The 212,837-nt window shown below is 41.4% G+C and overlaps 2 protein-coding genes and 1 pseudogene across 5 annotated transcripts; 2 read left to right on the top strand and 1 right to left on the bottom strand.

Annotated features, from left to right (window-relative positions):
* The first annotated feature begins 34,714 nt into the window (after positions 1 to 34,714).
* LOC149322212 (TATA box-binding protein-like 1 pseudogene) lies at positions 34,715 to 35,462 on the top strand (annotated as a pseudogene).
* Positions 35,463 to 35,510: 48 nt separating this feature from the next.
* NAT9 (N-acetyltransferase 9) lies at positions 35,511 to 45,533 on the bottom strand. Of its 3 annotated transcripts, XM_089536815.1 has the most exons (8): positions 45,459 to 45,521; positions 42,912 to 43,046; positions 42,558 to 42,644; positions 40,685 to 40,794; positions 39,636 to 39,776; positions 38,654 to 38,713; positions 37,986 to 38,080; positions 35,511 to 37,891 (listed from the first exon to the last, which is right to left on the bottom strand). In XM_089536815.1, exons 2-8 carry the CDS (start codon positions 42,947 to 42,949, stop codon positions 37,745 to 37,747), a joined length of 678 nt encoding a protein of 225 aa, XP_089392941.1. In that variant the 5' UTR covers positions 42,950 to 43,046; positions 45,459 to 45,521; the 3' UTR covers positions 35,511 to 37,744. The 3 variants fall into 3 exon arrangements, with proteins under 3 accessions (XP_089392941.1, XP_089392947.1, XP_089392954.1); XM_089536821.1 differs by lacking the exon at positions 42,912 to 43,046 and having other exon boundaries at positions 45,459 to 45,533; XM_089536828.1 differs by lacking the exons at positions 42,912 to 43,046; positions 45,459 to 45,521 and adding an exon at positions 42,781 to 42,857.
* Positions 45,534 to 45,735: 202 nt separating this feature from the next.
* SLC38A12 (solute carrier family 38 member 12) lies at positions 45,736 to 147,945 on the top strand. 2 transcript variants are annotated; one of them, XM_089536804.1, is made up of 10 exons: positions 45,736 to 45,807; positions 52,141 to 52,249; positions 60,436 to 60,557; positions 63,303 to 63,384; positions 63,852 to 63,954; positions 64,503 to 64,583; positions 71,560 to 71,659; positions 72,472 to 72,577; positions 107,818 to 107,911; positions 146,295 to 147,945. In XM_089536804.1, exons 2-10 carry the CDS (start codon positions 52,205 to 52,207, stop codon positions 147,053 to 147,055), a joined length of 1,494 nt encoding a protein of 497 aa, XP_089392930.1. In that variant the 5' UTR covers positions 45,736 to 45,807; positions 52,141 to 52,204; the 3' UTR covers positions 147,056 to 147,945. The 2 variants fall into 2 exon arrangements, with proteins under 2 accessions (XP_089392930.1, XP_089392922.1); XM_089536796.1 differs by having other exon boundaries at positions 72,469 to 72,577.
* Positions 147,946 to 212,837: the final 64,892 nt, after the last annotated feature.

Below are 212,837 nucleotides of genomic sequence, written 5' to 3'. Positions count from 1 at the left end.
CGGGATATAAATAAAATTTATTTATTAATTTATTTTTTTATTATGAGAATATAACATCTTGTTTGCCAAATGCCATACCATATACTGTAGTATACTGAAATGTAATTAATGTATGATACATTACCTGTAATGTAATGTGATGAAAGCAAGTGACATGTCTGTGTTTCTCCATGTTTCCTAATTTTTGTCTGTGAAATGCTGGAAGCAAAAGATGCACTATTGACTTGAAGAGTGGGAGAGAAGATGTTCAGCATTATCTGTGAGTTGCCTTTTTTTCTGTGAGCCACTTAGGGTCCTTTCTGGGAGAAAGGTGGCATACAAATTAAATAAATAAATAAATAAAATCTAGAGGAAATTAGAAAAATTTCCTCTATAATCTTGTGAAGTGTATATGGACACAACTATGTCTGAAGAACGTTTGCAGAGGAGACATGCTAAATGTACCAAGCATCAGTAGTGGTGGGTGACACTGGCTAGAAAGTTTGTCAAAGATAATGGCAGCCCACCCAGAGAACATCCTTCAAGAATTTAAAAGCAATTTGAAAAACAGATTTGCATTACAAAATCTAATACTGTATACCAGAAACCAGATGAACTAAAGCCAGGGGCATTGTCAGGGAAGAATGCAGAAAGACATTATCCATAACCAAAAAGAAAGGTAAGCCTCAAGGAATGGTAAAAGAAACTCCTTAAGTAGCTATGGACAGAAGAGAAGCAGAACCCTGAATGCAACTGTACAATGACTAGTGTGCAAAGATAAGGGGAACTGCTGTAATATTTTTGCTGCCCTCGCTTAGAGCTGTAACATCACTCTCTCACGCAGATCTCTGATAAGGTAGACGATGGCAACGAAGGATGGCTGCCATCATAGTGGTTGCTGTTCCTCCTGCTGAAAATAGGGGTAGCAGGTAGATAAGGCAATCCTTTTCAAGCATTGGAGTTCCATGTTAAAATGGTATGGGTACAGTATGTATATGGGTAGTTCAATGGAAGGGTAACTGATTTGAACACAAGAGGCCCCAGGTATAATCCCAGGGATCTTCAAGCAGGGGTCTAGGAAAGAATCCTGCTCAGAATCCTGGGGAGTTGCTACCAGTCCATGTCAACAATACTAGGTGAGATGGATCAAGGGTTTGAATCAATACAAGGCAGCTTTCTACCTTCCTAAGAGGCCATTGTAACTCCGAACCCAAGTTAGCTAATTTAAGCTCCCTTTTCTTTAAAAGATCAGGAAAGTTAGAAGGGGAAACCTGAGAAGGACAGACTTTCCTCACTCTGCCAGAAAGCATTTAAAGCATAAGGTATTGGGAAATATGAGAGATTGTCGTACATTTCTCTAACAGAGCACCTGACATACTAGACAAAAGTTTGAACAGCTCACCATCCTACTCCACTTTACACACAATATCTAGCACACAAAGAAATCAGAACTTAAGGAGATCACAGACTTACTGAATTCTGTATTGTCAACTTACAAAGCTTAATTTATTTGGGAGCAATAAACCAGGACCTCCCAGGTTTAGACCTCACAATAAGCTAGTGCTTCACGCTGCCAACTTCTTTCTTTCAGTTAGTTTCAAAGGTGCTACAAGATCTCTCTACATATTAGCACTTCCAAGTTATTTCTACCTGTTTACGTCCTAGTTATTTCTACCTATTTACACATTGGCATTTAGTCATCTTCATGAGGTATATATAAAATTACTTTTACTCATAAATCCATGTGCATAATAAACACAGGTTAATCTTCTTGAGGAAGGTGATAAAAGAAAGAATCCTACATGGTATCAGGACAGTTGGATTTTCTCATATTGAGAAAGCTGTTATCACATATGCTTCAGGGAGGACCGGCAGGGAGAGTGACAGTAGATGAGACCCCCAGAGAACAAAGGAAAGCCTATGTGATGCAGGAAGGGAACGGGTGTGAACAAGCACACAAACAAACAGGAAGTATCCATAACCATGCTGTGCCAAAATTCCTGCAGAGCAACATGCAGCCTAACTACCAGTGAGTATAGCCATGGAAAGCTTGCTAACTCCAACATAAAGATACAGTGATCATTCCTTTTTTAAAAATTGTGAACATGTTTCAGATTACTGTGGAATAGAAGACAAAAACTCACCTAGAATGCACACACTCCCACATCCTCATAAAGAAGCACTGAGAGATAGTGGAAGGTACCCTAAAATGATGCTTCAGGCATGTTAAGTGACTGTTTTATAAATGTCTTGGCAATCATGTTCTACAGAATGTAAACTTTTAATTCCACACTCTGGATTTTAAACTTAAAAGTCCTTAGAACATTCTGATCTTGAGCATGTCACTGTCTCTCAGCTTAAATACCTGGCAGGGTTGTTGTAGAACTTAAGATGAGATACCACCCATGTATGCCACTTTGACTGCCTTAGAGGAACCATGAAACATAAATGTGAGGAGGAGGAGGAGGAGGTGTAGGGTAATTTAAGTTTCACAAGGCTTCAGCTTTTGTCAAGGAAACAAAAATATTTAAATGTCAAAAATATCAAAGGCAAGCTTGTTAGGGTCTAGCTTTAAATCAGCAGAGTAGCAAAAATGTGCCTTTGTCTAACTAGGCTTCTCTAAGTACTGAGAATAACTCAGAAATAACACAAGTAGCTTGTAGTTCAAACAAAAGTTTACTAATGGCTTTAATCTATATTTACATACAAGGCTATATCCTAGTCTAGCTAGTAAATACTTTAAGTAAAAAAAGAAATCTTTATCTCACCATCTTGAGAGGAGAAAAATAGAAAACATGCATTTCAGTTGAAAATCTTGAGAGAGAATCTGTTAATCCCAAAGGGGGAGTGACCTAAATCACACGTTAGTTTGAATGACAAAAAGAGAGGAGAGTTTGCATGCAGGAAATCCCTATCTTCCCAAGGAAGGGAAAAGAGAATGAAAAAAATCTTCCAACAGGAGGAGAAATAACAAAATAATTATAATATTTTCATTCTGAATTAATTTGTTGTTAACTGCCCTCGAGTCAATCTCGACCCATTGCAACCCTATGGATGAGACATCTCCAAGACCCCTTATCCTCCACTGCTCTGCTTAATTCCTGCAAGCCCATATCCATGGCCTCTTGAATAGAGTCCATCCATCTAGCATGCAGCCTTCCTCCCTTTCTGCTGCCTTCTACCTTTGCTAGCATTATTGCCTTTTCTAGCGAGTCATGCCTTCTCATGATGGGGCCAAAGTATGACAGTCTCAGTTTTGTTACCTCTGCCCCATCTCGGATTCACCCCTTTTCACTCGCTGCCCCTCACTCCTGGAACCTTCTTCCCCCGCGAGCAAGAGCCATCACTTCTTTAACCAGCTTCAAAATGGAGTTGAAGACCATCCTGTTCAGAGAAGCGTTCCCAGGCCTTGCTTAATTGTCGCTTGCCTCCCTGGATGAAGATTAACCATCCATTATGAAGCCAAGCCCTCCCTCCAGTCCATCTGCCTTGGTCCAGGCCTTGGAGGTAGAGAGGAACTGCTGGACCTCATCCCCTTTCCCTCATCCCTTCTCCTTTTGTGTCATGTCTTTTTAGATTGTAAGCCCGAGGGCAGGGAACCGTCTAATTAAAAAGACTGTATGTACAGCGCTGTGTAAATTTACAGCGCTTTATAAATAAAGGTTAATAATAATAATAATAATAATAATAATAATAGGCTTCCAGGGAGATTTCCTGCTTGATCTGTTCTAGGACCCACTTGTTTGTCCTTTTAGCTGTCCATGGGATCCTCGGCACTCTTCCCCAGCACCACAACTCAAATGCATTGATTTTCCTCCTATCTTCTTTCTTAACTGTCCAGCTCTTATATCCATACATGGTAATAAGGAATACGATGGCTTGTATGATTCTAACTTTTGTGCTGAGTCATATGTCTTTGTATTTTAGAAACTTTTCTAGTTCTTTCATAGCTGCCCTTTCCATTCTTAATCTTCTTCTGATTTCCTGGCTGCAGTCCCTGTTCCTATCAATGTTTGATCCAATTATGATAATTCTTTTACTACTTTTTCCTCATTGTTTAGGTTAAATATGTATAGATTCTCTATGGTCATTATTTTTGTTTTCTTTATGTTCAATAGTAGGCCTGCCTTTGAACTTTCTTCTTTGCTCTTCCTTAGTTGTTGTTCTAGGTCTGTGAGGTTTTCTGCTAGTATTATGGTGTCACCTGAGTATCTTCAATTGTTGATTTTCCTTTCTCCCATTTTCACTCTTCCTTCTTCTGTGTCCAGGCCTGCTTTTCTTAGAATATGTTCTGCATATAGGTTGAAAAAGGTAGGTTAATAACATGTAGCCTTGTTAGATCCCTTTGCCAATTGGGAATCATTCTGTTTCTCTGTATTCTGTTCTGACAGTAGCCTCTTGTCCCAAGTACAGATTCCTCATCAGGACTGTCAGATGGCACTCCCATGTCTTGAAGGACATTCCATATCCTTTCATGATCTATCCAATCAAAGGCTTTGCTATAGTCTATAAAGCACATGCTGATTTTATTTTTGAACTCCCTAGTGCACTCCATTATCCATTGTATGTTTGCAATGTGGTCCCTAGTGCCTCTTCCTTTTCTGAATCCTGCTTGGTCCTTTGGGATTTCTCTCTCCATGTATAGCTGGAATCTATGTTGCAGAATTTTGAGCATAATTTTTCTTGTGTGGGAGATCAGTGGTATGGTCATATAGTTGCTGCAGTCTTTTGTATCTCCTGTTTTGTGGATAGGGATGTATTTGACCACTGAATTAATTAGCCCTGAATAAAAGACGAGAATCCTGTGAGCAGTACCCAGGAAGCATAAGGGAGAATGAACATCCCAACTTGACATGACTGTACTTCTGCCTTCAATGTGCCTCCCACTAAGAAACTTCTTTGACCTGATGGAGACATAACATTGCTGTTCTCTTGGCCATGGACAGGGCAGCACTACCACTACATAGAGTGAGGCAGCCACACCAGATAACAGATTCACAGTATCCTGAAAAGGCAGCTAGTTGTTAGTTATTAATTTATTGCTGTTTGTATTTCCACTGCCAGAGAGACGAAGGGCTTTGTTGGACAGTCTGCCTCAGGTACCACAAACACCTTCTGTCTTGGGAACAAGGTTCTATGATCTTCGACAGAGTATCATGTGCTTTTCTACCCCAGTCAGCAAAATGTCTTGGCTTGGTCCTAGTTATGATTGAGAAATCAGGAGCAGTCCTATCTCAGTGTTTGTTGCTCCCTACTCCAATATGAATTCCCATTCCTTTCCTGTGCAGCCTTAACTGTATTTCACTGTTATATCTGCACTGATGCTGATGTTTACCATAATAAAGAACACTGCTCAAGTTATCTCTTCAGCAAGACATATAAACTAGCTTCAAACCTTGATTTCAAATCTTGGTTAAAAACTAACACATTTGTATAACTTCAGTATATATACCTGTATAACAGATATCAGCATAAGACAATCAAATACAAGGCTTTTTAAAAAAATGTCTTTTGGTGCTAATTCCTAGTTTAATTGTTACACATTTCACTAAAATCATCATCATCATCTCCTCCTTCTCTTTCTCCTCCAGCCTTCCAGCTCCCCTCATCCTTAACAAGCATAGCCAGTGGTGAGGAACTTTTGTGGATCACTTTGACACCCCTGGCATAGACCCTATTATTTGCAGGGAGACAAAATGAAAGTCCATTAGAGAAAGTAGTGGAGAGTAGATTTTGTATTGAGTAGTGGTTTTGTAAGCAAAATTTCATATTTGGAAATGTATCACAAAGGCTGAGTCCACACTGGAGAAATAATCCAGTTTGACATTTAGCCTTCTCTGTCAAAAAGCTCTGGTGCCACAAAATTCCATAGAATTCAGCCATGGCAGTTAAAGCAGTGTCAAACTGGATTGTTTCTGCAGTTCAGATGCAGCTAAAAATGAATAGACCTTCTGGTTGCATCTTTTCTTATTAACCTGTGAACTTTAGAGGAACTATCTTAGCTGTTGAACCTATACTAGATCCAAATTACGATCTCTTCCCTTACTTTTGGACATAATAGTCACATAAGATTCGAACAGCTTTGCTTATTCTTAAAGTATTGAAGCAGATCTTTTGAAAAAAGCAAGAACACACTGAGCCTATTAGCAACCCGCTGCTTGACAACAGCCAAGCCTGAATATCGCCACCCTATCCATAATAATTCATGCAGTTGTGGGTTTTTAAAAAGAAAGAAGTCAGAGTTACACTCCTGACTTCTTAAGGTCTGTTGCTGTAAAATAGTTGATTCTTCTATATATCAGTGCATAGCAACAGCCAGGCGACTATTCTGCAGGAGCTAGAAAAATGTATTGTCATGCCAACCCCAAACAAACTTTGATCTGCTAATCAGCCCCATAAATCCTTCCAACTCTTACACAAATCACTTCATGCCCACCACCATTCAGCTTAATTTGCAGCTTCTAGATCCTGGCATTCAGGTATCACTGAAAGCCTTTTGCTTTGGGGTTTTTTTGGACTTCCCAAACACTTTCCAGTAAGCTTTGTGATGGTTTCTATTATGTCTGGTTTTCAGTTTCTGTCATCCTTTTCCAAACAAGAAGGAGAATACAGAAAAGAAAATGTTTAAAAGCAGATACTCCATACTACAGACTAATATGACATCTTCTCCCTGGATGTTCAGTCCTCATTTTTCAGATTTCTGTGAAAGTGGCCTTAAGCAGAGGCAGCTGGTGGCTCCCACATCAGTGGGTCAGTGAATTTGCTCTGAGCTGGAAGTATAATAGGAAAAAGGGTGCACTTTAGAGAGGCATTACTTATGTCATATTTCAAAAATGAAAATTTACCCAATAAAGACCTTATATTAATTTTGGTCTGTATAGCAAAGATGCCAATAGTTAAAGTATGGGAGAAAATTGGAGAACCATTCAATACAGAATTGTTTGAACAGAATATGGGCCATAGCTTTATCTGAAAACTTAACATACAAAGTAAGATGAGAGAGAGAGAGTAGAAATAAAAGAAAATTTATTTGAGGTCATATGGAAACTGTTTATCAGTTACATGTGTCAGAGTACAGTAATAGTAGATTCAAACCACCATTGGATCCGGTGAAATTTTGGACAAATGACTAGTGGAAGATATAATTAACTTCAATGAAAATAGATAATTTGATAGAGGATATTTTTAAGTAAGAGGATTGACAGTGAAGTCTTTTATATACGCTCATGATTGGGGGAAGGGAAGGAGGGTGGGTATGATTTAACAGACACTCTTATATTATGACATATTGTATTATTTTATTGTATGTATTGTAATAAATAAATGAAAGAAAAAACAATGCAGGCTTGTTTTCCTTCATGTGTTGGTGATGATCTTACTCCACACATTCTCAGATAATGACTTTCAAATGGAACTTGCATTAATGCTACCATCCAATGGGCATTTACTTGGGTGAGCCCACTGGACTGAGTGCTTCTCTCACAGGCCTTTGTGCTCTTCAGCACTTATAGAAATCATTTAGAGGAGAGACATAAGCAGTTGATTTAAATGTGTACAAAGACATTCCACACAATTTTAAAATAATTAAATTATATTAGTTTTCAAGCCCTTCAGAGTCAAGACCCACCCAGATATATGGAGTGGGGTGGAGTGAAAGACCCTTTTTTCCCCACCTTTACTATTTATTTATATGGTGGTAGTACTGCTGTAACTCACCATAAATCAGACTATGATCCTAGTATGCTCCATCATCTCATGAGTGGAACCAACTGAATTAGAAAATTGTATTAGTGTTAAGCTTTTGTCTGCCCACTAGGTGTCAGAACAGATTTAGATTTCTAACACTGTTGGCACAGGGTGTTAGATCATTAGTTTTTTGTGGGGTTTTCGGGCTATGTGGCCATGTTAGATCATTGTTGCAAAGAGTGGAAGCTAGTGTGATAGTCCACATCATGGACATCTGCGATTCTATCATCTCTGTTCAGGCAGGTTTTCTGGTATTTATAGCTCAATTATGGTGTTAGACGATAGGAACATATTGAATTTCTCTCCTTTTTTAAATTTTTATTAAATAAATTTTATTATTTGAGAATATAGACAATACAACACGAACATGAACTGAACTGATTTCTCTTTTTAATTAAGTAATAAATGTAAATTGGTGATTTTCACCCCTCTGTATACAGTTTTTACATCTCTTTTCATGTTATCCTGTACTGCCATATCTGATTGGTACATCATTTTTGCTGGATACGTTTCTTCCTTCCCTGGCCCCATCTCTTCTTGTCAGAACTTCATATACTGTTCCCTCTGGTGGTTTGTTGTTGTTAACTGCCCTCGATTCAATCAGAACTCATGGCGACCCTGTGGATGAGGCATCTCCAAGACTCCCTGTCTTCCATTGCTCTCCTTAAATCCTGAAAATTTAGTTTGTCCCTACCTGACTGAGGGGCTGTACATATAGGTGGTAAGATGCTACCCCTTTTTGCCCCACATGCCGTGGCCTCCAGAGGGAGCAAAAAGAAGCTGCAAAAAGCAGCTTCTTCTTGCTCCCTGGAAGGGGCATCATAGGTGCGGCTGTGTGCCATGATGACGCCCTTTCCACGCTGTACCATTTGGGCACTGCATCAAAGATGCGTCATCATGGTGCATGCCACAATGATGGTAGGGCTTCAAGCATGCGGATGCTCAGCCCTCACCCTGCCCACAGGCCAGTGCTTTTCTCCGGTCTGTACAGGACTTATCTATCTGGCATGCAGTCTTTCTCTCTTTCTGCTGCCTTCTACTTTTGCTAGCATTATTGCCTTTTCTAGCGAGTCATGCCTTCTCATGATGTTGCCAAAGTATGACAGCCACAGTTTTGTCATCTTGGCTTCTAGGGAGAGTTCAGGCCTGACCTTTTATTTGTCTTTTTGGCTGTCCACAGTATCTTCAGCACTATTCTCCAGAATCACATTTCTTTTCTTTCTTTCTTTTTGGAAAATTTTAATTACAATTTAAAAACACTACACAGTCATAAAAACCATGACAGATATTACCAAAGGAAATTTTACCACAAACACTATCACATTTTAAATGAGTTGATTTTCTTTCTGTTGGCTTTCTTCACTGTCTGCTCTCACATCTGTACATGATGATGGGAAATGCAATGGCTTGGACGATTCTAACTTTAATGCTCAGTTGTATATCTTTACACTTTAGGGTCTTGTCTAGTTCTTTCATGGTTGTCCTTCCCATTCCTAGTCATCTTCTTATTGCTTGACTGCAATTTCCATTCTTATCAGTGTTTGATCCAAGGTATGGGAACTGGTTAACTATTTCAATTTCCTCATTATCTAGGTTGAAGTTATGCAGATCCTCCATGGTCATTATTTTGGTTTTCTTTATGTTCAGCATTAAGCCTTCCTTTGCACTTTATTTATTTATTTAGGTATTTATATCTAAATTCTCACTTAATTCTCTAACTTTCCTTAATAATTGTTCCAAGTCTATGATGTTTCACCTAGTGGTATGGTGTCATCTGCATATCTTAGACTACCTTCACTCCTCCTCCTTCTGAGCCTATCCCTCATCTTTGTATGGCAGTTTCTGCATACAAGTTGAACAGCTTTGGTGACAGAATACAACATTGCCTGATCCCTTTTCTAATTGGTAACCATTCTGTTTCTCCATATTCTGTTTTAACAGTAGCTGCTCATACTAAGTACAGATTTATCATTGGGACTATCAAATATAGTGGCATTCCCATTTCTTTAAGACTGTTCCATAGCTTTTTATGATCTATGCAGTCAAAGGCTTTTTTATAATCTGTGAGAGCCAGCATGTGTAGTGGTTTGAGCATTGGACCATGACTCTGGAGAGCAGGGTTTGTATGCCTACTCAGCCATGAAAATCCAGTGGGTGACCTTAGGCAAGGCATGGTCTCTCAGCCTCAGAGGAAGGCAGAGTACCTCTGAAGAAACTTCACAGGAAAACCCTGTGATAGGTTCACCTAAGTGGGAACCAACTTGAAGGCAAATAACATACACATATAACACATGCTGATTTTCTTCTGGAATTCTCTTTGGTGGTGACGACTGTCAATTACCAAAGATGTTTCCATGACAACAGTCCATTTTCAGTGTATTTATCTCAAACAGGCCGTCTCTTTGACAAATGGCAAAGGGTCGAACTTCACTCCGATGGCCAGGTGAGCCCTCCTTCGATAGATGAGGCAGTCAGCCATCCCTAGAGTCACTTAAGAATTATAACACAGGAAGGCATCATACTGTCAGATATTTTGATTTGCCCAAGGACAAGCAAGGTGTCCTCAACAAAAGTCATAAACAAAGTTGCTGTAAAGGATTGCTCATCTTGCTGGACTTTGGTGTCATTTATTATTGTGAAATGCTAGAGGGAGAGTACATTCACAGACATTGCACATTTGTGACATAGCTGTAATGTGTACTATTTTTCTGTAGCACTTGAGGACAATTAAAAATAAACTGGACTTTATTTTTTTAAAAGTACTATAAAATCCTTCCCTTCCCTTATACACACAGAGAGAGTTTAAACACCCTGGAAGCTAACAACAACTACTTCCTGACATTGCCAAGACCTCAATCTTCTGTGTGAAATTATTAAATGAAAAACAGAAGAATCTCTAAAACAGGTAACTTTCACCAGATTGAAGGAAGGGCAAAATAATTAGCTTAATAATGCTTACATTAGGTTTGCTACAGAGGAATGACCATGGTTCATGGGTAAAGCACCCACCTTACAGGTAGAAAGTCCCAGGTTCAATTCTTTCCATCTTCAGGCAAGACTGGGAAAGAATTCTGCCTGAGACAGTGGAAAGCCGCCCTCAATCCTTGTTGACAATATTGGGTCATATGATGTAGTAGTGGAATTTTCATATGTGGGTGGCAGTATTAACATGCCACAAGTTTGCTTTGGAGCTATTCTGAAACAGTGGAATGGATAGACAGTTGTGCTATTGAACTACCTTTGCATCAACCCAAAACTGTCCCTAATAGGATCACCTCAACTCCAGCAACAAGAGCCCACTGCAACATGGATGCATTTGTGGTGGCAATGCCCCAAAATGAAACAATTCTGGAGGAACATCCACTTTAATATCTGTAAGATGTTGAAAATAAGTTTTTAGATGTCCCCAGAAGTATATCTCCTGAATATGACAGATAAAATAAATAACATCCAAGCAAATAAAAAATGGAAACAAATACTTTATATGGCCTCAACAGCAAGAATAAATTTTGCCAGAAAATGGAAAGACAAAGAAGTCCCAAAAGATGAATGGAAGGTGGATCTTTTGGAAATGATTAAAATGGATAAACTAACACAATTAATGAACAAAAGATTCCAAGAAAAAGTAGAACAAGAATAGGAAATGCTAATAAACTACTGTAACGAAACCATACATTGCACAGATAATAACCACCAAATTAATTAGTTCAAAAAGCCCAAATTAATTTAAGAAAATGAGAAACACGGAAGAAATAGAGAAAACATCTTCAATATAAAGAAGCAATAAATAATAAAAGAAGCTCTGTCTTTCTTTACAGTTGAACTTAAGGAAGTCACAAAAGTAGAAGAAAGAAAAAGGGACATTTATTTAAATAATTAAGATATTCATTGTATATAACTGGTTGAAAGCTATCATGTATATAAAATCAAATGTTTCTGTTCAATTTTACGTACTATCGAAAATAAAAATATAGTTAAAATCAAAAAGAATCCACTGCAAGCTTGGAGATACTCATCCAGGTGTGAAGTCTGCTGGAATCACTTTTCTTTCTTGGCTGGTAAAATTAGAACATCCAGTCAAACACAAAGACAGAAAAATAAATGTTACTATTTTGTGGCTATTCACACCTTTTTTTTTTAAATGAAGAGAGTTGTATCTCCGTGCTGATTCAGAACCGACTCACAACTGTTTTGGTGTTCCCACTACGTTTACCACAATCAAATCTCTCCATGCCATTTTAACCCTGTTGCTGTTCACATTTGCCACCATATTGATGGAGGTGCCTCCATTTCTGGGCATGATGTAGCATGATCTGAATTGATTTGGTAGTGTGGTCCCACTACTGAAGATGCAGATCATTGTGGCTCTTAAAAGGATCCAGTTTCAGATGCACCAGTTTAAGTGGGCTTTTTGCTCCCCCCCCCCCCCCCCAAACTGCATGGAGTGCAGTCAGGGCAAGTTTCCACACTGGTTTATTTCCATAGTGTGAAGAGGGCCTGAGTCAGTGTCGGGGGGAGGGGGGGCAAAAAGCCCACTTAAAGTGGCTGTTTAGTCAGACTGGTTATATCAGGGCTTCATGGTACTTATTATTATTATTATTATTATTAAACTTTATTTCTAAAGTGCTGTAATTATACACAGCGCTGTACAAAGTCAGTAAAATTAAGGAATATATAAAAGCCTGCCCGAGGCATACACTCTAAAAGTAATAACAATTAGATAGAGGAATAGATAAAATTACAATGTAGGAAAGAAAAGACAAATTAAAAAACATCAGATATAAAAGCAAATCACATCAAACATTATCAGAAAGCCAGATGACAATCACAAATTCCCTGAGAACGCTTCCCTAAACAATATGGTTTTCAGCTCAGCCTTAAAACTGGTTAGGGAAGTGATGAGCCGTGCATGCAGAGGAAGAAGGTTCCAGGAATGAGAGGCAGCAAGAGAGAAGGGACGGATCCGGGATGGGGCAGAGAAAATCCTGGGTTCAGAGAGGAGACTTTGGCTACTAGAGCAGAGAGTGCGAGTAGGGATGTAGGGAGAAAGAAGATCAGTTAAATAAAGAGAGGCCAGCCCATGCAGGGCTTTAAAGGTGAGTAACAAAAGTTTGTACCTGATGCGGAAAGGAAAAGGGAGCCAGTGAAGGGAGGACAACAGAGGGGAGACATGATCATAACGGTGAGCAAGTGAAATAATGCATGCTGCTGAATGCTTACCTGGAAGGAACACTGACAAGAAATAACTAGGTACTGCTGGTAGGGTTGCCATATCCCGCCCCCCGGCGGGACAATGCCACTTTTTTACCAGGCGGGGGCGCCCTCTCCCAGTTTCTTCCTGAACCCGGGATTGTCCCGGGCCTGCTGCCGCCACTGGCGCCAGCGGCAGCTGTGCTGGCCATTGCCTGCAGTGTATATGCAGCGCGCACAGCGCCCCGCCGCTACCAAGGCTGCCGCTGCCGCTGCCACCATCGCCGCCGCTGCCACCAAGGCCTTTGTGCCAGCTGGCAGCTTCCTGTAGCCCTGCGCGCACAGGGCCACGCGCAGGGCTAAATAGGAGGAGTTTCTCCTCCTGGGGCTGGCTGGCCAATGGTTGCTGTCAGGGGGTGGGCTGTTGGAGCTCCAGTCTGCCCCCATTGGTCAGCCAGCCTCCAGAGGAGGAGCTCCTCCTCTAGTCCCCACGTGGGCCAGCCCAGGCCCGGTGAGGGTGCAGGGGCCAGCGGAGGAGGAAGAGGAGGGAGGAAGGAAGGAAGGAAGCAAAGAGGAGGAAGAGGTAACAGGAGGAGGAAGGAGGAGGAGGGAGGAAGGAAGGAGGAGGAGGGAGGAGAAGGAGGAGGAAGAGGAAGAGGGAGGAAGAGTAGAAGGAGAAGGAAGAGGAAGAGAGAGGAAGAGTAGCAGGAGGAGGAAGAAGAAGAGGGAGGAAGAGTAGCAGGAGGAGGAAGAGGAGGAGGAAGAAGAAGAGTAGCAGCAGCAGGAGGAGGAGTTCCATTCCATTTGTACATGTCTGCTTTGTTTTAACAATGATAGTGGTGATGATGATGATGATGATGATATCAGTCAGTTTCTGAGGCATGCACTCACTCTTTCTGAAGGTGAGACAGTGTGACTTTCCAAAGTGCATTTCTATGTATTTTCAGTGCTTTTAATGCTTTTTGTGTGTCCTCCATTTTAAAAAGATGTGTCCTACATTTAAAAATGTTGTCCTACATTTGTCGTACATTTGTCCCGGTTTGGAGGTCCTGACTTATGGCAACCCTAACTGCTGGCTATGTTCAAAGAAAAGCAACGACATACCTTTTCTGAATAAAACATGCTCACAAACCCCTAGGATGCGGTCATAATACATCAGAATCAACTTCAAGGCACATTACAACAATGAACAATGGTTTGGGGAATGTTTACAAGAAACTTGAAAAAAGAAAATGTACTGATGACAGGGAAAAGGGGGAAAGTAATCTTGATCTGCATTATAGTACGTTAGTAGTTTTGAATGAGTAGGAGATGCAGTCCCCGCGATATTACAAACCATGTGCCAAGAGTCTGAAATGAAGAGAGAAAACAGGAGTTGGATTATCAAGTTAAGCAATATATGTGCACTCATAAAATCACGTGTGCACACTGAAAGATATATAACCTACCTACAACTTGGAAACATGGGTCTCATGCTAGGAAAAGGATGAAGTAATAAATTGAATAAATAAAATAAACACTGTGGGAGAAAAGATTTATATTTCTTCTCAGGCATTTATCTTCTTTTTTTTCTTTCCTGTGTCCCCAAATGGGGTTTTCTTGGCAGGCTTTGGGCTTGGGGCCATGCTGGGCTTTCCCACATGAATGCTGGTGGCACATGGGAGCTTGGGCAAGGGCTCAGAAAATCCTGCATTATCTACAAGCAAGCAAATGGATTTACAAAAGACATACTGCTTAAGACTTTTATTTTTATTTGAAACTGTGCCTTTATGTGAAGACAAGAATCAGAGCATATGTGATTTTTGTTCTTGTTGTAAGAGAGAAGGAATGGTTTCTCCTCAGAGAGCTTCCAATTTGTCCAAATTATATGGGCAAAGGAATATACAGCAGTAGTGTTTTTTGTACTTTGTTATTCTGGCTGTTTAATCTCCAAACTTTTAAGGGCACCTATCCTTAAACTCTGTATTAAGGAAATATGCACCTTTGAATATAAAGCAGTTACTATACTTATGATACTTCACATCTGCTTCCTGTGGCATTCAGTGAATATTGAATGGCATGGTGTGAAAAACAGGAATGGTTCAAAGAGGGGGGGGGAATAACCATCTTTTCCTATAGGCCACCCACATGCTCAGCGAGAGAAGCTATCTGTTTAGACTGTGTAGCATAACTGGTTGTGTGCCAACAAATATCAGTATTGTGGACTGGCTTTCTTTGGTAACTGAAAGCTGTGGAGCCTCATCCATTGCTGCAAATAAATCCCCAGGGATATTGTCAAGTGTAATGCTTAGAAAAATTATTTTGTGACTACAATTGTCTGCTTCCCCAACCACTGAGTCAAAGGTCTAAAAAGTAATAATAATAATAAATAATAAAAATTTTATTTATATACCGCCCTTCCTCAGATCAGGGCGGTTTACAACATTTTAAAACATTACACACGATTAATTTTTCCAAACTCTGTTCAAATGACACATCTAGCATTATGCATTTTAAACTGGAAACCTATGAAATTATAATTGTATTAAAACACTGAAGCAGTAAGTGTTGAGACAGTTATCCTCACAGAACTCAAGTACATCTCTGACATCCTTGGCACTTATTCAGGTGTGAAACAGCATCAAATGAACACAAAGACTCCAACTGTCCCAGTTTCGTAAAGACAACCCTTATTAAACCTGTGTCACTCCACTTTTTTCAGCTGCTTTTAAAATGTCCTAACTTCTTTCTCCTTCTTCCACTTTCTCCCTTTGTCCCCAGCTTACTTCATTTGGAGCAAACTGATTTCAAAGTGCAAAAATAGTTTACATTCAACTCAACAGGGGAGAAAGGAGAGGAGTAGAATCTTGTCTTTTCCTATAGACTCGGGCAAAAGCAAACTTCTGCAGCCTCTTCCAGTTTGCCTGTGGTTCCTCATAAATAATATTTGCTATTTTGAACATATTCTTATGCTGCTTAGCCATACATGTCCAGCTTTTCATCTGTGAAATGTTGGGATGCAGGTGGAGTAGTTGTGAATCTAACCAGTTTTACCACCAAATACTGTAACATTTTATCTCTGTCTTAGGGGTGCGCAACAATGCCAGGAACAGGAGCCATTTTTTGCCCATACACCTAGGCTGCACTGGCCCATAGGAGCCTGTTTTTCCATGGGCCAAAATGATGTGATGTGATGTAATTTCTAGTTCAGGTTTCAGCCACACTTTTCAAGCCTCCTCCGCTCCCCACCCAATGAAAGAATATTTTTGTATAGCTTCTTTGTCAATCTGACATACCCAGGTTTTTATCTCTTTCCCTTCAACTGTTGTGATAGGAGCAAAGTTGTGTTTGCAGAGTTCACTTAGTACAATGCTGATGTAAATCTTTATGTCATAGTGATGTTCTTGTTTGAGTTTCCATCAGATGGCAATTGCTTCAGTATCCTTTCTCAGATTTTACATGTTCCAATCTGGTGTTCTGGACTTTTCACTTGCAATGGTTGTATATATTTCAAACAGATAAGCATGTCATGGGGGCTACTTAACAGCACTAGAGAATTTGTGAGGCATGGGCTCACAGGCTGTGTGTCTGGGAGCATATGTGTGGAAATATATACGTACATTCTACATTATATGTTAAAGACAGCTATTTACAAAGGCCAGGAGAAATACAATAGCCAACAAATCCAGAGCCCTGCAGAAATTATGTTAGACATGGTAGGTGAGTAGGTGGCTCCTTTCTTTTACCTTTCTGTTAGCATGGCCCATCTTCACCTGTTTTCCATCTCACTACTTACAATGCGAGGGACAATTACAACATTAAGTCTGAGACTAGTATTCTCCTCCAAGAAGATGCAACCCTCGGCACGTGCACCTGCCTGGTAGTATGCTCCATTGAGTACAGTGGCCTTACTTCTGAGTCTCCATGCAGGGGGTTGCACTGTTACTGTTTAATTCTTCATGTTGTATCAAGATGAAGAGATGGAAACCAATCACTTGGCTTTCTCTCCCTTTGCAAATATGCTTGCTTTGCTTTAGTGGAGTTTCCAAGTGACCAAAACTGCCACTCATGTCTCAGGAGAAAGTGTCCCATGAACAGCAGAGCCACAAATGCTCCTGACTACTCCTGCCTTCCCATTCTGTTGCAAATGTGCAGCTTACGCATTCATTACTAGACACATCTTCAGGCTTTCATCAATTTCTACACAGTAGCAGTGTGGGTTTGTGCAGAAAACATCCTTTATACAGTGGGTCCTTGGTATTCGCTGGGGTTTGGCTCGAGAACCCCGCATGGATACCAAATCCATGGATACTCAAGTCCCATTAAATACAATGGCATAGTCAAATGGTGACACTTATATAAAATGACACATAAATGCTTGCTGTTTGGAATTTATATATTTTCTGGAATATTTTCAAGATGTGGATGCTTGATTCTATGGATAAAAAATCCATGGATATGGAGGTCTGCCTGTACCCTACTGTAACCATGCTGAAGGAAAGAAAAGGCAGCAGGAGAGCAACTCACTCAAGGCCATCTGATAGCCTTGTGGTTACTGTGCCTAAAGTGATCTCTGAATTTTAGACCCCTTTGTTTAAACCTGTTCCCTTTATCTGCACATAGCAGACTAGCGACTTATCTGCAAGGCTTATCTTGCCATTCTGTCTGAACTTTTCTCTGCCCCAAGTGAAAGGATTATCATGTGGAACACTGATTTATTTGTTTCAGTAAAAACATATATATCTTGTCTTTTGTTCCTCAGTAACATCCATGTGACTTACACAAAAAATGTAGGAATTAAAACTAAAAAATTAAACCCAATAATAAATATGAAACAAATATCTAGCAAGCCAAAATCTGGCTAGAACAGGAAGGTCTTCAGTTCTGAAGAAAATGTTTTTTGGGAGGAAGGCAATAACGGTCCTAGGCCAGGATATCTGTAGCTTAGGTGAATAATAGAGTACTATCACATGCTCCCAACAACCAAATAACAACACTGAAGTTGGTTAATATTTCCCAGTAAGTTTATTAATTCCACAAAACTTTGAAACATAGTTCAGTCAATATGCTGCAGTTTATATGCTCTTGAACTCCAATGAAATCTTAAAATTACTCCATTTCGTAGGTTCAATAATATACAATATTGCTATCACATTTTTGCAGTGTTCCTGGAAGTGATGAAAAATGCCTGCCTATCATAGTATGTTTTTCTTCACCTATATATCTTATATTTAGTGTGCTTTGTTTTGTGCTTCGTCACAAGTGTGCTTGGGCTTAATTTATAAACCTGATTGCTGAGGCACACATCTCTGAGGAAATACCATTGTGAGAAGGAAAATGGGTTAATTCTAGATAATACACATTTCCTCAACATTTAATATGACTTTTAGTAGACAGTTTCCTGATCACACAGATATATGATACTGGATAGTCCTAAATTTAGGCTGGGATGTAGAGATTTAAATAAATGTCATGTCTTTATTCAGTTTATTGATTGAGCTCTGTTTGGATGTTTCAGTCAGATCATGCATTGGGAAGTGTAACCAACTTCAACATCATAAGTGAACATAGGGACTTTATCACATTGGGGGGAAATTGGGGGGTGAAACAGTGATTATCCCATGAAAAATAGCATGACTGTGATTAAGATTTTCACACACATCATGATTAAAGAGTTATTATCCCAGGAATAACCAGGGAATAACCAGGCAATAAATAGCAACAAAGAATCCACAGGATTTCCCCATGAATGATTTGTTGCTGTTTACTGCCTGGTTATTCCCAGGATAATGGCTCTTTAATCATGACATTGTGTGAAAATCTTAAATGTGATTGCACAATTTTCATGGGATAATCTTTGTTTAAACCTCTGATTTTCCCTGTGTGATAAAGTCCATAGGAGGCATCACAGGACATCCCCAAATAATGTAAGAACATGGACTAATACATGTAAAAGGTGGCCCTAGCTATTTAGGGCTTTAGAGAGATAATTGTCAGTATGTTTAACAGAGCCTGGAAACAAAAGGGATGTCAGGGAATTTGGTATAAAGCGGAATTGTGCAATTGGTGACTATCCTCTCTGCCCATGGAATTCAGAGCTTATGTACTTGTGTATCTTCCATGACATGCTGAAAGCAACACATCATATTCAGAAACACATCACATTCAGCTACAAGCAATATTTTTTTGGTTCTACACTTGTCAAAATACTTTTCTGATGAGTTTTTAAATTGGATTCACATTTATGTGCATGTAAATGTGCACATGTAAAAAATTAGCTGTGGGAATGGGGTTTCCCATTCCTTCCTCTCCACATTAGCACCCTCAGCTCCCTAAAAATAAAAATAATGCAGAAAATCAGTGGCCCTGCTGAATGGGGTGAGTAGTGGGGTACGGGAGAGGGAAATTCCTGAAGATCATTCAGAAGAATCTGGTATGAATGCAACCTTTCAGACTATGGAGAGCAGATCCTGGATCTTTTGTCTCATAATTAACACACATTATTTTCAGTCACTTACTTGCACCAGTTATCCTTGCTGGTCATTTTTGTCCTATTAGAAAATGCTAAGATAGGGCATCCTGAATGGTACCCTGCTAGTAGGATGCCAAATTCTTGCTATGCATATTTATCAAAAAAGTATTTTTGAGGCAGCTATTGAGAACTGAGCCTGCTGCTGTATGCATAACCAGTTTAAGTTATCTTGCAAAAGCTTTCTATTTTAACAAACCTTGCTGTGGCATGCTAACATGGAGGTCAATCCTATCTAATTAATTCCCAGGTTTATACTTTCTTATATTGCTATATCGTTGGCACTTCAGAGACCAGATTAGACCTTACTACAGTAAAATTGTATCCCAACAGCACTAGCTCCTCACTATAAACATATTTTTCACTAGGTGATAAGTCTGATGTTTATACATGTAGGTGAGATGGATGTGCCAGTTTTGTTTCTTTCTCTTATTCCATTCACTATCTGAATATAGTAGTTATAGCAGTTAGTAATAATAATAATCATGATTTTAGGCACATGGAGAGAAGGGAAGTTGATGTGTTGTTCTATGCTTTGTACAGAGACATATTTGCACTGAACTCCAAACCTACTATTATTGCAAATCAGCTAGTGTCAAGGGAGAAAATTTTTGCTTTCATCCAATAGTGTTACCAAATAGCATTTGACTTTCCCCCACAGCAATAAATGTTATTAATTCATGCGCTTATCAGAGAAGAAATGAGTGGACTCAATTATATATTTGGGATGCATAGAAGTAACCTATTCTTGATTAGAAAATGAATCTGCTCTGTTATCTATCTCATTTGAGGTTATGTATCTCAGCAGCACCAGAGTTTGACAGAATGTGGAGAATTGGCTTTTATACAAGATAGTTTGTTGGGAGAAAATTTAGCATCCAATACTACGGTCGGGTGGGCAGCATTGACTCCCGTCAGGAAATGAGAACTTTGTTCTTGTATGGGTTTAACTCAGTTTCTGAGTTATTATTTTCTGGACTGGATCCTTCAAGTCTCAACATGTATGCAAAGGTGACTCACTACTTTGTCTCCTTTGTAATACTGTACTCTCTCCCCGCCAATCTTGAATACTGTCTGACCAGTTTTGACCACAATACATTAACCATCCCTTATTTAAAAATGAATATTTTAAAATATATATATTGCTTGGTGGGTGTTTTTTTTTTTTTTTTTGAGGTTACTCTATGAGCATAGCAAGAAGTTGATTTTGGAAAGCCTCATGTCTGACCTAGTAACAATCAGAATGATACATAAATTGCCATTAGCTTGTGTATTAAATGATGCTGTAATGACCTTATAATTGTCATTGAAGCTGCTACTGAGGGATAATTTTGGTGTCATTCTTTCCCATGTGCTGCCTAATGAATCTGCATAGGGAGACCCATCTGTTCCACTGAAGGTTGGATGTATTACAGCCTTGTTATAGCCTCTCATTTCCTTAATGAACAATCAAGGAGCAAACAAGCTGAGGAGACAAATAAAGGCTGTTGAATATTTTGACTGTGTAGTCAGCTGGGGAAGGAGGATGGCTAACTATGCTCTGGATAGGAGTTTCTGATATGCACTACAGTTGGCCTTTGGTATCTGCTGGGATTTGGTTTGAAGAACCCAACCCCCCCCCCCACCAACCCCTATGGTGAATGTTCAAGTCCTATTATATTTGTTGTTGTGTTTCTTCAAGTCACTTTTGACTTATAGTGACCCTAAGGCAAACATATCATGGGATTTTCTTGGGAATTTTTTTCAAAGGGGGTTTGCCTTTGCCATCCTCTGAGGCTGAGAGCGTGTGGCTTATCTGGGACGACCCATTGGATTTCATGGCTGAGTTGGGATCTAAACCCTTGTCTCCAGAGTTGTAGTCCAGTGCTCAAACTATGTCACGGTCGCTTCCAATTAAATGGTGCAGTAAAATGGTGCCCCTTATATAATTTCTTAGGTTCTTCTCATAAGCTCTGAGACCTGTACCCAAATTTCAGAGGTTTTTACTTTGATTACAGACAGGATGGCCAACATTATATTTCAGAACAACAACCAGGCCATGTGAGATAAAACTGCTTCCTGGGGCTCTCCGTTGTTACGCTGGGTAGCTGTTTGTAACATGCTAGCTGTGCTGCCCTGATGCTGCTGCTGTGGTGAGTTGCTCAATATGAAGCCAGAATGAGGTGCCCAGTGTTGATCACATGTTTGGCTGCCTCATTCTGACATCAGAGCGAGCAACTTGCAGCAGTGGCACCGGCAGTACTAGGTGGCACAGCAGAACATGTTGTAAACACCTGCTGGGCATTACAATGGAGAGCTCTGGATCTTCCAGAAAGATTGGACCAAAAGGTAACTTTTAAAAAACATTTTAAGTGAGATATGTAGCAGGTTTGGTGCAGTTTGCTTCAGAACCAGGGATTGGGCCCTTTGTTGTCTGGACTCCCCATCGAGAGGATAATAGGGAGACAACCCCTCAAACTAAGTTTTCTTAATGGTTCCTAGCTTCCATAATTACAAGCCTTTGAAATATCTGCACTTTCTAGATGGTACTGCAGGTGCATTCGGTTTTCAGATGGTCAGTGTGTGAAAAAACAAGCTTCCACTACTCTCTGAGGGAGCTAGTGGCTACTAGATTAATTTTCCTCCTTGTTCTTCTAATCTGGGTACAATGTGGCTATTTAGTAAAAGTAAAACAAACAAAAACAGCTAAAACAGGCAGTCTCTTGACTGTAACTGATTGTAGGGGGTGGTGCTCATCCCTGTTACTACGCTGAAGAGCCAGTGTTGTCCAAGGACTGCTCTGGTGATCATGTGACCAGCATAACTGCACCAAATGCTGTTATCCTCCCACCGAAGTGGTACCTATTTATCTACTTGCATTTGCATGCTTTTGAACTGCTAGGATGGCAGAAGCTGGGACTAGTGACAAGAGTTCACTCCATCCTTCCAATCACCAGAATTGGCTTTTAGCCACTAAGTCACTGCATCACCACAATGTAGCCAAAATGTTTCCTTGTACCTCAAGGAAAAGTGGGTTTAGAAGGGAGCATTTCCAACAACTCAAATTAATTGCAAAATAGAATTTGTGATTATCATACCTTCCTTCTTAAACTAGATTTTCTTTTTAGTTCACCTCACGAAGCTTCATAAGAGGAATTACAAGATTTTAGAGTAAGGAAGTGATTTGGAGGTAATCTAGACCAACCCTTCTTAGGCCCTGATCTGGGGAAACCAGCAGTTGTTTTTTCAATATGCCAGGAATTTGCATTTTGTTTGTACACATTGGCAGCAATTTTTTGCTGGAGGCCATCACTTTGAGTAGCACTGATCTAAACCAATCCACTGCTCACTTTTGGAATGCTTCCATAAAGAGGACAGAGCTTTGGGCTGTTGTACAAGTTCAATCAGTGTTTCTTGTCACTTAAAAATGTTTCCATTGGCCTGTGGAAGGATCTAGGTAGATATGGATTCATTAAATATATATGTTAAGGCTGCAAGTTTTAATCTATAGATTGAGCAGCTCTTTTTTTAATTGATTCATCAGTGAACTCCAGTTTTAACCAGTGCTGGAATTTTTCAATCTGAAAATCAGAAATGCATTTGAGACTCTTTGATTCTGATGTATTACTGTAAATAGAAAGTAATAAAAAAGATTAATGTTGGTTTTTCCTCCTAATAAGGAACAGAAGCTTTTGTTTATTAAATTCCATTAGGCCACACCCTTTCTTTCAAACAGTTGTCTGCAGGTAATGAGATACCCAGTGCAATCTTAACTATGTCTCCTCAGAAGTAAACTCCATTCAATTCAGTGGAACTTGCTCCTAGGCAGAATGTATAAGATTGCAGCCTCACTCTTTTCAGAGGATTTATGGATAGGATTACACTGCTGCTATTTAAAAGCGGCACCTATTTTATGATTTTAGCAATAAACAAGTTTGTTTTAACAGTTACCAGTAAAGATAGATGATATGAGGAAAAAAATCCTATAATTTATTTGACAACTTTGGTATGCAGTCTCTGTGTGTGTTTTTAAAGTTCTGTTGTTATTGTTGTTGCTGTTGTTTGCATTTTAATTGTACGGCCAGTTTTCCAACATGGAACAGTTTCTGAAAGGCACAAGGAGACGGCAGTATGTAGTCTGTTGTGCACAACTGAGTATAACTTGTTGCTGGTAGAGAAGCAGGAGTCAACAGTGTGATGCTGCAGCTAAAAAGCCAATGCAAACTGTGTCCACTTCTGGGCACCACAATTCAAAAAGGATGTTGACAAGCTGGAGTATGTTGAGAGGAGAATGACCAAAATGGTGAAGGGTCTGGAAATCATGCCTTATGAGAAGAGCCCTGAGGAGCTGGATATGTTTAGCCTAGAGATGAGACAGGTAAGAGGTGATATGATAGCCCTGTTTAAGTATTTGGTGTTATATTGAGGATGGAGCAAGCTTGTTTTCTGCTGCTCCAGAGACTAGGACACGGTGCAGTGGATGCAAACAAGAGGAAAAGAGATTGCACCTCAACATTAGGAAGAACTTCCTGACAGTAAGAGCTGTTCAACAGTGGAACACACTCTCTCAGAACGTGGTGGTGGAATCTACTTCTTTGGGGTTTTTTAAACATAGGCTGGATGGCCATCTGTCAGGGGTGCTCTGATTGTGTATTGGACTGGATGGCCCTTGTGGTCTCTTCCAACTCTGGGATTCTGTGATTCTGTGAATTTAGTAGGTTATACAAAACTGTTTAGTAGGTTATACAAAAGACGGCTGGCTATCAAAGTCGGCAGGAAGAGGTACATTCATGATAAAGAAATATGATTATGATATTAAGAAGTACAGGTAGCCAGGGGCATCACTGGGGGGGGGGGCACACCAGGTGTCACCCTAACTAGGGCAACACCATGACCACCACCTTAGAGACGCAGCTACACAACGAAAATATACACCCACACAAAGAAGCGAGAGAAGCAGAGTTGCAAACTTCTGTGGTGCCAATACTTCCACCTCAGAGCAAAGGTCACCAGTTCCAGGTGACTCTCTCCATACCTGCTGGCAGAGGCAGTATCCTCCAAGCGGGTCACAACTGGGGTGAAGGTGGGAAGCACTGCTCCTGCAGCCATCTCTCCCTGCATCCCCATCAGCCCACTGCTGGCTCAATGGCTCTCCTCCTTTTGACCAGATTGGGTGCAGGAACACTTAGCTCTTCTTGCCATCGCAAGAAAAATAGCTGCTGAGCCTGGGTGGAAAATGTTGTAGCAGGGAAGAAGGGAATCGCTGGTGTCTTGGCTCTGCCTGAGAGGGTAGACTCAGGGTACCAATGATTCATTATTTCCCTGCTGCCTCGTTGGCTGTCCTCATTTTCTACCCACACCAAGGCTCAACAGCTCCTGCCATGGCAGAGTGACATGAAAAGGATGACTGAGAACAAAACCAGAAGAGAAAAGCCAGGGGCAGCAAGAGGGGCAGGGAGTGGGAAAGGAGGTGCAGAGAAGGTGGCCAGCCTGATGCAGTGCTTCTTTTTCCTACATCTCCTCCAGCCTTGTTGTTTCTTCTCCTTATTTTTTGCCCATGCTCAGGATTGGCTGCTCTTACCATGGAAGGGGGACACAAGGGGGACGTCCAACAACGCTAGAAGAAGTTGTGCCAGGAGACACTCTTGTTATTGGAGTGTTAAGGTGCCAGGAGACACTCTTGTTATTGGAGGGGGGCTGATCTTGTTCAACACAATAATAAGGAAAAGGAGACTGCATTTTATTATTTTTTAAAAGAGTGGAAACAAGAAGCAGCAGCTCAAATACAATCTAGCTGATAGAAACCGCAGTATGTCATTTAAACTCACGGGGTGAACTTGGGCAAATTGTACTCTCCTAGCCTGAAGATGGCAATGGCAGACCTCCTCTGACAAAACTTGCAAAGAGACCCATTATAGATTCACCTTGGGGTCACCATAAGCTGGAAATGACTTGAAGAAACACAACAACCTTTTAAGTCACCTGTCAATTTATGAAGACCCTCTAAATTTCATAAAGCCATACTGAGGTCCATGGGGGTGATACTATGAGTTACCACACTAACCCTAGTGATGCTACTGCAGGTAGAAAACAATCCAAGACTTCAGGGACAGAGCATGGGAGCCTGAGAGTCCCACCCGAGGGAACAGTCACTGCTAAGCCTTGTAGGAGGCGTGTGGTCGTAGTGGGGGACTCCTTGCTGAGGGGTACAGAAGCAGTGATTTGTAGGCCTGACAAGATGTCTCGAGAGGTGTGTTGTCTTCCAGGTGCAAAGATCCGTGATGTGACAGAGAGGCTGACAAGACTGGTCAAGCCTACTGACCAATACCCCTTCCTTTTGGTCCACGTGGAAACCAACGATACTGCAAGACACAGCCTGCAGAACATCAAAAGGGATTACAAGGTGCTTGGTAGGAAGCTGAAAGGAATGGATGTACAGGCTGTCATCTCGTCTCTTCTGCCAGTCGAAGGGCACGGTCCAGGAAGGGAGAGGAAAATAGCGGATGTGAACAACTGGCTCTACAGATGGTGCCGCTGAGAAGGATTTGGATTCTTCGATCATGGGCTGCGGTTCCATGAGGAGGGACTTCTTGCAACAGATGGGTTGCATCTCACGCCAGTTGGAAGAAATGTTTTTGCCAACAGTCTCAAGAACTTGATCAGGAGGGCTTTAAACTGAGTTCCATGGGGAAGGGAGACAATATTAAGGAAGGTGAAAGGGCTGGAGAAAATAGTCAAACTGACATAGAGGAAACAAGAAAAAAGTGCAAGGACCCAACAGTTGGAGGCAAAAAAAACCTGCACAAGCAGCAAGTAAATGGGACCCATGGTCTGCGATGTCTCTACACTAATGCACAGAGCATGGGAAATAAGCAAGATGAACTCGAACTCCTAGTACAACAAAGCAAATATGATATAATAGGCATCACCGAAACCTGGTGGGATGAGTCTTATAATTGGAATGTGGAAATAGAGGGGTATAACCTTTTTAAAAGAAATAGGCCAAACAGGAAAGGAGGAGGAATAGCACTATATGTCAGAGATATTTACACCAGTGAAGAGATCCAGGATATCAATCATGGAAGCCAGGTGGAGAGCATCTGGATAAGAATCAAAGGGGAGGGAAACAACAAGGGTGTTACGGTGGGAGTCTACTACAGACCCCCAAGTCAGACGGAAGAATTGGATGATGCCTTTCTAGAACAGATGACGACACAGTCAGAAAGGAGAGATGTAGTAGTGATGGGCGACTTCAACTATCCTGATATTTGCTGGAAGTCAAACTCAGCAAAATCCTCAAGGTCTAGCAAATTCCTCACTTGCCTGGAAGACAGTTTCATTGTCCAAAAGGTGGAAGAGGCAACAAGGGGGTCAGCTATTTTAGATCTGATCCTAACCAACAAGGATGACTTGGTTAATGGGGTGCAAGTGGTGGGATCATTAGGTGGAAGTGACCATGTTCTCCTGGAATTTGTTATACAGTGGAAAGGAGAAGCCAGGCATAGTCAAACACACATTCTAGACTTTAGGAGAGCAAATTTCAGTAAACTTAGAGAAGTATTGAGGGCGATTCCATGGTCAGAAGTACTAAAAGATAAAGGAGTTCAGGACGGATGGGAATTTCTCAAAAGGGAGATACTGAAGGCACAATTTCAAACAGTTCCAGTGAGAAAGAAAAATGGGAGGTGTCTCAAGAAACCAGGATGGATGACCAAGGAACTTTCAACTGAGCTGAGTTTGAAATGGAACATGTACAAGAAATGGAAAATGGGGGAAATCACGAAAAAGGAATTCAAAGAAATAGCAGGCATTTGTAGGAGTAAAGTCAGAAAAGCCAAAGCACAGAATGAACTCAGGCTTGCTAGAAAGGTTAAAGACAACAAAAAGGGCTTTTTTGGATATGTCCGCAGCAAAAGTAAGAAGAAACTACGTGTGAAAGGGATCTAGGAGTCCAAGTAGACCACAAGTTGAACATGAGTCAACAGTGTGATGTGGCAGCTAAAAAGGCCAATGCAATTTTAGGCTGCATCAATAAAAGTATAGTGTCTAGATCAAGAGAAGTAATAGTGCCACTGTATTCTGCTTTGGTCAGGCCCCACCTAGAATATTGTGTCCAGTTCTGGGCGTCACAATTCAGAAAGGACATTGAGAAACTGGAGCGTGTCCAAAGGAGGGCGACAAAAATGGTGAAGGGTCTGGAAACCATGTCCTATGAGGAACGACTTAGGGAGCTGGGGATATTTAGCCTGGAGAAAAGAAGGTTAAGAGGTGATATGATAGCGCTGTTTAAATATTTGAAGGGATGTCATATTGAGGAGGGAACAAGCTTGTTTTCTTCTGCTCCAGAGAACAGAACCCGGAACAATGGATGCAAGCTGCAGGAAAAGAGATTCCAGCTCAACATTAGGAGGAACTTCCTGACAGTAAGGGCTGTTCGACAGTGGAATGCACTCCCTTGGAGGGTGATAGAGTCTCCTCCTTGGAGGTCTTTAAACAGAGGCTGGTTTGATTTGGATTTCCTGCATGGCAGGGGGTTGGAGTGGATGGCCCTAGTGGTCTCTTCCAACTCTACGATTCTATGATTCTATGATTCAAGTATAATAAAAATTTCACTGATATTATTAGAACTAATTAAAAAGCCATAAACTTAATTGAAATGATTCATCAAGTAGGATGTTGACTAAAAGTGGTAGGGAAAATGAGAAAAAATCTGCTTGTCTCTCAGAGATGGATGAAAGCAGATTATTTTCCAATGGAGTAAAGATAAACCTGCAAATTTAGCCAATGGTCCTGTCAAGGATGGTCTTTGCCTGGAAAAGGGGGACTGCCTAGGCCTTACACATCATTGCTCCCAAGAGTTTGATATTCTGAAGACTGCAGATGACAAAAACCTTGCTAAACATAAATGAATACAGGTTAACAATCCATCTCTGATCTTACTGTAGTGGTGAAGAGATCCTACTTCTCTACCAGTTTTTCCTGTGTAATACCGGCCAGCTGAGCTATTTGGGATGGTAAGAGTTCTCCACATAAATTTAGTCAATTAGGTAGCCACTTACTGTCCCCAATTTGCAATGCATTTTGTGGGTAAAATGCCTTATATTCTTCCACAATTAGAATGTGACTGATTGCAGTTAGGTCACAGATGTAGCTAATGTCCTTGTACCTTGTGAAATCACTATACTTCTTCAGCTTACTCAACCAAGTGATGTTAACAATTTGCTTTGACATTTGAGACCTACTATCTTTCCTTTAGACCCCTGGCTGTTGTAGTTACTAAAAAAAGCATTTGGAGCAACATTGAAAGCTTGGGCTTCCAGCACCATTAATGACTCCCTGAGGGGGGATGTGATCTCTGTGACAAGAACATTAAATTAGGAGGGGTGGCTAATACCATAGAGGACAGGATCAGAATTCAAAATGACCTTAACAGATTAGAAAGCTGAGTTAAAACTAAGAAGATGAATTTCAACAAGGAGAAATGTAGGATACTACATATGGGAAGTAAAAATGAAATGCACAGATATAGGATGAGTGACACCTGGCTTGACAACAATACATGTGAAAGGGATCTAGACGTCTTAGTGGACCACAGGCTGAACATGAATTAACAATGTGATGCAGCAGCTAAGAAAGCTAATGCATCAGTAAGAGTATGCTGTCTAGATTGAGGGAAGTAATACTGTCACTCTGTTCTGATTTGGTCAGGCCTCAACTAGAAAACAATGTGAAGTTCTGATCACCACAAACCAAGAAGGATGTGAAGATGTAGCGGGACCAAAGGAAGGCGACTCACATGGTAAAGGTCTGGAAACGGATCAGCTTAGGGATCTGGGTACAAGGAGTAACATGATAGCCATGTTTAAATATTTGATGGGATGTCATAATGAGAATGGAGCAAGTTTGTTTTCTGCTGCTCCAGAGACCAGGACATGAAGGAATGGATTCAAGGTACAGGAAAAAAAGATTCCACCTAAACATTATGAAGAACCTCTGACAATAAGAACTGTTTGACAGTGAAATATGCTCAGAGTGTGGTGGAGTCTCCTTTAAGCATTTTTAAATAGAATCTGGATGGCCATTTGCCTTGGAGGGGAAGCCGCCGCTCAATAAGCACAAACACCCAATTGGAGAGAAAAAGCCACAACTTTATTAACAAAACCATAACACAAACCAAATAGGGTTGGCCAATCAGCATAAGATCTGGATCTGTCATCCACTAACCCCTGGTTGATGGATGAACCCCACATGCCTGGTCTCAGCCAAGCTTCGGGATGACAGAGGGATAGAGATCTTAATGCCCAGCTGGTAACTGCCCATGCGGTTGATCGCATTTTCGCACATGCGATCATTCGCTCATCCGTCTCTTGTCAATGGGGAACACTGTTGCGATGTAACCCCCGCAATAGCTGCACCACCTCAGTCTCAGCACCCCCGTGTCCTGTTTGGACTCCTGATCCAGGGCTACGCAGCCCTGGAAACCATGCCCACAAATCCTAGACCTATGCGACCACCAACAAAGGCTGTCCCTAAACCGGGACACCTTCCGCCAACCCTAAACATAATGAATTAAAACCAGCCCAAAACATTAATGAATTAAACCACAAGCATCCTGCCGTGGGCGGATGTACCCTGCATAAGCCTTACACTTCCATCTGCCTAGCTTTTTTATAGAGTCCACGGGCAGCCCACACCCTGCTGCCTCTGTAGCTGCGCCAATCCTGAACGAATGTCCACCAAATTCCTCTGGCAGCAACCCAAGTCTCTTTAACATCACCCACAGCACAGAGACCAGCTGATATCAGGTGAGTGGAGATCCATCAGCATGGATGAAGTGAGGACCGTCCCTCCAAGGGCGGGCTGCAACATAGTTCTTTAGGGTATGCTCAGGGCACAGGTGGGAGCCATGGAGCCTCTGCAGCATGACTGAAGAGCCTTTGCCAAGTTGGTCGCACTTGGACCTGCAAAGAGCTAGGCAAACAGCATTATTTGCAAAAGAGATGTCCCCCAGCTGGAGAGACCACCCAGAAATGTCACCTCTGGAGGCAGGTACCAGCTCCCCCACCCTGAAGGCCCCCAAAAAAGGCTGTAATGAAGGCAGCAGATAACAAGCCCACCTCTCCCTTGGAGTTGCAAACCTGGGGAAGCTGGGCAATGAGCTTACCCAGGAGTTCAAAACAAATACGTCTTCTCCCGTCTATATTAACCACATGAGTCCTCCTCCACCCTTCCAGAGTTCTTTTGACCAAAAAAGAGGCACACGGGTTGGGGTGGCCCCCAACCCTGGAAAAGAAGGAGATCCCTGCCAAATGAACAGACATGGTGCGGGGAGCAATAGACTGTTCTTTGAGCCACACCATGAACTTCAGTACTATTTCGGACTGGATGGGCCAGTGAGCTTGGATCTTAGCAGCCCTGAAGAAGGTGTGCAGTTTGGCCACAGCTCTGTTGTATGCTCTGAGGGTGGCTGGGGCCATCGATGACAGGACTCCCTGCATCACAGCAGCTTGCCAACCTCCCATAGCTCCACCAGGAAAGGCGTGGGTGAGGAATCTGCTCCTGGTGCCAATTGGTGGAACCTGGCCTTCTGAAAACATGAGCAACATTATTTTCCAAACCAGGGACAAAACGGGCCTTGAACGTGATGTTCTGTTGAAGGCAACGCAGCACAAAATGTCTGACTAGCTGCATGACCCTGTCTGACTTGGAGCTCTGGCAATTAATAATCGTGACAACTGCCTGGTTGTCACACCAGAAACAAACAGACTTACTAGCAAAGGCCTCATCCCACAAGTAAATGGCCACCACAATGAGAAAAAGCTCCAAAAGGTGAGGTCACGGATAATTTCGCTGTGGGCCCACTGGTCAGGCCACCACTGGGAGCACCAGTGGCCTTGGAAGTAAAGACCGAAACCCAGGCTCCCTGCTGCATCGGAGTGGACCTGGAGGCCTTGGTCTAGGTCCCATGGTCGCTGCCAGAGGGAAACCCCATTATATTGGCTGAGAAAACCCTGCCAAATGGCCAGATCTTGCTTAATGCCTCGGGAGAGGCAGATACGATGGTGGGCGGCCCGAACTCCCATTATGATCCTGGCCAGCCTGGAGCAGAAGGCCCTGCCTGGGGAAATAACTCTGCAGGCGAAGTTGAGATGCCCTAGTAAGGACTGGATGTCCTTTAATGAAGCCTTGGTGGCAGAAAGCATGGCCCTGATCATGGCATGGAGTGCTTCCAGCTTGTCCCAGGGGAGGCGTGACACCCCAGCCAAGGAGTCAAGCTCAATGCCCAGGTAAGTGAGAGTTGTGGTGAGGCCTTGGGTCTTACCTGGTGCCAGAGGCACGCCCAGCTCCCTGGCCAGATCTTGGAAAGTGGCCAAAAGCCTGGCGCAGTTATCAGAGCACGCCTTGCCCACAAAAAGAAAATCATCTAAGTAATGCGTAACCAGGGGGAGGTGGCCCTGCGCTTAACCTCCCACTCCAGGAAGGTACTGAAGGTCTCGAAGGCCGAACAGCTGACCAAGCACCCCATGGGTATGGCCTTGTCGAAATACCATTGGCCTTGGACCTTGAAACCTAAGAGGCAAAAATATTTGGGGTGAACTGGTAACAGACGGAAGGCTGATTGAATGTCGCATTTGGCCATGAGGGCTCCACGTCCGCAGGTGCGGACCAACCTAACGGCATGATCGAAGGTGGCATAACGGACAGAACAAAGTTCGGGAGGGATGGCATCGTTGACCAACTCGCCTAGTGGATAAGAAAGGTGGTGAATGAGTCGGAACTCACCTGGGGTCTTTTTTGGGACCATGCCCAACGGGGACACCCTGAGGTTAGGCATGGGGGGAGAGGGGAAAGGGCCAGCCACTCTGCCCGCAGAAAGCTCTTTATTTACTTTGTCCAGGAGGACCTGTGGCATGTCACAGGTGGATTTTAGGTTGCAGGCATCGGATGGCAGCCTTGGCCCCACCGCTGGGATCCTAACGCCCTGAGTGAAACAAGGGCAAGTAAAGATGCAGCGCCCTTGTTAGGGTATCTATTCAGCAATGGGATCAAGGCCTCAGGGCGAATGGGTGAGGGGGCAAGGTCAAAGCAGGATGAGGCAGCCTGGGCCGGCTCACTGGGGACTCCCCACCTTTCCAGCATCGGAGCCAGGGGCTCCCTTCTTTCTGGATGCATCCCGAATGAAAGGGCTGCTGGGAAGCAAAGGTGCGGGCACAGGTAAGCCTGGCATGAGGACCAAAGCAAAGTTCGCAGCAATGCTCGAACTTGCATAGAGGGCGGACACACTTCCCAGTGTTAAACTCCCAGCAAACCAACCTTTTAGGATCCCTCTTTCCCAGCCACCTGGCAGAGGTTCTGGGCTTGGCATGGGGCCCCACCTCCAACAGCCAGATGTCACTTTCTATGAGGTCCCACCAATCAGAACCACTCTGAGAAGCCCTCTGGAGGAATGCAGTGTCGTAGGCAATGGCCGCAGCATCACCCTCAATGGACCATGCCCGGAGGACATTGAGCATGTGGCTGGTGAGATGCCACCCCTTCTCAGGGTATGCCATGGAGACGACCACCATGAAAACCCTGTAGCCTTCAACCCAGTTCATGAAGGTTCAACTGGTGGGACCTTGGGGCCCTTCTTGTCTTTTTTAGTGCATGTCACTGCCTCCACCTCCTCCCCTTTGGGCCTAAGTAAAGTGAACACATCGACAAAACACCCGTTAAGGATCTTTCTCCTAACTTTCTTGTGGAGATGAATGCCCAGAGGGTTTTCACCTCTAGAAAATCTAGGGAGACCGGTGTTAAGGGTTAAAGCCAGCAAACTGAGAAATGCTTTGATGTGTGTGTGTCTGACCATGAGCATCCAGCACCAGAAGGACAAGGCTAATTAGCCACAGCTGATGCTCATAGGCACAAGGTCACTCTGTTTGCCTATGTGCAGCAAAGCCTGGATGATGAAACATGTGTCTGCATGGACAGGAGGACACTTTACAGTGTGGGACAAGAAGTGGCTGAGTTTGTGAGACCGCATGGTCTGGAGTGTATATAAACTCAAGGGCTTCCAGTAATTGCTTGTGGGTTTGAGTAGGAGTTGGTATTCGTTTGATCTGTATAGTAGCATTGGTGATTTATGGTTAGCACTCTGTAAATAAAGATAGCACTTTCGGGAGCCTGGCTTCTCTAGTCGTTTATTCAGCTGGAGCCGCAGCAGCAGCGATTGCTGGAGAGTTCCTGAGATTCCTGCAGTTCCTTCACTTCTGGAAGACATCCAGTGCCTGTCATCTTCACTGAAGACTGTGAACCACGTTTCTGCAAATTTGTCAGCTACTCTGCTATATTCCAGAATTGGTTTATAAGCCCAGCAGTTTTTATGCCAATAGTTATTGGGCTCAGCAGTTTATTGACAACCGAAAACCTGCTGGTCCACCCAAACCCCTTGGGAGTCCCGGGAGGTGGGCACGGCGCTTGATGGCCCAGGATGGCATGCCTGGGACCAGCGCCCCTTCTAGCCAGTAATGGTCCTTGCTCAAGGAGGCCCGTGAGCACTCACCAACCACGACAGAAGAATCACTGGGGGCTGGGACCGGGACCTGTGCAGGCCTCTCAACATTTCAATTGTCCTTGTGTCCCTTGTGCTTGCTAGCTGCAGGAGGGGAAGCAGGAGGGACCGGGATTACCAAACTGGAGGAGGACGAAGTCGAGGATGAACTGGATGACGAACCCGTGGAGTTGGTACTGCTTGATGAGGACTCTCACCAAGTCTGCTTTTTCTTCTTGGTATGGGTCTGGACCTGGATTCTCCCTTCTCGAACCTCTTTAATCAACTCCACAATGGATTGCTGCAAGCCCACAAGGGCCTCGTCCCGTGCAGGTGGTTTAGGTGTCGCTGATGTCTGTGTGCGCTTCCTCTTAGGCTGGGAGGCCTCCTGAGATGCCACATTGGAAGGTCTCTTTTGTCTCTGCTTGGGGGGCAAATCTGACCATGCCTTGCGAGGCTGTCCAGTCTGACCCTTGGCTGTTGTTGTGGGGGCCTCACCATGGTCTTTTTTGGCCCTAGGTGGCATGATGTGCTATAGCCCGCTAATATAATGCAGGCCTTATTGTGTCGTGGTGGCGGCTTGAGGGAGACCCGGAACAGTAAAGCGGAGGCGGGTTGCTGGGAAACCGGGTTGGAAGGGAATAAAGAAGCCAGGAAGCCGCGCCAGGAGGCGCTGTTAATGGAGGGAGGGCCAGTGAGCAGCGTAAACCGTCGCCTTGCGAGGTGCTTAACGGTTTCCCAGCGAAGCCACGACAACGGAGCCCCGGAGGAGAGATTGTGGATGTGATCTTTTATGGTATCATGGAAGGAATCTGTGTTCTAAGTCAACCCAATGGATGCAGACAGCGATGTTGCATTAGATATTATAATCACAAACTTAGTCTGTTTCTTCCGAACAAGATGTCATTTAAACCTGAGGAAGATTGCATTAGAGGGAGCAAATGTGATATACAAGCGTGATGTTGGAAAAGTATTAATGAAACTTAGAAAACCCAGGATTACGGCAACAATTTGGTCCTCAGGGAAAGTAATTTGCACAGGAGCTACAAGTGAAGAAGCTAAATTTGGAGCTAGATAATTAGCCCGTAGTCTACTGAAACTAGGTTTTCAGGTGATTTTTACAGATTTTAAAGTTGTTGACATCTTAGCAGTGTGCAACATACCTTTTGAAATCAGATTGCCCGAATTCACAAAAAACAACAGACCACATGCCAGTTATGAACCAGAGCTTCACCCTGCAGTGTGCTACAGAATAAAATCTCTCAGAGTAACTCTACAGATTTTTTCAACGGGAAGTATCACAGTTACAGGGCCAAATGTAAAGGCTGTTGCTACGGCAGTGGAATAGATCTATCCATTTGTGTTTGAAAGCAGGAAAGAAATTTTATAAATGGCCACTTCATGGTGAGTTGAACTAACACAAGCACCTTTTCTAAGACTGCTGTACATTGGACTAAAAGCAGAACCGAGGGTGGAAGGAGGAGGACAACTGGACCAACACAGCTGAGGGAGGTGCATGTCTTGACCGCAGTGAGAAACTACCATCCCTTTGGAATTTTATTTTGAACAGTGCTGTATTATAAAAACAAAAGTTTACAAGATAATGAAATTGCTGCTTTTTACAGGACATTTCTATTTATTTCTGCAGTAATTTCTGTGTGTAAGCAGAATTGTCATGATATGCACTAACTCTGGAAACACTTCTTTTAGGTTGGGCTTGTGTTTTTATTTGTGAATAGTCTTTTACATTTTTGTATGCTGACCACTGGGCACCAAAGAAGCTGTAGACATTAACCCTTTTCACCTGAAAAACATGCACAAATAAAAAAAATCTGCAAAACCTTTTTTTCATACCTGTTTTGTTGCATTCCTTCTCCTTTTTCTATTATCAATTGTATATTAGCTAAGTTACTAGAGCAACGTTAGTGTAATCCTTTGCCCATCTTTTCTTCCCATTTTAGACTGTGTGCATAAAGTGATCAGTAGCAGGCTAAGCTGAGATGAATGACAGAAAGGTTTGAGTTTCAAGATGCAGAACTTGGTTTACTGCAATATATCTGTAACTAACTGCAGCATTTAGATTACCCTTCCTTCCTTTTGTGCTAAACAAGAATGTATGCTGGATCAAACAGACTTTAGTGAACACTGTACTTGGTGAAGAGAACAAGCATTCAAACAGAAGCACTTGTTCTTTCTAAAATCACTCAGCTATACCCTGTTTGCAGTCAAAGGGGCAGCATCTGTTTGTTTTTTAAAGCTGTGCTGTGAAATTACTTCTAGAGACTCCTCTTAATATTCAAGAAAAGAAGTATTTTTCATTGACAATCTTACTACTTTTAAAGAAATGTCTATGTTTTTGCCAAATATTGCTATAACAGTATTTTTAAAAATGTTAAAAAGCAAAAAGGAGACGTAAAACTTCCACACCTTTGGCTTTGGCATGTAATCTTGGAATATGAGAAGCCAAAAGTGTGAGTTCCTGTACGTCTGCACATGGGACAGATGAGCAAATCATAAGTGAAACAAATGCTACTGTTGTCAATAAATATATAAGAAATGAGATGATGTGTCTTTCCCTTATCTAAGCCTCCAGAGGTGGACAGAATGTGGATATGAATATTGCAGATAATATGCATTCAGCTGCCAGTTTTGCACTTCAATATGAAATAAACTCAGTGGAGTACTGTAAATAAATATAATGCAGGCCAAAAAATTACCCTGCTCTGGAGGGGAGGCCCCCCAATAGGCACCCTATGCAGAGGCAGGGTGTGAGGGCAGGAGGAACCTGTGGCCCAAGCAATGAGGGAGGCTCGCCTGTTTGGCCCTGCCCAAGCAAGGGGGACACAAACCGGGCCGCTCGGGTGCAGCAAGCCTCAGCGGCTGGAACCACAGGAGGGGGAGGGCGCACTGCCGCGCTTGGGTTGGGGCAGTGGTGGCGGCAGTCCTAGAGGTGCTCCTCCGCCGTCCCACTGCACTCTTCCTCCAGGCGTCCTCCTCCCTGGCGAGCCTCGTGGCAGTGGCGCTGGCCTGGGCGCCGCGTGGCCTTAAATAGGCCAGGTGTCCAATGGGAGGCCGGGAAGGAGGGGCAGTCCCAACTCCTGGCCTCCCATCCAATCCCAGGCGGCGCCGTGTTATGACACCACCCAATCAGGGGCACTTCCGGGTCCCGAGGCACGCTGGGACCTGTAGTCCGCAGTGCTGGGCCGGAAGTGCCTCCCCTTCCACCTGCCCGGGCCAATCCTGGCCCTGGCATCCCTGCGCCAGGGATGCTGGGGGCCGCCTGGGCATGGGAAATTCCACGGCTCTTCCCTGTGGCAACTGGGCCGGCCTGGGTTGTCAGGCGGCCCCATTTTTCAGGAGAACTTTATTGTGCATTCCTGTTACTCAGGGGGTTAGACTGGGATGGCCCTTGTGGTCAATTCTGACTCTATGATACTGTGATTCTATAAGCCTGAGGAATGTGTGCCTCACACCCAGGCCTTGCTGGCATCTTTGGTGCTGCTCACTGTATTTGTATTTTTTTCAGTTTTTCTGAGGTTCTACACCCCTAACCACCAGAAATGTGGAGCATTAATTATATTGTTTTCAACTGGGATTATGGATGTCAGTGTAGTTGTTCCTGATTTCTCATTTTTACAGGATGTAACCAGAATATGTTGAGTAATAACAAGACAGTTTGAATTATGATCCAATATAGCCTTGTCTCCTGTCGGTCTGTCTATCACAAACGCTGTGGAGTGAGCCCATGAATTTGAGTTTGAATGAAGACAGTCCCATCCTTCAACAGTCCAAATAAAGGAAGATCAGCCTTGTCAGCTGTCACAAATCTGAGTCTGTAGTTTCATGAGACTGTAATTTTTTTCATCTACATGGCTAGTTTGTTGAAGCAGCCACTGCCTCTCTTCTTCATTCACAATCATTCTCAGTGCCACTTCTTTAAAGATATTATTTACTCCCACCTGGACAGTGCAAAAGGTAACCAAAATTAAAATCATTTTCTAGAATAACAGCAATATATTCAAATAGTTATTTATCATATGAAAAATACCATACCTCTTTAAAATGAATCTTTTTGAACATGCCAATACTGGTTTCATTTTCCAATCCAATTTTAGCCTCAAAGGTGGTAAGTCCAAGATGTGTCATTCCTATAGGACAAAATATTAGAATTAAACTGTCCCTCATGTATATAAATGTCACTTTAATTTGGGGAATGGGCTATACCTCAGTAGAAAAATGTATTTCTGTTCATCCCCTGGCATTTCCAGGTAGGGCTGGAAAGACACCTCCCCAACATTTCAGCAAGCAACTACCAAGCAGTGCTGGCAGTGTTGAGCTATAAAGATCACTAGTTTGACTCAGTATGAGACAATGTCTTATACCTATACTGCTTATGGCAATGGATATTCCACTGTTACCAGTAGAAGCAAAATGGCTGACCTGTGAATAAGGTACCTGTCAAAGAAGGATTGGAGACGGCCAAAGAACAGGTCTAAACAACCCCCAAGATCCTCTTACAGATAGCTATCTTTCTTTCACTTTATGTTTATTACACTCTCTGCAATCTCCATTAAAAATAGTTGCAGTTTCGAGACCACATTCTATTTTTAATCTCCCATCTATCATTTTTGAGCATGCATATTCCTTTGCTTATTCTTTCCTCCACAGATATGCAGCATCTTCAACATGACACTAATTCACTCAACACTAGCGGTTCTTACCATAAGACATCATGATTAGTGTGGCTTCCTTGCCAAAGCCTCTGCCACGGTAGCTGGGCTCTGAAAGAGAGAACAAATACTACCAAGTGCATTTCACTTCTTTGTCCATCTAGATTATGACTCTTTCATATTCAATACAACCTTCTTACTTCTAGATCCTTTTGTAGCTGAGTAGGGAGTACAAGGTTTTCATCTTAACCACATGTGAATATTTCTTTACAGGATAGTCAAACATAGTAGATTTTAATTTAGGGCAGGATAGTCAAAAAGGAATCAGGCAGGACTCCACAAGTGTTGGACTGCAACTCCCAGTATCCATCACCAGTGGTTATGCTGAATAGGGAGGGCAGAACTTGCATTTGAAGGGCTGTATGAGTACCACCCTTGGAACAGATAGAAATAAATAAGAAACAAAAAATAAGGCTTCCTTTCATGCTTACCCAAACCAGTTTGTTAAGAGCTATGTTTCATTTCTGAAAGTTCAGGAGTGGCAAAATATAGCCACAGCTATTGTTAATCTTTCACTAATGTATCAAGAAGAGACATGTAGGCCAAGCTGTTGCTGATTAAGGGCTGATACAGACGGGCTGGAAAATGCCACCCGTTTTTGCTGCATAGTATTGCTGCAGCAACCAAACGATAAAGCACTGCTGCGCAGCAAAAAAGGAGCCGCCTAGAGCGGCTCCTTTTTGTGACTTCGTAAGAGCTGCGTCACAGCTCTTACAAAGCCGCTTCTTGGAAGAGACATGTGGACACTCAGATGCCCTCACATCATCAACATGCCCCCTGTGTGTGCTGCCTGTATGTAGTAGGGCTCGGGACCGTGTGGTTGGTGCACGGTCCCGAGCCCTACTATCGCCGCCAGGACACCACTTCCTGGTCGTGTGTACTGGGCCTAACAGAACTAACTTTCAATAAATTACTACAAATGACTCAATAGTGAAAGACAGATAGATCTGTAATCATAAAACTATTAGGTTACCTGCAATCATAATTTCAATTTCTCCCACTGTTGGATCTTCAGAATCTGTGAGGAACAAATTTACATCTCCAACCATGCACTCCTCCTCTGTGGCTCTCTGCCTAGACCACTTATCTGTATCAAGTACTATGAATGTGCATTCTGGGGAATTGAAAAGAATATTTAAAATGATTTGCAATTCACTGGAAGAGGAAGCAAGGTTCAACAAGAATGGTTACCAACTATCCCTAATGCGTTCTCATTTGGAGGAAGAAAGCAGTGTATAAATCCAATAATAAAAACTTTTCTAAATGTAGTAAAATTTCCCTTGAAATGCAGATGTAGACTTAAATGTCAACTGGATTTCTCTGCTTTAACTGTATGTAAGGAGGGACAAATTGTAGAACAACTGTATGTATTTTGGGGACAGCCAGGCATGGTACAGTGGTTTGGGTATTGGACTAGGACTCTGGAGACCAGGGTTCAATCCCCGCTTGGCCACGGAAACCCACTGGGTGACCTTGGGCAAGTTCCACTCTCTCAGCTTCAGAGGAAGTTGAAGGCAAATCCCTTCTGAACCAATCTTGTTAAGAAAATCCCATGAGAGGTTTGCCTTAGAGTTGTCATAAGTTAGACAGGACTTGAAGGCATACAACAACAACAAAGGAGGATTTTTTAGTGCTGTTCCTTTCATTTATTTACAGCCACTGGGTCAAGCCTCAACAAAGAGGATAGGTTCCAGGACATTAAGAAGGGAGCACGCTGAAACATGTCTGACTGTAAATGTTTATGGCCATACAGGAATTGGGATACTTGAATATTCTGTAGGTAAAGCTCAAAAGAAAATTTCCATTTAGCTTCATATTTATAAAGTTCACATAGCCCAGCTACTGAGCAGTACCATGTGGATGTAAGCAGGAGTTTGAACTGTAACATGGAAGTAATCTGTTTCATATTGTGGTTTCATAAGTGCACATGGCTGTTTTATGTCAGTTGATCTTCAAACAGACTATAAATATATGGGCTCACTACCTCATCCTCAAGCCCTTTCAAATATTTAAAAGCCTCACTGTCTGTGTCTTCCTGCCAACTGCACTGCATCTCATATTCCTGTGCAAGGCTTAGTGGTTCAGATGCAGTCAGACGTTGTAGCTCCTCAGATTTCATCCATTCATGGTATCTGATGAGAGAATTCAGAAACAGAATATAATCCTTGTCAAAACATCACACACACATTGGTACAAAGGTAAAGAAGGTCTCTATCCTGAACCCATTTTAGATGTTTAGGATAACTGGTACAGTAACACTTATGCTTTGGAACCTATACTTATATTTGGCTCCTCCCTCCCTAATTGTCATCTTTCGGCCTCTGAGGGAGAGAGAAGGATGGCCCAGTACCATCAGGGGCTAGCCTGAAGAAAGAGGCTCCTCCCTCCCTAACTGTCATCTTTCGGCCTCTGAGGGAGAGAGAAGGCTGGCCCAGTACCATCAGGGGCTAGCCTGAAGAAGAAGAGCCCTCCCTCCGGTCCATCTGCCTTGGTCCAGGCCTCAGAGGGAGAGAAGAATGCTGGACCTGACCCCCTCCCCCCCTCACCATTCCCTTCTCCTTTTGTGTCGTGTCTTTTAGATTGTAAGCCTGTGGGCAGGGAACTGTTATCCCCTCTATTGTAAACCGCTCGGATTCCCAGTGATTGGGCGGTATATAAATAAAACCTATTATTATTATTATTATTATTATTATTATACTGATAAACAACTAAGCCAGACTCTTCTAGCATGCCTGTCATGTGATCACGACCATAACCTAGAAAGGCACTATGAAGATGGTATGAAATGGCTTAGGCTGGGCTCAGCCATGTTCAGTCCTCATTAATAATAATAATATTATTCCACTGGAACACCATTATTTGCCATCCACTTCTATGAGAAAAAAGTAAAAGCCCACACCTAGGGACAAGGTGGCATGGAGGTTGAAATATGACCTAACCCTGTGCTAAAGAAGGCTGATCTTTACAGAGAAAAGCCTGGTGCCTTTATCTCTAAGGTATGGGCAAAGTGAGGCCCAGAGGCTGAATATAAACCCAGGGCTGTTTTAGAGGTCCCTAAGGTTAATTTAAAAAAAAGAAATCAAAAAAATTTCACCCCCACCCCCCGAAAAAAAAAACCCTTGAATTTTTTTGCCCTCAATCAGGGTTGGGGGCATTTTTGGTATGTTTTTATTCTCTGGATCATTTTAGGGACAGGAGAGGACTTTAAAAATCAAAAACCTGTGGCTAAAAACACCCTTCCTGGATCTAAAATGGCCTTTGGGGGACAATTTTTAAAAGTGTTCTTTTTTTGAAGTGGGATGTTATGATGGGAGTCGACCCTCCAAGGCTTCATAGGGGACTAATGTGCCTCCCCCAGCCTTACCAATCTACTGGTGGCCACTCAACAGGTGTATGGGATGCAGTGCATTGGGGCTACTAACATCTGAATAAATATGCAAATGATTGAGCTGTGTCTTTTATTTCCTATGAGTGTTTTCTCAAGTAAGAAAGCAGGCACTTGACAGTACTTTTACTGGATGATTCTTTAGTATGTGTGGTCTAGACAAAAAGTTAATCATTAACTTTTTCCTCACATGAACGATGATTGTGTGCACAAAATTTAGAATGAACTCAAAAGAATATCTCAATGAATATATGTGAAAATTGTGCATCCTTAAAGCTAACCTCCTACTTTTCTACACATGACCCTTTAAATACTTGTAGATCAAAGAATCGGCAACTAACTTCAGCCTGGACAGCAGAAATGATCTGTTCCATTGATTTTCATTTCAACGGGAATGGACAAACATCTGGTCTTGCTAAAATTTATTTCCCATGATTATTAAAAGAAAGAGCTCTCAAACCAATGTTTTTTCTTTCATAATAGAGACAAGGAAGGTTATCTGGCACATACCTTGGCACATGAGCAGAGGTGTATGGTACTAGGGTCACCCTCTTCCCTTGCAATACAGTATTCTGGTTAATCCTCATAGTCCAAATCCTGAAACAACAGGATATGTTAGTCAAAGATAAAATCTGACCAATATAATTCCCAACAGTATCTGACAATAAAACCACTATAGGCTGTTTGCTAAAAAAATGCTTTTACTTTCCTTTCTGACAGAGTACAGGCATACCTACAATCTTTACTATCTTTTTACAACTGCTTAGTCCCCCTTTTCTTCCTTGTCTTTTATCTAGATGGAAGCTTTTGAGCAGCAGCAGCATTAGGACATTGTTGTAGGAGGGCAGGAAAAACACAGCCCACCTTCTTTGGAGGTCTTTAAACAGAGGCTGGATGACCATCGTTGGGGTGTGTGTGTCTTGATTGTGATTTCCTGCATGGCAGGGGGGTTGGACTGGATGTCCCTTTGGGTCTCTTCCAACTCTATGATTCTATGATCTGCAGTAAACAATGCAAGAAAGCTTGATATGGTGAAGAATGGTATTGGAATGGTAAGGAGTCTCAAAACCTTCTGTTTTGGGACTCCTTACCATCCTCTCTGAAGATGCCAGCCACAGATGCTGGTGAAACGTCAGAAAGAAACTCTGCTGGAACATGGCCACATAGTCTGAAAAACCCATTAAAAACTTGTTTCTTCTGTCTCTTTGGAAACTACACTGATTCACTAGAAGCTACAAAAAAGTAAAAGAGGGTTTTGTTGTTATTTTCAAGTCCACCTTGTTCTTCTCTCGTGAAATAAGCAAATAACCTCATTATGCTACTTCCCTCCATGTTTTTAAATCTCAGTTTAATTTTTTGTTTTGTTTTTCAAACCTTTGGGAATTTTAGTTTGATATTGTTTTATAATTTTTTACATTTTGATGACATGTATTAGTCCATTTGTTTTATATTATATTGTATGTTCTGCATTTTATCTGGATGTGTTTGCAAATATTCTTCCTTCCTTCTCTCTTTGTGAGTGTTTGTGTATAAACATACATCTTAGAATGTATGCCTTTGGCAGGACCCAATTGTTTTTGGTCGTTTTACTGCAAAGTGCCATGCCAATCAACAGTACGGTATAAAGAAACAATAATTACACGCAGTGTGTACCTGCCCCCCTTTAAAGCCAACAGATAAGATGAGCAGATGACCACATTATCGCTCCTTCCCTCCTTCTTTTTAAATCTCAATTTAATTTTTTGTTTTGTTTTTCAAAGCTTTGGGAATTTTAGTCTGATATTGTTTTATAATCAGCTCTTTTTCAGGCTGTTTTCCTGAATAGGTGGTTGGAGGTGTTGAAAGTTTAAGACATAAACAATGAGGTTCAGCCCAGTCCTAGGGATATTGACTCAGGGTGTATCTACATTGTAGCAATAATGCAGTTTGACACAACAATGGATTCAAACTATAGGAAAAGAGGTTTCACCTAAACATTAGGAGGAACTTCCTGACAGTAAGGGCTGTTCAACAGTGGAACACACTTCCTCAGAGTGTAGTGGGGTTTTTAAACAAAGACTGGATGGCCATCTGTCAGGGTGCTAGGAGCTCCTGCACAGCAGAGGGTTGGACTGGATGCCCTTGCAGTCTCTTCCAACTCTATGATTCTATGACAGTACAGTATGAATTATAGTGTCTAGAATCAATCAAGGGAAATAATAGTGCCACTCTATTCTGCTTTGGTCAGGCCTCACCTGGAATACTGTGTCCAGTTTTGGGCAGCACAGTTCAAAAAGGATGTTGACAAGCTGGAGCGTATCCAAAGGAGGACGATCAAAATGGTGGCGGGTATGGAAACCATGCCCTATGAGGAACAACTTAGGGAGCTGGGTATGTTTAGCCTGGAGAAGACACAGTTAAGAAGTGATATGATATCCCTTTTTAAGTATTTGAAGGGGTGTCACATGATGGAGCAAGCTTGTTTTGTGCTGCTCCAGAGAATAGAACAGGGAGGAATGGATGCAAACTACAGGAAAAGAGATTCCACCTCAACATTAGGAGGAATTTCCTGCCAGTAAGAGCTGTCTGACAGTGGAAGACACTCTTTCCTTGGAGAGTGGTGGAGTCTTCTTTCTGGAGGTCTTTAGACAGAGGCTGGATGGCCATCTGTTGGGGATGCTTTGATAGTGTATTCCTGCATGGCAGAATGTGGTTGGACTTGGTGGCCCTTGGGGTCTCTTCCAACTCTATGATTCTATAACTTGAATGAATGAATGCCTTCATTCATTCATTCGATCCTAAAACTTGCTGTAGAACCATCCTGAGAGCCAGGGCGGTGTAGTATTTTGTTGAACTAGGGCTCTGTAGACCAGGGTTCGAATCTCAACTCAGCCATGGAACCCCAGTGTTTGACCTTGGGTGAGTCACACTCTCTCAGCCTCAGGGGATGGCAATGATAACCCCCCTCTGAAGAAACCTGGCAAGAAAACCTCATTGTCAGTATTATCAATATCAAACCTTGTTGCTTCTGGCCAATGGCCATTACAAAAACCAAAGTAATAAAACAATACACATAAAGTTTCCATAAACCCAATATGCAATGCTATTTTGGAGAACTAATAGGAATATCGGTTAGCTCAGTATTAGTGTTTTCTTGATGGTACTTCTATTACAGTATTATTTTATTGACGTAATCCCGCCTTGATCTGTGGGAGAGGCGGGAAATATAAATAAACATTAATAATAATAATAATAATAATATCAAACAACATAAGTGTGAATGCACCCTGAGAGAGAGAAAGGAAACCCCCCCATTACTATCTTGAGGGTGGCCACTGTTCAGGCCCGACCCATTCCTAGGGGAAGGTGGGCAGAGACCACTGAGATCCCCCTCAGAGAGAGAGAGAGAGAGACAACGTCTGAGCAGCCCACCTCCTTCCGCCGCTCTGAGTCCCCAGAGTCTGTGTCAAGAGACGCCACGCCACCAAAGTTCTACTTCTAACAAGGCCCCGCACATGCGCAGTGGCAGCCCAGGCGTGATTCCCAGCCTCTCTCTGTCTCTCTCTCTCTCTCTCTCTAGCCCCGCCCTTCTCAGGATGCCGTCACGTGGCCCAACGGTAGCAGCAGCAGCAGCAGCAGGAGGAAGAAGAAGAAGAAGGGCCCCAGCGCGAGCCGTCTCCGGTCGTGCGCATGCGCCGCGGGTGGCCTCTCCTTCTTCCCCGCTGTACGAGGGAAGCCGGGCTGGGAAGCGTCGCGCGGATGGTGGCTGCTGGTGTTGCTGGTAAAAGGCGTCATTGGAGGAGGAGGGGGGATGTGGGTGAGGGAGGGAGCGAGGAGAAGGAGGGAGGTCGAGGCGACGTGGCCGCTTTCAGTGGCCTTTCTGTCCTCCTCCTCCTCCTCCTCTCCAGGGATGCTCCTAGGCAAGTAATGGATCAAGGCTTAGGATTCTGGGTTCGAATCCCCCCTCGGCCATGAAACCCACTGGTTGACCTTGGGCAGTAAGTCACACTCTCTCAGCCTCCTCGGGGGAAGGCAGTGGCAACCTCCCCCCTGAACTAATCTTGACAAGGCGGTATATAAATACATTTAGTACTATTATTATTATTATTATTAGGGGCGCCAGAAGCTGTCGTTGTGTGGTTTGAGCGTTGGAGGAGGTCACTGGGAGGCAATAGCAATGCAGCAATAGCAAGTACATTTCTATACCACTCATCAGTGGTGCACTTAAGCACTCCCAAAGTGGTTTACAAAGTGTACGCTAATTGCCCCAACAAGCTGGGTACTCATTTTAGAAACCTATGGAAGGATGCCAGGCCGAGTGGACCCAGAGCCCCTGGCTGGTATTGAACCCACAACCTTGTGGTTTGTGAGTGTGTGGCTGCAGCCCAGGCATTTAACCACTGCGCCACCAGGCCAGGGTTCGAATCCGAGCTCAGCCATGTAAACCAACTGGGTGATCTTGGGCGAGCCACACTCTCTCATCCTCAGAGGACAGCAGTGGCCTACCCTCTGATGTAACTCCTGTGATAGGGCCTTAGGGTTGCCATAAATCATGAAGGACTTGAAGGCACACAACAACAACTCCTCCTCAGGGGAAGGCAAAGGCAAACCTCCTCTGAACAAATCTTTCCAAGAAAACCCCATGATAGGTTCACCTGAGAGTCACCATAAGTCAGAAACAACTTCAAGGCACACAATAACAACAGCAACAACAAGTCAGGTGTGGACTGTGGTCTGTTTTGACTCCTCAGGGATGTATGTGAGAGGAATAGGTCCAAAGCCATGTTGGTACACATGAAGGAAAACAAGACTGAAGTACCATAGATATTGAGAAATGATTGAGACTTGAGCTTTCCATCTCATCTTGTGGAAAGTTGAGTGACTGCAGATCTAGCTTGAACTGCACCTTTTTGGTCTGCAAAGGGATCTTCCAGCATCTTTAAGACCAACTGAAAGAGAGAAGTTGGTAGCATAAACTTTTGTAGACTAGAGCCTGATTCGTCAGATGCATTTGGCTCAAGTCTACAAAAAGCTCATCCTACCAACTTCTCTTTCAGACAGACAGATGGAAACAAATTCTTAGAGGATTACACCCATGTAAGCCTACCTAGCCTAGCCAGAAGACTGTATTTGATATCCCTTACTTCTGCCTTTGCACTCATTGCCAACCCCTGAGAGCCACACATCGCCTGTAAGATTGCTTTCAAGGGGCCTGAAAATAAAAATACAGCACAGATAGTATATTACAACATTTAAAAACTTTAAAAAGCTGAAACTCCTCTTACTCTCCTACTCAGAATATCACAAAACCTTCTGAAAGTTCCTCTTGCTGGGATGTTTTGCATGATTGAAAAGTAGGGGAGATGTAGATGTGAAATGCTTAAGAATTTGGAGTTTGCTCAAATAAGCATCACATGTTTTTAATATCTTGCGCTGAAATCTTTAATTCTAAGATATGCTGATAAACTATCCTGTGTTCCGCACATTGTGTGCTCAGTGCACCTGTTGTAAATGGTCTCTGTTGTAAAGTAGAAAACATAATAATAATATTATAATAATAATGTCTCAGGATCAAGTTAGGGAACAACAACAGATTAAAATGCAACACCCAACATAGGTAAAACCTCATAAACCAGCAACATAGCATTCATTTAAAAGAACAGAAGATCAATATAGATGTTAAAAAACCAGTCCATACTTTAAAATTCATAATGTAAAAATAAACTGGATAGGCCTGCTGGAAGAGACTAGTCTTTAATGCTGTTTTAAACTGAGATAGCATATTCAGCTATCAAATCTATTCCGGCAGGTCATTCCACATGTAGGGGTGGCTGAAGAAAAAGTTCTCTGGATGACAGTTGCCATCTTTACTCCTGTCTAAGTGGAGTAAATGTTCCCCATAGGAGTTGTGTGTATGGAGGGAGTTACGGGGAGAAGGACATCCCATAGGTAACCTGGACCCAAGCCATGTATGGCTTTAAAGGTCCATTTTGTACTTTGCATTCAGACTTATTGGCAGCTTGTGGAGTGATTTTAATATCAGTGTAATATGATCACTCCTAGATGTACCCATCACTATTCTGGCTGCCTAACTGAAGTTTCTGAACTTGGTACAGAGGAAGCCCAATTTACACCACAAGTAGCAATTTAAAACATACTCAAAGCTGAAACTCCTCTTACTTTCATTCTCAGAATATCACAAAACTTTCTGAAAGTTTCCCTTGCTAGGAAATTTTGCATGATTGAACGTAGGGAAGATGCAGCATTATGAAATGCTCAAGAATCTGGAATGTGCTGGAATAAGCATCACATATTGTAAAGAGGCCTGCCTGTATCCTGTGCAGGCTGGACATATTTAACAGACTGCATTTTAAAAAGTAAAATTTATGCTGCTTATAAATGGCCTCTTGAATTTGAAATTTGAAGCAGTTTGGCTAAAGGTTTTCTACATTTTGTTGTGATGTTGAGGAAAATTTAAGGACAGATAGATAGATAGATAGATAGATAGGGATGGTTTCTGGGGAGGCATGCAGACATGAGTAGGAATTAAGGGAAGGAGTGTTTTCTACAGTAAATAGCTGCATTTATTTTACCTCAAGGAGAAAGGTGGACTTGTGAATAGTTGCCAATAAAAAGTAATGGCCTGGCAATCAGTGATTTGTGTATTTAAGCACATGGAGTACTTTTCCTGTTAACTGTACTTTTCCTCTAGCATTGAGATTTATGTTTTTTTCTTTAGATCAACAGACTTGGTTATGCCTTAAACAGGAATTCTAGTCCTGGTCTCTCCCTCCCTCCCCCCCCCACACCTACCCATCTTTATTGGCCACATAAGCATTTTAGTTCATGTCTCGGCTTAGTGGTTACTGCCAATTCTGACGATTGGAAGGTTGGCAGTTGAGGTCCAGCTTCAGCCAACCTAGCAGCTCGAATGCATAAATAGGTACCACTTTGGTGGGAAGGTAACAGCATTCAGTGCAGTCATGCTGGCACTGAATCATGACCACTTAGAAAGTACTTTGAGTTAACAGCTTTTCTTTTCTATGCAAAAGGGGACAATAAGGTACAAAAGTTACGTGGTTTCTGAAGTTGTATGTTGTGAATAACATGTCTGCTCAGAAATAAGACTTAATTTACTTCAGTGGGAGTTACTCCCAGATAATTGTGATAGGATTGCAGACTAAGGGATTATGCAGATGGGGGAAACCACCCTGATGGTTGCAGGGCTGCAGTGACCAGATGTCGTGGTCCCGAAGCCGGCCACTGCTGTAGTTCCAAATGGACTGCTAGCAGGAGTGGCTTTTTGCTGGTTCTTTTGTGACCAGGTTTGGACCACCTTAAGTGCAACTTCTGGGCGGTTGAGGTGTCTGCGTTTTTTGAATGCCATACCCCCAAAGTGCTTGGAAGGCTCTTCATTTTGCCCATCTGTTTAGGGCCTAAGTGATGCTGTGTTTGGGCATAGATCCCACCTAAGTGACACACTAATTTTTTAGACATGACCTTGTATTCTTATTTTATGCCACCTAAATCACCTGAGCTCTACAGTGTACTCAGTTCTCAATTTCTAAATGCAAGTGCCACAAAATGCACCCTCTGAGGAGTGTTCCTATGCATGTTTTCAGAGAACCTGGAACAGGAGTCTTCTGCTCTTCAGAGCTTTTGAAACTCATTCCCTCCCCAAGAGTGAAAGAGATAAAGGGTACTTCTTCTCTTGCCCCATGTTTTCTTTTGCTATGCTGTATAGGCCTGGAGAGATGCCATCCTCAAATCTAAGTATTTTAGTGTCAAGGTGGCACATAGTTATGGAAATACATCTCTCCATTCTTAACCCTCCCCCAGTCATAGAATACTTACTATCAGTTGTCTGAATGCAGAAGTGATTTTGCCACATTTTGACACAAATGTTCTGTGTCTCCAGCTGCTATTGGCTGCAGGCCGGATTGATAGCCTCACAAACTGCCTGACCTCTAGGTTCTTCAGAACCTTGTTTCCATCCCTGCCTCAGTCACTCTCATTAAGTTCAAATGTGGTCACTGTTCTGTTTTCCAAGTCAGGAACTTCTATTTTAATTTTAAATGTATTTATTACTCAACTACTGAGGGTCCCAGGGGCTAGATTAGCCTCCACAGCAAGGAGGTCATATACCATCATCGCCCCGACCCTCTGGAATACGCTGCCCACAGAGCTCCGCTCGGCCACCTCCCTGGCCCAGTTCAGAAAGGAACTAAAAACCTTCCTGTTCCGATTAGCATTCCCTGACAGTTCCAGCTAGTCTTCCCCCCCCTGACAGCAATGGTAGCTGGTTGATGGGGTTTAGTATTGGTTTTAACAGTTTTATTGTATTGAATGTTGATGGATGTATTTGTATTGTTTTAACTTGTTGTGCACCGCCCTGATCATAGGAAGGGCGGTATATAAATAAAAAATTTATTTATTTATTTATTTATTATTTTATTCATTTATTTGTTTCATTTCTTTGCAAAGTAGTGATCATATATGCAGAATCCATTATTGGTTTTTGTTTGACCTTGCTTTTCTTCCATATTTGAAGGCACCAACCTACTTGAGTTTGCTGTTAAAGGGTACAATTTATGATTCTTCCAAGCACAAACCTTGGACATTTTTTACTGTTCATACTTCTATTAACTTTTGGAAATTTTATCTTTGTCATCATTCATTTATTCATTTAATGAATTTCCCCCCTGTTCTTCAAGTAAAAAAAAAGTACCAGATTGGCTTACAAGAATCAGTAATGGAACAATTCCTGCCTTTAGCATTTGCTGAGACAAGACAGAAGGGATTGGGAAGGGAAAGTGTGATGCTGGTACCTTTTTCGGTTGCTCTGATGGATGGCACTATATCTATTCTGGACCCAAGTGTACTCAAGTTTGCACTGCATCTTTCCTCTGTGTTGACATTTTCTTTGTTGGCTTTTATTTCTCTTCTTTTTACCCTTCCACTATTTCTTTTCTTATTTTTGGTTTCTGTTCATGCATTCATTCATTTCATGTGGCACATTTATACCTTGCTCTTCTGTCACAAAGGCTCTCCTTACAAATGGTTAATTAAACTGGTTTAATCTGCTTCTTTCTTCCCTTTGGGGCAAGATAGTTACACAGAAGTTATAGACTGTTGTTATAGACTGAGTCTTGACTAGGTAGTTTGCTTTTCTTTAGCACTCTGTTCTGAGGCACATCCAAATAACAATGCATATTATTACAGTCAGCCTTCCAGCTGGAGTTCTGGGTTAGTTTTCTTGTGCACAAAGAGCCGAATGAAAATTTGCCTCATCTCGTCAATGAGATATAAATATAAAGAACACATGGGTTACAGGTTTTGGACTCTGCATGCCCTATTTATTTATCAGAATACATCTTTACTTTCTTTCGAAATAAATACATTTAATTACAGCAGCATCCAAAAGTCACAAACCAGTGATACCTTTATTGGGACAACCAAAATACACATTATACATATTGCAAGCTTTTGAAGCTCACCTGGCTTCTTCATCAGGCAAAGGTGGTGATAATGATACAGGAGAGAGAGAAAAGGAAGATGTTGGTCTTAACCCTCCATTCGGCCAAGGTTGTAGTTTTAGCCGTCAGTTTAGATGGTATGGAAGGGTATTGATGCAGAATGAGCCCCTCCTCCTGACCATGTGGTTGCTGGGAAATTCAGTTCAGGAAATAAACTTTAAATTCCATATTTTAATTGTTATAGTAATCAGTTAGCATGTGTGTTTCTTCAAGGAATTATACATTGCAAAGTTGATAACATCTCCAAATTGCCCATTTTTTCAAAATTCTACTTGAGCAACCACTGTGTACTTACTTACACAGTAACAGGGAGAAGTTTAGTTTTGGTTGGTGGGTGGATTGATATGTGTGAAAGATCGCTAGGTCAGTAATGAGAACTGTGTTAGCCTGCCACAGGAGTGAAGAACTTTGGGTTGTAATGCAAATACTTTCTGAGGGGAGTGAGTATCTGTTTACCTTCCAGGGAAGGCTAACAGCAACACTATACAGCTAGACTTATCCCAGTGTATGATGATGATCAACATTAATGTCTTGTATTAAAACTGCTGATCAGTAAACAGTTTGTATTTTTCTTACAGGTTAGTGGTGGCTGGATCCAAAGGGACTGACTTCTTTAACCCTAGCTATTCCATCTCCTCAAACATGGCTGGAGGCATCACTGATACAGGGGAGCTGTACTCTCCTTATGTGAGTATTTAGCATTTCTATCTGTTCTTGTTGCAGTTTTGTTTTTGACTAGAGGTTGGAAAATTGCTCTCTTATGCAAGGCAGTTTTACTGCTGCTTCCTGATTTCCAAAATGAACATGTTTTATTCCTAAATTACTGTCCTGATCTCTTTACACTTGTGTTAAAATGTGTCTGGGGAAAAGCACTGCACATTTGTTTGCACTGTTCACTGACATATGCTTTAAAGCCTCCTAGAGTTAATGTCTCTTGTCACCGAAAAAAAACAAACTGTGTTAATGTTTATATACTTTGCCATTCTGTGGAATAGTTAGTGTATGCCTGAAGTACATCATTTCACTAAAGCTACATTACTGAACAATGTTGTTTCCAAGGGCAATAACATGATACATGATGATATCTTAGAATAGCAATTGGGAAGAAAAGTCCAAAGATCAGAATGACTTAAGCAGTGGATAGAGGCATTAAATAGAATCATAGAGTTGAATGAGACTACGAGGGGCATCCAGTCCAACCCCCTGCAATACAGGAAAACACACTCAAAGCATCCCCAACAGATGGCCATCCAGCCTCTGTTTAAAGACCTCCAAGGAAGGAGACTCCTCCACACTCCAATGGAGTGTGTTCCATTGTCTAACAGCTCTTACTGTCAAGACGTTCCTCCTAATGTTGAGGTGGAATATTTTTTCCTGGAGCTTGCATCCATTGTTCTGTGTTCTTGTCTCTGGAGCAGCAGAAAACAAGCTTGCTCAATGCAACACCCCTTCAAATGTCATATCACCCCTTAACCATCTCTTCTCCAGGCTAAATATACCCAGCTCCCTAAGAAGTTAGGTGCAGAACTGAGGCACAGAAAAGAAGGATTTCCATTGATTCGCCTAATCATATTTCATAAACCAACTTTTCTACATTTTTGCAGATTGATTAACAATAACTAATAGTTTAACCAAAATTCTTCCATTTAGAAAGGTTTTCCTATCTAGTCATCAAAGCCTATAATCAAATTATTTCTGGTTCTGTTTTTAACATAATTTATGAAAGGTTGCCATGTTTTCAAATATGTCCTTTTAGTAGATTGGTTAATTTGTCTGATGTGGCCAGATCCCATAATTTTTCTACACACTCCTTGATATACGGGATATCCTTCTGTCTCCAATATTTAGCATACAGTATGTTTGCTACTGTATTCATATAACAAAATAATACACTATGTTCTTTTTTTAATCTGCTTGCTAAACTCCACTATATTTAAAACAGTTCCGGTCTAAGTCCAGCTTCTGATTCTAAAATCTTATTTATCCATTTCCCTATTTTTTGCCAGTTTTTTTTTGTTTGTTTTTTGCTTTTTCACATCCCCACCACTGATGATAAAAAGAACCAATAGTTTTTTTTTTAACATTTCCAACACTTAATACTTATATTTTAATATATTTTCACCAGTCTCCCCAATGCGAGGTACCATCTGTATGTCATTTTAAAATACGTCTACTTCAAATCATTACAGGAAGTAAATTTTAGTCCTTCCTGATTAGGAACAAAGGTACAATGAAAGAGTCTTTAACTCTGAGAAACTGAAATATTGGTTTTGGCATATGCCCTATTTTATATTGGCTTGTATCTGATTTACTTTTTATTAGCTATGTATAAGAAAAGCTGAGCAGCCGACGGCTGAAGAGGAAGGGGGCATCCCAGCACCCCTTCCCTCGACAGGAGAGACCAAGCAGCCGATAGCTGAGGAGGAAGGGAAGTGAGACATGGGAGTGCCAATACACTTGATAGTTCTGCTGAGAAATTTATACTCAAGACAAGAGGCCACTTGTCTTGAGGTCAGAACAGAACATGGAGAAATGGAACGATTCTCATTTGGCAAAGGAGTCAGGCAAGGCTGCATATTATCACTATACTTGTTCAACTTGCACCCAGAAAATATCATACGAAAAGCAGGGCTAGACTCAGAATAAGATGGAGTAAAGATAGAAGGAAAGAACACCCACTATCTAAGATATGGAGATGACACAATATTAATACCAGAAAATATCAATGACTAGGAGTAATTGCTAAGGAAGGACAAGGAAGAAAGTGCAAAGGCAGGCCTGCTGCTGAACAAAACAAAAATAATGACCATGGAGGACCTATATAAATTTGAATTAGACAATGAAGAAATTGAAATAGTCAAATATTTCTTATACCTGGGATCAAATATTATTCAGAATGGAGATAGCAGTCAAGATATAAGAAGAAGACTAGAAATAAGAAGGGCAGCCATGAAGGAGGTAGAGGAGATCCTAAAGAGTAAAGATATACAGCTGAGCACCAGAGTTAGAATCATCAAAGCCGTAGTACAGTATTCCCAATCATTATGTATGGATGTGAGAGCTGGACTGTGAAAAAAGTAGATAAAAAGGAAAATCAACTCATTTGAGATGCGGTGTTGGAAAAGATGTTGAGGATACGGTGGACAGCCAAAAAGACAAATATTAGGTCCTTGAGTGAATCAGGCCAGAAATACCTGTGTGGAGGCCAAGGTGATTAAAGTGATGATGTTGTGCTTTGGCCACATCATGAGGAGACGTGACTCACTGGAAGAGACAATAATGCTGGGAAACGTTGAGGGTAGATGAAAGAGAGGCAGACTGCATACCAGATGGATAGACTTAATTGGGCCAGACATAGGCATGAGTCTGCAGGAAGTGAGCAGAGCAGTGGAGGACAGGGAGACTTGGAGATGTCTCATCCACAGGGTCGCCATGAGTTGAAGTCGATTCGAGGGCAACTAACAACAACGAGAAGCTTTTTGTGTTTTCCCACAATGCCATCTACAAGAATAGTTAGAATAACAGTACTTTAGAAAGCTGTGTCTCCAGCTCTGATTTTCAGAGACAATAGCCTTTCTGTGTAGAAGCAACATATTCATCATTGTACAGTACAAGTCTTTTCCTATATGACATAAGATCAGCTTCAAGACAGCAAGATCTACTATTTGGTATAGAATAAATGTATTACAAAAGGATACAAATCTGAATCATTCTACACAGCTTTGTTGAATTTCCCATTCCTTGCCACATGGCAGTAGCTTTTTTTTTTTTAAGGTTGAGAGTTTCATTTGAGAAGCAGTAGGAAAATATTTGCACAATCAATTCAGAGGTTTTGGGTACATGTTTACAGCACATTAGAATTGATATAATCTTTGATGCAGGGCCACTGCAGTGCATGCTGTGAAGTTGTGGGGTTTTTTTCCCTTTTAAATTGGGTGGCTCTGTTCTTTTTCCTTGGTTAGAAACATTGTGATAATCTGGTCCTGTTACCTGAAGTCTTGCAACAAATGTTTTAAATATCAGGATTACACACTTAAATAAAAACTACAGGAAACTGGATGGTTTTGGAAGCAGTACAAAAAAGAGATGAGAACTACAAGTGCTCAATTTACAGCATATAAAGTGTGTTTCTGGCATACCAGTATACTGTTTTCTTTAATATATAACCCATCATGCCTCTCTGACAAAGCTGTTTTCATGAGTAGTGGTTTTCTGATTGCAAGTGAATTTTGAGAAGACGTTAATCAGATAGTGATACTTTCTGGTACACTTAGTCCATGGAAGATTGATTTCAATCTTCTTCGAGAAAACTTAGACTCCCAAAATGTTATTACCAAGCATCTTCTAAACTAAAAATTATAGTATTACAGGAAACTCCAGCCTATTGAGCTCTTCTTGATAGTAATAGCTGTACTTGTCTCATTTTTAGAGGACCTAAAATATATATGTATCCGTTTCTGAAATAAACCATTTCCCTGTAATCTCTGCCCTTTTAATCAGACACAAAGAAAACCTCCAAGGTCTGAAAGGCTTTATGTGCAGAATCAATTCAGGTTGTGAGTTCTGGTCAGATGATGGTGTGTATAGGGAATGACATTTCTGGCAAAATTCTTTTTTAAAACAGTTGTTGTTAAAACTGGCATTCAGTGCTTTCATCCTCTGGGAAATCAGGGGGGAAATGAGGAACAGTGTTTTAAAAGGGTTTCTGTGGGTGTTTTGCATGATAATACTTCTGTCAAAAATATTTACTTAATCTCCTATATATGTTCCCTGTTCTTGGTTTCTCATGGCATTATTTCTAGACTGAAGAAATAGTTTGTATGGCAATGGGAATAGAGTTATGTGATTGTTTTCTGTTATGAGTTTCCCAAAGCCTTTACTAAACCTGTAGCAGTGATTCCCCCCCCCCCCCTTTCCCCCTAACTTTCTCCGCTTTTCTGCAGTTCAGGTCTCATGCATACGATGTGTTAGCTAAAAGAAATGTTTTTTAAATGCTGTCATCTTGGTATCATTGGAATGTGATTCCTATTTTGTCAAACCACTGATCTATTTAGCTCTGTATTGTTTGCAAAAGAGTGGGGAAACTGGCTTGAACTCTTATTAGCTTGAACAGGCATGACCAATGGATGAGAATGATGTTTTGAACCAACAACATCTGGAAGACTGTAAATTACCACTTCCTGGTCTATACTGACTGAGTAGCTCTTCAGAAGACTTTCCAAGCACTATCAGCGTGTTCCCACTGTGAAATAGAGCGAATTGCCGATCGGTTTAAATGACTGTCGTTCCCATTTGAAACTGGTTCCTGTCACAATGTGATCAATTCCTGTCGTGAGAAAGCGAGGCAAAGGCAAAAAACGCAATTTTTCCAGAGAGTAGTTTCTATGTGGTTCTTTTCAGAAGAATTGATTCTGAAGCGAGTTCAGTAAGTGGGAGTGACAGCTCAGAAATCCATCTTTCTGGAGGGGAGGGACTAATGGCAGAGAGGTGTTTACCGTCCCTCCTCAATTTTTGGCAGATCCACCATTTCACCCCTCTCAGTGCTGTCTTTGTACTTGTGCCAGTGCATTTTTTAAAAAGTAAAATTGATATAATATTTGATTGATTGATTGATTGTTCAATCAATTGATTGATGAATTGATTGACTGACTGATTGATTGATTGATTGATCGATCAATCGAATATTCTATCAATTTTACTTTTTAAAAAACCCATTGTTCCCCCCTTCATGCTCCTACCTTGTTCCCCAGATTCTCCCTCCTTTTCTTGTTTTCTTCCTTCTGGCTCCTTCGCCCTCCGTTCCCCAGTTTCCTCCTTCTTTGCCCAGTTTCTTCCTTCTCCCTCCAGTCCCTGGTTTCTTCCTTCTGTCCCTGGCTGGCTCATTCTCTCTCCATTCCCCGGTTTCTTCCTTCTGTCCCCCAGCTTCCTCCTCCCCCCTCCATTCCCTGGTTTCCTCCTTCTGTCCCCAACTGGCTCCTTCTCTCTCCATTCCCAGCTTCCTTCTAACCCAGACCCGATTTGAAGCAGTGCAACTAGTGGGGACAACAAGCATGCAACAGCCACAAAAAAAGTGATTACACTGGGGTAAGAAAAAGATCCACTCCCATAGTGGGAATGAGGGACCTTTTGGAATCGATTTACAACATGGAACGAGGGCGAATTGGGAATTGGTTTAAATTGCAAGTGGGAAGGAGCCCTATGTAGAGATGCTAGGGAATGACTCTGGGGATTTTCTGATTGCTTTTTATTTCTTATCTTCCTCTCCCCATGGACCAAGGTGGGGAACAACAGCAAATTAACATACAAATTAACGTATCACACGTAACATCTGTTAAAAACCACATCCGTTAACAGCACACATCAGTTTAAAAGAACAAATAAAACCGGTACTGTACACATTAAAACAATAAACTCACAATTTAAAAATCATCTGGATAGGCCTGCTGGATGAGAATGGTTTTAATATTTTAAATTCAGATAATGTATTCAGCTATTGAACCTCTTCTGGCTGCCTAGGGGTGGCTGAAGGATAAGTCTTCTTAGCGACAGCTGCCATCCTAGTTCTGGTAAAAGTAAAAAAAAAACCAGAGGATCTGGGTGTATGGGACAGATTACACAGGAGGAGGCAATCCAGTAGGTAGCCTGGACTCAAACCATGTAGGGCTTTAAATGTACAGTGTACCCTTGCCTTACGCGGGGGATCCGTTCTGGATCCCCGCACCACGTAAGGCAAATAGCGCGTATGCTCGAGGCCCATTGGATAGAATCGGGCTCGTGTATGATGCGCAGCGCGTGCACCACAGGTGCACGCGCTATTCATTTCTCGTTGTGCAGCTTTCAGCATAAGCTGAAAGCCTCATAAGAGGCACCCGCGTATGACGCAGGTGCACTGTAATAACCAACACTTTATATCTTGCCTGGAAACAAACTGGCAGCTTGTGGGGTGATTTTAATATTAGTATGTTATGCTTACTCCTAGGTGTACCAGTAACCAATCTGGTTGCTTTATTTTGAAGTAACTGAAGTTTCCAAACTTGGTTCAGAGGTAACCCAATGTACAGGACATTGTAAAAGTCCAGCCTTAAGGTTACCAGTGCATGCACTACCATCTTTATGTCCTCCCTTGGGGTTACAAGTTACTACATTTCCTCTTACACACATTCTTCGTGCTACTTTGAGTAGTCAAATTTTGTAGAAATCTCTGAGTTAAGTGGGCACTGCATTGTTACAGTCATGAGAATTGTTTTGCTGCATAGGGAACCAGCTTTGGATATAAGTGATAAAGCATGCAGCAATATGAATACTAGTTGTTGTTAGGTGCCTTTCAAGTAGTTTCTGACATATGGCAACCCTAAGATGACCGTTATCACAGGATATTCTTGGCAAGATTTCTACAGAGGAGGTTTGTGTTTGCCTTCCTTTGAGGCTGAGAAAGTATGACTTGCCCAAGGTCACCCAGTTAGCTTCCATGGCTGACTGGGGACTTGAAACCTGGTCTCCAGAATTATAGTCTAACACTTAAACCACTATACCATGCTGGCTCTCCACTAATAATACTAATAGTAATATTAATACTAAAAAAATGGTGAGCATGATGAAAACAGAACTTCTTATGGTGGTTCCTTTTTATATGTGTGAAATCATCTACTGTACTAGTTTGTTGCCAAAGGAAATAGCAAATAGTTTCTGTTAAAACTACTGTTGAAGTCTTTAATGGGAGAAATGTTAACATGCCATTTAAACCAAAGAACCAAGGGAGGAAATAATACAGAATAGCTTTTTTCATTGCCTGATGTCAGTGTTGGCAAACTTTTCAGAGTTGTTTTTTCATATTAATATGATTCCTTTAGTGTCCAGATAAAAGGGAACTGCCATCAACCTCCTTGTTATATAAGGATGGCAGTGAAATTACTTATTGCAGCTTATGGTTTGTCAAGTGAGCAAACCACATTCATTGTACAACTAATTCCTGTCATAGGGCAGGCTTAGTCATTGATAAAGTTCACATGAAGTATAGAGCTCACATGATGTGCAGGATACAGTTTATCACCTTTAATCAGCCAAATTGGTCTTTCTATTCAAGGTTTGTGTGTAGGATAAGAATGTATTGATTTAATCTGTATCCTGCTTCACCCTGAAGGTTTGAGGTGGAAAACAAAAGTCCTGGTTTGGAAATGGAAAGGCAACAAACGGTTTCTCTGTGCCTGGGTCTCCCTCTCCCCAGTGTGAATTTTCTCAACTGTATAGCTAACTAAACAGTAGTTCAAAGTTTGGAAAACTTTGGCCCTCCCAACTCACACAACTCCATTACCATTGGTCATGTTGAGTAGGACTCATAGACCAAAATATCTGTGGAAACATAGGTTTCTCAACCTGCTGAAGTCAGTGACACTGTCCTAATGTAACTTGAGCTAATAGGTATTTGTTTACTAATCTTCTGAAACCTCACAGCTTCTTAGTTTAGATTTTGAGTGTAGCACTTGCTACCTTTTGCTCATTGTGGATTAGCAGTCCCTGAAATGGGATTGGGTGTGCGCTGAATGTTGAAGGGGCATTTTGTTTTAGCTCCTTCTCAGTGAGCTATACCAGTGGGCTTTTCTCAGAACTGGCAGTGATGTTATGGGAACTGAAATTTACTTTCAGGTGATTTCAGGACAAATTCTAGTTGCAGGGTGCCCTTCAACAGTGCTAGAAGTCTAAATCTTGCCTTCCCAGAGTACTTCTTCAACATAAAAAAAGTTTTTTTCCAGACAGATTTTTTTCTGAAATTGGTCTGTTAGGCTGAAGTGGAATCCAGCAATCCTAAGGGCTATACAGTTCCAACACTAATGCATTAAATCCCTAGGTTTTTAACACAGTGTCTATAATTGCAGGTCGGTCTGGTGTACATGTTCAATCTGATAGTTGGGACAGGAGCTTTAACTATGCCGAAGGCCTTTGCTACAGCTGGTTGGCTTGTCAGCCTAATCCTAATAATGTTCCTAGCATTTATGAGGTAAGAGTCTGCTTCACATCCTTTTAACAATTGGTTAAGAACTTGTGTTAGTAAAAGTAAAGTTGGTGGTCAAGTAATACAGTTCTTATAGCACTGTTGTGATTTCATTGTTTTAAGACATGTGTGCATATTCTATATGATACTCTTACCTGATTCATTTCCCTGTATGGGGATGGAAGTTGGGGTTGGGTTAATCTGCACCTTCGTTCCTACCCATTTGACATACCAGTTCTTGTATCCAATGCCATCAGAGGATGACACATAGCTATAATGGACAAATGAAGTATCTCTCTGTGTGTGTATGTTTACACGAATTTGCACACACAGAGATTTTAGCATGAGTAGGTCTATTGCACATAGTATTCCAGATCAGTTGTTAAATTCATAATATGGGTCTGTACCTATTGGTGGTTATATGTATACACTTTTTCTGTATATTTTTTCCTTATATAAACTCCAGATGTGTGTAGTGAGATACATTGTAATCCTCAATGGTCTGTGCATTGTAGACAACATGGATTAGGGAGTGTGGGCCATACATTTGCCCAATGCAGATAGGAGACCCACAGATAGATAATATTCACAAGGAGGGTTGGTTTCAAATGCACCCTACTTCTGAGAATCTTTTATTTTTACAGCCCAAAAACTTTGGTGCAACATAGGTGAGCAAAACACAAGCGTCCTCCAAATACTTAGTGCACCACCTATACATCTAGCCGACTTTTAATGAAAGTATCAGCACCTGGAACTTTCTACACTAATTGTTTTTATGACCATTCCACTGGAAAGGTATTGCTTTTGGTGATGGAGAGCAGCCTAATACCCTTTCTTCCTGGGTCAAGAATACTTTATAGTTACTGTTATAAATTACTTGTCATCTCTAGAAAGTAAAACATTACAGAAATTTTGGTTCTTTTGGATTAAGAACATAAGTCGTTATCATGTCTCTTTATAAATTGTTTCCGAGGCCTTGTAAAAGACATAATTTCAAAAACTTGAAGCCTGCCTGCAGAATTCCCTACCTTGTACTTTGATTTCTCTTCTTGTTCATTTTCTGATGGTGCTGGGATATGTGTAGGATTGCAATTACATGTTTTCTGCCAGCCTTGAAATGTTTCCCACAGGTGCCAAGTGGCTTGAGAATTGTTACAGTGATACTTCCATTCTTCATTTTTGTGCTTCTGGCTTCCTAATGTCCTCTGGAGAATGATTGGTCCAGTAAAAAATATAGAGGAAAATCATTACCCAGGCTCTTGGAAGGATCTACTGTGCTCTAATCCTAGCAAGACTAATTTCTTATTCAGAGTTGATAAATGAGTTCAGCATGTGAAGCATAAAGAAACAATTTTCAAAGTTTAAATAAGATTGATTTTAGTTTTTAGTAGAAATGAGAGAGAAATATTAAAATTGTCATTTAGCTGAGGTAACGGCAATTTATTTTTAAGATCAACAAAGCAAATTGTAATGGTGACTGGGGTCTATAGTTGGATTCTTTGCTTCTATCCATTGTCCTGTTTTTAAAAAGTACCATAGGTCATTTTTAGCATATGGTCTTTGCTGTGTTTATATCCAAGTGGCTTGACTGTTAACACAGATGTTGTCCATTCAGTATTGTTTCAGTCATGTCTCTCATCTAGCGATCTAGATCAGGGGTTGAGAATCTGTGGCCTTCCAAATGTCATTGGACTCCCAACTCACATTATGGCATGATGCCTGGACTTGGTGAGAGGGGAGGCCCAAGTTCTGGAGGGACCTGGTTTCCTCACCTCAATCTATGTTATTATGTTACATCTTATCATAACATGACTGTGCATTATTATAATGATGTAATTGCTATGTGACAGGATAACAAGATCAGTTATATAGTGACATATCTATGAAACCTGCGTTATCTTAGCATTTCTGTTCAAATTAGATTTGATTCTGTAGTTCTCTCAAGATTTTGGGGTAAAATCCACAGAGGTGTTATGCAACAGAAATTCTGTTCCAGCCAATAGAAGTGGCGCAAGAGTATAGTCATGATCTTATGTGGCTCTTCTTTGCTTTGGTTAAAGGTTACAGGAGACATTCCTGATTGTTAGTATTCCTTGTGTAATTATTTTTCTCCTTTCATCAGTGTTGTTGTACGGGAGAACTTTGCTCAAACTGAGTCTGCTCAGTCTTGCTATAAAGAAAGCAACTAGACATGATAACAAGCAGACAAATGTATGGATCATGCCTTGTCCCATAAATTAATAGAACAGGGGAGTGTCTGTAAGATTTACATCACTGGAGGCATGTTGGTGAGGACAACTGAGACTTCGCTTCACTTGCCAATTTTTCCTGTATTCTATTTCTTTAGACTTTTTCCCATAGCCCATTTCACTTGCACTAATGAAGTCATGGGGTCACCATAAATCAACAGGTGACTTGTGTGCACACAGATGTGTGTGCATGCGTGTGCGCGTGCACACACACACATTGGAGCTAGTCTGGAAGAAGAAAGTGAAGCATGAGCAGCTACACCCCGTAGAACTGGGCCTCCATGGCCCTTTTGGTTAAGAATTAGAATGCCATCCCTGCAGTTATCGTTAAACAGAAAAGGCACATGAAAATGAACTGCATCTCATCTGGCAGTTAATCCTCAACACAGTTTATACTCTGCTCTTCAAAATAGAATGATTTGAAGACTGTGGGTGGGGATGAGATATTGCAACTCATGCTTATTGTTCTTATGTAACTGGTATCTTAAAATTTTCTTACTAGCTATATGACTACAACATTTGTAATTGAGGCCATGGCTGCAGCAAATGCTCAGCTTCGCTGGAAGAAGATGGAAAAGCACAAGGTTTGTATGACATGCCTTAATTTGTTTTCTAATTTTATTGTTCTGTTGCTGGAAGGTCTCACTGTCCTGTCCTGTTTTTCATTTTACATATGTTAGCCCTTAAGAAATGGCAGTAAATTCTGTGCCATTTCAGAAAATTTGTCTTATCACAAATTTACCTTTTTTGGCATTTACATGGGGGCCCAGCAATATGAAGCTATATAAGAATATTAGCCTGCAATAGGAAGGACTTGGGTGAAAATCCAGTTGTTAGTCCCAACTAGAGTAGACCCAAAGAAGGTAGGGGATCTTTACTCATAATTTAGTAAAGGATTCTGTTAGAACCAACACTAGAAATGAGGCACAGACCCTGGTCTTTTTTTTCTAGCAAGTAATGATTTCTTTTTAGTGCTTCACATCCTATTTCTTGCCAGAATTCTTCAATAATCCTAGATTTTGGACAGTTTACACATTTCTTGCTCTTCTAGGAAGATCATGAGGAAGAAGATTCTTCTTCTGGAGTTTCTGATAGTGATGTTCTCCTCCCTGACAGCCATGAACGGTCAGAGACACACCCTATCCTGTCCATTCGTAAGTTTCTGATTCTTTTTTTGTCCTACTTTGCAGCAAATGATTGCTATTTCCTGAAAGTTGTTCTTTAGTGAAAAGGAAAAAAATTAGACTTCATATTTTTCCTGCATCTGGTGTAACAGATAACACACATGCATCCTGCAGGCATCTTTACTAGTTCTTAGAGGATCACAATATTATTGTTTTTATAACTCAAGAAAATATCAAGACACCAAACCACTGAAATACCTTATTTTCTCTTATGGCTGCCATAACTGCACAGCAGTACACTGTTTCTAAGTCTGTATCATAATCTGCGACAAGGACAGTATTGTTAACAAATAAATGAAACTTAATAACATACAAACTCTTATTTGTCCTCCTTCGTTGCACATATCTATATTAGTAATATCTGATCCCCTGCTGTGAATTTCTGTCATGAGCAACATAGATAAATGACAGTTGACAAGTCTGGCTGAGGCAAAGTGAGAATGGGTTATGGCTTGATAGAATGGATATCCCTCACTTTGAGAGAAAAGCTAAGAGCTTCCTTTTTTTTCAACCTACAGAAAGACGAGGAGCACCTAACATTTTTGAAATCTCTGAAAGAGTGGAGATGGGACAGATGGCTTCTCTGTTCTTCAACAAAGGTAATTGCCTCTTAACCACTTTCATGGCTTCTGTCAGATATTTTAGTTTCCAATTGACTATGTTGTGTTGCTTTTCCTTAACTTTATTCCTTCTTTGGAGGAATGGCAGTTTAAGTGTATACATCATTTGTAACCATCCTACTGTACTAGTAATCAGTTTAGAAGACAGAATATTATTGAAATGTTTCAGAATGAAAAGTTGAATTAAATAAAGCTGAACCTCTCCCTGCCCCTGTGAATATGTAGCTTATAATGTCAAGGTGGAATGCAAATGTAAGTAATGGTCTTTTGATAAGGCTTGCTTTATTTTAAAATAATGACTGACACATTTAAAACATTTGGGACTGCTGGTAGCCTGACTGTGGGCAGCCAATTTGCTGGATGACTCTGCTGGAGGTAAATGACTTATTGTTTTAAAAAGTGATGATGTTAGCTTGCATGGCCTTATTTACACTGTTTGATATTAGTTTTGATACTTTAACTGGTGATGTATACATTACGGTTCAAGGTGCTCGGTATTTTGCTTGTCCTTAACGTAATTTACACTGGATCCTGAATATAAACAAATTGTTTAGATGTATCCTGTCATGTTCTTCTCTTCTGCTTCTTTTTATTATGAAGGGCACAAACCAGTGAGAACAAAAGACTGTGTGTGTGTGTTTAGATAAAGGGCATCTGGAAGAAAACATCTCTGTGGGGAAGTACAGAAATAATGTATTTTAGCTAAGAGCAGTATCTGTAATTTTGTGGCATAGCAGGATTTTATTACTATTTTTCACCATTAGTAATAAGAATTTTTCTATCTGTGATAGGTGTGTCCTGTTAAATGTAAAGCTGTTCTGGATAAGATCCAGTGGTTGGCCAGCTGCTATATCGAGTGTGTAGAGGAATTCCCTATTGGGTGCATCTCAGTGTAACAGAAGGAAGGTGATGCTGGGTTTAGGATCTGTCATGATTTTTAGAAGCAATACTGCCCAGATTAAATAAAGCAAGTGACTTTTAAGTTATTGAACAGATGCATCCTAAATAAATATTCCCTTAATAAGTTTCAGTTGAAATTAAAAAGGATTTGTTTTTAAAAAAATGGTGTGATAACATCCAGTTTTTCAAAGAGATAGCCATGTTAGTCTGTTCCAATATGAAAAGGGACCAGGAGAAGTATTTTGGCACCTATTAGGCTGATAGATTTATTTCAGCAGGAGTTCATTGCTTCCTGAGAGGCATCTGTTTTTTTAATGGCTGTGATGAATAACTTCACCCAGCAGAGGGTGCTCAAATCACGCATGTGAATTCAGACCAAAAGCTGTTTTAAAAAATAAAACAAAACCCAATATATTAAGTATTTAGTAATCCATATGCAAGCAGTTCTGTTTTTGTTTTCTTCCCTTTCTACAAGCAGTTCATATTATCAAATGTTTCCTTCTGGAGAGGAAGGAGAGAAGAATGAATCATTATAGGAGTTGGGGTGATAGAAATGCCCCTTCAAAGTCAAGGATGGCCCTAACTGTTTTCTGCAACTGCATGGATTTGTAAAATTACACCCTGGTACTCCAGATGTCATACTAGTTTCAGATACACATCATCAAGTATGACATTTAGTGATAAAAGTGTCAGAATTTTTTGAGAAATGTGAGAGTATCAGAATTTTTTGAGAAAATTTGTCTCAAGAAGTTTTTAAAAATGTAGGTGGTGTCTGCTGAATTACTTACTGAGTTATAACAGAATCTGTGAAATGGCTCTGAAACAAGTGTCCTTGAACATACACCATTTACTTTTGTTATTTTCTCTCCTTCATATCTGTGATGTTGCCTTCCTTATTATCTAACTCAGAGGTTCCCAACCTCGGGTGCCTGCAGCTCCAGGGGATGTGAGATGGAGTTTCACAGGGTGCAACAAAGAGTGGCTTGTGTCTTTGAGTGACAGTCATGAGTCATCACTCAATTTTTTAATGACTAAATTAGAATCTAATTGCTGAATTTATATTTGTATTTTATGCACTGAGTTAAAATATTATTTTTTAAAGTTCAGTTTGCTCACCAATAATATTTTATGGGATTCAGTTTGTGGTTCAAAAATTAGAAAGTAGACTTCTTCATCTTCAAATATGATATTACTTTTGTAGGGGCTGTGAGCATTAATCAAACATTTTCTAGGGATGTGGGGCATAGAAACGGTTGGAACCACTGTTCATAACCATAAACAAATTTGGATTGTACAGACAATGTAAACTGGAGAATTTGGAATGCTTTTGGTGGGTCAAAAAAAATTGCCTCACCCTTTTAAGTGCATAGAAAACTGTTCTATTGGTTGCCTATATCAGGCTACTTTACTGTGCACACTGTTCATGGATGGACTGAAAAGAATCTTTGCATAGGAATGCCTTCTACTGACCTGTCTGTTAAGATCCTAGAATGATTTCTGAAACTGAAGTATACAGATTGAAATGTTGGAGAACACACAAAATGTGTTCCTTGAGATAGATGGTGGTACATGGTCCTAAAATAAGTCTTTTTCTCCATACTTCTCCAAGGGAACTTAACAGCCTTCAGGTCATAAAAGAGGGTCATGTTGATCCTCCAGTTGGTGATCTCCACCCTCACCCCCCAATGGTAGGACCAGAAATACCCCCACTTGTTAAAGACTCTTCTTTCCATACCACAAATAAATGGGAAATTGACTCTTTTTGTCATTGCCTTGTATCCTGCATGCCCCCACCTGTTCATACTTTGCCCAGTCACCTGTATTGCAGGACTAGACATATTGTTTATACAGTGTCCTTTCCACCCTGTTTGGTGTGGATATATAGACCATTACCTACTTTACTAGGGACTTCGCTAGGTATTTTCCCTTGGTGGACTTACCTCATTCTTCATTGTACAAAATATCAGCTCTTGTGTGTTTGAGCCATTTCAAAATTTCTAAATGCTCATTTCAGTAAAGTAAAATTGGACCTACAGCATTTATTTAAGATTCTGGCCTTTCTCACCTGCATATTGTGTGGTTTTATTTGAGCTTTAAACACAAGTGTGACACCTCAGTATTTAAATATTCTCCTTTAAAAATCTGGGTGGTTTGTTATTAGAATGGAAAGATTTACTTAGTACTGTCAAAGAGCCAGACTTTCAGGGTTTCATGGGTTATGGTTCTGCTGGATGGAGATGAGCTGTGGCTCTGTTACACATTCTCTTTAGAGTTATTGGCCTATTAAAAGCAAAATCCTTGTTTTCTTTGCATTCGTTCTTATTCCCTTGACTATCTTAACAATGTGACATGTTCTGGATCTTCAATTTTAGGAGTTAAGCTGTGGATAAATCTTTCACCTCTAATTCGACTGATTTTTATAAAGGATGGATTTTCAGCCTTACCCCTTTAGGCAGGCAGGCTGCAGGGGACAGGGAGAGGCTTTGCATATCTCCTGTGAAGGGAACCTGGCTGGAAATACAGCTGGGTGCTCTCTATCAGGGATCCAGGAGTCATTTATTGTGGTAATGGATTCCAGGCACATGCATCATGTACCATCCTTGTAGGAAGTCATTGATCTTTCTGTTTTGTGTCCAGTAATGAAAGTATTGATCGATGAAGGTCGGTGGCAGTTTATAAAACAGAGCTGAGGCTAATGTCCCTCTATAGGTGGAGAAGGTGGACATGGGTGGGAGTAAGGATCTCACCCGAAATCCTTTGTTTGTTCTAAATTTTAACCTCAAACATACTTTATTCTTGAACAAGTAGCAAAAAGGAGTCTGGAGAGATTGTAAAGAGGGACTGAAAGAGTGGCTGTTTCAAGTTAGACGTCTTTAAATAGTTTCAAGTTATAGGTCTTTAAATAGAATTCTGTTCTTGTGCTTTCTGGCTTTAATAAATACCTTGATCTGCTGTGATTAAGGCATGGCCAGTTTGCAGAAATGAAAGAGAATCATGTGACTAGCAACACATCCAACCTCTTTATTTTCTACTTTATTTTCTGTAAATAAGGAACTGGTTTATTGCCAAGTTGAGTATAAATGTCTGGTTGGAAGCAGGCATTTGCACACCATATATTTCAAGCTGAAGTTAGGTGAGCTAAGTGCTTGGGCCCTATACTCTAATGATCTGGTGTTAACAATGAATGATAGTGATTTTTCCATAACCCTCTACTGTACTCCATCCTTTATTTTATCCATATAGAGAACATAGTTTGGACACTGATTAATGTCATTTGTGGAAACAGTGCTCTTGAACAATAATGACCTTTTCAAACATTTGCTACAGTATGTTTCCTTGGAGGGCATTTTATTAATGGATTGCAAAACCTCGATAAAGAGAATCTTTTCTTGCAAGACAGCATCTGATCTTTATTAGATCAGCCAAAGAGACACAAATATTTATGCAAGCTTTGGAAGCGGCAGGTTTGTTTATCAGGCAGATATATTTAAAGGCAACAGAAGGATTGTGGTAGTTGTAACAACAACCAAGTCAAATAGTCTGTATATTGTCTTCAGACACAAAAGGAGGAAGGATGACAGGTATTGGGAAAGGACCATAAGGCAGACCTTAGAGTTTTAAGTTCAAAATAGATGAAAGCTTTAAGTATTTGAAACTATAGTAGAGTTTACCAAGTAGAGGCATTTGTAGCATTTGACTCTGAACTAGTCCAACTTCCTTTGCCTGAAAGTATTCCATGAGATCAATGCCTCTTTCTCCTAGTTATTATCCCTTCTTTTTATTGTTAAGGCCATGGAAATAACAGAACATTATCTTAGAAAGTTGCTGAACACAACCGTATTCGTATGTGCACACTGAATATAATGTTCATGTTGTATATTTTGCTTGAGATGAACCTGAATTTGATTTTTCTGTACAATAACATCCAAAATCCACAAAACAGTGATACCTTTATTGGGCCTACCAAAATGTACAAAATACTTGTTGCAAGCTTTTGAAGCTCCACTGGCTTCTTCATCAGGCAAAGGGGTGAAAAATCAAACAGGAGGAAAAAATATGATGATGCTAGTCACAAGCTTGACTTGTCAAGATGTGACTGTTCTCAGTTCAGGTGATATTGGAGGAACATTAATGCAAACAGGCCCCTCCTCCTTCTGGCCATGTATGCACTCCAGGAATTCTTTTTAAGTTCCATTAGCAAAAGTCCTTTTGAAATTTCAAAATTTAGAAAGGTCAACACATATTTCTAGTTATAGACATATAAAATCCTAATAGCAATAGCAAGTACATTTCTATACTGCTTCCCAGTATATACATTAACATACATTCTATTAAATATTAAAAACATGTACATGCCATTCAATTTATCATGAGAAGAAATTTCTGGAGTTGGCTAAAATCTCTCTCCATATAACTGATGTTAAACAATAAAAAGGGACTATGTTACTAAATTTTACTTACTTAGACATTTGAAAAGATGATCAGAACAAGGAGGAGGGAGGACAAAGAGACTGTGGTGATATAATATAAAGGTGTTGGGGCTTTTTACAAAATAGATAATCAAAAATCTTTTTAAAGAATAAAATTTAACCCCTCTGTAAACATGTAAAGACTTCTTTTTTCTTTTGTTTATGGATCCTAGGCCTGTTACAGACTGCCAAAATAAAGCTGCTTCGGGTTTCTTTGGAGGTATGCTGTTTAAATGATGCATGCATCCTAAGAATCCGGAAGCTGCACCAAAGCTGCACTCCAGTGCTTAGGAATGGAGTGTGGCTTTGGCGCGACCTCCAGACTCTTAGGACCCATGCATCATTTAAATAGCATACCTCCGAAGCAGCTTTATTTTGGCAGTCTGTAACAGGCCTTAGGCATGCTTTTTGGTACAGGTTTGTGGTTTTGGGTGTGGAGTGTCAAAATGCTAAACTGGTTGTAAGATTAATATTCCTGTGGAGCTCCTTTATTATTTGCTTTTGTACCATGTTCCTATTTTTCTCCTTCTATATGGGAAACAATGTATGTTTTGTTTCTGTCTCTTGTTTGCCATTTGAAAAGAAATCTCTTTAGATAGTAACATTCAGTTTCATTCTTTAGTATCAGGTGGTGCATTTTGGCATCTCTTTATCCTTATTGATTTCTGCTCATGAGAACAGAGTTTGTTTCCCTTCCAGTAATGTATTTTGTCAGTAAAATGGTAGATTCATCCCCTGCCCCCCATCCCCATTTCCCACATGTCTTCTAGAGAAAAGGCATGATGGACGCTTTTTAAAAAATCATATGTAAGCTTTGTGGTACTGGAATTCCTTTCAGTTTTGAAATGGACCCAGTATAGAATCTATATGCTTAATACAGATACAGATCATGGCAGTCTGCAGAACAGAAACTGAGTCATTTTGTAGCTTGTTTTGCCATTTTGGTTGTTGCTTTGTATCTGTAGCAGTTGTCAATGTATTACTTTTACCATTACATTGAAAACACAGCCATATGACTGAATTGCTCCCAAAATATTCTGCTGTTGTTACATTTTAATTTGTGGAAAAGGTCACTAAACAAGGAGACAGGATGAAGGAGTTGACATTATATTTGTGAGGGTTTTCTGAATATGTTTTTACAACATAGCAAAGTGAATTTTACCCATTAGTAAAGCAAAATTTCAGTATAGTCACATAACATTATATAGCATCTGTCCTATTATTATGTGAAGACAGCTTACATCCATGTTTACAGTGCAAATTGAGTCTGGTGTCCATAGTTTTTCTTTTACAGCTGTTTATTTGAGACACCTCCCATTGATCACAACAGTTGAGCTGTATAGAATAGCATGTAACACTTTAGTATTCTTCATATGTTATCAAAATTTTATCATATGTGGATAAAATTCTTCCATGCAGGTTTTATGGCCTTTATGATAAACATCCATCTCTACTGGTTTTAATAAAGCATCATTCTTTTTTTTTAAGTGCAAAAGACTCCTAAATAGATGCTGGTGTAAAACCTGATATTTCAATAAAAGATCGGTCTAGCCAAACCCTAATTTTAATGTTTCCTTTCTTTACAGTGGGAGTCAATTTGTTTTATTTCTGTATAATCATCTACCTCTATGGTGATCTGGCAATATATGCAGCTGCTGTTCCAGTTTCACTCATGCAAGTGTCCTGGTAAGTATGCCTTTGGTGACAACATTTTCTAAAATATTTTGTTGAAATGTTAGACAGTGACATAACTATTTCACATTCCTGGATTTGACTGAAGTCAGGTTCTTGGACTGTATTTAAAGAGTTTCTACTGTACTTTTCAAATGTATTTCCCAAAGTTACAGAGTTCTGAGACAATTTAGCTTTGCTTAGTACTGTGCTAAATCAGTCTAAAGACTGATTTCATCTTTATCCTTATAGCATAGCAATATTTACCCTGTTAATGAGTTAGATTACTTGATTAAAATATATCCCTGATTAGCTGGGAAGTACAAAAAGCATTGATGGCAGATGCCACTTTAGAAGAGACACTGTTACCTTTTCCACAGTCTACTTTAGTCTCTGCTTGGCCATGGAAACACACCATGGAAACTTGACCATGGAAACTCAGCCTCAGACTAAAGCAAGGGCAAACCCCCACTAAACAAATTCTGCCACGAAAACATCGTAATAGATTCACCTGGTGGTCACCACAAGTCAGAAATCACTTGAATCCACACAAAAACAAAAACAATTTTGCTGTCTAGTGTGTGCTTTAAGTGGTTCAAGAAAAGTACAGTTTTAGTTGTCATCAGTTCTGTCATCTGCTGTTTTTTTTTAAATCACTGATATTTTGTTGTTTCTTGAAAATATGATAGAGCTTGTAGAAAAATGAATTTTGCACTTTTCACTGAATCTTTCTTAATAAAAGGTGGGGTTTATAAGTGTGAAAGTCTTATGATAAAACAGGTGTACTAATTGTAGTCTGGTCTGCTCTTGCTCCCCTCTTTCAGTAGCAGGATTGGCAATCATTCATGCAGTGTTGAAGATAGTATAAAGTATAACGATACAGACAAATGCTGGGGGCGAATCAGAAGGATTGATGCTTACAGAATTTATCTGGTGAGTGTTCACAACCAAGACAATTGAATGAATGCTAATGTCCCTTTAAAAAACAGTTTCAAATTAATGATTCTGAAGTAATTACAAATTTAACATGTGAATTTATCTGATTTGCTGATAGCCTCCTCCTTTTTTTGTTATTGGAAGATTGTTAAAGCAACGAATAGAAAACATTTAACTTGGTAGTCCGTCCAGCTAAAAGTGAATGATTGACTGAGGTCAAAGATAATTTGATGTCTCAGGATACACACTCCTTGTATTGAGTTCAAACTGCACTTGTGAGCATCTTGTTGTGATCAGTTTTCAGTTTTTACTAGCTAACCACTGACTATTGTTGCACATTTCGCTCCAGTTTTACTATTTCCATGTTCTTCACTGCCAATCTAAAACAGTTGCATTGCAAGGGAAGTGATAAAGGTCTTACAAATGCTTTATTATACCTTATGAATGTACCTTGAGAAATGATTCTTCTTATATTGCAAAAACATGTGCATGCAAAAGAGTGATCAGATGCCTTGTATGTGACTACAGCCCCATACAGACTGGCCAAAATAAAGCTGCTTCGGGTCACTTTGGAGGTATGCTGTTTAAATAATGCATGCGTACTAAGAGCCCGGAAGCCACTCCAAAGCCACGATCCAGTCCTAAGGACTGGTGCACAGCTTTGGTGCAGCTTCCGGACTTGTAGGACACATGCATCATGTAAATAGCATACCTCCAAAGTGACCCGAAGCAGCTTTATTTTGGCCTGTCTGCATGGGGCCGCATTTAAGTAGGTGTAATAAATCTTGCCAAGAAAGTCCTATGATATGTGAGCCAGTGTTGTATAGTGGTTAGAATGTTGGACTACGACTCTGGAGACCAGAGTTCGAATTCCTGCTCAGCCATGGAAACCCACTGGGCAGGTCACATTCCCTCAGCCTCAGAGGGAGGCTCTCTGAACAAATCTTGCCACACAACTGTGATAGTTTTGCCTTAAAGTCACTATTTGTCGGAAATGACTTGAAGGCATACAACAACAACAACCCCTTTTCTGTTTTCAGCTTCCCAGCAATTGCCCCCTCTGTTAGGTTAACTTTGGTCCAAAACACACTGCAGAAGTAATCTAGTTTTAAACCGCTTTAACTGCCCTGGCTCAGTGCTAGGGAATCTTGAGTATTGTAGTTTATTGTGGCACCAGAGCTCTTTGTAGCATTGAACCAGGGCAGTTAAAGCGGTCTCAAACTGGATTATTTCTGCAATATGTTTTAGTTGTTTGTCTCTATTGGTCTTATTGAGTCTAAGACATATGGATGAAAGACTTTCTACAGGTGTAGCTGTGTGAGAATTTCTCTCTTGACTACTGTATATGTGTGAGCAATTTTTTAGAATTCTTACAGTTTTCTCTGTTATGGAAGAGGAAATGGATGTCCTAAAATGTTTGTGTCTGAAATTTCCTGCTTGATTGCATTTGCTACCTAGTAGCATCCAGACCCACATAAAAATAATTTTGAGTAAGAAACAGAGGGCAAAACAAATAATGCTTAACTTTGTGGATTAAAAAATAAATATCACAATTGAAGGCTGAGGTAAGCACAGGTATATGATAGGGAGGAAATGACAACAGCTTACCCTTGATGCATTGTGTTCAATTTTCATTTGAGTGTGTGTGCGCGTGTGTAAGCGCATGTGCATGTGTTAGATCATTTTCCTGAGCATCACTGCCGCTCCTTTTCTAACAGTAATAAAAATGTTGAAGCAGGAGCTAGGTCTCAGGAATATTAGCAAATGTCACAGCCTGGTTAATTATTTAAAAGAAATATTATTGCTTTATTAAAACAGCGTCTAGGTCTATTTCTTCAGAATTTCCACATGATTGAAGATTTTCTAATGGAATTTCCATAACTCTTTGACCCACCAGAAGAAGCATGTTAAAAAAGGCAGGCAGGCATTAATTACTGCCTGTACCTCCTAGATATTGCACCTATAACTCATGAAGATAATTGTCATTAGCTAAAGCTGGGGAGGGGGATCTGAGGAATGAGAAAGTTTACTGCTCTGTATAATGCAGATTCTGTAGTACTGTTTGCTTTGGCTTTGTTTTGTTTTGTTTCATAATCTTTCTGTCTTCAGTTTTTCTTGTCTAGTTTCACCATTATTACACAGTCACAAGTAAAGCTTATATTCTAAGTAGCAATAGCAAGTACATTTCTATACTGGTTATCAGAGAACTTAAGCACTCCCTAAGTGGTTTGCTATGTGTAAGCCAGTTGCCCGCTATTAGCTGGGTATCCATTTTAGTGACCTTGGAAAGATGCTAGGCTGAGTCGACCCTGAGTCCTTGACTGGTATTGAACTCACAGCCTTGTAGTTTGTGAGTGAGTGACTACAGTATAGGCATTTATCCACTGTGCCATCAGGGCTCCTTCTGCCATATTGCTAAATGAATGTGAAGGAGTCTTTAAAAAAAATAAATTGCACAGATCCGTAACAACAGCTTACCCTTCATTATTTTCTAATTCTTTGCTGCATAGCTTAGAGTTACCATATTTGCTCACCACTGCCCAGCTAATTTGAAGGATGTTCAAACTGAGGACACAATAAATAAATAAAATGTTTATTTATATCCCACTTTTTGTGATAAAACAATGAAAGTGGCTTACATAGCTAAAAATATCCAACATACAATACTTACTATTACAATATTCCCCCCTTAAAAAGAATTAAACAAGTTACAATTAAATTAGTTTTAAAATAAACTATTAATATAAAATAAATAACGGGCAGAATGGTAGAACGATACATGGTGTGGCAGGATTTGGGCTTCCACTTTCACTGCCCCTTTCCTTTCCCACAGCATGGAGAAGTGAATATTAGAATCAAATAAACCTATGTCTCTGATGTTGAATACCCTTTACCCTGAATACTGACTTCACTAAATGAATGGAAATATGGCTTTTACAGAGTATTATTCCAGGATCTTTTTCCGGTTAGCTTCCCCCTCTCTCTTCCCTCTTCGTTACTTTTTCTGTGTCATGCCTAATATTTAGATTTTAAGCAGGGCGGGAACTGTCTTGCTATTTGATTTTCTAAGGAACTCTTGGAAGCCTTTTGGCTAAAGGACAGAATATAAGTGTTTTTAAAAATTAATAAAATTTCATCCAGAACCTAGAATCAGGGAAGATACATGCTGCATTGGGCTGGGAAGGTGAGGGTTTGTTAGGGAGGGAGGTAAAGAAGACAGAAAGGAGAAGAGGTGCTCTGAATTGAATGAGGTAGGAGGAACAAGTTGACATGAGAGGTGAGATCCAATGCATTTGCTGACAGATCACCTTCCAGAGGCAGACAGGAGAGAGCAACTCTCTGCAGCATAATCTCTCCCCCCCCTCCATGTTCTCAAAACCTATTGTGGAGGGGTATGAAACCCTCGCAGCAAGTTTTTGTGCAGTATTAGAGGGCCGCAGGAAGGAGGTGCAAGGAAAGTAAATCACACTGTGCTAGTGGACATGTGGTGATATTGGGTTTAAGCCATTTAAAAAAAAAACAAAAAAACTATTAGCTGAGTATTTTGTTATTGGTAGCACTTTTTATCAATAGAAAATGGCACTTAAACTCACAATGATGGTGACTGTAATCACAAAAGTCCTTTTGGATATATGTATAGACTGAGATTTTTCATTTGTTGCTGACAACATTTCTCATAGGGTGCGATTTCCCAAGATTTCTTGGGAAGATGTGGTGGCAGTTGGTTGGAGGTTATGGAGTGCCACTTTTTTTTAAAGGGGTGCTGGAAGCCTCATAATCAAGGCATATTGGGTACCTTAAACAGACAGGAAGAGGGTACACTAAGGGGCTTAAAGTGTGAAGTAGATCACCAATCACTTTTATGTGTGGATAAGTTTGCTTTACACAGAACCATTCTGAGAAAGATATATGTAGTCTGATATGTTGAGTTTTCCTACAGAATATGTTGATGCACAAATACAGAAATTCGTAGTCTCCCCAAGAGGATTGTTTTACTATGGAGAATAAAAAAAAAGTTTGAGATGCCCCACTGAGACAGAAAGGGACTTGTCTCCCATCTTAAACAAAAAAGAAATCTTCAGGACTGTAAGACTTGTATATCTTTCACTGACCTGTCTATTCTCCTTCAGTTTTTCCAGGACCCCAGACAGTTGCAATCTATCCATTTGGATCAATGATTTCTGAAAGCATATACATTTCTCATCAGTTGGGCTTGTATAGTCAGGAAAATGAAAATTCATAAGATGTTTGTTTCTCTGGCAGTAGTTGCTTTAAAGCTGGAAGTAACCACAAATACTGAATGAATTGGACACTTTTTATCTTGCAAGAGCCTCACTATCTCCCTCCCAAGGTCCCTGTTTTTCTTTACTCCTGTCCCTTCCTCTTCCATTGCAATCATAACTTTCAAACAGTGCATCTTTGAGCTGGGAAAGGAAGGAGAAAGTGTCTGACATAAAACCCCATTTCATAGTTTAATGTGCCAGAAGTCTTCTGGAAATGGTTTCTGTTCCTGTGCTTCAAGAATGGAAGCTGAATGCCATGTACGTAATGAGAATATTTAGACAGATTAAGTTGCTCTCTGATGAGTTGCCTGCCTGTGCAGCATTTTTAATATTGCACCACAGACTTCAGCACACCTAAGTGTAGCTGTGCTGTCTGCGCACGATCTGCACGGCCTACATTAACCTTCGTCCTGCACAAATTTCAGTGTTATCTCATCTGTCTTGTAAATTACCTTTGAAAATACAGCCTTGCAAAATAAACAGGTAATGGAAAGTGTTGTTGAGATGCTTGAACTGATCACTTTCCCCTACCCAGAGTAAATCATTTCAGGCTCTTTTCTGCTTCCATTATTTTGCAAGACAGAGAGAGGGATTGCGAAACTGGGTTGTTTGGTTATGGCATATTATGGTATGTTCATTGAAACTCAGCTGGGAGGTTGACTGGTATGAGTGGCCATTTTACTTGGCAAGTCAAAAATTTTACAGCTAAAGTCTTGCCATGTTTTCTGATCACTTAATTTGATCCTTGAAAGCCAAAGTGATCTAATCTTCAGCTATCACATAGCAAGAGAAATTGTAGATAACATAATTTAAGATCAGGAAGGAATAAAAAGATGTTGTGTGCAATACACAGAAGAGTTATATAAAAGAGATGACAAAAGGAAGGATACATGAAACAAAGAGCCATATGAAGATGAACCCCACATTCTAAAAAAGAGAGGTGGAAGCAGCAATAAGAAAAATAGCAAAAAACAAATCACCATAACAGATTATATTCTGATTGAACTGTTGCAGTGCACATTGACAGAGTCAACTCTAGTACTAACCAAGATAGATATGGAAAACAAAACAATGGCCAGCAGATTGGAAATGATCAATCTATATCCCCATCCACAAAAAAGAGACACAAAAGAATGCAGCAGATGTAGGACCATAACACTAATCTCACATGTGAACAAAATTATGCTCAAAATTATGCAACATAGACTCCAGCCACACATACAGAGAGAAATCCCAGATGTTCAAGCAGGGTTCAGGAAAGGAAGAGGCACTAGGGACTATATTGCAAACATACAATGGTGAATGGAAGGAATTCTAAAATAAAATCAGCATGTGCTTTATGGACTAGAGCAAAATCTTTGACTGCATAGATCATGAAAGGCTATGGAATGCCCTAAAAGACATGGGAGTGCCAACACATCTGACAGTCCTGATGATGAATATGTACTCAGGACAAGAGGCTACTGTCAGAACAGAACACGGAGAAACAGAATGGTTCCCAATTAGCAAAGGGGTCAGACAAGGCTACATCTTATCAACCTACCTGTTCAACTTATATGCAGAACATATTATAAGAAAAGCAGGCTTGGACACCGAAGGAGTTAAAATAGGAGGAAGTCGTTTAAGATATGCAGACGACACCATAATACTTACAGAAAACCTAAAAGACCTGGAACAACTACTGAGAAAAATCAAGAAAGAAAGTGCAAAGGCAGGTCTACTGTCGAACATAAAGAAAACAAATATAATGACCATGGAGAATCTACACAAATTCAACCTAGACAATGAAGAAATAGAAATAGTAAAAGAATTCTCATACCTGGGATCAAACATTGATAGAAATGGGGACTGCACCCAGGAAATCAGAAGAAAATTAAGAATGGGGAGGGGGGCTATGAAAGAACTAGAAAATATTCTAAAATGTAAAGATACACAAGTCAGCACAAAAGTTAGAATAATACAAGACATTGTATTCACTATTACCATGTACGGATGTGAGAGCTGGATGGTTAAAGTGGTGTGGGTGGGGCATTTACTCCCTGCGACATACTGCAAGCACACGTGTATTATTATTGTTTTTTTTATTATTGTTTTATTTATATACCGCTATTCCAAAGATCATAGCGGTGAACAGCAAGTAAGCTAATTAGCAAGTAAGCTAATTTGCCCCCAACAGTCTGGGTACTCATTTTAGCGACCTCGGAAGGATGCAAGCCTGAGTCGAGCTTGGGCCCTTTTGCTGGTCTTGAACTCGCAACCTTGTGGTTTTGAGTGAATGGCTGCAGTACAGGCATTTAACCACTGCGCCACCAGGGCTCCCTGGTGTATTAAGTTTCGATTCCCCAAATACACCACGCCAGACACTGAGTAATGCTTCAAACTTTACTGGAACATAAACTGATAGTTTCACCAACAAGAGGTAACAACTGGTACTCAGGTTACGTCACCACGAGCCCTAGTTTTACAGTCCAGGTCCTTCCTCTGACTCCTCAGGTTTGTCTGCAGGCAGTCTTTCTCCAGGTCCCTTTTCTGAGCGCTCCCAGTCCGCCTTCTCTTTTAACTCCGGTCCCAGTCTCTGCTCCCACTGTTCCTCTTTGGGGTCCCACCAAACCGCTTCTGACGTCTCCTTGGTCTGCCGCCTCCACTCCCCTTCGTGGGGATAACGGAAGTCCCCTTCTTGTCTAGCGTCTGGCAGAATCAGTGCGGAGTGGGTCCCACCCTTAATAAACCGTGGTGACCTTGTATAGTTATGGGGTGTCCTACCCTTCCAGGACCCCTGACCATGCCAACTCTCCCTCTCACGACTGCCTCTGCACAACCCCGTCTTCCGCATTCCACGCTCCTCCCCCGGTTCACCTGTCCCTCCACTCTTATATCTTCCCTTTCGGGCATTACCTCCTCCCCGACCCCTTCCTCTGGGTCCTTTCGCCCCTCCACTCTGACATGCCTGACCAACCCTCACCTCCTCCTCCCCGACCTGGCTACACCCCCCACCAAGAGGGTTGTAGGGCGGGAAGACATCCAGGCTGCCTATCGAGAGAGAAAAAATCTGCATTAGCATGTAATAATCCTTGGCAGTGTTGTACTGTAAACATATATGGTTGCAGCTTCATGTACCACCGTGTTAGCCGAGGATTGGAATCCTTCATAGAGGAGCATGATCAGTCACCAATATAAAAGGAGCACCCCAGAGGTAGTACCGCAATGAGGTAACAACCCACTTAATGGCTAGGGCTTCCTTCTCAATGGCTGCATATTTCTGCTCAGCAGGTTTTAGCTTCTTGCTCAAGTATAACACTGAGTGCTCTCCATCCTCCTACACTTGGGTCAATACAGCCCCCAACCCTACCTTGGAAGCGTCGGTTTACAGTACAAACGGCCTATGGAAATCAGGGGACCGCAAGATGGGATAACTATTCAGATGGGCCTTAATTGTGTCAAAGACCAGCTGTTCCCCCACACCCAACATCACCTGTTGTGGTTTACATTTTTTTGTCAAAATAAGAGAGCAGCCAACTGAGCAAAATGCGGTATGAAGCACCTATAATAGCATGCCAGACCAAAAAACTGCCTGACCTGCTTTTTTGTTCTAGGCATGACTCTGTCCTGTATTTCCAGAATCTTGTCAGCTAAGGGCTTAATTTCTCCATTCCCCACCTTATGCCCCAAATACTTAACCGTATGACAGGTTATTTTGGGATTTGCTGTCAACTGAGGCGGTTGTATTTTGGCCACATCATGAGAAGGCGTGATTCAGTGAAAAAAGCAATAATGCTAGGAATGGTAGAGGGAAGTAGAAAGAGAGGAAGGCCACATGCTAGATGAATGGACTCCATTAAAGAGGTGATGAATGTAGATTTACAGGAACTAAGGAAGGCAGTGGAAGACAGGGAATCTTGGGTTGCAGCCATACTGTAGAAATAACCCAATTTGACACTGCTTTAACTGCCATGGCTCCATGCAATGGAATTCTGGGAATTGTAGTCTGTTAACAAATTACACTTCCCAGAATTCCATCGCATGAAGCCATGGCAGTTAAAAGCGGTGTGAAACCGGTTTATTGTTCTGCTGTGTTGCCACAACAGACTACACTTCCCAGAATTCCATAGTTACAGAGCCATGGCAGTTAAAGCAGGGTCAAATTTCTCCAGTTATTTCTCCAGTGCGGATGCACTCTTGGAGACGTCTCATCCATGGGGTTGCCATGGGTTGAGATTGATTTGAGGGAGGTTAACAACATCAACAAAAAGATTACCAGTGGTACCACATGAACAAGGCTTTAGCTTGCTTGCTCCCCCTCCCCCCATTGAATTTGTTGTTTCTTCCTTAGCACACATTATAGTCTGACTCATGGTTAGAAGTTGTTTTGCTAATGTGGTTTTGAGGGCAAAGGCAAACTATTGTTTGTTAGTTTTAATGTAATGTGAAGGCAATAGATTGCCTTATACAGCTAGAGTATCAAACTGAATTGGATCTAGAGAAAGTTAGTTGGAATATCGCTTTCTTGTGTAATGTCAGACCATGTTTTGGTTCTGTTTGAACTGTCCTATGACATTGTCTTAAATTTTATTTCTAGTTCTAAAGCTATACAGTGCTACCTCGGGTTACGAAATTAATTCGTTCCGCGGCGCCGTTCGTAACCCGATAAATTTCGCAACCCGAAAAGGCGCTGGAAAGCCGCTAGCCGCCCGCTAGCCGCGCTTTCAGATTTGAATTTCGCGCCGAAAAAAATTTCGTAACCCGAAAAAATCTTCGTAACCCGGAACAGTTTTTTCCTATCTAACTTTTTCGTACCCCGGAAATTTCGTAACGCGAGCAATTCGTATCCCGGGGTACCACTGTACTACCATTTATTACAGCTGTGCTGGAGTGCTAGAATTTCTGTTTTTGTTGAAGTTCAAATTGGACCAAAAATACCCAACCAGATGGTCTGATTCTGTATACAATATAATTATTGCAAATGTCACTCGGCTCTCCACTACAGCAGCTTTTCCCCCCTTCTGTTCTTCAACGGTCTGATTAGGGCACAGACAGAATTGGGTACAAACAGAAAATGGTTGAGGCTCTCAAGGTAACAGGAGAGAACAGCAGTTTGGAAGAAAGCAAGATGTTATCTCCAGCTTGACTTTGTGCTCTTTGAGGCATTGTGGTACATCTGTTCTGACAGGGTTTGGGTTGAGGCTTTTTAGCTAAACAGGACAGGGACTGGTATCCATATATACAGGTTCACAGATGCTCCAGTGTTACAGGGAGCCCAGCGGATGCAAGCTGAGCGAAGATGGGAGCACAGATGGTTTAATGGAGATTATCCCAGTTGGAAGCATACTAGTGCAGTGAATAAAATGAGGGCTCATAAGTACTTATCAATTCTCTTTAGGAAGGGACAATGTCACCCCAGCTTTCCACTGATTAGAACACTGAACAAGTAGAATCCTGCCTGTCTGATGAGGATGCAGCCCTAGTCTTGTTTATGTTAAGCAGAAAACAACAAATGTTGACGAGGAGGAGGAGCTGCATGGCTGAGGCTTCTGAAGGCCCTTACCTCAACTGTCAATCCTAGAATTTCAGAAGAGACAGCTACTGCAATTAAAGTGGAATCATAGCACTATATTTCTGTAGTGTGAATGGGTCTTTTGTGTTCTTCCTGATGATGCCTCTCTTATCCTCAGTTAGTGATTGATGTTTTATATATATAACAAAAACAGTACCACCCCATAAATAGATGCAGGTGATCTATGAGAGAGAAAGCTCACATAAGCTTCAGCAGGTACTGTGAAACAATCATTATAATGGTCCCTGTCTAGTTACTGATTGAGTTGATCCTTCCTGTTCATAGAGAATGCCCACATTCACTCTCTCTGGAAATGCCTGTGAATTTTATGAATTACCTATTCTCACCAAAGTGTCTTACACTGATTCAGATGTAGTTGTTTGACTTTGAGTAGGAAGGCTGCCGATACTCATGCTGCTTTTGAGCATGGCAAAAACCAGGCTTATCACAACTATTAAATGAAGTTTTCTTGTCTTTTTACTGGGTGAGCATTACCTAATGTTTTGTACTGGTAAGAGTCCTTTCCGAATTTATTCTGTTCCCTCCATATGCACTGGATGTGCAAGAGGTCATGATGGAAAACTGTAAACTTGTGACGGTGTATATCACTGGTCCCCAAACCTTTTTTGGCTACTGCCTCCTTTCTTCTTAGAATATAGAATCATAGAGTTCGAAGAGACCACAAGGGCCATCCAGTCCAGCCCCCTGCCATACAGGAAATCTCAATCAAGACACACGCACCCCAACAGATGGCCATCCAGCCTCTGTTTAAAGACCTCCAAAGAAGGAGACTCCACTACACTCTGAGGGAGTGTGTTCCACTGTTGAACAGCCCTTACTGTCAGGAAGTTCCTCCTAATGATGAGGTGGAATCTCTTTTCCTGCAGCTTGCATCCATTGTTCTGGGTCTTGTTCTCTGGAGCAGCAGAAAACAAGCTTGCTCCCTCCTGAATGACATCCCTTCAAATATTTAAATAGGGCTATCATATCATCTCTTAACCTTCTCTTCTCCAGGCTAAACATCCCCAGCTCCCTAAGTTGTTCCTCATAGGACGCGGTTTCCAGACCCTTCACCATTTTAGTTGCCCTCCTTTGGACACGCTCCAGTTTCTCAATGTCCTTTTTGAATTGTGGTGCCCAGAACTGGACACAATATTCCAGGTGGGGCCTGACCAAAGCAGAGTACAGTGGCACTATTACTTCTCTTGATCTAGACACTATACTTTTATTGATGCAGCCTAAAATTGCATTGGCCTTTTTAGCTGCTGCATCACACTGTTGACTCATGTTCAACTTGTGATCTACTTGGACTCCTAGATCCCTTTCACATGTTGTCGCACTCAGCCAGGTGTCCCCCATCCTATATCTGTGCATTTTATTTTTCTGCCCTAAGTGCAGTATCTTACATTTCTCCGTGTTGAGTTTCATTTTGTTAGCTGTGGCCCAGCTTTCTAGTCTATTCAGGTCATTTTAAATTTTGATCCTGTCTTCTGGAGTATTAGCTATTCCTCCTAATTTGGTGTCATCTGCAAATTTGATAAGTATGCCCCCAAATCTGTCCTCTGAGTCATTGATAAAGATGTTGAATAGCACTGGTCCCAGGACAGAGCCTTGTGGGACCCCACTGGTCACTTCTCTCCAGGATGTAAAGGAGCCATTGTTGAGCACTCTTTGGGTTCGGCCAGTCAACCAATTACAAATCCACATAACAGTTACCTTGTCTAGCCCACATTTTACAAGCTTGTTTGCAAGAATGTCATGGGAAACTTTGTCAAAGGCCTTACTGAAATCAAGGCCTTTGACAAAGTTTCCCATGACATTCTTGCAAACAAGCTTGTAAAATGTGGGCTAGACAAGGTAACTGTCTAGCAGTTCTTCAGCAACAACCCTAATGCCCCTCAATGCCTATTTCTTGATATTAGGTCTATGTTGTACTGCAAATTCAAAACAACTAATCTTGGGCGTTGCTCCTTTTGCACCTTGGGAATTAGCAACCGAGCAGCTGGCTGAGCAGTGACTGAGAGGCCTCCCACCCTTGCCAGTTCTAGTGGCAAAGGCCAGGAGCTTCTAGGTCAGTACTCAACTGGCTGCTCAGTTCCTGCTCCCAGGTGACTGAGTGCAAAGGGAGAAGCTTCTCCCCAGTGAAGAAGAACTCTTCAACGCTTCTTTGCAACTGGCTTTTTCACTTTTCTCCCCAGGAAGAAAGGACTCTCAATTCGAGATAGGCCATGGACTCTTTTGCAGAATTGATCCTGGATACTCCTTCCCTAGAGATGTGCCCCCCCCCCCTCAGCTTCAGGTCATACCCACATGCACACACATTGTTTCTTCTGCTACTTTTTCTCTTGGCCTGTCCAACAAAAGAAAGCAGGAGCAGTAGCACAGCTCCAGCCTGCCTGCCAAGTCCTAGCAAAGTGCACAAAGCTTAAGCAGGGTCCTACATATAAACACCTCTTTTTGCTGTTGCTTCTCCCCACTGCTGCATGTTCTAACTCAAGGGTAGGCAACCTTTTTGAGCTGGGGGCCAGGTTGCTGTCCCTCAGACAACTGGGGGGGGCGAAGCCAAAAAATAAATAATTAAATAATTTTTTTTAAAAAATTAAATAAATAAATAAACCGGGACAAATGTAGGACAATAATTTCAAATGGTGGACACTTTTTTAAAAAAAGTGGAGGACATGCAAAAAAAAAATGCTGATTTTTTAAAAAAATGTTAATATAAATGCATGTTTCTGAGGCGTCTACAGACAATTGCCCCTGCGCGCGAGAGGCCAAAGGCCCCAGCGGCAATCGGCGGCAGGACCAGGCTGGGGCCGGTCCCAAGGCCTCGCCGGGCCGCATCCGGCCCGCGGGCCGCAGGTTGCCTACCCCTGTTCTAACTCCTCACTGTAACCAGTAAGTCTGTCCCAAAATGGTGCCACATGAGTGATCTTGTATGGGCAGGCAAAGAGCAGGAGACACCACCATACAAAGCAATCAGTGAGGCTGCATGGTGGTTTTAAGGGACGCTGAAAAGAGACATTTCATGCAACCATCATCCCCTTACGTCGTACAAAGAGGTGCTGGTTCCTCTTATCTGTGACTGAAGCCCCCCCCGCCCACACACACACAGCTTGCCCCCTTTTCTGAATCTTTTCTGTGCCCCCAGGGGACAGTACTGCCCACATTGGGAATCACTGGTGCATATTGTTAAAATCTGTAGCTTGGGTGAAAGATCCTAGTCCCCCATCTTTGCTACTACCATACTTCAATCCCATTATCCACACTGGTTCGTATTGGCACTGATTACAAGGAAGAAAGTAGACCATCATGTTCATCTAGAGAAATTACTTTAGGGTTTGAAGGTGAAGGAGCTTCCTCATCCTCACTCAGTCAGGTGACTTCTATAGGGCTTGGTGTAGTCATGAGGGCTGGGGGAAGAGTCAAAGTATAAAGATTTTAACTTATAAATAAATAAAAATAGATTGTTTTATATAAGTATTCATATAAAATATGTGTTACACTCACAGGTCTTCCACTCCTCCTGAATGGGTGCCGAAGTCTCACTGCTATTTCTGCTACTTGTGGAAGTGGTCCCCATGTGTTTTCCTTCTTTTATATAATGTTATGTCCCGTGGGCTCTTTGAGAAAATATAGGTATTTAGAAATGTGGGGGATGTGCTTGTTTGTCTCAAGTTGTAGCAACAATTTCCCTAGTAGTTGTGGGTATCTGAGTGTTGTTACTTCTATTAATTTGGGTTCTCCCTGGGTTTGCTTACATCCTTGGAGAGCTCCTTTTTCTTTGCTTTATGAAACAGTAAGCCTCTGAAGGCAATCTCTCTTCCTTGCATGTTAATGCTAATTGGCATGGCTATTATCACTATTTAACCCAAATGGCCCTTGTACAGAGGGCAAAGCTGGCTGAATGAAGCTTTTCCACAGAGAGGGGTTTTATAGCAACTATTCCATCTGGCTCTGAGGGATGCCTACTTGCCAAAAGTACTTTGATCTGAAGAGATGAAGTACTTCCTTATAAATTCAAAGAGGCCTTCCCTCTTGGTACAGTATACCAGAGCTAAAATGCTCCCATCTCCAGCAAGTAAAATGCCAGTTATTTAATATTGTACGAAAATATTGTCAAAGGATTTTGTATGCTGGAGAGCTATGATCAACACAGAGGCATATCTTTTGTAAGCATTGCTAGGTATAGCATTTAGGTAAGACAAAAGGTGCAGCACGCTTGCGCTGTAGTATAGCCACACATTTTTTTGCCTTGTCTGGAAATTAATGTCAGGAGAAATGTGGTAAACTCTGTTCTGAGAGCCATGGTCATTTGTGGCTTCCTCAGTATGGTTTTGCTGTATATATTTTACATATTGAAAACTAAATTTCTTGTTCATGATCTCTGTGACTCACACAAATGGATTATCATCTATCATATTATCAGACATTACAGAAGAGGCATAATTGACCAACAATCTGACCGCGTTTCAGATAGTATGGCAGAGCTGTCTTTGAAGTTATACCTGCCAAAATTATCTCTTTCACACACAATTATTAAAGGTGCAAAAACACTGTTTTTGTTTTTGTTTTGTTCTAATCTGTCTTCTAAATGAGACTAAGGGAAGCTATTGTAGTGTGTCATAAATTGGTTAAAAGAAAGCTTGCATGATTAAAACTAACAGCAAGTATATTTCATAGGACTGTACAGGTGTTTTATAATTGTTTACTTTTACACACTGTAAAGTTCATTTTTCATGCTTCTAATCAAATTCCTCTTGCCAAGACTGGAACACATTTCCAAACAAAAATAATTCAGCACCCTTTTAACAATAGGAACCAGTGGCGTGAGTTTCCCTAAACAACTGCAAGGAAAGAAGCATAATAGATATTGTAGGGTTACTTGTTTGAGAGTATTTGAGATGGAAAAATACCTATTTAGATACACATCCGAGATAGAATTAGGTAGAAATGAACCTTTTACTGGTCAAAAAAGAGTTGATCCAATCATGGCAAAATCCTGCTATAACCAAATTCTATATTATGGTAATTAAAAAACAAAACCATTGTGATCAGCTCTTTACAATGTTATGTTAAGTACGCTTTCTGTATAAATATGAATGATTCACTGAAATGTTCTTTGGCTTTAATCCTGGAACACCAGGCATGGCCTACACTTACAAATTTTAAAACAGAAAATATTAGTAAACCATTGATGTTCATCAGAGATGACTGCTTGCATTTTTGTTTGGAGGTATCTGCAGTCATTGTGAGAAGGAGGAGGAGGAGGAGATGCTTTTCTATGCTACTATGCTTATCCCTGGACACTATACATTTAGGGGACAAGCAGCTCTCATCCTAACCCCATCATTAAATACAAGAGGTAAGCTGCCACTTAAACAGTGTCATTCTTGGATTGTATTTAATATTTTATTCAGAACTGCTCATATTACACCAGTGCTGCCTATCAGTTTCTGGGCAAGATACAAGGTGTTGGTTTTAACCTTTAAAGCCCTACATGGCTTGGGTCCTGACTTCTTGTGCCTTCTCCCATATAATCCACCCCGCACTCTTCGTTCATCTGGGAAGAATCTGCTGCAACCTAAGAGGACTAGACTTTCAGAAGTAACCCAGAGATCTTTTTCATCAGCCGCTCCTAGATTCTGGAATAACCTGCTGGACGAGATCTGATATATTACCACCTTGGAAACCTTTAAGAAGGCCATTAAGAAAGATCTCTTCTGGCAGGCCTTTCCAGACTAGAACACCCCTGCTGACCTGCCTCCCCCTCTCTCCCTTTCTCCCTTGTGCTCCATCCTTATTTTTACCCTACCCCGGACTCCACTTGGAATTTTTGATCTCATTTTAGTGTATGTATATTAATGCTTGTTTTTGTTTTGTTTTGTTTTGTTTTGTTTTTTTGTTTGTTTGTTTTTTTTTTTTTTGTTTAATCCTTTTTTAGAGTTTGATCATGTTTTTGTGTTTGGGAGGAGGATTGGGGATCTTGGGATTTTAATGCATCTCTTTTTAACTGTATGTTTTTTACTGTTGTAATACGCTTGGATTCCCAGAGATTGAGCAGAATATAAATTATTATTATTATTATTATTGTTATGAGTTTCTCAATATTTGATGCATCAGTTGACTAGAACATCAAGGGAATGCTTAGGCACCATGGAATAAATGGATTTGAAAGTTCTGAAATTTTTCTTGGATTTTTCTCTTAATGTTTGCAGTATTACAAAACTATTGGAAACAATTGATCTGGTCATAACTGCAGAAAACAATGGCCTGTTACAGACTGCCAAAATAAAGCTGCTTCAGGTCTCTTTGGAGGTATGCTATTTAAATGATGCATGCACCCTAAGAATCTGGAAGCTGCACCAAAACAGCACTCCAGTGCTTAGGAATGGAGTGTGGCTTTGGCGCAACCTCCGGACACTTAGGACCCATGCATCATTTAAATAGCATACCTCCAAAGAGACCCGAAGCAGCTTTATTTTGGCAGTCTGTAACAGGCCAATGTAAGGCATGTGGAGTTGGATGCAAAATGGAGATCATAGACTCATAGAATCATAGAGTTGGAAGAGACCACAAGGGCCATCCAGTCCAACCCCCTGCCATGCAGGAAATCCAAATCAAAGCATCCCCGACAGATGGCCATCCAGCCTCTGCTTAAAGATCTCCAAGGAGGGAGATTCCACTACACTCTGAGGGAGTGTGTTCCACTGTCGAACAGCCCTTACTGTCAGGAAGTTCCTCCTAATGTTCAGGTGGAATCTCTTTTCCTGTAGCTTGCATCCATTGTTCCGGGTCCTAGTCTCTGGAGCAGCAGAAAACAAGTTTGCTCTCTCCACAATGACATCCCTTCAAATATTTAATCAGGGCTATCATATCACCTCTTAGCCTTTTCTTCTCCACACTAAACATCCCCAGCTCCCTGAGTCTTTCCTCATAGAACATGGTTTCCAGACCCTTCACCATTTTAGTCACTCTCCTTTGGACATGCTCCAGTTTCTCAATGTCCTTTTTGAATTATGGTGCTCAGAACTGGACACAATATTCCAGGTGGCACCTGACCAGAGCAGAATAGAGTGGCACTATTACTTCCCTTGATTTATACCAGGGGTAGGCAAACTTTGTGGGGGCCGGGTTGCTGTCCCTCAGGCGACTGGGGGGCCGAAGCCAGGGGTGGAGCTTCCACCCTCCGGGGGCGGGGCCGCATGCCGGGGGTAGAGCTTCCACCCTCCGGGGCGGGGCCGCATGCCGGGGGTGGAGCTTCCACCCTCCAGGGGCGGGGCCACATGCCAGGGGTGGAGCTTCCACCCTCCGGGGCGGGGCCATATGGCGGGGTGGAGTTTCACCCTCCAGGGGCCAGGCCTCCCCATCTTTGCAGGCCCCTGAAGGGGCCCCAGGCCCTGTCAGAGGCCGGCAAAAAAGCCTCTTGGAGGACCCCAGTGATGGCACCGGGCCTCCTGGAGGCCCGCTGCCGCTGCTGGAGCCCTGTTGGAGGGCGCCACCGACGGCATCGGGCCTCCAGGAGGCCCGCTGCCACTGCTGGAGCCCTCAAACAGGGCTGCGACGGCAGCAGTGGGCCTTCCAGGGGCCCGCTGCCACCGCCGGAGCCCTGTTGGAGGGCGCCAGTGATGGCATCGGGCCTCCAGGAGGCCTGATGCCGTTGCCAGGGCCTTAGAACAGGGCTCCGACGGCTTCAGCGGGCCTTCCATAGGCCCAATGCGGCTGTCGGAGCCCTATTCGAGGGCTCCCTCGGCTGCATTGGGCCTCCTGGAGGCCAAAGTCTCGCGCGACCTTGTTTGAGGTTGCGCGAGACTTCGCCTCTGGGCGCCGCCATTTTTTCGCCCAAAATGGCGCCGAACTCTCACGCAGCCTCAAGGAAGGTCGCGCGAGAGTTCGGCGCCATTTTGGGTGAAAAATGGCGGCGCCCAGCGCAGCTTTTTGCCGCTATGGGTGCCGTTATTTTTTGCGCGGCGGCGGCGGCAACCGCCCCCGGGGGACGCAACGAAGGCCTCCGGGGGCCGGATCTGGCCCACGGGCCGGAGGTTGCCCACCCCTGATTTAGACACTATACTTCTATTGATGCAGCCTAAAACTGCATTGGCCTTGTTAGCTGCCGCATCGCACTATTGACTCACGTTCAACTTGTGGTTTACTTGGACTCCTAGATCCCTTTCACATGTAGTCTCCTTTAGCCAGATGTCGCCCATCCTATATCTGTGCATTTCATTTTTCTGCCCTAAGTGCAGTACCTTACATTTCTCTCTGTTGAAGTTCATTTTCTTAGCTGTGGCCCAGCTTTCTAGTCTATTCAGGTCATTTTGAATTTTAATCCTGTCCTCTGATGTGTTATATACTCCTCCTAATTTGGTGTCATCTGCAAATTTGATAAGTATGCTCCCAATTCTGTCATCCAAGTCATTGATAAAGATGTTGAATAGCACTGGTCCCAGGACAGAGCCCTGTGGGACCCCACTGGTCACTTCTCTCCAGGATCAAAAGGAGCCATTGTTGAGCACCCTTTGGGTTCGGCCGGTCAACCAATTACAAATCCATGTAACTGTTACTTTGTCTAGCCTACATTTCACTAGCTTGTTTGCAAGAATCTCATGGGGAACCTTGTCAAAGGCCTTACTGAAATCAAGATATACAGTATCTACAGCATTCCATTCATTTACCAAGTTTGTAATTTTATCAAAGAAAGAGATAAGATTTGTCTGGCATGACTTCTATCTCTGAAACCCATCCTTGTAAGAAGTCCCTCCTCATGGAACCACAGCCCATGATTGAAGAATCCAAACAGTTCTTGGCGGCACCATCTACGGAGCCAGTTATTTACATCCATTATTTTCCTCTCCCTTCCTGAACCATGCCCTTCATCTGGGAGAAGAGATGAGATGACAACCTGTGTATCCATCTCTTTCAGCTTCCTACCCAGAGCCAAATAATCCCTTATGATATTCTGAAGGCTGTGCCTTGCAGTATCATTGATTCCCACATGAACCAAAAGAAAGGGGTAATGGTCAGTAGGCTTGACAAGTCTTGTCAGCCTCTCTGTCACATCACGGATCTTTGCACCAAGGAGGCAGCACACCTCCCGAGACATCTAGTCAGGCCCACAAACCACTGGTTCAGTGCCTCTCAGCAAGGAGTCCCTCACGACCACCACACGCCTCCTCTGAGGCTTAGAAGCAGCTGTTCCCTTTGGTGGTAGTCCCAGGACCCCCTGCTCTGTCCCTGAAGTCTATTCCTGCTGCTGTTCTTCATTATTCTTGATAATAGAGAGAGAGTCAAATTGATTCTGCAGCTGCAAGCTCACAGAACGTTCCCTGGTTTCCCTACTTCTGTGTGTGACTTTCCTCCAACCATCTACTTCTGTTGTATGTGAAGTGACCTCCTCCTCTTCAGCAGCCTCCTCTGTACCTTTCCCATCCAAGTCCCTTCGGTCAGTTCTGTTTAGGAAAAGCACTTGCTTCCTAGGATGCTGAAGTGTAGATACCTGGGCCTCCAGCTGCCAGACTTTTTCTTTCAAGAGGGCTACCAACTTGCACTTGGTGCAGGTGAAGTTCCCCACATCTCTAGGCAAGAAGACAAACATCCCACTAGTGTTGCAGGTGACTGCAGCAGGCCCTTCAGTGTCCATACTGAGAAGTCTTAAGGAGGCACTGAAACAAGACTGTGGGTTTCCCCTGCTAAACACCAGTGTAAAGAACCCCTGATGGCTTGGCCTTTGTCCCCAAACTCTGTCCTTGAGCTCAATTCACTGGGCCTATAGTTATGTAGACTAGCTCCTTCCAAAGGCAAGTCTCTGACTCACTTCCTCTGAGCAGACGTACCCACAAGCCCCTTAAGGAAAAAAGCGAAAAGAAAATGTGGAAAATTAAAGGGGAACCCCTCCAACAATGTTCCCAGGTTGGCTTCTACTGTGTACTCCTACCCCTCCTTGACTATATAACAATTTTTAAAAAATTTGGTGTGAGCCTCTCCCAGCACTTAAACAGAATTAGGGTTCTGGCCACACCTACCAATGATCCACAGCAATATCCCAAAGTTTAAAAAGTTCAGATCTCACCAAAGCAAGATGGAGAAAGAAAACCAGCTTTCCTCCATGAAAGAGTGAACTAGAATGCCTCCCCCAGCACTTAATGTGCAAATGCATATGTTGATTCCATCTGAACTGTGGAACAGAAGTGGGAGACTTGTTGAATATCTTGATTCATCTAAGGACTAAGTAATGAGGTAAAAGTCCACAAGGAATTTCAGTATTCTTTGTCCTAACCATAATTTTGGCAAGCTGGTTTCTGGGATTGTGTCCTAGTTCAGTGTTCAGCTTTGAGAAAACTGAATATAGCAATCAGTGTGCTTCCAAAACTCGAGTCTCCATCCATGTAATCACAGAAATAATTGTTTCTGTGTATGGTAAAGGAATGCATTATGGTACCTTTTCATGTGAAACCTAGCATGCAGGCATCAGGAATACAACTCAGAATGCATCATCTTCCTTTCAGGACTAGGTTCCTTTAATTTGATAAATTCATTCTGACTGTTGTCTGCTTTTCAGGCATACTTGGCATAAAAACACTATTTTATTGGTGTTTTCGTTCACTCAAATGATATCCCATCCAAAATCAGTATTCTAGGCGGAAAAATGACCTGTTTTCAATTTCATATGGTGAAATGATTGCAGAGTCTTTCCCCCTTTTCTGCCCCAGCTTTGCTAGGTAAATATAATCCTTTAGAGCTAGTTTCTGAGATTGATTTTGCTTGATTCCTTCATAATTACTGTGTTAAGCTGGAACAAAAGAAACATCAGATGGGAGTTAGCATGAGGGGGCATATCTTAGTTTCATGGCTCCATGACAGAGACTGATTCTGTGCTACACAGTGAAAAGACTACAAGAAAAGGGACACTGCTGGCTTTAAAGGATTAGTTTGTCTCTCTTTACAGAGAGATCGATAAACAGGGGACTTGAATGTGTTCTTTGTACAGTGCTGTCTCTGCACTTCAGAATGATTTTTTTCTTTCTTTTTAATTGAAGCTTGGATGATACTGTCACTCATTCTGACTCTGAATACTATTAAGATAAGATTCTTACAGTTTCTGTTTCCCATCAGCAAGGCCTTAGCAGAGGGCAAAGATTTGTCTTACATGGCTGTGCCAGCCTACATACTTGGATTACTTGTGCAGAGACTAGGCAGCTCTAGGAACTGCATCCCAGTTGTTGCAAGCCAGAGTGCATACTGATAGTTTAGCCATGATAACCCACACTGTGGCAGTCTTCCAAAAGCCTCATAGATCTACTTTCCTTAGAATTTGGTAGCTTCAGAGTGTCAGAATTTTCCAAAAGAAATCATGGTTATATTGTATACCGTAGCAAGGCTTCTGCATTACGTGCTCTAGATGAGTTTACCTTATACACTTGTCTATAAGTCGAAAAATTTAACCCCAAAAATGAGCTCCAAAATCCTAGGTACGGGTTTATACGGGTCAATATGGTAATACTTCTCCATGAACCTTGGGAAAGCTGTGGAGAAGGAAGGAAGGAGAGAAGGGAAATCAGCGGTCTGTGTCCCCCTTTTTGCAAGCCATCAGCCTTGGGGAAAGTTGTGGGGAAGGGAGGGAAATTGGAGGTCTGTGTCCACATAGGTCCAGAGAGGGAGAAGGAGGGAGCAAAGTTTGTGTGTTCCCCCCCCACCCCCCCCCACCCCCCGTTTAGATCCTTTGTTACATGTCCCTGAATTTGACCATCAACTTATCTACGGGTCATATCAAAATCCATGATTTTGCCCCCAAAACCTGCCCTTGATTTCTACATGAGGTCGACTTACACATGAGTATATATACGGTAGCAGTTTTGATTAAGTGTGTGCATGTTCTTCATGCCTAGCATCAGATTCCTAGTTCTCATGGCATTACTAAAAAGTAAAAAAAAAGCAAAATGTGTGCCATGTCTCCTGAACTTTCAGACCAGTAAGCATTTCTGGTCCTTTTAAGGAGGCAAAAGAGTGCAACTTTGTCCTTCAGGACTGACATTTGCTGACATTTCTTCTTCCCAAAGGTGTCAAGCTACAAGAGCCCTCATCTGGTCATCCCATTCATGACTAGGACACTTCCTGTTTGCTCTTAATTTCTTTACCTTTGGGCCTTGTATTTCTTTCTTCCTGGTGCTGTTGCCCAATAGTTCTAGGTAAAATACATCATGTTTTGTGTCTGAATATTGTGTAAATCACCCTGATACAGTATAATGTAAAAGTTCTTGTAACCTGTAACTGAGGCAAGGGACAGATGGTCCCAAAGTGCCGTGCCGCCACCAATTCTAAGATTAGGGACCATGCACCAACCACACAGTCCCAAACCCTAGCACGGTGCGGCGGCGGACTAATAATAATAATAGTAATAATAATAATAATTTTTATTTATATACTGCTTTTCCAACAGATCAAAGCAGTTTACAAAAATGCATAAACAATGACATAAACAATTACATTAAGAAATATACAACTAAAAATTCATCCCTTTATCTTAACTAAATACAGTTAAATTAATCAAAATACGATTAAATTAATAACATTAAAGTCTGTTAAGATGTACCCTCAACCCAATATCAAATATACAAATACAATCACAGCAGCAAAAACTCATTACAATACAATAAAATATAAAATAGATAACAGTTAGGATAATACTATCAAATACTATCAGATACTATCAGACAATAATATCCAATTCTAACAACCACCGTGTACTACTATATCCTCCAGCTGTTATAATATTAGGTCGTGTTGACTAGGAGGCTTCACCGGCAAGCCGGCTTTGAGCGGTGCCTCCTAGTAGCTGCGCGTGGTGTTTCTGGCGCTGGGGCTGGAGTGCTCTCGCGTCCTGGCTGGCTTGCAGGCTTCACCGGTCCTGTATGTTGCTGCTAAGACTTAGGTCTGTAGTCTAAGAGTAAGATTGGGTGGTATTATTTGGGTTTTCAGTTCTTCCACATGAGTAGAATCACATAAGGGAGAGCAGAGACATTAAACACATTCTCTGGCCCTATTCCCTCTATTACATTCCCATGCCTTGCTCTGTTTCTTTGCTTTTATTGGAGAGAGAAAGGTCTGCATTGAGGACCAGTGCACAGCTTAAGATTCCTACAAAATCAGTCAGTGCTGCAATACACTCCTTGCTATGTACCTTTGGTCCTCCATTGTGTGAATGGCAGTAGGGGATACAGGAGATGTAGTGAGTTGGACCTCTACCACCAGGCATATGAGAGTTGAAAACCTTGTTAGCATTATGGCTACCAAACAAACTCTTGGGAGGCATGGTGTTACACCTAGTTCTGGAACAGGGCAGGAGTGTAAAGGAGAGTTTGAGACAAACAATCATGTCTTCCTTTCTTCTTCCTTCCATATATGTGATTCATATTGTGTGAGGGGGAAGATGCAGTTATCATTGGTTCCAAGAGGGCAGTCCTCTTACAAGGGCCCGGTACATACTGCCAATAAGTGGTGTACCAGGGCCGATACTAGGGTTGCTTGATTTGATGAAATCACATAAAATTTGATTTACTGTAATCATTTTCAACATTATATAAATTCTGATTGAGATTAGGGTCATTTTCAGGCTCTGCACTGTAAGGGAGCTGGTAAGAAGCTTCTACCCTTGGGGTCATTACAAGAGAACCTTGCTTGTTTATTATTTATTTTATATCCCACCTTTTTCCTGGCATTATATCCACCAGGTAATGATATATTAAAGACTGCCTAACCTTGGATCCAACCAGTGTTTAACTCAGATATGCCATTTTCTGGTGAGACTCCTGCCAGGAGGAATGTGGAATATAAAATAAATAATAAACAAACCAGGTTCTCTCATAAAGATCCCAAGGGTAGAAGACTGCCTAATCTTGAATGTAAGGGGTCTTAATACTTTATCAGATCCCACCTGATCTTAAAAGCCCAGTAGGGTCATCCCTAGTTAATATTTGGATGGGAGACCATTAAAGAATACCAGCTGCTGGAGGCTATATTTCAGCAGAAGGAACTGGCAAAACACCTCTGAGTATACTTTGCCTAAGAAAACCCTATGGGATTCATAGGGTTTCCATAAGTGGACAGGTGACTTAAAGGCACATATATACAGTCATCCCTCCTTTTTCATGGGAGATCCGTTCCGGACCCCTTCGTGAAAATGAAGTTTCACCTATATTCAAGCCCCATTGGCTTACATATAGGTGCGGGGGTGTGCAAGAGTGTGCTCCATTCATTCTTCCTCTGTTTGTCCCTCACACATAAGCGAGGGACAGGATTTCCAAAACTGTAAGAATGGAGGGAGGACTATACATGCAACCTTGGGTCTACTGAGAATTTCCAGATGATTCAAGCTTTACTTTTCAGTGAGGATTTTGTCATTTCTCCTTTAATAGAAACGAGCGGGGCTCCTATTGGAGTAGTGTGGGGCAGGGGGAGGTATGGCGGTAGGAAAGTGGGAATGCGTTACAGGGGAAGGCGAGATCGATGTGTAGTATCTATCTCACCTTCCATCCACTTTCCTAACCAAAGAGGCCTGAGGGTCAGACCAACCATACCACAAACCCTGTCTCTGCTCCTGTGCAATGCCAGGTCCGTCAAAAATAAGACCCACATAATATACGATCTTCTTGAAGATAAGAACTGCGACCTGGCTTGCATCACTGAGACCTGGCTTGGGCCTGAAGGTGAAGCTGTGTGGGCACAGGCCCTTCCTGCCGGGTTCTCAGTTAAGGACCAGACCAGGTTAGGTGGGCGGGGGGGGGGGGGTTTGCCTTGATTCATAAGAACACCCTTTCCTTAACTAGGAACCATGTTCGTCAAACCTCTCATATCGAGTGTATTTACCTGACCCTAAAAGCCAGAGACAGTTTGGGGATTCTGTTGGTCTATCGGCCACCCCGTGAACTAACGGACTCCTTGATCGAGCTGACACAGCTGGTCTCGGAGTTGCTGTTGGAGTCCCCCAGGCTTCTTGTCCTGGGGGACCTCAACATCCCCTTCGCGGCCAGCTATAGTCCACCTGGTGCGGCTCGAGAGTTCATGGATACCATGACCGCCATGGGCCTGTCGCAATTGGTTACAGGGCCAACGCATTCCGCTAGTAATACTCTCGATATGGTCTTTTGCACGGACATGGAAACTCCGTGGGCAGAAGTAACCAACATTTCCGCCTTGTCATGGACGGATCATTTCCTGGTTGAGGCTAATATTAAGGCATCTACCCAGATCCCCCCCGGGGGTGGCGGACCTATTAGAATGGTCCACCCTCAAAGGCTGATGGAACCCAAAAGGTTCCAAGAAGCCCTAGAGGAGTATATGGTTGGATCTGACGGCGATTCTGTTGATGCCCTGACTACCACCTGGGACACTGATCTCTCCAGGGCTATACACAGCATCGTTCCCAAGCATCCTCTCAGGCCTGCTTCCAAAAAGTAGCCCTGGTATACAGAAGATCTCCGGGAAAGGAAGCCGGTCCTGTGACGACTAGAGTGCAAATGGCGGACACATCAGGACTTAGCCGACAAGGCACTTCTGGACTACCTTTTGGAGGACTACGGAGTGGCGATAGACGCAGCAAAGAATTCGTTCTATGCTGCGTGTATCGCGTCCGCGGAGTTGCGTCCGGCAGAGCTGTTCAGGGTAGTGAGGGAGCTTACTCAGCTACCCTCCTCCCTGAACCCTATTTTGGAACCATCCAGGGCCTGCTGCGACAAATTTAACAACTTCTTCGTGGATAAAACCTCTCGGATAAGGGCTGATCTAGATGTCATTATTTGTTCAGAAACCAGAGTAGAGGTCTCCAGAGCTTCAGTGGACTCAATTGTACTGGATCATTTTGAGTCTGTAAGTACCGAGGATGTGGACAAGATCCTTAGAAGTGTTAGGAAGACAACTTGTTCTCTCGATCCCTGTCCCTTGTGGCTAGCGGCTCAGGGGTGCGCGGTTGTAACAACTCTGTTGCACTGCATAATTAATACATCTCTTAGGGAAGGGCAATTTCCATCCAGCTTAAAATTGGCCGTCATAAAACCGCTGTTAAAAAAGCCCTCCCTAGACCCCCTGATGCATAATAATTATCGGCCTGTTTCGCTATTGCCTTTCTTGGGGAAGGTGATCGAGAGAGCAGTTGCAATCCAGCTTCAATCGATCTTGGATGATACGGATTATCTGGACCCATTTCAGACTGGGTTCCGGGCAGGCTACGGAGTTGAGACTGCCATGGTCGCCCTGGTCGATGATCTCCGTCTGGGCATGGACAGGGGTAGCGTGTCCCTGTTAGTGCTCTTAGACATCTCAGCGGCTTTCGATACCATTGACCACGGTATCCTTCTGGAACGCCTGAGGGAGTTGGGAATCGGGGGCACTGTGCTCCAGTGGTTCCGTTCCTACCTCTCGGGCAGATTCCAGATGGTGCAGCTGGGGGAACGTGTGCTCCGACAAGAGGGCACTTACATCTGGTGTCCCTCAGGGAGCCATTCTGTCCCCCATGCTATTTAACATTTACATGAAACCGCTGGGAGAGATTATCCGGAGACACGGTGCACGGTGTTATCAGTACGCTGATGACACCCAAATATATTTCTCTGTGTCTCCGACTGATGCAGTGACCAGGGCTGGCATCTCTCCTCTTGATGCCTGCCTAGACTCGGTAATGGGCTGGATGAGGGAAAACAGACTCAGTTTGAATCCAGAGAAAACGGAAGTGCTCGTGATAGGTTCCCCCGGTCCGGGATTGGAGGTTTGTCCATCTGTCCTGAACGGGGTCACGCTCCCCTTGAAGGACTCTGTTCGCAGCTTGGGGGTGCTCCTGGACTCGTCGCTCCACCTTACATCTCAGGTGGATGCGATGGTCCGGAGCACCTGCTATCAGCTTCGGCTGATACGCCAGCTGCGACCCTTCCTGGGCCAGAGGGACCTTGAAATGGTGGTACATGCTCTGGTAACCTCTCGTTTGGATTTCTGTAACGCGCTCTACATGGAGCAACCCTTGTACCATACTCGGAAGCTACAGTTGGTTCAAAATATGGCAGCTAGATTGCTCACTGGATCTTCCAGGGCCACCCATATAACACCAGTATTAAAAGATCTACATTGGCTGCCTATTCGCTTCCGAGCACAATACAAGGTGTTGGTTATTACCTATAAAGCCCTAAATGGCTTGGGCCCAGGATACTTGGAGAACCGCCTCTCCCCATATAATCCGCCCCGCACACTCAGATCGGCCGGGAAGTATTTGCTGAGAGTTCCAAACTCGAAATATGCCACAACAACGCGTAGGGCCTTTACCATCTCGGCCCCTCAGCTCTGGAACTCACTTCCCGGTGAGCTCCGCTCGGCCACCTCCCTTGATTGATTCAGGAAGGAGTTAAAAACCTTCCTGTTCCAACAAGCCTTCCCCTAATTGTTCCCTTGTTAGCCTCCCCTCTTCCCCCCTCACTGTTACTGTTGTTGTACATTCTAAGCTAGCTGGATATTGTTATATTGTTGATTGCATTTGATTGTATTTGGTGATTTGCTATTTTAATGTATATTTGCTGTGTTTTTCTCTTGTAATGGCACTTTCTGTAACCCGCCTTGATCTGAGGAAAGGCGGGCTATAAATAAATATTTTATTATTTTATTTATTTATGATTTGAACCATACCTTTAGCTACCCTGTGGGCTGTGAATCAACCTGCAGAATACTTAATTCTATCAGCAGCATATATTGACTTGCTGACTACATGGTTGCTTAAACATCTGCACAGGATTATGTGTTTCTTATTAGATATAGCCTTTGTGAAATGTTTATTTTGTTATTGTTATTGTTGAAGAGTTTGGATGAAATGATATGATATGAGTTTGGATAGCCAGGCAGACCAGGATGTCTTTCTGGCAGCAAGTTAAGACATTTTTGTGCCACCAGGCCTTTACAAATGGTTGAGGTTGGGCTGTGTGGTGCTGGATTTGAAGTTTTTAAGGGCCTGTATATAATTTTATTTTTATTGTTTTAATACATTTTAGACGTTATAATTGTTTTAAAAGTTCTTTTATCTTTTTTACTGTATTTTAGTCTTTTAATGAGTGGTGTGTTTTAATACTGCACTAGTTGTAATGCTCACTTTGGTATGTTTTTAATTGTATAGTTCTTTTAATTGACAAGTTGCTTTGTGTCCCAATTTTTTTGGGGGGAGATATCATCAGCATCCATCTGTTTCCTCCCTCTTCCTTCAGCTACACTGCTTTAGGGAGGGTTTTTACAATCCCATTCCTCCCAACTGTGATTATAGGAAGTAATAGTATTTTGTTTGTTAAATGTCAGATATGTACCATTTTAAATGTGAAACTTTGTGCCACTCTCTTATGGGGAAAGGACTATTTAAAACCGCATTGCCTGTTTTCTGCATGTTTATGTATATTTTTTCAAGAGAGAAATTCATCAAATTCTCAAAGGGACCTATGGCCCAAAAAGAACTACTGACATGGTTGCATCTTTCTGATCAGTATTACTGTTGAGTTTTTCTTTTGTTGCCCTACCACAAAATAAACTTGTATGTTTTGTACAAATTGCAGGCTAAAATGTGGTGAATTGAGAATATTACTCTTTTTTTAATGAAAAAATGCATTTGTCATTCTGAGTTGGGATGCTCTTTATTACAAAAAACAACCATTTTAACCTCAGGAAATGGTTTGATTAGTTGCTGTTCATTTATTCTTAAATCCCATGGATTGTGATAGCTTTCTTTTGAGACTGTAGTATTGTTGGCTTTTTTGTTTTTGTTTTATTTATTTGCTGTTCAATGTTGAACATAACTCCATGTTGCCTGCTGAAGGCAGTCGGTTATATGATCCCCTTATTAATAAAATGTTCCCACATTTCTGAGATAAAGTGCATTCTGCCTTCTTTCTCAGATAATATTTAGTAATTTGTATGAAGCTTACTAATGGAGGCTGGGCAGTTAAGGCTATATATTTTTTATTTGCGTTCAGTTGTATGAACACTACATTTCTTCAGGCTTTCAGTTCAATTTGAAAATCGTATCAAGAAACAAGATATTTTTTCTTAATAAAGAGAACTGAAAATATCCATAATTCAGGCACAGTGATTTGTGTCTTGTTCCCTCTGGTAATGAGCTGAATGGTAGTTTCTTGAAGGAGAGAGAATGTTTAAAGATGTGCTCTGAAGCTGTTCAGTGGGAGATTATAGTGAAGATTACTTGAGAATTTATAACCATGCAGAAATGAAATTGGAAAACCATTTGAACATGGTTTACTTTTAAAACTTTTCTGACACTTTGCACCATAGCAACTGATCAGGCAGAAATCAGACAACATTTCCCCCTTGAGCTTCCTGACCAAAATGTGTGTCTAAGCTAGGCTTGCCAGAAGGACCTTTGCATTTTTAAGCAGCAGTTGATATGAGGCAATTACATATTTCAAATCCTGTCACCTTGTTTCTTGGGGATTCACTGTCCTTTGCTGAGCTGGACCAAGGAGCTGTTTTTGCCAGTTGGTTCTAGTGCATTCTAATTTGCAAAGAACACCTGTTCCATAATTATCCACATGCCTTGTCTGTCTCTTTGTTTCAGTTCTTTTTGATGTATGAGTTAATCATCTTTTTTTGAAGGGAGACTGTGTTCATACGAAGGAAGGACAGAGAAATGCATTGTAATTTCATAGTTAGAAGATGGTTGTTCTTCTCTTGGTATTGATCTAAGCTTTCTGTATGCTCACCATGTCCATGTGCCCTGTTGTCATGAACATTCACAGTGATGTTGTTACCTCTTTTCATTGTAGTTTGAAGCTTGAGGCTATACAAAATAGCTTTTGTGGATAAAATAGTGTGAAGTAATGAAGAAGCATTCTAGAATCTTATAACCTCACCACAGATGAACAGACTGTGGCTTCAGGCTTGCCTCTAGCTTAGGTATGCATGGGAGAGGCCTCCCTAGACACATATGTGAAAAAACATATTCCTCCTCCATATGATCTTATGGTGCTGTGCCATAGTGAGCCTAGGTGGGTGGAGGCCTCACAAAGGGTTATGTTAACTAGAACCAATGCAACAGATTCCAGGTGGCTGTAGCTGCAGCTACTTGCTCCATGAACAGGTATGTTTTCATAGCTGCACCGCCTTACTGAGGTTCAGTGTGATGGAGCACCAAAAGTGGCAATTTCTTTCAAAAGAATGGTAGATGTAAGGTTGTATGTTTAACTGTTTTGGACTAGACTAAAGTTACACTAAAGGATTTGATTCCTGGACTGGACATTGTTCCTTGACCATGACAATATCTGAATAAAGAACCAATATATATACAGAATACATCCATCAAACTTCACCACAGTAGAGTTGCATTTGCTCCTGCATGTTGAGAAATCCAGGTGGGATCAACATTCATCCCCTTCCCCTTATGTGATATGAGTGAGTGACTTCCTTACTTTCATAACTGTGGTATCTTGGATGAAGGCTGTTCATCCACAGTTTAAGCATTGTATGGCGAGGATGGGTACATGAGAAGTACATTTTCTCCATCTAAGTGCAGTCCCCTCTACATATATATCAAATGTCTAGAGCTCAAGCATGTATGTGTCTGAAGCTAGTAGGTGACCTAGTGGTGGAAGTGCCGTTTCATTTAAGGTAATACAGACCCCATACGGACAGGCCAAAATAAAGCTGCTTTGGGTCACTTTGGAGGTATGCTGTTTCAATGATGAATGCATCCTAAGAGTCTGGAAGCTGCGCCAAAGCTGTGCTCCAGTCCGTAAGACTGGATTGTGGGTTTGGTGTGGCTTCCAGACTCATAGTATGCATGCATCATTTAAACAACATAACTCCAAAATGACTCGAAGCAGGTTTATTTTGGCCTGTCTGTATGGGGCCACAATAAAGTTTGAGAAGAATCTTCTGTTGTCTGCCCTATGTCTACTTAATTTCAAGTGTCCTAAATTTGCTTGTTTTGAATGAGCCCATTTTCTAAGAATGATATCTGATACCGTACACTCCCTTGGAAATAAAAGATCTTTCTATACACTGTTAGCACATCCTTTTAACCCACTTAGGCAAACATAGGTTAAGTAGCTCATCATTTAACAGTCCTCTGGTGTAACTGGTATTTTGAAAATCCCTGTATAATAGTGATTGCATTCAGTAAATGGAGGAAAGTTGTTCTAGAATACTGCTACTGGGTGCAATCCAGACTTAGTAATGCAAAGGAGACCCATTTGAACTAATGCAATATACCAGTCATGAATAATGTCAGACGATGAGGGTTACAGAAATCAAGACTTGTGTGGAAAGTCTGAGGGAATTTAGTGTGTTTAACCTGGAGAGGAAAAAGCTAGTAAGGGTGGGGATGAGAACATATTTCAACTACCTGAAGGGCAATTACATAGAAGAAGGCAAAATCCAGTTTTCTGTCACTGCAGAGGACTAGATTTAAGTTAGATTTTGGTTGAACATTGGCAGACAAGTAGTTTAACTGTGGAAGTAATTATTGGAAGCTCTCTTTCATTGGAGATCTTCAAGAAAAGGCTGGATAACCTTCTGTAGGATATGATTCAATTCTAGATCTCATTGGATAGATGAACTCTGTGGCTTCCTTAGCAGCTGCCTTATAACAGTGGGGTGGGTAGCTTATGCTGAGGAATCAGGCAAGAAACAGAATATCTGAATCTCAATCAAGACTGAACTGGGGGTGCTTTGGCAGGCAAAACATATCCTGGGGGTGATTTTGGGATATGAAAGAATCTCCAGAAGGAAGGATTAGCAAGAAAATTGAGAATGGTTAGTGCATATGTCCTTGGACAAAAGAAGCCCCCGCAAGAAGTGTACTTGGTTTTCTGTTCACATATAAGTACTAGGTCTGTTGGCCACCATAATTCCTATCAGTGCAGGGATTATGCAGATTCAGATTGATCTATCCTGTCTAATAATAATAATAGTATTTATTTATTTATTTATTTATTTATTTATTTATTTATTTCCTGCCTCTTCCGATTGAGGATCAAGGCGGGTAACAACAAAGTAAATACAATATACAACAATAAAAACAACAAGCCCCACAAACCCCGACCCAACCCTCCCTCCCAACTATAAAATTAAACAGTTTAAAAAAAAATGTTTAAAAAGTACATAACAATACATCAAAGTTAAAAACAAATCACAAATAATAAAAATAATAAAAGGGGGATTCGATTGGTTCTGGACATTATCAAAATAATAATAAATATATATTTATTACATGCTCTGGAGCTCCCTCATGCTGAGTTTACTGGATTTCCTTATTTGTTAAAGCAGTTTCCTGCAATGGGATGTCTTTATGACTGGATATTTAACATCTCATTGTTATCAATTTGGTACTGACACAGATGTTCAGGGGCAAGACCTAGAGGTAACCGTGCATTAAATTGCTAAGACAAATTACATTGCCCAGCCAGTACTCATGCTGCTTGTGAATTCTGGGAATTATAGTCCAAATGAGTACATTTTCAGAGTTCTGTTTACAACAATGAATTCTGGACAATAAATTCTAGACCAAATGCAGCAGATAGTCTGCAGAAACATTTTTGTATCATGTCTAATTCAGGATCCATATGATAATAGCATGTCCAGCTTTTTTAAAATAAATATATTTACTGGGTTTTTCACACAAAATAACAATATACATTACACATACAAGTCACTCTTAATGCATAGAAAATTTTGGCAGCACTCCTTGTGGGAAAGGGTGGTGGTGAATTTTGCCTGCAACTTTAGAAGTTTCTCAAGTACCTCAAGACTTTACTATGTTTTTCTGGAGCAGGGGTGGGGAACCTTAAACTCTGAGGCACAACCTAGTATCCTGGCACCCCAGTCTATTCTCCTGCCCCTGGTGACCTTGCTCTCTCCCCTGTGAACCGATTCTTAGGTGCTTTCCCAGTCAGAGAACTTTTTCTTCAGCCACCCCTAGACTGTGGCATAACCTGCCAGAAGAGATTTGACAGCTGAATACACTGTCTGAATTTAAAACAGCAATAAAGACCAGTCTCTTCCAGCAGGCTTATCCAGATGATTTTTAAGTTCCAAATTTTAAATGATGAATTTTAAATGTGGACTGTTTAATATGTGTGCATCTTGTTTGTCCTTTCAAATTGTTGTGTATTTTAACGGATGTATTTTTAACTGATGTCATTAATTGTTAATTAACTGTTAATTAGTTGTTGTTGTTCCCTACCTCCATGGGGAGATGTGGGTAATAATAATAATAATAATAATAATAATTGTTGTTGTTGTTGTTGTTGTTGTTGTTGGCTTTTCCTCCCATTTCTGTAAGCTGGAATGTCTCTAGAAGAGCTTTAATGTAAATTTTACTGGCATTTTAATCTGGAAGAAGAAAATTGAGCCCCAATTCTAAAGCCCTCCCTTTATCCACCATCTTGAGGGAGAGAGAGGCAGGCTAGCTCCAACAGGCCTGCTTGGAAGAGGATAAACCATCCATTAAGAAGCCAGGCCCTCCCTCCAGTCCATCTCCCTTGGTCCAGGCCTCAGAGGTAGAGAAGAACTGCTGGCCCTCATCCCCTTCCCCACCACCATTCCCTTCTCCTTTTGTGTCGTGTCTTTTTAGATTGTAAGCCTGAGGGCAGGGAACTGTCTAATTAAAAAGATTGTATGTACAGTGCTGTGTAAATTTACAGTGCTTTCTAAATAAAGGTTAATGATAATAATAATATGTTCAGTTAGTTATTCCAATTGGAAGAAGCTAGGAGTATACTAGCTTATTTGCAGTTATTTAATTGCCATTCGGTAAAATATAAATAAAATGGAAATACAGCACATTTGAACATATGTATTCTTACCTTAATCCTTTTCACTATGTTTTGCATTATGCAAGGATAGTATAGCAGGCTTTTATTACAGGGAACAGGAAAGTAAACATGCATCAGAGAATCAGTGTTGGCCTTAACTCATAATCTTTTCCCCTCCCTCTTGCCTTGCCAATAAAATTAATCTCTCTAGGATAGTATTCCTTCACTTAATTCAATCTACTCTCATATACATTTGAAATTCTTTTTTACATTCTTGGAGTGTTCTTAGAGCCCTCTTCTCATTATTCCATTGCTTAGTTAATTAGAGACTTATAGTACTTCATTTTCCAGTGACAGCAGATCTGCACAAGAGGCCACAGCTCCTTTGCACACTGCATTTTCTCTGACACTGATGTAGTCCTATGCAATGAAAGGCTGTTGCACAAATATTATGTCTAAGCTGCTAGTCGGTCTTCTTTGTCAAGTTACTCAGCATTAGTAAGGCCAACTGCAAGAGTGTTTATTTGATCCTTCTTTCATAGCTTGTAGACTAGTAGTTTCAACCACTGGGACACGGACAGCCTTTTGAAACTGCAGATAGGGAGTTGGTCTGGAGGGAAAAAAAATTCTCAGACAGCGGATGCAGTGTTCTTGTGTCATCAGTAAAGTCACATGTGTTTCAGTTGCTTCAGGGTAGGCCCCTTCCAAAGAGGGACCAAATCAGTGCAACTCTCAAATGTTGATTTTTCTATAGCTTTGTAAAAACAAAAGACTTTTAACTGGAAATAATTGGTTGGCTGACAGGTAAAGTCATGCAGGAAAAATAGAAACTTCTTTGGCTATGCACACATATATCCTTTGAAAAGTACTTATAAAGTTTTCTGTATGTTTCAAAAATCAGGGACTTTGGGACAGATCCTCAACATTGTGTACAACTGGAAGGCTGTCTAGCAAAACAAAATACAAATGGAGTGGACTTGAGATCCATGGATTTTAGAAATTTCCTTTAGACTCTAGAAGATCTTGTGAATTACCATTGCATCTTTGAAATCTACATATGATATTCATATGCAAAGTGATCTAGTAGCACCTTTGAGACTGACTGAAAGAAAGAAGCTGGTAGCATGAGGTTTCAGGCAGAGGAAGAAGAAATTGAGAGATTCTGTGAAGGGGACCAGGAAAAAATTGACAACATACCAACACAGAATTTCATGCTGATCATAGGTGACTGAAATGCTCAGGTAGGTAGCAAAGAAGGTTCAGAAACAGTAGGAAGTTTCAGGCTAGGTATAAGAAATGAAGCAGGAGAGTGTCTGATAGTTATATGTATCAATTAAACCTGAAATACTTCACTGTAAAAACATCAGTGTCTGAATCGTGCTAGGACAGTTTGCAAAAAGTATCAGTTTGAACTAATTACAGTTTGAACTAAAAACAGATGCTTTCAAAGTACAGAGTGCAGTATTTGTGGAGTTATGTACAGTAACTGAAGAGTTTATATTATTTTGCCTCCATCAGAAGTCACATGCATTGTTTAACTAACAAATTAATAATCTGTGGTCCAGAGAAATTTTGTTTTATTTAAAAATGTCCATGATTTTTCTAAGACTGCATTCTTTCTTTCAGGCAGCATTTACCCTTCTCTTGGGTCCATTCACATTTTTTAATGTGCAGAAAACAAAGTATCTGCAGATCATGACATCAATGATGAGGTGGATAGGTAAGTACATAAGCCTCTGCTACTCTGTGTGCATATCTACATATAGATTGGCACTATTTCATAGTTGGTTCTTCTTGTGATGTTACAGTATTCACACAGCTAACCAAGCACTATGCCAAACTTGACTCCCTGTTTTCACAATGTTTTTAACACCCTGCAAAAACTGTGAAAAATGTTCTGTCCCTTTCACAGAAACCTCAAAGAAATTTTGTACCAGAGAGGGATTTCTCTTATTTTAAATATATGAGGTAGCATAGGCTTTGTCATGTTCTTTTACTTTGAAAACATTATGTACTTGCTGGCAGTGGTACGGGGTTGTTCACACAGAGTCTTTCAGATAAACAGCACTTCGTAAAAAAAGAAGAAGAAGAAAAAGAAGGTTCTTGGCCACCCTGTGTACATAAAGTAAACAGAACCCTTCTCTCCCATCCAAGTAGATTTTTCTTCCTCTTGTTACCTCCCCCCATTGCCAAACAAATCCTACAAGTACTTTTTCACACAATGTTAGGACTGGTTGTATGGACAGCCTTTATGTGTACAAGGTGGTGATTGACAGGCAGGATTACTAACAGCCACAGCATTGTGGTTTTTGTGTCACTTTGGCTATGATGTATTTCTTAGGGCTGAAGCAGACGGGCAAAAGCCCTGATCACTGCTGTGGTCCCAAATGTGCTACTGGCTTTTTGCCTCTCTTTTTTTGACCAGCTTCAGGCCACCTTAGGTGGCCTTGGAGTTACATCTGGGAGGTTTGGGGGTATGCATCATTTGAACACTACATCCCCAAAGTGCCCGGAAGGTGCTTTATTTGGCCCATGTATTTCAGGTGTTAGTTTGTATGTCATAAAATGGGTCTGTCGCCAGGTTTTTTTCTTCAGTTGCTTGGTATTTTAGAAATTTGCAGAGAGCGGAATAACTGTTTGTATAAAGAAATTGTTTTTATAGGAGTTAAGTACATTTTATTAAAAATGTAATTGCATCCAAAGTGCATTTTCTTTTCTGTGTGTCTATGTACCTTACATAGCAAAAGCAAGTTTGTTTATATCTAAGTATGATTTTGTATACATAGGCACTGAGCCTCTAAGTTAAACAGACCATCACAGAGAGGACATACTAATAATATACCAGTTACCTTTATATTATTTTATTTTGTTTATATCCTGCTTTTCTTTTTTATGGGAGAACATTTGGCAAAGTATTTGAGTATAACAAATATAACAAAAAAGACCATACTTATTATCGCAATGTTAAAGATCTTATTGATTACTTTTTTGCAACATTGCTGTTCTAAAATCTGCCATAAAGCACAAATTATGGACCTTATGCTCTGCTGACTCTTCTTCAGGAAATTAAAATAAGATCACTATCTGTTAGATAGTTAAGCAACATTTTACTATAAAATTGATATTACTTAAGAGGTATCTGAGGAAATTGATTTATAAAATAATTAATTTAATATCTGATGTGAATGATGTTTGTACTTTGCAGATGTTCATCATATGTACTTTGTGAAACTTATGTATGACCTAGGAGCATATTTTCCCCACCAAAAAGCATGAAAATTGGGGTTCTCCTACAGAATTCTACAATTCCCTGCATGTCCAGTACAGCATGTTGTTCTGTCTCTCATACAAAAGCAGGTTCTCCTAAATGCCCATTCCTTGTGGGCTTTACAGTTCTGCCATATTCTTAACACAGTGACACAGTGTTTTTCCTATATCTGGGGTCAGCTGATAATTCTTACTCTAATTTTTCTGCTCTATTTATTCCTTGCCCCAGAACAAAACATCAGTTAATGATCTTCATACCTGTAAAAACTTTTGCCTGGACTTCAGAAGCCTTCCCATTCATCACTTGTATTATGAGTTCCCATTTCAGAAGTAACTTTCAGTGTCATAGTTCAAAGCTGAAACTGTGTCATTGTATGCTTTTCTTCAGTTTCAGTGATACCGTGTTTCCTAATTCACTTTTCTGCAAAAGGGTGACTGCTTGTGGCTGCAAGCTCATTGCCTCCACCCCATTACAGAGGTCAGAATCAGAGAGGAGATATGAGGCTAGAGACTACATGACCCACATGAGGGGAGTACACAGTGGCAGATAAGAGCTGTCCTGTCTTCTATCCCTCTCTCCTTTCCTCTTATAACTCTGTTAACACCAGGTAGGTCCGTAACACATTACCTATTATCCATAATTTCATTGTAGTTACAAGGGGATAACCAGGAATTTTACTGAGATAAAGCTGTCTGGTGTAGAAGCTTTTAAGTTTTGTTCCTACTTTATGAAACAGCAGTTTCATAAAGCGAGAAAGTTGGGAAGGGAGGATTTCTATAATTTATATTGATTCATTTTCCAGGAAAATAGTTCAGACAAGTGAACCTTTCTTTTGAAGCCCAGGTTTCTCTGTAGAATAGTGAGATGGAATGGGCAATTGCTCTCAAATTGCTTCTTCTGCTGTGAAGAACCCAGTTAGCTTCCTGATTTACTTGGAGCAGAGAGGGGCGATCAAACAGGCTGGGATATGACTAGAGTGCATGTATTGCAAATTGCACAGAGAGCATGGTATGAACACTAGGAGGAGCTCATTGACAGGTCTAATTTGTGGCAGTGACGACTCAAAAGAAACATCACTTTTCCACCATGCCTCTGTCCTCCATGCTCCTTGATGGGAAGTGGTGATCTCATTAAGTAGTATTGAAAATGAAAACGTAATCACTTCTTGGCTTATCTGCTCACTTTTGATTGCTCAGGCTTCTTTCTGTGTAGGTACATTAAAGAGACTGCAGTGTTTCCTTTGCCAACCTTCTACATTGACATTGTAAGATCATTAAACGTTGAGATACAAGCTAAGCTTTACCTAGTGAAGAAACTAAAGGTGAAAGTGGTTTGCACATGATGTAGAAGGGAAACTTTTCATTACTTTGATTCTTGATCAGAGTCAGTTAAGGATAAGCTACTCACAGATAAAACTGACTGGCTAGGGTAGTGACTTGCTTGACTTCAGTTCAAATTACATTGCTGAGTTTTGCCTCTATTTTTACAAGCAGCAGTCATTCTAAGAAGTTCTGAGTATGTTTATGTCCCTTTATTCTTATCGGTACCTGTTTTCTCCTTTTTAATATCAGAGCACACCTACTCTCTGGTGGAAGTAGTGATCTTACTAAGTAAAGATGTGTGAAAACTCTACACCCTTCTCATTTTGCTATTGACAACTCTCTCACAGGCCTTGAGGAGGGAGACAGAATTAAAGGACACTTGTACTAAACACAGGCTTTCAGCAGATAAAAGCACTTTCAGGCCCATTGCAAGACTGATGTCAATGGAAGTCATCCTGAGCTTTCATATCAAACTCTGTGTCAGGCAGGCAGATTGAAATTAGAGTTTTGTACTGTTAGCAGTCATACATGTGTTACTGATTCCGAGAGGACTGAAGTACCCTCTCTTGCTTGGTAGTGGGATTTATGTTCTTTGAAGTCTTCTGAAGTGAACAAACTGGAGGTTGGAATCTCTTGAAAGCAGAGCAAGACTTTTTGGGAAACTGACCCATTTGAGGAAATTCTGCTTTAAAACTCAGGTCCTAGTGTGTTTTTGTAGGAGATGCAGTGCAGTCACACTTTCATTCAGGATGGTTTCAGGGGTTTGTTAAATTAAGATAACCAAGGTTTAGAGGATTATTATTCTTGACAAGAGAAAGATTGCAACATGTGAAGAGTATCTTTGGGACTTAACATTCTTCAGTGAGTGCAGTCACTTTGTTTTGAAGTCAGCCACCTACTAAAACATCAGGCCAACAATATTTTATAAGAAATCATTAGGGCTTCAGAATACACATTTGATAAAGTCAGCAGCTCTGACAGCTGGGATGGAATCTGTTAGCTGGGCCTGTGGGGTATGATCTGGAAACAAAGGCTGGCATGATGAAATAAACTCTCTGTCAAAACAAATAAGAGGAATAAAGGCACTGGGACACATCACCTGAAGTGAAACAAGCTCCAGATAAAACTATTTCACAACACAGACACTTGGATCCATATTTGTTCCTCTAGAGATCTTTGTGTGTCGATCAAAACAATAATAAAAAAGCCTGTCCTCAAAAGTTGCTTTGATTTTGCATTAAACCTATTTTATCCTCAATAATTCTGTTATTTTTTGGCTCAAGCTTTGATGCAGTCATTGAAAATAAAATATGCCTAGATGGCAGTGTTAAAGTTCTTTCACAAAACTTCTAATGCAAGCATGATTGTTTAGTGTTAGAGATGGATGGAGTGAAAGTAACATTAATAACTACAAACTGCAGTGTTGGTTGGATTTAAACATCTGACAAAAGTTTTTGACATAAATGGTGTGCTCTCTCCATTCTGAATACATATTGTTGGTAAACCCCAGATGTTTCTGTAGTTCTTTAGTGCAGATCAGAGTGGTGTGTATTGTGTGATTCATTTGCAGCTGAAGGCAGTGGCAGAATGCTGCATTGAGAACAGTCTTTTTTGTGATTTTTTCAGCATTCTTTTCTTTAAAAATAAATTTTAAAGTTGCAGTGGTATGTGGAAAGGTATCAATCAATACTTGATACAAATTTAGAAGCCAGATAGAATGGGTGAATAAGATTGCTACTGGTTATGTATAGAGCCACTGCCCTGTATTGCTCCTGACCAGCAGACATGGGTTACCAAGGCATGTCTGTATGAATTCCATTTGCTTAAATTTGCAAAAGTCAAATAATATATAAGGCAGTTTTTCTTAGTGCAGAACCTTGCTGTCATTAACTGAAAGTTGTTCAGGTAGCTATGCTTTTTGCTTTTTGATTAAAACCAGGTCAGCAGTGATCAAAACACTGTTTAACAAATTGGATTGCATGGCACAAAGAAAATAGTATTTCCTCTAACTGAAATCATAACTAGTAACACACAGCACATAAATTCAAGCTCATAGAGATTACGTAAGAAATGATGAAGTAGAAAAGCAGATGATCATCAGTTAATAACTGAATCATATAATCATAAATTTGACAAAGGAAATCATTAATAATAATAATAATAATAATAATAATAATAATAAAGATTTATTTCTAGCCCTCCCAATCACGAAGAATCTGGGCGGGTTACAACAGTAAAATACATCAAATTACAATACATTTTTAATACATTTTAGCTTGTAATAGTATTAAATAAAAAAAGGGATTTTCCTAATTATATTATGACTATGCTCACTTCCAGTTACCATTTCATATCTCCAACATCTTTGTCACACACCTTCTCCCTTCTTCTCAAAACCATGCAGGGATATCTTAAGGGCAAAACAAGGTGATTCTGAACAGGGGCCCGCTTCTGCGAGTCTGGTGATGCTTGGCTAGGATCCAATAAATCCTCTAAGGGCAATAGTCTTAGTATAAACAAAAATGACAGAAGTTTTATTTTCAACACTACTATTTGAAATACAAACAATACTATGCTGACTCTCTATAATCCATACACATTACAGTTTTACATAGTGGGCCCTTGGTATCTGCTGAGGTTTGGTTCCAGGACCCTTCATGGATAACATGCTCAAGTCCCATTAAATACAATGGCATAATATAATGGTGTCCCTTATACAAAAATGGAAAATCAAGGTTTGCTTTTTGAAATTTATATATTTTTTAAAAAATATCTTCAAGCCATGGTTGCTTGAATCTGTGGATAAACAATCCATGGATAAGGAGGGCAGACTGTAGTTCCCTAAACTTCCACTAAATTCTATGAAGCTCCTCTCCAACTTGCCAGAACTCTTAACTCGTTATTAGCCTTCTTTTCTCATCTGGTCTAATCCCTAACTGAAAGTACTCACTATATTTTCATATTTTCCCTAATAGGCAGAAACCCTGGTTTCCCCAGCTCAGTATATGTCCATCATACTTCCAGCTAGTCATAACCTCAATTAACTATTGCCATCTTTGTCTGAGCTTGCTGTTTCACTGCTGTTAAGTGCCAAAAGTGTGCTTCTGGTCCTCTGCTTCTCCACTGTTAACTACCTCTCTTGGACTGTGTCATTTACACAGAACTGGGGTTAGAGGCTGACTTGATTTGGTTTGAGCACAGAGTTTACACAGTCCTGACAGACATAATTTTGCTTAGATCACTGTCCATTATTGTCAGGGATGATGGGAGTTGTAGCTCTTCACCTCTGGCTCGAACTCACCACCTTGTTACGCACCAGCACTGACCAGTTTGGGTCAGTGGTTAAAGCTTTGCTTCAAAAGCAGCAGAGTTACAGAGAATAGGCTGAAGACCCTGACAAACTCTCCAAGCCTTCTCACTCTTGCTTCCACAGAAGTCTTCCCACTTCTTCAGGATCCAGCTGGCTCTTGTATCTTCACTCAAGACACCAGACAACTCAGTAGTCTTATATAAAAGATCTACTTTATTCTACTATATACAGCTCCAAAACTATCCATCACTACTATCCACTACTACCCACTACTACTACCCACAAAATACATTGGGATTCATAGGCCGGTTACAGACAGCCAAAATAAAGCTGCTTCGAGTCACAGTGGAGGTATGGTGTTTCAATGATGCATGAGTCCTAAGAGTCCAGAAGTCGCACCAAAGCCATGCTCCAGCCCTAAGGACTGGAGCATGGCTTTGGTGCGACTTCTGGACTCTTAGGACATATGCATCATTGAAACACCATACCTCCACTGTGACTCGAAGCAGCTTTATTTTGGCTGTCTGTAACAGGCCATAGCCATTATTATAGTCCTTGGAAAATACCACCCACTCTTGTCAGTTTCCACCCAGTGGGCGTGTACATCCACTCTCATTGGTTCTCTTGTTTCTACCCAGAATTAATGATTTTATCATCTCAGCCTTGACCACTTAACAATTCTCAGGTGTGTTCAATTATCCACTTTACATTTCTGTCCTTGGCATTTAGGACTTGCTAATTGCATTACCTTATACACCTGTGTGGCTTCTATTTGCTTCTGCTGAGTCATCCTGACTCTCACATACATGTTTTATTTCATTCACTGTATATCCCATGTTGCTTTTTCCTTAACAATCCCCTCCGAAATAAAATATTGTATGTGGCTTACAATGTCATTCCAACCATTTGTGTCAACCTTTCATGTTTTTCCACCGTCAGTGCTTTAGTAAACAAATCTGCTATGTTATTTTGTGTTTCTATGTATCTCAACTCTATTTCTCCTTTTTGAACCATGTCTCTCACATTTTGGTACCTTACACCCACATATTTGGTTCTGTTCTTTAAACTTTCTGGCTTTGCTGTTGGAGAATAAGTCTTGTCAAAATTCTCATATTGCTGTTGTGCAAAACCCTTAGCTACCAATCTTGCTTTGTACTTAATGCTACCATCAGGCATTTCCTTTCTCTTATATACCCATTTACAACCAATCACTTTCTTATCTCTGGGTCTATCCACAACTTCAAGAACATTTTTGTTCACCAAGCAACTAAATTCACTATCCATTGCTTCACACCATCTTTCTTGTTCTTCCCTAGAAAAAGTTCCTAACTCTTCAAAACTCTCAGGCTCTTCTATTACTGTACAAGCTCTTGCCTGTGTCACAACAAACCTATCTGGTGACTTCCTAACTCTGTGACTACGCCTGGGTATGAATTCTGTCGATCTGCCTCTTTCCTCATCACTGTCTGCACTAGAAGTTGTTGTCTTTCTGCTAAATCTCTTGTCTTCTGTCATTCTAGTGGTTACTGGTCTTGATTGTGTCTCCCCATCAGAGGTACTACCACTACTGCTAGTAGAGGCTTCTGGCTTGACTGAAACCCCTCCGTTTCCTGAAGTTGGTTCAGTCTGGGCTTCCTGCTCACTTGAGCTACCTAACCTCAAGAACACTTATTTATTGGCATGCAGCTTGTCCCAGCCAGCATGTCTTTCAAAATTTGCAGACCTAGAGTACTGTACTTCTCTTCCTCCCAAATGAAATTTGTAGCTGTTCCCTGAGTATCCCAAGAACATAAGCCTTTTGCTTTTTGGTTCTCCTTTCCTTCTAAAACAAGCAGGTGTGTACACATGTGCATATTGTCCAAAAACTCTTAAATATTTAAAATTTGGCACTCTCCCATACAACACCCTGTAGGGAATGTCTTCAATCTCTGAATGAAACAACCTATTACTTATGTGTATGGCAGTCAGTGTAGCTTCACCCCAAAAGCTGTCCCCTACTCCTGCATCTGCCATCAGGCAAGCAGAAATCCTTTTAATGTCTTGGATTTTCCTTTCTGCTAAACCATCCTCACTTGGACAAGCAGGGTTGGTGGTTTCATGTCTTATTCCCACCTTCTGAAACCAATTATACAGCTGGTTGTTTAAAAATTCGCCACCTCTATCTGTAACAATAGTTCCAACTCTGCTATCAAATTGTCTTTCAATCATTCTTACCCATGCTTTCAAACTTTGCCCAGCATCAGACTTATTTTTCAAAATTCTTACAAAAGCATATCTTGAAAATCTATCCACAATTACTAGGAAATATTTGCTTCCTCCTAAAGACAAACAATTTGCTTGGGCTACATCTGCATGTACAAACTGAAATGGTCTTTGAGCAATTCTTTTGGATTTCTTAGCTACTGGAAAAGCTCTGGCCTTCACTTGATTACAAACAGTACAGTCTAAATGATTTTTGCATTCTGCTACTTTTAGATCTGGACACATGCTTATTAAATTCTTTAAACACTTGAAACTAGCATGGCCAAATTTTCTATGGAGCTCATGTATACAGTCTTTGTGCATTGGCACATTATCAATATTGTTAGCATTCTCAACCTTGTAATTATCAACATTTTCTTCTAAGAAATAAAGCTTATCCTTTTTCAAGCCTATGCCACGCAGTTCCCCATTCAATGTTATTTTACACAAGTTCTTTTCAAATGTGACTATGTAGTCTCTGTCTGTTAATCTGCTCACTGATAACAAATTGTTTTCTAATTCTTTTACATGCAAAACATCATTAAAGTTTTCTTTCAGCCCTGGAATGTAAACTGTTCCCATTTGATTTACAGTACTAAGCTCATTCCCATCAGCCAAAACGACAGCATTTACATTTGCTGGCTTCTTATCACTAATTAAATTAATATTGTTACACATGGAGGACGAAGCTCCTGAATCTACAATCTATTTGGAGTTTGCATTTTGTTTTTCCTTGATCATGGTGGCGAACACCTTATTATCATTTCTATTGTCCTTCAAAAATGGCGGCTTGGACTGCTTCTGCCTCTGGTAGTGCCATGGTTGCCATCTGCTCTCTTGGAAGGTAAACAGGGTCAGCCCTGGTTAGTATTTGACTGGGAGATGGCCAACAAATGCCAGGTGTTGTAGGACATGTTTTAGAGGAAGGAACTGGCAAACTAGTTCTGACTATTCCTTGCCTAAGAAATTCATTAGGTTGATGTGAATCAACAGGCAGCTTGAAGTTGCATATGCACACACACACATGTATATATACACACATGCATGGCAAGTAAAGCCATGTGACTTGCATGTAGTGTTAGTAAATAGCACTGATACAGCATTTTTAATCTGTTCCTAGGATATTGGTGAGTGCATTACAGTATCAGAGTTCTCTTTTCTTGTCAATTGCCATTTGAAGCAGGTGGGTTCTTATTAGGTATAAATAAAGTTGTACCTAAAACCAGTACTGTACAGGCTACTGTGATCCATTTTGAGTGAAATCCCATGTTGTCTGTGCTGAGTGTTATCTTTTGTGCCTATGATGGTTTATCATTTCTGAGTAAGAGGGAGCTTATTATGTTGCATGAAACGCTATTTCTTTTTACTAGACAACAGTGTTGTCTTATGAGGGAAATAAATTGTTTCTGGAAGGTTTTCTTCCCCAATATTTATGTATAAATGGCTGTCATAATGATAATAAACTATTCCCATTGTCAAAGAAGGAAGGTCTGGAAACAATGTGTATATTAGCTGCAGTAGCACAGAACAATACTAAGAAAAACATTGCTTATCAAAGTAAATTTTAGAAGGAAATGTTGCTGAATTTATCTCTACATAGGATTTTGGAGAGAATGATCAAATAACCATTGTTCTGCTGTCACTGAAGATTTTGTAAATCTTGTTACAAGTCCTTCCATCTTTAAAACAGCATGATTATCATTAACAAAAATGGCAGAGCCTTTTAACATGTTGTGAAAAGACCTGGAGTTGTACAAACTAGAAAATGGTAGAACAGAATATGAGAGAAAACCATGCTAGAAAACTTAATTTCTAAAGGAACACTGTTAAACAAAAAGTTTGAGGATTTACAGAAATTTAATTTGTGATACTGAATGAAATAGATAACTAACAAGAACAAATCACACCTTAAAGACATAGGGCCCGAACAGACAGGCCAAAATAAAGCTGCTTTGTGTCACTTTGGAGGTATGCTATTTAAATGATGCTATCTTACTTTTCACATCAGCTGTATTGTTTTCCCTGAATTTTTTTTTATTTCTTTCCTCATTATTTCTATAAATCTCTCATATTTAAGTAAGTTTTCATTTAGTCTCCAAGTCCACTCCTTTTTTCTATAGTGCAACTCTAATGTTAATTCAATCTGATTATAATCCGACAACAATCTAGGCGCAGTGTCCATCTTTTTAACTTTAGTAATTAAGTTTTTTGATGTAAGGAACATATCTAACCTTAATAATGAGTTATGTGTCCCCGAAAAAAATGTAAATCCTTTTTTATTTTCATATAAATGTGATCATACATCTACCAATTCATGTTCATCTATCACAGGGGTTGGCAACCTCCGGCCCGTGGGCCGGATTCGGCCCACGGGCGCCTTTCCACCGGCCCCCGGTCCCTCCTGCCGCTGAAATCGCTGCCGATTTCGGCCGCTCCGGCCGCCGTTTTGTCCTTCAAAATGGTGGCACCCATTAGGAGGCCCGCTGCGGCCTCCAGAGCCCTGAAACAGGGCTCCAGGAGCTGCACCAGGCCTCTGGGAGGCCTGCTGCGACCTCCGGTGCCTTGAAACGGGGCTCCAGCAGCCGCACCGGGCCTCTGGGAGGCCCGCTGCGGCCTCCGGTGCCTTGAAACGGGGCTCCAGCAGCCGCACCGGGCCTCTAGGAGGCCCGCTGCGGCCTCCGGTGCCCTGAAACGGGGCTCCAGCAGCCGCACCGGGCCTCTGGGAGGCCCGCTGCGGCAGCAGGAGCCCTGAAACGGGGCTCCGGCGGCCACAGCGGGCCTCCCAATGGGCGCCGCCCACCTCCCTCCTGGCTCCGCCCTCCCTCCTCCCTCCTATAAATGGAGGAGCGGGGGGAAGGAGGAGGAGGAGGAAGAGAGAGAGAGGGAGGGAGGGAGGGGAGGAGAGAGAGGGTGGGAGGGAGATGAGACAGAGAGGGAGGGAGGGGAGGAGAGAGAGAGAGAGAGGGTGAGTGGGAGTGAGAGGGAGGGAGGAAGGAAGGGAGAGAAAGAGAGAGAGAGAGAGAGAGAGCCACAGCCACTGAGCCAGGTGAGAGGTTTGTTCATTGGGGGAGGGGGGTTATACTACCTGTGCCTTTGTGGTTTGAGATAATGTGCATGCATTTTTTGCTGTTTTGTGACCTTGCCTAGTCACTTCCATGCTTGCAAATATTGCTATTATTATTGTTGTTATCCTTTGGTATTCTCTTTGCAAAATCCCCCCACATGGACTTGCTTGCTCTTTTCTGGGTTGAGACAGTGGCATGCATTTTTTGCTGTTTTGTGGCCTTGCCTAGTAGCTTCCATGCTTGCAAATATTGCTATCATTATGCTTGTCCTTTGGCATTCTCTTTGCAAAATCCCCCCACATGGACTTGCTTGCTCTTTTCTGGGTTGAGACAATGTGCATGCATTTTTTGCTGTTTTGTGGCCTTGCCTAGTAGCTTCCATGCTTGTAAATATTGCTATCATTATGCTTATCCTTTGGTATTCTCTTTGCAAAATCCCCCCACATGTACTTGCTTGTTCTTTTCTGGGTTGAGACAGTGTGCATGCATTTTTCCTGTGTTATGGCATTGCCTAGTAGCTTCTTGCAAATATTGTTATTATTATGCGGCTCCGTCCCCGGAGGGTGGAAACTCCGCCCCTGACATGTGGCTCCGCCCCTGGATAGTGGAAGCTCTGCCCTGGCATGCGGCTCCGCCCCAGAGGTGGAAGCTCCACCCCCCTGTGTGCAGCTCCGCCCCCAGAGGGTGGAAGCTCCACCCCCCGGCTTCGGCCCCCCCAGTTGTTTGAGGGACAGCAACCCGGCCCCTGGCTCAAAAAGGTTTCCTACCCCTGATCTATCATTTCAAAACAGGAGTTTGGTGACTTCCCTTGGTTATTTTTCTTTGACTGTCTGTCTCTTTGGTTTTACAATGCCATTAAAATCTCCTGCAATTATAATATTGTTTCCTGTACATTTTATTCATTCCTTATTCAATTTTTTGAAAAATATATCTTTCTTTTCCAAAGGAGCATATATACAAACTATATCTAATTTTTCATTTCCAATGCCAATTTCTATTGCTACAAATCTTCCTTCCTTATCTTTAAATATCTCTTTTGAATCATATTTTTTATTTACGTAAATTGCCACACCCCTTCTTCTCTTCTTTTCATCCGTCGAATAAAAAAGACTTCCCAAGTTTGAGTTTCTTAAGTATTTTATTTCGTTACTCCTAATTTTTGTTTCTTGTATGCAAATTATATCAAACTGATTTTTTTTTCAAATAATGAAATATTTCTCTCCTTTTTCTCTTAAAAATTTCTCTTATTATGTGACCCTCTCTCCCTTCACGTCCTGGGTCCTCCCTTGAAAGAGCCCGCACAATGAAAAGAGCAATAGATCCCCCGCGAATCCCCACAAATAACCCCCCTTCTCTGGGGTGGAAACCCAGGCTCAGTGTAAGAGCCCAACTTGTCACTGTTAGAAGGGCTAGTAAGTCGAAATCAACTCACTTTGCCTTACACTCGCCTTCCCTGTCCCCCGCGCTGCTGAGAGCAACAGGCTCTCTCTCAAATGCTGCTTCCGTGCCGCTGGTTGAGGAGATGGAATGCTGGGGGGCTTTATGGCCTCTCCCATGCCTCTTCCACTGTGCCGCTGAGAGCAGCAGGTGGTCCGGGGGGCTCCTGGGTTCTCCCAAACGCTGCCTCCGTGCCACCGGTTGAGGAGATGGAATGCTGGGGGGCTTTATGGCCTCTCCCATGCTTCTTCCGCCATTCCGCCAAGAGCAGCAGGTGGTCCGTGGGGGCTCCTGGGCTCTCCTAAACGCTGCCTCTGCTCCGCCAGTTGAGGAGATGGAATGCTGGGGGGCTTTATAGCCTCTCCCATGCCTCTTCTGCCACGCCGCCAAGAGCAAGAGGTGGTCCATGGGTGGCTCCTGGGCTCTCCCAAACGCTGCCTCCACACCGCCGGTTGAGGAGATGGAATGCTGGGGGGTTTTATGGCCTCTCCGGCACCTCTTGTGTCACGCCACCAAGAACAAGAAGTGGTCTGTGGGTGGCTCCTGGGCTCCCCCAAGCGCTGCCTCCACGCCGCCGGTTGAGGAGATGGAATGCTGGGGGGCTTTATGGCCTCTCCCGCGCCTCTTCCACCGTGCCGCCAAGAGCAGCAGGTGGTCCATGGGGGCTCCTGGGCTCTCCCAAACACTGCCTCCGCAGATTGTGAAGTGTTTCAGTGGTTAATCATTTTTCTGCACTGTAGTAAAATAAATGTCTAGAAACATACAGGAGAGTCACAGATCATGAGAAAAACACACTTGGTGTGTATGAATTAAATTGCAGTGTATTAATGAGGAAAGTATTTAGTTGCAGCTTGTTGCAGCTGGGACTCATAGCAGAGATTAGCGCTGGTTGCAGAGAATGTGGCCAACATAGTTATCACTATTGGTCATTTCTCATTGCCACTTTCAGTGATGCCCTCAAATGTGATGTCTTCAGGCAAACCTTCTCAGTCCTTACTGCCTTCCATTTTTAAGCTGTATGTGGAGAGATCTTGTAGCACCTCTGAAACTAACTGAAAGAAAGAAGTTGGTAGCATGAGCTTTCCTAGACTTCAGTCTACTTCCTCAGCTGCACTTAATGGAGTAGAAGCCAGGGACAGACCTATATATGCCATTGGTATGTGAGAATGTCAGTTCAAATTCAAAATCCTTTGTGTATGGAAATGAAGTGGCAAGTCCAGTTTTAACTATGGTCATTTGTGAACAAAGGCATTGGGAACTAGCCTAGGATCCAAACAAACGGTTTTGTTTTTTCAAGCTTTTCTCCTTGAAATCTTGTTTTCTTTCAAGAGGAACTTAATAGAGAATTTCAAAAATCACTTCTATTCCAGTATTATATTGCTTAGAACCAGTGGAGTGGAGTGGTTTGAGCACAGAGCTACTACTCTGGAAACGTAGGGTTCAAATCCCCCCCTTAACCATGGAAAGCCATTAGTGACCTTAGGCAAATTACACTCTCTCAGTCTCTGAAGGACGCAGGCAAACGCAAAACCCCTCTGAACACACCTTGCCAAGAAATCCCCATGAGAGGTCACCATAGGGTCACCATAAGTCAGAAGCTACTTGAAGGCACAGAACAACAACTATAATGCTTATTTCAATCCAGAAAAAATATTTTAAATACAGGACAGTTGTTTTAAAATAATAACAAAAGCTAATCTGTTTTTTGGGGGTTTTTTTGCCCCAAACTTGTCTATCCTTCTTTTACATTCTACATTCATCTTCCCTCTTGATTCTGAGCTGGGGGCTCTCAGGTTTTACCAGCTGATTAGTAACAGCTAGTTGCAGGTTTCCTTAGGCCATCATCCAACATTTTGTAATCCATAAATGGTGTATAGAAGTCACACACACAATTTTTTTAAACAAGTTCTTCACCTTCCTCTTGAAGGACTGATTTAAGTACCTTGCTCTTTAAAATTAACGCTATTTAAAGAGCACAGTATTTTTTAGGTTGAATGCTTTTAAATCCCCTATTACCTGTTTGGTAACAGTAGCAGGATTTCTCTGCACTATGCTGAACAAAGGCTGAGTAGGGAGATCCCAGCTCTTAGCTCTCATGATGAAAGTCCAGGTTATTCTAAGTGCTGGAGGGAGAAGGGGTAGAAGAAGCTGCTTAGAGGCTGGGTGGAGAATCTTCATGGGCTAGAATTCCCTATTTGTACTCTGCTGTTTTTAAGACCTGTTAGACCTCTGTTGTTTTTCCTTTGCACATAATATATTTGCAGTAGGAATACAGTGAGATTTTTCATTGCAGGCCCATGTTTGTTCCCTCTGGTTAATCTCTGAGCCAGAATGACACAATCTGCATGCACACAAGGGGATGTACAATGCTGGAAAGTCAGGGCCATAAGAAGCTTCAAGAATGTTTAACTGATGTCCTTTTCTCACAAAGTGTGCTTTTTCTTTAGTCTCTTTTGGAGGGGACACGAGCAGCTGACATGGTTCTTGGACATGAATAATGCAGTTGATAGAGGAGAAAAGAAGTATATTCACAAAGTCAGAATTGGATACATACTATGCTTCTCCATGCTTTCATTGCTTTTTGAAAAATATGTTGAAGAACTCTTTCTCAGCATTGTCTGCATGGTGGCTAGAGTGAAATGGTGCCAGTTTGATTTAGCCCCCTGCTAGTTTCCAATGAAAAATCCAGACTCTCATATGCTGGATTTGGCTGTTTAGGATAAGTGAGCCTTTAAGAAGAGAGTGTTTCTTCTAGGCAGAAAGATACAGTTTAGTAATTTAGTATGCATGGGTCACCTGTTCCCTTTTCAGCTACAACATTCAGAGCATCTGCTCTTATTTCAATAGTCATGCTTTCAGGGTAGGAAGGAGAAGTTAATTCCAGTTTAAGTAGCCTGACATCCCATAGTATCTGTAATAGCAGGTTTTCTTGGCCATCCATTCTCAGAAATTGATGATACTCCATGGACTTCTGTAATGTGCCCTACTTGGGGCTACTCTCGTGCCAAGTTCAGACTCTCCAGCTGGTACAAAACATGGCAGATAGGTTGATCATCACACCACAGTGTTATACGGCAATTGCCCTGTGTTACCCCATCTGTGCCTGGAGTTTTAACACACAACATTGAAACTCTCTTGATGCTGTACTGTGCTGCACCAGTGTTGAGCCATTTGGAAATGGAATCTTTTCCCACTTGAAATAATCTGTTAATGCCCCCCTTTTCCCACTGTGATTTAGTAATTACTTAGAGTGCAAGTGTGTTGTTCTGCTTTGTTTCAATATTGTAGTTATAGTGGGTGTGGATTCTTCACCTCTTCCTTGAGGATTCTCCAGGGACCTCCAACAGGGTAAACTCAAACTACTTCTCATGGTTGGGCTGGATGGACACCAGGATTTCCAAGAGTTTGTATGAGAACTGTGCCACGTTTGTTCTCTGTTTCCCTGCATTTTTTAAATATTATTTTTCTTTAAAAAGGGGGGGAGTGGCAAAATAATTCCAATGTATTCCTGCCACAGAAAAACCACAGAGTTCAGGAAATTTTAAAGACTAAGGCGGGGTACAGATGGGCAGGGGAAGACGTCTTGGAGGTGTATTCTGCTGAATAAGGAGCCTCCAGACTGCCCGCCCCGGGGGCGTGGCTCAGGTGTATGGGGCTTCCACATGGGGGGCAGTGAAGACGCCTCACCTGGGGCCGTTTCTGACCCGCAGTTTCCATACCGCTGCCTCGGAGGACGCTGCAAAGAGAGAGGCAGCTTCTGCACGGGAGACCAAAAACGGGGCTTTTTTTTTTTCTTTTGCTGGCTGGCGGATGCGCAGCTGCGGCGCTCAGCACCGGCGGCAGAAAGCCTATGTGCACATTTAAAGCGCCCAGGCCCCTTTAAACTTTTTCCCTCGCCCTGCCCAAGAACAATGGTGGTCTCCTGCCAGCTGCTGATCAGCTGGTGTTGGCATCCTTGTCCGCTTGCACGTTGGTAGTGTCACCAGCATCATGGATGCCTCCTCTCCTTTGGTCCCCACGCTCTTGCTGAATCTGCAGTGCACAGCCACAGCTGTCGCCGCTGCCACCGCTGTCCCCCTGCCATCCCCCATCACCTCCCTTGTACATATGTAAATATTTAAAGTTTTAGGGGTTTTTTATTGTTAGGTGAAAATGGCACAGGAATGTGTGTAGGGGTTCACTTTAAATTCCAAACTTTCCCCAATTCTAGTAGCGCATGCGTACATGTTGCTTTAGGGTTAGGGTTAGGGTTAGGGTTAGGGTTAGGGTTAGGGTTAGGGTTACAAGCATTAAAATAGAGTGCAGCTGTGCTGCAGCTTCCACATCTGCATGGCATATGACGCTCTAATTAGAGCCTTGGTGTAAACTGTGCATGTTCCAGGACCCCAACTCATTATGCGACGCAGCAGACATGGAGCTTTTAAATGGGCAACTTAAATTAGTGGCGTAACAATTCTGGCGTACCGGTGCAGCAGCTTACAGACGGAGATGCGCAGTATATAGAAAAGAAGCGGGGAAAAGCAGCACCATTTTAATGCCGCTTCTTCCCGCTTGGGGCGTGCGGGCGGCGTGTTCATGGCGGCATTCAGGTAAGGGCCGTCTGAAGGCTATACCTTCATGACGTCATGAACACACCCCTTTTTGCCCGTCTGTAACCCGCCTAAATAAGAGTAATATACTAAAGCAGAACCAGGCAAATATTAGTTCACAGGGAAAGCATAGGAAACATTCTTTTAGAAGTTTGGTGCTGTGTGTTCATCTTTTCAAATTGGGTGGAAATGGGGGTGATTCTATAATAGTATCATTATGTAATTGTGCAATTGCACAATTAAAACATCTCTGTTTTTTAAAGCACCAATCATGGAGCAGGAGGTGGAGCACACAGAGTAATGACATTGCCATATTGCAAATGCAAGAAAGAAACATAGGAACTAAGGCCATGAAGCACAAATGCAATGATGGTGTGAAAAGAGTGCATTGCCATCCTTTTCCAAGCCCTCAAAGGGGAGGCAAAGGCAAACATACCTTGTCCAAAAGTCCCCTAATATCTTTGCCTTAGGATCACCATAAGTTGGAAGTAACTTGAAAGGCACAGAACAAAAAAAAGTGTGGATGGTTAAAACAGAAGAACGCAGGAGGCATGTGCCTATGTTAAAGCAGAAAAACCATTACCAGGAGAAATAACTTTCCAATTTCACGAACAGTATGTGATTCCTCATATATAACTTGTGTGGTTGTCCCTATCACTTAACAGGCCTCTGACTGTGCTTCCAGAGAAACATGCTCTAGCTGACCTTTTTCTTTCCAGAGCCTACTGCTTCTAACAAGCCAAGCTGTTCCAATGGTACCATAACATCTCTGTTGTTTCTGAAAGTGATATATTTACTACTAGTTTCAGTTACTGCAGCACTTGTTAGTCTGCTGTTCTTGCCAGTTAGATTGTAAGCCTGCGGGCAGGGAACTGTCTGGTTAAAAAAATAATAAATGTAAGCCGCCCTGCGAGCCATTAGGGCTGAAGGGCGGGATATAAATACCTAAATAAATAAAATAAATAAATAAAATGCATGCCTTCTTTTTATGATGGCTTACGCAGCAGAAGCCTGTGACTGTAATATCCAGTGAAGGAGGAAACTATGCCACCTAAAGGAGAGTTGGTGTATAGCTTAGAATGAGTTAAGACAGGATTGTAGTAGTCTTGGTGTTTACTGAACTTGATAAACAGAAATCTATATAAGATTATTGTAAAGGAAACATAACAGTATTTTCAAAAAATTGTTGTTAGACCAGTGCTTCTACTTTAGAATTACCTTCGGTGTGTGTAAAGACCATCACAGAACTTTCCATGTAACTTGTGACCCAGTGCTAGAAATCCTATTTAACTATAGTATATAGACAAAAGGTTTAAGTCTCTGAGGCTCCCCCCACCCCCGCCCACAGCAACCTTTCTTTCTTTCAGAAGGAGCTTAATAAAGACCTTATAAAATCACATTTCTTCCAGTAGTATGATATTATTTCAATGAAGAAAAAATATTTTAAATGCAAGTCAGTTACTTTAAAATAATAACCAGAGCCCATCTGTTTTTAAGTTTAAACTTGTCTATATTCATCTTTTACATTCTCTGTTTATTTTCCCTCTTAATTCTGAGCTGGGGTGCTCAAGTTTTATCTGCTGTCTAGAAACCTCCAGCTGCTGGGGTCTTTAGGCCATCATCCTAACATTCTGCAAGGTTTTGCTTACATGAGAGGGTGAGGCAACAGCTGACTGTTAGTGTGTATAATTTAATAAGTAGCTTGTTTGTGGCATATTTGTCATAGGAAGACTGCTATATGTTCTCCTTTTCCTCTCCTTCCCTTGCTTCCAGTTGGTTCCTCCTAATAAGAGGACACCCTGCTACTTTTTCCAGGAAGAACAAAACCAGCCATATATTGTGAGAAGGTGATTCATTATCATTACGCTCTGGCATATTGATTCTCAGCTTTGGAAAAAAAGTTCTGTCACGGCATCAGCAAGTGGTGATGGATAGCTCTGCCAGCAATGTGTCAAAACTCTTAACACAGTGCTTGCTTAAACAAATGGTTCTAGATGTTCTAAGCAGAGCAGTGTGGCAAGGATTCCTCCCTTCCTATCAAGATAGTGAGGCATGAGCCCATGTCCTGATCTGCTTTAGTTTATTTGGCTAGAGATCTAAACTAAGGTATGTTCTGTGCATATCAACAACATTTGTTTAGTGTGAATCAAGGCTTCTCGGTATGAAATGTGTGTCACACTGAAGAAGGTACTAGAAAAAATTTACTGGAGCAGGAGAGGTCTTAATTTTCATCCCTGTTGCTGATTACAGCTAAAGAGCAAATTTCTCTGAGAATGTCTTTGCATATATATGAGACTTGGTTCTGAATATGTTGGCTTTCAGACATCCAGAATTTTTCTCTAGAATTGTTGCAGTGTTTCAGGATATGATTTGTCAATAATGTTTAGAAATGAAATTCAGCACTGAGACAGTTGTATATATTCACTTTGCCAAAATAGATGGTGGGCATTTAGTCTAAAAAATTTCCTTAGACCCTGAGTCAATTTTGGCTCAGCTCAGTAAGAAAGGGGATATTGATTTTATGAAAATGATACATCAATGCAAAAAGATGCCATTGGATGCTGCTCAGATGTTGCTTTTAATGAGCTTTCACAGTGAGGCCAATGCAAAGCCTGAGTATCCCCCAACAACTCTTATTCAGGAAATGAACAAATGAGGAAAAGAAGAAAAGAATGAAGACTAGTATTTACCAATGCTGGATTCTGTTTAAGGGTACAGTATATGGTGCTTCAATCCCTACTGATCATGTCAGTCTCCCTGTGCTTATGCCTGCTATTGTGCTTATATGGAGCAGCAAGATTCATTCAGAAAAGCTCCATCATAGTCTTAAACGATACTTAATGAGCTTGAAAAAACAAAATTAAACTTTTCTCTGTTCCCTGTGGAACTTTATATCCTTATCTTTCTGCCCCAAATGGAATTTTTAATATCCCTAGGCTTCAAGGCTTTCCCTAAGTATTAGTGGCTCATGCATATTCATTGCACATCTGGCCACAAGAACAGTTCTCTGCAGCAGAGTTGTCCACTTTTCTAAAATCAGCATCTTCTGGGTCGGGTTGGGCATGCAGAATCTGCTTTCCTCCAAGTAGGTTTTACAAAAGGCAGTCTCATTCTGAGATGCTGAAGAGGGATCTCTCCCATTCAGTTCTGCTGCTGCACAACTAATGGAATGCGGTCAGGTACAGAAAACGTGTGTTGTATTTTCTTTGCTGTTCTTCATGGTCTCTGTGATTCATACAGGTAGGCTATCCCGCACCTGCACAGTGGCTCTTTCAGAGTGTTCTAAAGCTTTAAGAAGAGTTTGGCTACTCCCTCTATACCGAATGCTAGTATCGTCTCCCACTCCATGCGGTCAATACTGAGCTTCCTCCATACTGAGGGTCAGTTGTATTACTCGTTATGTTTGGGCATCATTGATGACACATTTGTTCTTCCGTACCAAGGATTGTTACCATCACTCATTCTGGATGGTTGAATTCGAGGACATGGTTGCTCCCTTGATACTGAAGGACAGTATCATTACACGCTCAGTACAGACATGACTGTGGTCGTTATACTCTCTCCTTGTCAAGGGATTTATATCCTACCTTTCTCCCACAGTGGGATTCAAGGTGGGATGTGAAGAATGAAGCACAGGAAAGCAATGCCAAAGAACAAAATTCCAGCAGGCATAACTGTTTGTGCTCACCCTAAAGGCTGGATGGATAAGAAAACAGGGAATTCAATGCTTCTAGGATGGATTATACTCTTGCCTTTCACCTGGGGGTGGTTCACTTTTTAATAAGAGTTAAGGTACAGTATTTACATTGACACGTGGATAAATCAATCGAGTTTTTTGGGGGTCAATTTTTTGACTAAAATTTCAAGACTTATACATAAGTATATTGTATTCCATGTATTTTTACTGTTGTAGCTCGCCTGGATTCCTCGTGATTGGGCGGGCTATAAATAATAATAATAATTATTATTATTATTATTATTATTATTATTATTATTATATTTCACTTTTCTCCAGAACTAGGACATAACCAGATAATAACTTTACCTATGTTAGTGAGACCACTCAGACCTGTTGTAGACTAGCTTTAGTATCTTACACTTAAATTTTGAATATTTTCAAGCCATGGATGGTTGAATCTGTGGAAACAGAGATAACAGTATTGGAATTTCAGCTGGTGTAGCAACCATACTTTTGTGCTTCCACCTCTCATTTTCGTTTAAGAGTATTTCGAGACCTTCTCTATGTCTGGTATGTTTCCAAGTTTCTGGTTCCCCTGTGTACCTGGCAGCTCTTGGCCACTGGTTTTCTTCAGCTATGCTGGACCTTTATTTGAGCAGAAACAGGTAGGAATACTAATGCTGGAATAACAGATATTTTTTCAGAACATTTGAGTTTTTTGTTCAGCCTCATTACCTCAGAAACCTGAAGACAGGTGAGCAGTGGGCTTCACACATGTCCAGAAAACCCAGTTTCCTTTCTTGTCTGTCAAGAGCTATCTGTTACAGCCTATCACCCTCTCTTCATTTTGATTTATCACTGGAAATAACTGGGTTTCAGAGCTTTGTCTTCATCTTGCTGCCTCAGAGGGACAGGATGATAAATCTTGCATGTGAATGTTTAACTCTACAGTTGCAGCAGTGCAAAGGGAGAAAGAATGTCCTCTTACATCCCTTGCATATGATACTTAATAATAATAATACATATGTATTTATACCCCGCTTTTCAGCCAAGGCTATCACAGCAGCTTACAATTTGTTAACTAGACATTTCCCTGCCCTCAGGCTTACAATCTAAAAAAAGAAAAAGACACGACACAAAAGCAGAAGGGAATGGCAGTGGGGAAGGGGGAAAGTCCAGAAGATCTGCTCTCCCTTGGAGGCCTGTTGGAGCTGGCTTGCCTTTCTCTCCTTCCAGATGGTGGACAGAAGGAGGGCCTTCTTCTTTTCAGGCAAGGCCTGTTGGAGCTGCCTTGCCTTTCTCTCCTTCCAGATGGTGGACAGAAGGAGGGCCTTCTTCTTTTCAGGCAAGGCCTGTTGGAGCTGCCTTGCCTTGCTCTCCTTCCAGATGGTGGACAGAAGGAGGGCCTTCTTCTTTTCAGGCAAGGCCTGTTGGAGCTGCCTTGCCTTTCTCTCCCTCAAGATGGTGGATGAAGGGAGGGCCTTCTTCTTTTCAGGCAAGGCCTGTTGGAGCTGCCTTGCCTTTCTCTCCTTCAAGATGGTGGACGAAGGGAGGGCCTTCTTCTTTTCAGGCAAGGCCTGATGGAGCTGCCTTGCCTTTCTCTCCCTCAAGATGGTGGACGAAGGGAGGGCCTTCTTCTTTTCAGGCAAGGCCTGTTGGAGCTGCCTTGCCTTTCTCTCCCTCAAGATGGTGGACGAAGGGAGGGCCTTCTTCTTTTCAGGCAAGGCCTGATGGAGCTGCCTTGCCTTTCTCTCCCTCAAGATGGTGGACGAAGGGAGGGCCTTCTTCTTTTCAGGCAAGGCCTGATGGAGCTGCCTTGCCTTTCTCTCCCTCAAGATGGTGGACGAAGGGAGGGCCTTCTTCTTTTCAGGCAAGGCCTGTTGGAGCTGCCTTGCCTTTCTCTCCCTCAAGATGGTGGACGAAGGGAGGGCCTTCTTCTTTTCAGGCAAGGCCTGATGGAGCTGCCTTGCCTTTCTCTCCCTCAAGATGGTGGACGAAGGGAGGGCCTTCTTCTTTTCAGGCAAGGCCTGATGGAGCTGCCTTGCCTTTCTCTCCCTCAAGATGGTGGACGAAGGGAGGGCCTTCTTCTTTTCAGGCAAGGCCTGTTGGAGCTGCCTTGCCTTTCTCTCCCTCAAGATGGTGGACGAAGGGAGGGCCTTCTTCTTTTCAGGCAAGGCCTGTTGGAGCTGCCTTGCCTTTCTCTCCCTCAAGATGGTGGACGAAGGGAGGGCCTTCTTCTTTTCAGGCAAGGCCTGTTGGAGCTGCCTTGCCTTTCTCTCCCTCAAGATGGTGGACGAAGGGAGGGCCTTCTTCTTTTCAGGCAAGGCCTGTTGGAGCTGCCTTGCCTTTCTCTCCCTCAAGATGGTGGACGAAGGGAGGGCCTTCTTCTTTTCAGGCAAGGCCTGTTGGAGCTGCCTTGCCTTTCTCTCCCTCAAGATGGTGGACGAAGGGAGGGCCTTCTTCTTTTCAGGCAAGGCCTGTTGGAGCTGCCTTGCCTTTCTCTCCCTCAAGATGGTGGACGAAGGGAGGGCCTTCTTCTTTTCAGGCAAGGCCTGATGGAGCTGCCTTGTCTTTCTCTCCCTCAAGATGGTGGACGAAGGGAGGGCCTTCTTCTTTTCAGGCAAGGCCTGATGGAGCTGCCTTGCCTTTCTCTCCCTCATGATGATGGATCCCTTGCCTAGGAAGACATCTGTCAGGAGGAGGGTGAATGTATATATGTATGTATGTATATTTTACTAAGGGGGTGTTCCCACTTGGCAGATAAAACGGATTATATTGGCGCGATTCTGATTCGGATTATGTTCCGGGAATAATTTGAATTTTTTCCCATCGTTTCCATTACAAAAAGGGGCAAATTACCCCGGTTCATTTAGACCCTGTTTTCTTTCCCATTTATTTTAAATTGCTTTATTTTAAAGTGGATTAATTTGCTCCCCGTTCCCATTTGTGTCTGCAAGCTGTCAATCAAGCGCCTAGGCTTCAGATGTCACAAGTCTTGGGGGGGGAGGTTTGGGGCAGCCAATGGATATCGGTTGCATCCGAGGCTCTACTGTTGTGTCTCCCCGGACAAGAAGGAGCCTTATTTGTCCTCTTCTGTGTCTCCCCATATTAACTGCCATAACTCAGTGCTAGGGAATCCTGGGAATGGTAGTTTATTATGACACCAGCACTCTCTGGCAGAGGAGGATAAATGTCTCACAAACACAACAGTCCTCATAATTCCTTAGTACTGAGCCAGGGCAGGTTAAGGGGTCTCAAACTATTATTTCTACAATGGGTTTGGAACTACAGATGAAGGTTTTTTCATAAATTAAAAAAGTTGTTACTTTGTAATTTACTTTAGAAATATATATATATACACACACAAATATACATTCATATGTGTATATATACGTGCATTCACACACACACACACAAATATGTATGTGTATATACCTATATATGTGTGTGTGTGTGTATATGCATGTGTGTGTGAGTATTCATATATAAACATATGTGTGTGTATAGATAGATAGATAGATAGATAGATAGATAGATAGATAGTGCGCGTGTGTGTTTGCCAAATCGGATCAAGGAGGAGAAGACAGCAGGCTTCAGGGGGGAAAGACTCTTTGGGGAAGAGAGAAGAGAAGGCGATCCCCCCCTCAGATCCCTAGAGAGAGAGAGAGAGAGAGATATATCTTTATACACACACACATGTTTATATATGAATACTCACACACACACACATGCATACACACACACACACACACACACACACACACACACAGGTATCTATCTATCTAAATTGTGTGTGTGTGTTTGCTAAATCGGATCAAGGAGGAGAAGGCAGTGGGGTTCAGTGGGTAGAGACTATGCATCCAAAGCTCAGGCTTGTCAAATCGGATCAAGGAGGAGAAGGCAGCGGGGTTCAGTGGGGAGAGACTCTTTGGGGAAGAGAGAAGAGAAGGCTCGATCCTCCCCACAGATCCCTGGGCGTCCAGGCTCTCCTGTGTCTTCCCATAGTTCCTCTGGAAGGAGCCTCCATTTCCCCCAAATCCCTTTGCCTCCCCCATTGCTCCCTGGGCTGTCTGGGGGGCGATCAAGCAGGCATGTACTGCAAAGTCCATCTGCTGCTCAGGCGCTCAGGCAGAGGTGAAAAAAGAATAGTTTAAAATGGTGTTCAATGGCTCTCCTCACACATCGGTCTATGAATTTGGAGCAGAGGGGAGGTTGCAATCCACCGGGGGAAAGGCTATGCGAATGGAAGAAAATGGTGCTGGCGATGCAGAAAGAGAACAAAGAGGGTGATACCCCCAGGCCAGCCCCTTGAGCGCTGCTCCTCCCATCTCCAGGTTCCCGAATCAGACACCCTTGTCTTTCCCATTCAGATACCGTGAATCGGACCCTGGGAGCAAAAATAATTCACTTTAAAACCTACTGTTTTTTTTAAACCGCTTTATAGGCATATAATTCAAATTATTTGAGATAATCTGATTCAGATTCGAATCTCTATGGGAATGATTCAGGGGCAATGCAGGTCGAATTCGGGCTTGAGTGGAAACGATACCCCCTAAATTCGCATCATGATCCGCTTTATAGGCAAATGGGAACACCCCCTAAGTACTAAGCCTCACTTGGTTTTTTGTGCCTTGTGTCTTGGAAAATTCAATACACATCAAATGAAAAACTTTATTTTAAAGGGTAAAATGGGAGGGTACAGTGGTACCCCGGGTTACGAAATTAATTCGTTCCGCCGCCGCTTTCATAACCCGGAAACTTTCGCTAGCCGAAATGCCCATAGGCGCTAATAGCGAAAGCCGCGATTCCGTGTGAAATCGCGCCGAAAAGCACCAAATTTTTCTTCGTAACCCAAAATAACCTTCGTAACCCGGAAAAATGTTTTTAAAAGGATTTTTTTCGTAACCCGGAAATTTCGTAAGGCGGCGCATTCGTATCCCGGGGTACCACTGTAGATCAGATCACTCTTGGAAATAGAAAAATACTATTCTTATGAGCCTCTAGCTGCAAGAGTCTAGCACATGGAGAAGTGGGCACTTGTTGTGAAAAAAAATCAGTTATCATTTTCATTTATGACAGTGTGATTTAATTCATTCAACTCACTTCCTTCACAAAAATAATTTTATTTCTTTTTAAAAGCTATCATTGCTAGCCATGCAGAATGACCAGGAAAACTAGGCCCCATCAGCATGTGGCTGAAATGCCCAAATGGTGAGGTTAAAATCACTAAAGCTGGTTTCAAGAGACTTGTGGTGTGACATAGCACCTGAAATAGATTTTGACAATTTGAGGCTATAGGGTCTGTAAGAGAAACAACCACAGAGTGAGAGTGCGATAGTTCAATGTCTGGAAGCTAGAGACAAAATGTTACAGGTGAAAACTTGTTTGGGATGATGCAATTAATTGCCTCTTTCAAAAAATGACTGCGATCCAAAGCACACTGCAGAAATAATTCTGTTTACCAATTTAAACTGCCCTGGCTCAGTGGTAGGGAATTCTGGGAACTGTAGTGAGACATTTAGCCTTCTCTGTCAGAGAGCTCTAGTGCCACTATAAACTACAATTCCCTGGATTCCCTAGCCAGGGCAGTTAAAGTGCTCTCAAAAGTGGATTATTTCTGCAGTCTCTTTTGGACCTGATTTAGAAGGAGAGAAAGCTGATCATTATACCCTGTCCTCATAACTATTATTCCTTTGCAAGTGGGTTTTCCATTCTTAAAAATGAGACTTCAAATAGGATTTCTTCTGTTCAGACAGATTGTGTTTTGTCTGAAAAGGTGGGTAGAGAACCTCTTGTGTAACTGCTGCATGAGTGCATTATTAGCCTGACTGTGGTGTACTTTTAGAATTTACAGTGCTTATTAGCAAGCTTACCAGCGATCTGTAATTACATTGACTGAGCCAGAAGACAAGTTTCACTTCAGGAAGACTAAGCTGAAAATACTTTTCAACTAAACTAACCTAAAATCAGCTACCAGTTCAGGAGGCAAAAAAAGTGATGATATGGCTTTTTTCCACATGGTGTGGTGTATTGTGAACTTCCTGGTCACCAGCCAGGAAAGTCATGGTATCTAAAGAGGCCCATAATGAGTTGACCCCACAAGCACAACTGTGCATCAAAAAATGTGTCCTTGCCTGTGCCTCCCCCCCCCCCCAGCAATCAAACAGTAGATATGTCTATGAATAAGTACAGTGTGTGAGAAAAAAGGGACCCAACTGGTCTACAAGCCAGAAAAAATGTGTTCTCATGTGATTGCTACTGATGCTAGGATACATTATTTAAGGTACATGCTGTCACTTTTGTGGAAGACAGTGGCTTAAATTAATAGCCTATACCTGATAAGGAATCTTGGTAAGAAAACAGGTCAGATCTTCACCCTTGAATGAGTATAGATAGAGATTTACTGCTTCTTTCTCAAGCAGAGAAAAGGTTTAGCGATCTTACAGTTAAATATAGCTGTGCTACATCATAGATCTAGGGCTGGGCAACACAAGTCAAACTCTTCTCCCCAAAGACAATGAGAAAGCTAGACATCTTGTGCTTACATTTCTGAGAAGAATGACCTACCTTGCTTGTTCTTTCTTGAGAGCTGTCTCTTCTGTGTCACTCCTGCTCTCCTGATCCTGTCAGAACATCCAAGTTTGCAACTCCCTCAGCCCTCCTGAGAATATTTAGTGTTCTTGGGCTGGTTCTAGATGACTTGGCAGGTCTTTGTATATTAAATTTTGAAGCAGGAAGGGACATGTGAGTAGCACTTACCAACTGATTTATAGGGTTCTTTGTTCCTTAAAATGGATAATGCAAGGAAATCATTCAAAATGGGAAAGCTGGCAAATAATATCTAACTGCTTCTAGTGTATACAACATTACTGCACAGTGATGTGCTCTGAAAGCCTTTGTGATTTGGTGGAAAGAGAGAAGAATTTGGAACTAGAAGATCTTAGTTTTTCCTACTGCTGTAAATGTAATATTTATTTATTTATTTATTTATTTGCATTTTTATGGAGAAATAATTGGATGCCAATTTATGTAATTTCCTTTTATAATTTATTGGACCATTTGAGAATAGTATTGAGACAACATAATTCTCCAAAGTATGTGGAGATAATTTTATTGACGTAAGTTACTATGCTTTGGCAGCATATTATGCTTGGATGAACATAACATTAGATTGTAACATGATAATCATTGGAGGAATAGCAGTAAATGAGAACTCAAATATTATTTACACTAATGTGCACTATTTAAAAGGGTAAGAAGATGGTCAAAGAGTGCTTTACTTCGTAACAGGAGAAGAGGATGAAGCAGTGGTAAAGGAGTGCTCTTTGAAGGGTAGTGACAGCTCACAACTAGATTATTTAGCATGAAATAAATGAATGGGAGGGATGAACGTAGCTTGGTCTGATTAATTTTAAGTGCCCATTTGACTCTTAGGTTTCTCATGAAATGCAAAGCTAAAGCATAACATAGGGAAGGGAGAGTCTATGTTGCTCTGTTAGTCAAGATTGCATCTTCATAGAGGTCAGTGAGGGTCCTTTTGCTGAGGTTGGAAAAATGAGGTATGTCTTAAATTCAGACTTGTATACTTTGAGGTCTGCCTTTTCTACCTGTTAGGAAGTCAGGCCAGTCCAGAGACCTCTGCACTGTAAGCCTTTATTTGGATTTCTCATTACCCTCATCAAAAGCAGCATGTGAGAGAAATGTATGTGCACCCCCTTCTGATCAGGAAGCAAGCACCCGAGGCTCCTAAGGCTTTTCCCCATCAACCCAAATAAACCATCTAACTGGTACCCGTCACTGGTACACTTCTGGAGCAGTGTGGGAAGAATCCATTAGCTTCCATTCTCTTGTATAAATATATTAATTGGCCCAATTCTGATTCTGATACACATTAGCAATTGGAAACCCCCGGTCTACCCGTGAACAGTTGTAGATAGATGGCTGTAAAGAATGGAAGCAATGGATTGAAGTACACTTCAACATACTACCAGCTTTATATTTTCTCTTAGATTCGATCCCACAGTAGGGATAGACTGGGGCAGGATCTAGATCTCTTGATTATTTACATTTGATCTTTAAGGGTTTCAGATTCTCCATTGTTTAACAACAATCCAGAACAAAAGGAAATCCTCCCCCCATCTTTAATTAGGTCTCTGGAATGAAGGAACATTTTTAGAGAGGGAAAGAAGAAGATTTTTGTATGTGGAACTTGAACTTGTGTTCAGTTGTGGTATTGAAAAAAACATTAATGAAACTAAAAACTAAGCCATGTGTGTTGGTGTGCACACCTTCATGTTTTCTATCAACTTGTGACAACCTCATTCATTTCATAGGGTTTTCTTAGGCACGAAACCTTCAGAAGTGATTTCACTAGTTTTTCTTCTAAAATATCCTATATAGCACCTGTATGTGGAGAGGTCTTGTAGCACCTTTGAGAATAACCAAAAGAAAGAAATTAGCAGCACAAGCTTTTGTAGACCTCCAAAGTGACCCAAAGTAGCTTTATTTTGGCCTTTGTGTTTGGGTCCTGAAATCTACGAAAGCTCATGCTGCCAATTTCTTTCTTTCAGTTAGTCTTCATGTACTGATTCTACAGACTAACATGGCTATGTCTTTGAATTCTACCATATAGCGCCTGGTATTCATTGGTGATTTCCCATCCAAGCACTAACAAGGGCTGACTCTGCATAGCTTCCAGTATCAAACAAGATCTATACATTGATCTTTAATTGTACCAGGTATAAGTCTGACTAAGCTAGTATTTTATACCCTCCGTTTGATAGACTTCCATTTTCTGGTAAAAATAAGTAGATCAGCATTCCTAGACCTCGTACTCCTTAGAAATTTTAGGTTTTAATTCCCATTGTTCCATACAGCATAGTCATCATTCAACTGTAGTCCAGTTCATATAAAGGAAACCAAGTTGGGGAAAACTGAAGTTGATCCTAGAATTCTGAAGTCTTCCCATCCCTGTCTTTGATGGTATTCAAAAATACAGTACAGGACTGGCTATCTTTTGTGTTAGCTTATTTAGAGTTGATATAAACAGAAATACTAAAACTGTCAAGATTGAAAGCTACTTTGGATTTAAGACATGAAACTTCTGAATTCTTAAGGACATTAGAAACATTTCTCTTGCGATCATGGTATCTCCCATGACAGGTAAATTTAAAATATTTTCTGCTATAGGTATCTACATTAAGCTTTATGTGCTGAAATTATCTCATTAATCAGTTTGAGGGTTCAGTTTCTTACCCTCAAATTGATTAATGAGGGAAAGGTAATACAAATGTCCCTTTTAAATTTTCCTTATTATAAACAGCCCCCACCCCCCAATAATACACATGTTGTGGTTTGCAGTTTCTCTTTCCAAATTAAAATGACCAGTAATTGGGTTTATAAATTCTAAACATGGAAGCCTATATACATCTTAGTAACAGGACTTATAAAGCTTAGACCCTATCCATTCTGAGATGGACCCTGGCCCAACCCACCCTTTACTTTTAAAGGTCTGTGATTCAGAGTTTTAATGCAGGACACACAGCAATAATATACAGTAGACCCTTATCTTACGCAAGGGATCTGTTCCAGACTCACCCACCCCATGTAAGCCAAAAAACGCATACGCTTCAGCCCCATTCAGTATAATGGGGCTCGTGCTCATGGTGCGGCAGAACATGGGCACGTGCGCCGTTCATTCGCCCCCTCCGCCTCCTCGCCGGACTCTGCAGCCAGAGCCGTGCTTCTGCCGGGCGGCCTCCTCCCGGGGTGTCGGAGGTGCGCATCTGCGCACCGCCCCGGGAGTGCCGCCCACGGACTGAAGGGCCTCCGTTGCGGGACTCTTTTTGTTGGCTGTTTTGGCACTTTGCGGCAGCCGGGGAGCGGGCCCTTTAAAGACTTCTGGGGGGAAGACTGGGAGAGTGCTCGCCAGGTGAGAGCGGCGAGCTTAAAAGCCGGACGCCCGGACCTTCCTGCCACGCCCCCTCCGCCTCCTCGCCGGACTCCTCAGCCAGAGCCGCGCTTCTGCCGGGCGGCCTCCTCCCGGGGTGTCGGAGGTGTGCATCTGCGCACCGCCCCGGGAGTGCCGCCCACGGACTGAAGGGCCTCCGTTGCGGGACTCTTTTTGTTGGCTGTTTTGGCACTTTGCGGCAGCCGGGGAGCGGGCCCTTTAAAGACTTCTGGGGGGAAGACTGGGAGAGTGCTCGCCAGGTGAGAGCGGCGAGCTTAAAAGCCGGACGCCCGGACCTTCCTGCCACGCCCCCTCCGCCTCCTCGCCGGACTCCTCAGCCAGAGCCGCGCTTCTGCCGGGCGGCCTCCTCCCGGGGTGTCGGAGGTGTGCATCTGCGCACCGCCCCGGGAGTGCCGCCCACGGACTGAAGGGCCTCCGTTGCGGGACTCTTTTTGTTGGCTGTTTTGGCACTTTGCGGCAGCCGGGGAGCAGGCCCTTTAAAGACTTCTGGGGGGAAGACAGGGAGAGTGCTCGCCAGGTGAGAGCGGCAAGCTTAAAAGCCGGACGCCCGGACCTTCCTGCCACGCCCCCTCCGCCTCCTCGCCGGACTCCGCAGCCAGAGCCGCGCTTCTGCCGGGCGGCCTCCTCCCGGGGTGTCGGAGGTGCGCATTTGCGCACCGCCCCGGGAGTGCCGCCCACGGACTGAAGGGCCTCCGTTGCGGGACTCCGCAGTTGCGCAGCTGCGCAGTTTTTACTGGGCTTGGGAGGTTGTGGGTTAGCTTAGAGCAGAGGATGCCTGTGGTGGCTAACCTCTGCTCTTTAATCTGCTGGTGTAAGGTGGGGGGGAGGTCATGGACGCGGGGGATGCATGGGCTGGGGAGGAAGGGGATAACATCACTTTGAGCGGAGCTCCTATTGAGGTTGTGTGGGGCAGGGGGAGGTATGGCGGTGGGAGGAGGGACTTGCGTTCCAGGGGAAGGCGAGATCGATGCTTCATATCTATCTCCCCTTCCTGTCCCTCTCCCAACCCAAGGGACCTGAGGGTCACTCCAACCGTGCCACAAACCCTGTCGCTGCTCCTGTGCAATGCCAGATCGATCAACAACAAGACCCACATCCTCCACGATCTGTTGGAGGACCGAAGTTGCGATCTGGCTTGCATTACCGAGACCTGGCTTGGGCCTGAAGGGGATGCTGTGTGAGCTCAGGCCCTGCCTGCCGGGTTCTCGGTGAAGGACCAGCCCAGGTTAGGTGGGCGGGGGGTGTGTGGCCTTGATACATAGGAACACCGTGTCCCTCACCAGGAACCACATCCGACAGACGTCCTATATCGAGTGTATTTACCTGACCCTAAAGGCGAGGGACAGTCTAGGGATTCTGTTGGTGTATCGGCCACCCCGTGCGCTAACGGACTCCCTTAACGAGCTGACACAGCTGGTCACTGAACTGATGCTGGAGACACCCAGGCTCCTTGTCCTAGGTGACTTCAACATCTCCCTCACGGCCAGCTATGTTCCACCCGGTGCAGCTCGCGAATTCATGGATACCATGGCGGCCATGGGCCTGTCCCAGCTGATTTTGGGTCCTACGCATTGTGCGGGTAATACTCTCGATTTGGTCTTTTGTTCTGATGCGGAAAATCCGTGGGCGGAAATAACTAATATTTCCCCCCTGCCATGGACGGATCATTTCCTGGTTGAGGCGAAAATCAAGGTCTCTACCCAGATCCCTCCCGGGGGTGGTGGACCTATTAGGATGGTCCACCCTCGAAGGCTAATGGAACCCAAAAGGTTCCAGGAAGCCTTAGAGGGACACATGGTTGGAAGTGACGGCGATTCTGTTGATGCCCTGACTGGTATCTGGAATACCGGTCTCTCGAGGGCTATACACAGTATCGCTCCCAAGCGCCCTCTCAGACCCGCTTCCAAACGCAAGCCCTGGTATACGGAAGATCTCCGGGCAAGGAAGCGGGAGCTGCGACAGCTAGAGTACCGTTGGCGGAAACACCTTCGCTTAGACGACAAGACTCTCCTAGCCCAACTGTTAGAGGACTACGGAGAGGCGATACGAGCAGCAAAGAATTCGTTCTATGGTGCTCGTATCGCGTCCGCGGAGTCGCGTCCAGCAGAGTTGTTCAGGGTAGTTAGAGAGCTAACTCAGCTCCCTCCTGCCCTGAACCAGATCCTTGAACCTTCTAAGGCCTACTGCGACCAATTTAACAACTTCTTCGCGGATAAAACTTCTCGGATAAGCGAAGGTCTTAACGCCGACATTCAGGCAGAACCTAGAGTAGAGGTATCCAGGGCCTCCGTGGACTTTATTAAACTGGATCGGTTTGAGTTGGTAAGTACCGATGATGTGAACAAGATCCTCGGAAGTGTTCGGAAGACAACCTGCTCTCTCGATCCCTGTCCCTCGTGGTTAGCAGCCCAGGGGGGACCGGCTGTAACTCTATTGTTACGCCGGATTATTAATACATCTCTGAGGGAAGGGCAATTTCCATCCGATCTTAAATTGGCCATTGTAAAACCTTTATTAAAAAAGCCCTCCCTCGACCCCCTGGTATATAATAATTATCGGCCAGTTTCACTGCTGCCATTTTTGGGGAAGGTGATCGAGAGGGCGGTTGCAATCCAGCTTCAGGCCGTCTTGGATGAAATGGATTATCTGGACCCATTTCAAACTGGCTTTCGGGCGGGTTACGGGGTTGAGACGGCCATGGTCGCCTTGGTCGATGATCTCCGTCTGGGCATCGACAGGGGAAGCGTGTCCCTGTTGGTGCTCTTGGACATCTCAGCGGCTTTCGATACCATAGACCATGGTATCCTTCTGGGGCGCCTGGCAGAGGTGGGGATCGGGGGCACTGCTCTCCAGTGGTTCCGGTCCTACCTCTCCGGGAGGTCCCAGATGGTGCAGCTGGGAGACGTATGCTCCGACGAGAGGGCCCTTAAAACTGGGGTCCCTCAAGGAGCCATTCTGTCTCCCATGCTATTTAACATTTACATGAAACCGCTGGGAGAGATCATCCGGAGACATGGGGTGCGGGGTTATCAGTACGCTGATGACACCCAAATAATTTTCTCTATGTCTCCGACTGATGCAGTGACTGAGGATGGCGTCTCTCCTCTCGTGGCCTGTCTGGAGTCAGTAATGGGCTGGATGAGGGAAAACCGACTCAAGCTGAATCCAGAGAAAACGGAGGTACTCGTGATAGGTTCCCCTGGCCCAGGAATGGCGGTGGTTCCACCTGTCCTGAACGGGGTCACGCTCCCTGTGAAGGACTCCGTGCGCAGTCTGGTGGTGCTTCTTGACTCGTCCCTTCGCCTGACTGCTCAGGTGAATGCGACGGTCAAGAGCACCTGTCATCAGCTTCGGCTTATTCGCCAGCTGCGCCCATACCTGGCCCAGAGGGACCTTGAAACTGTGGTACACGCCCTGGTAACCTCGAGACTGGATTTCTGCAATGTACTCTACATGGGGCAACCCTTATACCAAACCCGGAAGCTTCAAATGGTGCAGAACATGGCAGCCAGGCTGGTCACTGGTACGTCCAGGGCCAGCCATATAACACCGGTATTAAAAGATCTCCACTGGCTGCCCATTCGCTTCCGGGCGCAATATAAGGTGTTGGTAATGACCTATAAAGCCCTAAATGGCTTGGGCCCAGGATACCTGAAGGACCGCCTCTCCCATACATTCCGCCCCGCACCCTCAGAACATCTGGGCAGCAATTACTTAGGGTTCCCGGGGCGAGGTTTGTCTCCACTACCAGGAGGACATTTTCCATCGCCGCCCCGGCCCTTTGGAACACGCTGCCCATAGAGCTCCGCTCAGCTACCTCCCTGGCCCAATTCAGACGGGACTTGAAGACCTACCTGTTTGGGATCGCATTCCCTGAATAATGTCCTATAGGCCCCCCCCCGCCGCACTGGCAATGGGATGGGCTAACCTGGGGCCTTGTATTCTTACGTTTTATGTAATTGTTGCATGTTTTTAATGTTTATTGTTTGTATTTTTAATTGCTGTGAACCGCCCTGATCTGATGGAAGGGCGGTATACAAATAAAAATTTTATTATTTTATTATTATTATTCCTTTGTTGCGCGGCTTCAGCATAAGCTGAAAGCCACATATAGTGTGTCCACGTATGGCGCAGGTAGGGTTGCCATAAGTGAGGACCTCCAAACCGGGACAAATGTAGGGCAACATTTTCAAATGTAGGACACATTTTTATAAAAATGGAGGACGCACAAAAAATTGAGGTTTTTTTAAAAAATGTTAATATAAATGCATGTTTTTAGGCATGATCAAAATGGAGGACATTTTGGCATTATTCTTAGACAGATGGCAGAAATGTATTTGGCCTCGGGTTCAACTTTACTTCTCAGAAGTGTGTACTTGGGCAAGGGACTGTGGTTTTTCTTCACTGCGCATGAGTTTGTAAAAATCACAGCAAGTTACATTGGCCGTGCCTCAGAGGCTTGTTGATATCAATATCACCAACATCATCATCATCATCATCACCCCCACCACTATAATTGTGCAAGAAAGGCAGACTTGTTTGCATTCAAAGTGCCATAAATACACAGAAAATGCACTTGCATATATTTAATAATAAAAAATAATGAAAAAATAAATAAAAAACAAGGCAGGGGTGTATATATTTAATAATAAAAATTAATGTAATAAAATAAAAAACAAGCAATAATAAAAATTAATAAATTAAAACAAAAACAAGCAATAATAAAAATTAATGAAATAAAACAAAAACAAGCAATAATAAAATTAAATATATAAAATAAAAACAAGCAATAATAAAAATTAATGAAATAAAATAAAAACAAGCAATAATAAAAATTAATGAAATAAAATAAAAACAAGCAATAATAAAAATTAATGAAATAAAATAAAAACAAGCAATAATAAAAATTAATGAAATAAAATAAAAACAAGCAGTAATAAAAATTAATGAAATAAAATAAAAACAAGCAGTAATAAAAATTAATGAAATAAAATAAAAACAAGCAATAATAAAAATTAATGAAATAAAAAATAAAAAGCAATAATAAAAATTAAAAAAATTAAATAAAATAAGTATTTTATATTTTTAAATATAATTTAAAACCCCCAAAATACCAAGGCAGACCTAATGGCCACTGATTCAGCTCTCCTCATCCTCCTTCTCTGGCCCAATTCTGCCCTGGCCTTCAGGCACCCTTCCTCCGGCTCCTTCCTCCTCCTCCTCCTCCTCTCCCCCCTCCTCCTCCTCCTTTTGACGGCTGGCGCGTGGAGGGAAGCAGGGCAGGCGCGCGCGCGCGGAAGCAACCGGGGCAGGCGCGCGGGGGGGAGGAAAGTGAGGGAGGCGCGTGCGGGGGGAGGAAAGTGGGGCAAGCGTGCGCGCGTGCGGAAGGAATGGGGCAGGCGCGCGCACTGCCACTGGCCCCTGCTGAGGCCTGGGCGGCGCGCAAGCCCTCCCAGTGCAGGCGAGGTGGCGGCGGCGCTTCTGCCGCCCGCCAAGGAAGAGGAGGAAGGCAGAGCCGGAGGAGGAGGTGGGTTGGCGCCGCAGCAGCCACATTAGCGGCAGCGGCAATGGCCGGAGCGGGCCCCCAAACCGGGAACAAGGCACGGGTGGGGGCCCAAACCGGACCGGGACCGGGAGGGGCCCCCCGAAACCGTGAATGGCACGGGGGCCGCCGGGTTATGGCAACCCTAGGCGCAGGTGTACTGTATTTAACATATAGTCGTACCAATGGGATCAATGGAAAGTATAGCTTGAATCATGAATGGGAAAGTGGCATTGAGGAGTCTCTATGATATGATTAACTGCTTTCCAGAAGGATTCTGTTCCTAATATGATGATCATGCTGTTATAGTTCCTGGTACCAGAATGGAATTTTGTCTGGGGGTGATTCATATGGGCCAAGCCCAGAGAACTGCGTGCCCAAGAAAGTTTGAGGATATGTGCTGTTCACTGCAAGCCACATGTTGCAGATTGCTTTTGTTTGTTGTGACTTAAAAGCCAGCTGTTTAATACCCCCCTCCCCCCCAAAGTCCTGCTGTGGCCCTTGTGTACAGCTTAGTTCACTGGCTCTCAGCTAGTGTTTTTAAAGATACACATATCTGAAGCAGGATGATTGTGAAAAACAATCCTGAATTCCTGTACCTGATTCATTAGAATTTCAGGAAACATTATGGATCTTGCAGTGATAAAGGACTGAATCTTCAAAGGTTGAAGATCTCTGTCCCCTTCATCATAATGTTCAGCTTATTGGTCATGCATATTTGATGCCCTGTACATTCTTTTCTTTTTTCGATTCAGTAAAACTCTACTGTTCTTGTTGTTTTTGTTTCTGTCACTGCTGTTTAGTATTTGGCAGAAGTCCTTCCTGGCCTTCTTACAGCAAATCTTCTTTTGACAAGCAAATAAAAAAGTGTGGTTTTTTTTATTATGATAGTACACATTAGATATGTTGTGTGTGTTTATTGCATGCAACTTAGGCATTTGGAGACCTGTTTTCAGTACTTTGTTTTCAGCTCTGGCTAGACTTGCTCCCAATTGAGATTAGCCACAGGCAGCTTTCTTATGCAAAACAATGTCACTGTGTTCTTTAAACATACCCTAAATTTTATGGAATCTATTCCTGTCGGTGTCATTTATGTAAAATACAGTCCCACTCACATCTAACAAATGCTGTCAAAAACAAAAGGGCATGAATGTTGTCTTTTGTGTGTTCTGTTCTGCCCAGAAGCAATCTTTCAAATGCCCTTTCAGTGAAAGCAGTACATGTACTAGAAAAGTTTCTCGGTGCATTTTTTACTAACATGAATGAGACAGAGGGCCCTTGGGTAAACAGAAGGTGTTAAGTTCAAAGACAACATGTCCCCCACCCTTCAAGACTCAAGTAGCAGCTGCACTGGGTCAAGCCCATTTCCTCAGAGGCAAATGCCCCTGAGAGAAAGTGTGCTGATTAGATTAAAATGTTTCAAAGATTACCATATGTAATTTCATATGAGATTTTCCTTCTCCTAAATCTAGTGCATAGTGTAACACTGAATGCGCATACTGAATACTCTTAATAGATCTCTCTGTTATAGTCAGTCTTGTTTTCCACAGAGAAGTGCTTTTTCCTTATTTCTTGGGCTGTAGACCTGTAGAGATCCAGCACAGAGGTGAGATGAAAAATATAATTTTGTAAGCCTAGCCAATGTTCTGACTTAATCATGGTCTTTCTCTGTCGTTTCAGCATTTGTCATCATGATAATTTTAGCACTCCTCCGCATCACCAAGGGTCATGGGGAAGGTCATCCTCCGCTGGCACAGCTCACAGGAATTGGCAATCTTTTTGGGGTATGCATTTATTCCTTCATGTGCCAACATTCCCTGCCATCCCTAATTACTCCCATCTCTAAGAAGAAACATGTTAACAAGTTGGTCCTTCTGGATTATGTCTTAATTCTGGGTTTCTACAGCCTCCTGTCATTTACTGCTATCTACTGCTTCCGCAATGGGACACTCATGGACATGTACACACTCAACTTCACAAACTGTGATATTGTCAATAATGCCGTCATCCGCTATTTCCTAGGCCTCTTTCCAGTCTTCACCATCAGTACCAACTTCCCTATAATTGCTGTAACTTTGAGAAACAATTGGAAGACCCTTTTCCACCGAGAAGGGGAAACTTACCCATGGATAGTGGATAGATTTGTTTTTCCAGTCATCACACTGATTCCCCCCATTATTGTGGCTTTCTGCACTCATGATCTGGAAAAGTTGGTTGGCATCACTGGGGCCTATGCTGGAAATGGGATCCAGTACATCATCCCTGCCTTCTTAGCATACTGTAGCCGAAAAGACACTCAGCTGGTCTTTGGAAGTGGCACACTCAATAAACATTTGTCCCCTTTCCGGCACACTTTATGGATAGGATTTGTGCTCCTCTGGGGTCTTTTTTGCTTTCTGTTTGTGACTGCAAACATTGTCTTGAATGAAACAAAGCTTTGATGATGGAACAATGCTGTTTGTTACAGAAGAACCTGGAAGTGACTTCTGAAACATTAAGGACAGTTAAATAATCAACTTACTTGAGCAGTATGCTCACTTTATTAATTCTGGGTGAAATGCTGCCCTTTTTAATTCAGATTTTCTGTTCATTATATAAAGTTGTGGACTTGAGCACTCTAGCAGGTGCCTACAGTTGCCTGGTACCTGACCTACTGACCTGGCCACCTACAGGCTGTCATCATCTTCTCTTGTACTGTGATATATCAGAGGCTGTCAGATATGCATATCTTCGTCAAGAATGATGCAGAAGACCAGTGCTGCTGTTGTCGGCCAAGAAAGCAAGCAGTGGATCAAGCAAGCAATGAATCTTTATCATGTTTATTATCTCTCTAAAGTGACTTTCTCTTCTTCTAAATAACAGGAAACAAAACAAAACAGGAGCAGGGTGGACATAATAGTTTTCATAGCTGTTATCATGTTGTATGGTATGCAAGACACACTAAACTGTAGAATGGTGGAAGGTAATGCTTCAGTGGTAGTCTTTATCCCACATAAATGCTTTTTCTATCCCCCCTCCCTCCAGGTTTTATTGTTTCTTCCATTTCTGTTACAGTACAGCCTTTCCAACACACATGTACCTTATTGCATATGATGTGGTCCCTGGAATTAGATTTAAAAATGCTGTGTCAGGTCTAAATGAATAATTCCATCAGATTTTTTTTTTAAAAGCTGTTGTTTGTTGTTGTTTTTGTACTTCATTTCCAGTCTCAGATTTTCTTTCTTTTGTTCTTTATATACACTGTGTGGGTAAGAAGGATGTATTGTTAAGACGTACAGACTTGAGTGGCACAGAAACCTTGCTTAATGAAAAATAAAAGGAAAATCCTGCTTCCACAGTTCCTTTATGCTATTAAGTAACCTGTGCATTGTCATGGTCCTCAGTTTCACAGTGGTTTCACAGCTTGGCAGGCCCAGCTACAGCACTAGCTATATGCTTGGATCTGAAGGTGCTAAATATTCCCAGTATGGGTAATGTTCAAAATACACCTAGGTTTCTTTCTGGTGGCTTAAAATGGATGTTTTCCAGACATGAAGGGAAGACCCTGACTTTGCCTTAATATAAAATTGTGTATGGATGTTTAAACAAGGAGAGTAAAATCCACAAAGAGAAGCAAAGGGTGACATTCCTAAAAGAATTGCTTTCAGTCTAAATGTAGATTATTACCTACTAATGTTTGCTATGTGTCCAAAAACAAGGAAACATTGAATACTACTTTCCCTGCAAAAAGAGCACTTTCCTCATCCTATGTTAAAGGCATGAGGGGAAAAACTCAACAACTTTGCCATGATTTTTCTCCTCCCATCTAAGCTGCTAGCATTTCACTCTAAATCAAAGAATGTGTAGTCCTCCAGATCTTGTTGGACTACATCTCTCACTGGCTAGGGCTCATAAGGGTTGGAGTCTGCCTTCATCTTCAGCTGCGTATGTTCTGTACCTCTGCCTTATGCATAGGGGCCCAAGGACATACAACCTTGGCAGACCTATGCCTTTAAACTCTAGTCTACTATAGTCATGTCTTAGAGATGTGTGTGGTGGTGGAGATCTCATATTTAAAAGAGGCATGCAAGTAGATGGTCTGTTTAAGCTTCCCTTACAGAGCTTTGGGAGTGCTCCTGCATTCTCCTCCTGCACAGCCTTTTTTCTCTTTAAACCTGTTCTCCACTCCATCTCCTGAATATATCCATGACTGGAAAAAATTTGGATTTAAAGCTATAGTGTCTATTTTCAAAAGGAATATTTCTCAAGCTGCTCATGACCAACATTCTGTAATGAAGTCAAAGTCAGTTAGGAGACCTTAGAAGGGGTCATGAATCACAAATGTTTTTAATATAAGGACAGTTTTGATTTTTTTCTCCTCCTTTGCCTATAAATATGTTTAAGCTGGTTTTTCTTTTGTTGTGTTATATTAAATTTCATCTTCCAACCCCCTGGATTATGTTTGCCTTCTCTAGCCTAGTAGAGCTGTGATATTAAATTTGACGTTGAAGCAAAGGGAGCTGATAAATTCAGTAGTGTTGCTTTTTTTAAAATCAAAATTATTATCAAGTACAGTAATCAAAACTAAATTGCTTTTGCTACAGAAACAGATTAGCATGAGTTGCAGGTTTGTTTGGCTTTAAAAAACCCACAGAAACCTTTCTCCTTATCTGAGAGCAATGCAATTCTCCTCAAAGGTAATAAAGGTGCAGTACATACCGCCAACAAGCGGTGTACGGGTGCCGATTGGGCAGTCTGTCCCTCACCCAAATGTCCTTGATATTTTACATAAAGCTGAGGTTTGCCGACTAGAGTGAGTTTGCTCCTGCACAGTAAAACTTCTCTTCTCCATCTCAAGGCTATACTTGGCTGCTCTTGCTGATGCATCGGAGACTCACATCTACAGTCCTGAGAGCTGCTTCTTTGACACCACGTTACTGAGAGCTCTCTGTGTTTCAATTGCTAAGGAACAGCATAAAGCCTTGGTTTGTGGGGGAGCAAAATTACAGATATACTTATTTGAGGATTTGAAATAGGAGCTGTTCCATCACAATTGTTGCATAGGTGTAAGCGACTGCTGCTTTTTGTCATTCTTTCCCACAACTATTGTAAGATTCTGTTGGTGCTGGAAGAGAGCACAGATGGCTGTGACAGAGCTATCACATATTGGCTGAATCTGTTCTCATGCAATATGAGACAGAAAAGGATTGTATCAGCATTGATATCTTAACATCAAAAAATATTCCTGAAACATATACTGTAAAGAAATTAAAATTGCATTGTGGCAGTCTACTTTTCTTTGGCCATAGATGCCCTGAGCAGTACAGATTCACTTCAGTCCTGTGGAAGATTTATTGAATTTCTCATGTTTAAAAAAAATTTTTTTGTCTCTTCAAAACTTCACGCATGCCTTCATAAAACATCCCTACATTTCATATACACCTTGTGTCAACAAAGTGTTTTTGTTTTTACTCTTCTTCACACACATTTTGATCTTCTCCGTGCAGCTCAGTTTGGAAGACATTTCCTTATAAGTGAAGTTAGTCATATTGTATTTTATCACACTCAGCATGGACCAGAAGTACCAGATTTCTGAGAGAAAAGAAATTTTATTTGCTGTGCTGCTGCAGCAGTGCTTTACAGCCGTTTTGCCTATTCTGTCGCTCTTTCCCCAGGCTGAGATTTCTCCAACTCCCTGGAAGACCTGTTTTCTATCTTGAAAGGGTCTGAAGACATGCATCAAAGCACAGTTTCTCTCATGGGCTGCCTTGTACTAAAAAGATGTTGACACTGACAGCGTCACTATTCCTGCCATTTCAAATTTACTTTGTTCTTTGATATTTTTCCTGTGCCACTTTTTGCTAAATCCTGTGTTGCATTATGTGCATTTTGGGTTTGAATTATATTGTTTCCTGTTAATTGTTGCTCTACAGGTTATAAAAGGAGAAATTGCTACAGCTGTTTCTGATTTCTGGACACACTTTACCATTCTGCATGAGAAAGCTTTTGAAATGCTTTCCATTGCTTCCTTGCCTTGTAGAGCTCACTTTCCTCTCTTGAATGGTTAGCATCAAAGTAGAATCATAGAGTTGGGAAAGCCCTCAAGGGCCACCCAGTCCAACCCCATTCTGCCCTGCAGGAACTCACAATCAAAGCACCCCCACCGCAGCCTCTGTTTAAAGACCTCCAAAGAAGGAGACTCCACCACTCTCCAAGGCAGCATATTCTACTGTTGAACAGCTCTTACTGTCAGGAAGGCCTTCCTGATGTTTAGGGGAATCTCTTTTCCTGCATCCATTGCTCCGGGTCCTATTATTTGTAGCTGCAGAAAGCAAGCTTGCTCTATTCTCAATATACCCCTTCAGATATTTAAACAAGGCTAACAAATAACTTTCAAGGCTCCTGCAGTATGGGAGCAGTGAAGGAATCTATGTCAGTTAATGGTGGAAAGTGCAATAGGTGAGAAACCTTAACGTTTATTTCATAATGCCTTAAAACATTAAATAATCTAAGTGTGTGTATGCACTTCATTAAGTTTGTTACAAAAAGCCACATGGGTGGAATCCAGGGCTGAACCCAGCTGAGTATGGTATCTGCCCAGATCTGATTTAACATGAGACAGTATTTTTCACTGGATATTATAATGTAACTGTTCTTCCCTATGGTTCTTGGCTGTACTGTGTCCTCAGCTTGTCCCTGTATGTAATTATTTTTCAGGAAGGCATAAAGAAATAAATGCCGATTATGCATCTGTTGTGGTTTGGCCTTTTCCTGCATGCACTAAGGGAGAGGATATTGAATTGGTTTCTGTTGACGGATCAGTTGGCAAGAGCAGCCGTAGGGGTGAGGGGTGGCATTCAGAGAGGGTGTCCATGCTGGCAACGGCTCATGGAGTGACTCTTGCATTCTCCTGTCCTTCTGTATTAGCCTCCTGCTTCTCATAGCACTTGGTGTTCTCTGAAAACTCAATTAAAACAGCTGTACCTTACCCATCTCAATTACATTTCCGTACGCTTAAAAACTAAACAAATTGAATCATTTCACTGCCTCAGGCAGCAAATGAAGTTTCTTCTGGCAAATTTATTATCATCATAAAACACAGCATGATTTATGTTAAAATATTAAAAGGCATCTTTACGATGGGAAATAAACAGTTTCTACTCTCTCTTTCTGAGGCTCGCCCTTCCTTTTCCTCTGAGGAATTAAAGTGCAGTGAGGGATTTATTAGGGAACTGGACTGTAAATCTGATATCAAAGTGGCACTAGAGCTTAAACCAGTAGACATTCAACACTTCAAAGTCCAAAAAGGGGAAAAGAGCTACCCTCAAAGGACAGAAGTATTTAGAAAGGGTAGCAGACTTTGAAAAAGTGGTCTTGGGGAGACTCAGCTAAGCTGCATCTACATTAATGCAGAATTAATGTAGTTTGACACCAAACTGCCTCAGCCCAATGCTATGGAATTCTGGGATTTGTAGTTTTGTGAGATATTTAGCCTTCCCTGTCAGAGAGCTCTGGTGCCACAATGAACTACAAATCCCAGGATTCCATAGGATGGAAAGTAGTGTCAAACTGCATTAATTTTGCAGTGTGGCAGCAGCCTGAATTTCATCTACATTATTGCTCTTGTTACACTGGAGCTCAAGGAAGTAGCAAAGTGTCAAATGTCAAGATCAGGGGTAGGCAACCTTTTTGAGCCGGGGGCCGGGTTGCTGTCCATTAGACAACTGGGGATCCGAAGCCAAAAAAAAAAATAATTAAATAATTTTTAGAAAATTTAAATAAATATATAAATAAATAATTCCTACATACACTGCACACATCATATTTTGAAATAAAAAACAAAATGGGAACATATACAATATCTAAATGAAGAACAAGAACAAGTAAAGTTAAATAAACAAACTTAATTCTGTATTAAATAACAATGTTTAATGGGAACTGTGGGCCTGCTTCTGGCTAATCAGGGTTGCCCTAAGTTGGGAAAGACTTGAAAGCACACAAAAATAGAGGCAACTCACACTCTCTCAGCCTCAGGAGAAGACAATGGCAAAGGCAAAAAAATCCCCTCTGAGGTCCAAAACATGAAGCAGAAATAATCCAGTTTGAGAGCGCTTTAACTGCCCTGGCTCAATGCTAGGGAATTCTGGGAACTGTAGTTTTGTGAGACATTTAGCCTCTGTCAAAGAGCTGTGGTGCCACAATAAACTAAAATTCCCAGGATTCCTTGGCGCTAAGCTAAGGCAGTTAAAGCAGCCTCAAAGTGGATTATTTCTGCAAAGTGTGTTTTGGGCCTGAAAGAGCCGTCAGGGGCCGGGAAAGAGCCGGTGGGGGCTGCCAGCGCTGGAGGCCTCCTCTTTCCCAGCCTCTGACCGGGCCCAAGCTAAAATGGCGGCGGCCCAGAAAAAAGCACCGGGGGCGGCAATCAGCGGCTGGGGCCGGTCCTGCCGGCTCGCCGGGCCAGATCCGGCCCGCGGGCCGTAGATTGCCAACCCCTGGTCAAGATGATAAACAGGTTCCATCCTTAGTGAGTTTTGCAAAATCTTGTAAGTAGTTCTTCACAGCCTGCTCAGTCTATGTTTAATAGATAGATATTATGATTTATAAGAACTGTAAAGCATTTAACATGTTTTCAACCCTCATACCTTGGGATTAAAAAAAAACTATGGTGCGTTACAGACCGCCGAAAAGCGGCGGCCTGTACCCACCCCTTTCCCCGGGGTATCAGGGCCTCAGTGGCCAGAAAGGCAGCTGCTGAGGCCCCGATCTGGCGCTTTCCAGGCCGCTTCCCCGCAGCCTGGAAAGGGGTGTCCTTGGGGCTTCAAGCCCCAAGGACACCCCGTGGTGGCGGGGAGGAGGAGAAAGGGGCCGCTTGGCCCTTTTCTCCCTTGTGTTGCTGGGCGCAGCCGTCTGAACGCTGCGCCCAGCGACGCAAAGCAGCGCCGCAAACCAGGAAGGAGCTCCGAAACGGAGCTCCTTCCTGCTCCGCGCAAAGGGCAGACTAAGCACCCTCGCGCGGAGCGATGACATCACGTCCGCGCCACCCCGTATAGAGGCGGTGCGGTCGTGACGTCGTCATGGCGGCCCCCATGTAGATGGGGCACCGCCATTTTGTACGGACTCAGTCCGTACTAGGGTTAGGGGGGTGCGGAAGCACCGCATCTTCCTAACCCTAGTACGGACTGACTCCGTACTAAAAGGCCCGTCTGTAACGGGCCTATGTCATCAAATCTAGGCTATAATAATTCCATAGTGAATGGTCCCATGTTCAGTGTGTAAAGAACCAAGCATTTTCAGTCCAAACACCCACAATTAGTAAGCAAACGTAGTATCAAGTGAAATGAAATGCACACTTATTGCAGTTTATTTCCTCACCGCCAAAGAATTCTAATTTGCCTCTCCCCAGAAGACATTTTTTTTTAAAAAAAGGACCAAAAGTTCAGACATTTGCTTGTATGGCTTACCAAAGAATGACACAGAGCATTTAGGAACAGGATTCAGGGAGAGATAACCTAACCACAGGAAAGGTTTGGGGGGATTTCCCCCCCCAACTTGTTCGTTTGATTCACCAAAGGGTGGGGGGACTGCAAGTGGCTATTTGTCCAGGTAATAATGTCTTAGAGTGCTCTGTAGGGCTGTTTTTGTATAATTCTGTTACTCTCTTAATGGATTATGATTTTCTTCATGCAGGCTTAAAAAAAAAACCCTAGCACAGTTGGGAGTAGTGATATTTTTCCCCCTTCCTGATGTCCTAGCGGGGTAAGCTTGGGTTTGCAGGGAATTTTTGCATTGATCAAAGGTCATTAAAAGTGTGTCCTCACCAACTGTAGTCTGAAGTGGTAAAGTTCACTGTCACATCAACCTTCTGTATATGTAGACCATACCTTAAAAGGTGTGGGTTTCAGAGAACTGGCTCACAAATCAGTGTTATCTAGTAAAGTGCCCCAATGTAGGTGCATGCACGTGTGGCTCCAATCGTGAAGTAGAAAAATGGCCCCTATTTGCTTAATCAAAAGAGGATCCTTAAGGCATGTCCCTGCCAGTGCATCACCCTTTCTGGCTACTCCAAGTATTTTAGAACAGTGGTTCTCAAACTGAGAGGTAAGACCCCTGGGGTTGCTCAAGGGGGGTGTGAGACTTGGAGGCCCTGATCCCTCCACCCTCTCCTCCTCTTCTGCTTCCCACTTTTTTTTTCTCTTCTGGATGGGAAGAGAAAGGCAAGGAGGGTGTTTGGAGCCACTGTTTGAGGGAAGAGGAAGAGGAAAAGGAGAGCTATTTCCTTATAAAATATAAGGAACGTGTGAACAAAAATACACACACTAAACAAAGAAAATATTTTTGTTCAAATACAACATCATGCAGGGGAGGTGACATCTGTGTGTAGATGTAAAATGGGTCTCAAGGGTAAAAGGTTTGAAAACCACTGCTTTAGAGAAAGACTGATTAATCCTACTCCTTCTGGTAAAATGAAAGAACAAGTATACAATGAACAGAGTCAGTTACCTGCCACTGTATGTACCGTGGAAAATCTTTTATCATGGGGATATGGACTATTATTACCTCCCGTAAGATTATATGGCATCTGCTACATATGGGCGCTCTTGCAGCAATGGCCAGTATCCAACTGTGTCATTCTGCTAATGCAAATGGCATTGCATTCACGGATATCTAGTTCCAGACTGTGGTGTAATTTCCATTTGTGCAAGAGGTAGAGGCCAGAAGAACAAACTGGATTCCATTAGTACAGCTGGAAAACTAGCCATAGCACATTGTTTTTGTTGCTAACATATTTGATTTGGGCCACAGTGTGCGCACACATGCAACTGTGCTTGTTCAAAAATGCTGGAGGCAAAGAGGAGGCAAATTGGTTTCTGTCCTCATGCCTACTTATTCTTTCCCATTTTTATTAAGGATACCAGCTGTGAGGTTTTGGAATGTGGACATTCCCGTAAGTACCTGAATGGCATCTCAAAGTCATTGAATGCAGCCTACAGACTAGACTCCAGATGGCTACAACTTTGTCACTTCTATTCAGCAGGCTATTTACAAATTCACACTCTTATTCTCAATTAGGTAATCTGGGGGAAAACATTCCTTTTGTCATTTCTCATAGCTAATCGAGTTGGGAATTTGCAATGTATAATTTAGAGTGCATGCTCATGATAACTTAATATGAGTTAGTTAACCATCAGCTTAACCTTTAAATGTTATTTGATGAAATGCCTTTCCCCCCTCAAAACCTTTCAGTATATATAATTCAGTAACAAAAATATAATTAGGATCATATTCTTTATTTACATGTAGTGACAGATGCTTATGACTCCTTGTTTGTTTGTTTTAATGAGTTTTACAAGAAGAGTAAGTTTGGGTGCAAAACTCTGCATGATTTAGCGATGAAACTGCTAACTTCAGAAAGCCAGTAAGTGTGCAGTCAAGCATTAAAGATACTAGGTTTCCTACCCAAATCTGTGAAGTGACTTTGGAATTGGCTTTAAAGCAGATGGTGGAAATAGCCACAAGTTACATATGTTTATCCTGAGTTTCTGCTAGAATCCCTTCCCTAGACTTTTAGACATGCTTCTAGAATTAAAGGCGTTTAACAAAGGTATTAGTGCTTATTATTTGAAATTGTAATGTTTAACCGTTAAAACATTTTAGAATGTGTGTTTCCAATATGATTCATAGTTATTTTGATTTCAATGTTGACTTTTTATACGTTTTTAACTGCAGTTCTTTGAATGTATAAGCCGCCTTGAGTCCCAGTGTTGCGGAAAAGGCAAGATATAAATGAAGATAATAATAATGATAATGATAATAAATATTGAACATTTGAATTCAGAAAAATTATTGTAGAATAAAAGTTTCTACCCATGGCATGAACATCACAGTCCAAAGACTTTCTTTTATGAGCATATTTGTGAACAAAGGGAAATCCTCTTTTGGCAGATACAGCAGCCTGTATGCAGTTTTTACAGTTGAGTACTAATATGAGATTTGTGTCACTCAGTGTTCATGATGTTTGAAAAAGTAAGACTCATAAGGCTTGAAACATTTTCTCATTACAGTGAAATTAATCTTGACTCAATTTTCCCCCCTATAACAGTATACTTTTTTTAAAGTAATAAAGCATGTCACAATTTGTGTTTAAATACACTATAGTGCTGCTGTCAATTCAGGGGCTATATAATTTTTCAACTATTAACTTTTTAGTAACAACAGGGAAACATTCAGCTATCATTTTTTTCCAGCTTTATCTCCCATGCCTACATATAGCCATAGCAATCTCCCTTCCAAAGTGAAAAGAGGTGGGATGAAACTTAATTAAACAGTACAAGTTAAAGAAGAAGATGGATGACCATCTAGAATGTACTGCCAAGTGGAAAGGGCTAGTTCTGGCGCAATGCCACTTTCCCCCTTACAACACCTGCTTCTGGGGTTGGGGAGCAAATCAGCCTAGTGGGGGGGTAGTAATGATGGCCTAAAAACTAGATCAAGGTCAGAAACATTTCAAGACTTTCAGAACTGCAGAGTTCCAAGGCTGTAGAAGAGATTTGCAACTCTAAAATGTCTGCATTTCTGGGCATTCCAATGCTCTGTTTTCTGAATCTGAATGTCATCCCAGGTTCCACCACCACCACTGGGAATCCTGCCAGCCACTCTCTTCTGTCTTATGAATGAACAAGTAGGAGCGGTGCAGCCACTGCCTCAAAGGCAGAGTTAGCTGGTGGGCTCCCCAGAGATGGGGAAGCCTGAAGAACCTGGCACTTGGGGTTTGCTATTGCCTCCTCTGTTGCACTGGAACCAGGCTGTGGAGGTGAGCAGGAGAGTCAGTGGTTGAGAACAATTTAAGTTCCTTTCTTCTCTCTCCCTATGTAATGTACTCCTAGCGGCCAGGCCTTGCCACCACCTCGACTGCTGCCCTGTGCCATTTTTAATAAGGGACTTCCAACATCCACAATTTGTTTTGGATGCATGCAATACCAAATTGCAAAGGAAGTTTCTTTTTGTGATGCAAACATATGTTAAATTTTCTGGACTTTGAGAATCTTCCAGTAGCCATGTGGCCAGAAAGAGGAGGTGCCAGCCTGCAAGATATACCCCTCCATCCCATCTGAACTGAGAACACAGACAGCAAAATGCTAGCCTATGACTAACATTTTCCATTTCCCCCCTTCTGTATGGTTTTTTACACCTTGCCTGATGAAGAAGCCAATGGAACTCAATATATGTAAACAAAAAATACCAAGCGAAAGAGATATTTAGAGATAAAGAAGGTTCTCATATTGCAGTGGAAGTAAAAACACAAAACGGAATCTTCTTGGTTATAGAGGTCTATGCACCTATGGACAATCAAAATAAATATTATTCAGACTTGTATGAACAAATCCAAAACACAGAGTACTCAAACATTCTTCTTTTAGGAGATTTTAAGGCAGTCATAGAACCAAAGCAGGACAGGAAATCATGTAAAGGGAAAAAAAATACGAATAAACCAGGGAAAATTGCCCTCTGCCTTCTTTAAGCTAATGGAAGATTATACACTGGTGGATGCTTGGAAGCATAAATATAAAGATGATCAAGGTTTTACTTTTTATTCTGAATGCCATGATTCCTTTTCCCGAATTGATCTCTTTCTTATTGTAAAAAAGCTAGTAAATCAGATTCTAGATGTTCAAGTACTGTACTACCGAAAAAATCTCGGACCATAATCCAATCTCATTGAAATTGCACGAAAAAAGTTCCAAAGTAATTGGAGACTACAGAGCTCTTTGCTAAATAATGAAGAAACTAGAATACAGGTTAAAAAAGCACTAAAAGTATACTTTAAGGAAAACAGAACAGAAGAAATAACGAATAAAACTGTCTGGGACGCAAGTAAAGCGGTAATTAGAGGGACATTCATTAAGATCCAATCAGAGATAAAAAGAAAGGAAATGGAGAGAGAAAAAATGTTAACGGAAAAACTAACTACCAAAGAAAGAGAATGGAAAAGAACAGGAGATAAAAAGCTGAAACATGAAGTAGAAGAAATACAACATCAACTGAGGTTAGTGGCATTAAAAGAAATAGAAAGGAAACTTAAAAAACTTAAACAAACATATTTTGAAGCAGGAAACAAAGCCGGGAAACTATTAGCGAATAAGCTGAGAAAAAACAAAGGAAAAAAAATAATTTTACAACTGAAAGACAAAGGTAAAATAGTTACAGATTCGAATGGAATTCAAGAAACCTTCAGACAGTTTTTCCAAGAATTATATCAAACAAATGAAGAAAGTAAGGACTATAGAGAAAAACTAACAGGATATGTTAACACACAAAAATTATCCAAACTGAATGAAATAGAAAAAAAGGAATTAAACAAAGAATTTTCTAATTCAAAAATCTCGAAGGCAATCAAAAAACTACACCTTAACAAAACTCCGGGACCTGACGGACTCCCTGCAGCCTACTATAAGAATTTTGAGGAAGAGCTAATTTACCCTTTGAAGGATACACTAAATGACATCCAATTATATGGTATACCAGATTCGTGGAAAGTTGCTTATATCTCGCTAATTCCTAAAAAAAAACAGAGAAAGAGATGAGCCACAAAGTTACAGGCCTATCTTGCTGCTTAACACCGACTATAAGATCTTTGCCTTAATACTGGCAGAAAGGCTTAAGGAAATCTTAGATCGAATAATTCATGAAGATCAATGTGGCTTTTTGCCTAGAAGGCAGATAAGGGATAATATAAGAAATACGATCGATATTATTGAATATTTTGAATGTCATAGTGAAAGGAAAATGGCCATGATCCTGTTAGATGCTGAAAAAGCATTCGACAGAGTAAGCTGGCCCTTTATATTCGAAGTCCTCAAAAAAATAGAAGCAGGAGATAGATTCCTGAAATGGACGAAAGCAATATATACTGAACAAAAAGCTCAAATTATAGTTAATAATGAAAAAACAAAAAGTATACATATTAAAAAAGGAACGAGGCAAGGATGTCCCTTGTCTCCCCTGTTATTTATTTTAACTTTGGAAATCTTGAACAACCAAATAAGAGCAGAACAATCGATCAAGGGAGTTGAAATACAAAATAAGAGCTTTAAGCTAAGGGCGTTCATGGATGATATCATCTTATATCTGGAAGATCCCATAAACAGTATAAACTACTTAAAGAAGGCTATAGAAAAATACAGTTTCTATTCAGGATTCAAGATCAACCAAGAAAAAACAATAATAACTAAAAATATGACGCATATAGAGGAAAAAATCTTAAGGGAAACCTCGGGTTATAGAATAGAAAAGAAAGCTAAATATCTTGTGATTACCATAACCAAGAGAAACATCGATTTATTTAATAACAACTATATTGCAACCTTTAAAAAAATCAAAGTAGATATGGAAAAATGGTCCAAACTTAAACTATCTTTTTTGGGAATGATTGCAGTGATTAAGATGAACATACTGCCGAGATTAAATTTTTTGTTCCAGAACCTACCAGTTATATCACACATGAAATATATTGCTAAGTGGCAAAAGGAGATCTCTCAATTTCTTTGGAATGGCCGTAAGGCAAGAATTAAATGGAAGACACTATCTGATGAACCAACTAGAGGGGGATGTGCACTACCAAACCTCAAAGCTTACTACCTAGCAGCGTGTCTATGCTGGATAGAGGAATGGATTAAACTTAGAAATAAAAGGATACTGGCATTAGAGAGTATCAATATGCAATTTGGATACCACGCATTCATGTGGTACAATAAAACTCAAGCTAATAAAGCCTTTACGCATCATTTTATAAGAAACCCCTTGTTAAAAGCTTGGATAAAGATAAAGGGAATCTTCTATCATCAGCTCCCGTTATGGGTATCCACCCAAGAAGCTTTATTCCAAAGAACAAAAACTTACTCTTCTTCTTATTGGTTGTCTTACAAAGATCTCCTAGATAAAAAAGGGGAATTTAAACCCCTGCCTCAAATGAAAACAGAAAATCTTCTAGAAGACTGGTATCTGCATAGACAGCTATGGGAGTGATACAAAATAGATAAAGAAAACATAAATATAAAAGAAAAGCTAGAAATTGACGAAATAATATTCGACGACAAACTTGGTCATATGTCTAAATTCTACAAACTCATAAATAAAAGACTACTGGAACAAGAGACAATCAAAGACACAATGCTTAAGTGGACCGTAGAAGTAGGAAAGACCATAGAATTAGAAAAATGGGAAAAGACCTGGCGTGATAGTAATAAGTTCACCTTGTGCCAAAACTATAAGGAAAACTTTCTAAAGATGTTCCACCATTGGTACATATCGCCGAACAAATTAAATTTGATTTACAAAACTGGAAATGCAAAGTGTTGGAAGTGCCAAAAGCCCAATGCTAATTTCTTTCACATGTGGTGGGGATGCAGATCAGCATTAACATATTGGAAGAATATTCACTTCACTATGTCAGAGATACTGCAGAGTCCAATTCCTTTTGATCCTTTACTCTTTCTTCTAAACATGACAACCACAATAGTAGATAAAGACAAAGAGCAAAAAAAATAAACGTATAATTATTTATATGGTTACATCTGCAAAAATGGTATATGCCAAATTATGGAAAAAATCGATAATACCAACTGAGGATGAATGGCTCTACAAACTATTTGAGGCAATGCAGATGGATATATTGACAGCCCGAATGAAAAACTATAAAATGGAGGCAATAAATGAAAGAGAGGAAGAATGGGGGTGTGTCAGAAAATACAAAGAGGGGGGGAAAAGGCGGGGAACTAGGAAAGCGTGAAGGCTTAGTATATCCCATCCGCCTAAAATGATTGTGACTATAATCTAAATATAGGCTGTGTACACCTAAGCTGACAAACAAAGGATTGAGCAACGATATAAATCTTATAACCTACCCTAGGAGATGCAGGGTGGGTACCGTAAATGTACCAGATCTACCAACAGAAAATTTTTCATGAATAAATGGATGAAAGACAGCAGAAATAGGATAAATATTAACTGTGAGAACCAAAGCTTTTTCCTTTTTTTCTCTTACGTTATAGTTAATTACCTTCACGTCACAATATGTATATATTCGATCAATGTGTAGGATAATGAATATGAGAGACGAGATAGGAAACATGAGATAGGAAAGAATACGAGGAGCAAATAACACTCTGGAAGTTTAATAATGTTTGGAAAAGCTTAAAATATGATCTTTTTTCGTTTTGTGTGTTTTGTTTGTTTGTTGTCGGTGTAGGTGTTGTATAGGAGTTATATGTTTTTGTCTTTGCATATTGTAGGTCATGTAAGTGATAAACTTTTAAATGTTTGAAAAAAAGAAGAAGAAGCCAATGGAACTCCGAAAGCTTGCAACATGTATATTGTGCATTTTGGTGGGCCCAATAAAGGTGTAACTGTTTGGTAGATTTTTGATGTTACTGGATTTGCTATATGGCCAACACAGCTAACCCTGGATTTTTTGTGGGTTCTAAAGGATAAGCCAATTGAGACTTTTTGAAAGATTGGCTTTTAATTTTCTTTTTAACATTAAGACATCCAACAATGTAATAATCTGTGATTATGGTTATTAGTAATTTTAGTAGGCTTAGTGGAATCTGTAAATGGTAGAATATTTTTTCTCCTTTTTATTTTTCTTTTCATTACAATCTGGATTGTGGGGGTGGGGTCAAAGATCACTGCATATTAGTTTTATGTCTCCCCCCATTTTCTTCTTCTTTTCTTTTTCTTCCTTCTGTTTCTTTTATCTTTGATTTATAGTATTTTGATTGTAAATCAGTTTGTTCTTACTAAAAACCAATAACAATTAATCTCCCCACAAAAAACATATTTTTCTTCACAGCTCTTTCTTTGCCAGATGACTCTCTGAGACTGAGCATCACCAGAGTTTGTGGAGTTTGTAAGTGGCTGCATTTGTTTGATTTTCCTTTCATCTAATCCAGGCCAATCCCTTTCTAAAATCTTATCCCTGGTATTTTATTTCTTCTTTACTCTTGCTTTCATTTCCATGTGTACTCAGTTTAATCTGTCCCTTTATTAGGCAAGTCGCTTCCTTTTCTTCTCACACACCCACACAGAACTCCAGCCCCAGTTTCACTTGATTTTTACTTCAGTATTACCTGTCCGTCTGTCTGACTGGGTGTTCAGTGTATTGTGCTGTGTGTCAAATTCTGTTGTTGTTGTGTGTTACCGGCTTATGGTGACCCTAATGCAAATGTATAATTGGGTTTTCTTGGCATTATTTGCTCAGAGGGGGCTTGAGTTTGCCTTCCTCTGAGTCTGAGAGAGTGTGACTTGCCCAAGGTCACTCAGTGGATTTCCATGGCCAAGCAGGGATTCAAATCTTGGTCTCCAGAGTCCAACACTCAAACCACTGCACCACACTGGCTCTCTAAATTCTCTCTAAGCAAGCCCAGGTTCTACAGTTCCATATATTTTAGCAAAATGTCAATGCAAGGTTTAAATAGGAGCCCTAGGGAAGTTTTAAGAGAGAAAGAGACTACTGTGGCTAGATTATAGCTGCTCTCTTCCAAATACTGTTTTTATCCATAACTCCATAACCTTTGCCTCCTTGCTATCAGACATGGTGTCATCTCCTCAGAATGAATGCTATATGAGTACAAATATCACACAGTTTTGCCACATGATGACAGTTATAAATAATTCAAGTAGGTAGGCTATATTTGGTAGGACACATGAATGAAAGGGGTATGTCCTATCTGTAACCTAAAAGTATTTAAAACCTGGCAAGTTTGTAAGCCCTAAATAACATCCTAAGGTAGGGGTAGCCGATTATTAGTTCTGTACCCTGAGGGGACTTTTCATAGAATCATAGAATAATAGAGTTGGAAGAGACCACAAGGGCCATCCAGTCCAACCCCCTGCCATGCAGGAAATCCCAATCAAAGCATCCCCAACAGATGGCCATCCAGCCTCTGTTTGAAGACCTCCAAGGAAGAAGACTCCACTACACTCCGAGGGAGTGTGTTCCACTGTCAAACAGCCCTTACTGTCAGAAAGTTCTTCCTAATGTTGAGGTGGAACTTAAACTTTCCATTAACATTATAGCCATCTCTTTTGTCACCTAAACCTCCCATCAACTTTATTGCCATCTAGCAGCAAGTGTTTAGCTGTAGCCATGTATATTTTCATATTATATACTAATACAAAAGATATAAAATTTACCATATCTCTGGGTTGTAGGTGATTTTTTTTTTTTTTTTTTTGGAACTTAACCTTTTCTGTTGTGTTACACCTCCTAGCATTCCTCACCCTTGGCTGTATTGGCAAGGGCCACTGGGAATTGCAGTCCAGTAGCACCTGAAGGTTCACCCTCTTGAACATAGGACTTCCAAAGACCACTTGCACTACTCCATCCATCTCATAGGCTACTAGTTGGCCGTCTAAGAAACACAGTAACACTCCTATAACCTTTATGTACATCCTATGTTTTCCCGTAACTTTTATATATTATTGTTGTAGAAGAGCAGACACGGAGACAGAGGTGATGTCTGATAGATGTGCAGAGTCCAGAAATCTCTTCAGAACCATCCGATAATAGTCTCTTTTCAAGTGCTGACCCAGAGACCTATGATCCTCTGTGTTCAAGGCAGTATTTCCAACCCAATGAGCCTTTGGCTCAAAAGGTATATATATTCATGGTTAGGGAGTCGAGGTGTTTTTTTTCCCCAAGTAGAACTTTAATTAGTTCTTTGCATATTCAAATAGGCCGTTGGTTTATTTAAGCCGCATACTTGATATACATTTCCATTTTCGAACAAGGTCAGCTGGTGCCTTCCAATTGTCCAGTGACTTCGATTAAAATGCAAACGTTCATTTCCCTCTCCGCTGCACGCATGCGCATCAGATTCCTCCAATTAAAATTAGCTTTAGGCCATTGTTCTGAATAGACTCCAAGGTGCTGAGAAAACTGACAGGAAAGTTATTGAAAGAATGTTTGACTAACTAAAATACTTCTGCAGAATTACTGTTCTTCACACAAAATGTTATAATAGCAGTAGCAAATATATTTCTATAAAAAGAAGTTTCCCTTTAAATTCTATTTCTATTGTGGGCATCTTGTTTTGTTTGGCTGCCCTGTTCTATCATATGTACAGCAAGGTTAGGTCTGTGGTTGAAATAATTTCAGAGTTATGTTGACCCTAAAGCAAATCTATCATTGGGTTCTCTTGGCAAGATTTGTTCAGAGGGGGTTTGCCATTGCCTTCCTCTGAAGCAGAGAATGTGTGCCTTGCCCAAGGTCACCCAGTGGGTTTCCATAGCTGAGCAGGGGTTCAAACCCTGGTCTCCCAGAGTCCTAATCCAACACTCAAACCACTACACCTCAGCACCTCAACTGCAAGGTTGTCTTATAGAAGTGTTACTGACATGGCTGTTTTGCCCCCAAGGAATCATGTGAGTTAGAGTTTGAACTTTGCTCACTTTCCCAACTCCACCATCCTGGGAAAAGAGAATGGCAATGGTTGTTTTCTACTTTATAAAAATCTAAAATATATTAAGTGATATACTTAATTTTTTTTAAAAAAATATCTCTGACCACAGCATTACCATCTAAAAAACACAATATAAAAAGAAAGGGCATGGGGAGAGAAAACGAAAGGAAGTAAATTCACATACCAATTCTATATTACATAATCTCATAAATATAATTTGATTGGGGCTAACACACATATGCACACAAGTTATCAATAATGCTTCTTTAATTTTAAGCTCCTCTAATAATAGTTTTTCTTTCTTAATTTTTTGCTTTTTTATCTCGTTAGTTCTCTTCAGTAATAAACCCCTTATAATTGGTTTACTCGCATCCCAGATTGTTTTAGTGCTAATGTCAGCATTATCATTTTCTTCAAAATATTGCTTAATTTCTTTTTTTTAAAAAAATATTAACAAATTCTTCATCCCTGATTAAGCCATCTTGAACTTTTCAAATGTAGTTACCTCTGTTTCCTAAAGATATGGCAACTTAAATGATGTTATGGTTGGATAGTCTTTGGATCTAAATCCATCTTATCAATTTTAGTTATCAAGTCCTCTGACACTAAAGCTAAATCTATCCTGTACCATGATTTATGTACCTCTGAATAGAAGGTAAAGCCTAGTTTTTTATCATATTTGTGGGTCCAGACATCTATTAAACTGTGCTCTTGAATCAGGTCTAAACAACTCTTAGGCAGCTTGCCTTGGCCTTTTAAAATCTTTTCCCCTGATTTCCTATCCCCTTTAGGGCTAGTCACTCCATTGAAGTCACCAACCACTATTAAATTTCTCTTATCATATATCATCATGATTCAACTGAAGGAAGAAAGGCTCTTTTCTTTCCAATTCACCATAAACATTAACTAATATTATGGTCTCATTTCCTATAGCTACCTCCAAAATCAGGTATCCTCCATCTGGATGTTGTGGAAATTTCTTATAAAAGTCCTTGGCTTTTCCAATGTGTCTTTTTAAGACTCCAAGGAATCCATAGAAGCCTTGTCCAGCACCACATTTCAAATGAGCCAACTTTCTTCCTATTGGCTTTCTTCACCATCCAGCATTAACAATCACAAAGAAACTGAAAATATGATTGCATGGGCAATCCTAACTGTAGTATTCAATGATAATAATAATAATAATAATAATAATAATAATAATAATAATAATAATAATAATACATTATAAACCGCTATTCCGCAATGATCATAGTGGTGTACAGTAAAAATTGCAATACAATACAATACAAAATACAAGGTGACAGATAAAGGAGGGAGAAGTCTCATCCTTCAGGCTGTCCCTGATGGAGCTGGGTCTGCCTGATTGCTCCCTCTCAGGCCAAGATGACAGTTAAAAGAGGGAGGAGCCTCTTCCTTCAGGCTGTCCCTGATGGAGCTGGGTCTGCCTGATCGCTCCCTCTGAGACCAAGATGACAGTTAAAAGAGGGAGGAGCCTCTTCTTTCAGGCTGTCCCTGATGAGCTGGGTCTGCCTGATCGCTCCCTCTGAGGCCAATAATATGTCTTGACACTTTAGGATTTTGTCTAGTTTCTTCATAGCCGCCCTTCCAAATCCTAGTCTTCTGATTTCTTGACTGCAGTCTCCATTTTGATTAATAATTGAGCCATGATATGGAAAATTTTGAACTATTTCAATGTCTTCCTCATATACTTTAAAATTATGTAAACTATCTGTGGATATTTTTTTGAAATGTTAAACTTCCTTGGCTTTCTTTAGTAAACATTCCAAGTCTGTACTATTCTCTGCTAGTAGTATGGTGTCATTTGCATATTTTAAATTGTGGATATTTCTTCCTCCAAATTTCATGCCTTTTTCCTCCATTTCTCATCTTGCTTTCCATATGATAGGTTTACCATACAAGTTATACAGACAGAGTGATAAAATGCAGCCTCTTGCCTGACCATCTTGCCAATTAGAAACCATTCTGTTTCTCCATTTTCTGTCCTAATGGTATCCTCTTGGTTACATATCAGAACAATCAAATGTTGTGGCACACCCATTTCTTTAAGAGCAATCCAAAGTTTTTCATGATCTACACAATCATAGGCTTTGCTATAATCTGTAAAGCATAGCCTGATTTTCTTCTGAAATTCTTTGGTGTTCTCCATTATCCAATGTATCTTTCCAATATAATTCTTGGTCATGTAATGTATTTGCTGGTCATAAAGCATCCACATTCTTGGTTTAAATTTCCCTTTGATTTCTCAGATGTTGTGGAAGAGATGTCTTATTCTTGTTTTTTGTTGCCATATGCTGTTTCTTTGCATTGATTAATATAGCACTTCTCCTTGTCTAGGCACACAAGTCTTTGAACAGTTGTGTTCAGTGTTTTGACTCTGTTTTGTTGTTGTGTGCCTTGAAGTCACTTTCCAACTCACAGCAACCCTAAGGCAACCCTACAAGAGGGTTTTCTGGAACTAAGAGTGTGTGGCGTGCCCAAGGTTATCCAGTGGGTTTCTGTGGCCAAGCAAGGAATCAACCCCAATTTCCAGAGTCTGACTCTATTACTGTCCCTTTTAACTTTTTCTTCTCATGTATCCCTAACTGCACAAAGGGTTTTAGCTATTATCCATTGAGGGTTCTTTTTCTTTTTGGCTGCAGAAAGTGTCTTTTTGCATTCCTCTGTGATAATGTTCCTGGCTTCAGTCCAGAGTTCTTCTACAGTGCACCCACGTTATACACGGGCATGTTTTACACGGCTTCCAGCATATGCTGGAAGCCATGACAGAACTGAAGGAGCTGCGCACCAGAAGAAAATAATGGCGTGTGCTCCCGTGGCATGCACCCTGTGTGCCGCCACCATGCTGCCGCGGGCACAAGCCCCATTCATTTGAACAGGGCTTGAGCATCCGCGTATTTTCTCTTACGCAGTGGGGTCCAGAATGGATCCCCAATGTAAGAGAAGGGCAGACTGTACTTCCTGGTCAGTTAGGTTTGATATTGCAAATTTGTCCTTTACATTATCTTTGCATTTTACAAGGTTATTCTTCAGTTGGAGTTTGCCACAATGGTTGGTTTAGTACTGTTTTTAGCTTTACTCTAATGATCTGTGCCATAGTCTGCTCCTAGTCTTGTTTTTGCAGAGAGAATGCAGCTTCCCTATTACCTGCTTCCTTTAAGCTAGTCTGTTTGATTTCTGTAATGTTCATAAATTGCCTCATTCGTTGCTTGAAGAATGGGTTCATGAAAAACAAACTGTTGACTTCACAAAATTCACTCACTCACTCCCCTGCCTCATTTCTTGACCATAGGACAAATTTTCCTGCCATCTTTGATTCTGCTCTATTTCCTACTTTTGCATTCCAATTACATATGATTAACAAGTCCCATTTTGGTGCATAATTAATTTCCTCCTGGAGTACAGCATAAAATCTTTCAATTTCTTCCTCTTCTGCCTCTGTAGTTGAACCATATACTTGGTTATATTAATAATGGTTTTCCCTTAGGTCTTACTGATATGATTTGATCAGACTTTGCATTGTATCCTGTTACTTCTTTTGCTACATCTCTCCTCACTATTAATGCCACCCCATTTCTTCTTAAATTTTCATTTCCTGAGTAAAACCACCATGCAATTATCTGACAAAAAATATCCCATTCCTCTCCACTTTAGCTCACTCACCCCAACTATTGCAATGTTTTTATGTTTTTTTCTTGTTTTATATGTCTCGCTTCCCCTGATTTATGCTTCTCACATTTCATGTTCCTTTAATAGGTTTTGTGCAGCTTTGGACTTTCCTTTCACCTGTTAACATATCAACAGCTGAACGACTTCAGACCAGCTGCATCATTAGCTGCAGCACTCCTTGTCATTGTCCTCCACTCTACTTCAGTGGCTCTTTGAGTGCTGTCTGACCTGGGAGGCTTATCTTTTGGCACTATCTCTTCTTTCATTTTGGGTTGTCTCATCATAAGGTTTTTGTAGTAGAAGACATTCAAAAGGGGTTTACTGTGCCCCATTCTGCCCAGTACTAACAAGTGTTAGCTGTGGCTCTCTGATATTGCCTCTGAGAGATTCTTTGCCTTTGCCACCCCTTCCTCCCCACCCACCCCATTTGACACATTTAGTCTGGCTGCACAGCAAAAGCCTGCCTGACATGGGAGATCCTACCAGCAGCACTGCTGCTGTCAGCATAGCCTCTTACCTCACAGGAACACTCAATCCCACCATCATGGAAAGGCAGTGCAGTTGGTTAGGACTGATGGATACATCCAGCACATTGTTCCCTTCTGCTCTGCCAGCCAGGACAATTGGCATTTGAAGCCAAGTGGAAGGAAGAGGGACAGGGAAGCTCCATGCAGTTGCTCCTTTTCTGACCAATGAAAGGGGACAGATGGATCTTCCCTGTGTGGTGAGCAGGGAGTCCAGTCTTTCTCACTGGCCATATTTTATGGCAATCATAAGTCCTAGGCCTTCAGCAGCAGGCTCCAAGCCACAGTATCATCAGCCAGTTGCAGAAAAGCATTCTGCTAAAATGCAAGGATGTTCTCAGATTTCCCCTTTCCTTCATTTAGTGCAAAGTGACGTGATGACCTTGAACAATTATAACATTAGGAGTGTTACATATTCAAAGTCAGAAACCAGCCTCCCTGCCCCCTGCTTACACTCTCGCTAATGCTGGTTTGGGAGAAGTTCTGGGTCCTCAAATGCAAGCTGTGGTGTCATCTTGTAATTAAATGGCACAGAGCCATTTGTTTGCCTCTGAATAAGAGATAAGGGGTTCAGCTCTACTTTAATGCAAAAAAAAAAAAAAAAAAAAAAAAAAAAAAAAAAAAAACCAGCACAGAGTTTTGTAGCACCTATAAAAATAAAATCCAGTCATGCCACCTTTCTTTCTTTTCTTTTCTTTTCTTTCTTTCTTTTTCCTCTTCCTCCTTTCTTTTTATCTTGTAGCACCTTAAAGGCTTAACACGTTTTATTGTGTCATAAGGTTTTGTGTCCAATAATCCGTTCCATCAGATTCATCATGCAAAATACAAAAATGACAAGTGTACATGAACACATGGTTGTGGGCAAGGTCAAAGAGAAACAAAATGGGGTCAAAGAGAAACAAAATGCAGAAAGAACTGTGATAATTATGCAAAAGGCAATAGTTAGAGTGGCAATTAGCAAGGCTGTATTGGTGACAGCACAAACATCCTGGCATTTGTAAGCTAATTAACACATGTATTGAAATGAGAAGGTGATAGTAGAACAAAATTGCTTCGTGCATTGTAATTCATTGTTTTCCAGGCTGGAATTTCTTTTGACAGGCTTTGTTTGAAGATTACCAGCTTAATATCAATTACTTTGTGATGTTGTTTGTTGATAGATTCTTTTACTTTCTTCTGGATTTTCCCATTCCTGATATAAGGTTTGTTTCCATTTCTTCTTTTGGAAAGAAACTGGTCTGTGCTGATCATACACAGAAGATCATTGCAGGTTGTAACAGGTAGAACGCTATGGCTAAAATATCTCCATAGTTGCTTAATGCAATACATTTGGCATCTCATTTAAAAGTGCAATTTCTTATGTTTCAAGGTGAAGAACAGGAGGAGGCGGAGGAGAGGTGGTAGTGGTAGTAGTTAATGAATCTCCAGTGTTATGCCATAAGATACAGGGACAATTGGCATGTGGGTTTATTAACAAATCTTGCCCCTATGTTTGTATTCTTCATATTCTATGTTGGGAGCCATCTGTAAACAATGCATGGTTTCTATGTATGGTTATGAAAGCTAAAAGGAAGAAAAACAACTCATTTGAAATGTGGTGCTTATGAAAAGTTTTATGGATACTATGGACTGTTAAAAAGAGAAATGGATGGATCCAAGAGCAAATCAAACCTTACCTCTCACTAGAAGTGAAAATGACTAAGCTGAGGCTGTCATACTTCAAACATATAATGGGGCAATGTGATTCACTGGAAAAGAGAGAGATAGCAATACAGATGGATTGGTTCAATTAAGCAAGCCATGGTAGCCCAGAGTTTGCAAGACCTGCATAGGGTAGCTGATGACTGGGAGTCTTGGAGGTTTCTCATTCATAGGTTCTCACTAAGTCAAAGTTGACTTGATAGCAAATAACAATAAACAGTCTGGAAGCAAAGACAGGCCTACCACTTGTAAGAAGGAAGAATTTTTGTGTAGAATGGGCCCTAACTGACAGAAGAGGGAACTGAATGCAACTACAAAATTAGATAGGGAATAACCAGCTAGAGGGAATGCCATCCTGCTCATGAAATGCCAGATCATAAAACTATTTTCTGCACAAGTTTTACATATATTAACCAGCCTACCCATGATTTTCTTTAACAAGTTGTCAGGTGTACCTGCCCTCTGGAAAAGTTGTGTTCACACACCCATGTCTGTACTGTTAGTCTGTCCACATGGCCCTAATTGTTTACCATCTCCACATTAGAGCTAAAAGTTGCACAAAATCAAATGTATAATTGAACAGCTTTTGTGAAATCTTATGGTGCAAAACACCAGGGTTTTATAAGATATGCATTGATAACTTTCTTGTTGAAATAAATTTTATTCATACTTCATGATTAGTTCAAACCTGTTCCTAGCTCAAAGATCTGTAGGATATCATTTTAATAAGCAGATGCAAAGAAGACATTAGAAGCCTCATGGAAGCCAGCTGAATTTTGCACACTGTTTTTGTATCTACTTAGTTTGGATCCTCTGAGATTTCTGAACTCAGTGGAAAGTTTGATTAAAACATTTCTCTAGTGCTACCCTCTGTCCAATTGAAGTCAGCAGGAATTTAGCATTGGGAATTCCTGAATTCCAAATTTAAACATTGCAAATTACCATTAATTAAAATGCAGCAAAACCATTTCACCTTCTTTGGACACCATCAGCAGTCTCCTAAAATGCAAATAAGAGACTGAATGGTCCTAAAGAATATTTACACCTTGCTTTTTGAATCAACAAGTTGACTTAGGTCCAAAACACACTGTAGAATTAATCCTGTTTGAGACCGCTTTAACTGCCCTGGCTCAGTGTTAGGGAATCCTAGGAATTGTATTCATTGCAACACCAGAGCTCTCTGATAGAGAAAGTTAAATGTCTCACAAAACTACAGTTTTGGACCTTAGTCTCAACTTAAAACTTAGTTCAAAATACTTCTTTTCAAAGTATAAATCATGTGCAAGAAAAAGACTGAACAATTTGTAAAACCACATTCTTGTGTATCAAATTAAATTTTCTTGTCTGGCCCTTGAGCCATCTGCATAACTTGTTTTTATCTCAGCTCCTCTTTGATTTCTTTGCTGAGTCTTAACATCCTTCTTATCCATTTTTTACTGCTTTTCAGCCATCTCCATGTTTTCCAGTGTGCTGGGAAACTGCCATCTCTTAACCACTTGAATACCTCTGGGTAGCTTAAGATCAGTAATTAAGACAAATAGGAGTCAAGTTGATATAAAACCTTCTGCACTCATTTCTCATTTAATACAGAGGTTGTAGCTTTCCGGTCTAACTTTTCTAAGGATAAGTAACATATATAATAATGAGCAATTTGAGACAAATGTTGGTTTCACCAGCACTCTTAATAATAATAATAATAATAATAATAATAATAATAATTTGTATTTCTTTCCTGCCTCTCCTTGAGGCTCAAGGTGGGGCACAACATGTTAAAATACAAAAGACAATTAAAAAAAAAAAAAGAAAACACATAAAACCAACAATTAAAATGCAATACTATAAAACCATTAAAATACCCTCATATAAGTACATTTAAAATATACAAATATATAAATGTAAAACTTTAAAATATACAAATTAAAAAGTCATGATTTAAAATTGACTGGGTAGGCCTGCAAGAAGAAATATGTCTTTAATGTTTTAAATGCCATCCATGTTCTTAGCTGTTGTATCTCTTCCAGCAGGTCATTCTACAGTCTGGGAGCAGCAGGTGAAAAGGTCCTCTGGGAAACTGTTGCAAGTCTAGTCCTGGCTGGGTGGAGCAAACATTTCCCAGAGGACCTGAGTGTACAGGGCGGATTGTACAGGAGAAGGCGACCCTGTACATAAGTAACCTGGATCAATGTAACATTTTAAAGGTAATAACCAATAGTTTGTACTTTGCCCAGAAACTGATTGGCAGCCAGTGGAGTGCTTTTAAAACTGGTGTAATGTGATCACTCCTGAATGTACCCACAATCCGTTTAGCTGCCATATTCTGAACAACTGGAGTTTTGGACTTGATACAAAGGTAGCCCAATGTAAACTCCAGCTTTGAGATTACCAGCATGTGCACCATCATCTTCAGATCCTCCAGTTCCAGGAAAGGGGACACTTGGCACTCTTAAATAACAAAAACAAACTTGAGGATAAGTAAGAAAAAAAATATTTTTCTATTGAAAAACAACATCTCCAGCAATGTAAAAAAAAAATTAAAGAAACACAAGCATTCATTCCAGCTGTGCCGTGATGCACAGATTTAGGCAGTGATCCTATGCTGCTTATCTGGGAGTAACCACTTTTGAATTCAGTGGGACATCTGACAACGTGTAGGTTTGTGCTGTCATCTTTAGAAATCAGTAGTGCCAAAACTGGAAGTAATACATGGAATCACAAAAAGTGTTAGAAATAGCATCCTGTTTTTTCCTCCTTAGTGGAGGAACTGTCAAGCCCTTTACCCAAATGGAGGAGAGCAGCACAGCCAGGGAAAGAGGAGAAAGTGGGGTGCCATATTGATTAGATGGTGATTAAGGAGAGCAGAGCAATGATGGGACACAGAGGAGGAGGAAAGAGTAAATGTGTGAGGTGATTGGGGATGACTAGTGAAAAAGGAGAGAATATGGCTCATCGTTGAGAAGAAAGACATGGTAAGTGCATGCACACATGTGTCAGGTCCAGCCCAGTCAAATTAAAATGGATTGCATTTGCATCATTTTTACATTGATCCTTCAAGTCACCATCAAGTCGCAAAGCATACTTGTTTTTATGCAACAGAACCATAACATGGTTCTATGGCTTTCTAATAGCACTGTGATGCAAGGTATGTAAATTAATGATATTTTTCAGAAGGTATGGCTCCAAACCACCATCAAATCATGGCCCACTTCTGTGTTTATCAGAATAGTTTGTAATTATTGTTATCATTCATTAAAAACTATCAAGATCTGTACCTTCATTTGGTATTTTTGTGCCATGACAGTGTCATTCTGGCAAGTACCAAATAAGTTACTTTTACAGTGTCATTACCTATGTAAGCTCTATTCCAGGGGTAGGATTCAAGCAACATTCCTCAATGTTGGTTATGCTGGCTAGGACTGCTGGGAACTGGAGTTAACCAGCTGCATGATTCCTTCTCCTGCTCTAATGTGGTAGTAGTAGTTCCCTTGTAAAAATAAGCACAATTATCATTTTAAAAATTTGATCTGAGTTGTGATTTCTCCATTATCAGTCATTTTATTAGTGACACTCACAATGCTTGTTCAAAGTTCTAGTATGTCCATAGGCCACAAAGTGTTGAAGCCCCTGCCATAGAGAAAGATGCATTTTCCTCATTCACAGATATTCCCATCTTGTACCAACTGGAGCTATTTAGGTGTTTCAGATTATAGCTCCCATCATCCTTTCAGTATAGCAATTGTCATACTGGTTGGGGATAACAGATGTTGTAGTCTGACATATCTGAACAGTATTTGCCAAAGGCTGCCTTAAATTAACAGGTACTAGACCATAGTTTTTCTGTCTTCACAAGATGATTATGTTCATGCTATAAAAGTCAGTGTATCAAGGGAGTAAAGTATTCCATTACTTAGCAGATATTTTGAATTTTCTATGTATTATGTAGAACAGTGTGTGTGTGTGTGTGTGTATATATATATTCCGGTTTCTTAACTGTTAATTAGCTATTCCAAAGAGCAGCTGAGGTGGAGGGAAGGAGGGAACTGATTTTCTTAGGTACCGGCATCTCAATCAAAAGAATTTGGTAATAGGTTTTATAAATTGCCTTCGGGGTCAATGCCAAGTGACTACAGATTATTACGGGTTTTAGACACATGGGAACCAATGTTTTAAAAAGGAAATAGTTTCCAGCAAGGAAACTGCTCTAGGTATTAGAGTCTGCTCCTGCTTTTAACTCCTTGCATGAACAGAACCACGCAATCTGCTTTTAATACACCAAATGAACTGCTGTATTTTGACCCAGAATATTCTTTCTCCTCTCAATGGTAAAACGCTGATGTAGTTACACCCCGGCATACGCCACCACAAGATGGAGGGGAGGCCACCAGTTTAGCTGACTTTTAAAGAGGATTAGAAAAATTAATCCAACAAAGCTGTCACTGGATACCACAGCAGGGGTATCACTATGGAGGGAAAGGGGAATGAGGACATTACTCCTTCAAATGAGAAATCTGCATCCCAACGAACTATTCCTTCAGTTTCTAAAGGTTTAGCCCTGCAGTGAAACACTGAAATTAATATGCATTAGACTCCTTCTATTTGCTGTGCTCACATTCCCTTGGAAACTGTACCTGCCCCTTTTCTTTGGATGCCTAAACTCTGTTTCTAAATGCTCCTTGGAAGTTTTAAGTTACTGAAATGCTAGAAATTTGAGGAATGACAGGGGCCCAGAATTCCTGTTTGGAGGACAATGCCCTCATTTTGTCTCCCCACTCTGTAGCTACATGTTGGATATGTATATTACTCAAACACTGTCAAACTTGGTGGTTTGGTTCTTCCACTACCCCAATAGCTTCCCTGAACATTGGTTTGTTCCTAGGGTTGCCATTAGTCAGGACCTCCAAACCGGGACAAATGTAGGACAACATTTTCAAATGTAGGACCTTTTTTGGGGTCCTACATTTGAAAAAGAGCCTTGCTGAGGGGAGGATTCCTTCTCCGCTTGGGCTCCGTTCATGGAGCCCAAGCAGAGAAGGAATCCACCCCCAGGGAGGAATTCTTTTCACCTTGGGCTCCATTTTTGCCAATGGAGTCCAAGGGGAAAAGAATCCCTCCGCTCAGCAAGGATTCCGCTCCCTTTCCCGGCCTCTGTGGAGAAGGAATCCGCTCCCTTTCCCGGCCTCTGTGGAGGCTTGGCCTTCACAGAGGCCTGGAAAGAGGGAGGAGAGCGCCCGCGATCGCAGTGATCGCGGGCATCCCCCCTCCCTTTCCTGGCCTCTGTGGAGGCTTGGCCTTCACAGAGACCGGGAAAGAGGGAGCAGAGCCAGGCCGCCTCCCTCGGCGGAGGAGGCCAAGCAGGGAATGGGCCTCGCTCATGCAAAGCTCCTTTCCCTGCCTGGCATCCGTCGTGGGGGGGTGTCCCGGGGCGGGGCCAAACCGGGGCGGGACTGTGCGGACCCACCCCAAACCGGGAAAGTCCCACCCCCAGGTGGGATATGGCATCCCTATTTGTTCCAAAGTGGCTGAAATCAACTGGAACTCATGCAATGTCATTCCTGATACACCAGTTTACTGGTGTAGCCAATGGTAGTGAACAGGGGCAAAAATGGGCCCTTGCCCTCACAGAGTTGCCCACCTCTGCATTAGAAGTTAGCTGCTCTGCATTCCTGTAGTTAAGCAACAAGATTTTTCTTTTTCCTAGAGAGCATCTAAAACCAACCTGGATATTCAGGCAAGAGTGAAATGGGGAAATGAATGATTCAGGGTTCATTCAGGGCTATCTTGCACTTTTGAATCCCCACTGATAGAAACATGGTGAGAATCAACACTGATTTAAAATATATAGGCATTCTTTGACACTGCGATGGGCCTCCATGTTTTCCATGGGATGGGATTTCTGCTAATCTTTTACCTTAGACTGGTCTGTCTGGACTACAGGCATTCTTCACCATTACCTCGAGCGATATTCTTTGCTTTAGTTTTATACTCTGTCAACTTGTCCAGCAATGTTTTCTTCTTTTTTTTAAAAAAAAAAATGACATCATTAGCACACAGTGACATGTTTGTTCTTGATAACATGATTGAAAGGTAGGATGGGCTATGCTTTACTCAGAAATGGAAGTATCTTGTTTTTTCTGCATTGCACAAGATGGATATGGTGCCAAGTGCCTGGATGATGATGCCTCCTTCCTGTCTTGGCATGTAACTGAACTTCCAGCCATCTCTGGGCTCTTTGCTCCTGCCCCTTTAATACCTTCACAGCTGGTACATTTCTTAAATGGATTGTTATAAAGGCAACATAAATCTTCTGCCCACTGCACTTTCCAAACAAAACAAGCAAGCAAACAAGCAAAAAAAAAAACCCCACACAATACTTTAAGAACAAAGAGGTTGTCTGAACTCCCAGGCTGCTTGAGAAAAGAATGTGTGCAGCAGGATACTCTGTTCCCCTAAGTGACTGGGGAACCCAGAAGCAAAAATGAATTTGAGAGCTAAGCCTGGTTTTGCATCCTAATGACACTCTAGATGGGTAGCTGAATCCTCTGCAGACCTCTCCCTCTGGGAATGTCTGCATCATACTTGGCCTATGACTACTGTTTCTTAGGGAGCTTTGCTTCACCCTGGCCTCAGAGGAGGCAATCCTAATGCAACCTCAGTTGGCTGTAAGATGGGCTTCCAGCAGAAGCCCATCTTACAATACATTACGGTTTATGTTGTTGGAAATGGGGCTCCGCCATTCTTTCTTTGTACTAGAAAGCCAGGTGTCATTGCAGTCCCCATTTTGCAACTTGAGTCTAAACTACTATGGTCACATCTCATGTGATTTTTGGATTTTTGTGTCTGTCACCCACCCTCAGGGGTGTAGATACAAAAGAGGGGACAAAATGAAGACATTGCTCTCCATATACATATTTTCCATCAGTTCCCAAATTTTTAGCAGTCTTTTGCTCCCCATTCCTTACATCTTAGACCTTTTAGTTAATAAATTCTAGAATATCCAAAAGCTTGGGGGAGGGATATTCAGCTGAGAATTTTGGGTTTTTTAAAACTGTCTGATGTAATAAGGGTGGATTTCTCCACCCTCCAAAAATGCCTTTTCCAGGTTGTCTTTTAGAGTCAGCCTTCTGGCAGTGTTGGATTTTAGGACTTAAGCCAAAAATGCCTTTTCCAGGTTGTCTTTTAGGGTCAGCCTTTTCCTGGTAGTGTTGGATTTCATGACTTAAACCAAAGTGTAAACAAAGTTTTCTTCTTTTTTTAAATGAACTTTTCCAGAAGTACCTAATTCAGTATGACAGAATATGGAGAGGCTTCTTCCATGCCAAGCAGGGTTGCTGCATTTCTTATGTTGCTCCTCCAGAATAGGACTGGTAGAGCTGTAATATTTATCACTTTCACTAGGTCCCTTGTTTTTGTTCTTTGATACATCTGCCTTGCTATTTGACTTTGGGAAAGTCACTTGCCCTCTTCATGCCATCTGTGAGGTGTCGGATGATAATGCCTCCCATGCAGGAGTGCTGAGAGGCTTAATTAATGTTTGTGAAGCATGGCGTGAGCATCTTTTTAAAGAAAGGCGACAAATGATTGTCAGTAAAGGGATAGCATATGTCACGGGGCCCAACACTCCCTTGTTTAAGAATGGCATGCTGGAATGTGTACCATAAGAAAGGAAATCTGAAGCGTTCTCACCTGCTTCTGCAGTGCTTTGGCTCTGCAGATTGAAGGCTGGAATTGGGGTAGGTCTGTTGATCTATTGCAGGAAAGCTTTTCCAGCTACCACCATCATGTGGTGTACTGGAAGGTTTTTTTTAAAAAACAAGTTTTGTGGCACCTTAAGGATTAATAGACTTACTAGGGCATAAACTTTCATGGGCTAGAGCCCACTTCATCAGATGCATGAAATGGCATCCCAAATTGACAAGATCTGATGGACTCTAACTCATGAAAGTTTATGCCTGAAAAAAAAATTAAAGGGGTCACAAAACACACTGTAAAAAGAAAACTTTCATTTTGTTCCTTTACTGAGTGCTTTTTTTTTACTAAGTTTCACCATGTCTTGTCCCAGAATTTCACTTTCCTCTTGCTCACTTCCTGTATAGCCATAGAGAAAATAAAACTGGGGAGCATGAAAATATATATTTCACACACACTTAGAAAATTTTAAAAAAGAAATCCCATGTTGCATTTTGGCCATAAAAGTGAAATCAGAAAAGGTTAAAGATTACAGCTCTAGATTAAAAGAAAGTCTTCTAGAGTCCCAGGAGGCAAGTATAAATCGAATTTAAACAGAGTTTGTGGCAGAAACATATTAATGGTCCCATTCTCTTCATAAGAATGCTGATGCTATTTTCACGTAATTGAAAACCATGCTCAAGAACGTTGGGAACTGAGATGACATTTCTAGATTGGGAAGCCTTTCTCTCCTTAAGTAAATTGGAAAACGACAAAAGTGCTCCTTGGGGAAAAATCTGCAAGAAATCTCCTTGCACCTCACTCCCTGATTTTCTTCATTGGGAAAGAAAATTGCTCACTCCTTTTCAGTGTTAAGGTCACCTGCCCTCAATCTTTCAGTGTCATGAATCTGGCCAATCAGGGACCCTCAGCGGGATGGACAAAATGATGCAATGGAGTTTTATTAAGCAAAAAAACACCCACAAGTTGATTGATTGCACTGCAGGGTGTATGCAGGACAATCATCCCGAACAAAATAGTGCTATCCCTGTTCTGACTGAGCAGAGAACTGGGCTGTGAGGGTTGTATTTGCAGGAGAAGATAGATTGGCTAACCTGGAATTGACTGATTAGTTTAGGATTTAGCAGAGGGGGATAGCAAAATTATCTGAGTTTCCATCTGGACCCCTGGGATTGCATGCCACTGTGGAAAGCCGGTATTCTACTCATATATTTCTGCAATGCTGTTTTAAAGTCACTTTCTAAATTTAATTGCTCCTTCATATAATTATATATGGTTTATGTTCAGAACCCATGTGTCAGTGTGACACAGCAAGGACTACATTCAAGAAAACACCAGAGAACAACTGGTATTCAATGTGTATCTTTTGGACTGATAAAGGATTTTTAATAAGAACAAAGAGGCCCCAAAGGTCATAGAGAGCAATACCTAACAATGGAAGACAAACTGATCTAATTTGCCCAGGTCAGGTAAGTCCACACTCACTCCTAGATATTAAGCTGAATGCTTTTTTATGATGACAGGGCAAGCAGGGATAGTTGGCTGCATCAGTTTCCCTATTGAAATACGGAATTGGAGGCGGGTGTAATTTACCACAGGGAGATCCCTGCCTCAGTTCTGCTTACATTCTACAGCCTGTGCTGGAAACTGCTAGAAAAGGTTTCTCACTTCATCTCCATGAAAGGTGATTTGAAAGACTGCTTATGAAACAACTGCTGGGGGCAGGATGACCAGATGTCCTCCTTGTCCAGGACCTGCCCTACATTTCAAATTTCAAAATGTCCTTTATTTTGAGCATGACTAAGAAGCATGAATTTACATTTATATTAATATAAACAATATAAATTAGTGTTTTTAGCTTTTCTTTGGTCATGTCCTACATTTTATTGTATGTCCTACATTTTGCAGTGCCTTGTCTTCCTTTGAGGTTAGGATCTCTGGTCACTCTGGCTGCAGTGGGGCTTTGGAAGCCCACATCCATGAGGGATCCTTGTGCCTTACAAGCACCCTGACAGAGTTGCTTTCCCATATCTCTGGTTCAAGGGTGGGGACAATTCTGTGACAGGCATTCATTCAGGCTGCTCACAAAAAGCCCACCAGCTTTTGAGCATACAGCTGGCCCTCCATATCCATGGATTCTTTATCCATGGATTCAATTATCTACAGCTTGAAAATATGTTAAAATATATAAATTCCGACTTCCGGTTGTGATGGCGCCTCGTTAGGACGAACTCCGAGGTAGCTGCGGAGACGTCTCGGCCAAAGCGGTGCCCTGGGCCCAGAAAGGGATTTCTGTAAGCCCGGGAAATTGCCCTGACTGTCAGGACAATCAGAGGGGGCTCGACGGAAGACCCTCACTGCTTATGGACTGAGAAATCTCAGAGTAAGTCCAACCGCTACGTGGGGAAGACTGAAGAATCCATAGCAGGGGTCTGTGAGAGCAATCCACGCTAGTTTGTGGCAGGAAGCGATTCGTTCGCACAGAGGCGCCACCAATTTTTGATTCTATTGAGTTACAAAGAGGACTCTTGGATTTAAGGCTTCCAAAGCCCAGTAACATAACAGCTACTTAAATTGCATTGGATGGGGAAAATAAGGAAGAAAGTACTCAGTTAATACTAACTGTTGAGCATCTTGGATATATAAAATAATACATTCAGTTGCGCAAAGACAACATCTTTTCTAGATCTGGAGGAGCGCTGACGGAGCCTGAAAAGTCTGGGATTGTGCTGGGGACTTTTCATGACTTTGATTTCCTTTACTTTATTTCGCCTGCCTTTAGTCTTGTAAAGGGACACAAACATAAGGTCTAAGTTGGTCTGAGAAAAGAAAGAGTTAATACAGACCTGGAAAAGCCAAGGACACACGGGGGAGAATCGGCGACGGAGGAGGGAACGCAGCAGCTTCAAGGTCTCTGGACGGGAGGGGAAGGAAGGAGCGAAGCGGAAGGAGCGGTCGGAGACACCCAGAGAAGACAAAGAGAGACGTGTAAGAGCGGCCCCGGAAGTAAAGTTGGAGGACTAATAAGCATAGAGACGGCGAGAAAGAGAGTCGCAGGAAGAGAGAAGAAGGAGGAAGGAAGTGTGCCAGCGGGAGAGCAGTAGAAAGCAGGAAGAAAGAAAGTTAAAGAAAGAAGGGCCTCTGGAGGACTAAGACAAAAGAAGACTCAGTGCGGGAAACAAAGCAAAGACAGAGGGCAATAAGGAGAACAAGGCAATACAAAGCTTCGCGGTAAAGGAGAGGGGAAGGGAGAAGATTTGAGTCACTGGGGGTTGGAATTTAAAACAAAAATAACGTAATTTGTGAAATATATAAGAGAGTTATTGTATCATAGGTTAATAGGAAACAAAAGTTATAAGGAATGAAATTGGAAAAACTGAGAAATAGGAGTAGAGATAGATATTGAACTTTAAGTAACAGAAAGAATAGAATATAGATGAAAGGGGGAAGATAGCAGAAAAGACGTTAAAGTAAAGTGGATTTGGGAAATATAGGGGTGTGAGAAGAAAACAAAAAGAGAAGAAAGTGAAGGAATTGTTTTATTTTTTTTCTTTTAATAATAATAACCAATAGTAAGTAAGAGGGACAATTAGAAGTGGCATACAGTTCAAAAAGGAGAAAATTGTTTATTGTGGTGACATTATAGGGGGAATAAAGCCTAAAACTATAAAGAAAATCTCGGCAGTAAAGGGGGATAGGAAATAACTAATTTGGTGGCATTGAGCGTTATTTGATTGATTTCCTAACCCCATAATATTATATTTCTCCTCTTCTCTTCCTCATACCTCTCTATTTGGGGTGGTGGAGGGTTGTTTTCTTTACATTTTAAAGAGAGAAAAGAAGAAGGTGATAGGTCTAATATGAATACCAGACAACAAACCCAAAAAGCAAATCAGACAATCCCCAATCAAAGAAAGCTTTCTGTTGACAAACTACAACCCCAAGAAATGAATCAACTCTTACTGGACAAAATAGAAAGTCTCTCCATAAATCTCTCTGCAAGCATAGCAAAAGAGATGAACAATTTTAAAAAGGAGATAAAACAAGAGATACGGGCGGACTTAAAGGAAATAAACGGGAAAGTGGACACCCTGATTCAGGATAACCAAAAAATTAAACAGAGGGTTGATATAGTTGAATTTAGAACTGAAAAATTAGAATCGGACTTTGCGAAGCTTTTACTAAAAAGAGAAGAAGATCTGGACGAAAAAGCGGTATGGGAACAAAAGTTAAGAGAAAAATGTTTAAAAATCAGAGGGTTACCAGAAGAGCAAAATGAGGATCTGGCCGAAAAACTAACAAAGGAAATTGCTAAATTCCTAAAGAAAGACCCTATTTTTTTCGAGGAAGAGATTGATAAATTATACCGCATAAACTCTTTTGTTGCAAAACAAAAAGGCTGGCCCAGGGATGTAGCAATTTATTTTGTAAGAAAAAGGGTCAGAGACCAGTTTTTAGCAGTGCACAACAGCACGCCATTTAAATATAACAACTTGGAACTAAAGATTTTGAAAGATGTGCCTGGAAGATTATTAAAGAAGAGAAAAGATTATATTACCTTAACTACATTTTTGAGAAAGGAAAGTATACCATACCGCTGGGAGACACCAGAAGGTTTAACCTTCTGGTGGAATCAAAAAAGAATAAAAATACAAACACCGGAACAGGCAAAGGCCTTTCTAAGGAAAACCTCCGAACGCACACAAGAGGGGAATAGCTCTTCGAGATCAAACACAACGGAAAAGGGAAGGAAGAAGAAGGGAAAAAGTGGAAAGGAAGCAAGCAACAATCTGCTAGACCCAAGACGCAAAGATAACGAAGAAGAGAACGAGGAAGAAGAAGAAGATATAAGAGAGGAGGAAAATCAAGAGCCCGAACAGGGTTGTCTAAACAATTCATTTTTAGATTTACAAGAAATTGACTCAGAAGAAGATCGGATTAGGAGGGAAGAGGAAAGAGAGGAGGCGGAAAGACAAATTTGACAAATTACTATATTGAGTAAATCTCAACTTTACTATTCTCTTGTTTTTTTTTAAATTGAGAAGTTAATAAATAAATCTGAATAGAATAAATAAAGAAATTCGACCTGTCTGTATGATTTGAAAGATACAGCCCGAAAATGGCAAATCAATTAAAAATACTTTCCTGGAACGTACAGGGATTAAACACACCCCAAAAGAGAAAAAAAATATGTCACTACTTGCATAAACTTAACTTAGATGTGATTTGTCTGCAAGAGACGAGAATCAAAGAAAAAGATAAAAAGCATTTAAGATTTGTTAAGTTAGGTCAGGAATTCATCTCAGCTTCAAAAAATAAAAAAAAGGGGGTGGTTATCTACGTAAACACAAAATATGAAGCGAAAGAAATTTGTAATGACCCGGAAGGGCACTATGTAATAATAGAACTAAATTGTAGTGAAGAGAAAATATTAGTAGTGGGAGTATATGGAACATTAGAACGAAAAAACAAATTTTACAAAAAACTTAAGAATACAATATTAGGTATAGAATTCGACTCTTTGATAATGCTAGGAGATTGGAACGGGGTAATTAACCCTAAATTGGATAAATTTTCAGAAAAAAAACTGAAAAAACAACAAGGGAAATTACCAAACGAATTTTTTAATATGATGAATAATTTAGTTATAGAAGATGTTTGGAGATGTAAAAATGGATCAAACAAAGATTTCACTTTTTTCTCCAATCCCCATCAATCCTGGTCACGAATAGACATGATTCTAATATCTGTACACATGATCTCAAAAGTAAAGAAAGCAATTATTCTCCCAAGAATTCTTTCAGATCACAGCCCAGTGCAAATGAATTTGATATTGGGGAAAAAAGACCCCAAATGGAGAATAAATAATATATTATTAAAAGATGAAGAATTGATTAAAAAATTAAAACAGAATATCAACTATTATTTTGAAGAAAACCTGGACAAAGGAACAAATGCTCAAATGGTCTGGGACGCACACAAGGCGGTTATAAGAGGATGGCTGATTAAAAAAGCATCAGAGATTAAAAAGAACAGGAATGAGAATTTGGAAAAATTAAACGAAGAATTGAGAAAGAAGGAAAAAAAATCGAAAGAGAATCCCAAGGATCAAGAAACTTTAAGTGAGATTAAATTTTTACAAAGGCAAATCTCGAATATAATGGTGGAACAATTGGAAAAGAAAATTAAATTCTCGAAACAAAAATTTTTTGAATTTGCAAATAAACCAGGGAAATTATTAGCTCATTATATAAAAAAAGAGAGAGCAAAACGCACTATAAGAGTGCTGAGAGAAGACGATAATCTGGTGGTTAACCAAAACCAAATTAAAAATTGTTTTTACAAATATTATAAAGAACTCTATAAGAAACCAATGGTCAAGGAGAGTATAATCAATAATTTTATCAAGTCCTTGCAGATTCAAAAAATTACGGAGGAGCAAAAAGCAATTTTGAATTCTGACATCACGCCTTGTGAGGTCTCCCAGGCCATACGAAAGAGCAAAAACGGGAAAACACCGGGCCCAGATGGCTTCACTAACGAATATTATAAAGCGTGCGAAGAAAGTGTAGTGAAACCCCTGGTAGACGTGATGAATGACTGTCTAAAAGGGAAAATTCCCCCGACATGGATACAATCCGAAACAATACTAATCCCAAAAGAAGATAAAGATTTGACACTAACTAAAAATTATAGGCCGATCACATTGTTAAATTCTGACTATAAACTTTTCGCATCAATTCTGGCTGAAAGACTAAAAAAAGTATTAAGTGAATGGACACATATAGACCAATCGGGCTTTCTCCCTGGCAGAATGATTAAAGATAACATCAGAAGCATTATAAATTTGATAGAAATCCATAGTAAACGAATCGATAAAAAATTGGCCCTATATTTCATTGATGCTGAAAAGGCCTTTGATAACGTGAACTGGGAATATATGATTGAATTATTAAAATACATAGAAATGGGGACAAAATTCATAACCGCAATAAAAACAATATATGACACGCAAGACACCCGATTTGTAATTAATGGAGAAAGAACGGAAAGATGGTGGGATTTTTAGAGGGGTCAGACAAGGTTGCCCCCTATCCCCATTGCTGTTCATAATAACCTTGGAGACTCTGCTGAATCAAATTAGACAGATTAAAAAAATTGAAGGTTTCAAATTAAATGGGGAGGAGTATAAATTAAAAGCATATGCTGACGATCTGGTCTTAACTATTGCAAATCCCAATGAAAGTATAGACGATTTACTGAAATTACTAAAGAAATTTGGAAAGGTAGCAGGATACAAAATAAATTTTGAAAAGACAAAGATTATTACAATGAACATGGGGAAGGTAGAGATAGAAGAATTGCAAGAAAAATCGGGGTTTCAAATGGTTAAAAAAATCAAATATTTAGGAATTAACATAACGAACAAAAATATTGACCTGTTTAAAAACAATTATGAAAAGATTTGGAAAACAATCAAAACAGACTTACAAAATTGGGGAAATAAGAATGTTTCGTGGATTGGGAAAATGGCAATTATCAAAATGACAATACTCCCTAAAATGATCTTCCTTTTTCAGAACATCCCAATAATAAATAAAGATCAGATATTTAAAAAGTGGGAAAAAGATTTGTCGAATTTCATTTGGAGCAACAAAAAACCGAGAATTAAAACTAGCGTATTACAGGATGCCATAGATAGAGGGGGCCTTGCCGTTCCAAATTTGAGATGGTATTTCTATGCATGTGTGCTTGATTGGCTTATGGACTGGATAAAACTACAAAACAAAAGGGTGATCAATATGGAAAAATTTGAATTAAAATTTGGTCTTCACGGATATCTCTTCTATGATAAACTAAAACTGGACAAAAACTTTGATAATCATATAATAAGGAAAAACCTATTGAGGATTTGGAACAAGTACAAAAAAATATGGTGTCCGAAACTACCACTTTATACATCCCCAAACGAAGCTATATATAAAAGGGAGATTCTGAAAAAGGAACACTGGGTGACATATAAAGATTTATTAAAAATAAGAGGGAATGAGATAACGATGAAAACACAGGAAGAGCTGAATAGAGAAGGTCTATCCTGTAACTGGTTCACTTATATGCAATTGAGGGAACGCTTCATTGTAGATTTAAAAGAAAGAGGATTTGGTTCGATGGAAATGGGATTAGAAAATATATTGAAATTCCCAAAAAAACAGATTTCAAAATTATATAGTACAATTAGAAAACTGGAATTAGAAAAAGAGACAGTCAAAGATTTTATGTTAAAGTGGGCAAAGGACTGTGAAGAACAAATCCAGTTAGAATCATGGGATAAGCTATGGCAAGTAAGGATAAAATACACCCCTTGTGTCATGTTAAAAGAGAATCTATATAAAATGATGTATAGGTGGCACTTGACACCATTTAAGTTAGGGAAAATGTATAAAAATAATAATCAGAAGTGTTGGAAATGTAAAACGAATGTGGGGACATACTTACACTGCTGGTGGAAGTGCAAAAAAGTAAGGAGATTTTGGGAAACCATACATAAAGAAATTAAAAAGATGATAGATTTTGAAGAGGGTTTGGATCCAGGACTGTATCTTTTAAATATTTCAGACAAATTAAAATTAGATAAAAATAAAGACAAATTAATATTTTTTTTGATCGTGGCGGCGAGATTGACTCTTGGGAAATACTGGAAGAACGAAGAAACCCCAAATTTAGATGAATGGAGATTAAAGGTAATGGAAATCTGTGAGATGCAAAAATTAACTACGTTACTAAGTAATGAGACATTAGATAAATATTATGGGGTTTGGAATCCATGGAAGGAATATATAAGAAACACGAAAAGAGAATGTAAATCATACAAGCTCTGATGGAGAAGTGTATAAAGATAAAGGAAAATTAAGTGACTGAAGGAGTAGGAGTAGAATTGGTATAAAGAATGTATCTAAGTCCTTTTATCATTGCGTATAGATCTAATGGGTAATAATTGATTCATACAATGAGAGTTAGTTTTAAGTGATAGGACACGATTGGAGGGACTTTGGATGTTAGCCTAAGGAAGTGAAAGATAAAATAGGATGGATATAGAATGTTAGCAGTTTACATGTCATAAGTGATAAGTAACGGCACTATAAAGCTTGTTTTGTGTTTGTTTTGTGTTTTTAATCAATAAAATAAAAAATAAAAAAAAATATATAAATTCCAAAAAGCAAACCTCAATTTTGGTATTTTATATAAGGGATGTCATTTTACTATGCCAATGTATTTAATAGGACATGAGCATCCATGGATTTTGGTATCCATGGGGAGGAGGGGCAGGTCCTGGAACCAAAACCTTGTGGATATACCAAGAGCTCACTGTACTTGCAATACCAATAACAAGAAACATCATTGTAGAGAAATGTACAAAGATCCTCATGTTTGATTGTATCCCCCCCCCCCCACCTTTCTTACTCTCCTCTTAAGACATGGTGAGGGCAAAGAACAGCCAAGGCAATTGATGGGATATGTCACAGTGGCCTATTACAAATGAATTCATCCTAGGTACTTGGTGTCTAGCAAGGCATGCCAGCCTCTCCTTCATCCAGCTCATGCCCATCTGTGATGGCAGGGGTCAGAGCCAGAAGAGAGAGCAGAGACATATGTTTTCTGAGCTTTGGCTAGAAAGAAGACATAGGATAGCAAGAGTTGAGGAGATAGCAATAGATTCACTGAAGCAGGGATGCAGGGGATTAAAGAAAGGTGAAAAGTGGGGTGAGGGTAGCTGGGATACAGGAGAGAACATGGAAGCTTTAAGGAAGATGGGAGTGGGAGAGTTTAGGAGCAGGAGAGGCTGGAATAAAGACTGAAAGGGTCTTCCAGTGATGGGGAGAAAGAAATGATTGATAACTATGACACAGAAGATATGGAGAAATTAGATGGGAATAACGTATCCTAAAGCATTTTTTGCATATGATGACATCTGGTAAATGTGAGCGATGCCAGGCTGCTGTGCTTGGCTAATGACCTTGCTGGTGCTTCCCGCCAGGGAGGCCTTTTGATTCATGTCCAACTTGCAGTTACAGTCACATAGTATCTTGTGCTTTGCTGTCTGTTTACTTCTGTTAAGAATATTTCTACATGTCAAGAATGTCTTTTTCTTTATTTTTTCTTTTCAAGAGCAGCAGCATCCTCACACTGTCATTGTCAAAGCACTTAGCCATCACAAACTTCAGAAGAGTGAGAAGTAGGGGGACTCTTGAAGCATAAGACCAGTCATTGATTCCCAAACTTTGATCTCCCCAGGTGTTGTGGACTTCATTTAAAAGCCCTGGTCACGCAGTGGCTAAGAAGCCTGGTGGCAAAGTAGTTAAATGCCTGTACTGCAGCCACTCACTCATAAACCATAAGGTTTGAGTTCAGCACCAGAAAAAGGCTCAAGCTCGACTCAGGCTTGCATCCTTCTGAGGTCGCTAAAATGAGTACCTAGATTGTTGGGGGCAATTAGCTTACACTACAATTAGCTTAGGGAGTGCTTAAGTGCACTGATAAGTGGTATAGAAATGTACTTGTTATTGCTATTGCTATCTCCTAGAAGCTCCAGCTAGCTTGGTCAACAGTCAGGAATTCTGGGAGCTGAAGTCCAAAACATCTGGAAAACAAAAGTTTGGAAACCTCTGCATTAGATGATTGTGTGTCTCAGTGGCTTACTTCTGCAAAGAGGCCAACACACTTCAAAAATGCAGCATGTCCTGTGCTGCCTTGACCACAAACCTGGTAAAAGAGCAGTTGTTGGAATCTTCCAGAACTACATATTAGTATTATCATGGGAATAGCAGTTTACGGCTGCATGTGGATATGTATGAAAACACCCAATGCTTAGAAAACAACATGTGGAAATTGAACAAAAAAGTCAAGAAATCACCTTCAGCTACAATGTTATCAATTCATAGAAAATATTCTGATTACAGTCTTTGGGATTTCTACCAACATAACTTTAGATGTGCAAAATAAGGACAGCAAAAACTTTCTTTATAGTAATAGTATGTGATGTAAAAAGCAGAAGGATGGGGTTTTACCAGTAATTACCTATGGGTAACTAATGTTTGGTGACATTTGGGCAAACCAGGCAGTGTAATACCCAGTGTCATGCAGCTTTTGCTGGGCTGCAGCTCCCATCATTCCTGACCATTCTGGTTGATGTTGATAGGAGTTGGAATCCAACAAAACATCTGGAGGACTGCTAGTTCCTCACTCCTGGAATATACCAAATATAGCCACATAACTATGTGTTCAAGAAGCACATTCTTGGAAAACCAGAGGTTACTAAGGCAGCTAAAGTTGGGGAGGTGGCCATTGGTGGCTTCTGGATGACAGATTTGTCATACAACACATTTGTCTCCTTGTTTTTCTCTGATTTGCATTTCTGCATTTGCTGTCCAAAGTGAGCAAAACCTGTGCTTGTCTTGAGACAAGCAGTTTGCTTCCAGCTTCACATTTCTTTAATTTGATTGTGATGAATGCCTCTGGCCTGATTTCATTTTTCAAATATGCCTCCCCCACTTCTTTGTGACAGGCCAGTTTATAATAATTGAGGTTATGAGACATTCCCTTGCTACCTTTTCCCCACTGCAGGGTGTGGAAACTGGTAGGCAGAGAAACAAGTGCACTGACAGCTTTCCTGCTATTGGCTGAGTTTAAGAGTCCCCTCTATACTCTCCCCTACCACCACCAATGCCCCTGCCAAAATCTATTTCATGAAACCACTTAAAGAGAAGCTTAACATCAACTGTTTTTCTGCTAGGATTTTAATGAGAATGGCCCCATTGCTTCCAGGCTCTTTAGACAGATTTACCAACAAGACTGAGCTGGGTAGAAAGTCAAAATAGAAGAATGAAGGGCTGTAAGCCTGGGTTGACAGGAAAGATGCAGATCAGCAAAAGTGGGTAAAATACATTTACAGCCTGATGAAGCAAGAAAGTGGTAGCAAGGGACAGGCTTCTCTGCCATTGGGGTGGTGAAACAGTTCTAGCATCTATTCAAGGTCCTGAATCTTATTCCCAATGTAGGTTCAACATTTTGGGTAGCTCCTTTAAAGTTTAGACTAAAACTCAGAGTGGATTGAATGTCCCATTGACATGGAAGCAAACAATTGACACTGGAGATAGAACAAGCCCTACCCATAATAACTATAGAAAATCTCTCCCTGAATCATGGTTGATTATTAGTTTCCACTGGAGGCATGCAATGTGAGGAAACTTGGTGGCTTCTGTACTAATAAAGACACCCACATTCTGCAACAGGGGAAACCAGATTCCATGCACTGCAATATAAAGTCGAAGTAAAGGAGCTTGAAAGGTCAAGCCAGCCCCATCATTAGGGAGAGTGTGGTGTGTGTGTTATGTTCTTGTTTTTAATATAGTTGCTGCAGAGTTATTATTTCACTACTGTGCTTTGCCCTAACAAAACAGAGGAGCAGCGGCCAGTGCTTCTGCCTTCGAACCTCATGCCTAAGTGAGTGATGTGCATCTCTGCACACTGTAAGCTCAGTCTGGTGTTATAGCACTTTGGCTGCATGGCTTGGTCTGGGGAGTTTGCTGGAGATCTCTAACATCTTCCCATAGAGTTGTCATTTCCAGGGTTTCTTGGGGAGACCAAAGTCAGTCTTAGTTCTACTTAAATAAACCCACCTTGAAAGGTCAAGCCAGGTCCACCATTTGGGATGGTGAAGGGGCTGCCTTAGCTGACCAAGGCTGAGCCATGGCTGACTTGCTAAACTCCCAGACCTGGATGCTGCTGCCATCCTGATTTGGTGGCTGAGCAGTGGAAGTATTTCCTTGCTGCTGTGCAGGTTGGTTTGTCCCATCTGGTTGCCCTCTCCCAAATACATCACTATGCCATTGGGAGAGGATCTTGATGGAATGGGTAAGTGAGAAAATAGCCAACCCAAACCATAACTTTCTGGCAAGCTCAACATACACTCCATATGCCTAGCTCTGATGCTCAACAAATGCAAGTTGGTGTTGTCATGTTTGTTTGAGCTGGCAGCCAGCAGGTATCCAGAGAAGGTCCGGACAAGATAGGGCAAGAAGCTAAGGGACAGAACTGTGTGTATGACATACATGCCTTGTCCATACAGTCTGTTGTCCTCCTGCAGGATAGTGGAAGATGGTACTCTCTGGTCCTACTGTATTGGGAGAAGAATTTAAGAGACAGTCTAGTTGGCTTTTGTACATAGAATGTGTGCCTTGGGTTGGGGGATTGGAAATCCATGGTGTTTGTTGCCTTTAGGCAAAAATGTCTTGTATAAGCCACCTACAAAAGCAGGAGGTGTTCCTGGGGTGAAAGAGTCTCCCTGAAGCAGCTCCTTTTCCATATAGGAGCTTCTTTTCTCTAGATGGCATCTTGACTCAGTTCTCAGAAAATGGACTTGATTTGGCCACACAGTGCCTGGGACAGAACTCAAGGAACTCAAAGGGACAGAAGGTTTTAATTGCTCCCATGTGCCTAGTAGCTGAATACAATCATGATCACATACAGGCAAGAGAAGGAGGAATGGGAAATGAGTTTCTATTCCCGCTTTAATTAGCATATAAACAAGTTATGCAAATGAGCTCAGCCCCGGTGTTTTGCTTTTTCTCTCTCTGGCTGCCAGGGTGGGCCAGCTGTTTTTCTCAGTACTCAAGGGGTGATGGGCAAGTCAAAGACAGAATCATCAATATCCACCTGGCCCATTTGAAAAAGGGTGCTCTGCCAAGAGAGGGGATATTTTTTTCTTGCCATAATGTGCAGCACAGGGTCACTGGCAGGGGCAACAGTGCATTGCTATCTAACACATCCAGGCTCTAAAGTGCTCTAAGGTGATGCCCAAGAATTAGATACTGTTTGCAGTTTTGCTGCTTATTGGGACGAGCCTCACCATCTCTATTGAAGGAAATCTTTCCCTCTGAATCATACCAGCAGAGTCAAGGGTAATATTGGAAACACAGTATCTGAGCTCAGAGGCAGGGTGAATAAAATATGCCTTTATTTAAAAAGCAAACACAACTAGCGAGTGTTTTAAGATTGCAAAATAGTGCTAATAACTAAATGTCTTTTTTTATGGGGTGGTGGTTAATGGACAATTACGCTATATTTTATTCTATTAACTTTGTCTTTTATTCTTCTGACAGCTCAGCATTCGTCTTCTTATTTTGAAGGTCAATGAATTGTATACTTCGTCTGGTTCTCAGCTTCTTTTTGGTCCAAAGGTCCAAATACAAGTCTGTTTTGAAAACAAAAAAGGCAGTCCTGCCAAGTGCTTCTGTGCTGGCTGAGCTAATGGCATTATGAAATGCCTGACTCTGGCTAGAAATTGGCCTTGTGCTAAAACTTCTTTCATATACTGTACTTAGTGTTTGGTCATCTTGTCAACTGAGTTGGTTGGGTGACCAGTTTGTAAAAGCCTTGGTGTATCTCTCTCTCTTTCTCTCTCTCTCTCTCTCTCTCACACACACACACACACACACACTTTCTGCACGCTTGGTAGGCCATTTCTGAATATACTTGTGTGTGTATTTTTTAATATGATCTCCCCTAATATCTCTGAATTTAACATCTCTAGGACAGGTTATCAGCAGCGCAAAAGACAGCAAGGCAGGTGGCAGATGGGAAGGATCTATCCATCCTTGTAGTGCTGGTATCAAGGGGGAGATCCTGAATTATCAGTTCAGCCAATCCACCCCCTGCTAGGTCAGGACAGAATCTGTGATGGAAGACGCATTAGGAAGCACTTCAGCCAAGCAAGTACTTAACTATAAGCACATGATTGGGACTCTTGTCATCTAGCAGATTTAAGCATCAGTTTAAGTGCTTTGCAGCATCAGAGCAGGGGGAGTTTCATGCCTGCAGCATGCAGTTGAGTGCTAATACTGGATCAAGAACACCACAGTTGAGTCAAATGATGCTTACCTTCATTCCTGCCATAAGGACTGCCTTGTCACTTGCCGAGTCAACAGGCTTAGCTGGCCTGGAAAGCAACAGTCCTCCAAGCTTTTTAAAACCAGGAAGATGGCATTATTTATCATTCAAATTCTTTATTTATAAAGCCCCATCCACTCCATCCTCTCCACAGAGGCTCTGGAAGGTGGCATACAAGCAATTAAAACAAAATTGTGCTGATAAATAAATAACAATTAAGCCATCAGGCCATGAAGCAAAATGTCACTATGATTGTGGAAATGCCCTTTGAGATACTCAGCGGGGGCAGAGAGGGGGGAGGGGGTGGAAGAGAGTGCCTTGCATTTGTAGAAAGGAAATCTGGGTTTGAGCCATGAGCAAAACAACCGGGTTGCCCATGTTTTTCCAAGGTTGGGATTCTCAGAAGTATGAGGTTGCAAGGTACAGGCCCTGAGATCTTGAACAGGTTTATCTCCTTTCAGAATTGCATAGAAGTAGGGAGGGAATACTGCCAGGTTCTACAGTCTACACTCACTGCAGAACCACAGTGGTCCTTTAAATTGATTCAAGTCTCCAAGGCCAACTGTTCTGTGCCTTCAAGTTGTTTCCAATTTATGGCAAACCTACGGCAAACCCATCCTGGGGATTTCTTGGTTTGTTCAGGTGAGGTTTGCCATTCCCTTCCCCTGAGGCTGAGAGCATGTGACTTACCCAAGATCACCCAGTAGGTTTCATGGCCAAGTTGGAAAACAATCCCTTGTCACCAGAGTTGTAGTCCAGCCACACTAGCTCCAAATGAACTACATCCAGGGTATTAAAGGAACTTGCATGGCATTTCAGAGCTTCTTTTGTCTATTAGCCTTAATAGTTCCTGAAGCACAGTGGAAGATCCTGCAGTTGGACAAATTCTGTTCCCATTCTTAAAAAGGAAGTAAAAAGGGACAGGCAAAGTATCAATTATAGCCAATGGCACCAATTTATATATAGGGTATATGCTTGTCTCTCCCATCAGACAGCTTGAGAAGAATTCTTGCTCTGGATGTTGTATGTCTTGATTTTAGTAAGACTTTCAGTGAGGTCTCATAATGGTCTCATAGACAATCTGGTTAAAAACTGTTACTTAAATTTGTAGCGGGGCTGTTTGAACTAAAAGAGTGCTCACCAACAGTTTCTCATTATGGGGGGGGGGGGTGAGTAGCAGGTGGGGGGTCAGCAGGAATCTCTCCTGGTCACAATGTTCACATTTTTCACAAATGGCTTGGATGAAGAGAGCCTGTTCAACAAATCTGCACATGACACCAATCTGGAAGGATCAACTGTTATCCTAGAAGATAGAATCAAAGATAACTTCAGCAGGTTAGGAAGTTGGCCCAGAACTCACAAAATGAATGTCAACAAGGATAAATGTAAGGTATTCTATTTAGGCAGGAGAAATCAGATGGACAAATACAGAATGAGTGATATCTGGCTTGACAGCTGTATGTGTTAAAAGGATTTAGGGATCTTAATAGGCCACATGTTAAACATGGATTGATGATGTGACTTTCAAAAACTTTCCTTGTCTCTTACATCCTTATCACAAACCTAACAGAAGTCAGTTATGTTTTTTTAAGTGTTGATGGGTGTTGTGTGTACATGCATGTGTGGAAGTCCCGATTCAGCAATGTGTATGTGTATGCCTTCAAGTCACTTGTCAGTTTATAGTGACCCCATGAATTTCATAGGTTTTTTTTAAAGAAAAGGAATCCTCAGCAGTGGTTTTGGCATTCCTTCCCCTGAAATCTAGCCTACAGCACCTGGTCTTCATTGGTGGTCTTCCATCCAAGTAAAAATAAGGGCTGACCCTACTTAGCTTCCAAGTTAAAACAAGATCTGGTGTTTTGGGGGTATTCCCAGTATGAATAAGTTAGAGAGAGGCTGTGGCTGACTTTGTGCTAATTCCTGCTATCCCAGCAAAATCCCTGGTTGCCTTGTACTTCTCTTCCTCAGAAACCAGACCATACCTTCTGCTCAGATGTGGTCAGGATTGACTTCTGCCCCACTACAGAGCAGTCCTCTGTTTCAAGGACTGTCCGGCTGTAGTTGAAGCCACCTTCTATTTGAAAAGCTGTCTAGTTCAAGTCTAGTTTTAAGGTCAAAGCTCCTAAGATGGTTGAAAAAAGGGAAACTGGCCCTGATTCAAATCTGGCTCTCTTGGGTCATTCAGCTCTAAGGTTCCCATGACCCATTCTTTAAGATGTCACAATGTTGTGATTTCCCAGCTTTTCTGTTCTCCATTCTGGAAGCTTGGAATCCAGCCTCTTTTAAGGCTCAGTTACTGGCCATTAAATGTATTAAGCTGAATTGTTGTTGTTGTTGTTGTTGTTGTTGTGTGCCCTAAAGTTGCTTCCCACTTATGGCAATCCTAAGGCAAATTTACCGTGGGGTTTTCTGAAGCTGAGTGTGTGTGACTTGCCTAAGGTCACCCAGTGGGTTTCCATGGTCAAGCAGGGAATCACACCCTTATCTCTAGAGCCAAGTCCAACATGCAAACTACTACACCACACTGGCTTGCAACTAAAATACAGCAGAAAATATACACACACATAGAGAGAGAGAATCATAGAGTTGGAAGAGACCACAAGGGCCACCCAGTCCAACTCCCTGCCATGCAGGAACACAGAATCAAACATATTATATATTATTCCATCCTTTAGTCTTGCCTAGCACTGGAATGACTCTCCTGAAATGAATTTGGCTCTTAGGCTGAAAAAAGGCTTCCTACCCTTGCTTTACATTTGTACAGTCTCCTATTTGAAGTGGTTTCAGAAGGCACTTCTCTATTTGAAAGCATCCCTTCATCCTAGATGGAGGAAAGAACCTTAAGGAAATGTAGGAACCTCAAAGTTCAGTCTTTCTGATCAGCTCTGCTGGCATTCAAGGAAAACTCCTTAACAAGCATCAGAAGACCAAGCAAGGCCTCATGACCATTTTGGGCCTTATCCTGTGCAAAGCTGCATGTTGCACTGCAGACCTAGCAGCCTCTCCAGGACTCCACTGACCTCTTTACAGCAGGTCTGGAGCTCTTATGTGCTTTCTGTTTAGACATCAGGAGGGCCAGGCACTCTTTAAAATTTTGGCAAGGTCCATGGGGCAAGGGTAATGGCAAGGGACATGGTAAGGATTTTCTTTATCTGTGATAGGATGATGGATAGGAGTACAAAGTAAAAAAGTAGAGTAGCCTTGTCGAAGTGCTTTCCTCAGCAGATTAGAATTCTTTTTCAGTTTTCCACCATGATAACTGTTGTAGAACTGTATGTGGAGTCTGAGATCTTGTAGCACCTATGAGACTAACTGAAATAAAAAATTGGCAGCATGAGCTTTTGTAGATTTCAGTCTACTTCCTCAGATGCACATAAGCCTTTACTGTAGAACAGACATTCAAAAAATGTGGGAAAGAAGAGCAGTGTTGTAGTGGCATTGAAACTGGAAAGTTGTTCTTCCTCAACAACATAAAGGATTTCTCTTATTAAGTGCATTGCTGGGAAGAGTCTTCTTCCCATTTACAACTGGGGGAGAGTTGAAATGACTCTGCTAGCTAAGGCATGCCTGTAGATTTGTTGTTGTTTTTGGTTTTTTTTAGAAAACTTGTAAAGCTTGGCTTTTCTAAAACAAGACTTTGAAGACTGCTGAAGGACAGTTCTTGTTCCTTTAGCAAATCATGGCTGAGTTCTTCACATCCAATAAACTTAATTTGGGGCTTTACTGGCTCCTCCAGATACAACCTCCAGTCCCTGCACATACAATATTATTAAGACAGAGAAAACCTGTACTAAACCCTTCTCATTGATCCCTTGATTCTATATAGTTCAGGTACTAGTTTTCAGCCTCAATGAGAACTATTCCCTTAGATTTATAACATTCATTAGTAGATTATTGGTTTAATAAATAGCTTATATAGTTTTGCATCTGAATGTTTTACCTCTTTATTTTTGTTAATTACCTGGAAGAGCAGAAGAAAACAACATATATAAAAATACAGTAGTATGCAAGCGTGTCCCCAGATTTAGATGACACCATGAGCAATGTAGAGTATGCTGTTGAGCAGCTGCCTTGACACTTTGAATAATGCTTGATTAAAGGCCCTATAGGGGGAGCTCTGTCTTGCAGTGGAAAAAAATATTTGAAGTACTGCAGAGAGCTGCAGTCCAGATGCTCTCTATGCCACATTAGACAGCCTTTGTCAAGTTGTATGTTTAGGTTCAAAGCTGCATGATACGAAGCTGCAGTATTATAATGTTTTTGACCAATAGTAGGAAAATAAGAGAAACTTCCTTATTGCATGTCAGTGTCATCAACAGTTCTCACAATATGTTGGCAGGCAACATTTTAGAAAGGAAAGGAAAGGATGTGGAAATGAGCAATGCTGCCCTGTCTGATGATCTTCTGCTGGCCACCAAGGGCCTTCTCAGTGGTTGCTCCCAAGCACTAGATCTCCCTAGAGAAGCCAAACAGGCTCTCTCCATGGTGTCCCTCTGTCAGCAGGTGAAGACCTTCTTCCTTCCTTCCTTCCTTCCTTCCTTCCTTCCTTTTGTAAGACCTTTGGAAACTGACTACTAATGTGGAAAGGCATACCCTCCAACATTTCACAGGTGAAAATAAGGACATTTGTGGATGAGCAATATCAGGGTGTGCTCAGAAAAAGGTGAGACTGGATAACAAGAGGGCAAAATGTATATGCGAAGAAAGATACACAAAACTAATATTTTAAGCAGTGAAATCCTGGGATGTATGTTCTGAAAAAAAGATTTGGCAATCAGTGTGGTGTAGTGGTTTTGAATGTTGGACTGTGACTCTGGAGACCAGGGTTCAATTCCCTACTTGGGCATGAAACCCACTGGGTGACCTTGGGCAAGTCACACATTTTCAAGGGAGGGCGATGACAAAGCTCCTCTGAAAAGATCTTGCCAAGAAAACTCCACAATAGGTTTGCCTTAGGATCTCAGTCAGAAACAACTTGAAGGCACACAACAACAACACTCTCTCAGCATGATCAACAAAATCTATACTATATAATACATTATTTTGAAATCAAAACACTTTATCAGGCCTACTAAGAATTACAGTTCTACTCAGATCCATTGTATGAATTCCGCGGTCACATACACCCCAGCCAATGCACATTATAGATTAGGTCAAATCCCAGCTTCCCCAAAAAATAACACTTGTGTGGTCACCTGGAGCCCATCATGGCTTCTCAGCCTAACCTACTTCACAAAATTCAAAGATATAGCCATATTAGTCTGTAGCATCAAAATGCAGAGCGATCTTGTAGCATTTTTGAGACTAACTGAAAGAAAGAAGTTGGCAGCATAAGCTTTTGTAGACTTAAGTCTACTTCCTCAGATGTATTTGGTGGAGTAGAAAGCCAGGGACAGACCTATATAAGCCATTAGCGTGTGAGAAAGATTTTCACAGAGTTGTTCTTAGAGTAAAAACAAGTTTTGTGGCAAAAAAGAATATGCAGTACTTTTAGCTTCAGGAGATAAATGGGATGCAGTTGATTAAGAAAAATATAGATAGAAAAAACATGATTGTCATGAAGAAATGCATGTACTCCAATGACAGTTTAGAATGTCTCAGCCTACAAACCTATACAAATTTACCTGGCGTCAGTGGGACTTATTGTACCTCTCAGTAGATGTGTGTGTGATTGCAATGTTAATGTAAATGAAACAGATCTCTGCAAGAAAAAAAAAAACCCTCAGAAAGTTGAATAACTCTGGAGCCCTGGCACACAGAGAGAATTAATAAATCAAAAGGGAAAAGGGTAGAGAGAAGAAACCCAATAAAACTAAGATTTAGAATACAAGGTTTCAGAACTGAAGGGAGGAGAAAGAAAATCAAATCAGGACTGTTCCTTTTCAATATTGACCATATTTTAGGGAAATTAGAGGCAGGGTAAATGCATGTGACTGTGAGAAAGAGAGAGATCACCTGGTTTAGAGTTCCAGGGAGGTGGAGTCACAGAGCACAACACGTTCTGTTCCAAAGCTACCAGAGGCTGCAACACTTTGCTTTTAAGTGAGCCTACTGAGAAGGCCATGACCCCCATCCACTCTTATCCTCCTGAGCTAATTGAGTAGAAACTACTTTTCTTTTTTGAATGCAATTTACATCAAGTTAACATAAACTCAGGACAAAGGGGGAACAAGGGAAGAGGAGAGAGAAACCAGGACATTTTAAAAGCAGCTGGGAAAGTGGGATGGCAGAGGATTAATTGGGACAGCTGAAGGGTCTGGGGAAAGATTTTAATATCTGGGCTGTACTATACCTATTTCTTGTGTTTTTAATGGGTATGTTTTTAATCACTTTATGATCTATTGCTGGTTTAATTATATTTTATGTTTTCATTGATGAGAGCTATTTTCTCAATCTGAGGGCCGGTACACACCACCATAAAGTGCTCCCTGCAATACTAGGGTTAGGGAGCCTGCACCAACTGCACGCTATCTAACCCTAGTACATGCGTGGGCACCATCGTTACACGGCACCGTCCACATGGCGTGCATAATGATGACATCATGCACACACCATGTCAAAACGGTGCAGCACACACATAAAATGTCCGCACCACCCCAGACCGCTTATGGCGGCCTGGCAGAGGCACGAAAAGGAGCTCCGAAATGGAGCTCCAAAATGGAGCTCCTTTTGGGCCCCCACATCATTGGCGTGGCAACCAAACAGCCACGCCAACAATGCAGAGGAGAAAGGGGCTGTGGCGGCTGCCCCTTTCTCCTCTTTAGTGCCATGGTGCCTAAAGCACAAGGGCACCCTTTTCTAGGCCAAAGAGAAGTGGCATTTTGCTGCTTCTCTTTGGCCTGGAAAAACGCCAGATTGGGGTCGCAGGGCTGCCAATGAGGCTGCCCTGGCCCCAATCCACCACGAAAAGGGGCAGGTGCAGGCCACCCCTGACTTAATTTTGGAAGCACCTTGAGACTCAAAGCTGAAGAAAAGATAGGATATGAATATATAAGAAAATAAGAACAAGAATAGTTCTTTTATGTGTAGTATGAGATCTCTGTTGGGTATGTCAGACCACACTGCTCTCCGTTCTTTTCTGTAAACTGGAAAAATGCAGTTTGCAATTTGTGATTCCCTCTCTCTTATTCTCTCTCTCTCTCTCTCTCTCTCTCTCACACACACACACACACAAACTACATGGATCAACTATGATTTTGCATATTTTCTTTCCTTCTGAGCCCAGTTTTGGATTGATTAGGCACTCAGTTAATGTTAATGGGACAGTGGGACTATATATTGAGGGGTAGCTGTGTTGACCATGCAGCAAAATACAACAAAATCTAAAACCCCAAAGCAGTAAAACCTTTCTTGGGCCAACCAAAAAGTACAAAATACATTATGCAAGCTTTTGAAGCTTCACTGGCTTCTTCATCAGGCAGAGATGTTGAAAGTCATACAGGAGAAAAGTGGTGATGATGTTAGAGTCACAGGCCTACATTCTCTCTGTGATGTTGTCAGTTGAGATGGTACTGAGGAATTTCAATGCAAGAAGAGACCACACTCCCCTCATTGGCCATCTGAAGACTAGGGAGAAAGATCAATAAAAGGCAGGTAATAACATTTCAACTCCACTAGCAATAGAAAGTAACTTCTCTTGAGATCCATATGTCCTATGCAAAGCTAGCTGTTCCTTTCTTAGGCAAAGAACATTGAATATACAGTCGGCCCTCCATTTTCCATTCCGGACACACACACACACGCAAAAATGGAGATTTACCAATATTCAAGCCCCATAGGGGCTTGAATGGTGTGTGTGCCTGTGAGCGTGTGCAGGGTGTGTGCCCCGGGGGCGCACCTCCTTGAAAGTAACGGAGGTTGCCCCTCTGTGAATATTCAAGATCGCAGATCTCAAGTCCATGAGAACAGAGGAGCGACTGTGTGTGTATGTTTCTCTCTCTCTCTCTCTGTGTGATTCTGCTTCTAGTTTTGATGAGATTTTTGTGTAAAAAGTCGTTGAAATTGATAGATACCAGTGTGGATCAAATGCTTTTACATCAGCACAGGAAATGCCTTGATCCCCTTCAGGATAAACATCTGAGATAATTGCTGTATTGAATATTGTGGAAGTCAATCACTGAATACATATGATAGATGTTTGATTTGCACAGGCCCAGATGTGTCCTGTGAGAGTAGGTGGTTCCCATGTTTGAATTTCTATCTGAAGACAGCTCTCTGAAAGCTTCCCTTCTTCTTCACAAAGAGATCAAATGCTTCCCACTCTGTCATCCTCCCTTCTGATTCCCTCAAGGCACCCTTGCCTTCAATATTATCCCCCATCTAGAGCCTTTGAATGGCACAGGGGATTAAGCTATTTCCCAAGGAGATGACACTTGCTCATGGTTTAATTTACAGCTGAGCCTATTGATTTGCCCTGCTTACTGCTTACAACATTTCAAAAAGTTGGCTATGCAATTCATTATTTTTATTTCAGACACAGAGAGCATTTTCTTTCTCCCAAACTATGGTTCAGGCATCTTTATCCCCAACATCTTATTATGCTAAAATTAAGGGCACCTTCTACAAAAATTGATGTGGCATATTAATCATGGCAAACACATATGCAAACAGTTTGGCCAGCTATAGAATGGCTGTATTTCTTTCTGTGACAGTGCTCTGAGGTCTGTAAATCAACTCAGACATTGACCAACTGCTTCACATGTTCCTTCATTCTGCCGCAGGAGAAATATGAAGCAGGGTCATGCTGTCAACTCTGCTGAGAGAGGCCATCCCCATGTGGCTCCTCTTCACCAGGTGTGTGTGTATGTGTGTGCCTTGTCCACCGGTGGCATGACCCCATGAATTATATAAAGTTTTCTCAGGAAAGGAATACTCACAGGTGGTTTTGCCAATTCTTTCCTCAAAAATACAGCCCACAGCACCTGATATTCATTGGCAGTCTCCCATCCAAGTACTAACCAGACTGAACCTGCATAGCTTCTACGATCTGACAGGATCTGCTGTCATTTGGGTATTTAGAGCTGTTTCCATTTGACCATTTAACTTTAAGAATTGATGCTTCATTTTGCTTTTTCCTCTTCCATCCTCTTCCCTTGTGCCTTTAGTGTCGTGTCCTTTCGGTTGCAAATGTAAGGGTAGGGACTGCCTTGGTTGTTACTGATCTTGCATAACCCACTCTGTTAACCTGAAGAGTGGTGTTAAAATGCTTTAAATATATTCACACTTGGCTTTGCAAATCTCTTCCTTCTGCATTCCTGTTTTTGTCATCTTTATTATTCATTTCCCCTTGTCACCTAAACCAAGGAAGCATTCCCACAGCATTAGTGTAAGAAGAAAATGTTATATGTTCAGTTGAAGGAGAACAAAGCTGCCTTAACCTTCTCCTCTGATTTATTATTCAAAGATCTTTACACATTTCATTCCTTGGGCTGTGAGAGTTTTTTTCAAATAAAGCCCCCCTCCCCCCTCCCCCCCCCCCCGCTTCTATAAGATCTGACAAAGTATGAAGTCATATTTGAGAAGAGAAAAGGGGAAGAAAGCTGGGGTTTGGGAAGACATAGAGTGTTTATGCATAGATTGCAATAACAATCCATTCTAGAACATTTCTGAAGGGCTTATTCTAAGTCATTATGTGTAGGGTTGCAGCCAAAATCACACAGCAAACCATATGGGCAAGGATTGGAGTGTAACGGTGGTGCGTCATACCTACCATAGGAACAGATCCTTACATGTGCAGAAAGAAAAATCCATCTCTTGCTAGCAAAGTGGTTGCATGTGCCTGCATGTGTTGCATGATGTGGGACGGTGCTCCAGCTCATGGCAGGGAGGCTGTTCCAAATTCCCCTCGGAGGGGAAGGCACCCTGAGTCACATGGGAAGAGGCCTGGGCATCCTCCTCCCGCCCCCCGCTTTGTTCCTGACAATCTGTCCTGCCGGTGCGGCTGGTATTTTGGCTGCTCGGAGCATCACTTCCTCTCAACATCACATTCCACCACGGTGCCCTTTTCCAGGCGAAGCTCCCAACGTGTCACACGTGGCAGCGAGCTTTCCTTGCCAGGGCAATCTGCTCCAGCTGTGCCCTCATTTCTCCTATGACGACACTGTGACAGGAAGGCCTGCCCTTGTGACCACTAGGCTTGATTATTGTAATACCTTCTGAGCCGGCTGTCCAGACCAGCAGAGTGCCTCTTGCTCTCCCAAAGCTGCTTGTTCAGAGAATGACAACGACACCAGCAACAGCAGTGTGGGCAGCCTTGATCCTGTTATCTCACCTCTCTCCGCCTCCCTCTCTGGGCTCACCACTACCAAAGCTGCCTCAAGAGCTGCATGTTTCTGACTTGATGTTTCTCAGTTGCTCTGGTAAGCCCTTTGCTGCTGCTGCTGTCACTGTCAAGGGAGGATACAGCACACAGCTCTGTTCCTCCAACATCTTGGTGCCACTACCTGCTCCACATTATCCAGAGCCTGAGAGTAACTAGTTACTTGGCCTGAATTCTTTTTTTCAAGTAGCAGAGTTATAATTAACAAGGATAACTTGACAACAGAGAATTTCACTAAGTTTGCACTGCACAGTAGGCTCTTGGTATCTGCTGGGGTTTGTTTCCAGGACCCCCTGTGGAAACCAAAATCCATGGATGCTCAAGTCCTGTTAAATACAATAAGGCAGTAAAATGGCACCCCTTATATAAAATGGCAAAATCAAGGTTTGCTTTTGGAATATGAAGATTTTTAAAAAATATTTTCATGGATGCTTGAATCCATGGATAAAAAAATTCATTGATATTGAAGGCCAATTGTAAATTAATTTTAAATTACTTCAAAAGATATATTGAGAACAGCCTTTCATATTTTTTTTTTACTCTAGAGGAACCCTTGAAATAATTGCCAGGTGTCAGAGATCCCCTGCATAAAAATGATAATATCTACTGTTAAAAAACTGTTTAAAAACTGTTTTGTTTTCAGTCACACTCTCTTGCAGAAGCCCAAGTGATCTCTTGTGGAACCCTAGCATTCTGAGGAACTCTGGTTGAGAAACCCTGCATTAAAGATTTGGGAATGGGTGCACCATTCTTCTATCCTACTTGGCCATGTCCGATAGACTTTGCATGATGCTACTGCAGTCATGATTTCACTCTATCTGTGTCAATGTCCCACATTGGTTTGTAGGAAGAGCCATTTGGATAGGAAGCCTAAAGAGAAAACAAAGGAGGTGGGGAGGAAGAAGGAACTCTACGGAAGTCTCATCTACATTAGTCCTGCATGTTGCCAGAGAAGCAATCCTTTCCCACCTCTGCCTTCACAACATAGGTTTTTTTAAATGCCACAGTATATTTAATAAGGCTTAATTACTGGATTCAGCCAGCAATGCTTTCATAACTGCTACAATCAACATGCTTCCTGACCAAAATAGTGGCCAGAGGTATAAATATTTAACATAAATGAAATAAAGATGGCTGTTCTCAAGAAACAAAAGGTGGCAGCTCTCCCGATCATGTTTTTTTATGCTTTTAGGTGGTGGGAGGAGGGTGATTCTTGAAAGGGCTGGATAAGCTGTTGGCTATGATGTGTGGCTGAACAGATATTCAAGCTCTGAAGAACTTGAAAACATAGCTTGTGTTGCATTTTGTTGGAAGACATCAGGAGAGGCTGGCTAACTGACTGGGTGGCAACAACAGACCCATGGGACATGGGAAACAACTGAGGCAGTTATATCAAACAAGCTTCCTTACTCTGAGATTTAGCACCAGCATAGTATGGTTGCAGTTGGGTAGGTTTTCAGCAATTATCCTGGAGGGCAGTTCAATTAAGTGTTATTTACTTTGCTTTCACATACATTATTGTTGGCTGGGAGACTAGATCCAAGTACAGATAGAATTCATTTTTAGATGGGACAGGAATGGACCCTAGCTCAACCCACATTGAACAGCTATTTGTTTTTACAGAATGTCACTTTTTTATTAGGAGTGTTTCTGGTTCTAATGAGAATATCCCAATAGTCCTGGAAGGATGGGCATCCCCCTCATAGCATTTCAGTGTGTCATCCAAATGTGTTTCATGTTCCTTCTTTTGTTTGGCTGCAGCATTGAGCTGGATTATGAAACACACTTCCTACTAAGGCATTGGGAGGACATTGGCTGGATAGCCATAACAGAAGAATGACCATGCTGGATGAAAACAGATGCCTTTCTGTTCCTACGGTGGCTAACCAGATGTCACAAATGGAACAGAAACACAATGGCTTCCTCCCACACTTGTGCCCCAGAAATGCCTGCTATGCCTCAAAACTTTGGTTTTCTCACTGGAAAAAAAAATGCAGCGATAGTAAGGTCTATACTCCCAGTCACATCCAGTTTACCTCTTTTTTGTTCACATTCTGCACATTTTGCAAATATATCCATGTGAAAGTTTCCAATATACACCTTTTCAATATGGGATGCCCTGAGTCATAAAACAAGAGCTCTAGGAGCTTTGCAAGAGTTTGTTTCAGTCCTGTTAGGCATCTGACTATCTGCAGTATAATAAAGTCCTTCACTAATGTGTTATCAAACTGCAAGTTAGAATTTATGATTTATAGCAGCCCTGAATTGTTCTCAGCTGTTCATTTGTCCAGTGGCTACAACACCAGCAGGAAAAATAATAATTAATGAAGTGAGCAAAAGGATTCTGTCAGTTACCACCTCCATCAACAATTCCTTTAAAAAAAACAAAAACTTGAACCAGATCTTTCAAATGCAGTAGAGTCCATTTGTGCTGCCTGCAGAAATCCTGAAGATTTCAGGTAGCCATTTCACTCAGATAAATTCATCAGAGGAAATAAGTTCATTCATCCTGAAGCCAGATTTACCTGTGACTCAGCTGGTGACTTTGTCAATCCAGTTTGTGTGTTCCTGCATGGAATAGGGTTGGACTGGTTGACCCTTGTGTTCTTTTCTAACTCTGTGATTCTGTGTTTCTAACATTTGTGCTGAATTGCATGGATCAGAACCACAAACATTCAAGCCAGCCAGTCCACCTCCCCATCAAACTCACTTTTTTGACCTGAATGTTATATATATATATATAACTTTATTATGGCCATTTGGCCAGCACAGACCTGAATGTTCAAACCACAGTATGTTTGCCTTGAAGAAATCTGGTGACCACCCTGAGACACACTTTGGAATAACCACAGTATTAGGAAAGATAAGATAGCAGATGCAAGAAGGATAGCCATTTGTGTAGTGCACTTTCTCCCAGAGAAGATTGACCTTGCTGGTGTGCCTGGGACAGCTTCTGGTTTGACTATTATAACATGCATTACATTGGCTTGCTTTTTATGACTGTTTAAAGATGATGGCTCTAAACTCTAAAACAATGTATATTGCTATCTTGTTTCCAAATAAAAGCCACAGAGAATATATTACACATACATGGAGGGAACACATTGGTTCTCTTCTGGTGCCTGAGCATAATTAAAAGGCTGTTTTGTTAACATTTAAAACCCTCAATGGGCCATGGGAATCAGCCGGCCCTCCAAATGTTGATGCACTACAACTCCTAGGGCCTTCACTATTGACTAGGGCTGCTCAAACTTGTAGTCCCACAACATCTGGAGGGCCACATGATTCCCACCTCTTTGTGGGAATCTTTGTGCCTTCAAGTTGTTGCTGACTTATAGCAACACTAAGGTGAACCTGTCACAGGGTTTTCTTGACAAGATTTGTTCAGAGGATGTTTGCCCTTAATTTTCTCTGAGGCTGCTGAGAAAGTATGACTTGCCTAAGGCAAGTGGGTTTCGATGGCCAAGCAGGGATTTGACCTCTGGTTTCCCAATCCAACACTCAAACTACTACTTCATATTGGCCCTGTCACACACATTATGGAGTTTCATCTCTTGAAAACCTTAAAACTCCTGCTCTGTTATGTTCTAAAATGAATGAAAGTCACTTTATTTAAATAAACATATGGCAATGACTTGCAGCCTAGGTTTCTCCCACCCCATCCTCCTGCTATTAAGATATAAGATTTTTAAAAGGTTTTTTTTAAAATAAAATAAAAATAATCTCAGGATGAAATGATTCCACCGGTGCACAGAGCACTGTCTTACTTGAATGTACCTCTAAGGTCACAGTCCCATACATAAGTCACCTGGAATCAAGTCCCATTGAACTCAAATATATCTACTTTTCAGCAGAGGTGCTTGGGGCTGTGCTTTCATTTGCTTTCTCCAGGTACTTTATCAGCCTCCCGGACATCAGACTTGCACTGCTTCCATTCACAAAAGTGGCACCTCAAACAGTGAAGTGAAATGAAGATGTAGATTAGTCACACCAATCCCTAGCTATCTAGTGACATTAAATGAAAAATTAGCAGTTAGGTGATGACTCCTGAGGAGGTCTTTGATCCTGCTGTGACTATAATGAGATAAAAGTGAACAAAACACAAAAACAAGCCTTGTGGAAATGAAGCAACAGAATATCAAAGGTCTCTCTGCTGCCCACCCACAAAACAGTCTGGAGCTAAATTAAAATACATTACTTCTGATTTCTGTTCAACAGCTCAACTTCCATGCTGTCATGGAAGCATGAGTATGTTAAGGCAAGGGCAATATTGATGTGTGATGTTTTCTATGTATTGGCCAAACACTCCCATTTAAAAAGAAACCAAACTGATATTTAAAAAGCCAATTCTTGTAAAATCCTTTGTTGTCTAAGGACATGCTAAACAGTGGCAGCTGGTGCCTTCCATATCAGCAAAGTGATGTATCTGCTTTCACTCTTAGTCCCATCATTATAACAGCTATTCATGGTGCTGAAGCTATTTTGGGGAGAGGGCTCAGTCACACAGAAGCCACCAGGGGGCAATCAACAGCTCATATAACAACCACAACAGACTGTGAGTAAGCATAGTCTATCAGCCAATAATGTGCAAGGATATGATGGAAGAGCATGACATAGCGGTTTGAACGTTGGACTATGGCCCTTATCACATGTGAGACTGGATCTCCATTCCAGAGCAAATTCGAAATGAAGGGGAAGCAGAGTCAGTTCAAATCCAAGGCAATTCATGTGATGAATTACCACACGGGAAGAACAAAATTGTGGTGATTCCTGAGTCAAAGCAGAGTGAGTGCACATTAAATTATCACACCAGTACATACCATGTGGATTCAACGATTCGAATTGGGACCCTTGCACATGCTCAGTGGGGCTCTGAATGCATCATGAACCTTTGCACTTCCGAGGTGAAGAAGGGAGCCACTTCCTGGTTTCACTTTCACGTGAATGCTAGTCTCATGTGAATGATAGGGAATGTCACCTATGCCTACATGCCCTCTGCTTCATCCGAATGTGTCACCTATCTCTAAATGTCCCCTACTTCATCTGAATGTATCACCAGCAAAATTATTATTATTATTATTATTATTATTATTATTATTATCATTATGCAATTAAAGAAATTTTTAATTTTATTATTATTATTTTTATTATTATTAATATTTCCTTAATAATAATAATATTAATAATTTTTTTCTTTCACTGCAAAATAATCAGTGTAGAAGCTGCAAGTTTACTTGGAAGTAAATCCTTTGGAACTGAAGGAGACCCATTTTGGAGGAGTGCAGAAATGATCCAGTTTTCCTTATTCTCCATGCTTGCTAAAGTACCACCTCCCTGAATCCAATCCACTCTCCTTCCCTTTGTAACAGTTGCCTTCTCTTAGGCTGCATCTGCACTGGGGAAATAATCCGGTTTGACTCCACTTTAACTGTCCTGGCTCAATGCTATTGAATTCTGGGAGTTGGAGTTTGTTCTGGGGTTCTTGGCTCAAGGCTATCGAATTCTGGGAGTTGGTGTTTGTTGGCCCCCAGCCTCCGATGGCCCCCTTCGTTGCCCCCATCTCTCCCCTCAGCCTATTGTTTCATCCCCTTCATCCCTGTCAGCTACATCCAAACATGCCCTCCATTCTTGAAAGAACACCAAAAGCAAATGGGGCAAAATTGCAGTGCAGCACCATGGGAAATGTAGGACTTTGGAGGTTTGAGGGGGTGTACCAGGATGGAAGCAAAGTTGCATTCCACACCAGACCAATTGGGATTGAAAGTGAAGTGAGCTTGGAAACAATTTTTGTGAATTCGCTTGTTACTGAATTCACAAAAATCAGGAGTCACTTTGGATTGACAGTGGATCCACCTCAGAACGACCCCCCCCCCATAGAAAGCAATCACATGAGATAATGCATCGTGTTTAAATGTGAATTCACATGGTTGGACCCGCAGTGGCTTCGGATCAGAGCTGCAAAATCCTCCGTGTGATAAGGCCTATGAAAACCAGGGGTCAATTCCATGCTCGGTTATGAAACTCACTGGTGATCTTCGGCAAGTTACATGCTGTCAACCACAGAGGAAGGCAATGGCAAACCACCTCTGAACAAATTTTGCCAAGAAATCCCCATGATAGGTTTACCTTTGGATCGCCATAAGTCTGGAATAACTTGAAGGTACACAACAACAACAACAACAACAACAACAACGGGGTGGAAACCAGACTAATCTATGACAAGTACATATTTGAACTGCTTTTATAGGGCCATCCACTTAGTCAGTCATTTCTTCTCTCTTGTTAGCTTATAGACAGACTTGGAAAAGTTACATACTTTATTGGACCACAACTCCCAGAAGCTGGCTGGGGAACCTTGGGAGTTGGAATACAAAAAGGAAGGAAGGAAGGAAGGAAGGAAGGAAGGAAGGAAGGAAGTCCAGACTTTATATCCTGGATGAGAGGGTCATAGGGCAGATTATGAAGGGAGGAGCTGGGCAAGCCTAGTTGGAGCCAGCCGATCATAGTTTTTGGAGGTCTGTGAAAGGGATGCTATAGGGGAGAAAGGATACAAAACTGAGGATTGTCTTTGACAGAAGGCAGACAGGGGAAAGATAGCATGAAGATAAGATGATCAGCCAGTGAGAAGAACTGAGTAAGGTTTTGGAGAGCTGTGAATGATTCAGAGGTTAATGTGTGATCTAATTATGTATTAATCAATCAATCAATCAATCAATCAAAATTATGTATTAATAAACTTCTATTTGTTTATTCGTTTTTACGACTCTGTCTGGCTGTTCCTGTTAAGTTTTGATACCACAGAGAAGAGCTGAACGATGCATCCACTGGCCCATATAGCAATCATTTTGAAATCTACGCACCCAATCCAAGGTGGAGATCTTGAAGAGGCAAATGGCAGGGTGAGTGACAGGAGCCCAAGGGTTTGGAACTGTGAGGTCAGCTTGGAGAGGGGATCCATCACACAGATCTTCTATGAAGGCTGTTGATTTTCCCCAAGCCATCACCTATATGTTATATTTACCCATGGACATGCATCACGATAGCCAGATTTTTTGTGACCTGCAGATCCTCAGGGGTTGGAAGCAGAATAACAAAAAACTGGACCCAACAGATTGAATTGCTTCTATCCACTGTCACCCACATAGTTGATCAAAAGAACTGCTCAGAAGAGGAAAGATTGCTCTTGAATGTGAAGCTTTTATCAGCTGTCTTTTATCTTTTGCAAAGCTTGCTACAAGCAGAGTGTTATATTGGAACCCCATAACACTGATGTTAAAGGAGCTGCTCCAGCTGCCTGTTCACTTCTGGTCACTTTGAATTCAAGCTGCTGAATTCAAAGTCTCAATTCTAAATACCAAAGCTCTAAATGGCTTGATACCCAAATACTCAAAGAAGCCTCTTTCCCAATGTATACCTACCCAAGAACTAAGATTAAGATCTGTTGGTGGGGTCTTCCTCCATGTTCCTCTAGCAGGATCAATATACTGTATCATGCAGGAACATGGTGGAGGTGGGGCTTCTCTGCTGTAGCACTCTGTTTATGGAGTGCCCTCTCCTTGGAGTCTCATTTGGCATCACTGTCACTCTCTTTTAGATATCAGGTTAAAACTTAGCTTTTTATTAGGTTATACTTATTACTTTTTAAAATGAATATGTATAGGGTTTTAATTGTTTTAGCCTTTTTTGCTGTTTTAACTTGGTGGCTTATTTAAAACCTTTTCATCTTATTTAAATAATTCTGTTTTTATCTGGTATAGTTTTAAACTGTCTGTCTGTCTGTCTGTCTGTCTGTCTGTCTGTCTGTCTGTCTGTCCGTCCGTCCGTCCGTCCGTCCGTCCGTCCGTCCGTCCGTCCGTCCGTCTATTGCATGCTGCCCTGAGATCTCATGATGTGGGGGGGGGGGTCCAAAATATTTGAATAAAACTAATAACTAAAGCAGATGCAAAAGCAAAGTACAACCTGGTTTTTATGGACTTATCAGGAGGGAATGGGAAGGCACAGGCGATATTTTTAAAAGTGCCAACTGCTTGTCAGGGACAGCATGAGGCTAGAAAGTCATTTGGGATGTCTGCTTGATCCTCCCATCTGTTGCCTGGTAAGGGACCATGGGAAGCTTGGGTATAATAAGTGTCAACAGAGCTACTTGAAGCTTTACAGTTGACTGGAGTAGGAACTGCAAGGCATAGATGAGCTAGTTCAGTTGTAAGATGACATTTGATCATCCGCTCTTCAGTGTTCCCAGAGCCTACATGCTGGGAAGGAACTCACAACAGTCTGACATAATAAGGAGCAGGCAACAGCCACAGGATTGCATAAAGACAATATAACCTAAGCATTTGTGGAAGCCACGAAAAGCTACCACAAATAGTCAAGCCTTCATTTTGTGGATTTTGCAGATGGTCATCATTACTATAGTACAGAGCTGAGAACCCATGTGTGGCTAGAAGGTATATATGATCCCAGCTAATAAGTCCCAAACTGATATTCACACATTTCTCTGTATTATCTCACAAGAAACAATCCCAGAAACCTGTATTGAATGTTCAGTAAATGTGTAGAGACTAGGAAGGAATCTTATCAGATACTCACACTGATCTGGAAGAAACATTTAAAAACCACAGGGCATGGGTAAAAGCTAGCAATCTAAATCAGATTCACCCAAAACTTTAGCTGAATCAGAAAGTTTGTCAATTTCTGGTGCTTCTTGTGGCAAAAGGCTTTCTCTCTAAAGTGACCAGAAACAAAGTATGTATGAAGCCTTAGTAATATTTTCTTGCAAGAAACAATGACTTTTTAGAAACATTTGTTTTAATGAAAGTATTCAGGGAGATATTGTGATTCACTTATATTTCTGAAGCTTGAAGCTTTCTTGGCTCAGTAACCAAGCTCTACAGAAAGTGTTTCTGTGCTGGTAGGATGGAGT

Source organism: Sceloporus occidentalis, unplaced genomic scaffold, assembly GCF_023333645.1.
Source record: "Sceloporus occidentalis isolate IW3139 unplaced genomic scaffold, rSceOcc1.0.p SCAF_1, whole genome shotgun sequence".
NCBI lineage: Eukaryota > Metazoa > Chordata > Lepidosauria > Squamata > Phrynosomatidae > Sceloporus > Sceloporus occidentalis.
This window is presented reverse-complemented; position numbering and strand designations above follow the sequence as displayed.

What these genes read in the sequence shown, in the direction of transcription:
- NAT9 (XM_089536815.1), bottom strand. Translation starts at nt 42,949, where the DNA reads ATGGTCATCCAGCCTCTGTTTAAAGACCTCCAAAGAAG. An exon ending in TTTAAAGACCTCCAAAGAAG is followed by an intron (nt 42,645 to 42,911) that starts GTGGGCTGTGTT and finishes CTGTTGTTTCAG; the next exon opens with GATTTGGACTATGAGGATTA. An exon ending in TTGGCAGGAAGACACAGACA is followed by an intron (nt 39,777 to 40,684) that starts GTGAGGCTTTTA and finishes TCAATTCCCCAG; the next exon opens with AATGCACATTCATAGTACTT.
- SLC38A12 (XM_089536796.1), top strand. Translation starts at nt 52,205, where the DNA reads ATGGCTGGAGGCATCACTGATACAGGGGAGCTGTACTCTCCTTAT. An exon ending in ATGTTCCTAGCATTTATGAG is followed by an intron (nt 60,558 to 63,302) that starts GTAAGAGTCTGC and finishes TTTTCTTACTAG; the next exon opens with CTATATGACTACAACATTTG. An exon ending in TCACTCATGCAAGTGTCCTG is followed by an intron (nt 71,660 to 72,468) that starts GTAAGTATGCCT and finishes CCCCTCTTTCAG; the next exon opens with TAGCAGGATTGGCAATCATT.